This window comes from Sorex araneus, chromosome 2 (assembly GCF_027595985.1).
Source record: "Sorex araneus isolate mSorAra2 chromosome 2, mSorAra2.pri, whole genome shotgun sequence".
Classification (NCBI taxonomy): Eukaryota; Metazoa; Chordata; class Mammalia; order Eulipotyphla; family Soricidae; genus Sorex; species Sorex araneus.
In genome coordinates, this window is record NC_073303.1 from 107794641 (window position 1) to 108002884 (window position 208244).

General features: G+C 43.8%; 1 protein-coding gene across 1 annotated transcript; it reads right to left on the reverse strand.

Annotated features, from left to right (window-relative positions):
* Positions 1-9688: 9688 nt before the first annotated feature.
* Positions 9689-191918, reverse strand: DEPTOR (DEP domain containing MTOR interacting protein). Its single transcript, XM_004607646.3, has 9 exons — positions 191692-191918; positions 126865-127043; positions 125162-125285; positions 92654-92832; positions 67102-67287; positions 64213-64347; positions 59487-59557; positions 56461-56565; positions 9689-10994 (listed from the first exon to the last, which is right to left on the reverse strand). The coding sequence occupies exons 1-9, from the start codon at positions 191811-191813 to the stop codon at positions 10866-10868; spliced, it is 1230 nt and encodes a 409-aa protein (XP_004607703.1). The 5' UTR covers positions 191814-191918; the 3' UTR covers positions 9689-10865.
* Between the last annotated feature and the right edge of the window lie 16326 nt (positions 191919-208244).

The window sequence follows — 208244 nt, forward strand, 5'->3', positions numbered from 1 at the left end:
TTTGCAAGCATTTCAGACTTCCGGAAGGAAACGAATTTAATATTTAACCTCAAGGGAGCAAAGGACATTGAGAATAAGCTATGGAACTCTGGGAGGCAAAGTGGAAAATCACATAGGCAGAAGGAAGAGAATTTCCATATCCAGGATACAAGAACATGTGATATGTTGGCCACAGTCTTTACTTCTTTTACAAGTAAAAGCACGCCTTTACTTGCTCAGTACAACACACAGGCCAGCCACAGCCTGTGTTTCTGGTTGGCCTGAAGAACTGCTGCCAACAGAAGCCCAGGCTGATGGTTTTGCTTACACAACTCCAGCACAAAACATAACCGTCTAGACTTGGAAGCTACCCATAAAAGACAAACGGAATGTCTCAATCAAGGTATGCCCCAGAAAAAAAAAAAAAACTTTCATTTAATTTTTTTTACCGCTTTTTAGACACACCCAGCAGTGCTCAGGGCTTATTCCTGGCTCTGCACACAAAGATCACTCCTGGTGAGGTCTGGGGAACCACATGGGATGCTGGAGATTGAATCCCAGGTGACTGCATAAGACAAGTGCCTTATCCACTGTGCTACTACTCCAGCCCCAGGAACCCCCTTTATAATCAAGATGAGATCATCAAATCCACTGAGAAACAGGGTGTGCTGAAGCATGTAAGGTACAGCTAATTTTTTTTAGTACTGTTTTTTGAAATGAAAAACATAATATGGGTGTTGTGGTTTACAAATGTTTCCATAATTGTGTTTCAGGAGGCATACAATGTTCTAACACCAGTCACACCACCGAGGTCAACTTTGCTCTACCAATGTCCCCAGGCTCCTTCCCACCCTGTAGCCTGCCTCCATAACAGGCACATTTTAAGTTTCATGTTATGGTTTGACTCCCATGCTTAAGTACTGATGGCTCAGTGGTTTTATATATATCTCTACATCATATATATGTGTGTGTATTTATACATATATATACACACACAAAATCTATACATCACCAATGTGTCCAAAAACTCCCATCGACTTATTCTTACTTTTGCCCCCATTTCTCTCCTTCACTGGCCTTTTCTTTTCTATAACCTAGGGTCAGTATTGCTTTCTTACTGGGTTATATAAACTCTGGGAGTCTGTTCATTTAACAAATATGTAATATAATGGAGTTTTATGGAATCATTTTATATGAAACCTTGAAAACCTTGAGTTCTAAAGATGATATCTGATTATTATATGTATACATACAGTTGCTAGGTAGCTGAACAAGGATCCAATGCAAAATTATTTTTTCTCTCTTCTAATTTAAAGCCACAAATCCAGAGGCATATTTTGTAACTACTTATGAATCTCCTTGTTCCTGAATATGAGAATTCTGGTGGTTTCTTTTGGTCTACTCCGTGGAACCTAGAGTTGATCTTGTATTTTCTATCCATTTCAAGTATCTAGCTTTACGCAGTTAAAATAATAAAAGTGTATAGTTAGTGATGAAGACATGTGTGACAATACACACAATCTGATAGATTACTGTGGGCTCTTCAAGCTGGCAGAATATTGGCATGTTATTATTATTACAATGATAACAATAGCAATGAACTTTTGGAGCATTCACTATGCTCCAGGTATTGTACCAAGACTTTCAAGTGTGTTAACTCACAACTCTTTGTAATAGCTTGAGATTATGATACTATTTTATTGATTATTTTATTTGGAAGTGGGTTTAGGGCCACCTCTAGTGTTTTTTCAGAGGCTACTCCTGGTTCTGTGCTCAGGAGTGATCCCTGGATGTGCTCAGGGGACCAGATGTGGTACTGGGAATTCAAAGCAGGGTTGAGACCAACACAACATATGCAAAGCAAGTTCTTTACCTCTGTAATATCTCTTTGGCCCAAGATTATGATACTTTTTAAAATGAGAAGCAAAGGATCAAAAGTTGGACATTTCTACAGTCTGATTTTAATCTTAGGTGTATATTACTTGGACTGAGTTTGGGGGGACAAATTAAAATTATTAATTTATTTATATTTTGGCTTTTGGGTCATATCCGGTGATGATCAGGGGTTATTCCTGGTTCTACACACAGAACTTACTCCTGGCGATGCTCAAGATGTCTGGGATCGAACCTGGGTCAGCTGTGTACAAGGCAAAAGCCCTACCTACTGTATTAATGCTCCAACCTCAAGTTAAACTTCTTCAAATACATGTTTTGTTTCTTTAGTGGTCACAAAGGGCTGGAGCCATAGCACAGTGGTTGGGTTTTCGCCTTTCACGTGGCCAACCCATGTTCGATTTCTCCGCCCCTCTCGGAGAGCCTGGCAAGCTACCAAGAGTATGGAGCCCGCACGGCAGAGCCTGGCAAGCTACCCGTGGCGTATTTGAGATGCCAAAAACAGTAACAATAAGTCTCTCCATGAGAGAGTTATTGGTGCCCGCTCGAACAAATCGATGAGTGGTCACAAAAATAAGAGAAACATTTTTTTAAAAAAATTATTTTGGACCAGACAAAAGGATAAGTCCTTTACAAGCATTATATGCTTTAATTCTCCAAGGAGCCAAGCATGATAGCTACTGTACCCCTATTTAGCAAACAAGGAAATTGAAGTCTAGAGATGATGCACTTCAAAATGCTACAGCTAGACTCTGCACTCTGTGGACTTGCTCTTTCTTCTTCAACAGTCTTTTTTCATATTTTGTTCAGCCTGGTCTGTCCCATTCTTTAGGCATTAAGCTCCAAACCATCAGGCATAACTCCTTTAGGTCCTGTTCACACAGACTAATGTGAATGGTGCCTCACTGAAACCTAATAGTGTGGCATCTTTTCACTTTCCACCCCAACACAATACTGGCTGTTGTCACTTCACTTGATTTCATTTTTTAAAAAATTTAAGCAACCCACATATAAACTGAACAAATTTATCCATATAGCTTATTGATTGCCTGTAGACCAAAAATATGTAAACTTCGTAAGGACAAAGATTTCTTATATTGTTATGTGTCAAAGACAGTGACATACCTAAAGTAAATACTTAATGAATTATTTGTTGGACAGTTTTTTAAAGTCTTTTGTGTTTTTTTGCTCTTTGTTTTATTCATTTGTTTTTAGACCACACATGGTGCTGCTGAGGGCTTTTATCTGGCAATCCACATATAGTTCTAGGGATTGAACATGGGTTGGCTACATGCAAGGCATGCACCTTAACCACTGTACATATCTCTGGTCCCTTAAAATATTCTTAAATATGTTACTACTTGCCTCGTCACAATTAGAGTTGCCATAGGATAAAAAAAGTCAAGACATCATATTGGGCAGCATGAAGACTCTGGCACCGTAAAATAAAATCACAAATTACTTCTTCCATTTTCTGTACTTTAGATTTTTATGATCATGACAAATTAAGACTCTTAGTATATTGACCAAATAGATATTTATTTGACAAAAAGATTAATGAATTTCAAAATGCCAAGACTTAAAGAAGATACCAATCAATATATTTCACTTTCGCATTTTAGGTGGAGTATACATTGGTGCAACCATCGTGGACACTGATTAGATGTGATGTTAAGAAGTTAGCATTTCACATTTCCCATCACTCAGCCATCCTCCTAAGGAACTCCTTCACATGTTCTTAGGGAATGAAATGACAACATTCCTAGTCACTCTACTTATGACAACAATCATAGACAAAATACCCATTGGCAAGAGAATGGATGAATAATCTGAGCACTGGAAATTTACAAAGCTGTGAAAATGAACTAATGACAATCACAAAAAATCTATGAGGATCACTAACATAATATTGAATGACAGTCACGTTCCAGGAGATTATATAAAACTTGATGCTCTTTTTAACAAAATTCATTAAAAAATAAAAACAATTATTCAGAATAAGAGAATTCAACATATCCCCTTCTTTATGAACATAAGACTTCTAGGAGGCAGACACAGAGTCCACTCTTAAAGGATGAGCTGGATCCAGGATTAATGTCTACTCAATTTTGAATTCCAAGGGTTTGTATGCAGTGCTCAGTAAAATACAAGACTTCAGTGAGCTTTCTGAATCGAATGAATAAGTGATTAAATGAGAGGGAAATGTAGGGGTTGTTGGGTAAATATTGAGTACAGTTCAAATAACAAACCATCCCCATACTTCAGTCTGTGTACATATGAAAAAAAAGAAAGAAGGAAGGAAGGAAGGAAGGAAGGAAGGAAGAAAGGAAGGAAGGAAGGAAGGAAGGAAGGAAGGAAGGAAGGAGGGAGGGAGGGAGGGAAGGAAGGAAGGAAGGAAGGAAGGAGGGAGGGAGGGAGGGAAGGAAGGAAGGAAGGAAGGAAGAAGGGAGGGAGGGAGAGGGGGAGGGAGGGAGGAAGAGAGGGAGGAAGGGGGGAGAGAAGAGGGAGGGAGGGAGGGAGGGGGAGGGAGGAGGGAGGGAGAAAGGAAGGAAAGGAGGGAGAGGAGGGAAGAAGGGAGGGAGGAAGGGAAGGAGGGAGGGAGGGAGGGAGGGAGGGAGGGAGGGAAGGACGGAGGAAAGGGGGAGGAATGGAGAAAGACAGGCAGACTGTTTTCCTAGAGCAGCAAACAACTGCATAGAAATTGGCATAGGTAAGGCCTACTCCACAACACTCATCGATACTGGACTGTATAGGAAGAAAGTAATTCCAAATAAATACAACACATAAAAAGCTAAGTGCTTTTTTTGGGGCAGAAGATAATTCATAAAATAGCCATCATTATGTAGTTTTGCCAATAGTACTTGAGCTATGACTGTGTTCCCTCTGGTTGGCTAGTACTAGATCAGCCTTCCTATGCGATCCTTTCTTCTAAAGGATAGGTGACCTGAAACCCTCAAGTCATTGCTTTGGTGCTGAGCTTAGGACCTCACACATGTAAGGCAAGCACTAAACCCTTGACCACCAAGCTATACCTCAATTCTTAAAATCCTTGTGTTTCATTTTTGTTTGCTTTGGGGCCACATTTAGTTGTACTCAAGGGTTACTGCTGGCTCTGTGCCCAGGGATCACTACTGGAGGTACTTCAGAAACCACCTGGGACTCTGGGGCTCAAACTGGTTGAAGACAGGCAAGTGCCTAAACCCCTATGCTGTATCTCTGGCCCTGTTAAAAATTTTTTAATATATATTTCATGTCATAGTATTTATTTTTACATGCTAATTGTAGGTAGGATGGTTAATCTTAATAAAGGGAGAAAATGAATTTTAATAAAATTTAAAAATAACATATATTAAATATATACATAATGCATTTGACAATAACATTTGCTAACTATAACAATGAAATTAATTTCTGTACACTACAGATCTGTCCTTTGGGAACTGAACTGAAAACATATTACTCCTAAAATTCTGCTTTACAGGAGTAAAACCATGGTTAATGACATCAATATATTCTAACCAATTAGCAAAACTGAAATGCCGAGTTACTCGGATCAGTTATAATCAAAATAAAACAGGATTGATTCCTAATCCTGTTCATTAAAAATAGGTCTTAAAAGTGGACAATTTTCAGAATGCATTTTAATGGAATGAGGGCTTGGATATGTGAAATTCTATTTGTACTGAAAGTGGTGGTTTTGAAATGATCAGTTGCTCCTATTCCTAAGAATCACCTCTATAAGATGGTGGTGATAAAACACAATCTACTCAAAAGCAGATATTGCCTTCATGTTAGCCAACATTTCTAAACCATTTCTCTTTTTAATTTGTACAATTAGTTTATAGGATTTACTAATAAATATCAGGCCAAAAGACCAATCTAAAGTATACATTTTTTCCTCTCTAGTTCAATAAACAAATATCGTTTTTAACTTTTTACTAAAAGCATATATTGTGCTAATGCAGAAACAAACCATTTCCATCCCCATCACAGAGGCATAAACACAAAAGATACACAACTGTAAAACGTGTTCTATGGAAACAAAGCCATTACAAGGATGCTCAGAGAGGGAAAGCTCACTCCACTCCATCATGTACATACCTATGAAGTCAGAGTTCGCAAAAAACAACACTGGTAATTTAGTATAAGTCTCGGTGTTGTGCATAAGAATGGCAGTTTAACATTTTAAAACAGTTCAATTGCCAAAATATCATGCAAAGCACTTTCTAAAAAGGATATGATGTTATAATCTAAGAACTCAAATCAATTACATTTAACCAGCACAGCACTTTGCCTTTTTTTTTCCTTTTTGGGTCACACCCAGCGATGTGCAAGGGTTGTTCCTGGCTCTGCACTCAGGAATTAACTCCTGGCAGTGCTCGGGGGGCCATATAGGATGCTGGGAATCGAACCTGGATCAGCCATGTGCAAGGCAAATGCCCTACCCACTGTGCTATCACTCCAGCCCCGAGCACTTTGCCTTTAATAAATACCCTCAAGTAAAGATTTTTTAAACTACCCTCTCTGACACACATCCTTGCTGTGAAGTACATAGCATCAGGATGGGGTACAGAGGACTGATGTGTGACCCAGGATCTGTCCCATATAAGCCTCAGGAGGTCAGGTACTCTGATAACCCCATACCTTAGTTTTCTTTTCCACAAAATGAGACTAAATTACTTTCCAGGACTTCAAGTGACAATATCATTTCAGGACTTTTTCACTTTAAACATTTTTGTTAGAGACTGGACTTCCATCACAACTTAACACTAGGCTCCTACTCAGAAGAGCTCTGTCATTAGCATTTGAGAGCTGAAGTCTTCCAATGACTTGGTAACTTCTTAGTTCTTTATTCAAAAAAAAATAGCGGGTAACTTAGTCTTGGTGGATTCAACTTGGCTACTAATTTTTGAAGCTCCATCAATCAAATGGTTGAGTCTATTCCTCCATTTGTAGACTCTGAATAGTTTCATGACTTGCTTTGATCAACAAAATGCCATTGAAAGTGATGCTGTGTTTCTTCCAAGCCAAGTCCACAAAATTACAAAGGGGATGGTGGTTTCTCCCCATTTGATCTCGCAAAAGCTAGGTTAATTCTGGGGAAAGGTCACCTGGACTCAAATTGAGGCACTCCTGCCACCAGCCTCAATCACCTACCAGACATATGCATGACTCCAACTAAGACCACAAACCCCCAGTCAACCTGTTCACTGACCACAAATGTTTGTGTGAGCCATAAATGTACCACATGGGGCAGTAGTTGGCCATCCAGCGGAACTGGCCAATTTGCAAGCCCCCCAATATATATCCACGCAGAGTATTCAAGAGACAGCATGAGACCGCAATGGACGGCAGACCAACACTCTATGCTAGGGTAAGGGGATATTTGGGTATCAAGACAGCCTGGGACTGCAAAGGCTTAGAATATAATCAGGGAGACAACCTTGTCACAGGACAATCTTAAAGTTCCTGTCCTCTGTGCACACTGCAAAGGAATTTAGAGAAAGGATATCAGTTCTGGAACTGATTTCTCAGAGGAGTGTATATCTGAGCAGAAGTAGGAAAAGATTCTTCCCAGACAACAAAAGAGAAAGACTATTCCAGGTAGGAAAATAGGGTTGCCACGGATGGAGATAAACAGAACCACCAGAGGAACTATGAACATTCAGTTTCATTACAGCACTAGGTGACAGCATTGTCATTGCCTGGAAGGGTAGCTCCAAGGTGACATTCTTTTGATTCTAAGTACAATTCTTTAGCATTGACTTTGTTTTGGGATCACATCCGGTGGTGCTCAGGGGTTACTCCTGGCTCTGCACTCAGGAATTCTTCTGGTGGTGCACAGGGGGACCATATGGGACCATATCGGATGCTGGTGATTGAATCCAAGTTGGCCTCATGCAAAGCAAACGCCCTACCTGCTGTACTATTACTACAGTCCCATTGGTATTGATTTTTAAACACTGATGAGAATCCAAGAAAGAAACTGGTTTCTCTTGCTCTCTTCTGCCTCTCTCACTCCCCTTTTTTCTTCATTTTAGTATTCAGTTGATGATGGCAGTCTCTGAATCAAAGAAATTTCATGGAAAAGGAGGCTGTATAGAACAGATACAGGCAGACACTTCTCTGATGCTTAGAGTGGCAAAAGGGGAAGTAATATTATGTCAAGGTCCAAGTTGAGGGGCCTGAGGGGTTGAGTAAGAAGTAACAGTAGCAGGCAAGAAGATGCCTCCTCCTTTTGTTAATTAATGAATACCTCAGAGACAGAAAGCATTTAAGACTCATCTTTGAAAGACGCTTAAAAGTATGTTTTAAAGCTGAATGGCATATGTGGAACATAAATAACCAAAGCAAACAAACTGGCAAAAGAGCAAAAATAACTCCTTGACTGTGAAAAATATAGTGGTTAGCAGAGAGAAATAGAGAAGGCCAGGGAGGAGTGGAGTCACTGGGCAGCGTGACCAGACTAGAACTCTGGGGGTCAGTGGGGTAAGACATACACAAACAGAAGAGTGAAACGATACCCCACTCCAAATTTACAGTATTCGAAATTGTTAGTAAATAAATAGAAATAGTTTTTAGAAAAGGATGGAGCCGAAGTGCTAGTTCAGTGGGGAAGGAGCTTGCCTTGCACATGGCTGATCTGGGTTCCATCTCAGCACCATGTGTGGTCCCCTGAACATACCAAGGAGTGATTCCTCAGTACAGAGCCAGGGGTAAGCCCTCACACTACTGAGTGTGGTCCCCAAGCCCAAACCAAATCAAAATCAAAAGAAAAGGATTATAAAGAGAATATATATATATATAGAGAATATATATATATATATATATATAGTTTGACATATATGACAGTGCTACAGTGCTATATACAGTGCTACATAGCACTGTATCACTGTCATCCCATTGTTCATCGATTTGCTCGAGCGGGCACCAGTAATGTGTCCATCGTGAGACTTGTTGTTACTGTTTTTGGCAAATCAAATACACCACGGGTAACTTGCCAGGCTCTGCCATGTGGGCGGGATACTCTCAGTAGCTTCTGGGCTTTCCAAGAGGGATGGAGGAATCGGAACCAAGTAAATTTACTATGATTGTCTAAATGGATTTCTAGCTCATATGAAAGCTAAAAGTTTACCTACCTAACATGTGGCCTCAGTTATGACTTTTTCTAGAAGTCAGAGTCCTCGGTTACAAAACAGGGGTAATGACCATATCGACCTTACTGGTGATAAGGACAGGAGATGCACAGTTTTAGCATATAGCATCTGTGCTGCAAAGGATACAGAGTAAGCCCTTGAGGGAAATTTCCTAAATGTGAACAGACTGAGGTGAAGTAGCAGGTAGAGCTAAGGGTAACAGAGGCTTCAGCATTAAATAAACCTATGTTTGCATTTGGTCTGCTCATGGGGTAGTTCTGTCAGTGGTCTGAACTTAGAGACTATTTAAATTTGCTCAAACTTCAGTTTCCACATCTGAAAAGTGGGGCGACGATCCTTCCTTTGCAGGATTGTGTGACAAATGACAGGTCACATATGCTAATTGTCACAGCACAGAACCTGATCCACAGTAAAATTTGCATGCATACACACACACATGCACACACTTACACACAGAGTTGATGATATTTCTCAAACGAGAGCAACGGTGTTAAAGTAAGACACTTTCTATTACTTCAACATCCTATTCTCCATCTAAATCTACACATCAGAAAGGCTGAATCACCGGACACAGGGAAATACAAATATGCAACATATTTAGCATAGTGTATCTATCCCACCCATATCAATTCATTAGAGAATTTATCATGAAACATGACTGAGGTACAACATTCATCTTTTATTTTGTTGACACATGATCAGAAACTATAGTTCAGAATGCATTATATTATATTAAGAAGAAACTAGCACCTCCTAACCCTCTAATTTGGCACTTTGAAGAATTTCCTCTGTACAGTAAGCCCCAAATGCATTCTTCTCCAGACCAAAAAAGAAACATGCATATGTACAATGAATAGAAAAAAAATTACAACGTAAGACAATGATTTGGAAGGGGGTGGAAATAGTTCCATCAATTGGGCAGCATGTCATGTCTTTAGAATATGTTACACCAGAAAGTTAACAAAAGTTCAGGCCAGTAAGGCAATTTAGAGTTTCAAGTTTTATCACATGGGTCAAGTCCTAGAATACTCCCTTTCAAAGTGAAATCTTGCTAGAAAGATTTATTTTTAATTATCTGTCTATATACAAACTTCTATGTTTTGACGCTCAACATATTCAGGATTAATCCTAGAAAGCTGCTACAGATGATTCATAGGACAAAATGATTTCAGCCTAGAAAAAGAAATCAGAACAATTTTACTCAATGTCTCCTTAGCTCCTCTCTCCATCTATAACATGACAAAGTTTTGTTTTTGTTTCTTAAACTAATGCCATAATCAAGAACATATGTCAAAAGTTGATACTAAAGGCGGGAATTAAGGGGGAAAATCACTTTTGATGACTCTTAAGGATTTAAATGTTTGAGAGCTATGCTCTAAATGCTAGTCAACAAGCTCTTAGCAATTGTTTTAAATTGAGGTGACTTTCAACTCAAAGTCTATAAAAACAACAACAACAACAACAATTCTATGAATTCCTATGGAGATTTGAGCATGTTGCTGCTTTGGCAAGAGAAACACTTCAACAACTTTTTACAAACTAAGATTTATAAAAGAGCAACACTGTATTAGAACTACAACTAGAAATCAAGTAAGATAGTTCTACCACATAAGAAAATGCTATTTCTCAATTTTCTTTTCTATAGGGAGATAAGTTGTGTTTTCCCTTTTTTAAAAGATGTATCATCCACATTCAAACCATGTATGAAACTTGAAATAAGATGTGTGCATGTGGAGAAACTATTTCTATGTTGTCCAAAGCCACCCGTTCACATGAAAGTCATCGTTGCATTGCTTTGTGCTGTCTGGCCATGTCAAGGGTCAAGAGCATCCCTCCTCAGCATTCCAACTCTTCCATCACTTCCATGACAATTGTCCGGGGCCCCGTCAGGATCAGATTGCTCACGGTCCGGTAGTCCACATGCAGCACGTTGAGGCCATTTACGGAGACCACAAACTGGCAGACCTAGAGAAAAGACAGGAAACAGCACTGAGAGTGTGGCCTCTTCACAGAGAAGCTAGAAAGGCTCTCCAATCCTCCAACAGGTCACGCCATGCTTCAAAGGTCCAACTGTACCCAGCCGAATCAATAATTTCCCAGAAATGACACTTGGCTGCTGGTAGTCGCACTCATGGGAAAGCAACTTTCACATTTTACAAAGTTAGATTTTAATCCAAACTCAGCAATTGACTGGCTTCAGTTACATAACTGAATTTACGGGTTTTATTTCTCTCAACTCTGAAATAGGGATGACAAGTACAAATAAAATGATAGATGAGGCAAAGTATATAAAGCTTCTGTTATTGGTCTCTGAACCTATGGGGTATTCAGCATACTTTCACAGTTGGCAGTTGTTATTATTCATTCAAAGTCAGTGCATGGGGAGACCATGTGGTCTGGTATTCCCAGGATCATCCTTATTTTAACATAATGTCACTGCATAATTATTAATAATGTCTCCTTTCACTTGACAAGGGGTCCCAGTTGAGATGATAAACTCCACACCTTTCCCTATTTCCCTTACTTATAAAAATGAATGTGGTCAGTAAAGGTCAGCTTTTATACCCTGAGTTAATTAACCATGGTAGAGAGATGACTTCAACACAATAAAAACATCATACCTGGAGGATGAGTTGGCTCCTCCAGGTAGATCACAGTGAACCTGGTAATGACCCACAGCTACTGCCCAAGAAGAGGTAGTTCATTTAAGATTTGGTGACCATATAAGATGCTAGCTACTTTCCAATTAGCTAAAACAAGTCAACAGATGGTATATTCGTTGTGAGCTTAACTAGGCCGACATTTGACATAAATTATTTCTGTCGAATCAACAGAAAACCAGGGGACACACTGGTCTCTAACTGTGCATCTAATTAGTAAAATACACCCAAACATAATATAAGTAGCAAACAGTGAGTACCAAGGATGAGTGAATAATAAATCAATCAATAGTACATCAATCAATCAATAATAAAAATCAAATACCAAAGATGTTTATGACTTAATCACCAGAACCTGCAAATAATGTTCACTTACATGACAGTGGTGATTAATATCAAGGTGGATTTGCATTGTTAATCAGCTCATTTTGATATAAAACTTATCCTTTGTTATGCATGTGGGCCCAATGTAATCAAAAGGGTTTATATCAGAGGGAGATAAGAAAGTTGAGGGCAGTTGTAGAGAGGTGCCAATATTTTTTGAAAAGTTAAGAGGGCCGGGAAAAGACGCAGAGGGCTGGAGCACATGTTTTACATGTTGTTGGCCCTGGTGCCATGCCTTGGCCCTGCATGGTCTCCGCCAGCACTTCTGGCAACAGCTGCCGAGCAAAGACTTGGGAGTGGCACCAGGTTACCATCAGGCGTGACCTCCAGGATTAAAAAAAATTTTTTTTTTGTCAAGTCCACTGTTCTTGGACATTTGAATTTGCTGCTACATGGTTGGATCTGCAGAGTTTCATCTTGAGTAAAATCAGTCAGAGGGAGAAGAGACTCAGAATGATCTCGCTTCTTTGTGGGATAGAAAGAACATCACAGGGGAATATCAAATGCCAAAAGGCAATGAATGGAAAGAAGAGCAGGAGAACTGGTCTTTGGTAGAAAGCTTGGCAGGGATAAGGGAGGAGGATAAGTAGGGAACAGATAATACAATATACGCTACTGGTACAATCACAGAGGGGATAGGTGCCTGCCACAGAGGCAGGCTGGGGGCAGGAGGGAGACTGGGGACACTGATGAAGAGCTGTGGGCACAGAGGAAGGGATTTGTGTTGTAATATTTTAGTCTGACACTCAATCACAAATATCCTTATAACTTTATAATTCACAGTGATTGAATGAATATATATACTTAAAAAATATATATATATGTACATATATATATATTTTTAGACTGTGTGTCCAGGGGACACACCTGGCAGTGCCAAGGGCTTACTCTGTGCTCACAGATCATTCTTGGCAGGACCTAGGGAACTATATGGAGTGCCCAGGATTGAATCTAGATTGGCTATATGCAGAGTAAGCAAACTACTTGTAGTGCTATTGCTCCATAAAGCTAATTAAAAAAATAAAACTAAAATTTAAAAAAATGATATATGGGGGCTGGAGCAATAGCCCAGTGGGTAGGGCATTTGCCTTGCACACCGTCAACCACAGATTCGATTCTCAGCATCCCGTATGGTTCCCTGAGCACCACCAGGAGTAATCCTGAGTGCATGAGCCAGGAGTAACCCCTGTACATCGCCGGATGTGACCCAAAAAGCAAAATAAATAAATAAATAAATAAAAATAAAATGATATAAGAAGGGGCCAGGAGTCAAGGAATGATTCTCTTCAGAATCTGCAAACCTACAAAAGGAATGCAGATTTCCAATAATACCTCTATTACAGATTTCTGATCCCAGAACTGTAAGAGATTACATTTACATGGCCGTAATTAATTAGAGTTTAACTAATACAGAAACTAAGTTTGTGTTAATGCTCTTACAGAAGCCACAGGAAGACTATAAAGTGTTCAGTAAATATCAATTATCGAGTGAATTGAATAAACATACGTAATAAGCAAAAAGCACAATTAGGATTGAACATGAGTTTCTGTCCCTTTTCATACAGCAAATATAAGAAAATAATGAGGAAAGAAAGAAGAAATGCAAAAAAAATATTTTTCTGGGGTCTTAGTGAGATGGCGCAACATAATTTCCTTGTGGAAAGCCTGGGTTTAATCCCAGAACCACATTTCCCCAAGAACAGTTCTTGGAAAACTCCCTGAGCACACCCAATTATGACCCAAAAACCAGAAAATAAAAGAAAATTTGAAAAAAAAGAAAATTTGAATAAGAAGGAATGAAGGCAGAGGGATGGGAAAGGGGAAAGGAAATTGAGAGCAAGACTGGTTGACTCTAGTTAATTTCATGATGTTGCCCATATCTGTTGTTGATACCTTTCTATATATGATGCCTGAATAATAAATGTACATACCAGCACCTATTTATTAATTTTATGTCAATAACTCAATGAAAACCCCCATTTTCCCCCGATCATGTATATAAACTCAAACATTGTGTTAAAGTAACAAGAATGTCATAAAATATATTATAAACAAAATATATTAGAAAACAGGCAAAATAAAGCATATCAAATAAGCACAATTTTCTAAAAATATCCAAGTCTATTTCTTAGCCAAACCAAAATGGGAGTGTCTTAAAAGGAGAGTTTTTTTTATCTGTGTTAAAAATGTCTAACTTGAAATCCAGTAATAAGATTTTATCCAGTAATAGAGATTTAAGTTGAAGGTCCTTTTCTGGAATGATCTCAAGTCACTTATTTTCCTTTCCACCTGAGTGTTTTACAGCCTGTTACAAAACAAGATTTAGGTAAAAATCCTTATCCTCAGGATAGGAGACATAGGATAGCAAGTAGGATACTTGTCTCACACCCAGCTGATCCAGGTTCCATCCCTGGCATCCCATACGGTCCCTCGAGCATCTCCAGGAGCAATTCCTGAGTGCAGATCCAGGAGTAACTCCTGATCATTGCTGGGTGTGTTCCCCATCTCAAAAAAGAAAACTCCTTATCCTCACAAATCACACTGTGAATTTAAGACCTCTCTCCAAATATCAAGCTCTACACCAATGCTGCTTTCTTTGAACTTCCATTCCTTTAAAAACACCCACTTCCTTTATGGTCACACACAAAACAAATGGGAAAGATGATGTGCCAAAAGAGTGACTATTTATGCAACAAGTACTCACCGTGGTCATCAACCCTAGTGTATTTTCCACTCCCCAGTTACCATTTCCACAGCATATTTCTACAAAAGGAGGCTATGCAATTACTGGTTTTTTTTTTCTATTCCATTTCCATAAATCTCCCCTGCAAAACGCGCAAAAATCAGCAGTTATAAACCATGGCTGAAGTAATAGGACACACCAGCAGGTTATAACCCATGCTGAAGTATGCCCCAGTAATCTGCAGGACCAATGAGCTCATTTCATGTAGACTTTAGCCCAAGTCTTGTTTTTTCTGCTCCAGCCCACTCATAATCTAAAGAATGAGAAGCATTTCACTTTGTTCTTGATTTAGAGTTAGACTTTAGACCTTCTTCCCTACAGCTTTTTTTTTTTTGTGTGTGTGTGTGTTGTCAAATGAAAAGGAAGAAGTTGCTAGACGCTTTCAGCTAACTCTTCACAGGTTCCCAAGATGAGAGATTTCTCTGGATCAACCAGGGATCATCTTCAACTTTGGCCTCGACAGTGTGCTTCATGTCTTTCACTCTCGTTGTTTTAGTGGAGCATTGTACATTGGGAAACTTTCACATAAAAACTCATAACTGGAGACTCTGTGGCACGAGCTGAAGACAAAACAGCAGCAGGTCTGGATCTGTATTGGGCAATGTCAGTGTTGGTGCCGTCCCGTCCAGATGGTTCCCCCCACTTCCTACTCTTCTCGGACATGCATTTGAATTTGTGCTCTCTGATCCGGAGAGAGTAGAGGGGAGAACACTGAAGAGACAGGCTTTGGTATTTCAAGATCTAAAGAACTCTACATCTAATAAGTGATGCAAGGGAAAATATATTTTGCTACAGCTGCACCATGCAATATTACTCAGCAATAAAGATAAGTAATGATGTATTGTTCCCTGGATGATCCTCGAAAATATTATTCCCATAGCAATAGACCACGCATTGTGTGAGTCTATTTAAATAAAATGTCCAGGTTGGACAAGGTTCATTCCGAGAAAGTAGGTTAGATAGGTTAGCAGTAGCACAGGGCTGAAGGGGACGGTGGGTGAATAATGGAAGTGACAGCTAACATGTACGTAGAAGGTTACCTTGAGGATAATGAAAAATGTCTTTCTTTCTTTTTGTTTTTCTTGGGAGGGGGTACACCCAGCTGTGCTCAAGGCTTACTCCTGGCTCTGAGCCCAGGAATCTCTCCTGGAAGTGCTCATGGGGCTACATGTGGTGCTGGGAACTCAACCTGAGTCAGCTGAGTGTAAGGTAAGCTGGACTAGCTTTCTGACCCCTGAAATTTTTCCTGAAGTGCTTGTGGTAGTAGTTGTACAACTCTGAACATATTAAAATGCATTCAATGACATTTTATACTTTGTAGGAGTAAATGGAATGGAATGAGTCTTCATAAAGCTATTACAAAAGGACAACAACAACAACAACAAAGAACTGCAGAGAAGAGGGCCATTAGTGTATATAGATCATAGGGACCAGATTGATTCACTCTTGGCATCTTGTGGACCTCTTGCTTGTGTGGACTCCTGGAGTTCACAGACCCTCTTAAGGAATATCTCCCTTAAGGCTTGGGAGGATATGCAGAATGACCTCTACCCAGGACCTAGGGTAATCCAGCTAGGGAGGGAAAACCCAGAAGGACCAGCTGGATAAGAATCAGCCATCAGTAATTCGAATCAATGTAATTCTAGATATTGCCTAAGTCCCCAAATGGGGCAGCTGGTGTACAATCCCAACAAGAAAGGGCATGAACAAGGAGCACAAACTCATCTTTGGCTGGACTGGCCATCCACCTGGGACTGATGACTTGAGTGGAATTTAATTTTAGAAAACTGGAGCACCCAAGCCCCACTAGGAGCGATCTCTGAGCAGAGCACCAGAAGTAAGCCCTGAGCACAAAAGAAAAAAGAAAAAAAAAAGAGGACCCAAGGTTGACACTGATTTATTTTTTAATAAAACAATACAGATTCAAGACTATCCTAGATAATCTCACTCCCTGCTCTTCACATCCTCTTCAGAGTAGCAGAGGGCAAGAGTGGGCTGAAAGCAAACGCAGCATCTTGAATCCCCTGTGCTACCCTCTGATATAGCTCCTCTGAGATTAGAGAAATCACATGAAGAACCTATGACATTGGTGATGAAGAAAAAGTCAGTACTAACCAGTGCATGGAGAATTCAGGCAGAATTTATTTTTTAAACTACCGAGTCTTTGCTTTCATAAACCTAAGCATTTTTTTAAAGTAGGGAGAATATCACAAGACAGCTTCTTTTCAAAGCAGCAAGCAACATCTCAAATCCAGTCACTTATTGATAACCCATTATTTTCCAATGTTAATGCAGGTGCTTTACACATTTTTATCAAAATTAATTTATCTATCATTTGGTTATATCTGTTGGATTTGGGGCAACCAATTGTCAGTTTTTCCAAATCTCGGGAATTTGAAATCCATTGCAGGTATGACTACCCCACTCTCCCCTCCTCTCTGAGCTCTGAGTATATCAGACAATGCTAACCAAAGCACTCTGCTCTATCCATAGGGTCATCTACTTCAAGCTTGGCCAATAAGATTTTCTTTCTTGGACCCCTGAATCTGGAACTGAATAAACAGAAGAGAATGTTCATTTGCTCTGGTAATTAGATCCCCAAACCTTCCCAGTTCCTGTCCTTTATCAAGGCTGCCTCTCTGGACCAGCCTTTGTCTCTCTTACATTCTTCACATCCTTCCAATCAATTTCTTGTTTTCTTAAGATAGCTTTATTTCTGTCACTGGGAAATTCCTGACTCCCAAATAAAATCCTTAGGTACAAGTTTCATCTTGTAGAGTTTAGGTTTCACACAACTTAGTGGCAAGAGTGGAATTTGAACTCCAACTCCACAGCTCTACATAAATACAGATTTATCAAGTACTCTCTCCATACATCATCAAGTACTGAGGAATGCAAAGCACAGTGCAAGACAAACATCTTTTTCTTTGCTTTTACTATTAAATAACCAAGCTCTACTCAAGTAACTAGCCTATGAGCCTGTTGCTTAGACTTTCCCAGCGTCATCAGAATTTTCCTGACCTTGGGTGAGGCTTGGGTGAGCACCACCAGGAGTGACCTTACAATATGTAAGGGTAGGGATAGATACACCTTGCAAAATGTTTCGGGAAGGAAGGAAGGAAGGAAGGAAGGAAGGAAGGAAGGAAGGAAGGAAGGAAGGAAGGAAGGAAGGAAGGAAGGAAGGAAGGAAGGAAGGAAGGAAGGAAGGAGGGAGGGAGGGAGGGAGGGAGGGAGGGGGGAGGGAGGAAGGGAGGAAGGGAGGGAACTAGGGAGGAAGGGGAACAGAGAGAGAGACAGAGAGACAGAGAAAGAGAGAGGTTTTCCAAACAGTTATCAAGCTTATATTCCAGATAGTATTTTTAGAGTCAGGCTGTGAAGAAGGACGTCATCACTCCCTAAGTGGTCCCAACAACTGCTGCAGAGCTGACAGTTCCAAGGTCTTGTTACTAAAAATGTGCAAACTGATCTAGACAAGCAGGTAGGGCTACATCATACATTCAGTTATAATGGACTTTGAATTAGCATCTATGGTACATGGTGTTCTGCAAATCAAAGCACATTATAAGTAGCCACAGGAAAGCACACAGCCTGGGGGAAGTGATTCCTCTGCTCTGTTAAAAGGTGCATGCACATGCGCTCACACACACACACGCACACACACACACACCCCAACGTTAAGAACACCTTCTAAATGGACCTTACTTAGGAAGGAAGGAAAAAGTCTTCCTTTTATTTGGGATCAGAAAACTTCGATGCTACCCACCCGAGGTCATGAAAATTCAAGACAAGTTGAATGCTTTTCTTCTACTTAGGATTCTTAAAAATATGGTTTTCAAAGATTTTAGCATCTTACTCTCGTGTCCCCGGATTATTGAAAAGGGCTCAATAATGAGCAGCTGCTCTGGACTCATCTCCTACCAGAAAGTGATACTTAAGCTTTATAATGAAGGGAATTGAAGACATTCTGGTTAATGAGGAGGATAAAATCTTTGCAGGTCGTGTTAAGCCTAGGGAACTGAGGTTTGGGAACAAAAAGGGTAATGGAGAAGAAAATTCTAAAAATAAAAATGTTTGGGATCAGAGAGATAATACAGGGGTTAAGACACTTAATTTGCACATAGCCAGGCCTGCTTCTCCCTGGTACCACACAGGGTTCCCTGAGTTCTATCAGGAGTGACCTCTGAGCTAGGGTAGCTCTTGAGGACTGTCAATTACAATACTCCCCACACCCACAAAACAAATGATCTGGAAAGAGTTAACAGAAAGAGCGAGAAAGGATTCAGTGCCCTTAAAGGTGTGATCAGGTTAGGATACATGCCCCAAATCAACTCCAGCCTTTATCCTGAGAAGGCGCCAACCCAATTAAAGGATCCTGTGTCTCCTTCCTCTCCCTGCTCCAGTCCTGGCCTGAGGCACAGTAACCCTCCAGACAGACTGGGCACCCAAGGGATTGCGCAACTGCACATTTATTCTCATATGTCTGGAGTTCTACAACAATTATTCAATTGTTTCACCCAAAGTGGCAAGGAGGCTAGGAAGAAATACTACACCTATGATGGCCTAAGTGCTTTCTCACTACTATGGAAATCTATGTCCCCCAAGACTCTTGTACCCTTATGTTCATGTAAATGCCACTGGAATTTTTCTTTCCATACTTTCCTTTCTCATATAAAGGAAGAAGAAAGATAGGAAGTCAGGGTACACCAAACTTTCCCAGAAATTAACAAAAACATTTACCAAAGCAGAAACTTAGGGAGGAAGTGTTAAAAAAAATAGAAAGAGAAAATAATCAAGAACAAACTAAGCCCTAGTTGACTGGACACTGAAGTCGGCTCCACCAAATGATACAGAAAGCAGAACCATGAGGGTAAAAAAAAAAAACAACCCTAAGTTCCTAAGGAGAACACTCAAAACTATTCTAGAAATATAGTATCCTGATGATACTGAGCCATAGCACTGGATAGGGTGTTTGCCTTGCACATGGCCAACCCGGATTTGATTCCTCTGCCCCTGTCAGAGAGCCCGGCAAGCTACCAAGAGTATCTCGCCCGCAAGGCAGAGCCTGGCAAGTTATCCGTGGCGTATTCAATATGCCAAAAACAGTAACAACAAGTCTCACAATGGAGATATTACCGGTGCCCGCTCGAGCAAATCGATGAGCAACGGGGTGACAGTGACAGATAGTCAAATGACAGTGACAGTGACAGTGACAGATGATACTCAAAGGGGTCAGGCATTGCTCCTATATTTTGGGTGGTACTTGGGGACTTCTAGGGCTGAGCAGGTGATGGTCAGGGGGCTGTGCAGAGGTGCTAAGGATTGACCCAGGGTCAGCCACATGTAAGAAGGCTTTAACTCCTGTACCACCTCTCTTGCCTCAAGGTTTCCAGCAGGAGAAAGGGTTCAGTGGGCTGAACAGATGCTTTGCAAGGCAGGAGGCCCAGGATTGATGCCCAGTTCCAGGTCCCCTGAGCACCACCAGGAGTGACCTGGTGGTCACTTTGACACAAATTTTGTGCTTGTGTCAAAGCTGGGAGTAGCTTCTGAGCACTGCTGGGGTATGACGCCCCTGTCCCGCTTAAGAACAAAAGCAAATGAAAAGTAACTGGCTTAAGCTTCTGGAGTTAATAAGCAGTGCAGCCAGGATTCTTACTCATGAGTCATAAACAAGACTACCTCCCAAGTAATGACAGTGAGCACCCTCAATAGTGGTACTGGCACTACACAAATGAATGTGTCAATCTGGTATGTCAGTATTTATCATGATAAATTTCTTGAAAGTGTTGCATTTGATTTTCCCCTCTCTTGTCCTTTTTAAAATATCTTTTTAATTTTTTTTGGCTTTTTGGGTCACACTTGGCAACGCTCAGGGGTTGCTTCTGGCTCTTCACTCAGGAATTATTCCTGATGGTGCTCGGGGGACCATATGGGATGCCAGAGATCAAACCTGGGTCAGCTGCGTGCAAGGCAATCACCCTACCACTGTACTACTGCTCCGGCCCAGCCCTCTACTATCCTTGAAATGGAACAGTACCATCTAGATCATCATCATCAAGCCATCCTCATCATCAGAGAAGAAAAGGATATGGATCACTAAAGTGTCATTTTCATTTTTTGTCAGAATAACTCAAGCTGATCTTTAACTCTAGGCCAGACATGGTAGGGATACAGAATATCTTGATCCTCAATTGAAGTTCAAATAATCAACGTATTGTAGAGAAAGAAGGAGTTCCCTCTCACTGTTGGTTCCTCTCCTCGGCTGACGTGAAGATTAACGACTCTTGGAAGAACATTTTGTTTTATTTTATATTGGTTTGGGGGCCCGCCCGCACGGCAAAGCCTGGCAAGCTACCCGTGGCGTATTTAATATGCAAAAAAAAAACCCCAAAAAACAATAACAACAAGTCTCACAATGGAGACGTACTGGTACCCGTTCGAGCAAATCGATGAACAACAGGACAACAGTGCAGTGCAGTGCATTGCAGTGGTTTGGGGCCCAGCAGTCTCGGTGCGTATTTCTGACTCTGTACTCAGAGGTAACTCCTGGTGGGGATTCGGGGACCATATGAGGTGCCAGGGAACAAATCCAGGTCTGCAGTGTGTAAGGCAAGTAATTACCCTATATGCTGTATATATGTCTCTCTAACGAACATTTTAAAGATCCCGGAGGAGAAAATACATAACATGAATAAAGGATCTAGCATTAACCTTATTAACAAGACTGCATGCAATTCAGCCAGCAAACTCCCTCAAACCACACCACTTCTCACAGCAACTGCATTGCCTAAGTTGGCATTACTGATTCCACTCACATTCCTTTTTTGTTGTTGCAATCTTTGCTTACAATAGAAACAGGACAGCAGAAAATTCAAGGTGCCATCTGTGTACCGTAGGAGGGTGAGAATGTCACATCAGGGGGTCATGGTGATTATGAGTGGTTATGAGCAGTGGTTATGAGTAGTCTGGGTGATTATGAGGCTCGATATGTGACACCCTTCACTTGCCCTGAAAGTCTGACTCATCCACAACAAAGAATGGATTTCCTGGTCAGTGTATCTCTAGGGATACTCTCATTTGTCCTTTCTCTACCTTCCCAGTATGGAGTGATGGAGAAAGCGCTCATCTGGGATGTCAGAGTAAGCTCCAGGCTCAGCTCAGAACCAATGTGCTAAGTTCATTCTGAACACATACTACTTCACTTCTCCAAGTACTAACTCTTTATCTCATAAGTTGCCTGAAAAATGTTGCATTGATTGGGAACTTTGAATTACTGCTTAGCTCTAACATTCAAAGAAAAAAATTCTATTTACTAGTGACTGAACAATACATTTACAACTTTAATTTACTGATTACTTACATACCAAGAAACTGGATAAGAATTTGCTTTGATTAAATTTGCGAAGAAGGTATTATTTTTAGATATATAAACTACAGTTCAGAATGGTATGAACAAAAGAATGTAGAGTCTTTATGAACTCATGTGTTTAAGGTCCACAAACAGCAAATGTCTGAGAGATGTACTATAAAGCTGTATTCCATTTAGACAATATTATATTGGCACAAACCACTGTAGTAGCATTTATAATCCGTAAAGTGACCTCAACAGATCATTTATGACAAAGGTAGCAAAGCAGAGGGGAGGGCAATAATGCCCAAAAGTAGAGAGAGAGTAAGAAGGAAATTGCCTGCCATAGAGGCAGGGGGAGGAGAGGGGTGGGGGGATGCTGGGGACATTGATGGTGGAAAATGTACACCGGTGGAGGGATGGGTATTTGATCATAGTATGACTGAAAGTCAAACATAAAAGCTTCGCAACTGTATCTCATGGTGAGTCAATTAAAAAAAAAGCATAATAGTAATAAAAAATGGAGGGCAATTTTTATATGATGAGGCATCAGGAAGATATAAATAAATTGGATATATGTATATTAAACACTCCTTTGAAATGCATATATGGTTATAAATATAAGTATCTTGGTGTGTATGTATCTGTCTATAATATATGTAAGTAGACTATCTAATAGTAATAGTTGGAGACTATTCTCCTTCACTTTCAACTAAGAAGTGTCAGAGATATGGTAGCTCAATCAGTAGAGTACAGGCCTGGCATGATGAGGCCCTGAGGTGGATCCCCTACAACGGCAACAGGCAACAGTATAATTAAGTGACATGAACTTCAAAAGTATTCCTAAAAAGTGATTCACAGAAAATTCACAGTTCAGACTGTATTGTCTGAAGATGCATATAATATGTGCATTTTCTACCTAGTGCAATAAAATTAATGTTCATTCTCATCTTTACTATGCATTCCTTATAGACTAGGCCAGTTACAAATTCTCAGAGTTAAACTTTATCCATTTGTAAAATGGAGACAAAGTTTATTTATGAGGATTAAATCTGCTTAAGAACTAGGACCAGTATTTAGTACCAGTGAACAAGCAATAAGTAAGTTTTCCTGTTTCCCTCTTTTTAAACCATCTCTTCCCTTCTAATTGCCTAGTGAGTGCAAGTTGCTCAAAGGGAGACAACCCATTGCATGGCTCCATACCCAGGAGAACCAGTTTGGATTGCAGTGTGGGGAAAAAAAAAAGATGTCAGGCTGAGTTGTTCACTCAGATCAAAAATGAAGGTGAAAAGCAATAGAAGATGATAATAAAGCTTTATAATCCAAGAGAATAAAACCAGGGGTAGAAAATCCAGAAGACACTGTAATCAATCAGCATAATTTACAAGTAAACAATAGCAGAATTTGGTTAAGGAATCTCTAGTCCATATGTGAGCCACTCAAAGTTAATTCCAGTGAAGTAGGCAATGTCCTAAATTCATGGAAATAGAATCTATGAATGGGTCTTCATCAAAATATAGGATAGACTATGAGGAGCTAGCTCTGTGACAGAGTACTTGCATTACATATGGGTTTGATCCCTATCACTGACAAGACAAATATATATATATCTACATATATCTCTATCTATCTATCTCTATCTATCTATCTATCTATCTATCTATCTATCTATCTATCTATCTATCTATCTGTCTGTCTATCTATCTGTCGCTATCACTGTCATCCCATTGCTCATTGATTTGCTCGAGCGGGCACCAGTGATATCTCCATTGTGAGACTTGTTACTGTTTTTGGCATACTGAATATGCCATGGAGAGCTTGTCAGGCTCTGCCATGCAGGTGAGATACTCTTGATTGCTTGCCGGGCTCTCTGGGAGGGATGAAGGAATCGAACCCAGGTCATCTGCGTGCAAGGCAAATGCCCTACCCACTCTGCTATCACTCCAGGTCTACACCAAGGGCCTAAAAATTTAGGATGCAAAGCTGAGTAAAGAAAAAATCAAAACCAATCATGCACACATACACATTCACAGTAGATGCCCAGAAAATCAATAAGGACCACAGAGCTCAATCCTCAGACTGATTTTCCTAGTTTCCAGCAGCACTGAACTACAAAGTAGTTTGCTCGCCTTTTTTGGCGATGGTGTGGGAGAGGGTCGAGGAGGGGAGCTGGTTGTATGGTGTGGGGACACCCAGAGATGCTCAGGGGTTACTCCTGGCTCTGCACTCAGAAATCACTTTTGGCAGTCCTAGGAGGACCATACGGGATGCCAGGATTGAATCTGGGTCAGCTGCATGCAAGGGAAACGCCCTCCCAGCTGTACTATCATTCCTGCCCCCGTTTGCTTGCTTCTATTAAGAGCTCTCAGTCTCTCCATTCCCACGAATCACAGTCCCCACACCCTAATTGCTGACCCTCAGGAGCAATTACACCATGCCCTTTGCCCCCTATTTAGACAGGCCTGAGAGGTTGATAAGGGTTCAGGATTGACAGGTCATTTTTATACCAGTATACCTCCTGCGTTCCCCATGCTGATATTATCTCTAGACCTGCCCAACTCCTGAAATCTTTCCGTTGTGGTTTTGGAGAGCCCAGATGTGCAGATCAGTCAGCGCCATCCCTTATTCTCACTTTCCCTTTGGGTTCCCTTTACTTCCCCACTATTTAGAACCGGAACTGCCTCTCTGTGATTATTTTCACATCACTATTTCTCCTTCCTAAAGCTCTCAGAGCTGCTGTTAAGGTTTTCTCTGGGTTTAAGAAAGATTAGAATATACCTTGGTGTATTTTTCTTCACTTTTTTTGACTGGCATTCTTCAATTTCTTAGATTTGTGGATTTAGAGCTATCATCAAATTTGGAAAAATTCCCTCCAATTATTCATTCAGCATGTCTGGTGTCTATGTCAGAAATCACCATCAGATATGCAAAGAAGCATGAAAAATAACGCATAACGGGGAGAAAAAGCCATCAATAAAAGTAGAGCCGAAAGGGACTTCAAAACAACTATTATAAATATACTATTTGTTTTAAAGCATATATATCTTAAAAGATGTAAAAAACATTAAACTTCTGAAAATAACATGTGAGCGTTTGACTACATATATTTACATGTATATACACACATGCTGAGCAGAACTTAGTAAAAGTATAGACACTGCAGAAAAAAATATTAGTGATTTTTGAATACATAGTGATAAGTACTACCCAGAGGGGGAAAAACCCTAAATCTTCTATAGATGAGCTAGCTGTAGGACAGTTTAAGTAATATGTCTATAATTTGAGCCCCAGAATGAGGGGGCTGGAGTAATGGCACAGTGGGCAGGGCATTTGTCTTGCTTGCAGCCAACCTGGGTTTGATCCCCAGCATCCCATATGGTCCCCCAAGCCCACTAGGAGTGGTTCCTGAGTGCAGAGCCAGGAGTATCTCCTGAGCACTGCCAGGTGTGGCCAAAAAACAAAGAGCCCCAGAAGGAGAAGATAGAGATTAAAGAAGAGGATGAAATGAACTCTGGAGTGAGATGAACTAGGGAAAAACAATTTTTTGAAGAAATATATATCTATAAATTTATATATGTATAACATATATATGTATAACTTATACCTCTGTCATGTATATACAGAGGTATATATACACACATATATAAATTTATATGTGTATAATTCATACCTCATATATATGTGTATATATATGACAGAGGTATGAGTTGGGTCAAGATTTGTTAGAGTAAATCTATAAGTAAGAGTCCCTTACACTTAGATGAAAGCTATGTTTACAAAATTGTTCACATTCAGCAAGAATATACTTAAGAGTTTTGCACACTGCTATAAAAAAAGGTTGTGTGGCTATGTTTAGGGCATAACAACCCTAATAGCAAAACCCTGCTTTCGGTGGAGGGGGTGTGTGGTGGTGGTGGAGGGAGAAATAAAAAGAAAATCTGCAGCTGTATGTTCAGCCCCATAAATCTCTCCACCAAATATGCAACTGGCTGGTGAGCAACCCGTGTGGGAGGAGGCCGAGATTCAGTTCTTGGACAAACACAGGATTCTGTCTCCAGAGAGTGAGTCCTCTTCTAAGCTCAATGCTTTTGAAACATGTTATATGGCTCCGTGGTGTCCCCAAAGAACAGACAAAACAATTAGCCTTGAAGGAAAGCCAACCATATGGAAGAAGGACGTTCTTTCACAATAAAACCACCACAACAAGCAATTTTGGAAAATATGTTTTAGATTGAGAAATTTGAACTACCTCCTGGTTTTAAGCAGAATCTATCCCCTTCTGGCTAAAATTCAAATGAAGTTCTATTTCAGACTTGGACTTGTCCATGGTCCATTTTCCTCACCTAGGTGCGTCCACCAAAAAAAGGGGAGCAGTGCATTTAAAGGAGGGGAGACAACGGAACCCTGATTCAGTAGGCCTGCTTTGCTGGGGATTTGCTCTAGAGATATGGACTGGGCTGAACAGAAGATGCTGGCACAATCCATCCCTTACAGGCAGCTCGTGCCTTGGCCATGACTTAAGTGACTTCTGCATCTACATGTGCCAAGGACAGATACTCTCAGGCTGCTGGTCTTCCGAGGTTGCAAGATGAGCTTGTCCACTGAACAGAAGCAACAAATGCCTGCTTTAACCCAAAGTATCTCAAGCTTCTCTCTCCTGGCAGAGGAACTGACACTAGAGCCTTCTATCAGAGGATATGCAAATCTGGCCAGCCCCCCCACCCCCCCACTGTATAAAGTTGGCTAACACTGTGGATACAGGAAGTTCCTTAGAATTCCCCTAACTGAGAATTGGGGCTTCCAGAAGTAGGAGATGTATTCTTAAAACATGTATGAACTCCTACAAGAGCTTCCAACTAAGGGGAAAGAGGTTTCAGAAGGTCATACTTCCGCCCTGACCCCAAATTCTTTCCTCTGAAGGACCTTTGACCCAATTAGCTGTTTTCCCTTAGAATGCTTACAAGTAGCCATGGAACACCCAGAAACTCTTACGCATTTTTAGATCATGCTAAAAGGCAAAATTAATATACCTAAGTTTTTAGTTTTTTCTTTGCGTTTTGGGGTCACACCCAGTGATGCTCAGGGCTTACTTCTGGCTCTGCACTCAGGAATTATTCCTGGCGGTGCTCGGGGGACCATATGGGATGCCAGGGATCAACCCAAGTTGGCTGAGTGCAAGGGAAATGCCTTACCTGCTGTACTATCGCTTTTGCCTCTATATCAAAAATTTGTTTTGGGTTGTTTTCTCCTTTTTTTGAAGTAAAAATAGATTTTATTTGGAAGCTTTCAGTTTTTAGAGTTTTTTTTTTTTAAAGTGGAGGTACACCCAAAATACTGTGATGTGGGTGAGATGGGGGATGGTTCCCAGCAGAGTTTGGCCAAGTGCATGCCAGGATTCTGGGGCTACCAAGAGGCTGTCTCTGGTGGCAAGCCCATCTGGGCTTGCAGGGAACACCCCCACTGGATTCAGGAGGCCATTTGATAGACCGGGGGTCAAACTCAGGGCCTTGCACAGGTTAGGCATGTGCTCAACCCCTTGTGCTATTTCCCTGGTCGCTATACAATGATTTTAAAAGACTGATATCTAAATGTAAAGGGAGTGTAGATTAGGATAAGTCATCAGGCAGATAATTGCATCATAATTTTGTGCAAATATTTTTTTTTTTGGTAAGTGAAACTTTATTTCCATTCTTTCTTGGGAAAGGGGATGCACCTCTGGCTGTGCTTGGGGCTTCACCCAGGTTTGGTTGCTTTCAAGGCAAGCACATTACCCTCTATACTAATGTTCTGTCACTGTCAGCCCGTTGCTCATCGATTTCTTCGAGCGGGCACCAGTAACGTCTCTCATTGAGAGACTTATTGTTACTGTTTTTGGCATATCCAATATGCTACGGGTAGCTTGCCAGGCTCTGCCGTGCGGGCACGATACTCTCGGTAGCTTGCCAGACTCTCTGAGCGGGACAGAGGAATTGAACACGGGTCGGCCGCATGAAAGGCGAACGCCCTACTGCTGTGCTCCAGCCCCACTAGTGCTCTATACCTTCTTTATTTCATTTATAAAAATGGGTTCAAATATTCATCTTTGAGAATACTGAAGTGGCTCTGTGAAAACAACTAACCTACTGTGACCCATTCCTCAGTGAATCTGGTGCTGGAGATCAAACCCAGTCACCCATATCCAAGGCAACTGTCTGTCCCACTGTGTATCTCTCCAACCCCAGCAAAGTCCTCTAAAGGAATAACAGTGTAGTGGGGTTTGGGATTCAGCAATAGTCCAATGTGTAAGGTGTTTACTGTGCATGCAGCTGAACTGGGTTCAACCCAGGCATCCCAGAGGGTCTCCGGAGCAATACCAGAAACAATTCCTGAGTGCAGGTGTAATTTCTAAGTGCAAAGCCAGGAGTAACCTCTGAGCATCACCAGGTGTGACCCAAAAAGGCAATAAATTTAAAAAAATGTTTAAAGAGTGGGTGGTGGAGATGCAAAAAAGTATAGTAGAAATGACATCTGCACTTGTATGTTCATTGCAGCACCATTTACGATAGCCAGAATCTGGAAAAAGCCCGAGTGCCCGAGTACAGATGACTGGCCAAAGAAACTTTGGTACATCTACACAATGGAATACTATGCAGCTGTTAGAAAAGATGAAGTCATGAAATTCACATATAGGTGGACCAACATGGAAAGTATCATGTTAAGTGAAATGAGTCAGAAAGAGAGGGACAGACATAGAAAAATTGCACTCATTTGTGGAATATAAAGTAACAGAATGGGAGACTACCACCCAAGAATAGTAGAGATAAGTACCAAGAGGTGCTTATCTCTACTATTATCTCCACAGCGTGCAAATATTCTTCATGTATTATTATTACCTTCACCAGGATCAACTTGTATTTGTGACATTACTTAACCTGTAAAAAAGGATGAAGGACTCATTGTTCTTATGCTGCTTCCAGATGGTGTTGCTCTTAGGGAACTAAAGACAAAATGTGAACCCAAGTGTGCTTTGTAGAGAAGCACAGGCTACTGGTAGTTGGTTCTGTCCTGCTAGGCAAAGTAGAAAAGTAGAAAAATAGGTCCAAGGAAGGAGTACCCTCGTTCTGTGGCTGCAATCTCAGCGATTCGTACATTCTTTGCTAAAGCTAGTGGGAGCAGAATGCTCTGAGGAGAGGTCTCTCAAGTCTGCTCCAGACCTCTTCTAGATCCCTCTAGTCCCTGAAGGATTATCAGAACTGAGCAATCAGTCACCAGGTAAAGCTGCCAGTCACTGAGATGCAGAATTCCAGGCCCAGAGCCCCTTGGAGGAAGAGTTCCACTACTGAAACAAAGGTCACGTGAAGAATACCAAAAGACAAAATACCAACAGCTCCTAGCTCTCCCCTTGGCAACCACTCTAGGTGGGGACAGTTTGGAAAAACTTTATATAACCAACTTGGCAGAGGAAAGAGGGCCTCTTTGGCCATTATCTACCTGAGATGTGGATTTCCTTTCTTTTTTTAAAATTTTTTTTTATTAATGAATCACCGTCGGGGTACAGATACAGGTTTACATATTCTCGTGCTTGTGTTTCAGTCATATACAGCTTGAGTATCTATCCCTCCACCAGTACCCATTCTCCACTGATGACCCCATCATCCCTCCCACCCCCTCCTGCCCCATTCCCCTCTCCCCTCCCACCCCCTCCTACCCCATTCCCCTCTCCACCCCGCCTCTTTGGCAGCGCATTCCCCTCTGTTCCCTCTCTCCCTTTGGGCATGGATTTCCTTTCTTTAGGGCACATTTCCCTATTTGGGGATGGCCTACACATCCCCTGTTGGAATATACATTTGCTTTTTCCACTCTGAAGAAGCTCAAGTTCCATCTTGAGCATGCAAACTCTTTCCCTCCCTGATTTCCCAAATAAACTTGTTTTATTTAAAAAAAATAAGAATAATTAGGACTAAAGCATCAAGAAAATTCCATACTGACTTAGTTAACTAGATATCCTGAGTCCTTCCTCCATACTGACTTAGTTCACTGAAGATTCCAGATCCTTCTACCTCCTATGCTTAAGCATGATCAGCGGGATCGGACCTCACACCATCTAGGTCAAATGATTTTTAAAGACACCAATAGCAGATATCTGTAGGGATTTAAAGATGGGGTTCCCTTCAACTTCTCCAATCCTAGATAAATGTCTATCCACAGAGCTAATAGTAGATTTTGCCAAGATTAACAAGTTGAACAAACTGAGATCCAGAAAAGTAAAGTTGTTTCAATACATTTGAGGAGCACGATAGTATGGTGGAAAGACTCGGGGACTCTGCAACACATAGACCTAGTGGCCTTGGTGCTGCCATTTTAATTATACATCTAGGGCCACAGACCCAGACTTCCTTAGCCTGTAAAACGTAAAGGCTGGTGGTGGTGGTGGGGGAGCATGGTGCCACCAGCAAGTAAACCTGTACCTGTGGGGCCAGTGCACCAGCAGCTTGATGATGCCTTCAGACTTCCAGATACCACAGAATTGCTGCTGTGCCTTTGGCCAGACCCCAACAACTTGGGGCCAAGTTTACCAAAAATTAAACGGCCAAAAGTTAGGTATGCGAGAGACCCACAAACCACCTCTGGCTTTAGCTATATAAGCTCATTTATTGGCCTTCTTTCAGAGACCCATAAATCTCGAAAGAGATCAAAAGATGCAGTTAGGGCCTTTAGCGCAGAGGTAGGTGGAAACCCATGACTGAGAGCTCCAGGCTCACTTGGATCAAGACTTGGCCTCCTTCCCCTAGGTCCCCAATTTTCCAGTAACTTGGCAGTTACACCCACAAACTACCCCTGATGCCATGTAATCTCATCAATGGGCAAGACCCAGAGACTATAAACTAAAACTCCTGGAAGAGAATGAAACAAAATTTCCTGGACATTATATTCTATTCATAATGAGCAATTCAAAACAAATTGTCTAGCATTGCCTTTTTGGCAGGTTGGAGTGATGGTGAGACTGGTGTCAAAATATTGAATGTAACCAAAGTAGAGAGAGAGTATGGGGGAAATTGTCTGCCACACAGGCAGGGGAAGGATTGGAATGGGGAGGGAGGCGTGGAGTACTGGGGATTTTGGTAGTGGATAGTGTGCACTGGTGAAGGGATGGGTGTTTGATGATTATATGACCAAAGCTCAAACATGAAAGCTTTATAGCTGTATCTCATGGTGAATTAAAAAAAAAGGAGGGATAATAATAAAATAAAGTTAATATTCAGAATAGAATAAAAAAATTAATGTGGAGTTCATGCCCAATTCAATCAGCTTAATCAATGGCTGAATAAATAGCAGTATTCCTACATTATTTAGAAAAGAAAAAAATGTAAAGCCTGGAATGGTAACACAGCAGGGAGGGCACTTGCTTTGCAAGGGAATTCTATTGAAAAATCAGAAATCATAACTAATATTTAAGTTCATAGACTTGTAACAAAGAGGAAATAATATGTATTCAGCAACTAGGACATTACCCAGAATAAGACTCAATATAGGGGCTGGAGTGATAGCACAGTGGCTAGGTTGTTTGCCTTGCACATGGCCAACCTGGGTTCGATTCCCAGCATCCCATATGGCCCCCCGAGAACCGCCAGGAGTAATTCCTGAGTGCAGAGCCAGGAGTAACCTCTGTGGACTGCCGGGTGTGACTCCTCCCACACAACAAAAAAACGACTCAATATAAATGGGTCCTGTAGGCTTAGTCTCCTTAGAAAAGCATTTCCCAAGCTGCACAGGACCACATTCCCAACACGTGTCACACATAACTGGAACTAAGGTCAGTTGTGGCCCCATAAGCTTCTGGAAAGACAGTTCCGAGGGCCTTTCAGGGAAGAAGATGACCTTTTCTTACAACAAAACTGAGATGACCAAATGGCACTTGTGGAGGGAATGAAGAGGTGGCATAGAAGTAACACAAGGAAAGTGCGAGAGGGTCTTGGACATTCGGGTAGTGGAAGGGGGAAAAGAAAGTACATCAGGACCAGAAACATTAACACTACTGTAAACATATTACCTAAATTATAGCAATCTTTTTTTCACTCATATATGTTTTTTTTCCTTTTTGGGTCACACCCGGCAATGCACAGGGGTTACTCCTGGCTCTGCACTCAGGAATTACTCCTGGTGGTACTCGAGGACCTATATGGGATATTGGGAATCGAACCCGGGTTGGCCTCTTGCAAGGCAAATGCCCTACTTGCTGTACTATCGCTCCAGCCCCACCCCTCATGTTTTTAAGTAGAGAGATTACTTAGATTTATGGATATCTCTGAAACAATCTTTTAATCTGAGAAACTTCTTTTTTATTTGGTGCACGGTGGGGATGGTGCTGGTGTTTCCAGTTTATGGCCACACTCAGCAGTACTTGGTCACTATCCCTGGTTCAGTGTTGGGGTCCCTGCAGTGACGCTCCTGGGATCATGGAGAGCTAGGATGGCACTTGGGGCTCCCTCATGCCAAGCATGAGTGCCAGCCCTTATATGCCATCTTCCTGGCTTAGTCATAAGGCCTGTATCTAGAGGTAAGGCCGTATCGGATAAAGTCAACCCCACCCCCAGAACCATTTAGCAAAATCCCTTTCTCTCTCCTTGATGCCCCAGGCTCCTTAAACTCCAGATTTGTTGTTCTTTTTGCCTTAGAAATTACTTCCGTGTGTATTCTCCATTTACATTGTTAAATTTGATTTTTCCTTCCACTGATCTGTTTTATTCTATTTGGGGCAGGAGTAGGAGTTGGGCTACATATACCCAGCTCTGTTCAGATTTCACTCCTGGTTCTGTGTTCAGGGATCATTCCTGGTGGGGACTGGATGACTTCAGCAATGCCGGGGATCAAATGGGGTTGGTAGTGTGCAAAGCAAGCACCTCACTTAGCACTGCCATGCCGGGTCTCCAGCTTGGAAAGCTTTGTTCTGCTTTGGGGGTGTTACTCTGTCTGGTGTGAAAAATGTTTTGATGTTTACTTTGACCCAGAAGAACCAAGAGGGTAGGGAAATTTCCTTCTGTACCTCAACAGTTTCTTTTTGCTACTCTCCCCACAGAACACGGAACAGGCATGCATTGACACTAAGCCATCTCATCTCTAGGCTGGCTTCCGTGCCAGTGAATATTTACTTCTGACGCTAAACCGCTAGCTTCTTAGCCAAGACTAATCTCCTTTGAGAAGTCCTTATGCAAGAAAGAGATTAATTTATAGCTTAACTCTTGAAAACTGACTTCCATTTTGGGCGTTCAAAAGTGCTTCCAGCAAAACTTTCCAGATGGCCATATTCTGACGGTCATATTTTTCTGTCTTTTATAAAGTAGCTAAAATAAGCCGTGTTGTGCACACAAGTCGAGTTTGCTAGAATTAGCCCTTTATGGAAGTTAGAGAGAAAAAGACGGAATAGAGAGCTCCTATCTGAGACACTTGTCCATTTGAGGGTCCTTGACCCTAGGAGCCAGAGAGGAGAAGGGAAGGTTTCTTTTGACAGAGGCTAAGGTGAAAGCAAACTCTTGCTAGACTGGTATAGTGTAACCCCACAGGCAGCTGCAAGTACTGGGAACCATAGTCAAGGAAGCTGCTGGCCCTCTGTTAGCACAAACTCATCTCTCCTCCACTGGGTGCCTTTCACATTCATCCTCTGGGTCCCTTCCCCATTCTGGACGAAGGACATTTTATGGGCCAGTTAGTAGGAGGAACATGAGCCAGAGGGTAAAGGTCTGGGACTCAAATTGGCCAAATTAGAACTACATTTCCCAGAGTTCCTCTCTCTTGAGTTCAGTTCCGGGTTCCAGTGGGCCACAGGGGAAATTAGTATCTAGTTAGTTGTTGGACTGGAGCAATAGCACAGTGGCGGGTAGGGCGTTTGCCTTGCACTGCGTTCAATTCCTCTGTCCCTCTCGGAGAGCCTGGCAAGTTACCGAGAGTATCCTGCCCGCACGGCAGAGTCTGGCAAGCTACCCGTGGTGTATTCAATATGCCAAAAACAGTAACAATGAGTCTCACAATGGAGATATTACTGGTGCCCGCTCAAAGCAAATAGATGAACAACGGGACGACAGTGCTACAGTGCTACAGTTAGTTGTCAGGGATAAGTGAAGGGCAGGACTGAGAAGAGGTGCCGTGGAGGGCAGGGCGGGGACATGAACACCTGGGCCTCTAGAGACAGGCCCTGTGCTCCGTCTGGATTCTGATCCCTTTGGGAAGTGGAATTCCATGTCCTCAGCTCTAGCCATGGGAATATCAGGACATAGGCCAGTGGGGGCCATGTGGTCCCCTGGTGGGGAGCAGCTGGTCACATGGCCATGCTGTGACAAAGGCAGTTTTCTTCCCTGAGATGCAAAAGGGCTCCGTGGGGAAGCCCTTGGACCGACCGCTGCCTTCTCTGCACCCCACTTTGCCCAACCCAGCCGGAGAGCCCCACTTAAAACCACGCTCAGCGTGGTTTTCATCAGCCAGCACAAACATCTGCCAAAGAGAGGAGGTTGCAGGTCGAAGGAGGGAGAGGGAGGGAATAAGGTAAACACTTCTCTCCTTGGCAGAGAGACGGCCATATTTTATAAGGATAGACACCCCCAACCTCCCATGGACTGGAATTCCAAAGAAATTGACCTGCCCTTGTCTTAACCATCCCAAGGACAGTGTGCGGGCATATTTTCCTTTTATTTAAAGAAAAAGTACTCGACTGTTCCAAGAGATCAGGGCCCAGCAGGCCACTCCCATGACACAAGCCCACAGCTACTCCTTAGCAGCCTTGCCACACCACGGGGGCTGAAACCCCACCCTGAAATTTCATCCGGGGTTTGGGATATTGCTCAAGAGTTGTGTTTATGCTGACCGGGCGGGGAGGCCAGGCGTCTAGCATGCCTTAGGTCCATTCAAAGAAGTGAGGATGAGGGCAGTGCGACACGGGCACTGAGGCAGTGCTTCTGAGGTTTGGGGATGACTCCTTTTACTCTGTGCTGATTTTGACATCAAGGGCAGCTAATGTTTTTCTAAATGTGCTGGTAAGTGAAGTGTTAGCAGGAAATGCTTCAATGCCCACATTATCCAACTACTCTGCCATGTAGCTGAACCACCTCCTTCTTTTTTTTTCTTTTTGGGTCACACCCGGTGATACACGGGGGTTACTTCTGGCTCTGCACTCAGGAATTACTCCTGGGTGGTGTCCAGGGGACTTTTTGGGATGCTCGGAATCAAACCTGGTCAGCGGTGTGCCAGGCAAACACCTTACCCGCTGTGCTATCGCTCCAGCCCCTCAACCACCTCCTTCTTAATTTGAGAAATGATGATCAGGGATACAGTCAGCCAACAGAAAGGAATTTTGTGGCAGCAGATTCAGCTTTTACGAAAGAAAGATTAAGAGGGTCCTTTTCATTCTCAACTGCTGTACCTTCAAATCATGAGGGAATTTCTAAAAAGTTCTGTTGCCTGGAGCTTGTCTAGACAACTGAGTCCCTATTTATTGTGGGTTTTTTTTTTGTTTTCTTTTTTAGGAGTTTCTCAGATGACAGCTGCTGAACTGTGGAGACTGAGAAATACTATTATGAGCATATAGTCAAGGGTGTTGGTGTTCTTGTTTATGCTTGTGTCAAACAAGAGGATTATATGGAAGCCTGGGCCCTCCAAGGGGATTCATGGCCAGAAAGAACCTAGGACATACTCTTGGTTCTGAAGAAACTAGGATATACCCTTGGGTCTTAATTTTCTATCTTACATGTGTAAGGGACAGAATAGCTTTGGGTTCTACTCTGGGAATTTATGAACTAACAATGAGAAATGAAACATTCCCTGACATGTTTCACAAAAGCAAGGTAATACTACGGTGTATTCTTGATAGCATCAGAAACAGTTGAACACAACACAAACTCAAACCAGCCCAGATCACATTAGTTAATGAAATGATCGTGATGGCTGGAGGGGAATAAAGGAGGGATGAAAATTAGAAAAAGTTGCTATCCAACGGGTTTAGCACTGAAGTTGTCCTATTTCAAACACTGTGTTTGAACAGCCTGGTCAGGAGTGCTCAAACACTAGTTTTTGTTATCTCACTTATACCTGAATAAGTAATTCCATGGGGTCAGAGAGAGCACTCAGTGGGCTATGTATTCTTTGCATGCAGTGGGCCTGGGTTCAATCCCAGAGACCACACGGCCTCCCAAGCAGAGAGCCAGTAGACTTTCTCCAAAGATCAAACAACATGAACTCTCCACCAACCCCCTCAAATGCAGTTTTACTTCCTTAACTATAATGTGAGGCTATGAGGCCAGAGAGCTAGTAGTGGGGTAAAGGCACTGACCTTGCATGGTTCAATTTCCAGGAATGCATATGGTACCTGAGTCCTGCTGGGAGTGATCCCTGGGTACAGAGCCAAGACTAAACACTGAGAACTGCTGGGAATGGCCCACGCCACCCACCAAGTAAATAAAGTGAAAATGCAAGTAAGAGAAACTCTGATTCTGGGGTCCACTGATAAGTTTCAGATGACCCATAAAGCTGACTCTGACTCTCTGTCTCTGTCTCTCTTGTCTCTTACTGTCTCCATGTCTGTTTCTCTCTCTCTCCCTCTATCCCTCTCTCTCTCTCTCACACACACACATACACACACACACACACACACCAAACTTTTTACCCTGGAAGGAGGATGCATAGCTGTTTGGATTTTCAATGATATATATATATGTATATATATATATATATATATATATATATATACATATGACTCTATATTAATGTTAGGTAACCACAGAATCTTTCCAGTTCTGAGTTTCTGATTACTGGCAATGGAAATAACATGGCAACATTGCCATCAGCTTTAGAAATTCAAGACATTTATATATGGGTGAATTTTAAACACATTTCATTTATAAAGCTACTCAAGGCAAAAATTTGGACAAGAAAAAGGAATAAAGGTTGTGCCAACAACCATTCCACACTGCCAACAGCTTCCTCCACCATCCTGCAGTGCAGGCAAACTAGTTTGAAGATGATGTGAAAAGACCTGCAAGGTCCACACTGGCCCCACGAGATTGTGTGGGTGAAGGCTCTGCCATGCATGGCTCTTCTGAAGAACCTGTGCTTTGTGACTGCAATGGGACCAGTGGGAATAATGAACTTGTACAAAGCCTGGAGAGCAGACAGGGCAGGAAATGAAATATTAGAGGAGAAAGAAGCAAGTCTAAACACAGGACTCTGAGCTGGTGAGATAGTACAGTGGGCAGGACACTTGCCTTGCATGTGGTTGACCTTAGTTTGATCATGGATAGCATATACAGTTCTTTGAGCATGACCAGGAGTGATCCCTGAGCACAGAGCCAGGAGGAAACCCTGACCACAGCCAGATGTGACCCCAAAACAAAACATAAAATAAAAACAGGACTCAGAATAAAACCTTGAGGGGGCTGGAGAGAGAGTACAGCAGGTCGGGTGCTTGCCTTGTACACTGCCAACCTGGGTTCGCATCCCATATGGTCCCCTGAGCACTGCCAGGAATAATTCCTAAGTACATAGCCAGGAGTGCTGGTGGGTGTGGCCCCCAAAGAAAAACAAACAAAAAGACTAAAACCTTGAACCAGTGTCAAACAAAACACATAATAATGAAAAGTCAGATATTAAAGCTTTGTGTGAAATTAGTTGTCTAGTGATGCCCAGTACAGATCTTTGCTTGAGGCTATCTTCAACCACGTCATCAGATTCGACACTTGGTATCATGAGATGCTTTGGTTCATGCCCTTGGGCTTTCTTCCAGCAGAAAATATTCATTCAGGAGCACAGCTGAAATGCTGAGAATCAAATTACTTCACAGTTTGGGACTGCTCAAATCCTTGAGATACAGAAAGTTCGAAGATAAGGATATATTCTTTGTAGTGTCCAGAGCTCAGTCTCTTCATTTAAAATTATTTTTATTGATTTGAATGCATTACATCATAATAATGTCATCTATAAGTTTTGTTTTCTTAGAGGACATTGCTATCCAGTGAGGGCTAAAGCAGAGTGATTCCAAAAGCAATACTATGCTGTTGTCCAAGGACCATCCAAACCATTATAGATTGGTGGGTTTTTTTTTTTTCACTTTTTGGGTCATACCCGGCAATGCTCAGGGATTACTCCTGCCTCTGCACTCTGGAATTACTCTTTGACAGTGCTCCGGGGGACTATATGGGATGCTGGGGCTCAAGCTTGGGTTGGCCGTGTACAAGGCAATCACCCTACCCATTGTACTAAAGCTCTGACCCCTAAACTATTATGATACTAAAGGTATTTGTGTCTTTATTTTCTTGATATAACAAATAATTAAAATTGTTTCAAAGTATAGGCTGTAAATCTAGGCACACCAAATTCATTCACAATTCCTTGAGTCAAGGATGAAGCTCATTGGCAGAGAATATACCAATTATGCACATGTATACCCTGGGTTCCATTCTCTAGCATCAAAAATAAATACACATATAAAGGTACATAGAAGTATTAACTTTAGACAAAGCTCTTAATGCCTATGTACTTCATTTTTCTCATCTATAAAAGATCAAACAATAACTATGTCCCAGGATTTTTACTATAAAATAATAAAATAGCAATAATATACCTAGCATGGTATCTAGTATGTCATATCATTCAACAAGATTAAGTCTATTTATAGAATAAGACCTATGCTCCAGAATGGTCAGTGAAAAAAATTACATTTAGATGTTAGAGATTTTCACATAGATTCTCTAGTTGCTACTAGTCTGCAGTACACTTTTGCATTCCACCTGTCTTTGGAGGGTGTGTGTGTGCATGTGAAGGAAATGGGTGAAGGGATCAAAGCACAATGTTCTAGTTACAAATCAGTCCACGGAGGATAAAATATGACTACAGCTAGATATTTAAAAGTTGTGCTAGATATTCAAAAGTTGCCAAGAGTGGGTCCAGAAAATTCTCATTTTGAGAGCCAGAAAGACAATGAGTTGAGGCACATACTTTGCAAAGGGAGGCCCAGGTTCAATCCCTAGAGCCCTATAGCTCCCTGGCCACTGCAGCAGTGGCCCCAGAGAAGACCCTGAGGACTACCAGGTATGGCTCAAACACAACAACAAACAAAAATTAGAACATAATGGTGATAAATATTCCTAGAGTGATTGTGGTTATCAACTCACAACACATGAATAAATATTACATTAGAACGCTGTACTAGAAACTCATATATCTTATACGTCAATTATTTACCTCAGTAAAAATTCTACTAAATAAACACATGTTAGGATGGTGTTTGTTTATATCTATATATCTATACATATATATACATAGATATAGATCACTGTATCACTGTCATCCTGTTGTTTGTCAATTTACTCGAGCAGGCACCAGTAATGTTTCTATTCCTCCCAGCCCTGAGATTTTAGCAGCCTCTCCTTACTCATCTTTCCCAGCTATTGGAGGCTCTTTCAGGATCAGGGAAATGATATCTATCGTTACTGTTTTTGGCATATCGAGTACGCAACGCGTAGCTTGCCAGGCTCTGCCTGCGCAGGCAGGATACTCTCGGCAGCTTGCGGGACTCTGCGAGAGGTGTCACTGTCACTGTTGTCCCGTTGTTCATTGATTTGCTCAAGCGGGCACCAGTAATGTCTCCATCATGAGACTTCTTGTTACTGTTTTTGGCATATAGAATACACCACGGGGAGCTTGCCAGGCCCTGCCGTGCAGACGAGATACTCTGGGTAGCTTGCCAGGCTCTCTGAGAGGGGCGGAGGAATCGAACCCGGATCGATCGCATGAAAGGCAAATGCCCTACCACTGTGTTATTGATCCAGCCCTCTGAGAGGTGTATATTACTCTCTGTGATTGTTGCCTATTGTCTAAACTCCATCAAATATGGTGTGGTAATTATGGAAAATGGGTAGGAAGTGTCTTATAATGTGTCCAGAAAGCAGCCTGGAACATGACGGTGTTTGTGTAGTGGGGGTCAGCTGCCAGGGCTGGGTCCTGTGGGGCAGGGAGGGTTCTCACCTGCCCCCTCTGAGGCACCCCGAGTGAAAACAGCCTGGCTCAGAGTCCATCATCAAAAAGCAGGGGATGGAAATGAACAGATTTCTCTGAAGAGCAACAGATAGCTTGACTGGGGAAAGCTGAAGGTCAGTTATCTTTCCATTCCTGAGGAGTCTGCAACTGCCTGCTATGTAGAATATTGTCTATGTAGATCCAAAGTCTCTCAACAATGTCTTCCTTCAGTTCAAGTTTTTTCTTATAAAATGCAACCACTGTCTGTTTGGCCCAATCAAGTAATACTTGCTCTCTATTTGGAAGAAAATCCTGGTGGGAAATCCAAGCAAGGCGAGCTAGTTTTAGTTTATCTTCCCGGGAAGCTGACTTGCTTTTAAATCTAAGGGAAATGCCAGAATAAACAGCAGCCATTGTTACACTTTATCTTAAATGTGGCAAACTGGGTCCCAGGTGTAAGCCCTGAGTACAGTCAGCTGTGCCTCCCTATCCTGCTGGTCTCTTCCAGCCTTCTGCTACCTCTGGTCTCCACGGGTCTTAGGAAGGGAGGACCAGGGAAGAAGTCCAAAGTAGATCATGAGGCTGTTCTTACGCGGAGGTCAAAAGCTCATGGTTATCTTCTCGATCCTGTAGGCTGTTCTCGGGTTAAGCTGTCACACCAAGCCCCCCACCCCGAGGATGGGCAGCAGGCAGTTCCCAGGCAAGTTCCCTGCAAGCCCCAGTCCGGGAGAGAAAGCGTAGGTACAGACAGGTAGAGACAGCGGAGGGCGGCCAGCATACATATAGATATAGATATAATACATATAATAGGGGCTTGAGTGATAGTACAGAGTAGGGTGCTTGCCTTGCATGCCAACCCAGGTTCAATCTCCAGGATCCTATATGGTCCCCTGAGAACAGCCAGGAGTAATTCCTGAGTACAGATATAGGAGTAACTCCTGAGCATTGCCATGTGTGGCCCCAAACCCCTAATGTTTACACACACATATGTGTATATATATAAGTATGTGTCTATATATGTGTGTGTGTGTGTGTGTGTGTAATGGAGCTTTGGGGATCTACTTCCAAGAATTTATTTAATATCTGAGAAATACCAAGAGGACCGAAGAGCTATTACAGGAAGTAAGGTATTTGACTTGCATATGACTGACCCCATTTGGAATCCCCAGTACCACATATAGTCCCCTGAGCACTATAAGGAGTGACTCCTGAACAGAGAGCCAGAAATAGTAACTGAGCACTGCCAAGTATGGCCCACACACTGCTCCCTGCAAAAAAAGCAAACTAAACCTAAACAAAACAAAAAACCTTAGAAATAGTGACTTAAATAGAATCAATGTAATTTTTTTTTAGCATCTATTAGCTCCCATGAAGTATGATAGGTGTTGGAATAGAAGTCCACTAGCTACCGGTGGTGTGTGTGTGTGTGTGTGTGTGTGTGTGTGTGTGTGTGTGTGTGTGTGAGAGAGAGAGAGAGAGAGAGAGAGAGAGAGAGATATGGAGCTGAACCCAATTCTCCAGTATACAAGGCATGAGCTTACTGTTGAGTCACATCCCAAATCCTGGATATCTGCTATTCAAACACTTTTTTAAAACTCTCATAAAATAGATATTAATGCTTATATTAGTTTGTCAATTGTCCTTAACTACAAAAATAAACACTGTATAAAGTACTGGGAAATTGATTAAATAAAATTTCTAAATGTAAAGAGTCTATGTTCTAGATGGGAACTAGAAACATGTATGTATCTATGCAAAAGTAAATCAGGGAGATGGGAACAAAGAATGGGGGTTCTGTCAGAGACTGTAGATTTGATCTACCCTCTCCCACCCAAACCCTTTCTCTCCTGTCCTGTGGATTTTGGAAAATGAAATGCTTAAGTTGCAAGTTCTCTTTAAAGTGGTCAACACAATTCCAGCCAATGACATATAGGCAGAAATGTGATGGAAAGTTTCCATCCACACTGAAACAGAGAACATATAGAAGGTGAGGCATCAAAGATGAGCAAAATAAAATCCTGAGAAAAGTCAGAAGAAGAGCATTCCAGGGGGAACCAACCTCCCGAGGAGAGAAACTAATCACTGGGTTGGAGAACTAGAAGAGTGACAAGGAGACAAGATTGGAAAAGCAGATATAGCTTTGGCTTGATCCTAGAAGCAATAAAAGATCCCTAGCAGAAGAGTGGTAGATCTTGTTGCCACTCTGGCTGTTCAGTGGGCAGTGAGTTAAGAGGCTGGCACAAAGCCGTACAAGAAGGCTCATGAGATACACGGTTCTGGTGAGAGAAGACAGTGCTTTGGCTTTAGGGTAAATGGGTGTATTAAAAATATTTGGCAGAGGGGTTGCATTTCACAGTACTTGTCCATCTCCCTGTCTGCAGGGATCTGGTGCAAAGAAACCCAGTATGAGAGCCCACAGCAGAACTTTAGGAGAAGCTCACACAGATGGCAACAAGCTTCTAAAACTTGCCATGTTTTGCTTTGAAACATGATTTTTTCCACAGCTGTGAATTTTTCACTCACCCCTGTTGGTAGTTTCAACCTTAAAGACCAACAGGCCTAGCAGTAAGCAGAAACAATACCTGTAGGACACTGTCGGTGGGGACCTGGACTCAGGCAATTCCAGGCACTGCTGCTGCTCAGGGCACTTTTTAACAGTACTGGGAGGAGGCCGCATCTTACAATCGATGCACCTTACGTTCACTGAATTATCTCGAAGAATTTTGATTACATGCTGGGCATGCACTTGGTACTTCACATACATTAGAAACAAATATATCCTCACCATTATCCCCATGAAATTACTATCAGTGCCATTTCTAAACAAGAAATAAACGTGGGCTGAAGAGATCATATAGAGCGTGAGACACTTGCCCTGCACACGACCATCCCAGGTTCAATCCCTGGTACCCAAAATGGTATCCAGAGCCCTCCCAGGAGTGATTCTTGAGGTGTGGCCTCCAAACCCAAACTGAAACAAAATAAGAGGATGAAGGTTCGGACTAATAGTTAGGGCATTTGCCTTGCATGTGGCGGCCCAGCTTCAATCCCCGGCACTACATATGGTTCCCTGGGCACCACTAGGAGTGGTTTCTGAGTGCAGAGACAAGAGTAAACCCTGAACACTGCTGTGTGTGGCCAAAACAACCACCTCTGCCCCTACCATCTTCCCTCCAAAATACAGAGGCTAGGCCCTTCTAAGAAAGTGGACTGAACTATAACAGCACATTGCTGCAATAGGGCAGAAACATGACTACCCTGAAGAGGACACTTCTGTCTTGGGTACTATGTTGTTACTATGAATCAATTGTTTGTAAATATACACTTATTTAGGCAAGAGGTGGATTCAGAAGAATATATGCTAATATTTGCTATGACAAGCAATACAAATGCCTACATTTATTGAGTGTTTAATATGAACCAGCTTACTATACCAAGACGCATATTTCATTTATTCCTGAAAAATGTTGATGTGATTATTTTCGCTTTTTTAAATCTAATTTTTGGGGAGGGGGTCTTCCTTGACTGTGCTCAGAGGACCTGAGAACTGATGGTTGGCTAGGTGCTCGGTTCTGGTGCTACGGCTCTGGCCCAGGAGTGCTGGGGGCCTTGGTGGCTTCCCCAGTGTCGCTGGGGGCAGGGGAAAGAGGAAAGCGGGCAGTGTTGAGCACTGAACACAGGGCTTCCCCGTGTTGGGCACATATTCTGCTCCTTTGAGCTTTCTTTCCAGCCCCGAAGAGCCATTGAAAAGATGAAGAGTTTGGGGGCTGGAGTGATAGCACAGGGGGTAGGGCGTTTGCCTTGCAAGCGGCCAACCCGGGTTCGATTCCCAGCATCCTATATGGTCCCCCGAGCACCGCTGGGAATAATTCCTGAGTGCATGAGCCAGGAGTAACCCCTGTGCATCGCCGGGTGTGACCCAAAAAGAAAAAAAAAAAAGAAAAGATGAAGAGTTTGAGGGTGAGATTCGAGTCCCCTGGATCCTACAGAAACTGAGACCCGAACATCTGCTGTGTGACTCCTGAGCCTGTTGTCCACACATGTTGAACCCAAGTCACTGGGAACTGTGCAATGGGCCACATCAGAGAAAATGTCCTGGGGCAGGTGGAAAAGAGGACAATGAGCAGCCAGAAGCAGTCCAAGATGCCTATGAGAGACTTTGGGAAGTGGGCTCCGGAGGTGGCTGATAACAGGGTTACTGGATAAAGCCAGGAGGACGGGATGCCCATCCCTGCACAAGTGAGGCAGAGGCACTGCAAATGAGCTGGCAGAGCCAGGCTGAAGAAAACGCTGTGGGGAACAGGAGGAGTGAACAGAACCTTAGGGTCATGAGGCTTGTACAGGAAGATGGGAAGTTCAGGGGACAGAGGGATTCCCAAGACAAGTAAATCACCCAGTGTCTGGCAAACGTGTGTTCCTAGAGCTGTGCCTCGTGTCTGTGAATGCAGGAGGGGCCGCCAGCTTCTTCTCAGCTCTGCCAGAGGAGGCCACATCCGGCCTCATTTCATGAGAAAAGGGCCCAGAGAAACAAAACCATTTGCCAAATGTCACAGGGGCCCAAGGAGTGGAGCCAGGGTTCTGTCTGGCTTCTAAAAACGAAATTAATTTCTGGCCGAGATATCATAACACTGGCTGCCTCTAAGGGCCGGGGGTTGACTGGGAAAAGGCACGGAGAGGCAACTTTCTGGAGCCCTGGCCAGTGCCATGGTGCTGGGCGCTCACACAGGTGCATACATGTGTCAGAACTCACCAAGACACTCAAAAGTTGCACATGGGTCCCAGGAAGGTCATGGTTCATTTTTTAACACGAGTTCGTGAGTTCTTAGAACTTTCTTCCTTTAAGTCATACATTCACTTGAGGGGTGATTTCACCCCCAAAAGGTACAAAACTGCTTCTTGGGATATAACAAAACCTTCCTTTTTAGTGTATAAGGCATACATATACATGCAGTACAAAAATAGGCAGAGTCTATCTATAGAATTCAAGTTTCATGGGCAGGGATAATCAAGGGGAAAATGTGGAAAAACTCTTTTTTTTTTTGGCTTTTTTCGGTCACACCCAGCAATGCTCAGGAGTTATTCCTGGCTCTGCACTCAAGAATCACTCCTGGCAGTGCTGGGGGACCATATGGGATGCCGGGGATCGAACCCAGGTCGGCTGCATGCAAGGCAAAGGCCCTACCCGCTGTACTATCGCTCTGGCCCCGAAAAACTCTTCATAGAGGCCAGAGAAATAGCATGGTGAGGAGAGCGCTTGCTTAGCAGGTGGCTAACTACGGGTCAATCCCTAGCATCACACATGATCCCAGAGTCCTGCCAGAAGTAATCCCTGAGCAGAGAGCCAGGAACGAGTCCTGTGTACCTCCATTTGGTACGGCCTCCCAAAAGTATAGAAAATCAAAAAATAGGACTCCTTAGAGGGTGCTCATGAAATCAGTTGGGAAACACTGCTTCGACTCACTGCTGCCCCCCTTCAAAACTGTGCGCATCTTCCACCACCAATGTCCTCAGTATCCCTCCCACCACCTCCACTCCACCCCACCTCCTGCCTCTGTGGCAGGGACCTTCTTTCTTACTCACTCTAGTTTTGGACATTATGGTTTGCAATACAGATACTTAGAGGCCATTGTGTTTGGTCCTTCGTCTACAATCAGCACACATCTCCCATCCCAAGAGATCCCTCCAACCATCACTGACTTAGCAGTCCCTTCTCTGTCCCAGCTGCCTTCTCCCCCAGCACATGAGGCTGGCTTCCAAACTATGGAGCAATCCTCCTGGCCCTTGTCTCTACTGTCCTTGGGTGCTGGTCACTCCTTCTTAGACTCCCCCTCCCATGAAGGTGGAGCATAGTGTCTAGCACCTGGTGATAAATACAGCTGGAAGAAATAGCTGGGTAGAGCCGGCCCTGCTGTCTCCACAGCTGGCATGAAAGAGGATGTCATGCAAAAGGAGGGTATGCAGCAGAAGAGAGAACTGAGGGGCCAGAGTGATGGTACAGAGGGTAGGGTAGTTGCCTTGCACACAGCCTCCCAGATTCAATCCCCAGCATCCCATATGGTCCACCCTGCACTGCCAGAAGTGATCTCTGAGGGCAGAGCCAGGAGTAATTAACCCTGAGCATTGCCAGGTGTGGCCCCAAAACAAAAAGAAAAAGAAGAGAGAAAGCTGAGCAGAAGCCTGGCAAGGGGGCTTTCTCGTTGGTAGAGAGTTTCCAGAGACCACCTCTCATACCCAGTGCCTGGTGAGCAAAGGAAGCCGGGCCCCACCCCTTGGTTGCTGAGCAAGAAACCCAAACTCCACTAAGCAAGAGAGTTCAGAGGGACTCAGACAGCACCTTAACCCCCTCGGATCACTTTCCTGAGCTCAAATATCCCAGATGCATATACAGTCATCCGTATTGGCCCCCTCACAGTCCCCACAGGACTTCACTCTCTAAAGGGCACAGCCAGTCATGACTAAGTGAATTAGGAGATCCACCCAGCCGGTGTGCCCAGCCAGGCCTCTCAGAGGGCAGAAGGAAAAATTCCATGCAAGATCCCAGTTTGCTGCCAGGGGGAGGGAAGATTGAAAAAGCAGGAGTTGGATGTTTTTCCTTTATTTAAAAAACAGGAATTTTTAATGGGATGGGGGGGGGCGAATAAAATGAGCATGAATACTGCACTCAGAGACAGATAGTTCCATTTCTATATAAACGGCCAGGAAATAAACAAACTCCTCGAAGGGGCCCAGCGACAGCATATTCATCCATCCATCATAGCAGGAAACGAGAAGCCAGGAGTCTTGAATGCCTCTGAGAGTTGGCACAGGTTGCTCAGAGATTTGAATACGGCTTCTCACAAGAATTAATGGTTCCCATCAGAAAAAAAAATAAACTTTCCAGAAGAAAAAAAAAAAGCAAGGATATCTTTTGTTCCTGCTTTGGAAGGATGGCTCAAATTCCTTCACAGTCTCAATGCAGCAAGCTTTGTTCTGACAAGTGTTTCATTAAACTAACACAAGTAAATGTTTTGCGTTTTCACTTGGACAACACTACAGATCTATCCTGACTACAGTGAGGGGCTGGTGCCAAGGATAAGGCTGAGTCATTTGATCTTCTTCAAGTCACTGCAGGTGAACATGCAGCAGTTCTAGCAATTTGCTTTCAAATTCTGAGAATACAAATTCTCTCCACAAAAAGAACTGAAAAGGTCAAGTGTCCAGGAACAGTTAAAAGGAGTTCAAAATTTTAACAGTCTTTAGGGGCTGGAGAGATAGTAAGTAGGTAAGATGCCTGCCTTGCATGCAGCCAACCCAGGTTCAGTCCCCGGCATCACATATAGTCCCCTGAGCATCACTAGGAGGGATTTCTGAGTGAAGAGCCAGGAATAACCTCTGAGCATCACTGGGTGTCGTGCAAGACAAACATACATACACATCTATCTATCTATCTATCTATCTATCTATCTATCTATCTATCTATCTATCTATCTATCTAATCTTTATAGAATCCACCAAGTCCTGGACTCCCTTCATGAACTTGTATTTATTTAATTGGCAACATCTGGCAATGCCTAGGGGTTACTCCTGGCTGTGCTTCAAAATTCACTCCTGGCAGGACTCAGGGTTCCATATGGAGTGCCAGGGATCAAATCCCACGTAAGGCAAGCCCCTATCTGCTGTACTACAGCTTGGCCCTTATTTAAATTTTTATTTAAAAATATTTGTGGTGGTTCAGAAAATTAATCCCAGGGCCTCACACATGGAGAGCAAATGCTCTACCCTTACACTACTTCTCTATGGTCCAGGTTTATAATTTTTCAAATAATGCGGTAAGAAGCATTAGGAGGGCTTGGCACAGAGATACCATGTTTAGGGCATGACCAGGCACGCTGGTACATTGGCATGTTCAAAAAATTGGCTTCCAGCACTTACCAAGTACCAGGAGCAATACTAGGTAATGGAAGAAAGCCACAGAGACAGAAAAGGTGCCTACTGGAGACAGGTAATAACCTGGAAGTAGTGTTATCAGGTTCTGGTTAATAGTCTGGGTTGAAAAATAAGACCGGGTAATATGTAAAGAGGGAATGGAAGTAGCGAGGGAAAGCAACACAGGGCATTGAAGGAGGGCTTCTCTGGAAAACTGGCCTTAAATTTGACTGGAAGCAGACACTCAGTCTTAAGCAAGAAAGAACTTGGCATTTGGTAAGGACAGAGGCAAGGTTGATAAGTTCGAAGTATAACAGAGCAGATGATAATGTTACGATCAGCCAGTCCATAAACTCAGATAGCATAGAAGGCATCTGAATTTTTTTCCCTTTGTAATGGGGATCCCTGAGAGGATTTTAAATGCAAGAGTGACTTAATTAGGTTTACTTGGGAGACAAATACCGGTACAGTCACAACGCATGAAATATAAAAATTCTGTCTTGGGTGAGGGAAGATAGCTCAGTGCTCAAGTGTGTGGCGGGACATGTGTGAGGCCCTCATCCCCATCACATGTATCCCCCCAGCACTGCCGAGTGTGTGTCTCTGGATATCTTCATATCTACTGGATCCTGAGCATCCAGCCAGCTGGCCTGCAATGCTGGGTGGAGCACCACTTACTAGCATCACAGGGAGTAGCTCCTCAACTTTCCAAGTATTGGTAGGGTGACTCCAGTTGAAAAAAAAATCTGGAGCTGGAGAGATAGCTTAATGGACTGGAGCACACTCTTGTGCAAATAGAAGGTTCAGATTCAGTTCCTGGCACGTCCTGGTCCCCTGAAAACCAAGCCAATACTAGACCCTGAGCACCACCAAACAAAACAAACAAAAAAATTCTGTCTAGGGTTACAAAAATAGCACAGGGGGTAAGATGCTTTCCTTGCTTGTGGCCGATCCCTGTTCAACCCCTGCTACCACAGATGGTTCCCTGAGCACCTTCAGGAGTGATCCTTTTTTCTTTGTTTATTGAACATACCCATCCATGCTCCAGGCTTACTAACCTGGCTCTGCACTCAGGAATAACACCTGGTAGGACTCTGAGGACCATATGCAATGCTAGAGATTGAACCCAATCATTCGCATGCAAGGCCAGGTGCCCTACCCTCTGTGTTATCACTCAGTCCCCTCAGGAGTGATCCTTGAACACAGAACCAGAAGCAAGCCCTGAGCATTGCCAGTCATGACCCCAAAACAAAACTCAACAAAATTCTCTCTAGAGTAAATGAGAGAAAAGTTACTAAAGAATTGTGAAAGATAAAGTCATTATGGAATATGTCATTCAGAGAAAGGTTTAGACTTGATGTTCTGAAAAGAAAAAACAGGATGTTATTAAGGATTACAACCAGAAGCCATACTTAAGGAATACTCATTAAAAGATTGCAGCCTGTGTAAGTTCTTCGGGAAGGAACTTTACCTCTTTTCAAAGCAGAAGAAAAATATAAACCACTAGAACGATTCCTTTTGAAATAGTCTTTCTCTCCAGAATTCCAGCATTTGGATACTGATATTAGGTAGACTTATGTACAGAAAGGACTTAGCCTGACATAAGATTGGCCCTGCAGAATATACCTAGTGTGCCATCCCATTTCTTTCTTCCTCCCCTCATTGTATTAAAATGAATCAGAAGCTACTTGTATGGAATTCCAGAAAGATGAGCAAAAGTTTTGGCAATAGAGAGAAACAACCTCTTCTAGATGTCACTGCGTTGTGTGGGTTGACTAAACTTTTAATGATTTCCATAGTTCACATTCCATTCTCTAGTTGTAATGTCAATGAAAGGGCTTCTGAGCCAGAGATTCCCAGATTTCATTTTTTTAATGTAAATGAACCTTCAAATCAATGTCTGATTTCAAATTCAAAGATGTTTGATAGAGTGAGACATTTAACAAAGCTATTGTTTCTTTGGCACTGGAGGAAAAGTCAAATAAAATACATCAACTCATTAGAAAAGGAGTAATAAATCTTCTTGAGGTTGTTGATTCAGATAAAACTACACATGTGGTTTGGGAATCAGTGATAACCTCTGTTCCCTTTTTGGTCTCCAGGAACCCAGGAAGAAGGTGAGAGGGAGGAAAAAGGAGAAGTGGAGTACACTATAAAGAGAAGCTTTAAGTGTAGCTTGTGAATGTGTAAACATTGAACCCAAACTTGTAAAACCCAATTCCACTTGTCACTGCAGCTCAGCAGCCCGAGGCATTGCAGCCTGGTGCCCTAGGCAAGAAAAGTCATAGATTTCTCCATTCCAATCCAGGAAAGGATGAGAACAGACTTTAACACACTACTGAAGAATGTACACTGAGGCTCTTTTCCATCAAAAAACGGGGAGAAGAAGTGAACAGAAACTTCCTCAAAATAGAAATACAAATACAAGAGGCCCATGAAAAAAAAAACGCTCTACATCATTAATCATCAGGGAGATGCAAATCAAAACAACAATGAAATATCTTCTCATACCACAGAGACTGGCACACATCTAAAAGAATAAGAACAACCAGTGCTGGTGTGGATGTGGGGAGAAAGGGCCTCTTTCATTGTTGGTGGGAATGCAGACTGGTCCAGCCACCTGGAAAACAATTGTCATTCTTCAAAAAACTAGAAATTGATCTTCCATATGACCCAGCAATACCACTTTTGGGAATATATCCTGGGGTGCAAAAAAGCACAGTAGAAATGACATCTATACCTACATGTTCATTGTAGCACTGTTCACAATAGCCATAATCTGGAAACAATCCAAGTGCCCAAGAACAGATGACTGGTTAAAGAAACTACAGTACATCTACACAATGGAATACTACACAGCTGTTAGAAAAGATGAAGTCATGAATCTGCTTATAAGTGGACGGACATGGAAAGTACCATGCTAAGTGAAATTTCTCAGAAAGAAAGGGACAGACATAGAATGTGTAATATAAAATATCATAATATGACTTTAACACCCAAGGTCATTAGAGGCAAGAGCCATGAAGATCCCTCCATGGTTGGAAGCCTGCCTTATGAGCTGGGGCAGGAGGCAGCTGGGATATAGAAGGGATCACTAAGTCAATGATGGTTGGCAGGATTGTTCAGGATGGGAGATGTGAGCTGACTGTAGATAAAGGGCCAAACATGATGGCCTCTCAGTATCTGTATTGCAAACCATAATGCCCCAAAGTAGAGAGAGAGTAAGAAGGAAATTGTCTGCCATAGAGGAAGGGGGTGGGGCGGGGTAGGGGTGGCAGAAGGGATACTGGGGATGTTGGTGGTGGAAAATGTACACTGGTAGAGGGATGGGTGTTCAATCATTGTAAGACTGAAATTTAATCATGAAAGCTTTAAAACTGTATCCCATGGTGACTCATCACTCTGTTCCCCTTATCTGGAATTCTTCTACACTCTCCAAAACAGTATATTTGATTACATGTCCAATGACCTCCCCTTGCCATGGACTAAAGGTTCTATTTAAATGAAGCAAATTTGTTCTCCATTAGGTGGACAGTCTAAAAGTGTTAACTGTTGAGAAGGAATCTCAGATTCTGTCATCTGGAAACTGTCCTGTCCATATACCATGGGTCACAACTTTTTCATCCCCGTGGAGGTGAAACAAAGAGAGAAGTTTCAAAAGCAAGAACCTTAATTAAAATCATTCCTAGTGGAGCTGGAGAAATATTATATCTAGGTTCAATCCCTGGCATTCCATATGCTCCCTTGAGTACTGCCAGGAGTGATTGCTGAGTGCAGAGCCAAAAGTAATCCCTGAGTATTGCCAGGTGGGGCCCCAAAACCAAAATTAAATAAAATAAAAGCTATCTCTATTTAAGAGGCCAGAGACATAGTACAGGAGTTAAGATGCTTGTCTTACATGTGACTGACTCCAGTCCAGTCCCTGGCACTGCAGATGGTCCCTTGGACATCGCCAGCAGTGATCCCTGAGTATTGGCATGTGTGGTCAAAGAGCCAAAAATGAAAGTTAAAAATATTATCCCTACTTAAGAAGGCAAAGACATAGTACAGGGATTAAGACACTTGCCTTGCAGGTGAACAATTCCAGTTCAGTTCCTGGCACTGCATATGGTCCCCTGAGCATTGCCAAGAGTGATCCCTGAGCACCACTGGGTGTAAACCCCATCCCACCCCCACACAAAATTATCCCTATTTGAGCACGTAAAGTAGTGAAATGAAGCAGCTTCAGTGAAAGATTAAAAACACTGATTCAAAAAAGGAAGGAAGGAAGGAAGGAAGGAAGGAAGAAAGAAAGAAAGAAAGAAAGAAAGAAAGAAAGAAAGAAAGAAAGAAAGAAAGAAAGAAAGAAAGAAAGAAAGAAAAGAAAGAAAGAAAGGAAAGAAAGAAAGAAAGAAAGAAAGAAAGAAAGAAAGAAAGAAAGAAAAAGAGAGAGAGAGAAAGAGAGAGAGAGAGAGAGAGAGAGAGAGAGAGAGAGAGAGAGAAAGGGAAAAAGTCCAGCTGAACGGAAAGAACCTAGACCCAGATGTAAGGCCTTGATCCCACTAGAAATCAGGAGAGGCCAGACCATGGACCTGACCTGGGGTTCGAGAAAGAGGTCAGCATATCCACTCAGGTACCCAAAGCAGACCATGTCTGGCTGTAGTCTGAGCCACTTTGACCACCCAGACTAATAAGCAGGATGACCAAGCCACAGCCCCTGGCATCTCCCCCTCATCACATGGGCCCTGGAACAAAACTGGGAGCACCTGCTATTCAAGCCACTGGGCTAGCAGGCCTGCAGTTCTCCACAGCAAGGGTGACACAGGGATAGCTGCTGGAAACAGCCCCTGGGACTGGGTTACAATAATAGCTTCTTAGGGAAATAAAATTTATCCTGCAACGAATATGTATGGTGGGGGCTAGAGAGACTGTATAGGGATTCAGGCTCTTGCCTTGCATGTGGCCGAGTCTGGTTTCATCCCTGGCACTGCATATGGCCCTCTTAGCCTTACAGAAGTGATTCCTGAACACAGACCCAGGATTAACCCCTGAGCACCACTGGATATGGCCCCAAACCCCAAAAATTTTTTTTAGAAAAGAATAATGCAAATATGCACAAAGAAATAGGAAGTCATTTCATTAGCATTTTCTACAAGAAAATACTGTTCAAGGTCATTTACATGAGAATATATCAAGAATCTATAGGGAAGGACATGGTATTTTTTGTAGTTTTCTCCCTTACCAGCAATATAATTCAAAACCTCATCTCTACATACTAATTTTAATACAGAATATGATGAAAAGCAGCTTCTTAGAGTCAAATATAATAGAGGGGTTACAGTATTTGCCTCGCATGTGGCTGATTCTGTTTTGATCCCCGGCACCATATGGTTCCTTGAGCATCACAGGAATCAACTGCTGGAGCGGCCACCCCGAAACTCACAAAATAAATTTAAAAATAAACCAAAAGCAGCTTCCTCGAACAGTTTTAGAGTTGCATGGTGCCAATCTTAAGATTCCAATTGAGTGCATCTATTCAATGATGAATGTTTTGTTGAACCATCTAAACAAGTCTATTTCCCTGCAGGATTTTCCAAAATATTTAATATGCTAAATGTGCCTTGTGAATTTCCAAGAGGAGGATAAAGTGTACAGCAATTTAAAACTGCTTTGAACCTCCGGACAGAATGTTTTGCTGGGCCAAAGAGCTGTAGAATGCAGTTTTAAAATACTTCTCTAGTGAATTCTGTACTGTTATTCAACTTAAGAAAAACCATGGCGTACCCCCTGAGAAATTAAGAATATGAGCCCTAAGAAGTATTAGCTTATGCAATTAAAATATATCACTATAGGTAGACCAAGCTGGGCAGTCATTGGAGCTACATGGTAGAGCCCACTCTTGGCATATATGTGGTTCCGGGTTGGAGCTCAGGTACCAACAAAAACAAACAAACAAAAAAAACCCCAAAACGCATCAAGATATCCATCTGTCAGGGTGTATCTTTTTTTTTTTTTTTTTTGCTTTTTTGGGTCACACCCGGAGATGCACAGGGGTTACTCCTGGTTTATGCACTCAGGAATTACTCCTGGCGGTGCTCAGGGGACTATATGGGATGCTGGGAACCGAACCTGGGTCGGCCACATGCAAGGCAAATGCCCTACCTGCTGTGCTATTGCTCCAGCCCCAAGGGTGTATCCATTTAGAAGTTAATTCCTTAATCAAGGGACGATGCCTGGATCATTCCTGCATGTTACTCAGTGAAGATGGACTAAACCAAGGTAATACACTTGGTCCAGCAGGGCTCAGTCCGCAGACGCCACGAGACATTGGAGCTTACCCCAGGGAGAGGGGCGTTAGGCTGACACTGCCTACAGTCGGGTGCAGGCGCGGAATTGAAGTGCTCTGCCCCAAAATCACCTCTGTTGGGTCCTTTGCTGGAGAAAGAAATGATCACACTCTTTCCTCTGCCAAAGGTTCCATTAGGACGCAAAAAATTCAGCCTCAGCACTGCTGATACAAATTCTTGCTCTTCTGCTCTGAACTGCACTGGCTCTGTGCCCACTGGGTGCTCAGGAGGGAGCAGAGCCCTCTCACACAGTGCCCTCTTGCCCATCGGACTGCTGGCATCTGCCCAGTGTGAGTGTGTGTGAGCACTATTCAACGCTCACACACATACACATACACACATGCACACCACACCCAGCACATGCACATCAGCTAGTGCACGCACACACACACACACACACACACACACACACACACACACACACACCAGGAGCCTGTCTCCCAGTATGAGCTAGTTGTTCAAGCCAGGTGGCAAACAACCTCAATGATACCAGTGCTGTGGCCCATCCTGGCAGTTGTCTGTGCTTTCTGCTCCCCAGAGCCTGTCTCTGTGGCCCACCCCTCTTTTCCAGAAGGCAAACCAAAGCTAGAGGGTCAGTGTAAGAAGTCAGAGAAGTGGAGATCCAAATCAGGCCTCTGGCTTTCCTGCTTCACGACTCTCTGTCAAAGATGGGGGAGATGAAAGCATTAAAGAACCAAGTACGGAAATGATCTGCAGCTTCAAAGCTGTCTGCATGAAGAGCTTAGTGTCCACTGTGCAGTGTTACAGAGATGACAGAATAAAGCTGCACTCAATGAAGGTGTTTGGAGCAGCAAACCAAGACTCCTCTCCTATCCTAGTTCTGGATAAATCAGATCTCTATGTGCCAACACTCATAAATACAAGAAGTCTGAAAGGTGATAAATCAGCATGTGAACGGTGCTACACTTGATTGTATGTTAATGATACTTCAGCGAATCTGCTTTTAAAATGTCGACAGTGCTTCTCAGTGAGCTAAAGAAGATCACAGATGATTAAAGTTTTTCTGTGAGCAGGAGATTAGAAGTGACACTGTAATAATGGTGGAGGATGTTGGGTGCAAGGTGAAGATGGGGGATGGTCACTGTACAACGAAGCCGGAGATGGCAATGCTACTAGGAACATGGGGTCTGAACAAGAGTCATACATTCAGCAATTCGTTTTCTCCTGTGTGCCTATATTTTCCAGTTTTTCCTGGCTATAGATGTGCCTTCCTTTAGCACTACAAGGTCTATACATGTTTCTGAATCCTCCATGATTCATTTCATTTTTGATGTTTACCTAGTCTTCTTTGTACTTTATCAAGTGTTTCCACATCTTCTATCTATACAAAAGGAGAAGGAAATATTATGCTGGCTGTTTCAGAGAGGAAGAAGCAGGGGCAGAGATATAACAGAAGTTGTTTAAAGTCAAGAGCTCATAGCTCAAAGAACCAAAATATGAAACCACATCTTCCATTCCAAATGCCATGACTTTCGCTTCATTTCTCACTATTTGTTGTTTCTTTAGGTCTAACATGCTCGAGGGGCTGCATAAAGCCCACAGGAATATACTTGGCATAGCCCAGAAACAGAATTCGTAAAGTAGACAAAGTATAGAAAGTTAAAAGTAGAGCATTCAAGAGTAAAGCAGAGAGATGCCTCCACACCCCATGCCAGGCTGAGTTCATTGGGGCACCCCCGAAGGGGGTGGGTGAGTCCACTGACCACGCCAATGGAACCCCGGCAGCCAAAAACCTCCAGGACCCAACCACTGCCATGCTCGTGGCCGCTCTCCGCAGGCTCAGGATGAGCCCCCCAGTTATGAAAACTAATCTGCTGAAGAGTAAAGCAAAAAAGAAACTCCCACTTTCAAGCTCAGTACTGGTTACATGGGAGAAACAGGAAACATCAAACGAAGGTTGGGGACACCCAGAAGGCACAGTCAGAGGTTAGGAAAACTATTCCTTTAAGTTAGGCCATCGTCATTGTTGGTTTCATTTTTATCCCATTCAGAAAGGGAAAAGAAACGTCACCGAGCTGGGAGCTAAGCCCAGATGAGGCTGGAGGGTTAGACACTGCTCTGCAGGAAGTACCTTCATTCCAGCCGCTGCGGCAGGGCCACTGGGGTCCACGGCCTGGATGTGGCACGGCTTACTTCCTCGCACGACGAAACCCCAGCCAACAGCATCACCGACAATCTAGAGAGGAAAACCACAATTAGCAACCGGAGACAGTGTCTGGCCATTTTCCCATTCAAAAGAGAGACAGAGAGAGTCAGACAGAGACAGAGGGACAGAGAAGACAGACAGACAGACAGAGAGACAGAGACAGAGGGACAGAGAAAGAGAGGCAGAGACAGAGGGACAGAGAAAGAGAGGCAGAGATAGAGGGACAAAGAGAGACAGACAGAAAGAGAGGGACAGAGGGACAAAGAGAGGCAGAAACAGACGGACAGAGAGAGAGAGAGAGAGCAGCTAAGGATTAAGCATGCACCATGCCCAATCTTCATTTTATGGCCACCCCATCAAGGGGAATACAAAACTTTGCTTCTATCTATGTGCAAAATATGCTCAAGGAACACCTGTTTGGCAAGAGCAGTTTCTGCTGTGAAGTCACTCCTCAATCAATAACTGGCAGGTTGCCTCTTTCTTAGGCAGTTCTGCAATTTAATATCAGTCTCAAGTGGAAGGTTTAGCAAATTTTAAAAACAGGGTTGACTTTCCCCCATCTACATTCAATTCCTGTTCCAACTGTGAGCTTCTCCCCTTGAATCCAAATGACATTTTGCTGACGGTCTTACCACGTCACTGAAGTCTAAAATAACAATTTAAATCACAGCTGATGAGAAATCTGAAGAGCCTCGCTTGGCTTTCTGGAAACACGATTTTCTCTACCAAGAAAGGAAAATGAAAAGTACATCAAGCTCAACAATTTACAAGGAGCTGCTGGTCTACAAATGGTTTGGAACTGAGGGTGCCTTTTCCCTGAAACATCATTGTTAGAAATGGCAGCTCCGTGGCCCGGGCAGTGCCACACATGTCCTTGCTTCACATCCCACCTGAAATTCCACAACGCTCATGTTCCCAACCAACGACCAGCCAACGCTGGCATTTCCATTTGAAACCAAAAGAACTATAAAAATCTAATTTTAGGGCTCCAGAAAGGTAACAAGGAATTTAGGCACTTGCTTTGCATAGGTCTGACTTTGGTTTGATCCCTGGTACCACATATGGTCTTGGGAGCACCACCATGCAATGGTCTCTTGTACAGGAGACCAAAAAGAAAAAGAAAAAAAGCAGAAAAGCAAATGCAAAGTTGGGTGGACATCCCTACTCCCTATCAAGCCTTTGACGCAGGTCTTTGCCTTTCACATTATGCATTTATTACACCTGATTTCACGCCTACACACAGCTGACCTTTTCCCTGATACGGACATCTCATTGCCAAGTGCCTTTCACAGACGGATCAGCTATGAGTCAAACCTTCCTAGTTTCACTCCACACAAAGTAGCTTTTGATAAATGTTGCCAGGTGAAAGGCTGTGGAAAGCAATTTCCTCCACTGAGGTCATTAAAAAAGGTCAGCAGACAAGAAAGAGAAGTGTTTCAAGAGGGCCTGGGGGCCCCAGGGGATGGCTTCGTGGCTCAGAGCACCTGCTGCCAAGAATGAGGTCATGAGTTAGATGCCAGGTGCTGCCGCATGCCCCAGCACAGTCCCCGTGGCTCTGTTCTGTGGGGGCTCCAGTGTACTGCTACACGGCCGGTGGCATTGCCACTAAAAGCCGACAAACACTGCAACTCAGCCACAATGAAAGCTCCGTGGAGTGAAAGCCACCCCCCTGGCCAGCATGCATGCAAGCACCATGGCAAAGAACGTGTGATTCCTTGTCTGCATCGTGGCTAAGTGCATACACAACCCTCGGCAAGCAGCACACAACCAAATGTGCAAGCACCACCAAGTTTGTGCGGCCCTTGGTTACCATGACAACAAAGGGAAACGGTGGAGGGGCGGACACATAAAGAGGTTGTTGGGGCAGATGTAAGGAGGCTGAAAGGAAGAGACAGGGGGACAGAGACTGGATGGGGTGACTTAAAGCACTCCCTTCTGGTGGAAGAAAATCACTGGGGCCAGTGAGAGTGAAATGGCTGAAGACACCCCACCCCCCGCACCGCCCCACAAGGGCCAAGTAGGAGCACCTGCTCACAGGTGTTCATGCTACCACATCAGGTGCTTGTCCTGGTGCCTGGCACCACATATGCTACCCTGAGCACTTCTAAAAGTGACCCCTGAGCACAGGGCCAGGAGCAAGGTCTGAGCACAGCCAGCTGTAACATAAAAAACAAAGAAGAAAGAAGATGAAAGTAAAAGGAAGAAGGAAGAGAATGATGAGCATGAGGAGGAGGAAAAGGAGGAGGAGTGAGAGGAAGAGAGGGAAATAGAAAAGTGGGTGGTAGGGGAGAGTCGTAGAGGGGGTGATCCCTGGAAATATGGCTCAGAGAGCAGAGTCGGGTTTTCCCTTACCTTTGAGCTGTCTAGTGCATGTTGGGACTTAGATAAGAAAACAGGGGAATACAGAAAATGCTAACGTTGTCGACAGTACTTTTCCTTAGAGCGGAACAATCGAGCCCATAATTTTCTTTCTCAACCTTAAGATTCCTCTACTGCCTTCAATGTTTTCCAGTTCCATGTAGAAAGACTCACTGGCTTTATCTGCCTTGAAGTCTCTGACCTTATTAGCATAAGGGCATACTGTATGCCTTTTTTAAGGGCACATCAAGAGGAATTTAAAGGAATTTAAAAATGCAATAGCGTTCACTCTGAAATCAGCAATGCTTTCCCCCCCACCCAGAAACATTCAGTTCCTTTCTTTTACTCCATGGGGGTGCCCTATTTCTCATATTTCTGAAACGATTTTACTTCCTGCACACCAAAGAACGTGGCATCAATAGTAAGAAACTATGTTGTGTTTTAATGCCCTTTAGTGCCTCCGTATCAAGTCTCACTGGCACTGAAGCCAAAACCAAGAGACACCAGGAGTTTTCAGGTCCTACAAACGGACACAGTGACATGTTGTCATGGCACAAAGAGAAGCACCAGGTGAACCTCAGAGCCGAGCCCACCGTGAATGTCTTCCTCGCGTAGGGCGCCCCGGGAGTCAGGAGTTCCTCTGAAGTGACGGGTCTCTTCAACACTGCAAGACAGATACACACGGAGTCAAAACCCAGACTCTCACACCCTCTGTCCATTCATTCAAGCCCCGACCCACCACATGCCTCATTCATGACCGCCATGAACATCAGGGAGAAGGTCCCCAGCTCACAATGTATATTTGGGAGAAAGAAAATGATAGAAAACATTAGAACCAAATCTGGTTGATGGAGAGAGAAACACGTGTGCAGCGGAAGTCTGAGCATGGGGGTGGAGAGTAAGAAGTGGGCTGAAACGTTTCTACTCATTTATTTTTGGCTTTGGGGTGGTCATACCCCTCAATGCTCAGTAGTTACTCCCGGCTCTGCACTCAGGAGTTACTCCTGGCATTGCCCAGGGATGCCCAGGATCGAACCCAGGTCAGTTGCGTGCAAGGCAAATGCCCTACCTGCTGTACTATCGCTCCGCCCCCACCCCCTTTTGGGAAATGTTTCTATTTTAAAAGAAGAAGACCACATTTTCTTTACTAATTTCTCCTCCTGAACCTCATTCTTTTTTTTTCTGTTCTTGTTTTTGTTTTTGATGTCACAGCTGGCTGAGTTCAGGGCTTGCTCCTGGCTCTGTGCTGAGGGATCACCCTGGGAAGTGGACGGGGCACCACATGTCCCTGGGATTGAACCCAGGGACAGCTGCATGCAAAGGCAAGCACCTCCCCCACTGGATATCTCGCCGGCCCTACCATTCCCTTTTTCATACCAAGAACTCTGTGTGCATCGCGGACACAGGATTAGGAATAATACTGGCACACTTTCTACTTGCTTCCACTTGGGCCGGGCACGTTCAATCTGCTCCTTTATTTCATGTCCACTAAAACCAATGAGCCAGCTTCATCACTGTTGTTATTTTATGAGGGAGAAAAGCAGCTTAGGCCAGGTGGCCAAGCCCGTATCTGAGGTCTCTGAGCTAATGAGGAGCAGAATTAAGATAGAAACCGAGCTGCTGCACGACAGATCTCCTTCCAGGCCCCGGAGGCAGACAAAGGGGCTCCGAAGTTCCAGTGGAAGCTACCAGGGCGTTGTTCTAGGAGACCAGTCTTGCACATAACCTGTCTCCCACCGCCCTGCTAGCAAAGACAGCAGCCAGATCCTGACTTGCTGGTTGCCCAAAAATCTACCTGGAAGAAACTTCCCCACCCACCCCATATCCACCAAGAACTGGGGTAGTCCAGCTGTCCTGGGGACTCAGTGAGCTCAGATGGTGCCATACTGCTGAGCTCTGCATAGCCCATGAACATGTGTGCCACAAAGAAACCGGGGGTGGGAGTTGGCGGGGCTAACCAGGAGGAATGGCAGCCTCCTGCACACTTGGCTGGTGGCACTCAGAGGCCAGATGTGCGTCCCAGAGCAGGTGTGTGGCAGAGAAAGGAAAGGCAGTGTGGGGAAAGGCCAGGATGATCCACGAGACAGGTGTGGGCTCCCCCCAAACATGCAGCATCTCCAAGAAAGGCAGTGGAGTGCTTCTTATTGAGCTGACAGGCAGCTGGGATTATGGCTTTTGCCTTCAGAAAGCTCTTTAAAAAGAAAATGAATTTAGGCCCCCAAACAAGAGAGAGTCATTAAAGGTGGCGGACAGAAGCTTTTAACGGATGAACAGGAGGTAAGAAGCAGGGTGCTTGGCTGAAGCCTGAAACATCTTATTCACTGTTAGACAACTTCGCCAATGGCCTTATGGATTTGGACATAAAAATCACCCTGAACTTTATGACTTGAAGAAATATTTTCCATTTATTTTAACATACCTTTCTCTCTTTCTCTCTTCCTCCCTCCCTCCCTCCCTCCCTCCCTCCCTCCCTCCCTCCCTCCCTCCCTCCCTCCCTTCCTTCCTTCCTTCCTTCCTTCCTTCCTTCCTTCCTTCCTTCCTTCCTTCCTTCCTTCCTTCCTTCCTTCCTTTCCTCTTCCCTCCCTCCCTCCCTCCCTTCCTTCCTTTCTTTCTTTCTTCCCTTTTTGCGTCACACCTGCCATGCACAGGGGTTACTCCTGGCTCTGCACTCAGGAATTACACCTGGAGGTGCTCAGGGGACCATATGGGATGCTGGGAATTGAACCTAGGTCGGCCACGTGCAAGGCAAATGCCTTACCTGTTGTACTATCGCTCCAGCCCCTTAATATACTTTTCTTTGAGATAAGACCAATGTGTTACTTTGAGATTTACAACATAACCCCACATATGTATTTGTTGTAAAACAATCACCATAATAACCCTAGTTTGCATATATCACACGCAGTTACAATTATTTTTCTTGAGATGAGAACTTTTAAGATCTCTCATCTGAGCAAACGGGTCAAATATATAATACAATGTTAATGACTATCAAATCACCACATTCTGTGGCTCAAGAATAATGTTCTTTCTCATTTTTTCATACCAGCAGAGCTCTACTAATGGAAAAACCCAGGAGTAATGGAGGTTCAATGATTTTCTGGACAGAGGCAGTGTGGTGGCAGGTTGCTTCATTTACTTGCCAATTACAACTTTATTCTTAGAGCCAGCCACCCAGAAAAAGAGGAGAGGGGGAGAGAGGAAAGGAAAAGTACTCGTGTGCCTTAATTAAGCAGCATAAGAGAGTTTTCTCTAGTATTCATTCTCGGTAACACAGACGCCTTCCCTTTCTCTCTGAAGAGGTGCTGTGTTCACACTCCAGAGGCCATGAGCTCTGGTTTCTACATTCGCACTCTCTGGAGAGGAGGAATCAATCTGAACAACAGGGACAAAAGTCTCTTTCTTGAGGGAGAAACACTAGACCAAGAAAGGGCCCTAAACAAATGAGTGAAAGGTGTTTTTGTTGTTTGGTGGTGGGTGGTGTGTGTGTGTGTGTGTGTATGTGTGTGTGTGTGTGTGTGTGTGTGCATGCGCGCGCGTGGGTGGGGGTTGTCACACAGTTGTCACACACAGCTGTGCTCAGGGTTTACTTCTGGCTCTATGCTCAGGGACCACTCCTGGGGATTGAACCTGGGTCAGCCACATGCAAGACAAGAGTCTTAACCACTGTACTATCTCCCTGACCCCAAGTTATGAGTGTTTTTGAGGCAATGATCGCTATGATGGGCCACATGTTGCAGATCTGGGAAGGAGGCAATGAGAAGGTATGAGTGGCAATGGGCCGCAGGGCTCTGTAGGGGTGAAGAACTGAGTCGGTCAGGGAAGAACTGTTTCCAAGTTCAACGACAGTCATATATTTTTTTTTTGCTCTTTAGGTCACACCCAGCAATGCTCAGGGGTTCCTCCTGGCTCTGCACTCAGGAATTACTCCTGGAGGTGCTTGGGGGAACATATGGGATGCTGGGAATCGAACCCAAGTCAGCTGAGTGCAAGGCAAATGCCCTACCCGCTGTGCTACCCCTTAATATACTTTTCTTTGAGATAAAACTAACATGTTACTTTGAGATATACAACATAACCCCACATATGTATTTGTTGTAAAACAATCACCATAATAACTCTAGTTTGCATAATAACTCTAGTGATTGATAGTTAACTATCGCTCCGGTCCCCAAGAACAGTCTTTAATTCTAAACACTTTCCTGAAACGCCAAGACTGCGGCGGCTGACCAGTGGTGCTGGAAAGCACAAGGCTCTAAGAGGCAATTCCAGGATGGGTGAATCTGCCATGACCCACACCACTTCCCTAGGGGTACTAGACCCTCACAGATTTTTCAGCTGCTCATAACCTCCTTCAGGGCGACGGGGCTGAGAACACAAATGATGGAAGACTCTCAGCTATCCTGAAGGACCAGCTTCCAGAAAGGAGCTACCCACGGTCAAGGCCTCGTCCCAGGTCCAACCAACAAGGAACGAAGACAAAAGCCATGCAGGCAACCTCTGTCAGTGCAGCTCTGAGGACAGATGCAGCCTTCCCTGAGAATATGCTCTTGCTCATTTTTTTTTTTATCTTATTGAAACACTGAGATAGTTATAAACTTTCATGTTTGGGTTACAATCTCACAATGATCAAACACCCATCCCTCCACCAGTGCACATTCCCCACCACCAATATCCCCGGTATACTCCCTCTTTCCCACCCTCCCCCTGCCTCTATGGCAGACAATATTCCCCATACTCTCTCTCTCTACTTTTGGGCATCATGGCTTGCAACACAGACACTGAGAAGCCATCATTGGTCCATTATCTACTTCGGCACACATCTCCCATCCTGAATGATTCCTCCAGCCATCATTTTCTTAGTGATCCCTTCTCTATTCCATCTGCCTTCTCCCCTCTGCTCATGAAGCAGGCTTCCAGCTATGGGGCAATCTCCTTGGCCCTTGTATCTACTGTCCTTGGGTGTCAGCCTTATGTGATGTTATTCTATACCCCATGAATGAGTGCAGTCCTTCTATGTCTGTCCCTCTCTTTCTGACTCATTTCACTTAGCATGATACTCTCCATGTCTATCCATTTATAAGCAAACTTCATGACCTCATCTCTCCTAACAGCTGCATAGTATTCCATCCTTCCTCTACCCCACGACCCACCCTTTCCTCCTCCTCGTCAGTGGGCATAGAGCCCACAGCACGGTCTCCTCAGGGTCCCAAGCGCGTGTCGCCCATCCCTGCCCGAGGATCTATTTCCAGATCGCCAGCCCGTCTGCCAGTCCAGCCCCCACGTGGGTCCGGGTTAGGCTCATCACTGGCCACTCACCAGACTTGGGGTTGCAGAGCACGGGGGGGCTGCTGCTGAGGGTGGGGCTGCTGCTGAAGTAGCCGCTGCTGCCACAGCTGCTCATGCTGCTCCTCCTCACCGCCGACACGATCTTGATCTCCTTGCTGGGGCTGACTGCGGGGCCAGAACAGACAGTCACTGAGGAGGCTGCTCTCCGCTCTCCAGAGCACGCGGTGCCCCGAAGAGGGGACAGCCCGAGAGCCACGTGTGCCAGCTGAAAAGCATGGATGTGTGTGCAGCTCTGCCACGCACACAGCCCAGCCCAGGGCTTTCTTTACAGTTCTCTGGGCTTTCTCAGTTTCCCCCATTTTTCTTTTCTTTTCTTTTCTTTTTTCTTTTTTTTTTTTGTATTTGATCCATACCCAGCAGTGCTAAAGGCTTACTCCTGGCTCTGTGCTCAGGGACCCCTCCCGGTAGGCACTCAGGGGACTATCTAGGGTGCCGGGGATCAAACCCAGGTTGGCTGTGTGCAAGACAAGTGCTTTACCATTGTGCTCTCGCGCTGGCCTCAGTTTCCCCAACTTGAAAGTATAATCGTGCAATCTCATAGGATCAGGGCAAGGAGAGGATTAATACAATGTATGCAATGTATGTGAAAGTCCTCAGCTGCAAATAATATCATTTCAAGTAGTACCAAGCCTGGGCTGAGCAGTTCCTGAGAGGATGTAAATTAAGTGCTGACTAGACCATGAACTAACATCGGTGCCTGCTGACTTCATGGCAAGACACTGGTGATGAGAGTCAGGGAAGAAGGTGATTAAAATGCAGAGCACAGAGCTGGGCTTTGGAAGCACATGTGAGGCAACAGCGGCAACAATCTGCTACGCTTCTCTCTGCCTCCAGAGCATCTCACAGGGAGAAGAACAGGCCAATGATCAAATGGAAGAAGCCATGGAGGGGACTCCTCAGTGCTGGCACACAGGAAGCACCAAATAAAAACTGTGTATGTGGGGTATCAGGATTAAGTATCTTCCTTCACATCATAGACGAGCTAGTGTGCCAACCTCAGTACTGGGGAGACTATGGAGAGTTACTCAGCATTTGCAGAAGACCACGACGGCTAAGGTGGGTATGACGGGGTGTGTGTGGGAGCACACGCTTTGGCTCCCGTCCCTCAGGCAGTGCTTACTGTCACAGAGCAGGGAGGGTCATTGCTCTTCCATCTCACATGTGTCTGAGGAACCTGGAACGTGTGGGGTGGGGAGCAGACAGTGTAACAAAGCACTGGCGTTAAGACAGGGAGTGGGGCTCACGTTCAGCTCTACCCGCCACTTTATAGCTATGTAATGGGGTAAATCACTCCACTGCTCTAGGCCTTACTCTCTTTATTCTCCTGTAGCAAGGATAAGAGAAGTCCTTCCACTTAGGCAATTGTGACAATTACATGAGAAAATTCATGAAACTAAGTATGTAGCTTAGTGCCGGAAGCATAGAAAGATCTCAGTATACAGAGTTGTGACTGTTCTCTCGGGGTTACCTCCTATTCATTCTAAAACAACCATAGCACTTTTTTATTTCATTTTTCCCTGGGTCACAAGTTAAGCCCTCAACTTCTAGACCGTAAGCCAAGCAGTAGCTCAAGGAGATGCCAAGTTTTCAGAGTGGAGGATGTTCTGTGAAGACCCTCACCCCTGGGGCTGGAGCAATAGCACAGCGGAGAGGGCGTTTGCCTTGCACACGACCAATCCGGATTCAATTCCCAGCATTCCATATAGTCCCCTGAACACCGCCAGTGGTAATTCCTGAGTGCAGAGCCAGGAGTGACCCTTGTGCATCTCCAGGTGTGACCCAAAAAGAAAAAAAAAGACCCTCACCCCTCCTACATAGAGAGACTCACCCGGAATTCACCTTCTCTGGGTGAGTGGGGTTCTCTGTGAACAGCAGCCACCGGCATTTCTATGTGAGCAGTGAAATACAGGGCTCTGCACCTTCTGGGACATGACACAAGGGTTGTGCTTTACGAGCCTCTGGGTCTGCTTTTCATGCTTTGTCTTTGTTCTGGGCAACCTGACATGATGAGTTGATGATCAAGTGTTCTCAGTAGTCTGTATGTGTCTATACTGCTGATTGGGACAGAGTGATAGTACAGTTGGTAGGGCATTTGTCTTGCACACGGCTGACCTGGGTTCTATCCCCGGCACTCTATATGGTTCCCCGAATCCGCCAGAGCACAAAGCCAGGATGAATCCCTGAGCACTGCTCAGCGTGTCTCCAAAACAAAACAAAACAAAACAAAAGAAAAAATATATTGCTGAGGCCAGAAAGATAGTAGAGGGGATAACAAGTTTGCCTCACAATGTGGTCAATTCTTGGTCAATTCCTAGCATAGCGTGTGGCCCCCAAAACACCACCAGGGTGCTCTTCTCTCTTCTCTCTCTATATATATCTCTCTCTCCACATTACAGTTTGACAGTTGTACCACCCCAGTCAAACCATGGGATGTCAGGGATAGAACCCAGGTGAGGGAGAGGAGAGAGAGAGAGAGAGAGAGAGAGAGAGAGAGAGAGAGAGAGAGAGAGAGAGAGAGAGAGAATGAGAGAATGAGAGAAAGAGAGGGAGAGACTTTCAATGTTTTGATTTTAAAACCTGGACAATTAATATTATATAAGAACTGTTTATAAATTAAAAGTAAGTTATGAATGTGAACTTGAGTGGTCTTCTATAGATGTTAAATAACTAATTTAGGGGAGCAGATTTTGTGGCATCTAAGTTGCAGACATGCTACTAAGGGGTTTTTCAGTGGGGAGGGGAAAGCATACATTTTGTTTATAAATAAATAAAATGTTCACGGAGTGAAATTTCACAATGGGGAAATTTCATGAGAACCACGAAAGTTCTCAAGAGGCACCCACCCGGGACCCCACATACCTGACATGAAGCTGGTGGATTTCCGGTTGTCATGGCTCTGCTTCCTCAGGCAGAAGGGACTGTCATGTGTCTCCTGGGAGGAGGGCGACTTTTCATGGAGCAGTTCCATCAGCCTTCGCCTCCGACGGAAGTTCAGTCGGAACTGGTAGAGAAGATTGCTGTCCACGAATGGGTGCTTGTTGGACACTGGGAAGCAGAAAGGACAGATTAGGAGTGTCCAGCACCCTGGCCACTGCACACTACAGCCAATGAGGGCAAAAGTCTGAAGCGCTACCAGAGCTTGGAGGCTGCGCAGGATTCCAGCTCTTTCCCGTGGGCTGTGCACTTTAAATGTGCTCACCAGGTCCTTGGGGGGAACTTGGCCAACCTCACCCACAGTCTAAATGTGTCCCTAGTGCCTGGCACCAGGCTTGTCCCACTGCAACATGTCCATTCAGTGTTTAATGCTTTACTCTGAAATTATGATAGAGTCACGGGGAGTTACAAGAATAACATGGAGACCGCATAGCCTGCAGTTGCCGTCATATGAAACATCCAGAGCAAGAAAACCTACAGAGCGTGCAGCACCACGGAGGCCAGGAGCTGAGGGGGAGGGGCTGTGGCTATGTGGGGTTGGGAGGTATTAGTTAAAGCCTGGGATTCCTTCCTGGGGTGATGAAATGGCCTAAGATCTATCAGGGGGATGACTGCACAACATCTGTGAATATGCCAAATTCAATAAATCCATTTAAAAAAATCAGTTACTAAGCTTGAGAGGGACTGGAGCGATAGCACAGTGGGTAGGGTGTTTGCCTTGCAGGAGGCCGACCCAGGTTCGATTCCTCTGTCCCTCTCAGAGAGCCTGGTAAGCTACTGAGAGTATCCCGCCTGCACGGCAGAGTCTGGCAAGTTACCCGTGGCGTATTCGATATGCTCAAAACAATAACAAGTCTCACAATGGAGACATTACTGGTGCCTGCTCGAGTAAACTGATGAACAATGGGATGGCAGTGATACAGTGCTAAGCCTTGAGAGATAGCTCAAAGGGTGAGCACATGCTTTGCAAATGAGAGGCCTGGAGTCTGAGTTCAGTCCCCAATACTGCATGGTCTCCCAGCAAAGACCGGAGTGAATTCTGAGCAACCTTTCATCACTGAGTTGTGCTGTGGCCCCCAAATAATCTAACTAAAAGCAACAACAGCAACAACAAATATTTCAGAGATCTCCTATGTATCCCTCGACCCAGATTCCTGATTGGTGCCATTTTATTTTATTTGCTATCTTATTTTGGCTTTTGTGCATCACACAGAGCCAAGGGGCTACTCTTGACTCTGTGACCAGGAGTCACTCCTGATAGCACTCAGGGGACCAGGGGATGCCAGGAATAGAATCCATGTCCCCTTTGTACACAGGATGCCCTATGTCCTATTGAACTCTGTAGTCCAATGGTGCCATTGTAGCTATAGTTATGGCACTATGTGACAATGGTACCACTGCCATAACTATTGTGCCATATCATACCAGGATACTGAAATTAGTGCAGGTGACAGACCTCATTCAGATTTCACCAGATTTCACATGCTTTCATTTGTGTGAATGTGTATCACTTCATGAAATTTTATCACGTGCACAGATATTTGTAACCACCACCACACTCAAGACATAGAACGTTTTCATGACAAAGGATATGACTGCTTTACACACTCTAATGCCTAGCAACTACAAATATATTATTCATATCCATAATGTTCTTATTTTGAGAACATTATTTACATAGAATCACACAGCACATAGCCAGTAAAGATTAATGTCTAGTGAATGGATGATTAGCCAATGATAAATACTGATTATCTCCTTAGGAAAAATCTATCCTTTAGAGCTTAAATATTCCAACTGGTCAAGTCAAAATAAAGATTAACAATAGTTAGCCTTCAATGAGCATTTCAATTTTCTTAACTATAAAATGTCCTAAGATAAAAAATATTATTCTTACCCTCCCCACTGTTTTTGGATGTAAAAACTGAGGCTCAGAGAACACACAATGATAAGAGTAAGGGCAAAACTGCAGTGCCTGACACCACACCAGAGTTCAGGTTCCAAAACACAGCTCTCAACTGTCTTATGTGAGATATAACTCCTGCACAACTCTTTTCCCAACTACATCACTACTTGAGCGTTCAGTCACTGCCTTATTCACCCTGACAACTTCAAAGCCTGGCTTACAATGTATTTGGTTCATAGTAGGAGTTCAAGAACAGGATGGAAGTGAATCATCCACCGTGGGTAGTCAGGGGTAGGAGCACCATGTCTAGAGTACAGCAGAGTCAGAATGATCAATGGCAAGTCTATGTAGCAGTTCCCCAAAGTTATCTAGAAGTCATCTATCAGCTGTGATAGGTCATAATAAGTTTGCTGAGCCATAGGGAAATTGGACCATCTGTGGACAGGGCATTTGGTTTCTCCTACATCTACGCACCTTCCATTGACATACTTCTTTATTCTACACTTGTATCACTTGGTTTTTTGTTCTTCATTCATCCATCCATTTATTCAACTAGCATTTATTGAACTAGGTTGACTATATGCCAGATACTTTTCTTGCCCAGTGCTTTTATGAAATAACTATAAAAGTTAAAATGTTCTTAAGGACTCATTCTTGGCAATTTTAGGGAGGCAGTAAAATTTAAAATTCGGAAAACCACTAGGAAAATGATCTAACAAAACCATTAAATGTAATATTAACTCCATTATCAATAAAACTAACTGGCTCTAAGACCCTCTTAGGTGCTTTACAAATGGCAGCCAAGTCTTCTAGGTGAACACCAGCCAATGCAATGTTGGGCTGCTAGTGGTCACTCACATTTGTTGAAGGCTTATTCCTTTGAACATTAGAGTCTCAGAAAGCTGAGCTCCTAATAAGAGATACTAACTGACAACACTGCTATATACAGGTCTTTCACAATCTTGTTGTTTCACAATCTTGTTAAAAGACTGAAATTAGCTACCAAGACAAACAGATTTATTCAATGGCTGTTCTATATGTTCTTGGTAATTAACATATTCCTGGACTCAGGAGATGCTGGGTACATCCTGAATCAAGAGATAAGCTAGTTCCTCTTTGGTATCTCTTGTAGATAATTGAAATTTTTGTTTCGTTGTTGGGCTATACCTGGCAATCAATGTTCAGGGGCTATGTCTGGCTCTGTGTTCAAAGGCGAGCCCTGTCTGTGTTCAGGGGACCAAATTCAGTGCCAGGGATCAAACCAGTGCAGCACCATGCAAGGCAAGCACCTTACTAGAATTGCTCATCTCCAGTTCCCCTATTGCCAAAGTCTTACATAAATTGACCAGATCATTATAATAAATAATGCTATAAGAAAATGTTATTTAAGTTATTTATGTCTGGTAACTTTTTCTGAGTATATTGTCACATTTATGAAATGCTCAGGGTGTATCTGGTGATCAAATCTTAAGCTTTAACTTGAAAATACTGATATATCCCAGGGGCAGAACACAAGCCTCACATAGTGAGGTTCTGGGTTTAATCCTTGGCACCACAAAATATACACCCATGGGCCCCTTTATATCTATAAACATCCCCTGCTTCCTCTTTGTACCACGCATTATATAAATCATTTGTTCTGCTATTAAAAAAAACCACACAAGCACTCTGAATCCAAACAAATTTTATAACAAGCAAAATTACTTCAAAAGTATTTTCCGATGCAGTGGGAATTGACTGCTAATTTAATCAAGTCTCACCAGGCTTTAACTACCAACCCGGAGTTTAATTCACGTTCAACTGCTCTACAACTAATTGACACTCATTCCTCATTCTCAATCTACCAGCTCTCTATATTTGTACTAAAATGGGAAATAAATCCTCCAAGTTTAAAGGTGTTAGATTTAATTAGTACTTACTCATCACATTCCTAGTGTATACGACCTTAAATGTGACAAGGCAAGGAAAAATGAAAAATAGGTGAAATATTCCTTATGTCAAGCATAATGTCAAGTATATGGTAAGAACTCAATACACTGTACCTTCATTATTTTAAAACCACTGTTGTTTTTATGGTTATCGTCATTTACTGAAAATACACTGTTGGATTATGGGAATTCAATTTCACAAGGCTTTCTATTTAAGGCTTTGCTTCCCGTTTCAAGGACTTATCTGAATATTTGTGCCTCAGGAGAAGCCAAACTGTGAACACCTCCATGTGTTTATCTGCCAGCTGTGGGACCAGCACAGGTGGAAACAAATTATCCTTTCAGAATTTCCAGAACTACTTACATTGGTTTTTTTTTAATGATTCTTTGGCTTTTAAGTGTATTCTTTCCCCTCCTCTTATTAAATGTTTAATTGCACAGTGAGTCCCATGTTTGCTTTGTTTGCATAAAGCCAAGGGATTACAGTTAACAAACGCTGAAAGAGTGCAGTCAGACCACTCGTTATTATAAACTGCCCTAATATATCACATATGACATTCATTCATTTTGCTGACAAACTAAGCACTAAGTAGTGTGCCCTGCTCCAATTTTCTATCTTTATTGTGATTAGAATATAATGCCTTCATTTGCTCTACCATTCAAGCCTTGCAATACCAACATTTGCAAAAAGAAATACTTTTCCTTTATGAACAAAACAATTAAATTAGAACTTTATTGATGTGACAAATGACTTCATACTGTTCAACGAAAAGCAAAGGTTTATTTTTTAATTGAATCACCATGAGCTACAATTACAAAACTTTCATATTTGAATCTCAGTCATACAATGATTGAACATCCATCTCTCCACCAGTGTACATTTTCCACCACCAATGTCCCCACTATTCCTACCCCTCTGTCCCACCCCACCCCTCCTCTGCCTCTATGGCAGACAATTTCCATCCCTCCCTCCCTCCCTCCCTCCCTCCCTCCCTCCCTCCCTCCCTCCCTCCCTCCCTCCCTCCCTCCCTCTTGCTCTCTCCCTCCCTCTCTCCCTCCCTCCCTCCCCCCATCTCTCCCCTTATGGGTGTTATGGTTTGCAATAAAGATATTGAAAGGCTATCATGTTTGGTCCTTTATCTACTTTCAGCACACATCACCCATCCCGAGTGATCCCTCCAACCATCTTTGATTTAGTGTTCCCTTCTCTATCCCAGCTGCCTTCTCCCCCAGATCATAAGAAAAGCAAAGCTTTTATGGTAGATAGCACTCTGTGTTTTGTTTTGTTGGGTTTGCCCCAACTGTGCTTAGGTCTGGGTCCTGGCTCTCCCTGGGGATCCAAAACAGGGTCAAGTACTCCATACTATCTCTCCAGCACCAGATGGCCTTGGTTTTGATCCCAGCCCTACCACCTTCACTAGGTGAATATATTGGCAAACTTAAATGTTTTAAGCCTCACTTTATTTTGCACAGATTTTCTGTAAAGAAGAAATGGAATAATCTGTGTAAGGTACTTGCCACAGTACCCATTGGTTAGTTAGTTAGGTGAGGACTCCTAGAGGCTAACTTCAGTCTTTGGTTATTTATTATCCTACACATCCCACATTTCTCCCATCTTTTCTATGCTTCCTTCAAAGAAAAAAATTTTTCAACTACAATAAATAGTTTTGCTACCTTTCTACTCACAAAAACAAACACATGTAAATCTTCTTTTTTTAAAAAAAAATATTTTATTGAATCACCGTGAGACAGTTACAAGCTTTCGTGTTCAGGTTACAATCTCACAATGATCAAACACCCATCCCTCCACCAGTGCACATTCCCTACCACCAATATCCCGGGTATATCCCCCCCTTTCCCACCCTCTCCCTGCCTCTATGGCAGACAATATTCCCCATACTCTCTCTCTCTACTTTTGGGCATTATAGCTTGCTACACAGACACGGAGAGGTCATCATGTTTGGTCCATTATCTACTTTCGGCATGCATCTCCCATCCCAACTGGTTCCTCCAGCCACCATTTTCTTAGTGATCCCTTCTCTATTCCATCTGCCTTCTCCCCTCCGCTCATGAAGCAGTCTTCCAGCTATCGGGCAATCCCCCTGGCCCTTGTATCTACTGTCCTTGGGTGTCAGCCTCATGTGATGCTACCCTACACTCCACAAATGAGTGCAGTCCCTCTATGTCTGTCCCTCTCTTTCTGACTCATTTCACTTAGCATGATACTCTCTACGTCTATCCATTTATAAGCAAATTTCATGACTTAATCTCTTCTAACAGCTGCATAGTATTCCATTGAAACACACATAAATCTTAACCAGGCTTCTAGATTAAGTTTAGTAAAGTCTCTGGCTGGGAGTTATTTAAACCTCATAAGTCAAAAAAAAGTAAAACAGAAAGGACTGAACTAAGGCACTGAAAAATCTGGAAAGTAACTGGATTGAGAAAGTAAAAGTTTTATTTTTTGATAGTCATAAACTACATATCAAGTCTCAAGAAATAATTAATAGACACAGGACATAGAGATGGTAGCCCAGAGAGAAAATAATAACTGTTTTTTCTATTTTTAAAAAGATTCTCCATACTAAATACAAAAAATCATTTAGTACCTGATCCTTTTACTTTTATTTGTTTTGGATTTTTTAGCCTCCCTACACAGTGCTCAGAGAGCCCTGGGGCCATTCCAGGTGATTCTCATTCTGGCCATGTGGGCTGGACAGTTTAATGCTTGTTCTGACCATGCAGGGCTGCTGGTGTCCCCACAGTGCTGGGACCACCAGGGCTACAGCCAGTGGTGCTCAGGGAGCCAAGCAATGCTGGGAAGCTGGAAATCAAACTCGAGACCTCATGCATGCCAGGGAACTGCACCAGCCCTTTGAGCTCGCTCCCTGGCCCCAAATTACTCTTATTTCAAGAGTAGAAAAGCAAGATTAAGGGAGAAACGAATGAAAAGGAAACAAAAGGCAAGAAGGAGAACACGGATGTCTCAATTCTCCAGTTCTAGCTGTCAAAGCTAGATACGAACTATACATTCTAGTAAATATTGTGACATACACAATTTAACATTTTTCATTCTTTGTACCTTGATAATATCAATGTCTAAAGAGAAAGAAACAAGAACAGACAGTGTTAAAAAACAACTGTTACTAGGATTCCAATTGTGCTCCCCAGAATAACTTGTAATGAAAACTAACCATTTTTTTTAATGCATCTAACATATCATTCCAGGGACTTCCCATGTCTAACCTTTTGCACTGGTGGTTCTCTAAAGACGTGGCTTGGCACAGTGTTAAGTGGGACATAAAACAGGAAGAAAAACAGACATGCCAGAAACTTGAAGAAATGTAAATTCAGAGGATTTTGTTGCTTGGAAAAGTGGGAGTCCAGAAGCTGTAAACTCCTCCTACCATTGGTATTTATTTGATCAATAGAAACAGAGCCTTAAGGCACTATCCCTTTACTTTTCCATAAGCATAAAAGAAAAATCATGTAGTCTACCAAAAATAAAATGACAAGGTCTACATATAGTTTCCATTTTGTGGATACTAGGGTTAGGGTTACTTTTTTCACTTTATATTTTTTAATTTTTTAATTTGTATTTTTTATTGAATCACACGAGCTACATTTACAAAAAAACCTCTCATGTTTGCATTTCAGTCATAGAATGATTGTACGTCCATCCCTCCACCAGTGTACATTTTCCACCACCAATGTCCCCAGTATCCCTACCCCCACCTGTCCCACTCCTCTCCCTGCCTCTATGGCAGTTTCCCTCTTACTCTCTCTCTATATATATAGGCATTATGGTTTGCAATATAGATACTGAGAGGCCATCATGTTTGGTCCTTTTTCTACTTTCAGCACACATATCCCATCCTGAGCCATCCTTCCAACTATCATTGACTTAGTGATCCCTTCTCTATCCTAGTTGCCTTCTCCCCCAGCTCTTGAGGCAGGCTTGCAACCATGGAGCAATCTTCCTGGCCCTGTCTCTACTGTCTTTGGGTGTTAGTATCATATTATGATATTTTATATTCCACAAATGAGTGTAGTCATTCTATGTCTGTCCCTTTCTTTCTGACTTATTTCACTTAGCATGACACTCTCCATGACCATCCACTTATAAGCAAATTTCATGACTTTATCCTTTCTAACAGCTGCATAGCATTTCATTGTGTAGATGTACCAAAGTTTCTTTAACCAGTCATCTGTTCTCGGGCATTCAGGTTGTTTCCAGATTCTGGCTATTGTGAGCAGTACTGCAATGAATATACAGGTGCAGACATAATTTCTACTGTGCTTTCTTTGCAGGTTAGGGTTATTTTTTTTTACTAAATTATTACAGAAATTTCAGCAAACAAAGAAATATAAAAGGCCAGTTACGAAAAAGAGGGGAGACTGGTTTCTGCTCCACTCACACAAATAGCCTACTCAGAACTACGAAAACTTATTGTCTTTAGAGCCCTACACTTTGGGTTGAACATAAAAGATATCTTAAGTCACTGATCTAATTGGAGGGGAAAAGGCCACAGTCCTCCAGCCATCCTTGGTATGTTCGCTGGCAAATGACAAAACACATGAGCATGAGGAGAGAAGTGGACAGACTTCTGAGAAGTGAAGTGTGTTGGGTGTTGGGGTGGATAACAGTGGGGAGAGAGTACACAGGATAGTACATTTCCTATAGCACAAACATACTGCAGTGGGAGAGAGGCTTCAATCTGAGATTTAGTACAGTAAAAACAGAATTAAACTGAGAATAAGATAAACCAGGGAGAAACCAGGATAATGATTATTATAATGAGGAAGAAGAAAGACTAGAAATAGGAGGTTCAGGGGGGCCAGGACTACAGCTGTCAGGTAAAAGCTAAAGAAGGATCATTCTGGAGCATTAAGCATGGCACTCCATCTTACCACTCACTCATTTCCTCTAACTTTCTTTCTTGCCTCCTACTGATCTCGTATCACCTCCTAAAAGGACAACTGAGCAACTGTCAGACAAAGGCCAAGGATGACCAGGTGACACATCACACTTAGGGTTTCTAGAAAGTGAGTCCATTCTGTCTCTGAAGACGGTGAAATTTTTTGCTACCAAGACAAAAAATATTTTCTCTTTTGCTCTCCTGCTCCTCTTTCCAAATCAGATTTCCACTGAATCCAGGCACTGGATAACATTTATTTATTATTGTCTTTTTTTTTAATTGAATCACCATGAAATACACAGTTATAAGATGTTTGTAAATAGGTTTCAGTCATCATGAAAAGAAATCATCAAGTCCCCAAAAATATTATTGCGCTCATTATGCCTGTGCTTGACGGAAAACTTAGAAACTCAAACTGCATCAGGAGATTAAAACTCTTAAAAAAAATCTTAGCTATCCTTAAGGCTGTATCTACCATCTCAAACCACATGTAAGAGATGGTGGGAATTCAGAACCTTTTTTTCTAAGGTAACCAAGCTCCTTGATTCAGGAACATCAAGCAATTGTATTGAAATTCTCTGCCATATCAGGACAATGTTAGGTACTTGGGATACAAACCTCTTCAAAAGGCAATAACAAGAGTGAGTCATAGAACTAAAATAATTATTTCCTGAGTACTGACAGCATTAAAAAGAGGATATGAAAGCAGGAAACTGATTTTTGAAAATAAAGTCCTATTAACAGATACTACTAGAACAAACCATTTCACATTCACAAAGTTAGAACCCAATTATGTTTATTTAACTGAAAAGAGGAGAGTATGGAAAAGAAAAGAGATTCAATGTCATTTCAATAACGACAGTAGGAAAGAAGACCAAAATCTAACATTGCAATTAGAGAGGGTTTTTTTTGCTTCTGCTCTTCCTCATTTTTCTGCGGAAATGTAAAGGTAATAATCAGTTGGAAGGTCAAGTTATTTTTTCTTCTCTATGTATCATTAAATAATGGCTGGGAACATTCCAAAGACAAAAGCCTTTGTTGCTGCTGATAACATTCAGAATACAGGGTATGTTTTTGAGAGATGAAATGGTTTCTCAGACTAAACTACAAAGTAAGTACAAGAAGATCTAAAAACAAACTTATTTTGTCTGGTCAATGGAACACCTCAGATATGCAATTCAATGAAAGAAATCTATAACTCTCTTTTGGAATTGTGAGAATAAATTCAAAGGCCTAATTAAAGCACTTCAGCATTGATTTCATTAACAAGTATATATTTAGCACAGTCTGTATGAGATACCATTTAAGACGTGCAATGGATGAGGTCATCAAAGTTATATTAAGCGCTATGCAGCCAGGCATCTGATGAGGAGGATGCTGATGATAACACTAATGATGATAATAATCAGAGAACATTTATTGAGTCACATTTTATAGGAGGATGCATGATGGTACTGTTCCATTCTCATAATGGCACTAAGAATTATTATTTCCATTTCACAAATGCAGAAACAGGATTATACAAAACCATGTCAAAAATTTAAGACAAAGATAGTACATCAGATAAGGCACCTGCCTTGTAAGCAGCTGATTCCAGTTCAATCCCCGCCAGAAATGAGCAAGGCACCAGGAGTAAGCCCTAAGCACCTCAGGGCGTGCCCTCCAAACAAAGCAAACAAACAAAAATATCCCAGAAAGAAACTGTCAAAACTTCGTCTTCTTAACCTCACTAAACTATCTCCCACTCAGAGAAGCCAAATGAGGCGGCAGTTAAGCTACCCATCAGCACAAAAACTAAAACTTTGCTGCCCTCACTTATTTCTGTCTCCAGGTTACAGAAGGCAACTCATTCGGGTATGCTACCCACAAAATTTTCCACAAGGGAAAAATGTTTATTACTTTGGAATTGCTCATTAAAAGAACACAGCAACAGCTCAGAAGACAGCTCTCAGACGTCAGATGGCCCTGAGTTGAACACTAACTCCGGCACTTACCAAATTACTTGACGGCCTTGAACTTCAATTCTGTCCATCTTATCAAGTGAGATGAAGGAAGAATGAAATTTTATAATCACCTGTGCGAAAGGCCCAAGAAGGCCATTCCATCTCCCATCAGGGCAGTCAATTAATAATATTAGTTATATGTGTACTTTCAATGGAGGATTAAGCACTTGAAACATGGCAAGATCAAAGTGAAGCAAGCTGCTCCACATCAGATGTGCACTGGAATTTGAGTAGAGTAGGGATAAAAAAAAAAGGATGAGAGACAGTTGTTGATGTTTTTTATACTAATCATACTTTTTTTATTTTTAGTACTAGAGATCAAACCCAGAGCTTCACACATGCAAGGCAAGTGTTCTCCCACTGAGCTACATCCCCAACACCTGATTACATTTTGAGAACCATGAAATACCTCCAAAAGGCAGCTGGAACAGAGAAGGAACCACTAAGTAAATGATGGTTGGAGGGCTCGCTTGGGATGGCAGATGCGTGCTGAAAGTAGACTATGGACCAAACGTGATGGCTGCTTAGTACCTGTACTGCAAACCACAACACCAAGAAGGAGAGATAAAGAGGGAATGCACCTGCTACAGAATTGGGGAGGGGTGAAAGTGGGGGGGGAGGTGGCGAGGCAGGAGGGATACTGAAAACATTGGTGATGGAGAATGGGCACGAGTGGAGGGATGAGTACTTGAACATTGTGTGACCGAAACATAATCATGCAAGTTTATAAGTCTGTAACTGTATCTCAGGGTGACTTATTAAAATTTAAAAAAATTATTTAAAAAAAAGACCTCTAAGCAGTGCTCAGGAGGGTACCATTGGCCATTCTCAGCCAGCTGGGCAGGGCAGGGCAACAGAATACAAGGGCCCAAGGATGTCATGTTTCTTGAGCCCTGCAATGCGAGGGATACCAAGACATCCTAGCAGTACCCATGGCCTCCGAGGCTGCCCTGCATGATACTCAGGGGACCACATGATGTCAGGCATTGAACCCAGCTCTGTACATGACAGGCATGCACCCCAACTGCTTCACTATCTCCTGGCTCCTAAAATATATTACTAAGGAGTTAAAGAGATAGTTCAAAGGACTGCGTGTGTGACTTACACATGGTGGGTCTGGTCTCGATCTCTGACATCATATCGTTCCCCCTAGTACTGATGACCCCCTGGGCTGGAGCGATAGCCCAGTGGGTAGGGCGTTTGCCTTGCATGCAGCCAACTCAGGTTCAATTCCTCCGCCCGTCTCGGAGAACCTGGCAAACTACCGAGAGTATCTCGGTGCATGGTAAAGCCTGGTAAGGTACCTGTGGCGTATTCAATATGCCAAAAACAGTAACAAGTCTGACAATGGAGCCATTACTGGTGCCTGCTCGAGAAAATTAATGAGCAACAGGGGGACAGTGATAGTGACTGATAACCCCCAATTACAGAGTCTGGAGTAGCTCCTGAGTACTGACATAACCCCCAAACCAAACATAAATACATAAAAACATATCACTAAGATTCATTTCATTTGTTTCTACTTTCTTGCCACTGCTGTTAGAAAATTTAAAATCAAATTCATGGATTAGCTTTGTGGCTGATATATTTCTATGGAAACAAGCTCGGTCTATGAGGCTCTGTCCCACTGCCACAGCCTGGTTAGTCAACACATCAGAACCAGCAGCTGGAACTGCCCATTCCACTTAGGGCACCCTGAGAGAGGTGAGTAAGCCGGTGACTCTGGCCTCTGTGTTTTACTCAAAAGATGGAGGCAAGAGACAGCAGGAGCAGCACACAGGTTTCAGAATTCTGCACAGTCTGTGTCCACAGGATCTGTGTCTGCACACCTGATTAAAGTGACACTAATGTCAAGCAAGGAAAGTAATCTTTACAAGCTATGATACTTTTCTCAAAAGAAAACCCTCTCTTCTTTGTATACTGTATTCTCATTTGTATACAAAGTATTCTCTTTGTATACTGTAATCTCCTTTGAGATTACATAAGGCATTTTTTCATGCCTTTCATCTTATCTACTAGTTAAAGTTGTTTCGCTTTAACCCCAATCAGCACTATATTGTGTGCCAACGTGTTAGTCCTTGACTTAACCAAGCAACCTTGTTCCCGAATGTTTACATTGCAACAGAATTCTGGCTGTTCTGTTGTGTTCCTTTTCCCTCCTGCTTTTTTTTTTTATAATAAAAAGTAAAATAGAGCCAAAGCATATCAGAGGTCACACAGGGGGAAAATTCCCAGAAATTCTAAGTTGAGAAGGAATTGTATGAGACTATGGCTACGGAGAACTATTATCTTTGGGATCTTAAATATGGACTATCGAATGAGAAAATATTCTATCAAGTCTTTACATTTTTATACTTAGAGTTTTAAATATACAGTAGCTAAGGAGTTTTATACTAATTGCAAAGGTCTCAACAGACTCATTTAAAACAATAGGGATAACTTACTATTTACATAGATTATTTCAGATTATTAAATAAGCCAAGGGGAGTAAAGAACAGTCTATTTGTCATTTTCTTCAGCATTCATTTCCCTGTAACTTAAAAAAATGTTATGTCTATATGTGTGTGTGTGTGTGAGAGAGAGAGAGAGAGAGAGAGAGAGACAGACAGACAGACAGGCAGACAGACAGACAGACAGAATCAGAGACAAAGACAGAGTCAGAGACAGAGCCAGAGAGAATCCTTCCCTAGTTGGTGAGTCTGCTGGACAAAGCATCTCATCTATCCAGGGTCAGGAGGTGTATGTGACCCAGGCCCAGTGCACTTGACTATGTCTCTCCAGTTCAGGTTGTAAAGTGAGTAACTGTGCAGACTAGAAAATATCTAGAAGATTGCTGACTTGTCTCCCTTTTTGTTATAGAAGGGGATTTCCCAAGCCCAAGCTACTAGTTTTTGTAACCTAGATGCTCACCACTGCTCTAACTTGTCAATAGGTCTGTTTTCCTAGAGTTCTTTTCAGCTGTCAGTCAGCTCCTCTGTGTATTTGAAGCAACTGATGCTTCAGTTAAAGAAAGTAGTGAGTAATAGTTGTAGTTTGGGGTTTTTTCTTCTTCTTCTTCTTTTTTTCCCCCTGAAAGGGGTGGTAGGCCAAACAAGTCAGAAAACTTCTAGTATGAAGAAAGACTACAATACCTATCAGCAACTATAATGAAAAAAAAATCTCCACTATTTTTGGTGCCAAGAAAAGTTGCCAAATGCAAAACAACAGAATGTGGTTGGGAGAGTGTCAATAGAGAGACAGGAAAGGTAAGAGAGTACAGGGGTGCTGCCATTCGTGAAGACTTCTTTCTTGTCTTGACGTTAGCCTGGCCCACTTTCCAATGAGATGTTGACCTTGGTCCCTATTCTGCCAGGTCAGTTTACTAAGAATGATAATTTTTGATAATTGGTCAAATTCCTCACCCCAATTATTATCCTTAGTCTGCCTTTATTGACTCCCTCCCTCCCTCCCTCCCTCCCTCCCTCCCTCCCTCCCTCCCTCCCTCCCTTCCTTCCTTCCTTCCTTCCTTCCTTTAGGTTATTCCAGGCTTAGGTTAAATTGTCAGTGGTCTTAATTACAGAAACTATGGGAATGGTTCCTGTCTGGATCTGGCATCAAGCCTTCTTTGAGGATATTCTGGGTTCTTTCTTCAGGACCATCAGGACGAATAGCTCGGCTACTGTTTTGGTGTGCTCCACTGGCGAATGAGATAATCACAGCCACTCTCAGCAGCTGAGAGAACTAGGAAAATAATATACATACAACTGCTTTGTGTATAGCAGAGTGTTATATAAATATGTTTTTAAAACAAAAAGAAGAGAAATAGTACTTGATGAAGTGTTGAAACTATTGATGTGCACGGACTAAATCTTTAAAGGAGGAAATTATATGCCTGGACACAGGAGCAGAAGCATGATTACCCAGGGTCAGCTGCCGCAGCTGTGAGCAATTTACCCACGTGATTATCTGGTTTCTATCTTCCTCCATTTAAGGATAAGAAAACTGGGAGAGCAGCAAAGGGCTGCTGTGGAGGCTATTTTATGAGAATCAAGAAAAATGCTCACCCGCTTGCAAAAGATACACAAAAACCTCAAGATACTGGTCATTGCTTGGTGAAAGGCAATCTCAAAATTTTATAGGCGGCCAATTTGTATAGTTCTAATATCTACCGTCTGTGTTTTCTAAGGACAGAAACTTTGAGAATTTTTTTCTTAACCTAGAAAAAAGGTTCTTTAGTGGTTGCCAGAGGACCTTTTCTTGAGTTTTGAATCTACCTTGTGCTAACTCTTGCCTTCAGCGAGAAACTTACTTTTGTCATACAAATAAGAAAGATCATAACACCTGAGTTACTGAGAGTAGTAAATGAGTAAATGCATGGCGTGTTTAGAGCAGTGGTGAGCACAGTCAAGGCTTTATAAATTTTGAATATTATCTAGAGTTGATCAGATCATGTACATTAGCTGGCATTTGATGGCCATAAGAAGTAGACACTGTGCTAAAAGCTTTTGCCAACCACCATTGCCTAATTCTCTTAACAGCTCTGTGCAGGACAGAGGTCCTGTAGTAGCCCTCCCGTGGCCTGCCTGTGGGGCTGGCCCAGGACTAGCACAAGGGAACTTGCCTTTGGAAAGGTTCCCTACATTACTAACCGATAAGGCAACTCAGCCCACGTGGAGCACTGAAGTCTGCTACTCTATATAAAGACTTTGATTTATGGAGAACAAGAGTTTCCTTCTGAGAGTCTGGAATGCCTGCTATTGGGATCTAGTAGAGAGAATGTGCTCCATCAACAACACTCCCTGCCCTCCCATAAAACCCTTTGTCTGAGTCTCCAGAAAGCTTCCAAGCACCACAGATATTGCACAGATATTCCTGCATGTCCTCATGGGAGGAAGGAGCCAGCCCTCTGTGATCCTGGGAAAGCCAACAGTGGAAGTCTGCACAGAACCCCCTGAGAAAAACCTGGTGTGTTTTCTTCTCTTGCTGATCCTTCTTCATGTTCTTTTGTTGTAACAAACCTTACCGGTAAGTTCAACTATATGATGATGAGGCCTTTTTGTACGTATGGGGAGCCATAGGATTTTTAGAAAAATCTCAAAGGTATATAATGTGATTCTCATTTTATAAATTAAAACACCCAAGGAAAAGGAGCATTGAGATGTCAACATAATCAGTCAGAATCTGAGAATGACAAGAAGCTCAGGGCGAAAGCCTGTCTCCACCCAAAGACTAGACTCATTTCACAGTGCCAGGTATCCACACCCAGCCACATACATTCTGAGTCAAGGAAAAATGTCTTTCTAAGGTACTACATCTATGCAACCTTGGGAAAATACCTTCAAGGCTTTGAAGGTCAGAATTCTTCACTATAAAGTAATAATAATACTAATACATAGAATTACTAAAAAGATTTAATGTGATTTAAAAATAATATATGGGAAATCTCTACCCATTAACAATCTTAGTTCAGTGCATAATATACAGTAAACCTCAATAAATAAAAAAAACTAGATGAATATATATACATTTAGTCACCATTAGCATTTGTACACATTTGTATTATGAGTTAAATATTCACGTCTTGATTCTAGAGCACCAATGACCATAAACAGATGAAATTAATTAGAATTTCCTAAGTGGGTTTGACTTTTACAATTCCTGATTTGCATCTAGGGAGCCACCTTTATCCAAAAAGTATAAAGATAGTTTTCTTTAATAGTAAGCCTATGTCCTTAGTTATTAACTGGACATTTCAGAACTTTGTTTAAGCCACCAACTGTCATTTATGATTAATTCTAACACACACATACAGTGTGGCCATATTTTACAGATCAAAACTGGAAAATGGACTGTCATGTTGGGAAGGAAACTGGACCTCATTGGACTGTCCACTTCTCTACAGATAATCTCCTGAAGTTACGGAAAACAAACTTCAGTGGTTCTGATTTGCTACCAATAATGCCTGCTTCATCCTTTACAAAGAGACTTTATGGCATTTGTGTTGATAGCATTACCAAATTATAGCACAAATGAAATTTAATGACTCACTCTTTGGAAATCATTTGGAAACAATCCCTGGCATCCTCTACCTTCTAAGTTGGGATGTACAGAATGAGTCACAGTATAAAGGGTGATTTTTCTCCTAGAACCTGATATTACCTTTTTACTTTTTGGAGCAAAGATGACAGAACCTATAGGGAGCCATTTTACAGATCTTGGCTCTTATTGTCTAGTCAAGCGGAGGCTGCTTGGAATTCCTATAACAAAGACGCCACTGCTGATCTTATCATTTTGCCATTTGTTTCTCACTAGCCAACACCCATGCCTGATCTGCATTTTACTACTGTTCCTATGGGGGCCCAAGCACGCATACTATACCACCTCCTCCCAGCAGAGAGGTATAAGTATTGTAACTGCAGTAGAATAAACTCTCTCTCTCCTCCTCCTCCTTCTGGCTCTGTGTCTGTTCATTCAACTGCGTCCCCTCCTTAGCCCCATGAAGGGTCCTCCCTGCTGGACAGGACGGGACCCCCACAAGAACCTACTTTCACCCAATCTCCAGTGGTCACTGTGGAAAGTCCCTGTCCATCACCCCAATGTTGAGTGCACAGTCTGAGCAACAATACTCTGGACATTACTGCAGAGTGACTTCTGACAGAAGGCTTAGTACACTGGGTGACAGGTGAGATTTAAGTATTATAAAATATTTTTATTTAAAGAATTTTCAATATATTATCTATATAAAAGACTCGTGTTTCCTTATCTATAAAATGGAGAGATGATAAGAATCCCTGACCTCTAATTAAGAATATTGTATTGGGGCTAGAGTGATAGCACAGCGGGTAGGGCGTAGGCCTTGCACTCGACTGACCCAGGTTCAATTTCCAGCATTCCATATGGTCCCGAGAGCACTGCCAGGAGTAATTTCTTGAGTGCATGAGCCAGGAGTAACCCCTGTGCAACGCCGGGTGTGACCCAAAAAGCAAAAAAAAAAAAAGAGTATTATGTTATTCATTTTCAAAATGTGTTATGAGAGTGTGGTAGATTGGGCCACTGTGCATGCTTTGCATGCAAGAGACCCAGGTTTGATCCTCCAAACACTGTTGAGAATAATCCACAAGCAACGTGCTGAGAGAAGTCCTTAAATATCACAGGGTGTGTACCCCTATCAAAAAAGTGTTAAAGGGCCAGAGAGAGAGAGAGAGAGAGAGAGAGAGAGAGAGAGAGTACAGCAGGTAGGGCACTTGTCTTTGCACACGGTTGATGAGTGTTTGATCCCTGGCACAAGCCCCACCAGGAGTGATCCCTGAGTACAGAGGCCAGAGTTAAGCCCTGAGCACCCCAAACAGGCAAACAAACAAACAAAAATGTGCTAAGATGGTTGCTCTTCTATTTTATGTCCTTACTTCAATGAAATAAAATTTAACAGCAAAATATCTGCCTCAAAGAACTTGAAAAATTTAAATAAAGTGGTGTGTTTAAATGACTGACATAGTGTCTGGCATATAGTGTAACATAAATAAGTAAAATGTTAAGTTCCCTTTCTACTGCTCCCTAATTGCTTCTCTGTCTACTTAAGGGACTGAAGTCTCCTTAAAAGTCCCAACAGGACTATAAGCTATTAAGACCCAGAGCTATATAAAATGGCTACACTTTGTACTTTTATTTGGGAGAGAGTTTGGGGGGGGGCACACCCAGCAGGGGCTATTCCTGTCTCTGTGCTCAGAGAACACTCCTGCAGCGCCGAGAGGATCACATGAGGTACCTGGGAGCAAACTGCTGTTGGCTTTGTGTGCAAGGCAAGTGCCTTAACACCTACATTATCTGTCCAGCTCCTGGTATGGTATAGTTTTATGCATATTCCTAGATTCAATGAACTCATCCTGGCAGCAGAAACATTTAGGCACCAATAAACATGCAAGTTTCAATAAAGCAAGGTCACATAGGAGAAAAAGCCTGGAATACAATGACCTGATATCACACTTTATAATCTCTAGGGAGAAGAGATAGCCCAGGGTTTAGGTTAAGGCAATTATCAGTCCCAGAGCACTGCAGGTATACCAAACCCTCCCCCAAAATCCAAAATAAAAAAATAAAACTGAACACAGTCTTTTAATCAGTGGCTTTCAAAATACTTGACCTTAATACACGTAATAATTTCCACGTTGCAAAATTGATTCACATGAGTTTGATAATGTGTACATAGTGTATATCTAAACAGAACAAAGTTTTTCAGAACAATGCTTAACATTTCTACATGCTGCTCTGGTATTTTCTCTTCTAGTTTGATTTGATTCAGAGCAGACCCCGCCACCCCTCTAAAGTTCCCTGTGCATTCAAATCACTTGTGGGTCATGTTAAAGCGTGGATCAGATTTAGTAGAACATGGGCAAGTTCTGCAATTCTGCATTTCTACTAGCCCCCAAATGAAAGTGTGAATCATGGGCCACACTTTGCGTAGTAGGAGTCTAGTACAGTCTGTTTGATTTTTTTTTAATACTGGCAATGGCTCTCTCAACTTATTTCACAACCTACTAAGAAAGGTATCGCAATCTGCAGTGTGTAAATATGGTTCCAAGCGATTTTGAAAGGTTCTTTCATCTCTATCAAGTTCCATTATAATCTTCCTAACCTGAGACAAAAAGCCTAGGCCTGCTTAGAAGTGTAGCAGAATCCACATCAAGAATGGTGTCAGGGCAGGAGAGATGGTTCAAAGGGCTGGGGCACATGCCTGGCATGTGGAAGCCCCAAGTTAGATGCCCAAGTAACACATGGTTCCAAGAGCACTACTGGGTAAAGCCCTAGATGCCCCCAGCACCACATTCACTTGGCCTAACCACTGGACTGGCCAATCCACACATCTGGGCCGCTAAGCACTGCTTAGGAGACTCACCCTACCCCATTGCAATGATGTATTATCTTTCATACTGACTCAGGAGAAAAATCTGATCCCCAGCCAGCCCTTTTCTCATTGTACAGAACTTATATCTTTTGGCCATATTAATAAATTTTCATTGGGGCTACACCTAGCAGTTTTCAGAGGCCACTCTTGTGGGGCTCAAGAGGTCATGTAGTGCCAGAATTTGAACCTGGATAGGCCAATGCAAGGCCTTGTTTAAGGGAATAATCTTATCCCCTTATTTCTCTGGCTCTCAGCTATATTAACAAATAGATACTTGTTTGGGGTGGGAGGAAGGATGCTGGTTACAATCCCAGGACCTCATGCTTGAGAAGTATGTATGCTACCACTGAGATATCACCCCAGTCTTGTCTGGTATTTGCTTTATAGCTGCCCATTTTGTCCAATAGGGTATTTATGAGACTATCTCCCACTATACTCATGAGACCAGGTAAGTGACTAATAACCGAGGAAGTGGAAGTCAAGAATCTCTTTGGTAGCAGCCAGCTTCCAGGAGTTTCAGCGGCCCTTGCCTCCTGGCATTCATACCCTTATATAATCCTCTCTCACACTAACTATGGCTGACCTGGTATTTCAACAGAACACTGAAACAATGGCAGCCTCCACAGCATGTGACCTCCAAGACCCAGCTAGAAGACACTGAGGCGTCTGTCTTGCATTCTCTTAGACCACTCCCTCTAGAAGAAGCCAGATGGCTGGTCACGAGAATTTCCAAGTGGCCTTATGAAGAGGTCCATACAACAACGGACTTCAGCTTCTTGCCATGAGCTAGCAACATCTTGTTAGGCACACAAATGAGCCACTGTGAAAGAAAACCCCCCTGCCTGCCAAACTTTGCAATAACTGTTGCTCTAGGTGACATCTTGAATAGATCCTCAGGAAGGACCAGAGCCACCCAGCTAAGCCTCTTCTAAATTTCTCACCCACAAAACGGTACGAAACAATAGATACTTATTAATGTTTCATGCTATTGCGTTTGAGCTAATTTCTTATGGAGCAATAGGTGACTGATAGAGTTCTTAAGTGACAGGTCACACTGCACCACTAGGAGGCAGGCCTAGGAGGAAAGTGAAATCCCTATGACAGCATTTGGCCAGAACATGGTTCAACAGAATTCTATTCTCCCCTGGCAATCAGCCTCGTAAGAGACATCTACTTGCCATCTGAGCTTGAACAGATGGCGCTCTGTAGCAGCTGTATATGGGAATTGTAGTGCCAACTCACATCCAAGCAGTAAAAATAACATATCCAGAGAGTGGATGCTCCTCTAGTCTAGGTCCTGGAAGGCAAAGGTATGGGCACATATCTGAACCCGACTCCCAATCTGGAGACCAGGTGGTGTCCACGCAGAGGCAGAGGTGGATTCTAGACCCAGGAGTGAGAAATGAAATGTCTGCTGGGAGTCTCATTATTGGATGGATGAGGAGGCAAGGATGGTTCAATATATACAAACTAATTAATGTGATTCACCATATCAACAAAAAGATAGATTAAAATTAATATGTTTAGGTCAACTGATTCAGAGCCATGATCCAACATCCATTAATGATTTTTTTAAACCCTCCCCCAAAATAAGGATAGGGGTCAGAGAGATAGTACAGCTGGCAAGACTCTGTACATTTGGCCCCTGGCATTCTATATGATCCCCCAAACCCATCAAGAGTGTACCCTAACCACAGAGCCTGGAGTAATACCTGAGAAGAGTCAGATGTGGTCAAAAAACCAACAACCAACCAAGCAAATGAAAAAAAAAATAGGAATATAAGGAACATACCTCAAGATAGCAAGACCATCTACAACAAAGCCACAACCAGTAATATACTCAACAGTTAAAAAAGCCAAAAGCCTTTTTTCCTGAGATCAGGCACATATATGAATGTTCACTGTCACCACTCTTATACGACATAGTTTTGGGAGTCCTCATCATAGCAATGAGATAAGAAAAAAAGATACTAAAGCGATCCAAACTAAAACTGAAGAAGTCAAACAATCACTATTTGCAAATAACATGATACTATACACTGAAAACCTAAAGACTCTACAAAGAAATTCTTAGAGATAAATCAATACAGTATGGTAGCAGGTTACAAAATTAATACAAGGGCTGGAGCTATAGTACAGTGGGTAGGGCATTTGCCTTGCACGCAGCTGACCCGGGTTTGATTCCCAGCATCCGATATGGTTCCCTGAACACCGCCAGGAGTAATTCCTGAGTGCGTGAGCCAGGTGTAACCCCTATGCATCTCCGGGTGTGACCCAAAAAGCAAAAAAATCCAACCCCCCCCACAAAATTAATACAAGAAATTGGTGGCATTTCTGCATACAACAAAAACAACAACAAACCAAGAATAAGAAATTGAAAAGACTATACCCTTAAGTGAGTCTCTTGCCCGAATGCCTGGCTGTCTTCCCTGGGGCCCCTAGGAGGGGATGGGCTCCAGCTTCCCTCCCCGCCCCGAGCAGAGCTCCCAGTGGCCAAAGACCTCCCGAACCTAGCTACAGCCATGCTCGAGGCCCCTCTCCACACGTTCGGACAAGTCTCACGCATGAAGGTACTGGCAGAGGAACATAGGTGTTCCCATCAACAGCCAACATCCAGAGATTTAAAAGCAAGCTCTCAGAAGTGCTCGGCTGCTTTGTGGCCATGCAATATCTTGTAGCCTACTTATCCCTCTGGGAGAAACTAGCAAGCTTCTGAGAGTTTCCTGCCCACATGGGACAGTCTTGCAAGCTTCCCGTGGTGTATTCATATGCTAAAGCCAGTAACAAGCCGGATCTCATTTCCTTGACCCTGAAAGAGCCTCCAGTGCGACATCTTGGGAAGGCCTAGTAGAGAGAGGCTTCTAAAATCTTAGGGATAGGACGAATGGAGAGGTTACTGAGCCCGCTCGAGAAATCGACGATCAATGGGATTTCGAGATTCACGATTCGTGATACCCTTCAAAATGGTACCCCAAAACATCAAATACCTAGAAATAAACAAGGAAGATGAGAGACTTATACACTAAGAGGAATAGAAGAGGACACCAGGAAATGGAAAAACTTTTCATGATCATGGATTGGAGAATCAACATTGTCAAAATAATGTCTCTACCCAAAATATTATATAGATGCAATACAAGATCCATTAAAATTCCAATGATGTTTTACAAAGGCATGGAATAAAGTCTAGTAAAATTTGTATAAAATCATAAGACTCCCTAAATAAACAGAGATATTAAAGGGAGGAGAAAAAGATGGGAGGCACTGCATTTCCTAATTCTGAAATATGCTACAAAACTGTAATAATCAAAACTGAATGATACTGGACTAGCAATAGGCCTGCAGACCAATGAAAGAGAATAGAGAGCCCTGAGTTAAACCCTCAGATTTATGGAAAATTACTCTATGTCTAAGGGCTAAACATATGAAGTGGTGCAAATAAAATCCCTTCAACAAATGGTATTGGAAAAACTGAATAGACACATGATTAAAAATGAAACCGGAACCATTATTTCAGACCATTTACAAAAGTAAACTCATGGTGGATTAAAGAGCTCAAGGTTGGGTGCTAATGCATAAAATACATAGAATAAAACATAAGCAGAACTCTCCAGGAAATTGACTTTCAAGATTTCTTCAATGAATCACAGAGGCAAAGAGAGCAAAAACAAAAATAAACAAATCGAACTACATTGAATTAGAAAGATCCTGCACAGCAAAAGAGGCTCAAGCTATCATAAAATGATACCCTACTTATGGGAGAAAACATTTGTATAAAATATATCAGATAAGAGGTTGATGTCCAAGATTTATAAAACACTCATAAAACTCAACAATAAAAATTTTAACATCACAACCAAATATGAGAGGAGGAGATGAAACATGCTTACCAAGACTTACAGTTGTCCAATAAGCATATTAAAAAAAATGTTCATTGTCATTCATAATTAAGGAAATGCAATTCAAAACTACACTGAGATGTTATCTTGTGTCAGTGAGTCTGTAAATAACTAATGTTGGAGGAACTTCGGGATAAAGGAACCCTGACCCACTGTTGCTGGGAATGTCATCTGGCTCAGCCTTTATGGAGAGCAGTATGGAGATCTTGCCAAAAAGTAGGAATAGAACACCCATACCACCCAGAAATACCTCTTCTTGGCATCTATCCCCCAAACACAATAACATTCATTCAAAAGGATATATGAACACCTATGTTCATCACAGCACTTAGTACAATAATTATGATATGAAAACATGCCCAACTACAGATTAATGGATCAAAAAGTTGTGGCATACATAGAAAACTATACAGCTCCAAGAAAGATCAAAACCATGCCATTTGCCACAATATGGCTGAACTAGAGGATGTCATGCTGAGTGAAGTCAATCAGAAGAAAAGGAATAGACACAGAATGATCACTCCCATTTGTGGGATTGAAAGATACACAGCCAGGTAGCAACGAAGGGCTAAAGGCAGCACAATGGAAAAACTGATCCGTTGGGGTAGAACAGGAGTATTGAAAGACATGGGCACTTGGGTCCTTGGAGAAGGGAGGTGGGTATACCAGGATGGAAGCGTGAGGTGTTGGAATTATGTACATGGGAAACTATCATTACAAATACTGTAAATCGCAGTGCCTATGTTGATATTTTTAAAAAAAGGTAAAAATAATTGTAATTTTTAATTATAAAAAATAGTCTCTTTGCTTTATAGTCTCTGGATCTTGGCTGTTGATGGAATTACATGGACTATAAAACATGATTACAGACACTATAAAACAAAACTCCCGGAAGAGAGTGATGCAGAATCTCCTGCCCCCGTGCCAGGCTGTCCTCACTGGGGCCCCTCAAAGGGTGGTGGGTTGAGTTTCCCTCCCCGCCTCAAGCAGAGCCCTGGCAGCCAAAAACCTCCAGAACCCAGACACAACCATGACCAAGGCCACTCTAACATGCTCAGACGAGCCTCACCCATGAAGGAACTGGCAGACAAAGCCAGATATGCAGGACCCAGGGCCTAGATCTCTAAGCCTGCTCAGACAGGACTGGGCCTCCTCCACCCAGATCCTCCATGTTCCAGTAGCTTTGCAGTCACACCCAGAAATTGCCCCTGGTGCCATGTGATCCCATGAACAGCCAAGATCCAGAGATTATAAAACAAAGCTCCCAGAAGCATTTACAACTGCACGACCTCTTATAGTCTAGTCCACTGATATACCTAAAGCAGCACACATGTGTTTGGTTTTAACATACTTGCTTGTTTTCTCTTACATACACTCTCTCTCCCTCTAGTAGAACCCGACAAGCTACTGAGAGTATCCCACCTGCATGGCAGAGCCTGGCAAGCTCCCCATGGTGTGTATTCAATATGCCAAATACAGTAACAATAACAGGTATCATTCCCCAGACCCTGAGAGAACCTCTAATATGGCACCATTTGGAAAGATGAGTAAGGAGAGGCTCCTAAAATCTCAGGGCTGGGATGAATGGAGATATTACTGTCGCCCGCTCGAGCAAATTGATGAACAACAGGATGACGGTGATTAAAAAATAATTTCAAAAATACTGAAAAAAGGGCTGGAATGATAGTACAGTGTGTGTGGGGGGTCTGCCTTGCAGGCAGCCAACCTGGGTTTGATCCCTGGCATCCCATATAGTCCCCTGAACACCACTAGGAGTAATTTCTGCGTGCAGAGCCAGGAGTAACCTCTGAGCATTGCCCGATGTGACCCCGTCACACACACACATACAAAAAAGAGCCCAAAAAATCCTAAAAAAAAAAAAAAAAAGAGGGGAAGGTGGTTGGTTCCACAGCAAAAACAACCCATCCCCCATCCACTCACCATGCTGGATGATGCTGTGGTCCATGAGCCGGTGGCAAAGCTGCTCCCCTTCTTGCCTGGTGGTGGCTTCACCTTCCTGGACTAACCAATCCAGAAATTCAGACGCCATGAAGGTTCTCTCGTACTTGACTCCTTCCTCTTCTCGGGGCTGAAGAAGTGTGTTTTCAGGACTCATCAGCCTGGGAGGTGAAAGAAGAAGACATAAAACCTACGCAAGCAGGAAAACAGCTCATATTAAACCCAGTGTCATGCTTCTCTGGAGCGTCACAGCTAAGTTATCAGATAGATGTGGGTGTCACATGATGCTGAAGAGAAGGAAGTTCACTGTTTCAGATGTAAACAAAATGCACTTTCTCCTGTTAATCAGAAAGACTGAAATGTAATCTGAAAGGGTTATAATCAGTTTAGCCATCTTGAAAAAGAAGTCAATAATTTACTAAGCCCCACCTCGCCTCTTAGAAAGGTTACCATTTCAGGGTTGGGGGAAATAGTCCCAAGTGCTGCAATGAGTTTTGCATGCAGGAGCCCCAGGTTCTATCCCTGGTACCACATGGTCCCTGGATGACTGCTCGGAGTGCTCCCCACCCCCCCCAGAGCTGTCAGATATGGCCACCAAACAAAAATGACTTAAAAGGCTACTACTTATTTCTTCTTCTTCCTCTTCCCCTTCCTCCTCCTCTTCTTCTCTTTTTGTTTTGAGGTCACACACAGTGGTTCTCAGGGCTCACTTTTAGCTCTGTACTCAGGGATCATTCTGCAGGGGGCTCTGGGGACCATATGTGGAGTTTAGGATCAAACCCAGGTCCCTACCATTTCTTTCCTAAATGTATTACGCCATTTATTAAATCACTGTGCTAACTGGAAAACTACCGCTGTGGATGAACCTATTGTTTCAAACTCATATGTTGAAATATTAAAGCCCAGTATGATGTCCCAATCTCCAGATCGTGAGAACAAAGTGTTCAGTTGAAGATATCTAGTCTATGGCATTTCTGGTAAATCAGATTCACTAAGACAACTCCATGAATCTTTCCTTGACAATCTTTTTCCTCACTGTCACTGTATCACTGTCATCTCATTGTTCATCGATTTGCTTGAGTGGGCGCCAGTAACATCTCCATTCGTCCTAGCCCTGAGATTTTGGCAACCTCTCTTTACTCATCCTTCCCAACGGTGCCACATTGGAGGCTCTTTTAGGGTCAGGGGAATGAGACCCATCATTGTTACTTTTTTTGGCAAATCGAATACGCCACGAGGAGCTTGCCAGCACTACCGCGGGGGCAGGATACTCTAGGCAGCTTGCTGAGTTCTCGGAGAGGGAGAACTAGACAATACGAGATTGTGTAGCTGTGAATGCTTCCAGGAGCTTTGTTTTATAGTCTCTGAATCTTGGCCATTGATGGTATTACACGGGCCGGGGACAGTTTGTGGGTGTGACTGCCTAGCTATTGGAAGATGGAGGATCTGGGTGGAGGAGGCCTAGTCCCAATCCGAGCAGACTCTGAGATCTCAGCCCCGGGTCCCGCACACCTGAGTTCTTCTGCCAGTTCCTTCATGGTTGAGGCTCGTCCGAGCTTCTTTCCTCAAAGCGCTGTTTTTCACCACTACCTCCCCAGACATTCTTCACCTTTTATTCCCGGCATCATCACAACTCCTCACCACCTCCAAAATAGCTCCCACATGGAAGATGTGTGCTGAAAGTAAATAAAGAACTAAACATGATGGCATCTCAGTATTGCCAACTATAAGGCCCAAAAGCAGAGAGTAAGAAGCAAATTATCTGCCATACGGGCAGGGGATGGGGTGAGGTAGGGGTGGCAGGAGGGATACTGGGACATTGGTGGTGAAAAATGCACACTGGTGGAGGGATGGGTGTTTGATCATTGTAAGACTGAAACTCAATCATGAAAGCTTTGTAACTGTATCTCACAGTGATTCAATTAAAAAAATCAAATAAAATAATAGCTCCCGCCAGGGTCAGCATGGACCAAGATAGGCATTTGGTATAACCTCAGTCTGACTGACCTAAATGGCATTAGACCCTACTGACCACTTTCTTCCACCAAAGGAATATCATTCTATCTAGATTTCTCTCCTGTCCCCCTTTCCCTACCTCTTCCTCAGTTACTTTTGTTTATAAGATTAGCTTCCTCTCTTCTCATCTTTAAAGACTTCAATCTCTCAAGAGCCCAGTCCTCAAGTACTTCTTTTCTCATTCCATAGCAGCTTGACAAGTGTTTTCATACCTATAGCCTCAGTGACCAATCCGGCCCCCTGACCTACAAATGAATGACCTTAAACCAGGAATACCATCCCAGTTCCAGGTCTTTCTTTATTAGCACATGAGTGTCTCAAAGATGCTTCAAACTGACAAGTCCCGGACTCAACTCTTGTTCTTCCCTAAGCCTGCTCCAGAGAGCGCTCTCACCAGTCCCCCAAAAGATAAGACCTTGTCTCTGATGTCTCCATCCTCCTCATGCCCTTGTTTAGCCAATCAGCATGAACCCTGAATGTACCCACCGCTGGCTCTCATGTGTCTAGTTCTTCCCATCTCTGCCACACACCAGCATACCCACACCTTTAACTTATGGAGTTATACAGTTTTTTTTCTCTTAATTTTTTATTAATTTACTTTAATTGACTGGAGCAATAGCACAGTGGGTTGGGCATTTGTCTTGCACGTGGCCGGCCTGCGTTCAATTCTCTTCGTCCCTCTCGGAGAGCCTGGCAAACTACCGAGAGTATCCCGCCTGCACGGCAGAGCCTGGCAAGCTACCCGTGGCATATTCGATATGCCAAAAACAGTAACAACAATTCTCACAATGGAGACATTACTGGCGCCTGCTTGAGCAAGTCGATGAACAACAAGACGACAGTGCTACAGTGTGAATCACCGTGAGATATGCACTGAGTTACAAGCTAGTTCATGATTGGGTTTCAGTGATTATAATATTCCAATACCTGTCCCTTCAACAGTGTACATTTTCCCACCACCAATGTCCCCAGTTTCCCTCCCACCACCACCACCCCTGCCTCTATGGCAGGCACTTTTATTCGTCTTTTTCTTCTTTATCTCTCTGTCTTTCTCTCTCTCTCTCTTTCCCTGTGTGTGTGTCTCTCTCTTTGGGGCATTATGGTTCATAACACAGATACTAAAAGGTTATCAGGTATATCCCTTTACCTCCTTTGAGCTGTCAGTTCTTGTCCAGCCATTATTGTCATGCTGGTCCCTTCTCTACCCTAACTGCCCTCCACCCCACACACACCTGTGGCAAGCTTCCAACCACTGACCAGTTCTCCTGGCCCCTGTTTTTCCTGGCCTTGGGTTTCAGTCTCATATTAGCCATAGCACAGCAGATAGGGCATTTTCCTTGCACACCACCAACCTGGGTTCAGTTCCTCCATCCCTCTCGGAAAGCCTGGCAAGCTACTGAGAGTATCTCACCTGCAAGGCCGAGCCTGGCAAGCTACCCATGGTGTATTCGATATGCCAAAAAAGTAACAAGTCTCACAATGGAGACATAACTGGTGCCTGCTCGAGCAAATCGATAAGCAACGGGATGACAGCGATACAGTGACAGTGATTATTTTTTATATCCCACAAATGAATGCAGTCATTCTATAGCTGTCCCTCACTTCACTCAGCGGGATACTCTCTACATCCATTCATTTACAATAAAATTTCATGACTTTTTCACTAGACATTCAGACAATTTTCTTAATTGGACTAAACTCACCACTCAACTCTTGTTCTCAACCTAACCTCAAAATCTAAATTCAGACAAAGTAATTAAAAATTATTTTAAATATTTACACCTAAAAGTATACCACCACTGTTCAAGGTGAATTTCAATGTCTTCTTATTGTTTATAACAAAAATCCTCTCTATAGCCTATAATAAATACACGCATGACCATGCCTTCTGCCCCTTTCAACCACTCACTCATCTGACCTGTATATGCTCCAGAGATGCTGAACTTTATCAGTTGCTCAAACATCTCATAACCCGTCTATCACAGGGTCAATGGAATGCTCCCTCTCTTCTCCCTGTTTCTCTTTCATTCATCTACCATCCTCTGTATCTCAATTACTGTCAGTCACTATTATAGACCATCTCATTGCTTCCTGTACTTGCAAGCTTATGGCCATGAGTCTGAATCCCCGGTATTCCACACAGACTATGCACGATCCTGGAAGCTCTTCTGTTGGTGCTCAGAAGCTCTGCTGTCAGTGATCCCCAGGACTGCAAGAGGTTTTCAGCTTCCGCACAGCCAGAAGTATGTGATCACCACAAAAAGGGGTGTGACGCCCCCTACCCCCTACCCCCGACCCCGGCAAACACGACAGTTAGAGTGATGTTCGAGTGACAGAGCCAGGAAGCCAGCCCTCTGGCAAGCACATGTGTGAGCACACAACCATAACCTGCGTGCCTCCACCAAGAGTGCAACCCCAGAGAGCACATGTGCAAACACAGCTAACAGGATGCAGTCCTGGTTCATTACCATGGCTGGGCATGCGAACATCACAACTACGCATGTGCAAAGTCCAGTTACTGCAGCTACAGCATCACTAATAATGAAGAGAAGGTGCAGGCAGGCAGAACCTTTTTTTTTTTTTTTTGCTTTTTGGATCACACCCGGTGATGCACAGGGGTTACTCCTGGCTCTGCACTCAGGAATTACTCCTGGTGGTGCTCAGGGGACCATATGGGATGCTGGAAATCGAACCTGGGTCAGCCATGTATAAGGCAAACGTCCTACCCACTGTGCTATCGCTCCAGCCGCCGGGACCCTTTTAAAAAAATTTCTTAAAAGAAAAAAATGAGAAATGCTTGCATATGTGTGAAATGACTCAATGGTTCAGAGAAGGTTTTAAAAATCTTATGTCGTCTTTTCCCCAAGTTAATCCTCTTCTGTAATTTAATCTATCCTTCGAAATAGCTACCAGGCTGCTTTCCCAGGATTAGTAACAACTGAACTGGTCTGAGCAATAACGCTATTTTTAAGGTCGTAAAGCCCAGGCCCCTTGCAGGAGGTGGAGAAAACAGCTGCCACATATTCATCATCAGGGTGACTGCACAGTCCGTGGGGAACCTGGCAGACGACCACAGCAAGTTCCTCTCCTGGGTCTCTCCAATGTCACTTCGCTGCTTTTGCCATCAGTAAGTTGAGCCCATTTCCCTTTCTTTGAGATCGGCAGGAACAACTAAAGGCGGTGGATGTGACTTTCTATGACAAGCAAGGGGAAGCTCTTCAAAGATCTGCCTTCATGCCTCGAAACGGCATGGTGAGCTCCCCTTGTAAGAAAGGCAGTCTGCCCCACGGGAAGGGAAGTGGTGACCACGAGAACCAGGTCACTCTAGTAGTGGGCAGCACCCCCCTCCCCACGAGCATGGGCAAGGCCATTCTGAATGCTCCTGCCCAGCTGACCCTGCATCAACTGTGGGACTAAGACGCGCTGAAGCCAGTCGAGAGACCACCACCCACCACGCACCCAGTGGATGGGAAGAAATGATACACTGTTCAGTGACTGACCTTTGCAGGACTTGGTAACTAGACTATGTTCCACCTCCACAGACAGTGGCAAGAGACGGATAATCACATCAAGAGCAGCAACACACCATTTAGAAAGTACTGAAGGAATGATGAATGAATTTTGGTGGGATTTTGGAAATGAGCAGCATGAAAGAAAGCCACACGGAGTGTGCACCTTGGAGTTTCTTTTAGAAGACAGAACTCCCCAAACAATGCTCTGGGGGCTTGGGACGCTCTGGGGGCTATTCAGCCAAGCGAGTCCACAGTATAGGACTCAGAGCTAGCAGTGCTGGGCCTCATGAGGGCTATGCACAGAGGGGCTTCAGGGGGATATTCCAGGCTCCACTGCATGCTGGGGATCAAACCTTTGCTCCACATATGCAAGGGATAAGCGGCTGATCCCTGCGCTATCATCCCTCACCTCAGGACCACATTGTTGATGGAATTTTATTAAAAAGAGTCAAAGGGTGTCAACCTCATGTTATGTTATACTCCACAAATGAGTGCAGTTATTCTATGTCTGTCCCTCTCTTTCTGACTCATTTCACTTAGCATGATACTCTCCATGCCTATCCACTTATATGCAAATTTCATGACTTCATCTCTCCTAACAGCTGCATAGTATTCCATTGTAAAGATTTACCAAAGTTTCTTTAACCAGTCATCTGTTCTACGGAACTTGGGTTGTTTCCAGATTTTGGCTATTGTGAACAATGCTAAACATTGAACATATAGGTAGCACTGTAGCACTGCACTCCCATTGCTCATCAATTTGCCTGAGCAGGCACCAGTAGTGTCTCCATTGTGAGACTTGTTGTTACTGTTTTTGGCATATCAAATATGCCACAGCTAGCTTGCCAGGCTCTGCCATGTGGGCAGGATACTCTCGGTAGCTTGCTAGGCTCTCTGAGAGGGATGGAGAAATTTAACTCAGGTCAGCTGCATGCAAGGCAAACGCCCTACCCGCTGTGCTACAGATGTCATTTCTATTGTGCTTTTTTGCATCCTTGGGATATATTCCCAGAAGTGGTATTGTGGGGTCATACGGAAGCTCAATTTCTATTTTTGAAAGACTGTCCATATTGTTTTCCAGAAAGGCTGGACCAGTCAGCATTCCCACCAAGAATAGTAGAGATAAGGTCCAGGAGGTTTGCTCCACAGCTTTGAAGTTGACCTCACCTGCTAGGTGAAAAGGCAGCTCAGACAGAGAACAGAACACCAAGTAAAAGGGTTTTGGGAGGACCCACTGGGGTTGTGAGATGCTAGCCAAAAGTAGACTATTGACCAAACGTGATGGCCACTCAATACCTCTTCGCAAACCACAACACCCAAAAGGAGAGAAAGAACAAAAGGGAATGCCCTGCCACAGAGGCGGGGTAGGGGAGGGATCGGACGAGGGTGGTGGGAGGGATCCTGGAATCAGTGGTGGTGGAGAATGGGCACTGGTGGAGGGATGGGTACTCGATCATTGTATGACTGAAATTCAAACATGAAAATTTGTAAGTATGTAACTGCACCTCACGGTGATTCATTAATTTTAAAAAAGTGTACCTTTTACCCCACATCCATGCCAGCACCATAATAATATTGTTTTCCATGGAGGCAGGAGGAGGGTGCAAAAGGGGGAGTATACTGGGGATATTGGTGGTAAGGAACTTGCATTGGTGGAGGGATGGGTGTTTGATCATTGTGTGATTGTAACCCAAACATGAAAGCTTATAACTCTCATGGTGATTCAAAAAGAAAGTCAAAGGTTCCACACACCTGTCCAAAGGAATCATGTCATAGTTTGCTTTAATAGCATTGAAACCGTAAAGCAGACTACAAATTCTTGTAATTCTTACAAACCACTGCTACCTCAATAAAAAGTAATAATAAAAGAATGTGACCACTTCCCCCTCCCCATTTATTTTGTTTTTCAGGTAAAGTATTTTGGAGTGAAATAGAAGAATTCTAGGCTTCTCAATTTTCGACATTGTTCCTCTAAGAAGTCATCTCTGATCTTACAAATCCAGGCCATTATTCACTAGAAGAGTTCCCAGTTTCCAACAAGGTGGTCTTAGAACCCCAAGGATTTTAAGAAGGGGTCATTTGCTCATGAAACTATCAACACTTAGCATTCAAATGCTCTACTCCTCACTACTATAAAGATAAGATTAGTTGATGATTAACTCTTGGAAGCCTGAATTCCTGTTTATGTTTTATAGTTGCTTCCTGGCACAACAGGTCCTTGAAAAGTATGAATAAATAAATGAAACTTGGTTCTGAACTAAATTCCCTGCTACAAACACATTATTGTCCAAGAGTACGTCAAAAATTACCCTCCTGGAGCCAGAGAGATAATCCAGTGGGTAGGGTGTTTGCATTGCATATGCCAGACTGGGATTTGGTTTCTGGTACACCATATGGTTATTTAAGCAGCACCAGGAGTGGCTCTAAGCACAGAACTATGAGTAAGTCCTGTGCATTGCTGGGTGAGTCCCATAAACTAAAACAAAACAAACAAACAAACAAAAGGACCCTGTTTGGAATGATGAGGGTGGACTGGCGATAACAAAAGTGGGGCAAGGGTCTGGAAATTTTTGATGATATAGAGGTAAGATAAGTGCACAACAAAAGTCGACATTAGTGTAAGCATGTGACTCAAACTCCAGTAAGACATTATGTTTTTTTAAATAAGTAAGGAATGAGTTAGCTCCACAGAGCCAACAGGTTCCAAGCATGGGAACCAAACTACAATAACAAAACTTAAAAATGTTCCTATAAGGAGACTGGCTGGTGGGTAGGACAGAAGCTAGAACACTGGTGGAAGGAAGTTGACACTGGTGCTTATACTAGTATTAGAACATTGTATGCCTGAAACTTTATTATCAGCAACTTCATAAATCACAGGCCTTCCAAAAAAATAACATTTTTTTTTTACAAGTAGGATTGTTATGAGTTTTGTTTGGGTTTGGTTTGTGGGCCATACCAAGTGGTACTCAGGGACTAATCCTGGCTCTGTACTCAGACTGTTCCTGGACATGCAGTCCTAGGGTTCAAATCTGGACCTCATGCATGCAATCTCAACCCGAGGTAATTTTAGCTATCTCCAATCCTGGAGTGCTTTTTATTTATTATTTGAGTATTCTTTCTATAGTCTGGGTGCAATTCCTTCACCAGATAAATGACTTGCAAATATTATTTTCCCAGTCCATGAAGCTTTTTTTCTACTCCTTGATGATATGGCCTGTAGCCCCACAAGTTTTATTTTTAACAGTATAAGTTACTCATTTTTCTCTTTTGTCACTGCACTTTTGGTGTTCCATCTCAAAAATTATTACCTAACCCAAGCCCATAATGATTTGCTTTCTTTTTAGTCTAAGAGTTTTAGCATTTTAGCCCATACGTTTAGATCCATTTTGAATTAGGTTTTCCATAAGGCATGAGGAAAGAATATATCCTCATTCTTTTGCAAGTGGCCATCCAAAAGTCATTAACAGGGCTGGAGAGACAGTGCGGGAGGTAAGAAACCACCTTGCATGCTGCCAGTCACAGGTCAATCCCCAGCACCACACAGGATCCCCAGCATCACCAGGAGTGCAGCATGAGCCTCTTCCCCAAATATGCATCTTTCCACAAGGCAGGGATGTAATTCCGCAGAAGAGCACACGCTTCACATGGCAGCAGTCTTAGATCCCCAGCACTATGTACCCACACACACAATTCAATCAACCAGGCTCAGGACGGCAACTTTGCTGACTGTCTATGTTCCAGCTCTCCGTGGAAAGAGCAGCATGCTCACGTGAGAAAAGGTGAAACATGTTTGGACCATTTTTAGCAACCAGCTACTATACAACTTCATTTTCATTGGTCAGCAGAAAGGCTTTTATATTTTTTTGCTTTTGGGGTTGTGGTGTACCTTGCAGGGCTCAGGGCTTACTCCTGGCTCTGCACTCGGGGATAACTCTGGGTGGGACTCAGAAATTCATATGGAGTATACTGACGATCAAACCTGGGTCAGCCGTTTGCAAGCAAGTGCCCACCTCACTACTATTCCTCTGATCTCCAGAAAGGCAATTTTATTTAATTTGTCTCATTCACAGTTTTGTTGGTTTCATTATTATTTAACATTTTGTTGTTGTTGTTGTTGTTGTTGTTGTGCTTGAAAACTATTTCTCATAGCATGAGACTCAAAAACAAACAGAGCTTCCAATCCGAGGTCTGGACTTGTGTTGGCTACATGACTGCTTCCCCAAGTGTAACTGACAATGCTAGTAGTGTCAACTTTGGAAGCTGCTGGGCACTGGAATAATGCATATGATACTTTGATCTGGGTGCTAAGTACCCCATAAACACTGACTGTTGGGCTGGAGTGATAGCACAGCAGGTAGGGCGTTTGCTTTGCACGCGGCCGACCCGGGTTCGATTCCCAGTATCCCATAAGGTCCCCCAAGCACCCGCAGGAGTAATTCCTGAGCGCATGAGCCAGGAGTAACCCCTGTGCATCACCAGGTGTGACCCAAATATATAAAAAAAAACACTGAATGTTTTAGCAATGATGATGACGACAATGACGATGATGATGATGGAAAGTTAAATCAAATCCTGTTCTTCAGGGTAATATTTATGAAACACCTGTGTGTATTTCTGTGGACACAAATAACCACTCTATGAACTGCTTTAAAGGTAAGGGACTATCTCACAGTGATTCAATAAAAAAAAAATTTTAACTCCATTTTATTTATTTTTTCCTCCCCCTTTTTTATTGATCCACTGTGAGACAGAGTTACAAAGCTTTCATGCTTGAGCTTCAATCATACAATCATCAAACACCCATCCCTTCACCAGTGCACATTCTCCACCACCAAAATCCGCAGTATCCCTTCATTCCACCCCTTCCCCTGCCTGTGTGGTAGACCATTTGCACAATACTCTCTCTCTCTCTACTTTGGTTACATTCAATACTTCAACACCAGTCCCACCAACACTCAAACCTGCCAAAAAGGCACTTGTATCACTTGTATCACTTGTCATCCTGTTGCTCATCGAATTGCTCAAGCAGGCCCCAGTAATGTCTCCATTCGTCCCTGTCATATGCTAGTGTAGCCCAATGGCATCTGCTCACTCCAAGAACACAAAGAGCCTCAAACCATTCGTTCTGACCATCTTTTAGGTGGGCGGCCACACGTTCTTTTGATGTCCCGTGGAATCCCATGGAATCCAGTAGGTAACAGCTCTAGTCCAGCAGTCGTCTCAAATAGCATTACGTGTCCGGCCCATCTGATTTTTTCTTTTAATTTTATTGAATCATATGAGATAGTTACAAGCTTTCATGTTTGGGTTACAATCACACAATGATCAAATACCCATCCCTCCACCAGTACACATTCCCCACCACCAATATCCCCGGCCCATCTGATTTTCGACGCCTTGGCAATCAGCGTACCTGATTCTCGATCATTAACGGAGGTCAGAACTCCGGATTCCTTCTCTCATTTGAGTGAAATATGATATTCTGCCCTCTGAGGTCCCGATGGATCTATCACATCTTCCAGAAGGGCAATGGAAAAGGTTATCCACAACTTCTACTCGGTTTCTTTGATAGCCACGTCTACCTGCCCACATACCAAATTCTGCAGGATGGATATGTCGTTCCCAGCGTTCTCCCTTCTGAATCTGACACGCCATTTCATCAGCAAAGAAGCGTACAGCACCCGGTCCAGACAAGGTCAAACCCGAACACCTTAAGAATCTGCCTCCAGTACTCATCAATACACTGGCCCGAAAAGGCAATGCTAGACAATTTGTTTTGTATTGTTTGTTATGGATAAAAGATGATGTCTTGTGGCTACACGCTCTAGAAATTCTAAAATTTTAATAATTAGGGTCTGGAGAGATCTGTGCAGGGAGCTGCTCATTTCCAAGATTCGTGTGTGTGTCTCTGGATCATGGCTGTGTGGGATCTTAAGTAGCTGGTGGCCGTAAAAACTCCATTTTAATTTGGTATGAAAAATGTGTTTGATGCTGTGAAGTTCTTGCATTGTATGAAACAAGTTCATTTGCCATCAAAATTGCTGTATGCTGGCACCAGTCTTGACCTCCAGTCACCCGTCCTAGAGGTGATAAGCATTCACAACTCTGGCCTCCTGTTAGACCTTATTGGATTTTGATTGCAAGTGAGCTAGGTTCAATTTTTCTTGGCCATACATCTGAGTCAAATTTCCCACACTCACTTTAATCCAGGGGGAAGGGAGCTTCACAATAGAAGGAACTGCTACATTTAGGGGCCAGTACAGGAATAGAAATAAGCTGATAGTGATCGCCTTGCACATTGAAAGAAAATTCAAAAGAGCTGAAATGGTTCTATAGAACGTGGGAACATGTATGAATAGTACATAAGGGCACAAGCTATGTTCCATCTGACTATTCGTCCAAAATGATGCTTTAAAATTGAGAGAAGAGAGTTTGAAAAATATATATTTTTTCATTTAAGAGCAAAATTTAATAAATAATTAAATATATAATTTAGTACATAGTGCAGAGTCTCCAGCCTCTGCATCTGGCTATCTTCACCAGAGCCCCTTGAGTTTCTCTCCCCGCCCCAAGCAGAGCCCCGGCAGCCAAAGACCTCCAGACCCCAGCCACAGTCATGCTCAAGGCCACTCTCCACACATTCGGACAGGCCTCATGTATGACGAGACCGGCAGAGAAACCCAGGTGTGCAGAACTTGGGGCTGAGAACGCCAAGCCTGCTTGGATAGGGACTGGGCCTCCTCCACCCAGATCCCCCATTTTCCAGTAGCTTGGCAGCCACACCCACAAACTGCCTCAGGCACTATGTAATCTCATCAATGGCCAAGATCCAGAGACTATAAAACAAAGCTCTTGGAAGCATGCAGCCGCATTTGCAGCCACACAACCTCTTATAACCAATTTCTCCCTCTTGGAGAACCTGGCAAGGTACTGAGAGCATCCTGCCCACATGGCAGAGTCTGGCAAGCTCTCCGTGGTGTATTCGGTATGCCAAATACAGTAACAATGATGGGTCTCATTCCCCTTACCCTGAAAGAGCCTCCAATGTAGCACCACTGGGAAGAATGAGTAAAGAGAGGCTGCTAAAATCTCAGGGATAGGACGAATGGAGACGTTACTGGTGCCCGCTCAAACAAATCGATGATCACCGGGATGAAAATGATACAGTGATGCATATAATAAATAAATATAATGTAGTAATAATTATGCACTGTAGTACTGTCGTCCCATTGTAATAATTATATAACAAATTATAAACAGCAAAATATAAAACTCTTTATAATCTGTAGCTATCACTGTATCACTGTCATCCTGCTGTTCATGGATTCGCTTGAGCAGGCGCCAGTAATGTCTCCATTTGTCCCAGCCCTGAGATTTATACAGCCTCTCCTTACTTTTTTTTGGTGTAGAAGTAGAATCATCATCTTATTTAGTTCCTGACATACACAAACTGCTCATTCTCGGCCGCCCAGGGAAGGTGGTGGGGCAGGCTGCCCAAGGTGGACGGGCACTGCCGGTTCACTGGGGGCTGTGTGGGTGGGCCGGGACGCGGCGCTGGTCTGTTCTGAGCAGGGCTGCGCAAGGTGAGCGGGCAGGAGTCCTGGCAGGTCTGGAAGGCGAGTGACATGCTCGGGAGGTACAAAAGGCTCTGCGGAGTCCAGGTGGGCTGCGGGCGTGGCCAGGCGCCTCACACCGTTCTGTCCGCCCCCAGGGCTTCCTGGCCACCTTGCCCACGTTCACCTGGTCCAGATGTAACTATGAACAATGAAAAATTCATTTATCCAAATACTGATACTTATCTCTGAGGGTAATTTATGAATTACTTTTCTTCCTAAAAAAAAATCCTCTTTGGGGGGCTGGAGCAGTAGTCCAGCAAGCAGTGAACTTACTTTGCACATGGCCAACGCAGGTTTGATCCCTGGCAGCCCATATGGTCCCCTGAGCCAACTAGGAGTGATTCCTGACAGCAGAGATGGAGTAAGCCCTGAGCACCACCAGTGGGGCCCAACAGCTTCCCCACCACACACACACACACACACACACACACACACACACACACACACACACGCACACACACGCACACACAAACTCTCTTTTGATCAAATTACTCCCAAAATTTGCTACTTCAGAAAAATGCTATCAATAAAAATACCAATCATATCACTTTTCTTGTAGGAGAGATTTCTACAAGAAAAGTGATATGATTGAGTAGTTTTATATTTAATCACATGATTTTTTCTGAAAAAAATCATAATAATATCCTACATAATAAATACAGCTACCAATGCATAAAATGATATATGTATATCTATGCATCCAATAAATAGTTTAAATATATAAAACAGAATTGCCTGATAATAAGGGGAAATGTTTACATGAACATTTAGGGTAGGGATGAGAGGTTGGGCTACACCCAGAGGTACTCAGAGGCTACTCCCAGCTCTGTACTCAAGGGTCACTCCCTGTGATGCTCAGGGGACTATTTAGTGTTAAGAACTGAACCCAAATCTCCAGTCTGCAAAACACGTGCAGAAGTCCTTTGAGCTATTTACCTCTCTCCTTTTTAGGATTTAAAATCACTACCATCATTTTATATGCATTCTCTCTTTCTCTCTCTCTTTATAATTTTGCTTTTGGAATGCCCCCAGTGATGCCCTCTCAGAGCTTGCCCTTGTCTCTACCCTCAGGAGTCACTCATGGCAGTGTTTGGGGTATCATACGATGCGCCATGGATTGAGCCTAGGTTGACGGCATGCAAGGCAAGTGCCCTGCCTGTTGTACTATCAGCTCATTTCCTAATTTTCAATAAAGCATTTTAATTTTGTTTTTTGGAGGGATGGGAAGTATTTGTTTGTTTGATTTTTGGTTTGGGGGCTGCCCCCCTAGTGATGCTAAGAGGTTATGCTTGGCTCTCGGCATAGGCCACTTCTGGTGGGGCTTGGGGGACCATGCAGCTCAGGGCATCAAACACAGCACTGAAGCCTACAAGGCATGTGCACGAGAGCTTTGAGCCATCTCTCCAGCCCAGAAATTATCTCTGCTCCTTCAGGTAAAGTAGAAACTCCTGGTGGACAAACAGCATGTCTTAGAAGTTTCGGTTCCTTAAATAACTGAAATGGGCTGGAGTGACAGCACAGCAGTAGGGCGTTTGCCTTGCATGCAGATGACTCGGGTTCGATTCCTCCACCCTTCTTGGAGAGCCTGGCAAGCTACCCCTGGCATATTCCATATGCCAAAAACAGTAACAAGTCTCACAATGGAGATGTTACTGGTGCCCGCTCGAGCTAATCGATGAGCAACAGGATGACAGTGACAGTGACAAATAACTGAAATGCTACTCAATAAATATCTGCTGATCCATGGTTTGAAAATGAAGAAAACCTCACACATTAATGGGAGCATTACTTATCTATAAAGGATAGAATAGGCTCCTCTTTGCTTGATACTTTAGAATCCACTGCAAGAAAAAAAATGAGTCTTCCTGCTGGTTTCATGCGCTAAAGAGACTGATAGTCTGAAGTCTGAGTTGTAAATTTCACATTCTTCAGAGTTCTTAATGTTGTTGTACTAAACATTTAAGGAATTTGAGTCAACATTAGAAGTCGAGTTCCAAGTTTCATTTCCAAGACCACAGCATTCTAAAGGGTACATTCTACTATGGATTCATAATCTTAAAATTTGCAGAGAAAGAGAGAAAGCAAGCACTCTTTAAACTGAATTAAAAAAAAATTAAAACTCTGTGAACTTTTCCAACAACTATCAGGTCACCTAGGCTCAGGATAGTATAGCAGGTTGGATGCTTTTCTTGCACGCCCTGACCCAGGTTTGATCCCTGACATCCCATACAGTCCCTCGAGCACCACCAGAAATAATTCCTAAGCACAGAGCCAGGAATCAACCCTAAGCATCACCAGGTGTGGCCCCCAAACAAAAACAAAACAAACTAACAAAAGGAAGTCAGGCTCTAAAACATACTGTGAGTCCTCTTTTCATGGTATGGTTATTTTGGATGCTTTCATAACTATTAAAAAGATAAGAAGACTTGCTGCCAAATTCAAAGGAAGAAGAAGGCGAAATAAAGAAATTTCGGAGGGGTGAGATGCAATAATGATGGAAACGTGAAGATACTAGCTTATGGAGAAAAATAAGCACAGGGGCTGAAGCAATAGCACAGCAGGTAGGGCATTTGCCTTGCACACAGCCGACCCGGATTCAATTCCTCTGCCCCTCTCAGAGAGCCCAGCAAGCTACCAAGAGTATCTCGCCCACACGGCAGAGCCTGGCAAACTACCTGTGGCGTATTCAGTATGCCAAAAACAGTAACAACAAGTCTTACAATGAAGACGTTGCTGGTGCCCGCTCAAGCAAATCGATGAGCAACGGGATGACAGTGATTTCAAAGAGCTAAGAGATAAAAGAGCTGAATACAATGACAAGGACCATTTTGTTGCAGACTAACAAGCTGCCTACACACAGTGAGGCTGATTTCCTGCCGAGTTATCGAAGTCACGCGCAGAGGGAAGGAAAACATTTTTCAATCCGTGTCTTACACTGTACATAACCCTCTACTTTTAAACGGATTTTAAAATCACTGCTTAGATACTCATGTGGTCAAAAAGATTTCTGACACAGGTGCCAAAGCATCCAACTGGGAAAGGATTAGTCTTTCAACAAATGAAGCTGGGATAATTAGTCACAAGCAAAATAATAAAAATAGTCCCTTACCTCATGCCTTATACAAAATATATTCAAAACTTACATGTAAGAGCTAAACTATAAAACTTTTACAAGAAACATATCAACCTCTGTGACCCTGAATTTTATAAAAGATTCTCTGATTTGACTAAAGTACAAATGACAAAAATAGGACTGTATCAAAATTTAAGATTATTCTGCTTTAAAAATACCACCAACAACAGCAACAAAAAGAAAAGCTAGCTTCTGAAACAGAGGAAATATTTACACTGTATATTTCTGATAGTGAATAGCCTGACATCCAGAATATATGGAAACAGTTGAATAATAAAAAGACAGATAACACAATTAAAAAGTGGACCAATCATCTCCGTATAACAGATAAGATACATGCACGTTTAATCATAAACCTATCAAAAGATGCTAACTATCACTGGTCATCATGGAACTGTAAATCAAAACCATAATGACATATACTTTATATTTACTGGCTGGCTAGAATTCATGTTAGATAACAGAGCTTCAGCAGTTGTTTTTCTGCTGCCAAGGTTTCTGCCACAGATGCGGAAAAAAATAAATAAATAAAAGTGCCCTTGAACTTTCAGACTGTCTGATTGTGGCAGTCCAGATAGAATAAAGGAATACTGGAGAAAAACAGACAATGAATGCAACTCAGAAAACTTGTGAGCAGTAAGAGCCTGTTTTTTCCCAAAAAGGAATCTGAAGTTTCACTTTATCAAGGATATTGGGAAATTACTCCCCTGATCTTGCCTGATTGTGCTTTAGAAAGCTAAAGAATTAAGACCAATAAAAAGAAATTGAAGCAGATAATAAGAAGAGCAGATGGGAGGTAAAGGAGGCAGAGGTGAATGACTTTGGATCCACCGGTGGGTAGATGTGTATATACCTAAACCAAAGAACCAACAGCAAATTCTAAACTACAACCAAATTTTAAATGTTCCTGTCCAGAGTCATAGTACAGCAGGGAGGATATCTGCTTTGCACGCAGTCACCCCAGATTTGATCCCTGGCATCCCATATGGTCCCCTGAGCCCAAGGAGTGATACCCGAGTGCAGAGCCAGGAGTGAGCGCTGAGCACCACCAGGTGTGGGTCCCTCTCTCAATGTCTGTTAAGGAGGCAGGTGTCAGGAAGGGGGTTGCCTGGGGCCATTGGTGGGGATATATTGATACTGGTGGTGGGACTGATGTTGGAGCACTGAATAAGTCAAACCCAACTATGTAAATCACTGTGCCTTAATAAACTCTGTAAATCATTGTGCCTAAATAAAAAATTAATTTTTAAAAAATGTCAAGGATTCTTCCAAAAATAAAAGCCAAATAACAGGACTGGCAAGGCTGCGAAGAAATGGAGGACTTGCACACTATAAAAATGTAAAATGGAGCCATTACTTCAGTTTTGCAAAACATTAAATGTAAGTTGCCATAGATTCAGTCATCCCACTCCTAGATATATGCCTAGGAGAAATGACAACAAATATTCAGAGGAAAACTTGTAAGGAGATGTTTATGGCAGCACTTCTCAAGATAGTCAAAGAGTATAAATAACCCAAATACCCATCGATGAAATTTAAAATAAAAACCTCATATATCCATATAACAGAAAATAACTGGACTGTGAAAAGGAATGAAAGACTGAAACACGCTACTCGGATTGACCTTGAAAACTATACTAAATGAAGAGTCACTGAAGACTGCATAGTATACAATTCCATTCACGTGCAGTGTTCAGAGTAGAGTGATCTAAGGAGAAAGTGGGATTAATGGTTATGTAAAGATGGCAGGGGCGAGGGAGCTGTAAAGTACAAAGACCAGAAGCCCGGGCCATGAGCAGACACTAGGAGACAAAGGCTTTAGGCCAGATAGGTGAGAACTGGACAAATGCTGATGTCAGCTCTGCAATGAAGATAATAAAGATGACAGTGTAACGGTCCCTGTGATGTGATAACTGCCTTTTTGATTTTCCAATTATGTTTTCAACTCAATAAATGCACCAGCACTTACTGAATACCCAGCCAGGCTCTGGCAACTGGAAGAATAAGTGAAGCTCCGACTTTGGAAGACCAGGAGCAAACAAGGAACTCAGCTTCTTCAGAGCAGCTAACTCTTCTATTCTTTGATTCTGCTCCTCCCTGGAAATCCTAGTCACCAGCATTAAAGGACCAATCTGGGGCAAATGCAGTCTCACCCAACTCAGTACAGACAAGGGAAAGAAATGGGTCTGCAAAGGGAATATGTGAAAGGAAGGATAGACCGCAAACTTTCTGAATCTGTCTCAGTGCAGAAAAATATATAGAATGAGTCCAAAAAAATACCCCTGAATTGTGGGTGATCTAGTGGATTATCTGATTGGTTACAATCTTCTCTCTTTAACACAAAGGCTTCTGTAGAGATGGTGCTGTGGGACAAAATGTTTGTTTTCATTCCCTGACACGTGGTTTTCAAGCTGCATTTGGGTCCCATGATGTCGAGTTTCACTCAGAGGTAATGCAGATCATAGTGCTTACCGCAAAAAACATTGTGAAAATGAGACCCAATCTGTAGAAAGCACCTAGCATATTACCTGGTACCATAAAGCAATGACCAAATGGTATACCAGGGTATGCACATACCCTTGAGAGCTGGCCCTTGTAGGAGTTGGATAATTGGTTGAAAAACTGATGGAGGCAGGAGGCAGTCAGATCAAACAGAAAAGTCAAAGAAGAAGCTTAAGTACTTAAAAGGAACTTGGTATTCTAAAGGATGTGAACACTGGGGCGAAAGTTAATGTCATTAAGTAGATGAAACCATCATAGAACACAGAGAAGAACTTTTCTGGAAATATTACTTGGAAGATGGTTCTATACATCTGTTCAGTTGGTGACAAGGCATTGAGTGACACTGCAAACTCTCTCTCAATACACTAACTTCCACTTGACAGCTAAAGTTTAAAATTTTCACTTTTGTACAGTTCCAAGTGTTATCTGGACTTTCTTTCTTTCTGATCTGAAAGTCTCTTTTGTTAGAAGCTCTGAAAATTAATAATGCTTTCTGTCAATTTGGTGTTCTTTCTCTTTGGTGGAACAAGGAATTTGCTTTCACTCCCGCATTCTATGTGAAGAGGCCCTAATTAAAAAGAGATGTTTGCATTTAGCAAAAACAAGCAAGCAAAATACCACAGCAACAACAACTACACCTCTGGGCACCATCCCTGCATTTTAAGACAGAGCCACCTCCCCAGAGAGTCCCTATAAAAAGCCTTCAGTAACAAAAAAACTGAGGTCCTTTGAGAAGATGGTCCCAGAATTCCCAGCCATCCTGTCCACTGATATCCATCCCAGAGACCCACTTTTATTCTGCTCCAGTGCTCTTCACACCCAAGATCCTGCACCCTTTTTGACTGTGTTCTCCCTTTGTTGCAGAAATGTTTGCCACAGTCTATGGGCCCACCTGCTTGAACCATTTACTCTAGAAACTCAACATTTCAAAACAAACAAGATGTTTTTCCTCTAGAAAAGCCTTTGAGTTCTTAATCCTTCCAGATGGAATAAACTGACAGCTGTGAGAGCTAATCATTGGATTCAAAGCATGCTGGAGGTGATGCTCGGTCTCTGCAGATTTACTCAGGAATTACCCTGGTGTAATCCTCCTGGCCCTTATCTCTACTGTTCCTTAGGTGTTGTGCTACTTTATATTCCACAAATGAGTGCAGTCATTCTATGTCTGTCCTTCTCTTTCTGACTCATTTTGCTTAGCATGATATACTCTCCATGATCATCCACTTATATGCGAATTTCATAATTTCATCTCTTCTAACAGCTGCATAGTATTCCATTGTGTAGATGTACCAGAATTTCTTCAACCAGTCATCTGTTCTCAGGCACTCAGGCGTTTTCCAGATTCTGGCTATTGTAAACTATGCTGCAATAAACATACAAGTGCAGATATCATTTCTACTGTGCTTTTTTGCACCCCCGGGATATATTCCCAAAAGTGGTATTGCTGGGTCATATGGAAGCTCAGTTTCTAGTTTTTGGAGGAATGTTCATATTGTTTTCCAAAAGGCTGGATCAATTGGCATTCCGATCAACAATGAACAAGAGTCCCTTTCTTCCTGCATCTGCATCAACACTTGTTGTTCTTATTCTTATTAATGTGTGCCAGTTTCTGTAACACCATGCACTTTAATAGACTATTTTTTTCATGAGTGGAGGGCATAGCTGGCATTGCCCCAAGACCACTCCTCTTGGTACTCAAGGTACCATAGTATGTTGGGGATTGAACTAGGGTTTCTCACATGCAGAACATACATCTCAGCTCTTGGAAAAATCTTCCTGGATTTTTCATCTTTATGCAATATTGATACTGAAAGGTTATCCAGAATATCCCTTACCTACGTTTAACCCTCAGATCTTGTCCAACCCTTGACCAGCGCTCCTAACCCCTGTCTACCCTGGTCATGGATATTATGGAACACATTTTTTATTTATTTATTTATTTATTTATCTTTTATTTTGTCATTGCTCAGCGGCTACTCTCAGCTAGGTTATTCCTGCCAGTGTCCAGGAGACCATGTGTTTTTGGGGATTAAACAAGGACCTCCTTCATGTAAAGCAAGTGCTCAGCCCATTGAACTAGCTATCCAACTCTGAAACACATATTTGCACTAACCTTGATTTTTTGGGGGAGTGGGTGGGTAGGGTTGTGCCCTACCTGCCAGCTCTCAGGGGTTACCCCTGGCTCTGTGCTCAGGAATCATTCCTGGAGGGTTCAGGGGATCATATGGGATATCGGGGATCGAACCTGGATAGGCCTTGTGCAAGGCAAGTGCCCTTACCTACTGTGATATCTCTCCAGCCCTCCAGATTTTTTTTTATCTTCAAGGATAGAAGAATTTGCGATTCAAATTTAAGCTGAGCCTTTATATAAAGTTCAATCCCTTTTAGATCTGTTTCATAGACACATTAGTCTAGGGGTCAGAGACATAGTGCAGGGAATCAGGTACTTAGAGCCTGCTGTTGTTTTATCTTTCTTCCCACTTATGGTACCCGGAGCACTGCAGGAGTGACCCCTGAGCACAGAGCCAGGAGTAGGCCCTGAGCACCAGTGGGTAAGGCCACCAAACCAAAATAATAATAAAACTTAAAAAAAAAGATGAAGGATCATTAGCTTAATTTTTTTTTCTTTTTTGCTTTTTGGGTCACACCTGGAGATGCATAGGGGTTACTCCTGGCTCATGCACTCAGGAGTCACTCCCTGGCAGTGCTCAGGGGACCATATGGGATGCTGGGAATCGAACCCGGGTAGGCCAGGTGCAAGGCAAATGCCCTACCTGCTGTGCTATCTCTCCAGCCCCTCACTAGTTTAATTTAACAGTCAAAAACCTTGGTTTTCTCAGCAGCAGGGATTTCTCTTTCCCACTACTCATAGCTTATTTATTCTGCTTAGAGTTGAATCCTGATTGAAACACTGGTTGAAAGTGCCTGTGTGCCACGAGATCTCTGTTGAGTTCCTTCTGTGTCTTTTATATTCTCTTTTGTAAGAACTGAAGAGGAATATACAGGATAAACTATAGCCAAAGGAGATATAGAAACTATATCCAAAGGGGCAAAGCCCTTTTATGAGATTTATCTTATCAGAGACTTCTCTACCATTTGTCCCTCTGGTAGCCTGACACAATAAATATTGGTTGAATGAACAAAGGATTCTGCAAACTGCCATAGGTATGAACTGCTGAGCTCATACCATTGAAAAAAAAAAAAAAACAACCCACAGAGAACTTGCTTTTAATGACAAGCAGCAGTAGGCAGAGGTTTACCTCATCTTTCCTCTTAGAGTTTACAAAGCATCTTATACATGAACCTGTTTGATCCTCTGAACAGCTCTGTGACTTATGCCTACTGGACACAATTAATCCCGACATAGAGATAGGAAAAATAAGCTAGCAGGAGGTTTAGTGACTAATGTGACCCCAAAACACAGGACCAGAGTTTAAAAAGGCTTCAGCTTTGAGCTCATCTTGTTTTATTTGTAGTAGAAGTACTTTTTAAATGGAGATTTTGAGTTGTAGAAATTGACCCAAATGTTCAAAATATGTGATCTATTTTACAAAGCTGGGAAAAGATCTTTCTTCTATATCCTTTACAAGTCTTTATTGTCTACTTGTATTGGTCAACTAATTACTGACTTCATAGAGTCTTGGAATCAATGTTTCCTTCCCCTTTTGGTTTATTTGAAGAATGGCTGTAGATTACACTGTAAGTGAAGGGGGGGAGGAGTTACATTTGCAATCTCTTGTAGGGGACAATAAATGATTTTGGCACTGTAAACATACATACTTGGGCTGGAGCGATAGTATAGCGGGTAGGGCATTTGCCTTGCATGCGGCCGACCCAGGTTGGATTCCTCCGTCCCTCTTGGAGAGCCTGGCAAGCTACCCAGAGTATCCCGTCCACGCAGCAGAGCCTGGCAGGCTCCCCATGGTGTATTCGATATGCCAAAAAACAGGAACAACAAATCTCACAATGGAGACGTTACTGATGGCAGCTTGAGCAAATCGATGAACAACGGGATGACAGTGCTAAACAAACATACTTAAATTATATAGTTCATAGTTATTCTTTACGAAGAGTTGAGTTTTTTTTTTTAGATTTTTGCTCAGCTTGCCAACAGGTTTATCTGCTTTCTTTCATGGATGCTGCCAGCGGACACAAGACCTGGCTTTGGAACCAGATACCATTTATTACTGTCACTTATTGTCAGGGTATGATCACTTTCCAGAACCAATTCCCCAAACATTAGTTTACAGAATAACACAAGGAAGGCCTGGGTTGGCCTCAGAAGAGTAACCTCAGGCTTAAGTAACCCCAAACTTCTGTCATGATCTCAAGCAAACCAACCTTTCTGACTCAGAGGGTGACATTCCCCTTTATTCATTTATTATTTAATTTTTAGAGGGTCTTTCAGGTAGTTTTCAAGGGAACTTGGGCTTACTCCTCACGGGTTCTTGGCTGAGCAGGTCAGCACTTCCTCTACAGGGTCCAAAGATGCGTCTGCTCAGGCCCTGTGGTGCCAGGAATAACCAGGTTACTGGGGTGGTGCTTGAGGCACTCCCAAGGGAGTCTCAGGGGTCCTCATGGTGCTAGGGATCTAACTCCTGTACTAGCGCTCTGGCCCTGACAGAGTCTTTCTTATGCTGGACATTAAGCACCATTTCAAGACTCTCTCATCCTTCAGCTTTACTCATTGCACACACATTTGGGAAGAGATTGTCATTGCTTCTCCTTGGAAGAGATGAACTGCGAGATATTCTAGAGAACTAACTGCCAAAAACACACAAAATTTCACTGGTCACTGGGCGAGCAACTGCTCTCCTTGCCACCCCTCTTCCTTCTACAGTTTTGTTTTATTCAAACTGAAAGCACAGTCACCCCCCATGCCTCAGTTGCAACCGAGGCTACTACTGTACCCATTGGACTGTTCTAGCTAGTGGACAGAGTTTTTAGAGCCAAAAGAGACTAAGCAGGCAAATGGAGAGGCTGGCCTAATGGAACTGTGACCTTCAGCTGAGACAGCTGAGAAGTACTCTGACCTCACACTCCTCCCTCCCACCTACTCCTGTTATGCCTTCCTTTTTATGAGCCAACGTAGGCAATGGAGCTTGTTGATATGGTCCATGTAAGTTAGTCTTCTGCAACACACAGCAGGTCGAGAATAGATCTGAAGGGCAAACAGAAAAGTCCTACATACAGGTTTGGCATCTCATCACACTGAATATGATTCTGCTATATAAAAGTACTTCCTTTTTATGCATCTTGAATAATGCAAGGATACTTCTGCCTGTATGTGTTTCCCCTAACTGGCTGAAACCTACCATGTCCTGCCTCAAATGAAACCTCCACGAAACTTCAACTCATGTGGTCCTCAAAACAAGAGGGACATTCTCTGTTTTCTTTCTTTTTTACAGAATTTTTAAAAAATAGAATCTGAAAAATTGACTGTCACAATAAGAAGCAAGAGAAGAATTCCTCTGACGCATGCCTCTTCAACTTGAAATTTTTAATGTTTTTCCATTCTACCAAGTTGGAAAGTAACTGCCATGTCTGGCAAAATCAGCAAGACAGATGCTTGGCTTATAGCCCTGCAATTACTACAGGATTAGGAAAACTTGGCAGAAGTGACCAGCAGAGTCAATGTCACCATCAGTGACTTCAGTCCACTGCTGAAGCAACATATTTACCTGTAAAGCAAGTCATTACCAAATAATCATCGAGCTCAAAATCTACAAATGACAACTTAAGCTGATAACTTTTGACAAGCACAGCAGCTGACCTGCTTTTTCTTCTGCGTATTAGCAAAGCTCTACTACTAACATTGCCACATATTATAAATGGCAAAGTGGTGGGCATAGCCAAGAAAGAGTAGAGGAAATGTGATTTCCAGAAACCAGATGCAAAACAGTATGAGTCAAGAGAGGAACACTTTCTTCAGTTCCATTTAAAAACTCCAGGGCCAAAGAGATAGTATAGGGGCTAAGGTGCTTGTTTTGCATAAGACTGACCCAGTTTAATTAATCCCTGGCAACTTGTGGTCCCCCAAACCACCACTGAGAACAGTCCCCAAGCATACAGTCAGAAATAGCCCCTCAATACTACAAATAATGGACCTTAAAACCCCAAGGGAAAAAATATATAGATTAAAGGCAGGGAGATTTTTTTCTTTTTGGGTCACACCTGGTGATGCACAGGGGTTACTCTTGGCTCATGCACTCAGGAATTACACCTGGTGGTGTTCAGGGGACCATATGGGATGCTGGGAATTGAACCCGGGTCAGCTGCATGCAAGGCAAACGCCCTACCCGCTGTGCTATGACTCCAGCAAACCAAAATGCCCGAAAGGAGAAAGAGAGAGAGAGAGAGAGAGAGAGAGAGAGAGAGAGAAAAGCACCTGCCAAAGAGGCAGGCAGGGGGTCGGGGGGGACGGGAGGGAACCTGGGTGGGGACAGTGGTGCTGGGACATGTACACTGGTAGAGGGATGGGTGTTGGACTATTGTATGACTGAAATCCAATCATGAACAGCTTTGTAATTCTCTAAAAAAAATTTTTAAGGGTTTCAGGGTCAAATAAACAGCTCAACAGGCCCCCCATCAGTATATGGTCCCCCAAGCACTACAGAGACCAGTCCTAGAACCCAGGGCCCAGAACAGCCTCTGAGCACCTATGAGTATATCCCCCAAGTCAAAATAAATAATTAGAATGCTTTTATATGTCTCACTTACTAGCTTTAGTTTAGAAGTCCAATGTGCTCTTTATGCTTGTATTCTATTTAATTTTTTTTATTATTTAATTTGAGGGGGTTTGGGTTTCAAAGCAGAAAATTCTCAGGGACTCCTCCCTGATCATTTTTTATTTGTCTGGTTTGGTTTGGGAATCACATCCAGCTGTATTCAGGGCTGACTCCTGGCCCTGTGCTCAGGGATCACTCTTGGCTGTACTCAGGAGACTCTGTGTGGTGTCAGGGATTGAACTGAGGTTGGCCAGGTTCAAGTCAAGTTCGATAGTACCTTAACCCCTGTACTATCTCTCCAGCCCCAAATTCAAATTTTTTTCAGAAAGAGATCTGTAGTTTGTACATCTACCACTGTAGCACTGTCATCCCATTGCTCATCCATTTGCTCAAGCGGGCACCAGTAATATCTCCATTGTGAGACTAGTTGTTACTGTTTTTGGCATGTAGAATATGCCACGGGTAGCTTGCCAGGCTCTGCTGTGCGGGCGCAAACTGAATTATAGAAAACATTTCTTTGTTTTTTTTTTTGTTTGTTTGGAGTTCACATCTGGCAATGCTGAGGGCTTACTCCTGGCTCTGCACTCAGGAATCATTCCTGACAGTGTCTTGACAGTGCTTGGGGGATCATATAGGATGTTGGGAATGAAACCTGGACTGGCTGCATGCAAGGCAAACGCCCTACCTGCCCTCCATGCCCCTAGAAAATATTTCTTAAGAGATTTCAGTTTATACAAAACTCATACGAGTTTCACTTTATTCCTTTTATTTTCTTTTTCAGAGTCTCATATAGGGAAGAAATGAATTCCTTAAAAGTTCAATTCTTCACTTATCTTTTCCTCTAAAATTATTTCCAAAGGTTTGTAGATCTACAGTTTGTAGAATCATGCAACCAAAGTACCTTCTACCATCTGAAGACAGTGAATACTAATTTAATGTTTCACTTTTTAAAACCTTTTTATTGAATCACTGTGATATTACAAAGCTTACAAAGCTGTTCATGATGGGGCTGGAGTGATAGCACAGCAGGTAGGGCGTTTGCCTTGCACGCGGCCGAACTGGGTTCGATTCCCAGCATCCCCACATGGTCCCCTGAGCACCACCAGGAGTAATTCCTGAGTGCATAAGCCAGGAGTAACCCCTGAGCATCACCGGGTGGTCCCCTGAGCACCACCAGGAGTAATTCCTGAGTGCAAAGCCAGGAGTAACCCCTGAGCATCGCCGGGTGTGACCCAACAAGAAAAGAAAAAAAAAAGGTGTTCATGGTTGGATTTCAGCCATACAACATTCCAACACCCATCCCTCCACCAGTGTACATTTCCCAGCCAGTGTCCCCAGGTTCTCTTCCATGACCCCCCATCTCCCACCCCCACATGCTTTTTATTTTATTTTTTTTAATTTTTTATTGAGTCACCATGTGGAAAGTTACAAAGTTTTCAGGTTTAAATCTCAGTTATACAATGCTCGAATACCCATCCCTTCACCAGTGCTCATATTCCACCACCAAGAATCCCAGTATAGCTCCACCCCGCCCCCCCACACCCCTAACCCCCCCATGACCCTAGCCCCCCCACCCTTAGCCCCCCCCCGCCTGTGTAACTAATAAATTTCACTTTACTTTCACTTTGATTGCATACAATATTTCAACAAAACTCACTATTATTGTTTGGAGAGTCTCTCCCCTAAAGTCAGACCTGCTGAAAAGGAAGCATTAGATAATTTGTTTTCCATTGCTGAGGATGAAGAGGTATGAGGTCGAGTGACCACACTTAGCGGCCTCTCAGTTTTGGGTTTCTGTAATTTAGTATTTTAGTAACTAAGTCCAGAGAGATATCTGCCAGAAGTTGCATTGTTGCCAACTTGTACTTCTCAGTTACATTATATTCCACATATGAGTGCAATCTTTCTATGTCTGTCTCTTTCTTTCTGACTCATTTCACTCAACATGATACTTTCCATGTTGATCCATTTATATGCAAATTTCATGACTTCATGTTTTCTGACAGCTACATAGTATTCCATCCCACATGCTTTTTAAAGAAAGAAAACACCCAGGAGAGGTGGGAGGGTGGTACTACGGCAACTCCCAGCAGTGATCAGGAGTCAAGCAGTGTTGAGGATTAAAGCCAGGGCCTCTGCCAGGCTCTACTAATTGAATTACCCCCACCCAACACCTCAATCTTGGGGGAGGGGGAATAAATGGAGACCACACCCAACGAAGATCAGGGTTTACTCCAGGCTCTGTGCTCTAGGATCACTCCCGGTGGTGCTTGGGGGATCATACACTACATCAGGCATCAAACTAAGGTCAGCTATGTACACAGCCAGCGCCTTATTCTTGGTACTGTCACTGACCCACCACTTTAATCTTATTCTTTTAAGTTATGGATATTCATCCTATTTACTAAGATTTTGCTTGAAAACTGAAAATGACCTTATTTGGGAGAAAGTGTGATATTCATGTGTTGCTATGTGGGCTGCTTGTGCTAGCACAAAATTAAGGGGTACACTGAAGTCACTTCTGGAAAGATGTGATGCCCTTCACATCTGCGTCTTCAATTTACCTGCTGGTGACAGAGAAGATGGATGCACTTTCTGTGGAGTGTGTGTGTAAATAATTCCTCAAAGTAGCAGTCAGCCCCTCAGTCTAAGAGGATGCACACTCTTCACACTCCCTCCAAGCTGAGAACAAGTGAAAACTGTTACATCCATCCTGTTGATTCTGTTCTGTATGTTTCTATATGTTATTCACCACCTGATCCCATCAGAGTACATGTTCCTCACCCATTTCATCCCCACAAGAGGGGGCTGGAGCTATAGCACAGCGGGGAGGGCGTTTGCCTTGCACATGGCTGGCTGGGGTTCGATTCCCAGCATCCCCACATGGTTCCCTGAGTACCACCAGGAGTAATTCCTGAGTGCAGAGCCAGGAGTAACCTCTGTGCATTGCCAGGTGTGAACTCCCCCCCAAAAAAATCATCCCCACAAGAGCACTCTGCAGCTAATACAATCAATACCTCTCAATATCCATCAGTATCATGACTAGAAGAGCAAATGGAGACCCAGATTGGTCTCCCAGGATTCACATGCAGGTAACCTGAAGCATCACCGGTTGTGGCTCAAAAACAAAACAAAAAGCAGAGTCATTGAATTTCAGTTTTGAGACCCAGTTTTGTCCTGCAGGAGAGCAGACTATAAAACCACCATCAGTTACAGAGTTTGGCTGCACCCAGATCAGCGGCTTTCAGCTAAACCCCAGTCAGAAACCACAGTTTCACAAAGTCCTATTAATACCACAGAGCAAATAAGCAAGAGAAGAGCCAGAAACATTGACAGTCTAGCCAAGCCCTGAGGGCTGAAGGGGGGCTGTGGGGAGCAAGGCCTCCACACCTGCCCCTCCCCACCCCCAGCCTCCCTGTACGCTCTGCCCTGCCACCCACAGGCATGACTTAGCTGCTCCAGGTCCCAGGTGCCACTTCTGGAAAAATGAGGCAATGATATCACGCCCCATCTCTTTTTATTTATTTATTTATTTATTTATTTATTTATTTATTTATTTATTTTATTTTATTTTTGAGTCACACCCAACGTTGCACAGGGGTTATTCCTGGCTCTGCACTCAGAAATTACCCCTGGTGGTGCTCAGGGGACCATATGAAATGCTGTGAATCAAACCCCGGTCGGTCGTATGCAAGGCAAACGCTCCGGCTCCGGCTATTATTTTTTACTAAAATAAAATATTAAAATCCCTGAAAAGATGAGTTAGGAACAAAATAAACTATTCACTTCTTGATGTTCATTTTCTGAAAGCATCCCAAATTTACCGAAATAGTAGTACATGCTTGAATCCATAGGAAAAATGGGCAGAGAATGGAGGAGAGTATAAGGCTAGGGTGCATCCCCATGTCTGGTTTGGTCCCAAGAATCACAAGTCCCCAACTCCACCCCAAGCACTGCTGGGGTGGTTCTTCAGGCCCTTGAATGCTACCAAGGTGACACAGCCAATCTCCCACTCTGTAGGCCGAGTTGCACCGTATCCCCACGTTTCTCACGTTGAACCACCAATCTAGCCCAAGAATCGCTTGGGAACACCCCTGCTATCCCTCTCCCCCAAATAATGGCCAGGAAAAAAGAAAATACTCAACAAATAATTAAGCATTTTTACGAAGCAAAAATGATCTCATCAGTTAAATGAAGTAACTTCCACGTGCCCTCATTTGTTCCTTGCCTGCTCCAGTAATCAAAAGTGAAGACAAAAATTGCAAAGTAGTAGGTGGGCCATGCCAGGACAAGGACTGAAATTATTTTCCTAGTACTAATTTCCCCAGCAGTCTGAAGACGTAAATTGATTCAGCATGTATGCCACTTCAGACTAATGACAGAAAATTAACAGGTCCACAGAAAAAATATTCATGACTTGTCTAGGGATCGAAACTGTATTCACTGTTTCCAGTAAATACTTACCAGTGGCCAGACTCATATGGAACCAAAAGAAATTCAAAAGTAAAGCATTCCCTGTACTTAATTTCCTCCATCTAATGCATTAAACACATAAAGATAAAACTTTGGCATGGCTCTTGGATGGGGTCAACAGGAAGTTGTAGCACCTAACTCAGTTCTAAAGTGAAGCAAAGGATTCAGCCCAGACAAACTCACCTGAACCTTGATGCCAAGAAGAGTCAAAGTGAGCAAGGACTGGGCTTCCTTGGGCACGAGAGCCTCCCAGGGAGAGATTCAGTATAAGAAAAAAATTCATTTCCCCCCCAATTCCCCACTCTCTCCTTTCCAATGACTTTTCGTTATATAGAACATTCTCTGGATCATTCATTGCTGAACTGGTCTTGAAGGACCTAGCCTTCACTCATTCCCTACCTTGTTCCCCTTTACTTCCTATTCCCTGGACACCAAGGTCTCTTTATTGGCCTAAAATTTGCGCAGCACATTCCCCATTCTAGGACTGTCACCTGCTTCCAGAGTTGTTCTTCCAGCAGATGTTTACAAGCCTCACTTGTTCAAGTGACAGGCCTTCAAGGACATCTTCCTTGACTCTCTTATCCAAAACACTCCTTGACCTCCAGGTTGCTTATTGTCCTCTGTAGCACTGAAGCCATCCCTCCTCTTATGTGCCCTTCAATGCCTGCCTCTTCTTCAGGCTGCTTCAAACCTACCTTTTGTGTCTATTTCTAAGGCCTGGCATGTGGCCCTGGGTCAATAAATATTTGTTGACAAATGAATTAATAAACGACATAAAAGCAGAGAGAAGGCTTAGATGGTTCCAAATGGAACAGTTCCCAGTGAAGTAGGCCATAAATTAAAGAGGAGAAGCAGTAGACAGGGGAAATCTGGAGTAAGTCTGATTCTACAAGGTATGAACAACTTAAACTTTTATTATGTGTGTCTTACTGCCACACCCTTCCCATTAACAAAAAATAAATAACTAAATGTTCTCTACAGACATTTTAAAATGATCATGATCACCCACCCAGATGCCAGGGGAGAAGCTATTGTTAGAGAACAAATTCCCTGACTGCCTTCCATGGCCAGTGACATGTTGACAACATACATTCTTCTGCTTGGATGGGATCATAATGGGTCAGTCTCAGTAAATAACATGACTAAATTTCAACACCCTGCCAGCCAAATGGGCTTAAAAAGTCAAGCCACAGATTATAACTATTTACACACAAATGGAGATGGTTATGGATCGATCCTCCCTATTCAAATCATCTGACTCGGGGAGATGAGATTATTTTCTATATTTCAACACATAAAGCAAGTGATAAGGGAACCAGCACTTTCGTTCTTATTAGCAAACATACATCCATCAGGCATTGTAGTGGTTGGATCGTGCTAATTCTAGAAACAAAATTGGAACAAATAGAGAGAGAACCCAGGAGAGACAAGTCCAGTGGTGGACAGCAACAGGTTCACAGCTGGGGCCTGACAACTTACCAGTGATGGAGCTAAGAAGCCAACACAGCTTAAGCGCTCAAACCTCTTTTCATCTCTCCCTGCAGCACTAAACAGCAGGGAGGCATGCTTAACTATTGCTCTCATATCATAGAAGATACTGAAGGTTACAAAGCAAGGTGATGAATATGTTTTTTTCACCTCCCTAAAGCCTGGGACGACTAGTTAGAGTTTAAGGAGGAGGCTTCTGCATGCCATCCACTGGACTTCAACATGTCATTCTCTAATGGTTGCACTGAAAATGAAACAACGAAGGAAGGATAGGAAAGGGATTGTAGAAATAGAAACAGACTGGCTCAGTGACAGAGCACTGGGGGGATTCAACATCCACCCACCATGGATGGAAACTTTTAATGATGAACAAAACCAGAGATAGAGAGGTGTTTACATATGAGTCTGTTATACATAACAGAGTACCTAGAACCTCCGTTCTTAATCCATTTTAGTTCTTTTTTTAAAAAAATAAATTAATAAATGAAAGGGAAGGCAGATTCATTAAACACTTCCCGGCCATCCTATGTTCATCTTGTCCTCAAGTTCTGAGAGATTATTCCTCTTAGACCTCCTGATAACTGAAAATCTCTCACTACTCACCCCTTGACCTGAACTTGAACTTCCCCTAAACTTGACTCTACGTCTCTCACCATTTACAAAATTGAACCTCCAAGTTATACAACAGTATTTTAAGAAGAGAAAGAGCAATGATAGTGCTTGGTGCCAAACATTGAGCTCAATTCTTTTGTTTTTAACTTCTGAAGTTTGGGAAAATTGAAATCTAGAGAACATAACTTTTAAATAATTGTTTTGTTAAGAATCTAATGAAATCAACTGGATTTCTGGAAAGGAGCAACACAAATGAGTGATAAGAGTTTGTTCATATTAAAAGGAACAGTTACGTAACCATCCCACACAGAAGAGCCAGGCTGAAGTCAAAAGGATAAAAGACTGAAATAGCCCCACTTCTCTCTGCAAGTCAGGATGACAAGGGAGATTTCAGATGAACAACATACTTCTCATACAGCCTCTGTCCTCTCATAAAGGCCTTGACTTCATTGTCCAAAGGGAAGGTGCCATCATCCTTCCTGAAGCGGTAGAAGAGCTTGACATCCTTGAATTCTTTGTGTTCGTCACACACTGTAACACAAAATACACAGTGAGGCAAGTGAGAAAAAAAAAAGCAAGTAATCGGTTTATGAGTCAAATGAAGTAGGATGCTAAGAATTATTGCACTGTTTAAGTTTTCAAGCACACAGATATCTACTCTATGAGTGGAAACATGTAGTTTTTAAACATAGTAACTAGAACAGATTACATGCTCAGATTTAATAGCAATCACTAGAGTCATCAGCATCTGTTAGAGGGCTCGAAACACATGATTCAGCATGCGTTCCACAAACACTTCTCGAATGGGTGTTAGTTTCAAAGATAATGAAGTCTAGTGAGATAAAAGAGAAATATCAACATCTGATTAAAATGAAGTATAATAAGGTTATGAAAAGGGTGAAGAAATTGTGTATAGGAAGATAAAGAAACATCCAGGAACCTAGTGTTAGGGAACGAATATTTCTCTAAAGAACCAGCCTCTAGGTGGGGATCTAAAAAATGGGTAGAAATTGTTCTAGAAATGAAGAAAAAGGCCATGATGGACCAAGGGAATAACATGTGAAAGGGCTCAGCCAAGGCTCAAGATTTCAAAGAAATGGGCATAGGAATGCTCACTGAGCCACTGAGAACAGCAGCAGAAACTTGGAAATGGACTACCATTCATCAGGAGAGGAGTGGGAAAGGTATGATGCCCTAATTATACACAGTATAAGACAGAGTGGTGAAGATGATAAACACAAAGGCTATGCTTCCAACATGAGTGAATCTCACACTGTTGTGAGTTTCAGAAGAATAAGCATGCCGGGGCTGGAAAGATAAGGAGGTAAAACACTTGCTTTGCATGCAGCCACTTCAGCTGCCACCCTGGTTCAAATCCCCAGCACCACATAGGATTCTACTGAGCACTGCCAGGGGGTACTCCTATGTACAGAACCAGAAGTAACTCCTGCACATTGCCAGCTGCAGTCCAAACCTCCCTGCTAACTATGCGAATGTTTAAATAATAAACAGGCATCTCTAGAGTGATTTAAGACAGTAGAGTATCTCCCTAAGAAACACATATCACTGTTACTATATCACTGTTATCCCATTGCTCACCGATTTGCTCAAGCGGGCACCAGTAACGTCTCCATTGTGAGACTTGTTGTTACTGTTTTGGGCATATCAAATACGCCACAGGTAGCTTGCCAGGCTCTGCCTTGCAAGAAACATATAGCAGAAAGAGAAGTTACAAACAAGTTTCTTGAAATAAAACTGCCTTCCTCAAAGGTAGGAAGGAAGTGTAACTGGGGAGAACTATGCAGGAAACAATACAAGGTAAAACCTGTCATTTTTTTTGAGCTAGGGAAGTGGGGGATGGGGATGGGGGAGGAAGGGGAACAATGGCAAACACACACTTGTAGTGTTCAGGGCCTACTCCTGGCTCTGCACTAAGGGATCCCTCTTGGTAGGGCTCAGGGGACCATATAGGATGCTGAGGATTGAATCCTCAGGTCAGCAATGTGCAAGGCAAGTGTCCTAGCCACTGTACTGGGCAGAAAAATTTCTGGTAAAGAATCTCTAGTCCTTTGCTTCCTCTCAGAGGCCTTGACTATGGCCACCAACTCACCATGATGGATAATGCCCCGGTCTGCTAATTTCTGCATAAGCTTAATTGCCGTCTCTCGGTCCGAAGCCTCCTTGTGTTCAATCAACCAGTCAATCAGTTCTTTGGCCACGAAACAGTTTGGATAGGTCTTGAGATGATGCCTCCTATCTTTAATGACTTTCTCTTCATGCAGCCGGAGCCTGCAAAGAAAAATTGGCAGTCACTTTTGGAATTCTGATGGCAATGCAAAGTAGTAAACCACCCCCCAAAGCAGTAACAAAATGGAAGCTCTAAATACATCTGAGCGCCCGTCAAATATCTCTCTGGGGATGGATGGTTTTCGTACTGTTGGAACCCAGAGATTTAGGACACTGAATACCCTAAGCAGGAGAGATGAGAGAGGAAAATGGGTGGGAAGAGTAGATCTCCTGCCACTCCGGGGAGAGAGGAAAGCTCCCCTCACCCCTGCTCTGCCCCCCTTCCTTACTACCTCCCTGCAACACTGGTCTTATGGCTTCAACCAACAAACCAAAGCCTAGCCACTTGCTGAATCAACGTTCTTCGTTACCAACTGCTCTTGGCCCACTATGCTTGTTTTCATTCACTTACACAACAAAGAAAACAGACTTGAGTCCATGTGTTTATTTGGACATATGACATAGATTGGGCTGGAGCAATAGCACAGTGGTTGGGCATTCACCTTTCACGCGGCTGACCTAAGTTTGATTCCTCTGCCCCTCTCGGAGAGCCCGGCAAGCTACCGAGAGTATTGAGCCCACACGGCAGAGCCTGGCAAGCTACCCGTGCGTATTGGATATGCCTAAAACAGTAACAATAAGTCTCTCAATGAGAGACGTTACTGGTGCCCGCTCGAACAAATCGATGAGCAACGGGATGACAGTGATACAGTGACAGTGATGACATAGATTAACTAAATACTCATGGCAGGGGCTGGAGCGATAGCATAGCAGGTAGAGCGTCTGCCTTGCACGCAGCCAACCTGGGTTCAATTCCCAGCATCCCACATGGTCTCCCAAGCGCTACCAGGAATAATTCCTGAGTACAGAGCGAGGAGTAAACTCTGAGCATCACAGGGTGTGACCAAAAAAAAAAGAAAAAAATATGCTCACAGCAGTCTCACTGGAAGTTATTATAACTAACTCCATTGTTTTGTCTGTTTTTATAGCAGAGAGAAAACAGGGACCTCAAAGAATTCTGAGTGACTTGCAGAAGATCACCAAGTGATGAAAATGAGATTTGAAGCCTAATCATCTGAACTCAGAGGGCCGCTTTCCAACTGACATATTATTCTGCTTCTAGTGAGGAAAGAATACACAGAGATGGATTAAAGCCCTAGGATAACCACAATTGACTCAGGAACTGAGGGATTAGCATGGAGAAAAATTATTAACAAGTATTTCCTTATTCCTTTCAGAACTGAGACTTTCCCCCACAAATATCACATATATGCCTTAATAAAAGAGGAGGGAGAGTTTTTTTCATTTATCTTCCATTTTTGTTTTTGTTTTCTTTTCTTTATTATTTTTTTTATTTGATCAGACCTGCATTTCCTTTCTACTTTGCTGTGAATGTTTTGAATCGATGGACCCTAAGGTCAGCTTTCTTCCTACTTCATCCACATAGAGGCCGCAATTCTTCCTTCCGTCAAATCCCCCCTCATGGATGAGTGAAGAGAGTGCCTTGGAGAACAGCACCCATTACCCCTCACCTGGGCCTTGCCTGGCTGCCTTTATTCCTCTGTAAAGTAAAGACATTTCCTTGGCCATATTGAGATTTGGGAACATAAAAAAGTATTATTAAGTTCTGGGGGCTGGAGTGATAATACATCTGGTGCCCGAGCACCACAGGAATGATTCCTGAGTGTGGAGTCAGGAGTACTCCCGAGCATCACCGGGTGTGCCCCCCAAACAAACAAGCAAAGTATTAAGCTCTAACACACTGCCTGCCACCTAACAGGTCTACAGCCTTTCTTCCACCTCCTAAGGAAGAAACACCATTCTCTTGCCACCAAGGAGTGGGGAGTCTAGCTGGGAAAGAGCTAGAATGTTCTTCCTTGCTAGACCACTGTTCTGGGCTGTATTTGTTGGTGGGGGGACTCCTGAGCAGTCCTCGGAAGGCCCTGGAGACACTCCCAACAGCACTTAGCTCACTGCCCCCCTGGAATTAGCACTAAACCTGAGAAAGTGCCACAGTATAGGCCCCGCAGCACCAGGGGCCACAAGGCCTGCCAGGTGGTGACCAGGGCATCTAGGGCCATGCACTGCAGTGCCCCAGGGGCCATGTGATGTCTGGATTCAGATCTGGCTCCTGGATCATGGAGCAATCTCTCTAGCAGCTGGACTAAAATTCCTTGGCGGGGAGGGGGCTGGATCGATAGCACAGCAGGTAGGGCGGTTGCCTTGCATGCGGCCGACCCGGGTTCCATTCCCAGCATCCCATATGGTCCCCTGAGCACCGCCAGAAGTAATTCCTGAGTGCAAAGCCAGGAGTAACCCCTGTACATCTCCGGGTGTGACCCAAAACAAAAACAAAAACAAAAAAATAAAAATAAAATAAAATTCCTTGGGGGATAGGGGAGGAATGGGCACGTGCAGAGGGGCTTGGAGAGAAGGCTGCTCTCTTCTCTGTGCTCAGGGGTGCTGCTGGTGGTGTTCAGGGGACAATGCGGTGCTGAGGATCCAACCTGGGTCTCTACCTCCCCTTTCCTTCTCTGTCCTCTCTCCCCTCTGGTCCCTTGCACTTGCCTCGCTTCCCTTCACTTCACTCCCCCCCCTTCCTTTCCCCTTTGCCCTCACTGTGACATCTGGGGGTGCACACTTGGTTGCAGTGCTTTCTGGGAGTACACAGGCCACACCTGATGAAGTGGGTGGTTCCGGGAACATAACTGTGGCCTCATACACACAAGGCCGTCACTCCACCACTGACCACATCCCCAGGCTCCAAAGATCATTCTATTTTTATTTATTAGGTTTGGGGCCTGCGGAGGCCATTCCTCTGTGGTTCTCAGAGTCTATTCCTGGCGTGTTCCTCTGGGGTTGTTCCCTATGGTGCCTGGGGGACCAAGAGAAGCCAAGGATCAAGCCCAGGCCTCCCAAATACAAATCATGCCCCCAGTTCTTTGCTCAGAGGCCTCTCCCTGCAGTGCTCGAAGAAACAGCGGTGCCAGGGAATCCAACTGGCCCATTCACCAGCCTTGCCCAGAAGGGCTATTTTAATCAAGTCCCACCATGCCCAGCTCTGTCCCGAGCATTTTCACACATTCTGACTTAACTAATAGCTCTGATCAAAATGCTGCCAGCCCTCAAAATTCACACCCCAAAATACTAAGCCTCCAAATTTCAGTTATGAGAACACAAAAACAGGATATGAAATATGAAGACTTGATTTTTCATTTGGACACCGCCCATTATTCCAGACCAACTTTGGAGCACAGAGCGTCGGAAAGATGGGGAGATGGTGTCCACCAGATTCTCCGGCCAGGCTGTCACAAATCTCATTAAGAACGACAAATGTGGCACTTAAGCCTCTTCGATGTGCTGGGCCCAGTTTGAGTCCTTTCTCGTCGTTACACCTCATGACATTTTCTGTGGCAGGTAATATTAAAACCACAAATGGTGCCCATGGAGAGATATAATTATTAATATGAAATAAATGAGCCCTCATTAAAAAACACATTCGCATAGGCGTGCTTAAGTCTTCCCATGAAACCTTCTAATTAATTCAGTGACAATGACACTGAGTAATTTGTTTCACACGCTCAAAGTGGCAGCATGCGAAACATTAATTCTTAGACGTGATGTCTGTCAGGAATCCAGGAATAAAGAAGACCAATTTATTTAGAAATCAAAATGGGGAACAAACTACTCTATAATTTGGTGGAGGAGGAATATATTATGAGCCAACAGGGGTGTTTCAGCTCCTGTAATCATTCCAACTTAAAAAAAATTATTAGGCAATGTTTATCTTTAAATACTACAGAACAGAACCTCTCAGTGACTATCCTTTTGTGAACTCTGAGCTTGGGGCTAATTCTTGAGCATACTGGTTACTGCCCTGCCTAGGGAGAATCACTGGACTCGGCCACCGTGGCCCACCAGGGCCCAGTATCTTTCCATGCTTAAAACACTGGACGAAATGATCAGGACAGAGAAAGAAACTGGGGCTTCAAGAAATGACCTAAGGGAACTGGAGCAATAGCACAACAGTAGGGCATTTGCCTTGCACATGGCAAACCCGAGTTCGATTCCCAGCATCCCATATGGCCCCCTGAGCATTGTCTGTGGTAATTCCTGAGTGCAGAGCCAGGAGTAACCCCTGTATGTCGTCGGGTGTGACCCAAAATGCAAAAAAAAAAAAAAAAAAAAAGACCTAGAAGTTGATCTTTTTAGGCTTGTTCCCAGTGTTGAAAATATTCAGTATGTCAATAACTATTATGTGTTCACCATCTTTTTTCCCTTTTATAGCCAGAATTCTAGAAATGAGCACTATAATTAGAATATTCAAGGAGAACTATCCCAATAAAGAGACAAGAATGTTCATACTGCAAACACATTATCAAGGGTTTTTCCTGACCTTTGGCTACTCAATAAATATTTGATGATCAAACAAATGTACAAGGGCACTGATAAAAATGACACTGTTTACAGAGAAGCAGAGGCTCCTGGCCTCTGTCTGTCATCATGAAATGTATTTAACCTTTTTCAAATATAAAATTATTCCATTTCAAGTTTAAGCCATTTTCAAGGTTATAACCCCTATTGTATATGCATGTGTAAGTATATATTTTTATTTAATTTTTCTTGAGGTTGTTGGTCTATACAAATCAATATGGTTACATAGGTCTTCAGGGGTCCAATTTTGCATCTCTAAAAACTCTTAACCCCAATGACTGAAGTAACAATTTCTCTCCAACACAGCCCATAGGACCCCTCTACGCTTTGATCTCCCCCCTTCTCACCTCCCTTCTGATAACCTTAGTTCTGTAGTCAGAGCCCAAGGATGGGTTTTTATTTGGCTTTGTCTGATCCCTGTTCTGTTCTCTCATATATGCGGAGGTCATCTGATCTGCCTTTTCCATTTGAACTCTTTCACTTAGCACAAGACTCTCCGATTCCATCTACGTTGTGGTAAAAGGCAAGACTTCATGTTTTCTTGCAGCTCTGCAGTAGTCCGTCGTGCACACAGACCTCATCTCCTTTAAGCATCCATCTGTCACTGAGCCCTTGTGTTGTTTTCAGATCTCGGCTGTCATCAATAGCACCACAATGAACACAGTCACTGTCTGTGTGTTTATTTCTCAAAAAGCATTTCATTTTACTTGATAGTGCCTTGCCAGAATCACAGATTCACGAGCCTGCATGGAAAACTCGTAAAAGGGAATGAAGTTCAAGGTCTCGTGGTTAAAGGAACAACCCATGGAGTTGGACCTCTTCTTAAAACGTCCTCTAGAAAGCCACATTCAAATCCTGGAGAGGAGTTAGAGTTTTAGTCAAGTTTGGGTTTGTTCTGTTGTGTTTGGGGAACACCCTAATCACTGATCAGAGCTCATTCCTGAGTATGTAGTGTTTAGGGGACTACATGTAGTCTGTGGATCAAACCAGGGTTGGTCGTGTGTAAGACAAGCACCTGAACCCCTGAATTCTCTCTCCAGGCCAGGCCCAAAGTTAACAAGCTATAGTGCCTGGACACATCTGTCACATTGTCTGGGATGTACAACATCCTGTTGGATTTCAAACTGCCTTCCACACCCCACCCAGGCCCAGCAGGTTTCAAGACCCTGCTTGTTTACCCTGCCGGGGTGGTACCTACCTCGAAGAGCGCTGACCTAAGGTGACCCCTGCACACACCCACGGAGAACACTGGGAGACTCACCCAGGACTCAAAACTCTGCCCCCTTCAAGTAATGTAGCACTGTAGCACTGTTATCCCATTGTTCATCGATTTGCTCGAGCAAGCACTTGTTGTTAACTATTTTTGGCATGTATTTTGGATACTCTGGGTAGCTTGCCTGGCTCTCCGAGAGGGGCGGAGGAATCAAACTCAGGTTGGCCATGTGCAAGGCAAATGCCCTATCCTCTGTGCTAATGCTCCAGTCCTTAAAATGGCCTTCAAAATTTCCATATGGGTAATAGTATAATATTTAAAGAAATAAATATATCTTTTAAAGAAGAAAACTAAAAACGTATGCTTAAAATGATGTAGAAAACTCAATTTTAATTGCACAGCTATAGCTCTAGCCTTTAAAATGACGTATCTATCTCAATGCATACTGCATGTTACTATATACCAATGGGAAAACTCCAAAAATTATTCTAGCATTAACAATAATAAAATTGTGTACCTTCAAGTAGTAGAGCAAACAGAAATGAGCAAGAGGGCTCCCTACAATGCTTCTACCTGAGTGCACACCACAGAATACTCTCCTCAAGTGGAAACGTACCCGGGTGCTGTGGAAAGCAGAGCCTGTGGGTGTGCTGGGGTTCAAAGAGGGGAGCACCTCCAGACCCAAGTCTAGGCTGGGTTTTCCACTTGGTTCCCCCACACCGTATATATCCACTGACCAACATGGAACTCTTAGTTCAATGGTTAACAACCCCCAGACCAGCCAACTGAGCGCCAAAGGGGGCAGGACAGTGGGCCCAGAGAAGCAAGAAGAAGAAGACAAAGAACATCGGATGTGGCCAAAGAGCTGCCAAGATGCGAGGCCCCCTGGAGCACCTTGGTTCCGTAGATTGGTATTTCTCCGCCAGCGCCAGATGGCTACGCCAAGGGTCCAACCACTGTAAATGGAGTTCCTGGTTCAAGACGAGGGGACCAATTCATAGGATGGAAAAATACATGGTCACCAGGGGGTTCATGGTCGGGAAAAGGTTGATAAATTCTGCCTTAAAATCTCCCAGTTCTCCCCGGTTATCAACACGCTAATAACATCCAGATCAGTAACCAGTTCCTTCTGTTGTGCGTCTGTGTAAGCCACAATTCCTTGGCTCCAAGCTGCCTCGCCTTCTCAGGCCGCACGGAGCGTTTCCTGGAATAGCGTTCTCTCCAGAGACGCTCCGGCTCAACTCGGCCCCTTCCAGGACTCCTCACCTCTCCCCCACCTCCACACAAGCCGTGTCCTGCCCTGTTCTCAAGCACACCGGCTCTGTTCGCCCTCTGAGCCCACCGCCACCCTGCAAGCCTCTCCTCTAGGACCAACTCTGCTTCCGAGGTTCCCTCGTGCCTTCAACACTCTAAGTGCCTTCAATACTCTAAAAATTCTACTTTCTCTGTAGCCTGAAAGGCACCCGCTGGGGCAACAGTTTATCACTTTCCCAAGCCAGAGAAAAAACGTTCCTACTCTGCTCTACCGTAAGCGGTTTAGTGCTGCTTGCAACATATTCATCCCACTGTGATACTAACGTAGCTATTTCGTTTTTTGCGATGCTTGCGGAGAAGGGGACTGGCCTGCGTCAATGGGAAGCCTCACTCAGAGCAAACCGGATCTTCGGATTCAAGCTGTCCAAGTCAGTCTATGGACAGGAAGAAGCTGCTTGATTTTTCCTGCATTTTTCATTCCCACTGGCTACAGAATTTGAATACAAAAACCACCTTCCCATCATTCAGCCCAGACAGCTGGTTCACAGGCTTTAGATTCAAGGTAATTCGGTAATGTTCTATTCCTGTCCTGCTAACCAGCTACTGAAATTGCATCAGACAATTTCCTCTTCCAGCCCTGGGAGAACAAACACCACTGAGCGCAGGGTGTTAATAATCGCTGCAAAATTACTGTCCATCTGATAAGACAAGTAGAAAATGTTTTCCAAAAATAAATAAAGAAATAACCTTGCAGAGAACTACAGCAGGTTGTGGAACCCAGGGAACAAAAGGGAGAGAAACACTACATATTCTCATTTAAAAACAGCGTTATAAATCCCAGCCAAAGTAAACAGTTTAATTAAAAAAACAGGGTGAGGCAAACTGCAGGGCTGAATGTGTGTGCCTTGTGATCTGGGCAACAGCGCTGACACCCATGTGCTCTAAACCCTAGTTATGGCCTTTCCAGATGTGTAGCAAGAGCCTGCCCTGGGGCTCAGAAAATCGCTCTTAATTACCCACCTTCGAAAAGAACAGGAGGGGCTGGAGTGATAGCACAGCGGGTAGGGCATTTGCCTTCCACCGGGCCAACCTGGGTTCGATTCCCAGCATCCCATTATGGTCCCCTGAGCACCACCAGGGGTAATTCCTGAGTTCAGAGCCAGGAGTAACCCCTGAGCATCACCAGGTGTGACCCAAAAAAGCAAAACACAGGAAAAAGAAGGAACAAATGAAATCAAATCAATTGTGCTTCCTTCCAATGTTCACATTTATTTTCTTTTCAAAAGATTCAATACTAACTAGATAAAAATTCAAATATGTATACTACTAAAGTGGACATCTATCTTTTTAAATTGGGCATGGGAGTAACTAGTCACTTATCATTTCTGTTTAGGAGCCTCAGCCCTCGGTCCTCACAGGCTATTCTGTTCTCAGGGGTCACTCTAAGGAGTGTCAGGACCCTGCATGCCAGGGGTCACATGCAGGCCTCAAGCTCAGAAAGCATTGAATAGGAACTGATCATTCTGCTTATCTTTTTTTTTCTGTTTTGCTTTTGGGGGCCACACCCAGCAATTCTCGGGGGTTATTCCTGACTCTACCAGGAATTACTCCTGAAAGTGCTTGAGGGACCAGATGGAATTCTGGGGATCAAACCCGGGTCAGCCCCATGCAAGGCAAACAGTGTACTATTGCTTTTGCCCTAGAACTGAAGCCCAGGACACAGGTATACATTCTTAAGCCCAGGACACTGGGGTACATGGGGGTGTTTTTCTAAATCCCATTTTTTAAAGGAGCCCAAAATTATCATTTGTATTATTGCAGAAGTCTTTACTTCCACATACAAGACTTGTATGTCAATCTTTTTATGTGAAACAAGACACTAATACACATTCTATATCGCTTTGCTTCCAGAAGCTGTTTGAATTCTCTCCACTTGATCAGACAATAGTATGAAGAAGAGTTGAGAGGGAATCAGGCGCTTGCCTTGCTATGCGGCTGATCTGGGTTTCAAGCCCTGGCACTCTGCATGGTGCCCCTGAGGACCACCAGGCGTGATCATCGAGCACAGAGCCAGGAGAAAGCCCGGGAACTGCCATGAGTGACGAAGGAAGGAAGGAAGGAGGAAGGAAGGAAGGAAGGAAGGAAGGAAGGAAGGAAGGAAGGAAGGAAGGAAGGAAGGAAGGAAGGAAGGAAGGGAGGGAGGGAGGGAGGGAGGGAGGAAGGAAGGAAGGAAGGAAGGAAGGAAGGAAGGAAGGGAGGGAGGGAGGGAGGGAGGGAGGGAGGGAGGGAGGGAGGGAGAGAATTGGGGTCAGGGATGATGCTCAGGGAGGGAGTACATGCTTTGCATGTGGGAAGTCTTGGATCCAGTCCCTGACACCAAAAGGAAATTAGTTAGAGAGTATAATTGGTGAATATAAAGCATAGGTAACAAGTGACTTGTGATTCTGGTGATGTGACATCCCAACTTCCCCCCCCCCACACACACACACAATGCAGAAAGCTGCAATAAATGTCAAATGTTCCACTAGCAAGACTCCTTTTCAGGAGATTGCAAACAATGGTTCTGTTGTAAAGCAACGATGTAAGAACCCTAAGGTCTACTCAAAGACCTTCCAGGACTCAGGTCAAGTCAGTACAAAGCAAAGCCCATGTCCACTCTGTGTCATGTCACTGCACCAAACTGAGATGATAAACATGCCCAGGAAGGAAGCGCATTTGATTCCATGCTCCTCAATCATGCCCAGTCTCTGCAATCATGTGGAACTTGGATTAGCTGCAATAATACCCATAATACCTTACAGCTGAACAGAGCCATAAGCAATCAGTGCTGAGCCTAACAACATCCCTGTGAATCAGGAAAGCACTGTCAGGCTTATTTAACGATAAGAAAGTGACCTCAGGAAAATTAAAGTGACTTTTCAGCTTACATGGGTGTGTGTGTGTGTGTGTGTGTGTAAAACAAATACTGTACCCTAGATCTATACCCTTGACTCATATACTTTAAGCAGCAGAGTCAGATCGTGGACCCAGATTTCTTAGCACACTTTTGGTGCCACCAAACTGGAAACGGCAAAATAAATCACCTGCCTCTCTGTTATGCTCTTAAGGCCAAAAAGAAAGGAAACATTGTAGCTTGTGGAAATGTCATGGATCAAGATGAGAATTTGTTAGTTCACACTTCATACAGATACTGGTCCCGATATAACACAGGTGGGGGTGTCAGAGAAGCGCTAGCAGAGGAAGCCACTGTAATATCTCCGGGTTTGCACTGGGCCTGTGTTGTATGATTTGTGAAGTGCCTGGGGCCAGGAAGTGGAGCCAGAGACGGATCCATCCTAGCGTTAATCCACGAGGGCGGTAACACGCGCAGGCTAACGATGTGTGCACAGACCCTTTCGAGCCTCTCATCCTCTGCTTGAGATAAAAGGTAAATACAGGGCCAAGACAGGAGGGTCCCCACGTATTCCTTCCCTCTCTCGGTAGACCTGGATCCGCACACGTGCCTCCTGCTGTGTGCTGCTAACATCTCTCTCATCTCTCAGAAGGACAATGAGCCACTCCCCACCCCCACTCCAGCTCGGATCTCTGCGCCGGTGAGTCAGATGAAAGGCACTCTGCCCCCTCACAAAGCCCTTTTCCAAGAAGAAGTGCAGAGATTTTTTTCAGCCAGGTCACTGTTTGTTTACACACCGTCCACACCCCAGCGTCCTGAGTCTCTAATTGCCATCTTCCAGGTGAAGAAACAAGTCCAAAATGGTCTGTGGAACTTGCTGAGGTCACAGTGACGCACGGGGCCCAGGGCTGGTTACCGTGGCAACCGGTCCTTGCAGCCCTTGTAGGAAGGGGCTGAGCGGTGCTCTGAGGGTTTGGTGGCGGCTTCCCTTCCGGGCCCCTGACCGGCTGCACCCCTCCTCATGGGAGGATGCTGCCTCCTGAGTCTGTCCTTTAAACACACAGACCACCCCCCACCCCCCACCCCCACCCCTCAAGGCCAAGCTCTGAGCCTCAGCCCGTACCATCAGACTTCACGCATTGCTGGCAGTGCTTCCTGGGCCCCCTGAGAATGATTTGGGAGCGCCCCCCTCTCTCCCGCCAATAGCCAATAGCACACAAGGGTTCGAGTGGGTCTGCCAGAGAGGCAGTTCAAGCCTGAATTGAAGCATAGGCTTTGCAGGCAGGAAGCTCAGCCTCAACCCCCAACACCTTGGGGCGCATAAGCAGGGAGACAGCCCTGAGCACGATTAGGTATGCCCCCACCGACCACGGCACCCTGACAAGAAGAAGCGTCCATCTCAAGCTACGACACGCACCCTGCCCTCCCTTTACACCAGGATCCCCACTCAGGCACAGGCTCAGAAAGACAGGCTGCAATTCAGGTGGAAGAGAAAGAGGATGACTTCCGGGAGGAGGCCCGGCTTGGCGGCGTGAGTTAGCACATTCGCTCCCCGTCCTCTTCATTTGTGTCATTGCTTGCTCATGGCAGAGCTGCAGAGCCAGACGGAGCGGGGTCATGGGGGGGGCGGGTGTTAAGGCCAAGCTCCAGCCACGATTTATGGACACTGTTGGGCCAGGCATCCAGTTTCCAGTTGCCTGGCGTCTCAACTTTCTCATCTGTAAAGTGGCGATAATAAAGAACATCTCATCTTGTGCAAGATGAGAGAAAGGAAGAAACTAAATTCTATGGGAAGTACCTTAGAAGTCCTCAATAAATGTCAACTCTTGCTGCTATTATCGATTGATTATTATCTTTTATTGGTCTGCAGTGTAATGAAATTTCAGGGCTTAACTTTCGCATGTATGCATGTCAAACACTCACCTACCACCAAAGCACCAGTCCCATCCCAGCACTGAAATGAGCCGACAACCATTCCTCCTTACCTCACTGTTTCCCTCTATTACCACCAATAGCTTTCTTTCTTTCTTTCTTTCTTTCTTTCTTTCTTTCTTTCTTTCTTTCTTTCTTTCTTTCTTTCTTTCTTTCTTTCTTTCCTTTTTTCTTACATCTTTCTTCCTTCCTTCCTTCCTTCCTTTCTTCCTTCCTTCCTTCCTTCCTTTCTTTCTCTCTCTTTCTTTCTTTCCTTTTTTTTTTTTTTTTGCTTTTTGGGTCACATCCGGCGATGCACAGGGATTACTCCTGGCTCTGCATTCAGGAATTGCCCTTGGCAGTGCTCAGGGGACCATATGGGATGCTAGGAATCGAACCTGGGTCGGCTGCATGCAAGGCAAACGTAGGCACGCTGTGCTACTGTTCCAGCCCCTACGACCAACAGCTTTTATTGAGCCTAAAAGTTTGTTTTATTGTTGTTGGGTTTAGGCCATTTGTCTGGTAATTCATATTCCACATGAGTGAAACTTTCGCTGTTTTACTTCTTCGATTCTCATAGCATCATCTCAAGTTTTGTCAACTTTATGAGTTCATCTTTTACACAGCAGCATACTAGGCAATTTAGCATATATACCACAGCTACTGTATCCAGTCACCTGTGAGTGGCCATTCAGGTTAACTTCATGACTTGGTTCTTGTGAGAAAGGCAAGATGCAAATATTTCCAATTAGCATACTTCCCATCTTTTATTTTCTTTTGTAAAATTTTTATTTATTTTTTAATTGAGTCTGTGGCTTACAATACTGTTAATAATTGTCACTTCAGGTAAATGCCTAGGAGGGGTGTTGCTGGATCGAATGCACTTTTTATTTATTTTGAGGTTATTGGTGGGAGCACATATGGCTCTGCTTGAGGGCTGCTCCTGACCCAGTGTTTGAGGGTTACACCTAGAAAGGTTCAGGACCTCTGCATGAAAAGCATGTGCTCCAGTTTTGTAAGCTATTTCCCTGGTCTGTCCCTCCCTCCCTCCTTTCCTCCTTCCTTTCCTCCTTCCTTCCTTCTTTCCTTCCTTCCTCCCTCCTTCCCTTTCTTCCTTCTCTCTTTCTAAATTCAGTAGAGATTTTTTTTAAGAAACTTAAGGTGAGAAAACTGGGAAGTACAGTATGCTTAAGTAGGAATCCCAGAAAATGTGCTATCCTTCTCTTTTTATGTTCTTTTTACTGTGAGAATGGGTATAATCTCTGCATAGGGCTTAAGACATGCAAACTTTTTTTTTGTATGTGCCATAGTTTATTTTCTTAATTTAATTTTATTTTTATAAAGTAGTTCACAATATTTGATTACATTTAATATTCAAACACCAATCCCACCACCGTTACACCTTCCTATCACAATATTTTGGATGTTCCCATACTGAACCTCAACCCCTGCCCCAAAGCAGAACCAAATTGATTTATTTTGAATTGTTTGTTATGAATAAACTGCTGAAAATACTCCAAAAAACTTTCCTTAGAGCAGAGTTGTGTGAACATATTTGTGTTTCACCCAAGGGCCATTAAGCCCTTCCTGTGTGTTTATATATAAATGTATTTCCCTCTAAGGTTGGTTGCCTTCTACCTTATTTTTTAAAATTTTTTACTAGTAAATCACCATGAGGCACAGTTACAAACTTACAAACTTTCGTGTTGGCATTTTGTCATATAGTGATCCTTTACCCATCGCTCCACCAGTGCCCATTCTCCTCCACCAATGTTCCCAATATCCCTCCCACCACCCACACCCCGTCCCCCACCACCCCACCCCACCCTGCTTCTGCTGCAGGGCATTCCCTTTTGTTCTCTCTCCTTTGGGGTGTTGTAGTTTGTAATAGAGGTATTGAGTGGCCATCACGTTGGGTCTATAGTCTACTTTCGGCACGCATCTTTCAATCCAAATTGATCCTCCCAACATCCTTTGCTTGGTGGTTCCTTCTCTATCTGAGCTGCCTTTTCCCCCAGCATGTGAGGCCGGTTTCCAAGCTGTGGAGCAGACCTCCTATCTCTATTATCTGTGGGTGTTAGTCTCCTATTCTGTTACTTTATATTCCACATATGATGTGGAATATATGTGGAATATATATCTATGTCTGTCTGTCTCTCTCTCTGACTCATTTCACTTAACATGATACTTTCCATGTTGATCCACCTATATGCAAATTTTATGTCTTCATCTTTTCTAACAGCTGCATAGTATTCCATTGTGTAGATGTACAAAAGTTTCTTTAACCAGTCATCTGTTTTGGGGCACTATTTTTTCCAAATTTTGGCTATTGTAAATAGTGCTGCAATAAACATACAAATGCAGGTGTCATTTCTACTATACCTTTTTGCCTCTCTAGGATATATTCCCAGAAGTGGTATTGCTGCATCAAATGGGAGCTCAATTTCTAATTTTTTGAGAATTGTTCATATCGTTTTCCAAAGGGGCTGAACCAGTCGGCATTCCCACCAGCAGTGGGGATTCTCCCCACATCTGCGCCAACACGGGTTGCTTTTGTTCTTTGGGATGTGGGCCAGTCTCTGTGGTGTGAAATGATACCTCATGTTGTTTTGATCTGCATCTCCCTGATGATTCCATCAAATGTGGTGCACTACTCTTGGAGTGCGAGTGGTGTGAGGTATGAGACGTTGCACGATCCAGGGAGAGGTTTATTTGTGGGTGAGGCTCGGCCGAGAGCACCAGATAATCTCATCAAGGGCCACACTCCAGAGACTCATTAACCTCTCTGTCTCTCTCAGGAGAGAGCATAAAATGACACTGACATAGCTATGTCACTGGATCGTGCACCAGGCTGTCTCATTCTGGGCACCCCAGAGAGGAGGGGGTGAGGCCCCTCCCTGCCCAAGGGACTCAGCCCCAGCAGACTAAACCTCCGAAACTCAACCGCCACCATGCTCAGGACATACAAACATTTCTCAAAGAAATTTTAGACCACTTTTACCTAGAAACTATACCAATTCACACCCCCACTAACAGTGTACCAGAATTCCTTGTTTTCTACATCTTCATCAACACTGCATACCCTTTTGACACAAACCATTCTCACCAGTGAGAAGTAATTTCACTGTGATTTTGATTTGCAGTTACCTGACAGTAAATGGCACTGAGCATTTCTTCAAGTATATGTGAACCATCTATCCTCCTTGGAGAATTGTCTATTTAAGACAAAGTTATTTGCCTATTTGTTGTTGAGTTGCTTTTCTGTTGTTGATTTGTGTAAATTTTTTATGTAGTTTAGACCCTTTTAGGATGGGTGATAAGCAAATATCTTCTCCCAATTACTAGGTTGAGGGGGGAGGGTTGTTTGGTTGTTTGTTTGGGGACCACACCCAGTAATGCTCAGGTTTTACTCAGGTTTACTCAGGATCTGCATTCATGGGGCCCAAGGGACTATTTTGTTTGCCAGGGATTAAGCCCAGGACTGCCATGTGCAAGGCAAGAGCCCTAACATTGTACTATAGCTCAGGCCCCACCATTTTGTTTTATGAGAGTTCCTTTGTTACATAAAATTTTTTTATTGAATTTGACATGATACTATTTGTTTGAGCTGGAGCGATAGCACAAGGTGTTTGCCTTGCACTAGGCTAACCCGGGTTCGATTCCTCTGTCCCCCTCATAGAGCCCGGCAAGCTACCAAGAGTATCCCGTCCGCACAGCAGAGCCTGGCAAGCTACCCGTGGTGTATTCCATATGCCAAAAACAGTAACAAGTCTCACAATGGAGACGTTACTGATGCTCGCTCGAGCAAATCGATGAACAACAGGATGACAGTGCTACAGTGCTACTATTTGTTTATCCTTCACTGGGTTCCTATGCCACAGGAGTTAAATCTAAATATATCTTTGATGCTGAAGTTCTAGATAAATCATAATGTTTTCTTCTGTGGATGTTATGATTTTGAATCTAATCCCCAAGTATCTAGTCCATCCTGAGTTCATTTAGAAGCATCCTGCTAAATAACAATTGGGTGTCACCTCTTTGCATTTGGCAGTCTGGTTTTCCCGGTACCACTTGGTGAAAAGTTTTCTTTGCTTCACTGTGTGGTCTTGGTTTATCACAAAATACATTTCCACATCTGTGTGATTTATTTCTGGGTTCCCTATTCTTTTCCCTTGGTCTGTGTGCCTGTTTTGGATCCAAAACCATGCTATTTTAATTATTATTGCTTTATAACATGCTGCTTTCATTATGACGTCATGAATTTCATAGTTAAGTTTGGCTGGCAGCACTATCCAAAGGCCCATGAAGTAGGCACCTCATTCCCTTCGTAGAAGACATAAAGAACTTGGTTACTGGCTACTGTTTTCTATCATGGATACAGCATTTTGCTCTATATTTCTTTCATGTGTCTAATGCTGAATCAAAAACCATGGGGGTGGGCTGGTAATGACCAGAGAGATGTGGCTGTTCTCTGTGAAAGGATGACAATGCCAGTACTGCAGCAAGACTGGGAGAACTGAAGGCGAGAGAAAGCTCCAGTCCCTGAAGGCCAGGCCTTGCTTCCTGTGGGGTTTGCTATGTGAGAAACAGAGAGGCAGGACGGAGAGATAGTACATGAGGGAGGGTGCTTGCCTTGCTCTTAGCTGACCTGGTTTAACCCCCAGCACTGTTTACGGTCCCTAGAGCACCCCCAACCACTGAGACAAAAGTAATCTTGGAATACTCCTGGGTGTGGCACAAAAAAAAAAAATGAAGGGCTGGAGAGAGAGAGCCTAGGAGGGAAGGCACTCACCTAGCACACGGTGGCCAAGACTCCATCCCTGCTCTGACTGCCCAGTACTGTACTGCCAGGAGTAATCCCTGAGCACAGAACCAGGAAGAAGAGCCCCTGAGCACTGCCAGGAATGGCCCCCAAGACAAAAGAGAAGGAAAAAAATATAAAGCCCAAGATGGAGTCATTCACAATGGATCCACATCCAGACCTAGGAGCTAATCTAAGAAAAGTCTCAACCTTTCCCCAAAGTATATGTGTGTGTGAGGGGGGTGAGTGTGGGTGTATGTGGGTGTAGTTTTGAGGCATGCAGTGGTTCTGAGGAGCTACTCCCTGCTCTGTGCTTAAGGATTGCTCCCAGACAGTGATGCTGGAGAGCATCATGCAATGCTGCTCATTAAACTCTGGCCTCCCACACGCAAAGATGCACTCAGATCATTAATCTATCTCTCTAGTTCCTCAAAATTATAATCTTAAAACCACCAGAGTTGCCTCGTGGGTACCAGCAAAGCTATCTGCATAAGATGACCCTGCCACTGAGAAGTTGGCTTTACCGGAAGTAATATTTTGGGCTAGAGAGATAGTACATTCAGCAAGGCACAGCAAACCCAGGTTCAATCCCTGGCACCCCATATGGAGACAGCCCTGTGCCCAGAGCCAGGAGGAGTAAGTCCTGAGCACCATTAGGTGTGGCCCAAAACCAAAGACATAAAAATTAAAAACTAACCTTATCCTTTTGCTAATAACCGTGTCCCATCCTTTCTCACACTCCATAAACTTCCATTTGGTCTCACTCCTGTCCCCTCCTTTCTTCTTTCTAGACAGGATGCCATCCACGCATGAATCTTCTAATGAAGCCAATTCTATCACCGCACTTGTGGCTTCTGGCTCTAATCATCAGAAACAATGTTATCCCCCTGCTACAAACAGATGCTGAAATTGGAGACTGGTTTTAACTGGAAAGAACCATCTATCTCTGTGACGATCTGGGCCACCCCCTCCCTGACATCTGTGTTACAGAAAGGGCCCCTGAGGCCTAGAGACATGCCAGGCCCTCCTCGCCTTCTCTCGGTGCAACTCAGTCGGGCCTCCTGGCTGAGCAGCCTGCAGGACAGTCTGGGAACCAACACAGCTGCCACACCAGGGCTTTCCCCAGGAGCCCCCCGGACTCTGCCACCAGGAGCAGTCCCAGCCACGTCTAGTAACACTCAGACCTATTCCACCTCCAGGGCGGCAGCCTTCCAACCCATCATCAGTGCTGGAAACGACAAACTTCGTCTCTGAAAGAAACAGTCCTGGGCCCATTCTAGAGAAAAATTGAAACAGCAAGAAAGATTAAGCACCGGAATAATAACTAAAACAAGTCCCCCGGGGAAATGTGAAAAATCCATGTTGGGGGACCCACAGACATAGAGACAGGCTCAAGAAGGTGAGACACTGGTTCGAAGGGGCCTGCATTAAGGTCATCTGGAGCGGGTTAGGGAAGCGGTTCCAGGGCTGAGGACCTTGCCTGCTTGCATGCAGCAAACCCTAGCTCACACCCCAGTACTGCCTGTGATTATTACTTTCAGAAGTCGCTCCAGAGCTCTGAGTCAGGAATAGTACTGAAAACTGCTGGGTGTGAGCCCCAAGCTCCCCCCAAATAAAAAGATCATCTGAAGGGGGCAAGGATGCTAACTCAAGGTGCTGGAGCTCAGATTTTTCATGCAGGAACCCGGCTTGATCCCCAGCACTGCATGGTCCCGTGAGCACAAGTCGGGAGTAACCTCAGGCACCAATGCAGGTAGCTCCCACACCAAGCAAGAGAACAAAAACAAGCCAGAGAAGTAGCTCGACCACTTAAGCACAGGCTTTGCATGCAGGAGGCCTGACTTCAATCCATAGTACTACTCAAGGTCCCCCAATACTACCAGGAATGACCCCCAACCACAGAGCTCGTGTAGCCCCTATGCATTGCAGGGTGTGGCCCCCCAAAAAAAATCAAAATAAGAAGAAAAAAAAACCAAGATAACTAAAAACAAAGCTAAACCCAAAAAAAGGCTCATCTGGAGGGTGGTTAAACCACAGATGGCAGGTTCCTTCCCCCACCCCACCCAAGAAGTCTCAAACCCCATAGCTCTGGGGCTTCCCAGGACTTTGCATCTGTACCACATAGTGGGATAAAGTGCTGCTCACCAGGACACACACTTTGGGAATCACTGGTTTGACATGAAACACAACCGACGTACGAGTTAGGTTAGAGAATAAAATGAAAAATACGGTAAAGGAAGAGACAGGCAGAAGAGGGGCCATAGCCCAGAGCTGGTCTAGCTGGCCAGAGGCTGGCGGGGGACAGAGTCGCCAGGCCCCCACAGGCTTCAGGGCACTGTGGCACCCTCCAGGGAAGTTCACATCTTGCAAAATTCCTAAAAGACTGAAGAGTGAACTAAATCTAGAATTAGCTTTGTCTTAAAAACAAAACAAAACAAAACAAAAACATTTCCATTTGAGCCAGAGAGAGTGCAGGGGGTTAAGGCACTTGTCTTGAAGGCCACCCAGGGTTTGATCCCTGGACCCACATCCAGTCACCTGAGCACTAGCAACAGTGATCCCTGAGCACAGAGCCATGAGTAAGCCCCGAGCACAGAGCCATGAGTAAGCCCTGAGCATAGCTGGGCGTGGCCCCCAAAGCAAACAAACAGACAAAAGGAAGCAGATCTCAGAACTGACCCAGCATGCAAGACCAACAGATAACAGGTACTATGGTGTCTCTCAGAGGAGGCAGAGCACCCAGCCGGAGAAATTTCTGTCTGGAACAGGAGGACCCAGGGGAGTTCTTTTACCAAATTAGAACCTGTTTCCTCATCTGGAAATAAGGAAGTGGAAAAGATTTATTTCTTTGACTTCTGTTTTTATAGACTCTCTGATGATCCACCAGGGTAAATCCTCATTTGAGACCAAAATAGAAAAAAAAAAATTAAAAGAGAGCAGGCCGGTATGGGGCACACTTTGTACTGAAAAGAACTACCACAAACCACAAAACCAAGACGCCCCAAACGGCAAATTTCATTTCCTTTGAGCTTCTAAGCAGGGATGAACATCTCGGAGCAATCCTGTGCGAATCGCAATGTGCAATCCCCATGGAAGGTTACAATGTTCTACTTCCAGCAAATCCTCTAAAATTAAATCTGACCCGGGTTCAATCCCCAGCATCCTGTATGGTCCCCAGAACCCTAATAGGAGTAATTCCTGACTTCAGAGCCAGGAAATGGAGGATTGCAGAGCAGGACTGAGCTGAAGCTGCCTGAGTGTCATGGCCACTGGGGGTCCAGGTCTATAACGGGAGACTAGACCAGGTTCCTTTGGGTATTTTTTGGTGCCAGAGAAGGAACCCAGGTGTCCTACAAGCAAAGCATACGGTCTACACAGCACTAATCCCTGGCCAAGGCTTTAAAAATATTCCAAGTGGGGCCAGAGTGATAGTACAGCAGATAGGGTGTTTGCCTTGCATGCGACAGGCCTGGGTTCAATCCCTGGCATCCCACATGGTCCCATATACACCACCAGGAGTAATTCCTGAGAGCAGATCCAGGAGTCAGCCCCGAGCATTGCCCGGTGTGACTCAAAAAGAAAAAAGGAAAAAAAAAATCCAAGCATCCACCAACGTGGTGTTGGGGGCTTGCTTTTTAAGCCTGTGCTTGTCCTTGAACACGCATCTTGCTTACTTATCTCATGTGTATCTTTGCTTGCTTTTCCACTCTGGAGAAGCCCATGTTCTCTCCTGAACATGAATTTCCTCTCTTTCTCTCCCCTCACACCTTTTGAACTAAGTTTCATTAATTAAAAAACTATTTTGCTTAACTAAAAAAATAAGAAGACGTAAAATTGAAAATTAAGACAAAAAGTGGTATAAGGACAGTGATAGCTAGAATTGTGGCTCCTTTCAATTACAGGGCTTGTAAAATATTTCTCAACCTACATACAATTATGGGCTGGGGCGCAGCACAGTGGGTAGGGCATTTGCCTTGCCTGCGGCTGACCCGGGTTGGATTCCTCCAGCCCTCTCGGAGAGCCCAGCAGGCTACTGAGAGTATCCCGCCCGCATGGCAAAGCCTGGCAAGCTACCTGTGGTGTATTCGATATGCCAAAAACAGTAACAAGTCTCACAATGGAGACATTACTGGTGTTTGCTCGAGAAAATCGATGGACAACGGGACAATAGTGCTACGAGAGTGCTACAGTACTACGTACAATTATGGAGCACCAATGAATGCCAAACATGACTTAAGTTACTGTTGGGGGGTGGGGGAAATTCTAGGACAATTCTAGGACAATGTCACTGAAAGGAGCACTGGTTCTTCAAATGAAAATATTATAGTCTATGTATATAGGATACAGATATACACCTATACACATGTGCAACTGTACCTCTCAGGCAGGGTCTACACAATCCGTTGAAATGAAATCCATCTAGGGGCAATAGAAGTAGGACAGCAGTTAAGGTGCTTATCTTGCATGTGGCTGACCCTGGTTCAACCCCTGCACTGTATAGGGTCCCTTGAGCAATGACCCAGGATCCAGGAGTCAGCTTTGAGCAATGCCGAGTATGGCCCAAACAACAACAAAATTGAGTCCATCCAACATTTCCCTCTTCTTTTACTTATTTTTGTTTGTTTGTTTGATTGTTTGGGGGCCACACCAGGCTGTGCTCAGGACTGTGAGTAAGGTGGTGCTCCAGTCCTCTTCTCCTATCATCTTTGTTTTAGCGAGATGTATCACCTTTATTCCTGCCACTGTCCCTCAACATGCCCTATTCCTTCCACAGAATATGCATCTCCCTCATTTTCCCTATCCGTCTGCTAAAGTATCAACTTAACTCAGTCTTCATAATGCCTTTTCTTAGCCAACTAGGTAAGATCTAGCTTCTCCGACTCCCTCCATATGTTTTCAATATTTGACCTCTTCCATACAGCATTTCCTAAAGTTCATGCCTGCCCATACTTTTTGGTCCTGCTTTCCTCTGGTGTGCACTGATCTTTCTCTTCAACAGTACTGCAAATTCCACAGGTAAATAACTGTCCCACCTTCACCCACACCCCACCACCGCTGCCGTGGATGCTCATTCATCGGCCCCACTTTATAGACTCACAAATAAATCTCAGGAGAGAGCAACTAGCTGCAAAATGTCATGGCTACACCAGTTTCCTGGCTGAAAACTCTGGGGCACCCTCAGAAAGGGAGCAGGTAAGCTGGCCTTGTGGAAGCCATCAGCTGCACTCACTCCCCACAGCTGCTGCCATACCAGTGGCCTGACTCCATCACCCCACAACTAAGCTCCAAAGAAATGCCAAACTGCGGAAAACTCCAGGTACACCTGCATTCAGGCTGAGAACTCTAGGGTGCGTTCAAACTAGGGGCAGGAAACCTCCCCCTGCCCTCTCGTGCTTTGGAAGCCCCAGCAGGTACACTCGCATCCCACCACTGCCGCCGTGTAAACTAGCCCAGCAAAATATGCTGGAGTTTCCGGAACATCTGACCACATTTGTGACCACACGACACCTCCCAATTCTCCAATACTGACACCCCAGTAGGAACACACCATATCAGATGGGAAAGTAGTATAGAAGCCAACTAAGCTCAACAAAAACATGAGCACAGACAATTCAACTAGCAACAACAGCTTAGTAAACCCTCAGATAAGGATATAATGACCCCATGGTGAGATATAACAATTTTCACCAATTTTCTTTTACTGAAGGACTTTTTAATAATTCTGTTAGCCATTTAGCTATAACAAGTAATAGAAAACAAATTATTTCATGCCTGCTAAGTCATGCCTGCTAAGTGAACAGGCTCTGGGGGGTGGTTGGGAAAATGGGGACAATGGTGGAGAGAAGGTCACAGTGGTGGTGGGACTGGTGTTGGAAAATGGAATGTCTGTAACAAATGTATCATGAACAATTTTGTAAACCACTGTATTTAAATTAAGGGGGAAAATAGAGGGAAAAAAAGAGATTTCAATTTTTTTAAAAAACCGAGTTTTTCTATTCTTTCTTATTTCCCAAAATGTCTTGGCAGACCTAAAGATAAATGATATTTAATATAACTGTTTTGGATTTCAGCTGGACAGAAACTTTAGCACAGAACAGAAAGCAAAACTTGAGTCTAATATTGAACCATTTGAGGGCTTGCTACCCGTACAGCTTGAACACAACCAGGAGACTTTCAGTGTTTCTGCCAATGCCTTTCTATTAATAGGAAGGAATACTTGAACTACTTGTGTGTGTTGGGTTCCCCTGAAAAAGAAACGTTAAATACATATAGTTGATTCTTGAACAACACACATTTGGGTGACTTGAGCATATTTATTCCAGATTTTTTTTCTATGCACAACTTTTTCATTCTTCAACCAACCACAGATGTTGATAGATTTCTCTGATGTGAAACCTGTCTAGACCAAGAACTGATTACAAATTATCCTGAATTTTGACAGTGTTGGTCTTAATACCTCTCACCCTCCAAGCGAGGCAAGAGTCAATTGTATTTCTGTCTTCAGGAAGAATTCACTATATTCTTCACAGAATGTGACATGCAGGTAGGGAGTTAGCTCAAAGGACAGGGGCACAGGCTTTGCATGCAGGAGTTGGGTTTGATCTCCTGCTCTGCCTTGGTTCCCTAAAGCATTTTTGGGTGTGAACCCCCGAGCATCACCAGCTGTGCCCCCCACCAAATGCACAGACAGCAGGGCTCTGGATTTCAGTTCCAGATTTGGCCACTGTTACAGCTAATAGTTTTGGGCCAATGTAAGCAGCAAAAATTTGCCCCACCAAACATGTCTTTGGCAAAAAACTAATTTCATAGGAGGAACCCTGAAAACAGAATCCAGGATGCTTTTAAGAAAAAAATACCTTGGAACAGATGACTGGATAAAGAAATTATGGCACAGCTACACAATGGAATACTACGTAGCCATTAGGAATAATGAGAGCATCATGCTGAGTGAAATAAGTAAGAAGTAGAGGAACAGATATAGAATAAGTACATTCATATATTGTCACTGTCACTGTCATCCCTTGCTCATCGATTTGCTCGAGTGGGCACCAGTAATGTCTCTCATTGTGAGACTTACTGTTACTGTTTTTGGCATATCTAACATGCCATGAGTAGCTTGCCAGGCTCTGCCGTGCGGGCACAATACACTCGGTAGCTTGCTGGGCTCTCCAAGAGGGGCGCAGAGGAATCAAACACGGGTCAGCCACGTGAAAGGCAAACGCCCTACCACTGTGCTATCACTCCAGCCCATTCATATATTATATATATTATATATAGCAATGTAGCAATGTCATCCCATTGTTCATCCATTTGCTTGATCGGGCACCAGTAACATATATATATGTATATATACACACACACATATATACTGGAAGGAGCTTCTGAGACCAGCCAGTTGTGGCCCCAAAATAAACAAACAGGATGCACTGTAGCACTGTCATCCAGTTGTTCATCGATTTGCTGGAGCGGGCACCAGTAATATCTCCACTGTGAGACTTGTTACTTCTTTTGGCATATTGACTACGCCACAGGTAACTTGCCAGGCTCTGCTATGCAGGCAGGATACTCTTGGTAACTTGTCGGGCTCTCCGAGAGGGGCAAAGGAATCGAACACGGGTTGGCCACGTGCAAGGCAAATTCCCTACCTACAGTTTGTTGGCTGTGCTATCGCTCCAGTCCAACAAACAAGATATTCACATGTAATGTTTCAGAAGCATCCCTCTTATCTTTTCCTTGGAGAAGCAGCTCTGAAATGTTCAGGCCTCAGTTTCCAGCCCCGGTTGTCTGATAACCTCTTACCTGACTCTCCCCTTTGTGCCAATGTTTTCCTGGTCTTGGTGAAGATATTTAAAATCATGTGGTGACACTATGCAGCTTTGCTTGGCCTCTCCCTTGTGTCCAGGAGTTTAACAAACTCTTTTTTTCTCTTTTTCTCATCAATCTGATTGACGCTTCTTTGACTCCTTATCTAGTCTGGAGAAATCTCAAGAGGTGAGGGATGATGGCCTTTACTAGTATCCTGGCAGTGTATGCTCAGGCTGGTGGATTTCCCCCACAGCCCACTGAGAACTCAGTGAAGCAGCAGCAGAGGCCAGGGGACGGATCTTGGGAAGGAGGCCCAGTGTCTGATCAATTCCAAGGACCCGGAGGCAACGCTGACAGTGCTATGTCCACTGAAGTTTTGTGGGGCACTGGGCCAAACCACGCAGCCGACCCGGGTTTGATTCCTCCGTCCCTCTCAGAGAGCCCGGCAAGGTACCAAGAGTATCCCGCCCACACGGCAGAGCAGGGCAAGCTCCCCGTGGCGTATTCAATATGCCAAACACAGTAACAATAAGTCTCACAATGGAGACGTTCCTGGTGCCCGCTCGAGCAAATCGATGACAGTGCTATGGTGCTACTGGGCCAGACAGAGCTCTGCTGTGGGGAGAAGGAATGGAGCAAAAAGAGAGATGAAAGAAAAAGGTAAAAGAGCCTCCGGTGCAGAGAAACAGAGATAAAAAGAACAATCACAGGATCCAGAGATAAAACTCAGTAGACGGTGCACATGCAGGAAGTACAGGTTCTGTACCGAGGCCCCACTCTGAAACCAGGCCAAAGCACACTCTGGGTGTGCCCCGCTCCTACATTAAAAATATTTTTTAAAAAATCAATATTAGACAAGGACAACTGAATTTACCCACAAGACCTAGAGATAAGGACAGCTTAGCCTCACCTCAGTTTCCCCTTCCCCTCAAAGGCTAACCCTTTACATGGTTTAGGTTTCTAGCTAGGATGGTTATGCCTTCAGGGGACCAACCCAGAGGGGATTTTAATATTCATTCCGGAATAATAAAATGTTTATTATTCTCTCTTCAATTCCTTCCCTACCAAAAACCTCTTCTGTGTAGACAAGAGACACTTTGAGGACATGTATGCCATCTTTCAGCCTGGTGGCTCAGTGCCAATAAAGTTTTATTGACACCAACTCCATGTCTCTCATTTGATAGACCCTCTAGTGATCCTGGAACAACACCGTCACCGATACAGTGCCTCAGGGTTCCCAAAGCACCACCACAAGCAACCCCCAACTCCCTCCAGGTGTGGCTCCAAAACAAACAAGAACTACCACAAAAACTCAGAAAGGGCTATTGAGAAACATCTCAAACCACTTCAAATAAGTGTATTCAGGTGATGAAGTGCCCCACAGAGGTGCCCAAAACGTTTTATAGACATTACCAAAATTATACTCAAATGCCTCAGCCATGTTTCTTGCCTCTTCCAGACACGTAATACACTTGATAGTGTGGTGTGTTGTGGTTTTGTTTTGTTTTGTTTTTAAATGACTAAGAAAGCAGTTAAAACAAAACCTGGGAGAAACTGATAAACCCGAAAAGGCCATCCTTCATTTATGACTCAGAAAACAAAGAAGGTTTCTCAGGGTTAATAAACTACTAGTTCTCTTATCTGATACGCTCTTGGGAAAATCTTTATTAAGCCAACTGTCAAGAGATATGGAGTGAGAAGAAACTCACATAGTTTAAAATATGAGCTTACATTTTCTTTTTCGTAGTCTGACTTTTACTGCTATTCTGTGCACTTGGAGCTAAAATTTTGTGGGTCCCTGACTACATTTTGTGGACTGATTATATTTAATGCGACTTTGACACAGATGACTTTCCTAACTCTCGACACACACTTGCTGGGATCCACCCAGGTCACTACAGCTACTGGAGACTCCAAGGTGAAGACAGCGCAGAGGTTGGGACACATGCCCGGCACACGTCTGACCCAGGTGTGATCCCTGCTACAGAGTTTCACTGGGTCCAGTCCTGGAGGTCCTCAAGCACCTGTCCAGGTGGCCTAGGTATCGGGGCTCTCCAAGTCCCAAGCAGCACTACTTCCTCCAGGCCTCGCATTCAACCACAGGCTGGGTTGGCTGACAATTGCCACTGCGGTCCCAAGGCCACTAGCAAAATACAAAAAAAAACCAAACAGACCCCCGGTGGTAGGAACCTTAGAGTGTGGAGTTTTCTCTCTGCCTGAGTCTCAGTGAGGTTCTACCTAATGACAGGGCCATACACCCGCTGCTGGGCACGCTCTGGCTTACCATTCCGTCCTTGAAAGAGAAGCCAGCAGATAGTCCGGCGGTTACTTTCTTGGGAAGCAAGAGAAATGCTGCCTTGTCACCCCTCCTGAAGTAGCCCAAGGGCATGAAGGAAGGCAACAGCCCTTCCAGGGGAGAAACTGAGCCAGCCCCACCATGAGAAGAGAGAGTAGAGCCCCTCGGTGAAGGAGAAGCTCTACGGCCTTCAACAGGCTGTGATAAAAATGAGATGACCAACAGAAATTCAATGTTCTTCCCATGTGACAACAATGCCCTGGAGTAGCACTGCAGCACTGTCATCCGTTGTTCATCAACTTGCTCGAGCGGGCACCAGTAACAACTCCATTGTGAGACTTGTTGTTACTGTTTTTGGCATATGGAATACGCCACAAGGAGCGTGCCGGGCTCTGCCGTGCAGGCGGGATACTCTCGGTAGCCTGCGGGCTCTCTGAGAGGGACAGAGGAATCGAACCCGGGTCAGCCGCATGCAAGGCAAACACACTACCCACTATGCTATCGCTCCAGTCCGCCGTGGATTAACCGTTATATATTCAGAACTCCAGTCCAAGGCAACGTGGAGAATATCCATGTAAACCCCTCCCCCAAAGCCTCTCTTGCACTCCTCTCTCTTGATCTGATTCTCTCTTGAATCCCTAACTCTCCCTCTGCCCCCCAATATTCCCTAAATAAAACTATTTTACTGCCTACTATCTCCATGAATTCTTTGCAACGCCCTGGGAACCCTGGGTGGAGGTGGACTGCTTTTCCTTCCTCTGGGAATCCCTTCATCCATCCTGAGGTCTCGGGTGGCAGGGAGCAGCTCCCGTGCTATGGCAGTTCCCCTGCCATGAAGATAGAGTAAACTCCAGGTCCAGCTTTATGACTGCCCAGTGGGCCTGGTACAATGCTGCATCCACTCCAGGCAGGTGCTCTGGGCATCTTTTTTCTTTGTTTTTTTTTGTTTTGTTTTTTTCTGGGTCATAGCCAGCAATGCACAAGGGTTACTCCTGGATTTGAACTCAGGAATTACTCCTGGTGATGCTCGGGGACCATAGGGGATTCCAAGGATCAAACCTCGGCAGCCACGTGCAAGGCAAATGTCCTACCCTCTGTACTATTGCTCCAACCCTCCGGGCACCATTTTATCAGTGCTAATTCCCCAGACACTTCCCCAAGAGGCTGAGATAGGTCAAGATAGGTCAAGCAGACAAGCAGAAGTGGTAGCATCTCTCTCTCTCTCTCTCTCTTTCTCTCTCTCTCTCTCTCTCTTCTACCCATTCTCCCTCCCTCCCTCCCTTCCTTCCTCTCTCTCTCTCTCTTTTCTTTCTCCCTTTCTCCCTCCTTCTCACTTTCCCTCCCTCCCCTTTCACCCATTCCCTCTCCACTGCTACCTTGCTACCTTTCTCACTCCCCACTTTGCCCACTGACATCATTTGGGGAGCCCCAGGAGACCTATGTTTGAGGGGGCAACCATCCAAAGCTAGACTGATCCAATTTCACTAGTAAGAATGTTTCCTGGGGGCTTATTACTGCTTGCATGTGGGTTTTGTAATACTATTTATATAATTATGTTTTCCATAACTCTTTTCCTTTGTTTTTCATGCCTTGTCTGGTGGTTCAGGGCTTACTCCTGACTCTGTGCTCAGGGACCACTCCCTAGTGGTGCTCAGGGGACCAGATGGGGCGTCAGGGATCAAACCCAGGTCTGCCACATGCAAAGCAAGTGCCTTCCCTGATGTACTCTTGCTCCAGTCCCATCCTCCATTATTTTATAAGCACCCTAAAGAGTTTGTTGTTTCCCCATTTTGCTCCGGTGGGTGGACAAATATTTAAACAACACTAATTTATAGCTCCTTGTGTCTAGCATGGTCCCAACCACCTGTGAATACCTTTGAAACATAGCACTTATTAAACCAGAGCCAGCCTCTTCTAAAGATAGCAAGATAACTAAACATCTTGTCAGCTCTCAGCCACATTCTCCTGACAGCTGTCATGTGTATTTTAGTGGCACTCGGCGACAGTTTCAAAGTCACAGTATTAACCAAACTACCAGATGCACTGAGAGTGGACTCCAGAGATCAGTAAGATTCTAGGGACCTTTGAGAGACTTTTCTCAATTTACTGTCACCATCCTTCCATGCCGGACTGTGGGGTCTTTGCACTCGAGCACTTGTTTTACTGTGTGTAAGATGCTAGGAAGCAAAACCAACATAACAAACTCTCACTCAGAGGTGCCAAGAAATAAATGATACTTGTGTTCTGTGATTGTGTGGGCCGTCCATCACAGATTTTAAATGAGTCCCAAGCATCTGTTTAAATTGAGCTGAGCTGTCTGTGACTGGTAACTGATTTACATCACAATTACAGCTGCCCTGGGGGGCCTATCTATCTGGTCGTTTCCTGAAGAAAATTTAATGCTCTGGGAATCAATCCCAACCCACTCCCCACCTCATTTCCAAGCTTGTAATTTCCCACTGATTATACAAGGGACAAATATTTGATTTGGTTTGACTACCGTGTGATTCAATAGCAAGTCAAGTTTCCACTTTCTTTGTTTTAAGGAAGGAATTACAGACAGACCGTGAATCCAGCCCCTGATTAAAACAATGTCAAAATATGCATATCCATAAGGGAACATCCAATAAACCCCCAAAGCAGAGGTTTGGTTAGTTTGATAATAGAAAAAGAAAATGGTGCAAATGCAATTAAGACAGTAAACTGGTGGCCATAAGCGATTAAGCAAATAAAATCAAATGACATGTCCATGTTCAGAAATTACAATCCTTTATAGTCCTTCCTGGATTGTTATGGCTATTATTAAAACTTTTGTATATAAAAAAAGATCTTTCTTCTTCTATAGAGTCTTTCTTCCATTTTCGTCATTTCTTTTCTGGGGTCACTGGGAGTTGGATGACACCGGTGGTACTCAGGGATCACTCTGTTTAGGGGACTCCATGGAGTGTAGGGAATCATAAAGGGCTTTGTTGGTGAAGGTAAGTATCTTAACCTCTATAGGATCTTTATGGCTCCTCTCCCAATTTTTCCTTTTAATTTTATTTTGCATTTGTTTCGATGACCACATCAATCTAGTTCACTGAAACTTCTCTAACCATTTAACACAGAGGATGGGGAAGCCTTTCCCAGACCAAATGCACCCACGGGGATGTCCCGCCGTGTATCATGTACCAATGTGTAAAGTCCAGGGACCGTGCTGGATGTGTTCATGATGGAACTAGCATGACTTAAAAATAAATTCCATTTTTTTTATGTTTCACTTATATTTGAGCTTTATGTTGTCATGGATCTGTCGAATTTTACTAAAAAGAATAGTATGTTTACTCTGCATTTATTTTTGTCTGTTTGTTTGTTTGTTTGTTTTGAAAGCCACACCACATGGTATTCAGAACTTACTCCCAGCTCTGCACTCAGGGGTCACTCCTGGTAAGTTCAGAGTGCCAGGGGCTGAACCTGGGTCTGCCACATGCAAGACAAACACCTTACTCACTGTCCTATCACCTATTCTGCTTTTCTTAAATACATGAGCTGAAGGTCATTAAAAGAATGCTGTGCTGCTTGGTGTTAGAGTATAAGCTTTGCACATATAAAGTCTTTATATGCCTGCCAAGGGGGCAGGCTGGGGGGGTGGCAGGGAACCCCTGGTGCACTGATGGAGGGAAGGGGACATTGGTGGTGGGACTGGCACTAGAACAGTGGATACCTGAAACGACTCTATCAGGAGCAACTTTGTAAATCATGGTGTCTTAAATTTTTTTCTTTGCTTTTTGGGTCACACCCGGCGATGCACAGGGGTTCCTCCTGGCTCTGCACTCAGGAATTACGCCTGGCGGTGCTCAGGGGACCAGATGGGATGCTGGGAATCAAACCCAGGCCGGCCGTGTGCAAGGCAAACACCCTACCCACTGTACTATCACTCCAGCCTCCATGGGGTCTTAATTTTTTAAAAATATAGTGACAACATGTTTTACAATAAAACAAAAATATTTCTTTTTTTAAAAAAGAAAAGGTCAAAGTCTTGCATTGAGAAATCAGTAATGAAACATTCAAATCCAGAGAGTTCAGCATGAACGGCCCTTGAAGCTAATGTTCTTCTACACTTCCTACCAGCCTTACCTGGTTGAGTCCTCTGTAATCATAGATGATTCCAATCTGCTTTCTCGTCCCATCCCGGGAGCATTATGTCTATCCCTGGTATTCTGAAAGCCAAACACTGCTCCCCAACTCAACCAACTATGATAGACACAAGCCAGGATTATGGGAGAGCTCCCGCCTTCCTCTGTACCCTTCTTTCTCCCACACTTCCTCCATAAACACAGACGCCCTCTATCATTATCCATCAGTTCCCCCAAATACATTCCAACCACCCAGGCAAGCAGTCTTGAACTAAAAGCTCTTGAAAGACAAAACTGAGAACTTGGTCCCTCTTTCTGTATCATGGACACTCCAGATAGTGTTAACTGAAATGCAGGAACCCATTTCCTGTGCTCAATTTTCTTTCATCCTCTGTAAATTTAACTTGTCATCAAATTCTGTTGTGGACACTTGGAACCATCCCTGCCTGTTCCCTGAAGCTCTGTCGTCCAGAGTATCCTCATTTAGTCTCTGAACTCTTACATACTTGAGCCCTGAGTCAGCTCTTAGATGTGAGGACACAGTCTTCCTTTTCAGTTTGCTCTGCCATGGGCCCTGAGCCCTTTGGGCAGCAACAGAAGCTCTCAGAGAGCTTTCCTGGTCTTCCCGCTGTCCACCGTGTGGACCCTATCGTCTCAGCCCATAGTTCAATGGGTTGGAATTCACCCTCTTCCACTACTGAAAATTGGCTCATGTCCCACTTTACCAAAAAATTTTTGGGGGGTCATAAGGATTTCTCTTCCCTAAACTGCTGTTTCAGTGCTGTAGGGTTCTTCACAGTATTTTTTTTCCATTCCCCTCCATTTATTTATACATTCTTCTATTATTTTTCTACCTAAAAAGTCCTCTTTCTAGGGGTCAGAGAGATAGCTCAATAAGTTGGGCCTGTGCTTAGCATGCAGAAAGCATAACTCAAATCCTGGCACTGAATATGGTCCCCCCGACACTGCCAGGAGTGATCCCCAGCACAGCCAGAAGTAGACCTGTGAACACCATGAGTTGTGCTCCAAAACATACAAAAAAAAAACCAAAACAGTCATCTGTAGGATAACATTGCCTCAGGTAGTTTAGGTTTAGTAGGTTACTCCCATCACAGTGCTCCCATTCCTCTGTGTTTATTTGTAACTTCTTTCTTTGTGTTCTGTTGACTTGTAAATATTGTTTTTCTCTTCTCCTTGAGTCCTTTGCATAGTTTATTCAGAGCAGTGTCCTTTTGTATGGGCACAGGAAGACTGTAGCAAATGCTATGCTTTGTAAACTGGGAGTCATTTGACTCTGCATGTTATTTTCCTCCTGGGCATCTGTTCTCTCGACCTAAGCCTCAGCTGCCCTTACTTCCTAGCACCCCCAAAAGCAGGGTCCCGACGAGGGACAGGACTGATCCAGGGCAAGCGGTGAGTTATGTGCTACCCTGGCATCGAGATGGGCCTGGCCAAAGTGCCTAATGCTTAACTATAATTTAAGAGCTTGGTCATGGACAAATGCTGTCATGATCCAAAAAGTAATAACTAGATTCGGACCCTGCTAGGGTTAGGAATGATTAATCTGGCCTGAGTGCTGCAGTCTGAGTCTGTGGCAAGATGTTCCCAGGAGAGCTGCCCTACAAGCTTCAATATAATTCTTACTGTGTCCATACAAAAATAACTAGTATTAAGATGTGAATAAGTTCTTGGGCTAAGGAAAGGAGAAAAACAACATTTACAAGTCAACAGAACACAAAGAAAGAAGTCACAAATAAACACAGAGGAATGGGAGTACTGTGATGGGAGTAACCTAATAAACCTAAACTACCAGAGTCATCTTTCTGAGGGAGTTGTCTTGCAATTTACCTTGTCCAGTCCACAGAAAAACTAGCTCTCCAGGCTCTGGATAAATACCTATGGGCAGCTTCACTAAAGATGAAATACGATCAGCGCGCACATGGGAAAATTCTCTAGGAGGAAAGATGCACCAGAATCTATCCTGGTTTCTCTAAAAGTCTGTGCGGCACGTAAAAGCATATCATTTTAACTAATCTATTAGAAAATATTCATCGTACTTCAAAGCTCACACATAGAGTCCTATCATGTGGGAACCCATCTATCAATTTCAGCATGCGAGACAGACCTTGTTTTGGGTGCTGCCATGTGGGGAAAAAAATATGGTTCTATTGCTACAACATCCTAGATCTGTGGGTTCAAATATTGAACAGAAAAATGTGCTTTTGATCTTGTTATCATTAGCACCAAGAGCCACGCAGGAGGAAGAATGGGGCTCATTCTCTTGGCCTGCCCAGACCAGGGCTATTTACCATGCTGACAGGCCTTTCGTCAGAGCCAAGCGCTTCACAATATCACTTCTATCCATCACTGGCCATCAGCCCCATGTGATGCACAGGAATATTATCCTTCCTCAGAGCAGCGTGTTTGCCCTCAGGAGATACAGAGAAATTTGTGACGGGCTTGTCTGTCCTGCGGTGCACAGAGACCGTCAGAGGCTGAACTCAAAAAGTCGGCGTCCTGCCTCGTCAAAGGCCTGAGAAACGGTCTCCCCCAGCCAGTGAATCTGTTTTGTTTGTTTTGGGTTCATACCCAGTGATACGCGGGAATTACTCTTGGTGGTGTGCTCGGGGGACCCTATGGAATGTGGAGATTGAACCCGGGTCAGCTGTGTGCAAGGCCAACACCCTACTCACAGTACTATTTCTCCAGCCCCTCCCACCCCCCCACCCCCCTACCCCCCCATCCTGGCCAATGAATCTGAGAAACGCTTGTTGCCAGTTCATTGCTGAAGGCACTCTCTACTAGAAATCAACTCAGGGGTGGAGAGGCAGTTCAACAGGGCTAAGTGCATGCTTTGTATATAGGAAGGCTTCTGTTCTATCTCCGGGAACACAAAAGCACCACCAAGAGTGACCCCAAGCCCCCACAAGCCACAGAGCTTGGAATAGCCCCTGAGCACCACTGGGTGTGGCCCCAAATTAAAAGCAAACAAAAATTGAAGACAAATTAAAGATAGATGCATTAAAAGGTAAAATAATAAGAAAAGAATAAACTCAAGGCAACAAACACAAGAGTGCCTACTAATTGTAGTAACTGCACCAGATGTGGGAGATACAGCCAAGATTCAGACAGACCCAGCTTCTCAGAAACGCCAAGTCTTGAGGTCAGAGAGATATTACAGATGATAATACACTTGGCTTGCACACGCTGACCTGGGTTCAATTCCTGGCACCCTATGCCCCCACCCAAACAGCATCAGGTGTGACCCCTGCACACAGAGCCAGGTGTCAACCCTGAACATAGCCATGTATGGCCCAACGAAAAGTAAATCCAACAAAGACTCAGTCTTGAGAATGACCTGAAAGACCTTGGGTGTAGAGCTAGGACATGTCAGAATGTCTCTACACTATCTCTCTAGCTTTCTTTTCCTTTTTCTTTTTTTTTTTTTTTTTTTGCTCTTTGGGTCACTCCTGGTGAATGCACTCAGGAATTACTCCTGGCAGTGCTCAGGGCACTATATGGGATGCTGGGAATCGAACCCGCGATGGCCACGTGCAAGGCAAACACCCTCTACCCACTGTGCTATCGCTCCAGCCCTATCTCTCTAGCTCTTATCTTACCTTTAAAAGGACTTAAATCTCCTATTTCCTGTGTTTATTGTATATGTGTATATGTAATATTACATATACATAATACACTCTGGAAGTCAATATCTCACATCAGGGATCTCTCTGTGCTCCAGATGGTTTTGCAAATAGAGATGAGTGAGCAGAAACACTTGAAACCAAAGGACTTTGTGAGGGGGCGGGCAAAGGGGTGCCTATGGGCTTTCTTGAAGGGGCCCCGACGTTCCAGCCCTATGAACCTTTCTACTTGCTCTTTTCTCGGGCTCACCCTGTGCTCACTATATCCAGAATAGACTCCTTCAGAGCCCAGCTCAGCTGTCACCTGCTCCTGGAAAGCTCCTGGATATCTTCAGCGTCCCCTCCGCACTCTCCACCCCCGCTGCCAATCCCTCCTCTCCTGTGCTGCCCAGCACTCATGCCAGCCTTCTAGAACAGAACTCCCAGCGCTCCGTGAGAATCCACCGCGGTCCCAGCTCTAGCACCAGCCGCCCAGAACCCACAAGGTACAGAGGACTAGAGATGCCAGCTGGGTCTCCTGCATGTGAGCATGCCTTACCATGGAGTTGTACCCCGACCTGATCACTCTAACACTGTCCTCCCATTGTTTATGGATTTGCCCGAGCGGGCACCAGTAACGTCTCCATTGTGAGACTTGTTGTTACTGTTTTTGGCATATCGAATACGCCACGGGTAACTGCAAGGCTCTGCTGTGCGGGCAGGATACTCTCGGTAGCTTGCCAGGTTCTCCGAGAGGGATGGAGGAATCGAACCTGGTCAGCAGCATAAAAGGAAAATGCCCTACCTGCTATGCTATCACTCCACCTAGGAAATGTTTATTCCACTGTGCACATGTCTTTGAGCTGAGCAGTGGAAGCTAAGGCCGAAGGGCTGGGACGGGAACTCAAACAGCACAGCACATGCCTCACACATGAAACCCTGAGCTCCTGCGCTGGCACCATACAGACCCCCAGGCACTGCCACCACTGGGAGTGAACAAGAAAGTGTGACAGAACTTCATGTATAGGACTTCTGAGCAGAAATCAGGCGAGAGGGAACCGAGGAGAGGTGGAGAACTACTGGCACTCTGGGGGTGGGGGTGGTGCAGTAACATTGCATACACAAAACAGTCATTAATACATTGTGATTAATTAATACTCTTGAAATCAGGATATTTCAACAAATAAACAAATTATAATGAAATCATCACTCACAATCTTCTGAATTTACAGGCTAAAGATGGCACATGAAGCATGCAAACTTTCTAAAAGGTAATATGCTGTTTGGGCTGGAGCGATAGCACAGTGGGTAGGGCATTTCCCTTGCATGCAGCTGACCTGAGTTCAATTCCTCCACCCCTCTCAGTGAGCCTGGCAAGCTACTGAGAGTATCTCGACCACACGGCAGAGCCTGGCAAGCTACCCATGGTGTATTCAATATGCCAAAAACAGTAACAAGTTTCAAAATGGAGACGTTACTGGTACCCACTGGAGCAAATTGATGAGCAACGGGATGACAGTGACAGTGACAATATGCTGTATAAGTGTAAGTTGTTTACTATTCAAATCACAAACATGTTTCAACAAACCAAGGTAAAGGAAAGAAAATTCATTACAAAGTAAAATTTCTTTATATTTTCAACTCACCCAGCAAGTGTTTGCCATGGCCCATCATCTCACAGACACTGTATGGCCTATTCCCCTGCTTTTCTGAAGACAGTTCAGCCTCTGATAGCTGCTGTGACTCTGTGAGGCTGAAGTTATGTTATCCCTCTAATAGCATCAGGGAAAGCTAAAAATACCAATGTTTGTGTATCTTCTTACCTGTGACTACATAATGAGCTGACTTTAAAGTGGGATTTTATGTGTGTACCAAAATATTTAGAAAATACAATGGCATATTTAAGTGAAAGACTAAAATATAAAAAGACCAAAAAAATGTTACAGGCTCATGATATAATTGCCTAAGTGTCCTTATTCATGGAAGAAAAAAAATAATCTTAAACTGCAACCGAAATGAAGTCAATTAAATACAGCACTCTCTGCTTCTCACTCCCGACATAAACGTAGTTACTAAAAACGTCAGGTTTCGTGTGTGAGTGTGCGTGTGTGTGTGTGTGTGTGTGTGTGTGTGTGTGCGTGCGCGCAGTGGTGGTGGTAGGGAGGTGGGGGGTAGTGGGAGTGAGATGCCAGGCAGGACTGCCTTTGTTTTTTGTTTTGGAATGACACCTGGTGGTGCTCCAGGCTTATTCCTGTCTCTGTGCTCAGCAGGTTCGAGGAGCCATACAGGGTTGACTGGGAATTGAACCTGGGTCGGTCACATGCAAGGGAAGTGCCTTTTCCACTGTACTAGCTCTCTGGTCCCCAATTTACCTATTTTTTTGTTTGTTTATGTTTGGGCCACATCCAACAATGCTCAGGGCTTACTCCTGGCTCTGTGCTTAGGAATCACTCTGGGGGGCTCAGGGGACCATTTGGAGTGCCAGGGGTCAAACCCAGGTGGGCTGTGTGCAAGGCAAGTGCCCCACCCACTGTGCTATTGCTCCAGCCCCAGTCTGCCGATTTTTAAAGGAGGAAAAGGAAAAATGAAATTATTACTGAGACTAAAATCAATTTTATTTTCCACAGGGATCAATCAATAAATGTTCATTTCTGTCTACCCTATTCCTAGACATAGACGATGCCACGAGAATTCCAAAATAGAATAACACGTGGCCATCTATTGAACAAACATGGTTAGAAAGGCAAAATTTTCACGTATTAAGGCTCATACAACTGTCAGCGATCCTAAGAATGACTATTCTGACTATAAAATTTATCGTAGGGCCTGAATAAATAGGTGACGACTGGGCACTGGCCTTGCATGCAAGCTGCAGTGACTGAACCCTGATTGATTCTCCACACCACATACGGACCCTCAAACACCACCAGGGGTTACCCCTGAGTGCAGAGCCAGGACAGCCCCTGAACACCACTAGGTGTGACCCTAAAACCAAAAAGCTAAAACAGACTTATTCTATACTGAGTCTTTGTTTACATTTTTTAAACAGGTAATAATTTCCCCCTCATACTGCAGATATTTTTCCGTCTATATTTAAAATGCTATGATTTATAATATTTTAATGATGGTTTCAGGCATACTCATTCTGACACCACAGCCATCAGAGATAGGTAATAATTTTATATAAATATCTCTAACTATGTTCTTTTAGCAAAAAAAAAAAATTAGAGGAACATGAGACATGATTTTCACCACACAGGATTTATAAACCTCACTGGTAGTGCTAATTTCTGTGTCAACAATGGTTATAAGAAACAGAAACGAATTCAAGTTAATTTAAGCGAAAAGGGATTTTATGGAAAAAAAGATATTTAAAAGATATTCTTCCAAATTCAAGAGAAAGCTTAAGAAGGAAGAAGGCAAACACAGGAACTGTGAACTTTTGTGAATGTGCTCAAGAGTCTCATTAAGGAACCAGGGGGCGCTGCTAAAAAAGAAAAATATTTCAATTAGGTAGGCAAGAAATTTCCAGAGACTTCTAAAATGAAAGCTGCAAGATCGCGAAACAGGCTAGCAAATGTTTCTGGGCTACATAGTGATTCAAATTATGGTTGTTTCATAATAGATGTGTGATTTAATTTTTTTTTCAAGTTTTACAAAACGAGAGTCATTTCTATTGCCAGTGATAGGAAACTCATTTCTAAAAGCCAATTCTTTACAAACTGAGATTCTTATTTGTTTGGCTTGACTGGTCCTACTTCTTCGGGGGGGGAGGGGGAGAGGGGTAAGGGGGAGAGAGATTGGGGGCCACACTCAGCAGTGCTCAGCGCTGCCTCCTGGCACTGTGCTCAGGCGCCAGGTGTCACTTCTGGCAGTGCTCCGAGAAACATATGCAATGCACTGGATCGAACCTGGGTTTGCTGCCTTCAAGGCAAGCATTTAACCTCCGTTCACTGGGGCCAGTGCAACAGCACAGCAGGTAGGGCCTTGCCTCTCACCCCACATGGACACTAAGCACCGCCAGAAGTGACTCCAGAGTTCGGAGCCAGGAGTAACCCCTGAGCACCACTGCGTATGGCCCAGAACCAAAACCAAACAAAAAATTAAGCCCTGTTCTCTCTCTCCACTTCACAAACAAATTTGCAATAAACAATCAAAATACATGCAAATGATTGAAGATTTAAACATTAACTCTTGTTGGCCTGGATTTGACATCTAAACAAACTCATGCCTTCTGAATCCACCTCACAGACAATTTCCCGCAGGACAAAGACACTGAAGTGAATAAAGAGTACTTAATTCCTTCTCAGGTCCTGGCACTAAGAGTAAGAATTCATAGGCACAGGAAAAGTCTCCTCCTACAAGTAGTGAATGCAAAAACCAGTCAACAGATAATGTATTTGTGACCTGATATTTGGTCTTCTGATGTGACGTAGTTTGAAAGCATAAAAACAAATAAACTGGCCAGGGCCAAGGAGCTCGGCTACATCAGAAATGTGAGGAAGGGATCTAGCTGCATATCCAAACCATAGTGTCAACAACACTGGTTTGAGATTCTATAGAGCTAAACATTTAAGTCAGCATCCTTGATCAAAATGATCACACCTTTCCACGCTTGTTTTTTTATTTTACTATAAAACGTCATTTAAAATGGAAACAATCAGTCAGGGGAGAGCTTAAAGGGCTGGCGTGTGGCCTTGCCCTTGGAGCTCCAGACATGGTCCCTAGCACTTCCCGGTCCCCAAGCACCCAAGAGCAGCTGCGCAGAGCCCACAAAAAAGCCAATATATTACATTTAAAAAAATTAAATGGGTGGCTGGAGCAATAGCACAGCGGGTAGGCCATTTGCATTGCACTCGGCTGACCTGAGTTTGATTCCCAGATCCCATATGGTTCCCTGAGCACCGCCAGGAGTAATTCCTGAGTGCATGAATCAGGAGCAACCCCTGTGCATCACCGGGTGTGACCCAAAAAGAAAAAGAACAAATTAAATGGAATACTCAATACCAACACTTTCTCTTTCCCTCTCTCTCTATATTAAATATAGATATACACCAAAGTTTAAAAGTTTTCCAGAGGGGCTGGAGTGATAGCACAGCAGGTAGGGCGATTGCCTTGCACGCAGTCAACCCAGGTTCGATTCCCAGCATCCCATATGGTCCCCTGAGCACCGCCAGGAGTAATACCTGGGTGCAGAGCCAGGAGTAACCCCTGTGCATCGCCGGGTGTGACCCAAAAAGCAAAAAAATAAATAAAATAAAAGTTTACCACATCTTCTAACCTCATTGAAACAAGCAGAGGTATGACTTTGGTGAACAGCACAGAGACTCGGTGGCCTGGATCTCCCACCTATTGGTCTCGTGTGTCTCTGAGAAAACTTCCGGAGGCTTTTTTCTTACTGTTTTGGTTTTGTTTTTCTGGGTTTTTGCCAGGATGGAGCCCAGTTTCATGCACGCAAGACATAGACTTTAACCCTGAGCTTCCTTTGTCACCCGGTAAATTTCTTAATCTAAATCTTTGTGTTCCCATCTCTTCTTCTTTTTTCTTTTTTTTCCTCCCCCCCCCCGCCCCACCTTGTGGCACCAGGGATCAGACTCAGGGTCTCACACACGCAAGGCAAGTGCTCCACTACCAAGCCACAACCGGTGCCGCTTAGCCTCATCTCTGGAATGCAAGCAGAGACACCTACTGCAGAACTAACTAATGAGCTACATATCAAATAATCACCTCGGGCTGGAGGGATAGCACAGCGGGTAGGGCGTTTGCCTTGCACGCGGCCGACCCAGGTTCGAATCCCAGCATCCCATATGGTCCCCTGAGCACGGCCCGGGGTAATTCCTGAGTGCATGAGCCAGGAATAACCTCTGTGCATCACCAGGTGTGACCCAAAAAGCAAAAAAAAAAAAAAAATTTAAATTAAAAAAATAAAATAATCATCCTACCTGGAACACAGTAAGTATTCAAAACCTACTGGCTATTATTATACCATTATGATTGCTATTGCGGATTGAGAAGACCACAAGAAAATGAATGACTGTTACCCTAAATAACCATAATAAAGCTTGTAATAAACCGACTTCAGGGGATGATTGAGCCAGCTATCTTGGCCAAAGGTGAATAGACGGCAGTTTAGTGTAAAGAACTTACTAGAGATCGCATGGCTTTCTCTCCAGGAAGGGAGCAACATAACGACCACCACAGCCATGCCACCGGACCCCATGCCAGACTGTTTCACTCGGGGCAGCCCGGCCCGGAGGCAGGTGAGAGCCCCAAGGGATCCAGCCCCGGCAGCCGAAAACCTCCACAACCCAACCATCACCACACTCAAGGCCGCTCCCCGCATGCTCTGCCGAGCCTCACACACGAGTGAACCTATTCCTGGACCGTAAGACACTCCCTACCCATTCTCCAAGGTGCCACACCACATTGGATGGGGTTCAAACCAATCATAAAGGGAAGTATATATACATGCATATATACATATTTTCAGATATGTATACAAAAGTTCACATCACTCAACCTTTAACAACATGTTCCTGATATCCTAAAGAAGGTCTTAATGGCCTCTGCCAAAAATAGAACAATTTTCACACTGTTTCCTCTATGGATACTTCTTGGTAGCATTTTCAGCAGTTTTTCATAACAGACAATACAAAATATATTATTTCAGTTGTGCTTTGGGACAGGAATTGGGGCTTGGGATGGAAATATCCCAAATATGGTTGGTGGGAAGGTATAATGGTGGTGCGATTGGTGTTTGAATATTAAATGTAATTAAATATTGTGAACTACCTTATAAAATTTTAAAAATTTAAAATTTTCTTAAAAACGGGCCTGAGAACTTCTGGGTGGGCTTCCTAAACAACAATAAAATAGAGACCTGGGAGGAAAAAAAAATGAAATTACTAACACAGCGGGAGGTTAAATGATGTGAACCTAGTTTAGCCTTTAAACTAAATCCCCTCCTTTCCAAAAGCAGGCAAAGTTTAAAGTCCTCATTTCAAAACTTCTGATCAAATCCCAATGCCTTTGGAGCATTGAAATAATAGTGTGCAGAGGCCAGAGCGAGAGTACAGCTTGCCTTGCATGTGGGCCCAATTCCTGGCATCCTATATGGTCCCCCAAGAACCACCAGGAGTAATTCCTGAGTACATAGCCAGGAGCAATCCCTAAATATCACCAGGTGTTGGAAAGAAGGAAAGAAGGGAAGAAAGGAAAGAAGGGAATGAAGGAAGGAAGGAGGGAAGGAAGGAAGGAAGGAAGGAAGGAAGGAAGGAAGGAAGGAAGGAAGGAAGGAAGGAAGGAAGGAAGGAAGGAAGGAAGGAAGGAAGGAAGGAAGGAAGGAAGGGAAGAAGGGAGATTAGGAGGGAGGGAGGGAAGGAGAGAAGGAAGGAAGGAGGGAAGAAGGGAAGGAACGAAGGAGGGAAGGAAGGAAGGAAGGAAGGAAGGAAGGAAGGAAGGAAGGAAGGAAGGAAGGAAGGAAGGAAGGAAGGAAGGAAGGAAGGAAGGAAGGAAGGAAGGAAGGAAGGAAGGAAGGAAATGTACCCTCCAGGCCTGGAGGAGGGCAGCTCTGGACAGAAGAATGAAGCTAGCGGCATGCCACCCCTTTCAGAGAGCACAGCTGCCATCTGGGGCGGCACCCGTAGCCAATGTGCACGGAATCTCACAGGCCCAGGTGGACCAGCTGTGACTAGGCCTGGCCTGACCTGGCAGGAGGCACAGCACACAGACCCCCTTTCTCTGGGACTGCTGGCCTTATTCTCCCAGAAGTTTATGGCTTCAACCCAGGCCCCAGGACCCTGGAGTTTCCCAACACACTCTCCTCGCACCCCCCACCCACAACTTCCGCACCGAGAGCACAGGCCCTGGTCTCTCATGATAAAGCGAGGCAGGAAAGAAGGGAATGAAGGAAGGAAAGGGCGCCAGAGACCCTCCTGGGCATGAGAAACCCACCGACTGCCACGTGCCTTGGGGCTCACCAGGCCCAGCTCTTGGCCGACTTTAGCAAGCTCTGGATATCATGTTTCTTTTGGTTGGCCCTTTGCAATGATGGGTCGCCAGAAAGGTGTCCTTTAATACCCTAAAACATGGCAGTCACCATCACCCCTCTAACCACACTGAGGGGACAGAGATGTAAAGGGTCGATGCCCAAAGAGAAGTCTGTGGGGGGTGGAGCGATAGCACAGTGGGTAGGGTGGTTCGATTCCCAGCATCCCATATGAGCACCGCCAGGAGTAATTCCTAAGTGCAGAGCCAGGAGTAACCCCTGTGGATCTCCGGGTGTGACCCAAAAAGGAAAAAAAAAGAGAGAGAGAGAAGTCTGTGGAAGGCAGTATAAGGTGCAGAGTGGGACATGGCTGGTCTCTGGAGTATAACAAGTTTAACAGCCTGTTGGGCTTCCCTGCAGAAACAAGACTGCTGACGCCTCCCATTCCTGAAAGCCTGAAGGGGAAAAAGGGCACAAGCCTGAACCCCTTTGAACTCCCGCCAGGAGAATCAGCAAGTTGCACAGAGGCTCTTGGAAGAAGAAAATATCTGCGCTACAGGACACATACTTCACTGGAACAGCCCTTCTGCCACGGGAGGTATTTCAGGTCATGGAAATCAGAGACAGTTTAAAAATAAGAATATAGGCTGGAGTGATAGTACAATGGGTAGAGCGTTTGCCTTGCACGTGGCCAACCTGGGTTCTATCCCCGGCATCCCATTTGGTTCCCCTGAGCACAGCCAGGAGTGATTCTTGATTGCAGAGCCAGGAGGAACCCCTGAGCATTGCCGGGTGTGACCCAAACAGAAAAAAAATAAATAAATAAAAAATAAAAATAAGAATAGTTTTCCTCGGCCCCCTCTCTTCCTTCATTATGGTTGATGTCACTGCAATGACTGGGGGTGACACATATGCATGCGCACACACACACGTACTTATGTGCATGGGCACAAACACACACACACGGACTTACAAGCACATGCATGAACGCTTGACTATGGTGCGTGCAGATTTTATTTTTTAGTGGTGGTGCTTGCCAGGATGACCCAAGAGGCCACAGTGCTTGCATGCGGGGCCTTGGTGTTCCCTGAGGTTTTCTGCACCCCTACAGTCACAGCGCTTGGGAGCTGCAGCCCCTGGTGAGGCACACATTCTGCCACTGTGCTCTCTCTCTCTCTCTCTCTCTCTCTCTCTCTCTCTCTCTCTCTCTCTCTCACACACACACACACACACACACACACACGAGCTTGCCAGAGGTGCACATTCTTGTCCACAGTGCACACACATCTGTTTAGTGACCACACCTTTCAGCAGTGTCCACAGACATGGCTGCAGTCTGGCCAGATATCACAGTGGATCAGAGAGCAGAGCTTCCCCGGGAGGGCCTGTGGGCCACCAGGAATTTGAACTCATGACTGTACATTTGTGAGACAGGCACTCTCAGTCACCGTGCTCACATTCCCTCAGACCCGGATAAGGCAGGATTCTCATGACTGCATGCTGTAAAATGTCTGTACTCAAAAATACCCAGCTTTAAAAGACCAACCAAATGTCTCAGCCTTTAACCTTTGAATAATGCACCTCTTAATAGATGAGCAACCTATAATTTTAGACAAATGTTTTCTTTGTTCTTTGGAATAATCTTCCATCTCCCGCTTGCTCTTTCAAGCCCGAGTTCTCAAACCTTCTCTGCCTCTTTGCTTTGCTTTCTCCTCCAGCTCATGTTCTCCCTTGGACATGGATTCCTTTTCCTCCTCCCCCACTCACATCTTTCTAAGTAAATTTTGTTCAATAAAACCTCTCTTGGGGGCCGGAACGATAGCACAGTGGGTAGGGCGTCTGCCTTGCACGCGGCCGACCCGGGTTCGATCCCCGGCATCCCATATGGTCCCCCAAGCACTGCCAGGAGTAATTCCTGAGTGCAAAGCCAGGAGTAACCCCTGAGCATCGCTGGGTGTGACCCAAAAAGCAAAAAAAAAACAAAAACAAAAACCTCTCTTGAAGGGCCCAAAAGATAGTGCCAGGAAGGGTGTGTAGGGTGCTGGCCTTGCCATGTGGGTGGCCCAGGACCCATCTCCAGCACTCAGTATTGCCCTCTTGTCCTCTGAGTCCACCAGCAGTGATCCCTGAGCACAGGACCAGGAGTAAGCCCTGAACATCACTGGGTGTGTGCCCCTCAAAACAAAAGAAAGCAAAAGCAGCAAAAAATTATCTTGCTTCACTAAAAACAATAATCATCATCATCATCATCGTCACACCTGCCCCCGGCATCTAGATTGCTTAATTAATTAAATACATGCTGCTTAGCTGGACAAGAATGACACTGGGAGGTCAGGGTGGTAGGTCAGCAGTGGAGCACTTGCCTCACTTCTGTGAGGCCCTGGGTCTGGTCCCCCGCACTGGCGGGGGGCGGGGGGAAGGTTTTGTTTTGTGGGGTCATAGCGAGTGGGGCTCAGAGGGGAGCATGTGGTCAAGCTTCATCCTGGGCCTCCCCCATACACAGCCTGCGGCCCGGTCTGTTTAAGTCTCTCTCTTATTTTTTTTTTTTAACTACAAAGTAAAGCAAACTCACATTTTTTTTTTCACAGTGATGTTCTTTCAAAGTCTGCTGGGTGGGTGGGATTTCAGAACAGAGTTTCCTTTAACATAAGCCACTATCAAAGGCTGTGACCGCTGTCCAAATATATTGAATTAGAATCTGTGAGCAAGCCTGTTGTGCTGACCGTGGCCTTGCTCTGTCCACCCACGTTTAAAACTCCCCAGACACTGCACCCTGGTCACTGTTCAGTGTTTTCCTGGCAGAAGATGGAGGGCAGCAGAGGGCTGGTAGGGCAGAAGAGTGACAAATCCGAGATGTTTCTCAATCTCATGCCTGAAGGGAAGATTCTCTCAAATACCTTTCGGAGGTCTACTCCAGCCAGGAAAATCTCAGAAGATACGTGAAAAAGGGATAATGCGAATGAACTGGAAACAACCAGCGAACCCCAAAACTGTCACAAATTTTCAAATTCTTCCCTGAATAAACATTCTCCTAGAAATGCTGACAAATAACCAAATCCACTTCCTCCCCCTCCTCACAGGGAAACTGTGTTCCCCTTTTGGAAATGAGATGATCTAGCAGCAAAACAACCACCCAACGTGGAACTAACAGGAAGACAATTGAAGAGATTCCCTCTGGCTAATTAAGCATATAATTAATCAAACCGAATTGTCCCCTATAAACAAATGACTCAACAAACCCCAGTGCACCGAAGTCATGTTTTCTGAGGAATTCCTGGCTGCAATCACTGCACCTTCACTTGCAAGATGTAATTGTAAATTAAAATAGAGTCCTGAGTAATCAGACTTTGCTCTTCTTGGCTTCCAGCCCTCGGCAGTGCAAAGTCAGCAAGTGGCAAGCGTGTAGACAAGTGTGTTGGCTCCCGTCCCAGCTTCTTAGATTTCATGGCTGCTTCTCAATGGGTTTAACTGGAGCTTCTCACTTTTGTAGTCAACACATGTAGAAGAAAAATCATGCTTTTTCTATCGCAGTTCCTTGGCAATACTTGAGTACAAAAAGATTTGCAGCATCTATACAAGTGCCACCCATTTCGAAGAACAAAAGGCTAACTTCGTGCAGTGATATCGGCGAATAAACTGCTTTTATTTGTTCTGATTGCTATCAGTCATCTTTTATGCTAAGATGTCGTACAAAACCAATGCCAAAGTAATGTCAGTGTAATGGCAACCAGGGAGAAGATTGTCTTCCCACAGAAGAGAAAAACCTATCACCTTGATAATCAAAGGTAGCTCTCCTATTTTTCATGTATGGAGAAGGCAGAGAAGAAATGGACAAAATGTATTGAAACATGTGACCTCCAAGACCTTTCTTTGTTGAGTTATGTAAGGAAAGAGCTTTCTACAACTTTCCCAGAAAGTCTGCATCTCAATCATTTCAAAAACAGCTTTGCTTAAACAAAGAGAGCACTTTTAGACAGCTTTGCAGCTGGAATTATCTTTTGGAGTGGAGGCATTTCTTAAAAACATATCAAAACCCAGCGATACAAAACTTATTCTTTGCAATTTGAGCCCCAGCCCCTTGCCATATGTTAGCACACATTGAATGTTCTGTCTTAACTCCAATAACTAAGCAAACCCTGAACACCAGAGAAACATCTTCCAAATTGGCAATGGGCAATGTAGGGGTAGATGGTAGGGGTACAGAGGTGATGAAGAAGCAATCGCCATGGTGGGGAGGTTTACACTGAAGAGGAACGCTGAAAGCAGTAGGGGTCGAGATGAATGCCAATACATTCAAACCATTCCCATGCTCTCTCTCTTTCTTGGGACTTTTCTGTGGGTACTTTCTTCTCTACAACTTCCCAACTTTAAAATTATTTATTTTGAAACGTTCCCATCATTGAATTGCGTATGATTCATTATAGAGTACATGCCTTGCCGGTCTGATACCCCAGGAAATATCCTGACTCCATGGATGCATTATTATTTCAGAAGGAACAAACTACATATGCACACAATATCGTTTGGTTATTCTATCCAGGGCGGGGAGGAGATATCTCTCTCTCTCTCTCTTAGATGGAGATGTTGTCCTCTCTTTCCAATGAAACTTACCATTTTATTTATTTATATATTTATTTATTTATGTATTTTGCTCTTGGGTCACACCCAGCGATGCAAGGGGTTACTCCTGGCTAAGCACTCAGGAATTACCCCGGCGGTGTTCAGGGGACCATAAAAACCTACAATTTTAAAATAGATTCCATGGTCACTTTAAGAAAACAGTTGTTAAAAATGCATGAACATTTTTCTTCGGTTCCTGTTTTTTCTTACTGATAAGTATAATGCCTGGCTTAGTTCCCACGTTAGGTTTTCAGTTGTTTGTTTTGCATTGCCAAGGGATCAAATCCAGGCTTAGACCTTACTGCTGCACTACATCCCTGGCCCCTATAATGCCTGCCACTAGTGTAATATGATTTTAGACCATTAATTCTAGGTATATACTCTTCTTACGGTTGAACAGGATAGCTGAGAGAACTAAGACCTTCTCCCAGAGCTTCTCCAAAGTACGGGAGAGTCCATACTTTGCATGCAGGGGACCAGGCATTGATGCCCCGTAACACCGAGTATTCCCCCAAACCAAAACCAAACCAAATAATCCTAAGACTTTCTCTTATTTCTTTTCTTTGTTTGCTTGTTTGTTTCGGGGCTACACCGGGTGACACTCGGAGCTTAATCCTGGCTCTGTACTCAGAAATCACCCCTAGCAGTGCTCGGGGAACCATGTGAGATGCCAGGGTATGAACCCCAGTCAGCCATGAAAAAGGCAAGCTCCTTACCCACTGTACTATCGCTCAGGCCCCATAAATTTATTTATTTATTTATTTATTTATTATTTATTTATTTATGTATATCTTTCATGGTAGTTGGCATTCATTAAATGTGCAATGCAGAAAAAAAAAAAGAATAGCACCTACTACAATAGGGTAATTTAAAGACATTCTGGTAAAATAAAGTGTAAGAGTAGTGCGCAGGCAGGAGACCTGAGTTCAATCTCCAGGGTTGCCAAAGCAAATAAGAGAGCTAGAAGAGTTATCTGCAATCACTGAGTGCTAAAGTCTCCCCTAGCTTGGACTTCCTCAATCAAAGTTTTATGTTTGAAATAAATAAAATATGGGTTGGAACAATTTCTAATATACCTATACTATTTTTTCAAACAAACTGCATTAGTGAATATTTTCCCTTCAGCAATGTAAAGGAAAATTCTATAAGCAGGCCAAGAATTTCTGAAAGTGGTTAGAGAAGACTGTGTGTGAATTATACTGTAACCAGTGTGTGTGTGTGTGTGTGTGTGTGTGTGTGTGTGTGTGTTGGGGGGGATCTCTGGGTGGTCTGTGTCACCCACTCCTCTAATCTAGTCTCACAGGTTGGTAAGCAGGCACGTGACTTCAGCAGTCAAATTAGGGTGAACTTCAGGAATTGTGCTGGAACCCTGACAGGAAACGTTTCCTCTCTTCTCCACCCACTACCCATCCCCTCACACATCCACATAGTTATGGGCCATGTGAGAACTGAAATTCCTACCCACAACTGGCTGGAAGATAAAATCAAGCAGAGAAACGGCTTTCTCAGGAGGGAGCAAACTGCTCCCGAATTCATTAATCAATCCTATGGCATAACATTTCCTGGACTTCCAATTATTGGGGGGGAGGGGGCAAAGGGGAATAAGGAAGAAATCAATAAATTTGGCAGCTGAGGGTGGAGGGTGACCATACAGTGCACAGGGGCTATTCCTGGCTCTGTGCTAGGAGTGTCCCCTGGTGGCTGTCACGGGACTATGCAGTGCTAGGTATTTAAATCGGGGTCAGAGTGATGCAAGGCAAGCAACTGGACATCTATACTAGCTCTCTGACCTAATAAAAATGTTAAATTGGGGGCTGGAGTGATAGCACAGCGGGTAGGGTGTTTGCCTTGCCCGCGGCCGACCTGGGTTCGATTCCCAGCACCCCATATGGTCCCCTGAGCACTGCCAGGAGTAATTCCTAGGTACATGAGCCAGGAGTAACCCCTGTGCATTGCAGGGTGTGACCCAAAAAGTAAAAATGGTTTTATTTTTGTTATTCTTTGTTATTGTTGCAGTGCTGGGAATTGAACCCAGGGACTCACACATATGAGGCATGTGCTCTCCCCTGAGCCATATTACTGACCCTGATTTTCTTTCCTTATAGCCAAAACATTCAAAACTACCAGCTGGCAGGGGGTTAGGAAGGGGGAGTGGGAGTTTGTTTTCAGAGATGTCTTTACCAATATGCATCAAGTGTGGAATTAAGTCTCTCTTTAAAAAAATAGAGAACACTAGGTAGTCAGTTGCAGGTTGAAGGCTTTAGGGGAAGTCTATTAATGTCTTCAGATTACTACAAAATGTCTGAAAAATGATGAATTGATGGCTAGATAGGAAAAATAGAAGGATATTTTATGATGTAAGGAATTTACTATAATTTAAACTTTCTATATGTTTGAAAAATTTCATGATAAAATGTTGAAGAAAAAAGAAGTTTCAGTTCAGTGCTCAGAGACCTAGTTCGGGGTTTGAAGGTACTTGCCTTGTATATAATCAACCATAGTTTGATCCCTGGTACCACAGATGGTCCACTGAGTGCCTCCAGGCCTGATCCCTGAGCACTGAGCCAGGAGTAAGCCTGTACTGCTAAGTGTGGCCCAAAATACCATAAAAGAAAAAACTCTAGTTCATGCTTGCGCTTTATATTTGGATGCTCTTAAGGCCTTGGTGGTAATTTCAGGCCCTTGTAAGTTCCGGCAGCAGGATATTTAACTGATCTTTATCAAGACACTTAAGGTCTATTTATCTTCTGATGACTTCGCTTCCCACTGCTGTGTTTGACTATCAGATTCTACAAACTAGTCATTAATAAAACAAATTCTAACAAATGTGAGGGGCAATGAACCATGGCTATGCATTAGATCACACCTTAACACCTTATCTTTAAATTATTTTTCTTGTTGTTGTCCTTCCTTAAGAGGAAAATAGTAGGGGCTGGAGCAATAGCACAGCGGGGAGGGCATTTGCCTTGCAACCTGGGTTTGAGTCCCAGTATCCCATATGGTCCCCGCCCCCCCCCCCCACCCCCGGCACCGCCAGGAGTAACTCCTGAGTGCATGAGCCAGGAATAACCCCTGTGCATCGCCAGGTGTGACCCAAAAAGAAAAAAAAAAGAAAAAGCGGAAAATAGTAGATAGTTGGAGCTTTAGGAAGGCGTGGGTCTAACAACCTTGTAATATCTTAAATAAAGGTGTGTAAGGGGTTCATTACAGTCATATAAAACTATAAGGAATAAACCCTTGCTTCTTGCTCTCTGCAGTGAATACTGTGGAAGTCACTTTCAGCTATAGAAACATTAAGGAAATACAGTAAAGAAGAGTTTCAACTTTTATTTATTTATTTTTTAAAGAACTTAAAAAAAAATCAACCAGGGACGGGCAAGACAGCTCAATGGGCCTGGAGCACATCCTTAACATGTGAGAAGCCCAGGTTTGATCTTCACCACTGCTTGGTCCCTGGAGCACTGCTGGCATCAACCCCAAGGATGGAGCCAGGAGTGTCTGGGCCTCGAGCACCACTGGGTGTGGTCCCCAAACACAACCCAAATCGATGAAAACAGGATTCAAGTTGATGCCAGGAAACAAAATAATATCTCCACACTCCAAGTCACTCATGCTTTGCCAAGATAAAGCAACTTATCTGAATATAGAAAATTGCATTTTAAGTAGCAAACTAATCCAGGCCCCTCAGTGGAAGTATGTTAAATCCTTCTTTAATATAGAAAAGTGATCCTTTCTTCATATCTTTGCTTTGTACATTTGAACTTTTATATATTAATTATGCTGAGACCAGTACAAAATTAAATATCTCTACACTACCAGTTTCTTTCTTGCTTTTCCTGTCAGAAAAAAAAAGGTGGGGGTAGTCCTAAATTTCACAAGTCACTAAAAAAATCACACAACTTCAAAAAGAATACAAATGCCAGAGGAACCTAACATTAAGGTATACATGACTTAAAACAAAAACACTTATAATTTTATAATTGGCAAATTTGTTATGAAGAAAAGTTAGAGGCTTCTTTTAAAGAAGAAATAAAATAAATAATTTCTTTTAATAACAAAGTAAAGACTGTTTTTAAAATACTGGTCGGAACAATAGTATAGCGAGTAGGGCATTTGCCTTGCATGTGGCCGACCCGGGTTCGATCCCCGGCATCCCATATAGTCCCCCCAAGCCCGGCCAGGAGTAATTCCTGAGTGCAGAGCCTGGAGTAACCCCTGAGCATTGCTGGGTGTGACCTCCCCAAAAAAAGACCAAAAAAGGAAAAAAGACTGTTTTTAAAATACCAAGGATGCACATGACCTCATTCAATCTCCTGATCAGCCTGGTCTTCCAAGCCCCTTCCTACCCACCACCCAAATAAAATAAAAAAACCGAGAGGAAAATCCACAACAGGACAGCTACGGCCAAGGATACTTAAATTGTTAAGTACGACCTAAATTAAAAGACCATAATTCAAATTTTTAAGGATAATCTCTGTGTTATGTTAGAAACACCTCTCAGTTAACCTGTCAATAAGCGATCTCAGCCTGAAAAGTGAGGTCCGCTCCTCGGGAGAGAATATTCTCTACTAAGTCACTTGTTTCTAGTACCTTCAGTCAAAATCAGAGTAACTTTTTACTTAGCATCCTGTGTTAGGATTGGGTCTTCTGAATTCTGCCCAATCTGCCACAAAGTCTCAGCGTGGTGCCATCCCCCTGGGCTGTATTGGATCCATCAGCCCCACGGGAGCCTCGGCAGAACTGAGACCAGACCCAGGTGGGGATGCTTGCCTCAGTGAAAGAATCTGTACTTCTGGCTAGATATCAGTATCAGAAGTCTGCAGGGTACAAGGATTGTAGGCTCCAACACTGCAGGGAGACAGCGTCATCAGGAGTAACACAAATAAGCAAAACCCACTAACATCAACAATCACACAATCTACAAGCGAGCAGCAGAGGGTCAGGAGTGGAATGCACGAGTCTCTGAGGACACTGTCTGCTAAGTTCCTCCTCTTCTGCAGCTGTCACAGGCTTTCCCAGGCTGGTGGCCCGGGCATTTGTCCCCTTTTCTTGCCTAGCAGCAGCTGTTACCTGAAAATAGGACACCAAGGCCTAAGTTACCCTATGCTCATGGCCAGGCCTTCTCTCACCATCTCTCCTCTCCCGTGCCATCTTAAAGACACTTTAAAAGCTACAGAAAAGTGAGTGCGTAGCCTTGAGTAAGTCAGTGCATTCTATCTGCACTCTTCCCAGATCCAGCCATCCAAGTGAATCGCCATGAAATCAGAGTCCTCAGCTCCAGTTGCACTAAGGAACAGCTGCTTGCAAGCTCTGCCTGCAGTTGTCCCCAGAGCTCTCTGCCCACCACCCCCCTTCCCCTCACCACTGCTGTCCTGCAAGAACCTAATAATCCATAGCAACAGTCACTAACGTAGGTTCCCAAGGTGGGCTGAGAACATGAAACACAGGAACAGGATCTCAGATCTGGAACTGACCTCTCTCCTCGGTGGCTAGCGGGAGGAACACAAAATGCAATGACTTGCTGTGTAGAGAGATTGATCCTTTGTCCTTTTTCTAATCGCTAAGACCCATAGGTTTAAAAGTCAGCACCAAGGAAGAGGAAAGGAGTTCCCATCTAAATAAATACCAGAAATAACAGGAAAATCAGCTTTCTTCACCTGATATTCTCTCAAGCTCCCCGCCCCACTTTTTTTAAATTTATTTATTTTTAATTAGTGAATCACTGTAAGGGTACAATTACAGATTTATACATTTTCGTGCTCATGCTTCTCTCATACAATGTTCAAGAACCCATCCTTTCACCAGTGTCCATTCTCCACCACCAATAAACCCAGCATCCCTCCCACCCGCCAACCCCATCTCCCCCCCACCCCACCCTGCCTCTGTGGCAGGGTATTCCCTTTTGTTCTCTCTCTCCAATTGGGTGTTGTGGTTTGCAATAGGGGTGTTGAGTGGCCATCGTGTTAAGTCTCTAGTCTACTTTCAGCACGCATCACCCTTCCCTCATGTCCTCCCACTATTTTTTTTAAAAAAACTTATCGTCAGGTTCATTGAGTCCAAAGTTGAAAGAAGCATTCACTAAATTATGAGCATAAGCCCTTGAGAGAATTAATCACAAATATATTATTCACAAAACAATTAATACTATGTAAAAACAAAGAGGCTTACCAAAGAATGAAAGTATAAGGTTATAAAGAAATCCTTCATACATTAACTGAGCACTTACTAAGAACCTTTCATCTGCATGCATGACTTTTTTTTTTTTTTTGCTTTTTGGGTCACACCCAGCGATGCACAGGGGTTACTCCTGGCTCTGCTCTATACTCAGGAATCACTCCTGGCGGTGCTCAGGGGACCATATGGGGTTCTGGGAATCGAACCTGGGTGGGCAACGCGCAAGGCAAACACCCTACCCGCTATGCTATCTCGCTCCAGCCCTGCATGACTTTTTTATAAATGAAAAAGTACTTTTAGTTGTTGTTGTTGTAGGGCCACACCCAGCTATGCTCAGGGCTTACATCTGTCTCTGTGCTTAGGGATTTCCCCTGGCAGTGCTGGGGGGAGTATATGAGGTACTCAGGGGACCATATGTAGTGCCAAGGCTAGAAGCCAGATCAACCACATGCAAGGCAAATACCCTGCCCTCTGTACTATCTTGACTGCTCCCCCAAAACATACTTGTTTGCAAGCTCTCTCTCTCCAAGGAGGATTCCTCACCTAGATTTCTCTTGAAGATACGAGATCCTAGGGTGTGCTCAGGCTGTGCTCATGCCTTTGCTTGCAATTTGTGAAACACAAAAACAAACATTCAAAAGAAAAGGGTCTTAAGTAAATTAAAAAGAACTTGGAGGTTGGAGAAAGAGTTTAATGGGTTGAGTGCATGCTTTGCCTGTCCCCCAAACGGGAGGTATGGCCATAAAATGAAAAATACAAACAAAACCAATAAAAGATCCCTGATTCAGTGTGGGGGAATGTGGCTTAATGGCAAACTGTGTGCCTTTCCCAAGCACGCTCAAGACTGGAGTTGGGTTCCCGACACTGCCAAAAGCCAAAACCTCAGTCAGGGCCTTTGCTCAAAGGGTTTTTAGCACATGTGAGAAGTCCAGGTTTGCTCCCTCGGTACCACACAGCCTCCTGAGCACTGCCAGGAGTGAACTCAAGTCCAGGTTTGCTTCCTCGGTACCACACAGCCTCCTGAGCACTGCCAGGAGTATCCCCTCAGCACCACTGGGTGTAACCAAAAACCAAAATAAAAACAAAACAAACAAAAAACAACAACAACAAATTACTGTTATTCAGAGACAATTCAAGGACTGGGAAGATGTCATAAGGCTGGAGTGGGAGACCCTGGTTTGATCCCTGGTCCCCAGCACTGCACGGTCCCCCTCGGCACCACCACATGGCATCTCTAGGGGCGAGGGATGACCACTATCCCCAGCACAGAGCAGGGAGGAGTCCTTGAGCCCACTGGATGTACCCCCACCCCACCCCCCAAAAAAGCAATTCAACACTACACTCTCCACTTTCTAAAAGGCCTCTTCGCTCCCGACTTTGTCTGCACAGTATCCTGACTCCAGATTTGGTCTCTGCTGTTCAGAAGCAGATAGTGTAATCCTCTATGTGGATGACTCTCATAACTCTGGGAGAGTAAGTAGCTTTCCTGCTGTTCTCCTGTATTACAAGATCTAGGAGAGTTAATCCATTTCAAAGGCAATAGGAGTGACCCCCTATGGCATCCTCCAGGCTAATCTTAAAGTTCCTGAGGTTCAAATTTTAATGAAAGCAGTTCTCCTTTTGCTATGCTGTACGTTTGAGGTTTTCTCGCTCATATTTACTTTCTTGTAGCTAGGTCTTTGGTTGAAAGGGCTGATTTTCACATGATTTGTTTTTGTTTTTGCTTGGGGCACACACTCAGCAGTGCTCAGAGTGTATACTTCTGGCTCTGTACTCAGGACTCACTCCTGGTGGGACACAGGGAATCACCCAGGATGCTGGAAATGGAGCCCCAGTCAGCCACATGCAAGGCAAATGGCCTATCCACTGTACTATCACTCTGGCCCATTATTTTCACATATTATATACATACATCATTAATATCTGTGCAGCAAGTTCAGGAAAGCAACTCAATATTTATTAAACACGCTGTTATGGAAAAGACCATAAGGCCCTGAAAAGGCGGTAGTCTGTTAGAAAAAAAAAAGGCAAACGCATCAAACAGTTTGAAAGAACTGCAGTCTCCTACAAATTAGCTCAAACTCACTGCCTTTAGGAAGCCAGCTCTAGTGACTGAATAGGATTGCTGTTATTAGCATATTTAGTCGAGGTGGTTGAACGTAACTGAGATGCTGGAAATGTGTTCTCTCTTAATTAAGCATTCCTCATTACATTCTTAATTCTCCTCCCCACCCGGCTCCCAACCTCACATATGGCAAAGGAGTGAACTGCAATTTATCCTCACATTAAAATGATTGCAGATTCACAGTGAGTGCAGTTCAAATGACATTTTAAAAACCAAATGGCAAGGAAAGACCCCGTGGAATGGTGAAGAAAGGTACCATCCTATCTTGTCAAAATACAAACACTTCCAGGAATGAACTCGATTTTCATCAACAGAATGGGAAAAAAAAATATCTACTTCTTGGAATGCCAACTTGCCTTCTTTGATTGTGATATATATATATATATATATATATATATATGATTCTATTCTACATTTTCCTGATTTTATTTATTTTGTGCTACAGGGATGGAACCCAGAGCCTCACACATACAAGACCTACGTTTTACCCATTAAGCTCTATTCCTACCTGCTTCCCTGTGTTATTTTACCCTTTAACTTTCTGGTTAGTGTAAAATCCTGGTTAGTGTAAAATCCTGCTTAAAAGCAAGGGATCTCAGTTCTACCACTTTTTTGCTAATGACATGAAGAATAAGTTTGAATGCTCTGTTCCTCGTTTTTCATTTGTACAATAAGGGCAATATGTATATACTACACATAAAGTTTCTTTAAAGGGACTGGGAATGCTCAAAAAATGATTCAAATAAATTATAGATAACAGCATTTCCTGCATCATCCTCCATTGCCCCTCCACCCCCCAACACACACACACACACACACACACATACACACACACACACAACCAAATTAGGAACATTTTACTATGGGAAAGTGAGGGAAACCTGTATTAATCTATGGTCAATTATCTTGACATTTAAAGCCATTCCTCAAGCTTTCTTGATTATTTTTTTTACTTTTCTCTGGTTTTTATTGTTTGCAGTTTGTTTATATTATTATTATTATTATTATTATTATTATTATTATTATTTTGATTTTCTTTGAGGGCCACACCAGCTATGCTCAGGGTTTACTCTGGCTCTGCACTTAGCAATCACTCGGCCAGTGTTCAGTGGACCACATGGGGTGCCAGGGATTGATCCCAGTTGGCCGCATGCAAGACAAGCACCCTTCCTGCTGTCCTATCACTCCCACCCCTATGCTCTTTTTGTACCAAGAAAAATACTATAAAATATCTATGTAGACCCAGGTCCACATCTCAGACCCACTGCAGATTAACTTCCTGGCTGACATCCTTGGGACAATTTTGGCACCTCAGGACCTTTTCGGAACTGCGGAAACTTTTTGGAACCTAACATTCCAGCTGGGTTCCCGCAGCCTCCCCATCTGACCTCTGCTACCCCTGCAGGCCCACCTCCATGTCCCAGACCCTCTGCTCGCCTTCCCCAAGCATCACATCTCAGATTGCACACTCTTACACACCCAGCAGAGAAGGAAAAGGAACAACACCCAGTAGAATCCCTCAGAGACTCCCACTGGGACTAACAGCAAAGACTCACTCAGAACACAGCAGAGCACAGCAATCAGGGAAGGCGGGTAGAAGCCCATCAAGTGAAATGAGTGAAATAATAGGACAGAAGGTTCTCCCAATACCAACCAGCTCTGTAAACTCTCAGAGCATGCCGTTAGTGACAATGAGGTTGAGGATGTTAAACGAGCTCTAAGAAGCAACAGCACAACTTGTCAGCAAAGCACAAATGAAACTGAGAAAACCATCATAAGAAATTAAGAATACGACAGGTGATTTAGAGATCTCAACAGAAGGTCTAAGCAACAGAATAACAACAACTGTGGGAAAGATCAGTGAGCTCCAAGACGGGTTGTAGGACACTTCTAAAAAACAACAGAAAATAGGGAAAAGTCTGAAAAGAAATGAATGGCACACCCAAGAACAATGGATGAGTCCAAGAGGAATGACATAAAGATCCGCAGAGGCCATGAAGAATAGGAAGGTGAGTTTGATGAAGACTCACTAGTAAAAGAAACCATAAAGAAGAACAAATACTCAAAGGCAAGAGAGACTAAGAGCTGATCTTTAGCAGGAAACAAATCACTGTAGGGACAAATGGGGGAGAGGTGCTGGGTGGGGAAACTGGGAGGGGACATGGTGGAGCGAAGTAAACATTCGGGTGGAAGGCGAAGGGTGTGGTGTTGGGAAGTTTTGGGAATTTGTTTGATTTTTGTTTTTTTGCATGAAACTCTCCCATGATTAGTACTGTATATCATATTGCCTAAAATATTTTTTTAACAAAAGGGGGACTGGGGTTATAGTACAGAGGGTAGGGCACTTGCCTTGCATGTGGCTAAAAAATATTCCATATCCTCCAAGCTTACCAGGAGTGATCTCTGAATGCAGAGCCAAGCTTAAGTCCTGAGCACTGCCAGGCGTGAGCACCTCCTCACACCACCCGTAATAAATTCCTTAAATAGAGGCAATTTATTCATTGGAGTGGGGAGAAATAAATCATAAATAAGAATTTTTCTAAAGTTGGAGATTAAAGAGATTGCCTTATGCTACTAAGAATGATCCCTAAGTGCAGAGCCAGGGTAAGCCCGGAGCATCGCCCAGTGTAGCCCAGTGTAGCCCAAAAACCAAGAGGAAAAAAGTCTTCCAGAGTCTCAACTCTGGAAGTGGAGGCACCAAGAGCTCCTAAGGGTCCCAACAAAAATAACCCCAAAGAGAAAAACTCCAAGACACACTAAAATCAGAATGATAAAAGACAAAGACAGAGACAGAATATTGAAAGCAGTAAGAACAGAAACAGAAGTTACAGAGGAAAGCGCGTGAAATTTATAGCAGATCCACCAATTGAAACTCTATGAGCCAGAGAGTGGTGAGACATAGTAAAAACACTGAATGAACACCTCACCAAGAATTCACTATCCAGCTAGATTATCACTCAGATCTGAATGAACAATACAGAGCTTCATGGACAGGCAACAGCTTAGGAAATTCATAACCTTGAAACCAGTTTTGCAAGAAGGTTTAAGTGAGATTCTCTGAAAGACAAGACAATATTTCTCAGCACTCTGACACTGATTACACCATTCACTCATGGCACTTCTTTTTTTTTTTTTTTTTTTGCTTTTTGGGTCACACCTGGCGATGCACAGGGGTTACTCCTGGCTCTGCACTCAGGAATTACCACTGGCCATGCTCAGGGGACCATATGGGATGCTGGGATTTGAACCCGGGTCGGCCGCGTGCAAGGCAAACGCCCTACCCGCTGTGCTATCGCTCCAGCCCCACTCATGGCACTTCTGATCATCCATACTAGGTTAAGAAAGGTCTGTTGAATCCTAGCTTGCTAAAGTTTTTTGAATGCTTTTTCAATAATGAATTAATGTTTAATTTACATTGAATGTTCTGTCTATTCAGATACTACTGCATCTATAGGTTTTTATTATAATGTTTTACTTATTAATGTAAATACTTAAGCATAATCTATATCACAATATTTTCTAACATAAAGTCAATAATCCATTTTTAGGAGAATAATGCACACCTTTTATACTTTTATAGACTGATTCAGACCTTCCTTTAAAATGTTTAAAATTTTCCTCTCCTCTTACTAAGTTGTATAGTTGTGGGATTCATCTATTTCATGTAAATGTTTAAATGCATTCACATTCACACAGTAAACTTTTTAATGCATTTAAAAATTTACATGAAATAGAATGCATTCACAATGTATTTTAAATGCATATAAAATATATACATTTCTTTAAATTTCTGCATCTGCATATACATTTTACATGCATTTAAAATGTATAATTTTGTTTAATTTATACAGTAAGAAGAAGAAAGATACATAGTGTTTGAAAAAAGATTATAAACTTATCATTTATTTAAAACGTTGTGGAACTTAAGGAATTTGGCTTTATGCATCTATATGTGTGTAGGTCTCAAATACACACAAGTTTTTCTCATATGTGGGATATAAAGAAACATGGTATACTTCTGGGAAAATACCCTCAAGACCCAAAAACACACAACAGAAACACCATCTGCACTCCTATGTTCATTGCAGCACTATTCACAATAGCCAGAATCTGGAAGCAACCTGAGTGTCCAAGAACAGACAAATGGATAAAGAATCTATGGCACATCTACACAATGGAATACTGCGCAGTTGTTAGGAAAAAGGAAGTCATGAAATTTGCCTATAAATGGATGGACATGGAGAATATCATGCTGACTGAAATGAGTCAGAAGGAAAGGGACTGATATAGAATGACTGCATTAATTTGTGGTATGTATTAAAATATATATATATATAGTAGAAGTCTGATATCCATGGCCAGGGAAAACAGTGACTAGCAGGACTGGTTAATGGTTGGAATCAACCACAAGTATGTGCGGGGCAGAGGATAGGTAAGATAGAGAAGGGACTAGTATGACAATAATAGCTGGGCAAGAACGGAGTGTTAAAAGTAGGTAAAGGGATATACCTGATAACCTTTCAGTATCTGTATTGCCAATCACAATGCCCAAAAGAAGACGGGGTGGGGGGAGGAGGAGGAGAGAAAGGGGAGAGAGAGAGAAAGAGAGAGACTGAGAGACAGAAGAAAATCACCTTCCATAGATGCAGGCTTCGGGATGGGGTGGGGGATGATGGGAGGGAACCTGGTGACACTGGTGCTGGGAAATGTCCACTGGTGGAGGAATGGGTGCTATATGACTGAAACACTGTATGACTGAAATCAAATCATAAACAGCTTTGTAAGGATCTATCTCACAGCGATTCAATAAAAAAAAATCTTATAAAAAAAGAAAGAAAGAAACATGGTATGGAAACAACAGCAGTCAAAGGCATCAGAGCTGGAGATTTGTTCTACAGAACTGAGTTTATCTGGGGGAAGAGTGGCTGAGTGGGCCTTTGGGACTCTGATAGAGAAAAGCAGGCACCCTTGTGATGGGTCCATACCCATCACAAGAATACTAAAAAATGAATGAAGTATACTAAAAAAATATATAACAGCATGAAAATACTGATACCTTAATAAAAATGATAAAGAAAAAAATCAATGTAAATTATCAGTCCCAGCTGGGGTGGTCATAATGTATTATTAAATTAGTGATAAAGATTCCTAAATTCCTTGGACAATCAAAAAGGAAAGTAAACTCTTTATTAAAATATTTCAATATGTTGTCTTTCATCATTCTAATATTTTATCAAATCCATGTTTGTAATTCTTTTGAGATTTAATTCACACTTCACATAATTCATTCATGTAACATGTATAATTCCATGCTTCAAAATTCTACCCACACGTCTAGAGAGATGATTCAAGGACAAGAACACATGCTCTGCAGTTCAGAAGGTTCTGGTCCATCCCTGTACCACATGATCCCCCAAGCTCTATAAAGAGCAACCTTGAGCACTAAGCCAGGAGTAGCCCCTAAGCACTGGCAGGTATGGGCCCCAAAACAAAACAATGAATAAAAAGATATATTCAAAAACCTATGTCAGGTTACACAGTCATCACCACAGTCAGGTTACAACAGTATATTATCTTAAACAGAAACTCTGTACCCCTTAGCAAACATTCTATATTCCCTCCCCGCTAACACTGTCACCTCTTTTCTGTCCCTAGATTAGCCTACTCTGCATATCCACAATATTTCCAATATGTGATCATTTATGTCTGGCTTCTTTTATTTGCTTTATAGATACAATATTTGATTCCTTTTTACATGGCCATATAATATTCCTCTACACAGATATACCACCTTTGAGAAGATGGATTGGGCCAGACCCAGCAATGCTCAGGGCTTTCTCCTGAGTCAGTGTTCTGGAATCATTCCTGGCAGTGCTCAGGGGACTAAAGGATCCAGGGATCAGACCATGGTAGGCTGCAATAGACCATCTCTCTGGCCCTAGATATACCACACTTTCATTCACTTATCCACTGATGGAATGGACATTTGCCCTAATTCTCTCTTGAGAATTCTATCATAAACATTTGTGTAATTTTTTTTTTTCAGTTCCAGGAATTGAACTAAGGACTTCACCCATGAAAGGCAAATGCTCGGGGCTGGAGAGACAGTACAGCAGGTAGGGTGTTTGCCTTGCGCGTGACCTACCTGAGTCTGATCCCCAATATCCCACAGGGTCCCCCAAGCATCACCAGGAGTAATTCCTGAGTGCAGATCCAGGAGTAATGTCTATGTATCACTGGGTGTGTCTCAAAAAAGAAAAAAAAAGGTAAATGCTCTACCCCTGAGTCATATTCCTGGCTCTATATGCAATTCTTTATGTGGACATAAGTTTTGGGAGTTAGAAGGTGTGGTTTGGGCTCTCCTAGTGGTGTTCTCAGTACATGCAGTGCTGGAAGTTAAACCCAGTCCTTCCAAAAGCAAAGCATGTGGTCAGGCTACTGGGCTATCTCTCAGGCCCTGAACATATGTTTTTATTTTTCTTAAACATATACATATAGGGGTAAAATTGCTTCATTTTCCATGAAATGTATACCAAGTCTTAGAAGAAATACCCAAATATTGTACAAAATGGTGGCCCTTTTCACCTTTCCACCAGCAGTACATGGGGGGGGGGGTTCCATCTGGCCCACATCCCCACCAATAACTGTTATCATCCTTGTTTTATTATAGTCATGTCAGGGGTATAAAGCAATGTCTACATACACTCATATGTAGATATTGCTCTACATGTGGTGGTTTACAGGTGAGGTAACTGCATCAAAACTGTCAGAATCAGGTCATGGGTGGAGAGATGCTGACACTGGGGCTAGGGTTGGAGCTGGAGCATCGAAAGCCTGAAACACTGTTACTAGAAGCTTTGAAAATCACGGTACCTCAATCAAAAATAAATAAAGATGCAAAATATGGAAATGCTTTGGGCAAGAAGATGAAATCCTTGCTGAGGACAGAAAAGCATGGAGAGATAAGGAAAAAGATCCTGTGGTCAGACTGGGAAAGAAAGGAGATGTTATTTATGTGGTGTTCATTGTAGATCCTTATACAATCAACTGCTCTGAGCAAAGAGTCAGGATAGAATTCTTTTTTTTTTTTTTGGAGGCGGAGAAGGGCTGGGGGCATACTTAGCTGTGCCACACCAGGCTTATGCCTGGTTCTATGCTTAGGTCTACTTAGGTCTTCTTCTGGTGGGCTCACTGTATGTGGTGCTGAATCCAGGTCAGCTATATCTAAAGCAAGAGTCTTACCTACTGTCTTATCTCTCTGACCCCAACAGCCTTAAATTCTGTTCACTGAACATTACACTACTTTGTACTTACCGTAGCATATTTAATTACAAACACGACTCATTCAAATGCATGCGTAACCACTATATAGAGACACAGTGCTAAAATGGTAGAGATTAAAAAAGCAATGATTTCCATTTTCCAAAGTAAAATGGGATAGCTTACACTGCCACGTTGCATCTCATTTAATAGTCACAAAACGGCTGCTAGAGAAATGGAAACCGAGGCACCAAGAAGTGAAGTGAATTGGCCCGTGTCACAGAAATAAAAAAATGGAGGGGAAGAGTCAGACCTGAACAGCCCGGGTTCACACCCTGTACTCTAAACCTCCACCCAATCCTTCCTGCCACGACACACTCCTGGAAGTCACATGTGGTGCCACCTGGGGATCAACAACACTAACCCATTCCAGGAACCATTTATTGAATGCTCATGAATACAAGAAGCCAAGGGGCAAATTCTCATGAGCCGGCAAGTACTTAGCCTCACTGGCACTTTACAGGTGAGGCAGCAGCTCAGAAAGGAAATGAAGTTGTTCAAGGTCATGGAGCTTCAGGAGCAAACACCAATGGTGCGGACTGCGGAACACCAGACACTTTCACCATGCGTGTGAACGCCGGGGCGTATTCTGGCTTCCAGTCAAAACAACTGAATGCCTGCCGACTCTTGGCTGCAACGTGGCCGAGCAAAACTCCCAAGTTTGTCTAAGTCTTGAGAAAGAGCTCTGGATTTTCTGACCCACAAGCTGCGCGCTTCGCTCCGACTGGCTGCAGTGCACGGAGCTGCCAGACAGCGCGTCTGCAAAGCATCTCGAAGCAGCGTTGCACCGAGAGAGGGAGGCACCAGGAAACTTCGTATTTTCAAACGAAACGAAAGTGCCCCACGGAGGACGTTGAAAAAGTCAATGCAGCAAGAAGCCACAAATACATTGTTACCTGTTTCGAGCAGTTAGAAAACCTTTCTATTTTTTTTTCCATAAGAAAATGCGTTGATACCTAAAAACAAGCCTTCCCCCCGCTTTTCTTCCTGACCCCCCACACTAAGATAGCAACAAGGAATGGAACAGTGCAACTAGCCCTTTGCAGCCCTTAAACTCCATTCTAACTGCCAATATTTACTTCCTCGTGAGCAAACTTGTAGAGATCCTTGTGAGATCCTCTGTCCCTTCCGGTTCTAAAACGCGGCGTTTAGAACCCAAGCTGAGCCCGGAGTGGGGCAGAGAACTGGAAGGCGAGAGAGACGCGCCTCCCGTCCAGGGGCCGGCGAGGGACCTGTTCTCTAGGGCCACAGAGCCTGGGGGGCTTTCCCTGGCAAACGGACTGGCGCCCACACGCGGGGCAGCTGCGGAACCGGTCAGACCGTACACGCGATTCTCCAACAGGAATCCAAGGGGAACCAGGCAGAAACCGGACCGGCTAGGAGGGGACCTGGGAGGAAAGGGGACGGGAGGGGGCACTGACAGTCCCAAACGCATCGCGACCTGTCAAAGTCCTGCTTCTGGCCAGCACCCGGGGCCCGCGGGACTCGGCCGCTGAAAACGTGCGCGCAGAGGAGCTGACTGGCACCGCCGCAGCCGGGCAGCCACGGCGGGTGCCTCCACGCCCCCTTGCGGACCCAAATTCTGATGGATGAGGATGTGCCGACTAAGTGATAGGGACAGTATTTCGGAACTGAGCTCTCAGTTAAGCCTTCAGGAGAACCCTGGCGGGGCGAGACGCGGGGGATTTGCTCCATTTTACAGATGCAAGCGGTGAGGCTCGGGAAAGTCAAGCCACATCCGCGAGCAGAAGGGAAACCCTCCGGTGAAGGCCATCGGCAGGGCTGGCGCCTTTGCCCTGGGACCTGCCCTAGCCCGGATGCTCGGGACACTGACCTAGCGGGGGGGGTGTGGGTCGCGCGGCGCTCTGCGGGGCGCTGGGCAGTGCCGCCGCGCCCGGGGGACAGCGCGCACCAGACGCGCCCGCGTGCGTCCCGGAGTGCGGAGTCCACGCGGGCGCCCCGGCCGGGCTGCAGCGCGCACAAACCGCCCGGCCGCCGGCCCCCAGCCACGGGGCGCCGCATCCGCGCGGGACTGCTGCGGACACGGGCGGGCAGCGCCCGCACTGCCCCTCGCCTCACCGTAGTTGCTCCCCGGTGACCAGGACCTCGGCCATGCGCTCCAGCTCCCTTTGCTGCACGCCGCCACTCCCGCTCGTGCTGCCGTCGCTGCCACCGCTGCCCGCGCCGCCGCCCTCTTCCATGGTCCGGCCGTGCCGCTACCACACTGTCCCTGCTGTCCACCGCGGGTTCGGGCGTTGAATCAGCCTGCCCTCACCGACGCCTCCCGTGCCATCTTTCTTAGGGGCAGGCCTATTGCTGCGACGTGATTGGCTGGAGGGGGAATCCCTGTGGGTGGGCTCAGGCGCTGGGCGTGTCCTCCCCAGGAACTCCGCCTTCAGGGGCGTGGCCGAGGGCCCGCGTGGTTGGTGGGCGGGGCCAAGAGAAGAAAATATAAACATCGGGGCGGGGCTCTGGCTTTGCCCAGACTGCGTCGGTGGAGTTCCCGTTTACCCACAAATCTCACACCTGGCGATGCTGGGCACACGTTGGCAAGGTCCTAGACCACTGTAGGCGGCGTCTTTTATTAGATCATTTATACCTTCAAATACCCAGCACAAAACAATTGCGATATTATAAATAGTGCAGAATGAAAAGTATTCCCATCTCTGCAGGACTCGGAAAATGTAAGCATTCTTCTCCCATAGTCCTGTCAATCAAAGACAGCTTACCTCCTTTATGGTGTACTCAATAAAGGACGCTGGCCTGGGAATTAGATCTGAGACCCAGCCTGTAAACCTGTAATTTCCTATCTAAATTTGTCTAATCCTTCGTGTCTTCCTTTAGGAAATAAAAGTAATTGTGGCTACCACTTGTTGACATCTGCTCCACTAAACATGCCTCACGTAGTTGTTACCTTCTCTAATTACGGCAGCAAATGATAAAAATGTGTATTTCCTCGTTTGCATCAGCAAGCAGGAGCGACGGGAACAGGAAATACATTCATAAAGAATATATTTCTGGCTTCAGCTTTGTGCCTTTTTTTAAAAACTGAATCAGCATGAGACACAATTTACAAAGTTGTTTACCACTGCGTTTCAGTCATACAATGTTCCAGCACCCTTCTCTTCAACAGTGTACATTTGCTGCCATCAATGTCCCCAGTTTTCTTCCTTTTAAAAGACCTGTCTCTTCAGAAGAGAACAACCAGGCTAGGTCAGGGAATTAAGGTACAAAGGTGATGTTAACGATGTCTTTACTGGAGGGACTCTTGAAATTCTAAGTACATGAAAGGCCAGTCTAGCTATGATATGGATGTGGAAATCTACATTCCCCTCAACACACACACATAATGTTTGCTAATGCTTAATGCTTAAAACAGTAAATAATTATGAATGATTAGAGATAAATCAAAGAATTTTTTTTTGCTTTTTGGGTCACACCCAGCAATGCACAGGGGTTACTCCTGGCTCATGCACTCAGGAATCACTCCTGGCAGTGCTCAAGGGACCATATGGGATGCTGGGAATCGAACCTGGGTTGACCATGTGCAAGGCAAACGCCCTACCCGCTGTGCTATGGCTCCAGCCCCAAATCAAGGAATTCTTAACATAATCTTTTTAAGATCTAGAATTAGTAATTCTAGATGTCATATGATCTTGTTTCTAGTAAAATGATGGTTGTTTTGTTTTTTTTTAAAAAAAAAAGTGAGAAGTGATGTTAAGGAATGATAGAGCCAAATATCCAAACCCTAGAGTCAACAACACTGAAATCAAGAGACCCAAACATTTAAAACAGAACTTAGAAAGGTCCCTGTCAAGAGGGCAGGCGGGGGGGGGGGTTGATAATTATAGGAAGTAGGGGACATTGGTGGAAGGAAGAGATGGTGCTGCAATATTGTATGTCTAAATCTTAATGGTGAATAACTGTAAATTACAGTGCTTTAATGAAATTTTTTAATTTTCAAAAAAAATGATCTGTCTCTTTACATTGACTAAGACAGAGAAAAAATACACAGATGAGGGGCTGGAGTGATAGTACAGTGGGTAGGTTCTTTGCCTTGCACACGCCGATCCAGGTTCAATCCTCAGCATCCCATATGGTCCCTTGAGCACTACCAGGAGTAATTCCTGAGTGCAGAGCCAGGAGAAACTCCTGAGCATTGTCATGTGTGACCCAAAAGGGAAAAAGAATATACAAATGGAACTACAGTAAACTAAAGTGTTTCTAAACTATGAAAGAAATAAAAGACAAAGCCCAAGAGAGAACACAAGAGAGATAGTGGAGCCCATGCTTTGCCTACTTGAGGTCTCCTTCCATCCCCAGCACCACTGCCAGTGTGACTCCAAAACATAAATAAATCCAAAATGAAAATATACCCTTATGACTGGGAAAAAATAATGACTCACCACAGATATAACAAAGGACTTATATCCAAGATACATAAAGCACACACAAAACTCAACAAGCTTGGGGCTGTAGCTATAGCACAGTGGGTAGGGTGTTTGCCTTGCACACGGCCGACCCAGGTTCGATTCCCAGCATCCCATATGGTCCCCTGAGCACTGCCAGGAGTGATTCCTGAGTGCAAAGCCAGGAGTAACCCCTGAGAATCGCCAGGATTCTCAAAAAGGAAAAAAAAGAAAAGTAACTCAACAATCTCAAACCCTTAAAAAAACGGGGAAAAGAGATCAATAGACATCCCCCCAGCCACAGAAGACATACAGATGGCCACAGGCACATGGAAAAATGTTCAGCACCGCTGATTGTTAGGGGACTCCAGGTCAAAATGACAATGAGAACAGGAGAGATAGAAGCACTGGTAGGCATTTGAATTACAGCCAACCACCTGGTTTTCATCCCTAACACCCTAGAAGGTCCCCAGAGCTCTACCAGGAGTAATCCCTAAGCACAGAGCCAGAAATGAGTCCTGAGAACCTACAGGTGTGACCTCAAACAAACAAAACCAATTTTAAAAATAAAGTATTTTTACATGACAATGGAGGTCTGGAGTCATAGTCAGCAGGTAAGACATTTGCCTCGTATGTGTCAGACCAGGGTTCAACCCCATATGGTTCCCCAAGCACTTCCAGGAGTAATTACTGAGTACAGAGCCAGAGGAAACCCTTGAGCATTGCTGGATGTGACATACGAACTTTATAAAAGAGATGACAATGAGATGTCACCTCATACCAGTGAGAACGGCCTATTTTTAAAAGTCCACTAGCAGGGAGCAGGGCATTTGCTGGCACAAGACAGACTTGGGTTGGATCCCTGACTTACCATAGGGTCCCCTGAGCATGCCAGCAGTGATCCCTTAGAGCGCAGTCAGGAATAACCACTGATCACCACTGGGTGTGGCCCAAAAACAAACAAACAAAAAAGTCCACCAGCAAACAGAGCTGGCAAGGACACAGTGAAAAAGGAACTCACTCTTTTTCTTTTACTTTTTTTTTTTAATTGAATCACCATGTGGAAAGTTACAAAGCTTTCAGGCTTAAGTCTCAGTTACACAATGCTCGAATACCCATCCCTTCACCAGTGCACATATTCCACCACCAAGAACCACAGTAAACCTCCCCCCCCATCCCTCCCAGTCCCCCACCCCTCCTATGTAGCTGATAAATTTCACTAGGAACTCACTCTTGATGGTTGAGCCTGTATGGAAAATGGTCTGCATATTTCTCAGAAAATTAAGAATTGAGCCCCTAGGCACTGCTGTCTGTGACCCAGCAGCCCTGCACCACTCCCCGCAAAAATGATTTCCTTAGGTCAGAGTGAAGAGTGACACATGAACACAGAGACAAAAGTAGTTCCTGAGCATTGTTGGGTGTGCCCATCCTAGCCCCCCAAAATAAAATAAAATAAGAACAGCATTTCCATAAATATATCTATATATATCACAATCCAGATATTCCACTATTGAGCATCTACCTCAAGAATACAAAAAGCTGAAGTGTTAATTCAAAAATGTATTCTACTCCAGTCCAGTCTGGAGTGATAGTGCAGCAGGTAGGGCGTTTGTCTTGCACGTGGCCGACCTGGGTTCAATTCCTCCATCCCTCTCAGAGAGCCCAGTAAGCTACCAAGAGTATCCTGCCAGCACCAGCACGGCAGAGCCTGGCAAGCTGCCCGTGGTGTATTCGATATGCCAAAAACAGTAACATCAAGTCTCACAATGGAGACATTACTGGTGCCCGCTCGAGCAAATCGATGAACAATGGGACAACAAGTGCGACAGTATTTTACACCAACATTCATTACAATTCTACTCCCAATAGCCAAGATATGGAACCAATTCAAATGCCTAACACAGAGATGAGTGGATAAACTATGGTTCAGATATACTTGTCAGCTATAAGAAGAAATCTTGATGTGATCTAGATAGAACTGGAGGCTTCCATGAGCAACAGAATTGAAGGGAGTAGGACAGACTTAACTAACTTAACTTAATTCATTCGTGGATGCATCATAAAGGAATCAACAGTAGCCATGACTAACATACTCTGTTAGTATGTTAGGAGAGAAGACGGGGAATACACATATTCATTACCCAATGTCAAAAAGCTGCATGACAGCAAAAGATACAGTGACCAGAATACAAAGACTATCCACAGAATGGGAAAGGATAGTTACACAATACCCATCAGGTAAGGGGTTGATATCAATGGTATATAAAGCACTGGTTGAACTCTACAAGAAGAAAACATCCAACCCCATCAAAAAATGGGGCAAAGAAATTAACAGAAACTTTACCAGAGAAGAGATACGAATGGCCAAAAGGCACATGAAAAAGTGCTCTACATCACTAATCATCAGAGAGATGCAGATCAAAACAACCACGAGATACCACCTCACACCACAGAGGCTAGCACACAGCCAAAAGAACAAAAGCAACCGCTGTTGGAGAGGATGTGGGGAGAAAGGGGCCCTTCTACACTGCTGGTGGGAATGCCGGCTAGTTCAGCCCTTTTGGAAAACAATATGGACGATTCTCAAAAAACTAGAGGTTGAGCTCCCATTTGACCCAGCAATACCACTGCTGGGAATATATCCCAGAGAGGCCAAAAAGTATAGTCGAAACGACATCTGCACTTATATGTTCATCGCAGCACTGTTTACAATAGCCAGAATCTGGAAAAAAACCGAGTGCCCTAGAACAGATGACTGGTTGAAGAAACTCTGGTACATCTATACAATGGAATACTACGCAGCTGTTAGAAAGAATGAGGTCATGACGTTTGCATATAAGTGGATCAGCATGGAAAGTATCATGCTAAGTGAAATGAGTCAGAAAGAGAGAGACAGACATAGAAAGATTGCACTCATCTGTGGAGCATAGAATAATAGACTATAAGACTAACACCCAAGATTAGAAATAAGTACCAGGAGGTTGTCCCCATGGCTTGGAGGCTGGTCTCTCATTCTGGGCAACTCAGAGAAGGGAATACCAAGTAAAATGTGGTCGGAGGTCATGCGGGGGAAGGGTGATACGTGCCAAATATAGACTAGAGACTGAACACAATGGCCACTCAACACCTTTATTGCAAACCACAACACCTAATCAGAGAGAGAAAACAAAAGGGAATACCCTGCCATAGTGGTAGTGTGGGGTAGGGGGAGACGGGACTGGGGAGGGTGGGAGAGATGCTGGGTTTACTGGTGGTAGAGAATGGGCACTGGTGAAGGGATGGGTTCTTGAACTTTGTATGGGGGAAACATGAGCACAAAAATGTATAAATCTGTAACTGTACCCTCACGTTGATTCACTAATTAAAAATAAATAATTTATTAAAAAAAAAGAGGAAAAAAAAGAAGCTGCATGGACTTCACAGATAGGAAGTTTCCATTTTGATTCTGCCATTTATTGACTTTGCAATATTACTCAAAGTGGTTCAATATTTTATTAATAAATGAGTAATAATCTCTACCTTATAGCAGATATGTTATATGTCTTACACAGGGAAAAGGCATGCAGTGATTCCATTTATACAGCATGTCTTCAATTGCTTTTTTTCTTTGAACTTATTATAATATGAAGAAGGAGGAAGGGGCAAATAAGCAGAAAATTCTGGCCAGACTCTCTCCATTATGAATTATTGATGCTAGAAAAAGTGATTTTTTTGAGATATCCTTAATTTACTTTTAAAAATATCACCATCCCAGTGCTGGAGCGATAGTATTGTGGGTAGGGCATTTGCCTTCCAAGTGGCCCACCCAGATTCAATTCCCAGCACCCCACAGGGTCCCCGAGTAATGCCAGGAGTTATTCCTGAGTGCAGAGCCAGGAGTAACCTCTGAGCATCCCTGGATATGACCCCCCAAAAAAATCACTAGCCCCTCAAATATAAGAAGAGAAGTGCACACCTTGCCCCCCTACACCTTCCTTTGATTGATGGTTTTAAGCATTTAGAAAGTATAGTGTCACTGCCACTGCCATTCCATTGCTCATCGATTTGCTCGAGCGGGCACCAGTAACGTCTCCATTTTTGGTATATTGAATACACCATGGGTAGCTTCCCAGGCTCTGCTGTGTGGGCAGGATACTCTCGGCAGCTTGCTGAGCTCTCCAAGAGGGACAGATGAATCGAACCTGGGTCGGCCTCGTGCAAGGCAAACACCCTACCGGCTGTGCTGTCGCTTCAAAAATGAAAATAATTTGTTACACATTTCTAATTATTAATTGTTCAAGCTACACTTTGTTTGATCTAAAGCTGTTAAAAAATCACATCACTATTGTAACTGTTTTTTTTCTCTCTTTAAAATCTGCCATGTTTTAATTTAAGTTCAGGTATCTTTGTGTGTGTGTGTGTGTGTGTGTGTGTGTGTGTGTGTGTAATCAGTGCTTACATGTAAAAATGTATTTCAATAGTCTCTGATGAAAACGTGAAAGATTTTTATCATAAAAGTTTGTGATTTTAGGGGCTGGAGCGATAGCACAGCGGGTAGGGTGTTTGCCTTGCACTTGGCAGACCCGGGTTCCATCCCCGGCATCCCATATGGTTCCCCCAGCACCGCCAGGAGTAATTCCTGAGTGCAAAGCCAGGAGTAAACCCTGAGCATCGCTGGTTGTGATCCAAAAAGCAAAAAAAAAAAAAAAAAAAAGAAGTTTGTGATTTTAAAAACCTCCTTTACTTCATGGGGGAAATTTAAGTTCAGATGTTACCTGGTGCTATTATTGCAATGGTAGTGGGTGAGCAGGATTGCTTTCTCTTGCTTGACAGGAAGAGCACTTGTGTATGTGCAGACGTGAACCGGAACCGGGAACGGGTTTTCCACTCTGGTTGGCTTTGCTATTGTTTTCAACTTTGCTTTGACGTAGAAGACATGACATGCTTGAGTGCGTTAGAACAGACTCTTCCTTACTTAGGGAGAGATCGGCAAACCAGAGCCAGTGCACAGGTGAGCCCCGACGCCAGAACTGTGAACCCCAGCAACTAATCCCGGTATCCTCTGGAATCAACTGGGTGTTGGTAGAAGAGGGGACACTGGCCAATAGTTAACCTAGTGTGAAAATCTGAGAAACATAGGAAAGTCTAACAGGTTCCCTTTGGATTCCTGACTCCATAGGGGAGAGTTCATTATCTTTTATGAATATTCTGTTTTCTTCCGTTGTAATGTCATACTCTCAAACACTTGTAGTTACTGGAGGCCGAAATAAAATGCAAGAAGCACATCTGTGAGGCTGGAACAATAGAACAAAGGGTAGGGCATTTGCCTTGCACTGTGCTGACCTGGGTTCAATCCCCGGCATCTCATATGCCCCCTCACCCCAAGGCATGGCCAGGAGTGACTCCTGAGAATGGAGGCAGGAATAATCCCTGAGCACCACTGGGTATGGCCCCCCCTCAAAGACCAAACAAACCAAAGAGAAGCACATCTGTTCCGGGTGAAAGTGTTCATGTGAGACTCCCCCTCCAGCTCGCTCCTTGCACGTGCTCTAGGTCCTGAAGCCTTTGGTGGAAAAGGATCATGTGTGCACACGTGTGAGTGTGTATCTATGCATATTCAATCCACCATAGACTAATACTTTGGTAAGTATAATAAAAACAAAATTTGGAAATCCCACTTTTTTTTATTATTGCAGTCAACAACCAGATCATTGTCAAATAGCTGCCATGTTTCTTACTGCTTCTCCTCCGTGTCTGTGTGGCACAAGGCTTCTCATTGCACCTGACAGTGAACAGGTGGCAGATCAAGCTTTGTGTAGGAAAGGTGAGCGGCAGTGTGAGATGAGCACCAATAAACATGTGGAAGAAAATTGTTATCGCTGGTTTTCAGTAACATCTTAACAATATGGTCTGGGCAACTCTCACTGCACACGAGTGGTTTACATGTCAAGTCTTTTATTTATTTATTTTTGTATGGTGGGGAGCACACAGCAGAGCCTGGCAAGCTCCCCATGGCATATTCGATATGCCAACTACAGTAACAATAACAGGTCTCATTCCCCTGACCCTGAAAAGAGCCTCCAATCCTTGGGGAAAATGAGTAAGGAGAGGCTGCTAAAATCTCAGGGCTGGGACAAATGGAGACGTTACTCGTGCCCACTCGAGTAAATTGATGAACAACAGGATGACAGTGATACAGTGATGGTGGGGTGTACACCAGGCAATGCTCAGAGCTTACTCCTGACTTTCGGTTTACTCAAGTACCACTCCTGGTAGGACTCAGGGGCCCGTTGGGGTGTGGAAATTGAACCCAGGTTGGCCAGCCCTGTGGCAGGCAAGCTCCCTCCCTGATGGATTATCACTCCAGCACCATCCTGCCTACCTTAAAGACGGACTCAAATCCCACATTTTCAGTGATAATTTACTTACTCTTCCCTAAATGATTTGTTGCTCTTCCTGGTGAATTTTGATGGCATCAGGAAATTTTTACTCTCCTTCACCTGTCATGGAAATCTTGCCTGCCCAGTTACCCCCATTGTTAATTCTCTCTGTGAGTGAAAGAAGGTAAATGACTTACCAGGACCCTAGCCAGATATTTCCGTATAGGAAATGTACTCAGAAACGTGCATACTCCGGATAGAATTATAAATGTATGCTCGTCATTCATACCTTTTAAAACATTTTTGATGTATTTAATTAATTTTTTTGTAGCACTGTCGTCCTGCTTTTCTTCGATTTGCTCGAGCGGGCACCAGTAACATCTCCATTGTGAGACTTGTTACTGTTTTGGGCATATCAAATACGCCATGGGTAGCTTGCCAGGCTCTGCCGTGCGGGTGGGATACTCTCAGTAGCTTGCCGGGTCTCTGAAAGGGGCGGAGAAATCGAACCCAGATCGGCCATGTGCAAGGCAAATGTCCTACCCTCTGTGCTATTGCTTCAGTCATAGAAATATAGACTAAGTCTCTTATTCTGCTCTCAGAATTCTTGGTCTTTTCTTTGGGGGATATTGGTTCATATCGGGACTGAACAAGTACTATTTCGGCGTAAGCATGTTAACCCTAGTGCTATCTCTTCAACACAGAGGTAGTATTAGTCTTAAACCAGAGCTCTGCAATTTTTGATACTGAAAGGCAAATTCAGGCATCTTGGTACTTTGGTAAATGCTGCCATCTACTGGTTTCTTTGAAGCCGCTTATATTACGTGGTCAGAGGGAAAAGACGAAAGGGCTAGTAAGTAAATTGGGTCTCTGTGTAGCACTGCACTGTCCTCCTGTTGTTCATTGATTTGCTTGAGCGGGCGCCAGTAATGTCTCCATTGTGAGACTTGTTACTATTTTTGGCATATCAAATACAACATGGGTAGCTCGCCAGGCTCTCTAGACAAAGTTATTGCGTTTTTGGAGCTGCTTCTGACTTTAATGGGAAAGGACTAGGAGTGCACATTTTTTTGGAACTGTGTCTTCCAAGAATGGTCCTAAATTCCAAATGTCTTTTCTTAAGTTCCATGGATATTATCCTGGATGTAAAATCCTGTTTTTAGAAATACAAGAGTGGATGGGGTTGGTGGGATTTTTATATAACATCATGCTATCCAGGACTGTGGGCTGTTCAGTTTTGTTTGCAGGAGCATTAGTATAAGAAATAAAGTTGTACCTTGTTCTGTTCAGTACTTCACCAAGAAGGTTCCTTCTTGGATCAAGTTACTTCCCTCACCACTAGTATGGTGAAGGAAAAGCCCATCTGTTAGTTTAAGTTTTAAAATACCAAATGTTTCAAAAGAAAACAATGACTCTTCCATGGAAACTTATCTTAATCCTCTTCATCTAAAATTACTCACTGTAAGCAGTTGTTAATATCTGACCTTGACAATAGGCCTTTTTTGAAAAATGGTTTTAGGCTGCACCCAGTGGTGCTCAGGACTTACTCCTGACTCTGATCACTCCTGGATGGCTCAGGGGACTATATGTGGTACCAGGGGCCGAACCCAGGTTGGTCTTGTTCAAGGCAAGCGCCTTACTTGCTGCTATCAATCTGGCCCTTCCATAGGCCTTTGACTTGCATCATTTTACTGTAGTAGTCCACACTTCATAATCCAGGATTTTCCTTTTTCTTTAACTTCTGTCAAGACTTCCTGTGGATGTATCGTTTTCATTCAGCACACAGGGCTGAGGGGTGGTTCAGAGTCAGTGCCTGGCAGGTTCCAAAGACTCCACTGCTGTGCCTGGCAGCTCTGCTGAGAAGTGCGGCAGTCAGTTTCTGGCCACACCACAGCCAGGTACGAACAAACATCAAAACTCAAGGGCGCAGTGCTCAGCAAGAGCTACAACTGAAAAAGTTCAAGTGCCACTGACAAAGAAGTTCAAGTGTCACTAACGGAAGTGTGACCCCAGCCCCTTCCAGCTCGGTAGCCAGGGGTACCCACTCTGGGTACCGAAGGGATGGAACCCTGGTGGTCTTTCCAGATGCCTCAGCATGGGCAGGGTAGACCTGGTGGTCCCCAGCACCACAGGGCCTAAGTCGTGGGTGCTAGCATTCAGGCACTGAGTACTGCCAGGAGTGGCTTCCAGGGCCCTTGGAAAGTTCTTGGAAAACTTGGAAGTTCTCCTTTCCCCAACCCCAGGAACTGTGCACATATTAGGTCTTATACCCAAAATTAACCTGTGAGTTTGTGACTTGGTTGTTACCCCCTCCCACTTTATTTATTTATTTATTGCCAGGTTTGATTAAGTCTCAGGCTCAGACATGGGAGACAAATGCTTAGCCACTGAACCACACCGGCAGACCACTGCTATTCCCACTTATCAAGTTAAAAAATGGAAGCACAGTAAGGATTACAAAGATAATCTGTAGTGAATTATTTATGGAGAAATTCTTTTTCTTGATACAATTGATTGTGTATAATTGGTGTAGAATGTATACTTTAGAAAATCCATAACATAATGTATAATATTTATGCATTTTATATATGTAGTGGGCTGGGATGATAGCACAACAGGTAGGGCGTTTGCCTTGCACGCAGACGATCCGGGTTTGATTCTTCCACCCCTCTCGGAAAGTCCAGCAAGCTACCGAAAGTATCTCGCCCGAACGGTAGAGCCTGGTAAGCTACCCATGACGTATTTGATATGCCAAAAAACAGTAACAACAAGTCTCGCAATGGAGGCATTACTGGTGTCCACTCAAGCAAATCGATGAGCAACCGGATGACAGTGATATAGTGATACAGTATATATGTAGTTATGCATTGTATAGTGTAGCACTGTAGCACTGTCATACCGTTGTTCATCGATTTGCTCAAGCACCAGTAACGTCTCCATTGTGAGACTTGTTGTTACTGTTTTTGGCATACTGAATACACCATGAGTAGCTTGCCAGGCTCTGCTGTGCGGGTGGATACTCTCGGTAACTTACAGGGCTCTCCGAGAGGGACAGAGGAATCGAACGCAGGTCGGCTGGGGGCAAGGCAAAAGTCCTACCCTCTGTGCTATCACTCCAGTATTGTATAGTGTACAACTATATATTATATAATATCATCATCATCATCATCATCATCATTATCATCATCATCCCGTTGATCATCGAATTTCTCAAGCGGTCTCAGTAACGTCTCCATTCATCTTAGACCTGAGATTTTGGAAGCCTCTCTCTACTCGTCCTTCCCAACGATGCCACATTGGAGGCTCTTTCAGGGTCAAGGGAATGAGACCCAGCTTGTTACTGGTTTTGGCATATGAATACACCATAGAGAGTTTTTGAGGCTCTCCCATTTGGGCAGGAAACTCTTGGTAGCTTGCCAGTTTCTCCCAGAGGGAAAAGTAGGCTATAAAACCAACCGGGAACTTACTTTTAAGTCTCTGGATGCTGGTCGTTGACAGGATCACACAGCACCGAGGCCAGTCCCTGGGGGTGACCACTTAGCTACTGAAAAATGGGAAATCTGGAAGGAAGAGGCCCAGTCCTGATCCGAGCAGGCTTGGAGATCTCAGTCCCGGGTCCCACACATTATATAATATGTAATTATATAATATATGATGTATAATTATGTTTAATAGATATACATCAAAATACATAATTTTTGCAGCCTTAGTTTGCAAGAGTATACATATTTATGTGTTTTTGTTGTTGCTATTGGGCCACACCCAGCAGTGCTCAGGGCTCACTCCTGGTTCTGCACTCAAAGATCCCTCTTAGCAGGGCTCAGGAAACCATCTGGGGTGCCAGGATTGAATCCGAGTCACAAGACCAGCGTCCTGCCGCTGTGCTCTGTGCTCTGTGCTCTGGCCCCCAATACCTATGTGTTTTAGTGGTATAATGTGGTGGAAGGACAGGAACATCTTGGTGGGGGGCACACCCACAGCACGCAGACCCCTGCAGTCCACTCGCACCCACCTGGCCCACCTCAATTCTGTCATCAGGGCCCAGGAGTTTGTTCTCAGTGGACATCGACTATTCCTTTAGTTGGCTTCTTCACGGTCAATATGAATGAGATCATCCGTATTTGTTTCTCTTTCTGACTTTGCTTAGCTTGACCTACTCAAATTCCATCCACGTTACATCAAAAGAAAATATTTCATCTCTTCCTGGGGGGCCATCTAGTTGCTGGGTCACCTGTGCCAGTAGAACACAGGTGACATACAGAGCTGGGGCTTGAACCCTGGCCTCTTGCAAGCCGGCAGAGCCTGTGGAGCCCTCTCCAGCCCTTTCTGGCAGCTGATTAGTCTTCATGGTGTTCATATGCCACCGCGTCCGTCTACTTGGGTTGCTTCAGGATCTTGGCTATTATAATAGCACTGCACCGAACATCTCCTCCGATATGTGCACGCACCCTTCTGAATGAGTGTTTTTGTGCTCTTTGATGCCTCCAAGAAGAATTGCTGGATCATGTGAAAATTCCTTTATTAATGTGTTGGGGTTGTTTTTTTTTTTTTTTTGCAAGAACCCTACACTGTCAGACTGTTTTCCACAGAGACTGAAGTCATTTCCATTCTCACTAGCCTATGTGGATTTCAGGCCACTTTTATCTTCATGTCTCCATAGAAACCGGTCATTGGGCTCAGCGCTCTCCTCCTTGGTCAGTCACGGAGTTATGACAGTGTTTACGTGCTTGACTGGATTTTTCACTGAAGCCTCATAACATCCTCAGAGGTAGGTAGTATTTCTTCCAGACTTCCTAGCAGCTGGGAGTCCCTTCTCTCTTCTGTTTCCTCCGCAGGAAATGAAGTAACAATGTCTTTGTTTTTCGTTTTATAGGAGTGATTTTTATTCCCCAAAGACATGAGTTAAGACTATTTGTCAGGCTCTGTTTTTTTAAAAAAAATTTAAAAAAGGTTTTTTTTTGTTTACAATACTATTTATAATGGTTTATCCTGGACTATTGACGTTTGAATTCCAGACATCTACAGGCAGGAATAAACAGTCAGAGTTTATTAATTGCATGCAAAAAAAAAAAAGGCAGGAAACTGTGATGGATTCTTTCCCCCAGCCCTTTCACGTTTCCATAGTCCTAGTTATAACCATATAACAGCCTGGCACGGCCTCATCACTCCTGACACAGCTGGAGTATGAGGGTACCTGATTTGTTTATTAATATATGTGTGAGAATATATGTGTAAGAATGAAAGAGAGATTTTCAAAGTTGGCAGGATCCAGCTAAAGTAGGGTTTACAGGTAAATTAATAGTTTTAGGGATCTATATTTGAAAGAAGAAAGGCCTAAAATCAATAATAAGAAGCCAATGAAGGAAGAGAAAATAAAACCCAATGTAGAGGGTAATATTGGAAAATATTGCTTCACTTTGTTTTTCTTTTTTTCATCTTTTTGCTTTTTGGCCATACCTGACAATGCTCGGGAGTTACACCTGACTCTGCACTTAGAAATCACTCCTGGTGGTGCTCTGGGGACCATATGAGATGTAAGGGATTGAGCCCAGGTTGGCCACAGCAAACACCCTGTCCGCTGTATTATTACCCTGGCCCCTCTTTGTTTTTCTAAGGGGGCATCAGAAGATACTGGAGGTTAATAAGAGGAGCATTCTGCATTTCACTGTGGTCATAGTTTTACCTGTATAACAGATAAACAGTATACATAGTACTTATCAGAATATATATTATATATATTATTATATAATATTATATATTATATATAAATATATATATATACATAGCACTGCACTGTAGCATGAAGGAACCGACAGAGGAACCCAGGTATGCGGGATCCGTGGCTGAGATCTCCAAGCCTGCTCGGATTGGGACTGGGCCTCCTCCACCCAGATCCCCAGTTTTCCAGTAGCTTAAAGCCAAACCCACAAACCGACCCCCTTCCCACCCTCCGGACCCCAACATGTAATCTCACCAAAGGCCAGAGACTATAAAATGAAGCTCCCAGAAGAGAGAGACGCAGAATCTCGCACAGCAGAGCCTGGCAAGCTACCCATGGCATATTTGGTATGCCAAAAACAATAACAATAATAAGCCTCATTCCCCTGACCCTGAACATGACAGGGATGAATAAGACGTTACTTGGGCCTGCTCGAGCAAATCGATGAGCAACAGGATTATTCATCCATTTGCTCGAGCAGATACCAGTAACGTCTCCATTGTGAGACTTGTTGTTACTCTTTTTGGCATATCGAATATACCACGGGTAGCTTGCCAGGCTTTGCCATGTGGGCAGGATACTCTTGGTAGGTTGCCGGGCTCTCTGAGAGGGACAGAGGAATTGAGCCTGGGTCGGCCACATGCAAGGCAAACGCCATACCCACTGTGCTATCGTTCATATATATACATATATATATATATCGTTCATATACATATATGCATATATATATGAGATTAGTATCCAAGGACAGTAGAAAGAAGGGCCAAGAACAGGAGGACTAGTCCTTACTTGGAACATTGCCACAAGTGGGGGTGGGGCGGGGCAGTTAGGACAGAGAAGGAACCACTATGACAACGATGAGTGGAAATGATCACTCTGGACAAGAGTTGGGTGCTGGAAAGAGGTAAAGTGATGCATAGGATAGCCTTTCAGTACTGTGTAATTGCCGGGCAACTAGGAAAACTCCTGAGGCTCTCTCTCACCTCCTGCATTTCGTGGTCTTGGGCCACTTCTCCACCCGGGTAGTAGATGCAATGGGCAGATGAAGGAGGAAATGAGGTCCAGGCTGGTTGGTGACCAGTTACCGTTTATTCCATTCTCCCCACGTGCCTGTTTCAGTCTCTCTGAGCTCCCCATTCTAGTCTCACACTGACCCTCATTCCAGTCTCCTCCTGTCTCTCCGGCTCATCTCTCCAAGCTCATCTCTCCATGCCCCTACTAGCCACTTTGCTCTCTCTCTAGTCTGTCTCCAACTCCCACCTTCGCTGTAGCACAATCAACATATGATTGATTTGCCCTTCCTTCACTCAAGGGCAAAATACCACTTGGGTTTTTTTCTCCTCTCTTTAGTCCAATAACTTAATTAGCATCTTAATTAGCATCTTAATTCTACTTCTTAATATTAGTCATTTTGTATGGACACAGTAAGAGATACATTGAGCTTGTAGGGTGGCTCTCCTGGGGATATTTCGCTATAGATCTCAGACCACAGTGCTCAGGCCAGATTAATCTTTCCTAACCCTAGCAGGGTCCTAATCTAGTCATCACTTTTTGGGTCATGACAGAATTTGTCCATGACCATGCTCTTAACTTATAGTTAAGTATTATGGCGCTTTGGCCTGGCCCATTTCGATGCCAGGGTAGCTCACAGCTTGCCCTGGGTCCATCCAGTCCCTTGTCGGGACCCTGCTTTGGGGATGCTAGAAAGTAAGGGCAACTGAGGCTTAAGTCGAGAGAACAGATGCCCAGGAGTGAATATCATTCAGAGTCTATTAACTTCCAGGTTACAAAAGCATAGCATTCAATGTCTTCTTGTATCTATGCAAGAGAAACTTTGCTCTGGATTACTATGCAGAGGACTTAAGGAGAAAAGAAAAGGAATATTTACAAGTTAACAGATTCTGATCAGGACATAAAGGTGATTGACCGGTTGGGGGAGCCGAGCACAAAGAAAGAGGTTACAGATAAACCAGAGGAATGGGAGCACTGTGATGATCCTAATCCTAAAATCCCTGTGGTAAAGCAGAAAGGACAAACGAATGTTATCCTACACAGTACCACCAACATTGCAACATTGCAAACCATAATGTCAAAAAAGAAGAAAAAGGGAGGGGAGGGGAGGGGAGGGGAGGGGAGGGGAGGGAA

What these genes read in the sequence shown, in the direction of transcription:
- DEPTOR (XM_004607646.3), bottom strand. Translation starts at nt 191,813, where the DNA reads ATGGAAGAGGGCGGCGGCGCGGGCAGCGGTGGCAGCGACGGCAGCACG. An exon ending in CCACAGCATCATCCAGCATG is followed by an intron (nt 67,288 to 92,653) that starts GTGAGTGGATGG and finishes TCTGCTTCCCAG; the next exon opens with TGTCCAACAAGCACCCATTC. An exon ending in GCTCTGCAACCCCAAGTCTG is followed by an intron (nt 59,558 to 64,212) that starts GTGAGTGGCCAG and finishes TCTGTCTTGCAG; the next exon opens with TGTTGAAGAGACCCGTCACT.